This window comes from Myotis daubentonii, chromosome 5 (assembly GCF_963259705.1).
Source record: "Myotis daubentonii chromosome 5, mMyoDau2.1, whole genome shotgun sequence".
Classification (NCBI taxonomy): domain Eukaryota; kingdom Metazoa; phylum Chordata; class Mammalia; order Chiroptera; family Vespertilionidae; genus Myotis; species Myotis daubentonii.
This window is the reverse complement of record NC_081844.1, coordinates 98,337,542-98,624,996: the sequence shown is the minus strand read 5'-3', so window position 1 is coordinate 98,624,996 and position 287,455 is coordinate 98,337,542. Positions and strand designations below refer to the sequence as shown.

The window sequence follows — 287,455 nt, the reverse complement described above, 5'->3', positions numbered from 1 at the left end:
ACTGAGTTTTTAAGTTTTCTACACAAAAGAATGAAAAGACATTATATCTAGTACATTAGTTAGTATCCATTATATTAAGTCCCACCTGGGAAATTTCTTATAAAATTACATGATAGAAAAATCTCTGTGTTGATGAGAAATGGACATATTTTTTTTCTTTCTACAAGCTGTGTAACTGTACATGTTTCTCCTTTGGACTTTTTGCAAGCTAGAAATTCACAGTCAGAACTGAATTCTAGCTGATTTTGCTTGTGTTTGTCTTCTCTTGTTAATAGCAATAAGAAGGAAGCAAAAGGGAGGCCAGACATGGAAAGCATAGCTATTTGGGCAGCTTCACAGGAAGCTCTGGTTTCACCCTCCCCAGGGAATCACTGGTCCATTCCCTGCAAATAATTGGGGGAAGGGGTCCAGCAACAGGAGAGTGGGCACATGCACAGTGAATCAGGGTGACACAGGGAAAGTGCCTGTCAGTCAAGCCTGGGGAACCGTGGATTGCTTAGGGTAGCACAGGGCCATAGCGAGACTGTAAAAATTTGGGAATATGTAATCCCATAGATAAAGGAGTTTCTCTCTCTCTCTCTCTCTCTCTCTCTCTCTCTCTCTCTCTCTCTCTCTCTCCCTTCTGGTTCCTTTGACTTTGCTCTTGCCCATGTTCTCTCCATGGTCATGTGGCCATGCAGACTCTACACACGATGGACTAATGGACTCCAGCTGGGAACACAAACTAAGCGAGGCTGATGCTGGATTAGACTGTGTTCCAACATGAAACAGAAACTCTGGACACTGGCTTTGAACTAAGTTCTGGGGAAAGCAAAATGGGACTTCTTCCTTGGTGGGTCAAAGGGAAATGGGACCTTTGGAACTAAGGGGTGCCATTCCATAGAAATAAAGCTTTCTACAATATCTCGGACTTCCATGGGAGTCTCAGAAAATTCTATTTCTCTGGCTATCACAAAAAGCCCACTCCCACCAGCAACCAGGGGGGTGGGAACCTCTCCCCACTGTTCACGAGTTGTTCCAGCGCCATTTGTTGAAGAGACTATCTTTGCTCCATTGAATTGCCTTTGGTCCTTTGTCATATATCAGTTGATTTTATTTATTGGAGTCTATTCTGGGTTCTATTTTGTTCTATCGATCTGTTTCTCCATTCTTTCACCAATCGCACACTGTCTTGATTAGTTTTATAGTCAGTTGTGAAGTCAGGTATCATCAGTCTTCCAACTTTGTTCTTCTCCTTAAGTATTGTATTGGATATTATGGATGTTTTGACTCTCCATATAAACTTTAGAATCAGTTTGTCAATATCCATAAATAGCATGGGAGGATTTTTATTGGGATTGCATTGAATCTATAGATCAATTTAGGAAGAACTGACATCTTGACAGTAGGTATTTAATTTTGAAGAGCTTTTCCAAGTACAGAAATGTATAAAGAGCAGTTACCCTGCATTCTGTTACCTAGCACAAGAATCATAAACATAACCATGATTTTTTTCTCTTTCAGTAAAATGTTTTAAATATAGAAAATTTCACATCAAGTTTAAGTTGTTTGTTTTCTTTTATATTCTTGTTTACTCACGTGAGAGAGTAAACTAGGATCTTAAATATGTTATATGCCTTTAAAGTTTTTGTATTTCTATGTGTGTATGTACAGTACATAATTTTTTCTTTTTCTATGATTTTTTTGCTTTTTATTTTTTTTTCTTTATTGATTAAGGTATTGCATATGTGTACTTATCCCCCCATTGCCCCCCACACACACACACTCATGTCCTCACCCCCCTGGTGTCTGTGTCCATTGGTTAGGCTTATATGCATGCATACAAGTCCTTTGGTTGATCTCTCCTCCTTGCTCCCACCCTCCCCTACCTTCCCTCTGAGGTTTGACGGTCTGATCGATGCTTCTCTGTCTCTGGATCTGTTTTTGTTCATCAGTTTATGTTGTTCATTATACTCCACAAATGAGTGAGATAATGTGACAGTTATCTTTCTCTGACTGGCTTATTTCGCTTAGCATAATACTCTCCAGTTCCATCCATGCTGTTGCAAATGGTAAGCATTCCTTCTTTTTTACTGCAGCGTAGTATTCCATTGTTTTAATTTTGTGTTTTTTATTTACAAAAATGTTATTATTCTATATCAATCTGTCATTTGCTTTCTTTCACTAATATTGTTTTCTAGACTTCCTGTATATAACACAATTTAATTCTGTATTTGAGTTGTAGATAAACATTTGGGATGGATTGTTTCTGATTCTTTAAATTAAAAATAATGTTATAATGCATATTCTTTTATATTTTTCTTTTATATATGTGTGAATACCCTTGAAGGATTTTATCCTTGTGCATTTTCACTTTTACTAGGTATTGCGAAATTATTTTTCAAAGTGGTTTTACGAATACATCAATTCATCAGCACTTTTATATGAAAATTCTTGTCTCCTTTATATCAAATCTTGATATTGCCACATTTATTTTATTTTATTCTATTTTTTTGCTAATCTGTGTTTGAAATAATATCTCATTGTGGTTTTAATTTACATATCTGTACTATTGATATAGTTGAATTACCTATTTACAGCCCTTATTCATTTTTATACTTAATCATTTATCTTTTTCATATTAATTTATGGTGCAAGTGTGTAATAGTCAGTATTTTCCTCACTGATTTGTAACATCCCCTCTATCTATAATAATAAAAGTGTAATATGCTAATCAGACCAGACAGCCAAACAACCTTCCAGAGGAAGCCGGGGCTGCTAGGGCTGAGCCCCTTGCACAAATTTTGTGCACCGGGCCTCTAGTATTATAACAATTTTCCATTTTTGCTGGAAAATGTATTTGGGTTCTCAATTCTGTTTCACCGGCTTCTTTGCTTACATGCACACCATTGATTTTAGTACTCTGTGTAATAGATGTTATGGCATGCCTCTTTCTTTAAGTCTTTTTTTGTTTGTTTTTTAAGAATGAAGGACTTATCTCTTTACTTGCTGGGCGTGCTGGGGGCCCTTTTGCATATTCCCTCAGCTGAAGGGTTTTGCCTCTAAGCACAGATCTTTTGCGGGGGGGCAGGGGGAGTGGTGCAGGCAACATCCAATAGCATGGTTACAAATATATAACTAGCCCCCTCATCAGAACTTGAGACAAATGTATAGGACTGTCTCCACAGCTTCCATGAGGTTGGCTGGACTATTGTTAAGATGGCAAATTCTCTAGCCCAACCTCTTCTTTTCCACAGGCAGTGATCCCAAGAGTATTTCCCCATAAACTGCCGGCATGCTCCCTGGTCTCAGAATCCTCTGTGTCAGGAATGCAGCCTGTGATTCAATGTAATCTTCATTGGCAACCTGCTAGTTGTGGCCTCTTGCACAATCTTTTCAATATATATGCATTTTTATGATTTATATTTCTAAGTGGCAAACTACCTGTTCTTTAGAAGATCTGTAGGTGTGGCCCAATAGGCAATTAGGCTATCTGTAATTTCAAAAACATCACTAAAGAGTGTTTTGAAATAAAATTCTAAATATATATATATATATATATACATATATATATATATATATATATATATATATTGCATTTTTTTCAAAATTTCAACAAGTCTATAGAGCTAGTATGTACTAGACTTTACATGTGAGTTCAGAGACTCAGTGGAAACAGCTTGATACTGTCACTTTGGAGCTTCATTATCTACCTTTTGATTTCTCTTTTAACCACTATGCTATTATTCTTTCTTTTGATCTTCACATGTTTGAAATGCTGTGGTTAAAATGTTCCTTTTTCTGTATTCAGTAATTTGGTTAGCAAATAGAAAGCGGTCAGATAATGAAGTGTATTATTTTTTAAGGGGAAAAACAACAAGAAAAAAGCATCTGTTTCAAGGGAAAACATCGAAAGGAAGCAATGACCAGGCTGCAATTAGGTTATTAATAAGAAGAGGCAGAGGAACTGAATCAGTAGAAATTTCATTTCTGGAGAACTCAAAGGCTCAGTTTTATGCCAGTTATCAATGGATTATCTATTTTGCTTCATTTTTAATCACCTATTTTAGATCCCTCTTATTCCATGTTTGCTTGGAAAATATTTTGAAATATTTTTTAATATATATTTTATTGATTTCAGAGAGAGGAAGGGAGAGGGAGAGAAAGAAATATCCATGATAAAAGAGAATGATTGTGCCCTAGCTGGTTTGGCTCAGTGGATAGAGCATCGGCCTGCGGACTGAAAGGTCCCAGGTTCGATTCTGGTCAAGGGTATGTACCTTGGTTGTGGGCACATACTCAGTAGGGAGTGTGCAGGAGGCAGCTGATCGATGTTTTTCTCATCGATGTTTCTAACTCTCTATCCCTCTCCCTTCCTCTCTGTAAAAAAATCAATAAAATATATATTTTTTTTAAAAAAGAGAGAATCATTGATCAGTTGCCTCCTGCACTCCCCACATTGGGGATCGAGCCTACAGCCTGGATGTGTGGCCTGTCCGGGAATTGAACCATGACCTCCTGGTTCAAAATTTGATGTTCAACCATTGAGCCACACCGACTGGGCTTGAAATGTTAACTTATGTTTTATTTTCACCCTTCGTTTTACTTTTATATCTTTCCCCTTCAGGCAGGTGGCAAATTCTGTCCTTCCTTGCCTCAGGAGTGTTTCTAGAAGGGCAAGGAGCCATGAATACATTTTAGTTCCTAGATTTTGCTTCAAGAAAGCAAAGTGGTAGGCATAAACAAGGTGGTTTAGTGAAACATCAGAACAGAAAGATTTAACTCAGACTACAAGTGAATGCCCCAGGCTAGGGGTGCAGAGAAACATGGGAATACATGTAGGTCTGGAAAGAATGAGGGAGCTGTGCTGTGCCTCCCAGCTACACCTCCCCAGAGGCGAGGCACCAGGATGGAAAAGGTGATATGCTAGGTTGGGCAAATGGGACCACAAGCATCTGTCTGTCCCCCAGGAATAGCTGAGGAGCCACAGAGAGCCACCACTAGAACTCACAGTACCAGGCAGGCAGGGACAGCTCTGTGAGCTGATGCTTGAGAACGGGTGCCTTGGCACTATATAGAACCCAATTGCTATAGCATCAGGGAAGAATAAGTTTCATTTTTTTAATATATTTTATTGATTTTTTACAGAGAGGAGGGGAGAGAGATAGTCAGAAACATGGATGAGAGAGAAACATCGATCAGCTGCCTCTTGCACGCCCCCTACTGGGGATGTGTCCGCAACCAAGGTACATGCCCTTGACCAGAATCGAACCTGGGACCCTTGAGTCCGCAGGCTGACGCTCTATCCGCTGAGCCAAACCAGATAGGGCAAGTTTCATTTTTTGCATGCCAGAATTTGTCAAGAGAGATTTATGTCTGCAACAATTGTATAATATTCTGATCTGCCTGTTTATTATTTGCCTTTCATTAAGTACTGCTTCTTTCCCTATTTAATAATTTTTTTTCAAGACTTTGTTGGGGGTCAAAATAGGAAAGGGATTTATGGAGAAAATAGGTGCAACAGTGAAATAGAACCAATAAAAAATTTTCTTCTCAAACACATTTTTTGGTCTCAGTCTTTAGTTGCAAAATAATATTTCATTTGTACTGGTGGTTTGGGGTATTGCTAATTATTCAGACTTGATGCTGAGCTTTCATTCATCATTCAGTCTTTTCCACTGAGGCATATCGCTCAGGTATTTCTAAATATATAATCCAAGGAATGCGTCTATTATGATGGCTCTCACTTGGTAATTCTCTTTACCTTGTAATTCATACTCCAAGCTGCATCTTAAATCTCAACTTCACAGCTAAATCTACCTATTCTCAACATCTTCCCCCATATAACTAGTTTTGAATCTTCAGTATATATTCATAGCACATAGTATTTCTGTTGTAAACTTACCATAATGGTAGTTAAATATTTTTATATAATTCTTTATTTAAGGCTCTCCTCCCACTATTTGGTTGGAATGTAAACTGATTTCAAAGAGTTACTGCTACGGCACTTAGTACAATGTTTGACACACAATAACTACTTAATAAACATTGCTGAAGTGAGCATGTGGATGAATAAACTTTAGTTTATTGTTTCCTTTCTTTCAAATTGTATATATATTCCTGTTTGTATGCATAAATATATACACATAAAGATATTCATAAAATGATGATAGTTTAAATAACTGTCATTTTACAATGAATAGAAAAAATTTTAGTAATATTTCATCTGGTAATAAAGTAGATTGAAAAACTACAAGTTAGGTAAAGGATTTTCTTCCCTTTCTGCAGCCTCTGCTGTTGGATTGAGCTTGCAATATATTCCAGTAATGCTTACTCAGGGAGATCTACGTGACCAGGTAAGAACCATGGTACGATGTACAATTCAAGGTTGTGATTCAATTATGCTTCTTTCCTCGAGTGCTCTTCATATATTTGCACATCTGAGGGAGATTTATGGAGTTTCATATTAGCTTTTTATGCAAAAAAATCATGGAGATAAATTTAATTATATACCTCCAACACCCACAGAGTGCTGGGTAGCAGAATCTGACTGTCAAAAAGCATTGTCAAGAAGGAAAATGAATAAGGCAAAAGGAAAATGCAATTCCCAATGTGTCCAAACCAACCCATTAAAAACTACTTGTAATTTGTCACATCACATCCATCAGTTGCATCTGAAGGTCTTAGAAACACAGTCCCTTCAGATTTGTGAAAGATGAAAGGCGATCTCACTTTAGCCCACAGTTCCTCAATGCTCAAGAGTATTTTAGCTTCTTATAAAGAAGAAATGTTACAGGCATACCTCCAAGATACTGAGGGTTTGGTTCCAGACCATAGCAATAAGGAAAATATTGCAATTAAGCAAGTCACAATTTTGGGGGTTTCCCAGTAAATATAAAAGGCATGTGTACACTATATTGTAGTCTATTAACTGTGCGATAGCATTAAGTCTATAAAGCAATGTAGATACCTTAATAAAAAGATTCTTTATTGATGAAAAATGGTAATAATCATCTGAGTCTTCAGCAAGTCATAATCTTTTTTGCTGGTGGAGGGTCTTGCCTCAGTGTTGATAGCTGCTGACTGATCACGGTGGTGTTTGCTGAAGGTTGGGATGATTGTGGTCATTTTTAAAAATAAGGTAACAATCAAATCTTCCTTTCACCAGCGATTTCTCTGTAGCATGTGATGCTGTTTGTTTGCATTTAACTACAGTAGAACTTGTTTCAAAATTGGGGTCAGTCCTCTCAACCCTAACACTGCTTTATTACCTAAGTTTTGTAATATTCTAAAATCTCTGCTGTCATTTCAACAAGCTTCACAGAATCTTCACCAGGAGTGCATTCATCTTAAGAAAGCAGCCCTATCCGGTTTGAGTCAGTGGATAGAGTGTTGGCCTGAGGATCAAAGGGTCTTGGGTTCTATTCCAGTCAAGGACACTTGCCTTGGTTGCAGGCTCCTACTGGGCCCGGGTCCTGGCCAGGACTCATGCAGGAAGCAACCATCGATGTATTTCTCTCATATAGATGGTTCTCTCTGTCTTTCCTTCTTTCTTCCACTCTCCCTAAAAAGCAATGGAAATATATCCTCAGGTGACGCTTAACCAAAAAAAAAAAAAAGAGAGAGAGAGAGAGAACTAGTTCTAGTTCCCTTGTTATTTCCCACCACATCTGTAGCCACTTGCTCCACTGCAGGTCTGAACCCCTCAAAGTCATCCATGAGGGTTGGAATCAACTTCTTCTGAACTCCTGTTAATGTTGATATTTTGACTTCTTCACATGAATCATGAATGTTCTTAATGGCATCTAGAATAGTGAGTCCTTTCCAGAAAGTTTTCAACTTACTTTTACTAGATCCATCAGAGGAATACTATCTGTGGCAGCGTGGTAGCATTATGAAATATATTTCTTACATAAAACTTGAAATTCAAAATTACTCCTTGATCCATGGGCTGTAGAATGAATGTTGTGTTATCAGGCATGAGAACAACATCAATCTCATTATACATGTAAGGGGCTGGTTCCTGATGCCCCCAAATAATTATAATGGCAGCATTAGAGATCACTGATCACAGATCACCATAACAAATATAACAATAATGGGAGATTTTGAATATTGTGAGTATTACCAAAATGTGATACAGAGACAGGAAGTGAGGAAATGTTGTTGGAAAAATGGCGCCAACAAACTTGCTCCACTGAGGGTTGCCACTAACCTTCAATTTGTAAAAAAATCACAAAAAACAGCAACAACAAAAATGCATTATCTGCGAAGCACAATAAAGTAAAGCACAACTAAATGAGGTATTCCTGTATTCTAGAGGTGAAAGCCAGTGACAGGCAGTTTATTTCTATATAATATGACCTGGATCAAAAATTCCATAAACACATACTGAGTATGTTGTCCTAGAAAATGTAAAATATACATTCAAGTAAGTTTTGTCATTTTGGTTTTATTTCTATTTTTGATGCACAAAATTAGGAAACAACTTCTAAAAGGCATTTATCTTGCTTTTGTGCTTTGGTATACTTTGTTTAAACCTACTTTTATTTTATTGTTAATCCTCACCCGAGGATATGTTTCCATATCTTCATCACCATGAATACTGCTGCACTCAAAATAGGGATACATATATCTTTACAAATAAATAAATGTTTCCAAATTTTTTCATAGCCATAAACATCAAATGTCTTTTCATTTAAGTTTTATTTTATTCCTTAAAAACAGCATTTTGTAATTTTTAGTATGCAAGTCTTTCACTCTTTTGTTAAATTTATTTCAAAGCATTTTATTATTTTGGTACTGTTGTAAATGAAATTTTCTTCTTAACTACAAATATATATGGTTTATTTTTACTGCTAGTTCATAGAAATACAATAGATTTTTTCCATATTTATTTCAGCCCATAATAAGTAATCTTTTTTATTTTATGGCTGATTTATAACCTTCTAATAAGTGTATATATTTTGTTTTGCTTTGTCTAAATCAGTCTCTGTTGCTTGAAGTCAACAAGTTCAAATGACTAATAGAAACCATAGTTTCTCTCTCTCTCTCTCTCTCTCTCTCTCTCTCTCTCTCTCTCTCTCTATATATATATATATATATATATATATATATATATATATATATATATATATATGGGCATGGGACTCATTGAAACATTATGCTATTTTATGTCCTGTTTACAAAGAACATAAACATACATAGCAATTCAGTTTTGTGAAAGGAACTTTATGAGGCATGACTGAATATAGACACTTTTGCTATCTTTATTTAGACCCAACAATTTTTTTTGAAATTTTGTATTCATAGCTTCCCCCCCCCCCCCCCGGAAACTGAGAATATTGTTCTTGTTCAAGGGAAATGGAAAGTGATTTGGGGAACAGAGGAGAATAGCAGCCACCTTTTCTTAAGCTTATACCAACTTAAATTGGTTTCTTAAGTATAACCATCATGGGATTTTGGTCTATTGAATTACACAGCATAATGTAAACAAGTATTTGATTTCTTTCTGATAAAATAATGATAAATGAATTCTCAGGCCAAAGGATAACAAGAAAAATAAATCGGGGTATTTTAAGTTGATGATTTCAAATTCTGAAAGCAGAGTCTCAAACTTTCTGGAACTTTATTCCAATCATATCACTGATGTTTGGATGGGAGAGTAGGGATAGAAAAGATAGCCCATCGATAGTTCTTCTACCTGCCTTCAGACCACCTGTTCTAAAAAATAGAGTAGGGGAGAAGATTATCTTCTGTTTCTGTACCTACTACAGGTATGCACTCCCTTACAAATTCAGTGCTTCCATTGTGAAAACTCAGTGCTGAGCGATTCATCTCCTAAAGATGGAATAAACTCTCTGTCTCTTATTTGCAAAATGTATTATCTTACCTAATAATAGACAAACATGTAAATTGACCATCCCTCCACTACGCTCACCAGCCAATCAGGAGAGTATGCAAATTATCACAACAAAGATGGCATACATAGGCTGGAAGAGGTGGAGTGAAGACTGAAGGCTCCAGCCGGAGCAGCGAAGACTGAAGGCCTGGGTCCCAGGTGCCAGAGGAAAACTGGTGCTGGCATCCAGGGGAAGGGAAGGCCTATTGCACGAATCTCTTCATGCAACAGGCCTCTAGGAACATGATGTTCTCTCCAAGTTTTGTGATAAGCATCACTAGTACCCATGTACTTTAAATTCCATTCAAATACATCTATTTCTCCTATTCTTGTAACATTTTTTTCAGCGTTATTCAGTGTTCTCCTCACTGAGCATAACACTAAGTACAACATGCTTACTTTGTAGCATAAATAGTTTGTATCTATAACATTGAAAGAGCTTTTAGGGAATGGTCACCAGGAGGGAACTCAGGTCTGCCAGCTGGTGGTACTCTGGCAGACAGTTCTTCATGCTCTTGGGATGGGAATCACTTTTGATCTGGCAGAGAGGTGAGTGATACTTTTGAAATATCTACAAGTCCCATTTTTCTTTCGAGTTCACAGTACTATGGGGGAGTTTCCTGCCAAAATCTCCAGGAAGCTGCTTGCCTCAGAAGTGAGCCCCAGGAAAGGAAAGTTGTGTGAATGATGGAAAGTTGTGTAAAAGGACAGAAAGAAGACATTTCTGCCATCTCTTACTTGATTTATCCTCATTCTACTTTTGAACATGTTTGTGCCAGCAAACTTCCTTCTTTTGCACTTCTGAAGAGACATGGATTTTAAGGAGACAAATAGGATTTTTACATGAGAAAGACTGTATGTACTAGGTTAATACCAACATAATTCCAGGAGGAGAAGTGTTTTAGCAGAGTGTCTAAAATCACTCATATGTGCCAGTCTCACCAGGAAATGATGACACTTGGGATATTTCAGCACCTTCTGTGTCCTTTCAGTATTGAGAGCATGAGAACAGAGATTTTGCATCTCAAATCTTCAAATCTCAGTGCTCTTCCTGTTGCTGAAAATGTCATCTTAACAGATCTGTTCAGCCTGAAACGTGTCACCCAACTTCAGGTTGATCCAAGGATGTTTAAGGGAAGAGTCTTTGATGCTGGACATATGTTCTAAGGATGTATCTCCAAAGTGTAAATGGAGGCTGGTAACACTACTGAGTTAACACCTTCATACATTTTTAGAAGTACTTTCTTCACAGCTGTCATTACATTTTCACACATCAGATCTCAACTCTAATTTGTCAATGACTATTGTTTGACAGAAAAATGGCAAATTGAGGTTCCAAAAAAGAATATTTTTGTTGTACAAATCCTTTGGAAGGCCAGACAAAGGAGGAGTTTATAGCTAAGCATTTTCTTAAGATGTACCTTTTATCACCTAGTTCAGTGGTTCTCAACCTTCTGGCCCTTTAAATACAGTTCCTCATGTTGCTTACAATTATATTCTCAGTATCCATCTAGATTGTCCCAGATGGCAGTATTTCATCTTTTCTTATGACTGAGTAGTATTCTATTGTTTATGTGTACTACTTCTTTAAAGTAGTACCATAAAATTATTTTCGTTGCTACTTCATAACTGTAATGTTGCTACTGTTATGAATCATAATATAAATATCTGATATGCAGGATGGTCTTGGGCGACCCCTGTGAAAGGGTCATTCAACCACCAAAGGGGTCGCAACCCACAGGTTGAGAACCACTGACCTTGTTCTACACATAATAGTGTTCATATTATTAATTTCCACATAATCTCTTGTAAAACACCACATTGAAATAACCGCTTTATATTAACTTTATTTGTGCTTTCTGTGCCTTTGAAGATAAGAGCTGAAATGTTCAGCAATCAATGACTGTATTTTTACTTTGTGTCTTTGGTCATAATGACGTTCAGTCTCAACAAGTGTTGGAGAGGTTGGAGAGGAAAAGGAACCCTCATTCACTGCTGGTGGGAATGTAAGCTGGTACAGCCACTATGGGAAATAGTATGGAGCTTCCTCAAAAAAATAGGAATAAAGTGACCATATGACCCAGCAACCCTTCTTCTGGGTATCTACCAGCAAATTTGGAAACAGATATTTGCAAAGATATATGTACTCCTGTGTTCACATTGCAGCATTATTCGCGTGGCCAAGACATGAAAACAACCAAAGTGTCTTTTGGTAAATGATTAAATAAAGAAGTAGTACACATATACAATGGAATACTACTCAGTCATAAGAAAAGATGAAATACTGCTATTTGGGACAATCTAGATGGATATTGAGAATATAATTGTAAGAAAAATCAGTCAGAAAAATCTAAGAATTATATGATTTCATTCATCTGTGGTATATAAAACTGAAACTCATAGACACAAACAAGGGTGTGCTGGTTACCAGAGGGAAAGGCAGGTGGGAGGTTAGTAAAGGGTAAAAAGGAGCCGAACATATGATGATAGAGGATGATTTTACTTTGGGTGGAGGGCATGCAATGCAATATGCCAGTGGTTTTCAACCTTCCTAATGCCGCGACCCTTTAATACAGTTCCTCATGTTGTGGTGACCCCCAATTTCATTGTTACAAATTGAACATAATTAAAGCATAGTGATTAATCACAAAAACAATATGTAATTATATATGTGTTTTCCAATGGTCTTAGGCGACCCCTGTAAAAGGGTCGCGACCCACAGGTTGAGAACCGCTGCAATATACAGACCTTGTATCATAGAAACTTATGCTTGAAACCAATGCAATCTTATTTAACCAATGTCACCTCAACAAATTTAATTTAAAAATAAATAAATAAAATAACATATAAAAAACAAAGAGCTGGGAGCATTATTTCATTTCAGTTCTATCCTTAGAAAATATTTGCTACATGAGAAATGAAATTTTGATTTTTTAAAAACAGAAGTCCCTTACCAAGTAACCGGACATTCATTTTAATAAAGTATTATGCTATTGGTTTTTCTAAAAAAGTGAAGCTGAAAGAATACAGGCCAAATATTTCAGTGGGTATCAATCACATATTTATTCATCTGCCAAAATTTCTCCAATCTTTCCAGCTCTAAGTATTGAAGTTGCCCTTTAGTATAGTGGGAAGTTTGACAGTGTGAGAAATTTTAGAAAGTGAATTTGCTAAAGAATCCCTAATGCCGGGGAATAACATTTCTGTTCATTGATTTCACTTTGCTATCTAATAAAATGTTACAACACATGGTAGATAATAAATGAACATGAATCATTGGTAATTTTTTCTGCATTTGCATCAGATCAATTTTATCCATATGGCAAATAAACCCAACAGTCATAAATGATAATGCACATGTGTAGTCTTTAACACCTTCTTGTGTCTGGTGAGGCCCCTGATGACAGCATTTTGTGTATGAGGTGAATAGACCCTACTGAATAAATAAATGTATGTGTCATAAAAAATGCTTCTCTTACCTTGTAATTCTTGACTGCACACTTCATTAACATATTGTCATTAATGCCTATTTTACAATTACTATTTACCAAACATGATCACATTAAACTCACAAAAATTTTGTTATGGTATTTTGTGCAGATAAATTCTGATGCATAGATGTATTAATTAGCTCCCCTGAGATCACTCCATGAGTGGAGTCTGGATTTAAGGCCCAGGCTTGCTGATCGATTCCTGAGCCCAAGCCCAGAGAGTCAGACTGCAGAACAGGAGGAGTGATCGAGGTAAGAAGGGGATATCAACGCAAACATACAGTATCCAGTTTGCACACTGATGTGCTTCTGATTCTCCATCCTGAGCTACATTTTAAGAAGCCTTATAAAATATGTCCCCCAAGCTGTCCAGCTGTAAAAGGGGGGATTACTTATCCATATACTCCAGTCCCTCACTGGCCAGGCGTGACCCCAAGGCCATGCATTCAAGCTCATGTCCAGGTTGCACATATTGGAGTGCCTAACAAAAAGCCATCGAGTTAGAAGTGTTGGGAGGTTTTGTCTGGGTGAAATGGACCAATCGAAGCTTGTTCTGAATTGGTCACAGCAGCAGGATTGGAATGAGAGGTTAAACCAAAAGACTTTGCAGCGGCATGCATGACGTGTTCAATTCACTCTATCTTCACTTTCTCTAGGGAAACCACTTTGAGAACAAGTTGTTTCAAAGTAGCTCCATGATATTTAGAAAAATCAAAAGAGCATATGACTTTTGTATTAACCAGAAATCCTAGCACACAAAAAAAACCCCTGATGGTTTATTTAATTGTGATTCTCCCATTCAGTTGCACGTTTTGCATGTCCTATTTATTACATATAACTTGTTATGTCATTTGAAGTCTACATTGGTGCATGATTATTTTTCTAAAGCGGTTTTCTCATTACCAACATTAATAATCCATCTTTCCCCTTGGTGATTTGTAACTCTTATTTTCTACTAAGGACTTAATCAGTTTTATTAATAATAAGGTAATGAGTTATCACACGCAATATGGCATTGAAAAGCGCTGAACAAAATCTCTGGAGCAAAATATGAATAGTTGATCTTTTCCCTTTGACATACTGTCTGCCTCTACTTCTACTAGGATGTGCTGGGGAGGACTTCAGTGGGAAAGAGGGGCTACTTTAAGACTTCTTGGTTGAACTTGTGTCACAGCTATTCTGGATGATATGCTCCAAGTTTATGTTTTAGTCTTCTATCACCTTCTATTTCTGCATTGCTTTTATTTTTAAAAAGTATGTATTTTTTATTCCAGAAAGGAAGGGAGAGGGATGAGAGAGAATCACTGATCATTGATTGGCTGCTTCCTGCACATCCCACACTGGGCATCAAGCCTGCAACCAGGGCACGTGCCCTGACCGGGAACTGAACCGTGACCTCCTGGATCATAGGTCGATGCTCAAACACTGAGCCATGCTGGCTAGACTATTTCTGCATTTCTTAAATGTACCCACAAGAGACTAACATAGAGCCTTTTGGTTTAGAATAGCTGGTCTCTACATTTCACTTATAAGGTAAGAGGATTTTTACAATTTGAATATTTGATAATTATTGTAAAGACTTTTTAATTTATTATTTTTCTGCCACCTCCACCAGAAACTCCCTATATTCAATAATTTTATTAGCACACAACTCAAACACCCATCAAATTAAAGAAAGCATTATGCTGTAATAATGATTGTCATATTTGCATATGAACATAAGGGAATGAAGAAAAAAGGACACATCTCCTGGGAAGAGCATCATGGCACTAGTAATAGGAAGAAAGACACATACAGAGATTAATTCCACCAACATCTATTTTCAAAGCAACAGCTGAAACAAAAGTGTTCCCTATTGCGTGTCTATATCTTGCATATCCGTATGTACACAAAGGACCATGTGCCTATAGTATACAGACTATATTCCTGGTTATATTTTGAACATGGCAATAAGTTAGACTAGGCCTCCGGTGCATCTTCTATTATGTATAAACAAAATATCTTACTTTTGAGAAGTCACCATGGCATATGATGTGCAGTTTCTTCCCTTCTAAGATCAATGATTATGTTAAACATGACTAACAGTTCTTGCGAGGATCATAAGGTCTGACTTAATTAGAAGAAATTAACCCATATTAAACATCTTTATACTAAGGAACTATAGTGGGAAGTGGGATGATCTTGTATACTACTGTATACTCTATTATTTCATGACTCCCTATTTATAACTGGCACAATAATTATTGTTTATGGGATTAAAGTTGCTTAAAATCTTGTTGGGGGAATATTTCTCTATTGAAGAGAAAGCTGATTAGAGGAAAGAACAGTATCTTCTGACAGAAAATACACCCTGGAATCCAATTAACAATAATTTAAGTCATGAATTAGACCTGCTAGTAATCTTGAAAAAATGTGATAATTGCTCTATTATTAAATAATTTTATCCCAGGAAATTACACTAATAAAAATTAATTTCAATTTTCAGAAGCTTATTTTATTATGGGATAATATATGCAGCACATAACAACTTAGCAGATATATTTATGAACATATTAAAATGAAACAATCAATTTTCCCTAATTATTTGCAATGTATTTTATATTCATTTAGGTAAGTACAGTTACATTATGAAAAGATGTGAAAAATTATTTGTATAGTAAATGATAAAATCATTATACTTTTGACACAAACTTATGGGTAATACTTTTGGGAATAAATTATAATATAAATCAGTGTTAATAATTTATTTTAGTTCTTCTTCCCTCAAATGATTATATTCATATCTTAAATTTAATGGTGCTAAAAGTCATAACTGGCAGTAGAATAAAATAAATTTGTCATTTCTTAGAAATATTCATCAGAATCTTGGATATCATCTGCATTAATATAGCATTTTCTATTTGTGTAGTGCTTTTGTTTAATTGGCTGTGCAAAATTGTCATTTATAGGTAATACATTTTTCTATGATCCACAACTTTCAAGATGTTTTAAAATAAATTATTTTCTGATGTATATTTTTTGGCAGGAATAGAGGATAAAGAGTCATGCATATAATGAAAGAAATTTTGACCCTATGAAGTTTGGCTGAGGAATAAGTAATATATTGTAAATGTCTAGTGAAATACTTGGAACAAAGCAACTGCTCCAAACCTACAGTTTTTCCATTGGTGATTAGGACAAGGGGATGATATTGAATTAGTAGCAAAGGCTTCAAGATAGAGATGGATGTTTGAATTTATCCTGCCATCCATTTAACTGGCTAAGTTTTATTGATCATATACTGTATGTCAGACCTTGCACTGCTCAGTAGAGATGCAATGCAAAAGAAACATTGAGGAAAAGAGTTCAGAAATGGGGAAACTAATAATTAGAAAGGGTCAAGAAAGTTTATTCAAGCTTATGTGCCATTTTAATGAAAAGATTAAAGACAAGAAAATGACTGCTGAGCAATAGCCAGAAATATGATATCCTGGAAATCCCTTATTAAACTCAATGAGATCACACACATGAAATCAGCCAGTACTTAGCATAGTGTAGGCAATGGGAAAATAACGTTTTGGTTGCAACTGTGCTGTGATACAAACATCTGCTTTTGTAAGTCAAACTAACAGAGACAAGATGTTGGGATCATAAATAGGAAGTGTACATGGCTCTCATTTCATTATTTACATAGCTAAGTATTTCTTTCCAACACCTGAAATACCATTACTTTAAAATTCATAAAATTGTTTTTAAATTACAATTTACATTCAATATTATTTTGTACTATACAGGCCCAGTGCACGGATTCATGCACCAGTGGGGTCCCTTGGCCTGGCCCAGGGGTGGGCAAACTTTTTGACTCGAGGGCCACAATGGGTTCTTAAACTGGACCGGAGGGCCGGAACAAAAGCATGGATGGAGTGTTTGTGTGAACTAATATAAATTCAAAGTAAACATCATTACATAAAAGGGTACGGTCTTTTTTTTTTTTTTTTTTTTTTTTTTTTAGTTTTATTTATTTCAAACGGGCCGGATCCGGCCCACAGGCCGTAGTTTGCTCACGGCTGGCCTGGCCTGTAGGGATTGGGCCTAAACCAGCTCTCCGACATCCCTCAAGGGGCCCTGGATTGTGAGAGGGTGCCGGCCAAGCCGAGGGATTCCACCGGAGCATGGTTGGGGCCAGGGAAGGACCGTGGGAGGGCTCCAGGGCATGCCTGGCCCATTTTGCCCAGTCCCCATCTGCCGGACCCCAGCAGCAAGCTAACCTACAGGTCAGAGTGTCTGCCCTCTGGTGGTCAGTGTGTGTCATAGTGACTGGTCCAACAGTCGAACGAATGGTCAGACATTTAGCATATTAGGCTTTTATTATATAGGATTACCATCAGGTGTACAGTATAGTGGTTAGACAATCATATACTTTATAAAGTGCTCCCCTGATATTTCTAGTACCAACCTGGTACCATAGTGTATATGTATTTACATATAATTTTAGTATGACTCATCACTAAAACAAGCCTGACAATCTCTTTCTTTTAATTGGATTGGTTAGTCCATATACAATGAATGCCATTATTGATATACTGGAAAGAAGACTATTATCTGGTTCTTGGTTCTCTATATATCTTGTCTGGTATTTTGTTTCTTTATCCTTTGGAACTGAGTACTTTATATTATTTTATTTTATCTCCCCGCTTAATCTGCTAGCTTCATTATTTTTGTTTAATTTTTCAGTGGCTACTTTGAATTGTTAACATTTTATTGCCTAACTTAAATTAATATGTTTTATCATGCATAATTTAATTTACCCACTCTGCTACTATTATCATATATTCTGTTTCTATGAATAGCATTGTTTGTTGCTTTAAATAGTCAACAGACATTTAAATAAATTAAGAGAAATACAATCCTTCTTATATACAAATATAATTACCATTTCCCATTATCTTCATCTTATTTTTTAATTTCTTCTTGATATTTTTTGGTCTTCATCTTTTCTTACACCTGCGTTTCCTTGGTGGATTGTTTTTCTTCAGTCTGGAGAAATTTAATTATCTCTTTTATTAAAAAAATTTCAACTTTCATCTGTTGCCTCTCTAAAATAAATGTCAATTGATCCTCTATTTATTTGAGGCAGGTATCTAGATTTCCATGTTATTTTCTTACCACCATCACCTCCACCAGCACTTAAGAGATATCTTATTGTTATCTTCTGGCCTTGAGTTTTTTCACCCCCAATAATAAGTGATTTTATTCTTAACTGTTTTTCAGTGGAATATAGTATATCTTTTTTTATTAGCTGCTTTTAACATTTTTCTTTCTCTTTGATTTTTAAAAGTCTCATTATAATGTACATAGGTGTTTTCCTTTGTATTTTTCTTGCCTGTATTTCCTGATATTTTTGGTTCTGTGACTTGATGTCTCCCATTAATTTCAGAAATACATTGATTATTATTTCTTCAAATATTTGTTTTCTGTTTCCTCTCTTTCCTCTGTTTAAGGAATCATAACTACACCTTACTATTTGGTATTATATAATGTCTCAAATGCTGTGTTCTGGTATTTATTTTTATATTTTTATTCTTTGTTTCAGTTTGAATAATTTATACTGGTCTGTCTTTGTGTTTGATTCTTTTTCTTCTGCTCTGTCAAGCCCATCCAAGATTTTTTTTTATTTTAGATATATACATTATTAATAATAATTTTATTTTTATCTTTTTCAGGTTTTTCCATTTCTCTGTTGTGATTCTTCATCTGTTCACCAATTTTCAACATATTTTCTTAAAACATATCTATAATATATGCTTTAATATGTTTCTTAAAACCTGTTACAGAATTATATTGCTAATTCCAATATCTAGCCATTTGTGGGTCTGTTTCTATTGATTTTATTTTCCTTTTTGATCCAATTTTTCATTTTCTTCTTATATCTTATAAATTTTAACTGTATATACTGAACATTATGGATAATATGTTGTAGAAAATCTGAATTTACTATCCTTTGAGTAGAGAATTAGAAAACTGGCAGATTGATTCAATCTGATTTAAGCTTGATTTTAAGTGGGGCCCCTAAGAACTCTGGTTTTGTTCTTAGAACTAAGTTATAAACTTGAATATTTCCTCTTTTTTAATTTTCTTTATTGATTAAGGTATTACATATGTGTCCTTATACCCCCATTCCTTCCCCACCCCACCCCCCACCCTGCTCATGCCCCCTGGTGTCTGTGTCCATTGGTTAGGCTTATATGCATGCATTCAAGTCCTTTGGTTGATCTCTTCCCTTTACCCACACCCTCCCCTGCCTTCCCTCTGAGGTTTGGCAGTCTGATCGAAGCTTCTCTGTCTCTGGATCTGTTTTTGTTCATCAGTTTATGTTGTTCATTATATTCCACAGATGAGTGAGATCATGTGACATTTATCTTTCTCCAACTGACTTATTTCGCTTAGGGTAATGCTCTCCAGGTCCATCCATGCTGTTGCAAATGGTAGGAATCTTTCCTCTTAAGGCGTGGTTCTTCTGGGATACAAATAGAAGCCCTGAGATGTTTACTGAGACACTCTAACTTGTTGGACTTGAACTCCAAATTACATTCTAACCCTATGACTTGAGTAGATATTGTTGAAATACCTACTCAAGTCTTAATTCTTCTAGTTGCAGTTTTTTCTGTTTCTTTTTTATGCCTTTACACATGCTCAGTTTAGGCATCAGCCAATGTGTTTCCCTTAAAGTCAGGAACAAGACAGGGGTATATGTTTTCACCACTCTTATTCAACATAGTACTGGAAGTCCTAGCCATAACAATCACACAATAAGAAGAAATAAAAGGCATCAAAATTGAAAAGGAAGAAGTAAAACTCTCACTATTTGCTGATGGCATGATACTGTGTATAGAAAACCCTAAATATTCAACCAATAAAACTACTAGAACTGATACATGAATTCAGTAAAGTAGTAGGATATAAAATAAATATCCAGAAGTCAGTTGTATTTTACACATCAATAATAAACTATCATAAAGGAAAACTAAAAGAAAATCATATTTCATATTTAGAATTGCCTCAAAAAATAATGCAAGTTTAACCAAGGATGTAAAAGACCTGTACTTGAAAAATTATAAGACACTGAAGAAAAATTGAAGAAGATACAAGTAAGTGGAAGCATATATCATGTTCATGGATAGGAAGAATTAACAGCATTAAAATGTCCACACTCTGGAAAGAAATCTATAGGTTCAATGCAATTCTTATCAAGATACCAATGGCATATTTCACAGAACTAGAACAGATATTCCAAAAATTTATATGGAACCACAAAACAAACAAACAAGAAGCAACAATTAATAGCCACAACAATCTTGAGAAAGAAGAACAAAGTTGGAGGAATCAGAACTTTCCTATATTAATTTTAAATATAGCTGATATTATTTAAGCATCTGTTATAAAAGTAGAATACTGTGCTTTGCATTAATTTTAAAAATTGTATTATCAGGAACATCTTGTAAATTACTATTTTTTCAGATGAGGAAACTGTAGCATAGAGAATGAGGGTAAGTTCCACAAAGCTCCTAACTATCAGGAGGCAAGACTAGGATTTAAAACTAGGCAATCTGGCTTTGATTTTAATGACTATTATATATTGCATCTCTAAACTAGTCCCTTCATCTGAATACCAGAAAATGATTAAAAATTGAGATATATTGTTATTTTATGGGTTAAACATATTCTTATTATAAGATTATCTATGATATATTTGTTTTGACTCTGATAAAGTATCATGCAACTAAATTTTGTACACTTGAGCCATGATATCTCTTTTATGACTTACTCATATCCAATGACTTATCAGACAGTTGCTATATCTCAAATATATATTTAAAGCCATTTCATTTGTGAATTTCTCCAAAGCATATTGACTCAAAATGGCTACTAACTGAGTTTACTCATGAATTGGTATTCTCAAATAACCTCATTCAGAAGACATATTTTCAACTGGGGCAAGTACGAAATATGATATATTGAATTGAGTTTCCTTCATGTATCACAAAGATTTTGTAAGCTACAATGAGGCATTGCTAAGTGTGAGGGGTTTATTTTCCAGAGGGTTATCTATTGGTATGTGGTAAAAATGGACAAGAGAGGACATAAAAAATTTTCCTAGCAAGAAAGAGTGAGAGAAGTTGGAGTAAACAAAGTCAAGCATGTTTCTTTAATGTTTGACTTATTTGAAGGTTTAATATGTTGATATACACATACATTTCTAAAAATAAAATAGAGATATTACCCAATATCTCTTTTAAAAAATTTTTTCAAAAGCCATCTATTACAATCAATATCAGATAGAATACATTTAGAAAAATTCTCTAGAGGATTAGCTCACACAATCCTCAGAGCATTGTGGCCACTTAATAAAAATTTATTGCAAGAAGGAATAGACATTAAAATTGTATGTACACTCATAATGATTTATACCTAAGGTCTATCTATTATGAAATTATGTTCAGCTAATGTCACCAAGGGCCATCTTATGGGAAAAGAAGATATTTATCTTAATGATAGTGACCTCAATGGATGGAGATATATTCTAAAGACTTCTAACTTTACTCTGTATCTTGATGGGGTACCATCACTCTTAATCTTATTTAACTTCCATGTCATTTGAAGTGACTGTCTTTTAAAAAGATTAATAGAATTCATTATTGTATGTGAAATTTTAACTGAGTTTAAATAGCCCCAGAAACACCTGGGGAAATTGCCATGTTGTTTTCAGAAAGAAGTTTGTAACAGACAGCCTTTTTAAAGTCTCTTCCAGCTAGAGAGTGAATCAAAAAAGAAATAGGTTAGCCTAGCCTGTTTGGCTCAGTGGCTAGAGTATCTGCCTGCAGACCAACGTGTCGGGTTCAATTCCAGTCAAGGACATCTACCTGGGCTGCAAGTTTCTCCCTGGCCCAGGCCCTGGTCATGTTGCATGCAGGAGGCAACAATTCGAAGTGTTTCTCTAACATTGCTATTTCTCTGTCTTTCCTCCTTTCTTCCACTTTCTCTAAAAATCAATGGAAAAATATCCTCAGGTGAGAGTTTAAAAAAAAGAAATAGGTTAGCCAACTTAATTTTTCTGAAAGCATTAATTTTACTTTTCAATGGAATGGAACAAGTACTTTATTAAAGTACATTAAACAAGAAAGCACAATTAGTAGCAACTGTTTTTCTCTAAATTTATTTAAAAGCAGAAATATTCAGATCACTGAATTGATGATGGTTTTTAATATATATTTATAATATATGTATCACTATACATATTTATAATATATTATGATTTTATTTCAATTGCATCCTTGGAAATAAAACAAGCATTACTTTTCCTGTTGGAATTTTCCAATTCAATGAATATTGAATGAATATGCCACAGAGAATAAAAAAAATTAAGTTCCTACTCTCAAGGAGCTTGAAATTAAATGAGGGAGAATAATATGTACCAAAAAATGACTATGATAACAGAAAGTGGTAAGCCAATTTTAAACAACACAAAGCACTGTAAAATTTTCAGATAGGGAGAAATCATATTCCACTGTGTGGAAATTAGTGAAGGTATCACAGGTGGGTGTTAATCTGATGTTCAAATTAGTATTATGAGAAATCAATGCAGAGTTTTACATAAGGATATTGCAGGAGTCCTGATACTTGTCAAATATTACTTTTTCCTTGATGTCTTCTCTGATTCTCCCTAACTGAACATAATCTCTGTGCATTGATCAGAGCAGAGTCTATAGGTAGAAATATGACAGAGATGACATACTGGGCCCAGACCATGAAGCCCTTTGGTGATTTTATTAAATAGTAAAATAGTCTTGAATGTTTTTTAAATCAAAAATGACATAATCAGGTTGAGTTGGAAACATGTTTATGATGGGGAAATGGAGGGAAGTTGAACTGGAAGCAGAGAGGTACGTGCAATGATTCAGGCAAACAACCCTCAACTTAGGTATTGGAAGTAAGAACTGAACAAAGGAATGGTACAAGAGGTATTACAAATTGGAAATGACAAGATAGAGCAATTACTGACCAGTGGAGGAGGAGGGACAACTAGACATGAAAATAAACTTTACTTTTCAAGGCCTGAGTGGAAAAAAATATTAACATGCCATATACCAAAATAAGCACTGAAGGGAAAGAAAGTCAGTTTGTGCAGAGCAGACACTGAGTTCAGGTTTACAGATTGTGTTTGACAGGTTGGTGGAGACTTCCAGGTGCAGTTTTTGAAAAGTAAGTTGGAAATGTGGGACAAGAGTCATCTAAGGCAAAGGTAATGGTTATTAACTAGTATGGATGGAAAATGAGCAATAAGGCATGAGCAGTGAGCAATCAGAAGAGTTGCCAGCTTTAAGTGGATGGTATCAATGAAGACCACTGGGAGGTCCACTGTGTGTGGATGGGAAAGTAATTGACTATCTACTGAGGACGGATATAGCAAAAAGGTTTGGAAGAAAGCTTTGGGGAATCTACACTAATAAAAGAGAAACATGCAAATTGTGTCACTCTGCTACGCCCACCGGCCAATCAGGATGAGTATGCAAATTACCCCAACAAAGATGGCGGTTAATTTGCATATGCAGGCACAGAGCGAAGACTGAAGACTGAAGACCACTGAAGACTGAAGAGGCTTGGCTTCTCCTCTGCAGCCGAAGCGAAGGCCTGTGTCCTGGGTGCAGGAGGAAAACCCGGTGCCGGCAGCCAGGGGAAAGAAGGCCTATTGCACGAATCTCTTCATGCAATGGGCCTCTAGTGTTTATATAAGAAGCTATTGGAAACTGAGCCAAATGAAAGTCCAGGGAGGAAATGGTTAGAAGAGGAGGAAGTAAAATTTAATAGACATACTCAGTACTGTTAGCTGCTGTGTACATAAAGTTTAAAAGACACCATTATTCATCGTTTCTCGTTCCCCAGTTGATTTATGTATGTGACTTGTGTCCAGGCTATACTGGAAGAATATGAAGAAAGATAACTTGTCTTCTATCTGGGTATTACTTGTAGTGTTTTAGTTACTGATGTGGAAGATTTAAATTTTGAATTAGCCAAATGAAGTTTGCAAATTTACTTTAACATATTAGATCATTTCACTGTCAAAATGATATGGTATAGGCTATGAATGCAATAGATTCCATCTTACGGTATGGTTCAGAGAGGGTAAATGATTTGGCGAAGATATTTCTGAGTTACATTAGTGGAGGGTTCAGGGCTTCAGGCTGGGTGTACTGGTTCATTATGTAGTGCTCCTTTCTAAATACTTTATAGGCTTACATTCTATTCCTATTCCTCTAGGTCCTCAGGTTCTTAATTTTTCTAGTATCTATCCCATGGCCATCCTTATAGGCCTTCATCAAATATGGCAGAAATAGCCCTAACCACCATTTCGTAAGGTAGACAGTTCTTCTAGGGAATTAAGCTTCTGCATTCCTACCTGTAAAATATACTAAGTTTATATAAACTTCTGGGAAAATCAGTTTTTCTTTTGCTGGTCTTTTTGTTTTGCTGTATTTATTTTTTTTTATCAAAGTATACATTAGAGTTGTCCACACCTTCTGCCCACTGGTAGATAACCAATAATATGTATCAGTGTCAAAATCAAATAAGCACATCCGCCATGATAGTTGAGTAGTTGCTTCACTTGGAGCATCCGCAGTCCTATTGAGGGTTAAAATTGCCCTCAAGCGACCTTTAAATCAATTTAAGCTAGAAGACCTTTCTGAATTCCCACCTCTTTACTCTTTACCGTTCTTGTCTCTTCTTTTCCAAAGTGTATCAAAAGCACCTAGACTGATTGTGTATTGCAGTAAGCACATCCCTTCAGCTTAGGCAGTGCCATCGCGATCATACCTGGACATGGACTTCACTGTGGGTTCAAGAAGCCTGAAAGGGTGACTACCCTGACATGACCCACTGTGTCTTTAGGAGCCTGCTGTCTCCTAAGACACATTTCAGAGGTTTCAGTGTAGGCCAGCATTTTGCTGGTAGGCTCATAGAATTTGAAAGTGAAATTTTTTAGAGCCAGGCTTAGAAAATAAATACTTAAACATATTTTGCTTTCTTTGTATACCCACAGGCTTATTTATAGGATTATAAATGTCACATACACATATATTTACACCTGAATGGGCATGGTTATGCCAAAGTTGATGTTTAATGCATATACTTCCATAAAATGCATCATCATAAAATGGAACTATAACACATTTGCTGAATCACCAAATTTTCGTAGTCTGATTTAATGCCTGAGTATACTGTATACAACAAAACATTTTTTAAATTAATCTTTATTGTTGAGATTATTACAGATGTCCCTCTTTTTTCCTCCCATAGCTCCCCTCCACCAGGTTCCCACCCCACCCCACCCCAGGCCCTCGCCACCCTATTCCATAGGTAATGCATACATGCATATAAAGTATTTGTCTAATCTCTTCCCCCACCCCCCACACACTCCCTCCCCTCTGAGAATCGTCAGACTGTTCCATTTCCATGCCCCTGATTCTATTCCATTCACCAGTTTATTCTGTTCACCAGACTTTTTATTCATTTGATTTTTAGATTCACTTGTTGATATATTTGTTGTCACTTTTTTGTTCATATTTTTTATCTTTACCTTTTTCTTCTTCTTCTTCTTCCTCTTCCTCTTCCTCTTCTTAAAGAATACCCTTCCGCATTTCATATAATACTGGTTTGGTGGTGATGAGCTCCTTTAGCTTTTTCTTGTCTGTGAGTTCTTTATATGACCTTCAATTCTAAATTATAGCTTTGCTGGATAGAGTATTATTGGTTATAGGTTCTTGCTATTTATCACTTTAAATATTTCTTGTCACTCCCTTCTGGCCTGCATAGTTTCTATTGAGAAATCAGCTGACAGTTGTATGGGCACTCCCTTGTAGGTAAACTAACTGTTTTTCTCTTGCTGCTTTTAAGATTGTCTCTTTGTCTTTTGCCCTTGGCATTTTAATTATGATGTGTCTTGGTGTGGTCCCCTTTGGATTCCTCTTGTTTGGGGTTCTCTGCGCTTCCTGGACTTGTAAGTCTATTTCTTTCACCAGGTAGGGGAAGTTTTTTGTCATTATTTCTTCAAATAGGTTTTCAATATCTTGCTCTCTCTCTTCTTCTGGCACCCCTATAATTTGGATGTTGGTACGCTTGAAGCTGTCCCAGAGGCTCCTTACACTATCTTCATATTTTTGGATTCTTTTTTCTTTTTGTTTTTCCGGTTGGGTGTTTTTTGCTTCCTCGTATTTCAAATCTTTGACTTGATTCTTGCGATCCTCTAGTCTGCTGTTGGGAGTCTGTATAATATTCTTCTTTCAGTCTGTGTATACTTAATTTCTGACTGGTTCTTTTCCATTTTTTTTTATTTATTTTATTTTTTTGCATTCTCACTAAGATCCTTAAAGGTCTCACTAAGTTCCTCAGAGGTTTCTAGAAAATTCTTGAGTAACTTTATGACCATGGTTTTGAACTCTATATCCAGTAGTTTGCTTTCTTCCATTTCTTTCATTTGTGACATGTTTCTTTGTCTCCCCATTTTGGCTGCTTCCCTGTGTTTGTTTCTATGTATTGGGTAGCCACTAAGTCTCCTTGAGTTGATAGAGTAGCCTTATGTAGTAGGTGTCCCAGTGGCTCAGCCTCCCCAATCACCTGAGGTGGACACTCTTGTTGCACCCATTTGTGGGCTGTATGCACAGTTTTATTGTAGTTGAGCTTTGACTGCTCTTGGTGTCAATGGGAGGAATTGACCTACTGGCCAGTTGGCTGTGAGGATCAGCTGTGACTACAATGGGACAGCTGCTGTGCAGGACTTGCTTCAGTGCGGCTTTGGTGCTCACTGTGTCTGCCCCTTGAGTGTGTCGCTTATGGATGTGAAGAGTTGTAATCTGGTATGGTCTCACACTGACCACTGGTACACTGGCTCTTGGGTCTCCAGGGAGGTGCATAGTAAGCCACTGCCTGGGGCCATCCAGCAGGAGCTACAGAGAGATCTGCAGATTCCTCCTCTTTGTATTAGGTTTGAAAGTACCCAGATGAGGCCCCTCTGTGAAGCAAGGTAGGCTGGTACAGGTGTTGGTTTGGGGGCCTTTTATTCACAGTTTTGGGGCTCCCTGACCCAGCTTCAGCTTGTTTAACAGGTTTTTAGCCTGAGAAAGGACAGACCATTCATATGCAAAAGCCGCTGGACACAGCTTGGGTGGGGTTGTAAATTCGGTGGGGCGGGGTCTGAGGGAATCACCAGGGAGTAGCAAACAGAAATGACTGCCAGTCAGCCCTGCACTGGAGAGGTCCCAGCATAGGAACAATGACCACTGTGAGCACCTCCATCTGTAAGAAAGCTGCCCCTATGTTCCTGCCCCAATGCCAGACAGTCCAGTTTCTCCTCTATTTCACATAGCACTACATTCATGATTTTATTATATTTGCCTCCCCAGTAGACTATAAATCTTGCAAAAGTAGAAACATGTCTTATTTAACTCTTAATACTCAGTCCTAGCATAGTATTTCCCACAGAATAGTTATTCATATTAAACTTTTTTGATAAGTTATTTAATAGGACAGAGTCATTTCTCCATTATTCTAAGCACAACCCCTGAAGTAAAGTCCCTGACTTTCATCCATGCTCCATTAGAACTCTAGACATGTGTATGTTACCTAGGTCCAAGCCAATTTGAAGAATTTGCACAGTGAATGGGTACATGACCCAAGTTGGTCCAATCAGAGTGAGTGCAAGAACTTTGTAAGGAGTTATTAGGAGGAGGAGGGGTTGATAGTTCTCCATACTTTATGTCTCTAATCCCAAGAGAGAAGAAAGCAGAACTGAGAAATAGAAATAAACATCTCTGTAAATGCCACTAAAGTTCTTGGAGTCAGTCATTTCTGAATCTGTCACAACAATCATGGATTTTCTTAATTTTAAAAAAATATATTTTTTTTATTGATTTTTTTACAGAGAGGAAGAGAGAGGGCTAGAGAGTTAGAAACATCGATGAGAGAGAAACATCAATCAGCTGCCTCCTGCACGCCCCCCACTGGGGATGTGCCTGTAACCAAGGTACATGCCCTTGACCTGAATCGAATCTGGGACCTTTCAGTCTGCAGGCCGGCGCTCTATCCACTGAGCCAAACCGGTTAGGGTGGATTTTCTTAATTTTTAAAGAAAAATATATATATTTCTTCCTGTTGAAGTTGAATATTTTCTCCTTTTTAATAGCAACCCTTACAACATCCCAGATAACAACAGGTATTCAGACTATCTCAGTATCATACAGATCCCAAAAAAGGACAGAAGAAACAGAAGACATAAAGTCTAAATTAATACCAGACTGGTATAATAAGAATTATACCAGAGCTATTTTTCCAAGCTAAAAAAAAATCAAAGTTCAGCAGTAAGAAAGGAGTAAGTAAAAGAGAGGAGTAAAATAGCTGCTTTCAGCAGGTGGAAAGAGACCCCCCCCCCCCCCGCCCCACCACATTCCTACTCTAGGGTTTTCAGTCACTAACAACCATAATGCCACATCACTCAGTGTCCCCTGGCTCTACAGTCCCTTCACAGCATTGGGAAACCCTTTTCAGCACCATTTTTAATACCTAACAACCAAGATTGGTGATGGCATGTAGCGTACCAGCTGACAGTAGACCCAGGAGTCTCAGCAGGAGAGGCCACGTGGCATTTCTCCTTGGGGAAGTAGCCTGTCCGCAAGGTTCAGGACACATTCAGAAACAAACCTCACTCCTCCTATAAGGCATAACTTTTTTTCTTCTCCCACTTTCTGGTCATTTTGTAAGTGAGCCTGCCCTTGCTCTGTAGATCAGTTTCCTAGGTTGCCACAACAAACTATCAAAAACTGGGTAGTTTAAAACAATAGAAATTTATTGTCTCACACTTACAGAGTCTGGGCGTCCAATAATCCAGGTATCAGTATGGTTTATTCCATTGAAGGGATAGGAAGGAAAATCAGTCCCATGCCTGTCACCTCATTTCTGTTGTTTTGCAGGCAATATTTGGTCTTCCCTGGATGATATCTGCCTGCATGTTCACATGGTTTTCTCTCTGTGTGTGTCTATGTCCATATTTCCCCTTTTATAAGTATACTAATCATATTGGACTAGGGGTCCGCCATACTCCAGAATGACCTCATCCTAATTAATTGTATCTGCAACAACCCTGTTTCCATATAGGTAATGGGGTATTGGAGTTAGGACTTCAACGTATCCATTTGTGTGAGGTGGAAACAATTCTTCCTATAACACTGAGGCATCAGCAATGCCCTCGCCTTAAAAGCACAACACTATGAACCCTTTTACTTAATGCAATAATGCTAAAGAATAAGAGTTTTATTAAAATGTGTTTAAGAAGGTAGGTCTGTTAGCATAGTTTTGACAGAATTTGAAAAATAAAGAAGAAAGCTGAATGGATCCAGTGACAAGTGAAGGTTACAGTTGAGTCATCCTGATTACAACACAACACATACACACAATTTCAGAAACCTTAAAATTAGAACTTACTGGCTCAGCAAACACTGCTTGAATTCACTTCACCTGTGGAAATTTTCTAACCCTGATTTGATTTTAATTTGCATTTTGAAAGTGCTAAGTCTGAGATATGAAACCTGCTTTAGTTCCCTATTTCTAAATTAAATTGAAACTTAAGTAACCCTTCAATTTGTTAATGAAAACAGAAGTAGAAACAAAGCTAATGCATAAAATGTAGGTGGTACTAGCCAGAAAGGTCATATACACACATAAAGGGTTTTAGATTTAATAGATGAAGAACATGAGAAGGAGATGTATTGGTGAGAGTGTGGCAACAAATTAGATTCTACACCAAAAGTTGCTCTTAATTTGAATGTAAGAAAAAATTAATTTTGGGGGTAAAGGTCTACAGCTTTTTCTTTTTTATACATTTTGCTTCATTTTTTAAAATGAGAGTTGTAAAGCAGAGAAAATTGTGATCCAACCTGGAAAGAATTTTCTTGATGAGGACCTCACCCTCTCCCTCATCCTCTCCCTCTGGCCTCCTTTTCTTCTGCTCCCTCGCCTCTGGGGAGGAGGGAGGAAAGAAAAGAGGCAGCCCTCTCTCCCTCTCTCCCTTTCTCCCTCCCTCTCCCCCTTGGCTGCATTCGAACCTCAGGACCTTCAATCCCCAGGTCGATGCTCTATCCACTGAGCCAAACCAATCTGCACTCTTCTCGACTCTTTTTTGGGTGGCCTAAAGCAAAGGGTTTCAATCTCCTTTTTTTTCTGGTAGATTCATCTAAGACCACTTGTTGAGGTTAAAGCACTCACATTTGCCTCTTGTTGATCACTCAGAGAGAAAGAATTCTACAGGGCCCCTGTAATTACATTGTGAAATCCCTACATGAGGAGAGAGAAAAGGAGAATATGTCATTTTTTTCCATGTCTCTAATATTCAGAAATATTCACCTGAGAAAATTGGGGAGAAGAGACAGGGAATGAGGTTATGTGTGCCTAGCTCCCAAGCTCCTGATAAGCCTTTTCAAACTCTGCAAGAATGACAGGATAACTCCCTGTGGACTAAAAGGCATCTCTGATCAGCCTCAGTCTTGAAGAATGTCTTGGCTTAATAGTCCTTTTCCAGAGAGCAGGTTGCCTAACTTAGTGAAGAAGTTGCACCATGTGTATGTTTTCCATCCCATTCCTCTGACCTCATCCTCTTAGATTTCTTCTCCGCAAAGCCAATTTAACAGTTGTATCTCAGACTCAGGCTCAAAAACCTCTCGGGTGAGTTGTCACACCTGTATACTACTCTCACCTCACCCTATCATAACATGTTTATCTAGATTAAAAGATGGTGAGAACATCAAGAGAGAATATTGGGAGAGCTATGGGTATATTGACTACTTATTATCTCATCCTAATCTCTAATTTATTATTGCAGTTCTTCCAGAGCAGTCCAAATAAGACCCAGGAGGTTTGAAATAGTGTACAAGTTGGGGAATTATGATGTGTTCCAACCATAAAGTGAAAGAGAGGATGGAAGGAGATGAGGTTGGAGAAAGGGGTCCCAGACTGTCCTCACATGGAAATCATTACAAAGCCTCTCTTTCCCACACTCCATCTTCACTCTCTTTCTCCCTTTCACCAGGTTCATCTCTTTGCTTGAAAACAACCCCTCAATTGAAAATTGAAAACAATTCAGGCCTTGGTCAGGATTTTCACCTTTATCCTGAGAACAATAGGAAACCATTTGGCAGACTTAATTAAATGAGTAGTCAGAGCAGGTTTTCTTTTTAAGTTTAGTCTCGTTGCTGCATTGAGAATGGTCTGAGAAGGAATGGACAAGAAAAATTTGGACAGAGCAGTCAGGTGGTGATAGGTAAGAGAGATCATGGTGAACTGAAGTGGTGGTAGTAATAAGAAAGAAGGGGTATTGGACAGGTGTGGAAAGTATTTCTAAGGTAGAATTGATAGGCTTTGCTGATGGGTTGAATGATCTTTTACCCTCTCTGCATCCACCCCCTTGGGAATTTAACTTTGAAGTGTCCTCTGCCTCTCTCTCTGGACTTGACCATGTGCCTGGCTTTGGGTTATAGAATGAAGCAGAAGTGCAAGTATGGTGCTTCTAAGTCTACAACTCGAGAGGCCTTGCTCTTTCTTGTGTTTCTGACATCTCCATGAGGACATTCCTGAGGTAGCCTACTGGCATGGAACAGATAGGAGGCAGAGACTTGAAGTGCCCAATCAGCCCAGTTGAGACTCGTCTAGATTAGTTTTTGGCAAACTCATTAGTCAACAGAGCCAAATATCAACAGTACAACGATTGAAATTTCTTTTGAGAGTCAAATTTTTTAAACTTAAACTATATAGGTAGGTACATTGTTATTAACTTAATTAGGGTGCTCCTAAGGCTTAGGAAGAGCCACAGTCAAGGGGCCAAAGAGCCGCGTGTGGCTCTCGAGCCGCAGTTTGCCGACCACGGACTTATCTTTCTTGGACAACTGCCCAGGGAAGATAACATCAGTCATGGGAATTTACCAGTAAAGCAAGGAGTTGGGGAAGCTGATTTCTCCTTCCTCTGTCAGCTTCTGTTAAAATGGTTAGGATTTCTAATAGATGTTTCTACCTTCAATTCACTGACTTAGGAAAATTGCTTCAAGAAATAAATATTCAAATTATTTTACAAAACTACTTGGCTATCTATAACCACTAAATGTGATGATTTGCAGAAGACCAAACTGAAATAATTTTCATCAACAGGTGGAAATCACATCAGTGATATCCTTAAACACCTACTCAGACCACATGCTTCAGCATCACAGTTCTTAATCTGAGCAGGTGGAGAGAGTCAGACACAGGCCTCCCTTTCTTTAAACCATATATCCGTGACTGTACCACATGAACCACATAAATAGCATGAGAATTAAAACTAACCCATGCCTATTAAAATACTTGACAAGGGTGTCAATAAGTTCATTGTTACTGAGGTTTATAAGAATGTTTAACAGAATAAGACAGGAAGAGTGGATCACAGAAACTAAAATTTAATTAACATGTAATTAGCATAAGCAGATTAAGACCACTATGCTGGGAGTGATGAAGAAACAAAGATGAATGAAACTCAGCCCATGAACATTATAGATAAAAGGGAAATCGCCTGATTTCATCTCTTCCTTCTGTTATAATGAAGAGGGCTACCTTCCTGAAATACACTCGTCTCCAATGGACCCTTCAATAAGTGTTGGTCAATGAATACAATTAAAATGCGAACAAAATATACAACACTTCCGTCACCTCAACAAAGTTCCTCATGCTCCTTATGAGTCTCTACCATCCCTGTCCCTCTCGGAACCAATCCCTCTTCTGATTATTTTTCACCATAATTAATTTTGCCTGTTTTAGAATTTCAGATAAATGAAATCATACAGTATACTAGTATACTCTTTTGGGCAAGTCTTCTTTTACTCAGTATATTGTTTCTGATGTTCTTGTTTTCCCATATATCAGTTCCTTTTTCTTTAATGCTGAGTAGTGTACCAGTGTATACATATGTCATATTTTCACAAGTGGCCGTGTGTGTGTGTGTGTGTGTGTGTGTGTGTGTGTGTGAATTATTCTCCTGTTAATGAATACCTAGATTTTTTTTTCAATTTGGGGCTATTGTGCATAAAAATGCCATGGATATTTTTGTACAAGTCTTTCTGTGAGCTATATTATAATTTTTCCTGGGTAAGTATCCAGAAGCAGAATTGAAGAATATAAAGGGTGTTTAGTTTTATATGAAACTACTATACATTTTTCTAAGGTGATGATAACATTTTACACCCACACTAATAACATATGAGAGTTCTAGATGCTCCAAATTCTCACCAATATTTGCAGTTGTTCATAGTCTTTGTTAAACTTTAGCCATTCTGATGGGTGTGTACTAGCAAACATCTCGGTGGATTAGTTTACATTTCTCTGATAACTGATAATTTTGAGCCCATCTTTCTGTGCTCATTGTAAATTCATATGTTCATACCCTTTGCCTAATTTAATTCAGTTATATTTATTACTGAGTTTTAGAGGTTCTTTATGTGTTCTGGATATAAGTATTTTGCCAATATCTTTTTTAAATCTGTGGTTTGCTTTTTTACTTTCTTAATGATTGGTGTTGCTTATTTTCAAATATTTGAGAATTTCCTAGATGTCTTATTGTTATTGATTCCTATTTTATGTCATTTTTGTTAGATAATGTAGTCATTAGGATTTCAATGACTGTGCCATGTGCACTTGAACAGAATGTGTATTGTGAAGTTCTTGGGCAGGGTCGATACATGTAATTAAGTGAAGGTGTTCCATGGTGTTCTTCAGATCTTCTGGCCCTTGCTAATTTTTTTTTACTCATTGTTTATTATAATTGCTGAGGGAGTGTTAAATTTCCATATGTATTTGTCTATGTCCCCTTTTAATTCTGTCAAGTTTTGCTTCATTTATTTTCATGTTCTGTTACTACCTGCATATATGTTAGGATTGTTATGTCTCACCAATGAATTGACTCATTTATCATTTAAAAAGTCTTGCTTCATTGACAGTAATGCACTGTATTTGTTATTAAAATAGCTACTCTAGCCTTCTTATCATTAGTGTTTGCAGGTTATATCTTTTCCATTCTTCTTTTACTTTCAACTGACCTGTGTCTTCACATTTAATATGCAATTTTTGTAGAAAGCATAAAGTACTGTCTTGCATTTTTAGTCAACCTGATGAGCTGTGTCTTTACTGGGCATGTTTAGTCCCTCTATATTTAATATAATTATTGATATGGTTGGGTGTAGGTCAACTATTTTGTTATGTTTTTTGGCTTGTCCTACCTTTTATTTTTTCTCTCTGTCCCTCCTTTTTTCCTTCCCTGAGTTTGAATGCTTTCTAAAATTCTATCTCAAATTCTCTCTTGGCTTTTTAGCCATTTCATTTCTCTTTTCATTATTATTTTTAATGTTTTCTTTAGAGATTATAATATAAATCTTTAACATTTCACAATCTAATAAGAATTAATATTTTACTAGTTTTTGTAAATGACGCATCCATTTGTTTTATAACTTTATTTATTCAACATTTTTGTGAAATACTAGTAGTTGTCCTATATATTATACCTACATGTGCTATACACCCCATGACACAATTTTGCATTGTCAATTTAAACAATGATCTGAATTTTGAGCAATTGAGAGAAATATGAAATATAGTATTTTAAACTTACATATTTACAATTTAGAGTGATCTTCATTCTTTTCTCAACATCAAAGCTTTATCCAGGATTATTTTCCTTCAGCCAGAATTTCCTTTAGTATTTCCTCTCATTCAGGTCTCCAGGTAACAAACATATTTTTTATCTCAAAAAGCTGTTATTTCGCCTTAATTCTGGAGTAATATTTTTCTTGCTTATAAATTTCTGGGTGACAAAATTTTCCTTCTCTCAGCACTACAAACACAATGTTCTTTTGTCTTCTTAACACCATTGCTTCTGATAAGATGTCAGCAATAATTTGTGCCATTGTTTTCTTTTATATAATGTGTCATTTTTCTCTGTACTTTAAAGATTTTCTCTTCATCTTTGTTTTTCAATAATTTGACAATGATGTGTCAAATGTAGTTTTCTTTGTAGTTATTTTTCTTAGAGTTTGCTGAGCTTTTTGAAGCAGTTGATTTCTGCCATTTATCAAATTTGGGAAATATATTTGCTGCTTCATCCTCTTCCTCTAAGGATCCAATTACATGTGTGTTAGACCTTCTGGGATTCTCCACAAACACTGTTCTGTTCCTCCCTCTTTGCTTTTCAACTTGAGTAATATCTATTGATCTATATTTGTTTAATTTTTTCTATCACCTTATATCTACTAATAAATGTATCCAGTAAGTGATTTTTTTTACTTCAGATATGTATTTTTTAGTCCTTAAATTTTAATTTGATTTTTTATAGTTTTTTTTTTCTGCTGAGATTTGTTATCTTTTTGTTCTTTATGGTCTTGATTTCCTTTGCATCTATAGTTATAATAGCTACTTTAAAATATCTGCTAATACCAAATTCTGGGTCATCTTGAGTCAGCCTATATTAGATTGTCTTTTCTCTTGAGTATGGAACATCTTTTCTAGTTTCTTCATATATTGTACTTTGGGTTATGCCCCAACTATTGTCATGATTTATTGTAGAGACTGACATTTACTATGCTCTTCTCAACAGTGTTTAATTTGTTTTGTGTTATCAGGCTATTCATTTTCTGAACTCAAATTCTGCCCACTGTCCTCTGTCTCTGAAAACTCTATCCAGTTATTTTAGACTAGCTAGTAAGCTTGGAATCTGTCCCACACATGCATAGTTCATGGTTAGCCCCATGGTTGGAGTTTACATATGAAGGTTTGGGGATGCATCCTTGTTACTCTTGTTTTTTGCAGTTTTTTATCTTTAACAACTGTGTGAGTTTCTGTTCAAGTTCTAGCTCATGCTACAGATAAGGTCAGATGGCTCTGCTGTTGACTTCCAGTGAGAATGCCTGTTGTTTGGCTGTCTCACTTATCACCCAAGCATCAGCCTACCATCATGCCTGGAACACATTGCAGCACCTACTAAGGCTCAGCAGAGATTCTGAAATTAACAAATAAATGAGATTCACACACGCAGCATTGGTGTCAAACAGGCCTTAGTTCAGTGTTCTCCTCTGCCTTGTTTTTGCCATTTGATCTTGGGAGAGTCAATCTCTCTGTCTTGAGTTTTCTCCTTAAAATGAAGAGAAGAGTAGATATTTCTCAAGCTTTGGTTAAGATTGAGTTAATTAGATAGTGTTTGGCATGTCAACATGTGAAGGCTTTCACTGTTATTCCAAGGTCAACTGAGAAAAGTTCCACAGGAAGAGTGTACCATTGAGGGGTCTAAGGAGGCAGCAACAATTTTCATTTGGAGAAGAGGCTTTTTAGAGGGATTTAGTGTTTAAGGTAGGCATTGAAAAATGTAAGCTATTTAATTCAAAATATTTGCTTCTAGTGTTTCACATTTACATATTTTCCATATATATATATATATATATATATATATATATATATATATGTAAATGTATATACTTAAATGTATATGTAAGTATATATGTACATACTTATATATCTATATATATAAAAGGCTAAGTGATCGTCCCACTGTCCGACCATATGACTGGCCAGTAGGTATGATGCACACTGACCACCAAGGGGCAGATGCTCAGCGTAGGAGCTGCCGAGCTGCGGTGACTTGGCAGCAGCTGTTCTCAGGTGATGCAACCCTGGAACTAGAGAGGAGGGAGCCTGATTCCTCACCGGGCCATGTGATTCCATGTGTGTGTAGCTATATCTATATATCTATGGATATATCTAATCTAATCTATACCCATACCTACATCTATATCTATAGGTCTATATGCATGCTTATATGTGTATGTATAAATATCTATATGTAGATACAGATATGTATGATATAGATATCTATAGATATAGATAATACTAGTGGCCCGGTGCACAGATTCATGCACAATGAAAGGAGATTAATTAGAAGGTGGCCGGCAGGATGGGACTGGGCGAGAAGGGCCAGACACACCCTGGAGCCAACCTCACACGATCCCTCCCTAGCCAGCCACACCTGGGGCAGTGCCTGCTGCATGAAGGGCATCTGCAGAGTAAACAGAGTCCCTCGGCCTGGCCTGTGGGGATCAGGCCAAAACTGGCTCTCTGACATCCCCCAAGGGGTCCTGGAGTGTGAGCGGGCACTCTGCAAAGTTGCTGTCATACAGGGTGTGGAATGCAAATGCAAGCGTGCAGTAAACCAGATTTGAGGCCGACAGTGACCCAGCAACAACATAACCCATGGCCAAAGGTGGAATCACATGGCCCGGTGAGGAATCAGGCTCCCTCCTCTCTAGTTCCAGGGTTGCATCACCTGAGAACAGCTGCTGCCAAGTCACCGCAGCTCGGCAGCTCCTACGCTGAGCATCTGCCCCTTGGTGGTCAGTGTGCATCATACCTACTGGCCAGTCATATGGTCGGACAGTGGGACGATCACTTAGCCTTTTATATATATAGATAGCTACACACACATGCATATACATTTAAAAGTATAAAAGTGGAATCAACCTGTCATTTAAAAATAGGTCAAGAACAAGGTCAAAAGCAATGCAAAGACTTTTGCAAAACTAAAGATGAGTAAAATCATGAAACAAGAGTTCAAAGCAATTTCCAGACTTATTATACTCCCTCTGTCAGAGATGTGCTAAAATCTGAATTAGGATCATGTCTGACACTTGAAATTGGGATACAAACTTTCTTATTCGAGAGAATTAAAAAATGTATAGCTCAGGGCTGAGTTTTTATGATCTCTGGAGCTAATCTAATTGTAGCTTCAGATGATGTCAGAAATCCTACTGGTGTTGCAAAAGGAGTGGGTTACATGAAATATCCAGGCCTCCTTTCTCTAACCTGTCAGAGTAAACCTTGACAACGTTTTTAATGGTTTGGGAAACCATGATAAATATAACACAATGTTGACCTTTTCAAGGATATGAACCAATGACAAGGAAGTTGATATTTTGGAGTTCTGAGATCTAGACCTGGCTCAGCTACTTGCTGTGCAAATGTACCCAAATGAAACAATATTCCTTGCTCATTCCTTCCTCGTTAAAATTGTGGAGTGGGAGAGGCATTTCATTTCCCTTCCAAATAACATTTACAAAAATGAGTTTGTGAGCAATCTACAAAAAGAATAGGCACTATCATGCTGAAATTTACCTATAATCATGGGGCACTTTCAGAATTTTTTTATTTAATAACTGAAGGCTAAAAAATTAATTGTAACCACATAAATTTGTTTAAAATAATGTGAAATTATAAAAATACTAGAGGCCCGGTGCAGGGGATTTGTGCACTGGTGGGGGGCGTGGCCTGTGGAGATCGGCCCACTGTTGGAGTATCACTGATCCAGGTCAGCTGAGTGGCTGAGGACCCTCCCTCTGAGCAGCTGCTCCCTAGTCTGGCATCTTCTTGGAGCCAGAGCACTCGCCTCTCCATGGGACCCAGTCAGGGCCAGGCCCAGGGACAATAGCACTAATAGGCAGTGGAGTAGACCTCAGTCCTGCAGCAGCCACGAATCCACCTCCCAGCTTCCAGGGTGAGCTCTGCGAGCCTGGCAGCCTTGCTGCACAGCCTGCGGGCATCCGGAGGAGGTGGCAGGGAACGAGGAGGAGCCTGGGTAATCGCAGACAGGTTCCTGCCTGTTGGCCTGGGGTTCACAGAAGGAGCAGCCACTCATCCCAGTCAGCTGTGTGGTGCTCCCACTATGGTAGCACACTGACCACCAGAGGGCAGCTCCTGCATTGAGCATCTACCCCCTGGTGGTCAGTGCATGTCATAGAGACTGGTCGACTGGTCGACTGGTCGTTCTGCCATTTGGTCACTCGGCTTTTACTATATAAGATGTGTTAAAATCAAGCATATTTTTAGTTACATTACATTAGAACTTTTAAATTGTAATAAACAATGAGGAGTAAATTGTTGAAGTTCAAATAAATTAAATTTGCTCACATGGTAGCAATTGTGTGCTGTCAAAATTGTCTCAGACATACAACATGTTTACTTTTACACATAGATTCAGCAAGGACCTACCTTCTTCCCAAGCTCATTTTATGCCACTCTCTCTTTGGCTCACTACATCAGCACTTTCTAGCCTCAGGGCCTTTGCTCATGTTGTTTCTTCTTCATAGCAGCTCTTCTCATACTCTTCTTATGTAGGTTCTTTCTCTCTTTTTTTTTTTTTTTTTTGGATCTTAGCTTAATTATTTTTCACTCGCGATACCTCTTCTGACCATTCTATCTGTAGTGACCCTCTTTTTCCCCCCATTATTCTCCTCTTACCTCCATTTTCTTTCCATCATCAAAGTTATTCCCATAGTTAAAATGCCAGCCCATTTTTTCCACAAATGAGGACGTTGGGAAACTTTTAAGAAATTTTGTTAGATTTGGAATAAATCAAAGACAACACAACTAGTAAGTTCAGCAACTTTTCTTGAGAATCTTAATTTGTTCCTTCTTAATAATCTCTGTTTTGGAAATTTCAAAGTGATACTTAAGAATCAGAAAGAATTTTTAAAAATATTTTCTTTTGGTTCTAGGACTTGGTTTGAGTTGCTTTCATAATTACAATCATCATGCTATCTGAGCTTGAATTGTTCTACTATTTTTATGGCAATGTTAATCAGTTCTATTCTTAGAACTGATTACAATGGAGAGTTATTTGAAAATGTTATCAATGATCCTGATTGCAAAATAAAATTGCAAATTGTTTGCAGAGCTAAGTTTAACAACAGAATTCTCTTTAGTGTTCTGTAATAATCCCTACCTTTTCAGACCTCTCGCTACTGCTGTCTTTGGAGAATAATTCTTGACTCCAGGATTTTTATCCTAGAATTTGTCATTGTCATTGCCTAGCTATTTGACCTTGAGCGTGTCAACTATTAACTTTTCTGTGCCTTAAATTTTGTCACCAGTAATAACAGGATAATATCTTTCCTGCCTAAATCACAGGTTTATTGTGAAGATATAATGAGTTATTCTTTGAGAACATGCTTTGTAAATCATAAAGTGCTATAGATGATATTTTTATATTCTTGATTTAGCTTTTAAAAGATATCCCAAAGAAAGAGTATCACAGCAAGTCTTTTCTAGAACTACTGAGTCTAAGTAAGTTTATATAAAAGTAAATGTATCATAAGCTCTACTTCAAATCCATGAAATATGTTTACTGATAAAAGTCTGGACTCAAATGTCAGAGAAAATTGTATAAGCCACAGTCCTGTCTTTTATTGACTCTTGATCTTGAATAAATTAGAAAATTTACTTGAGCCTTCAACTTATTGCTAAAATGCCCATAATATCTACTTGGTGACCTACTTATTAGGACAGGCTACTGCAGGTTATGCTGTGATAACAAACAATTCCAAAATTTCAGTGGCATATACAACAAAGGTTGGTTGGCTTCTCCTCCCACTCATACTGCTATGGGTCCTTTGTGCGTCAGTTGGGCCTATTTCTTCTTACTCTGGAACTTTTGCTGATAGAGTCACTACCACATAAAAGTTTGTTGATCACCAGAGAGCAGGTAATTGTGTACTGACTTGGCTTTACCTGCTTACGTTTTACAACCCAAAAAAGAAGTCATATGGCCTCACCCATTTCAAGGTACAGAAAAGTGTAACCCTATCATAGGCCTTGGAAGAGAACTAGAAATATTTGAAGGATAACCCTAATCATTGTCCCAAACAAGTTGCTTTAAAATTACATGAACAGCCCTGACCGGTTTGGCTCAGTGGATAGAGCGTCGGCCTGCGGACAGAAGGGTCCCAGGTTCGATTCAGGTCAAGGGCATGTACCTTGGTTGCGGCACATCCCCAGTAGGGAGTGTGCAGGAGGCAGCTGATCAATGTTTCTCTCTCATTGATGTTTCTAACTCTCTATTCCTCTCCCTTCCTCTCTGTAAAAAATCAATAAAAATATATTTTAAAAAAATTACATGAATAATAAATGCTTATCACAGTGCCTGGCTCATATATTAAGGGTTCAATCATTTTTTTTTTTTACTTAGCATTACCTCACTTGTCTTTATACACAAATAATTTTGAGACTTCCACAATGAACATTCACAATACCCTGATGAAACAGAAAGCTAGAGAATGTAACAGAAACCTGTCTAAGTTATTCTGTAATAAGGGGTAATAACTCTTCTCCCTCTTAAATACTTGTTTTTATCCCTTAAAAATAATTGCAAAGAAAAATTTTGTGACTATGTGAAATTACATGGCATCACAAAGCAGCTTGGGCTTCTGAGAAGTACCTATGTGTGCTGGGGTCCAGCCCCAGCAGGTCCAGGGCTCCCCAAAGGTGTGGACGGAGTCGGCGAAGAAGGAATGACAGGGAGACAGCGTTCAGTTGATCAGCAGCCTAGCCAGGATCTCTAGCCAGGATCTCCAGCCAAGTTCTGATCTGGATCTCCAGCAAAGTTCTGGTCTGGATCTCCAGCGAAGTTCTGGTTAGGATCTCCAGCCAGGTTCTGTGTCCATGTTCTCTTGCTAGGTTCTCCAGACAGGTTCTGTACAGGTTCTCCAGCCAGGTTCAGTCACCAGGTTCTAGTCAGGTTCTCTTGCCAATTTCTGTAGTCAGGTTCAGTCCAGGATCTTTTGCCATGTTCTCTCCAGCGAAGTTCTTCTGTCTCTAGAGAACGTTCTGTGTAGGTTCTGTGCCTAGGTTCTGTCTCTCTTGGTTCTGTCTTCTAAGTTCTGTGTGTAGATTCTGTCTTCTAAGTTCTGTCTCTTGCTGTCTTGTTACATCTGTATTTATACCAGTTGATTCAATCCTATCAATCTCTATTACAAAGGTTAGGGCATTTCTTATCTCCATTCCAGGGAGTAAAGATTATGTAGCTTAAGCATGATTGTTCGTAGTTAAAGTGATTAATTACCCGCCTGGCGCATAGTTTAGGGGTTTTATTCCCTCCCTAACTTCAGGGGAAACAACCTTTCTCAGAGAGGAGACCTTGGTTAAAACACATAGTGCCAAGAAGGTGAGCAAACATTTTAAGAACAGTATGCCATATATGCCAGGTCCTTTGAAACAGCAAGGATGGGCCGGCTCCCGGCAAATTCCCCCTTTTTTATTTTTTAAAAGCAGGCATTAAAAAGAAAAACTCCAAATCCTCTCTTGTATCCATTTTAAGAGTAGGATTGGCGCTTTCCACTATTACCTGAGTCCTGATCTATCACCCCAGGGAGAGCTTGCCAATCCTGCACTTTCCCCGGGTGGAAAGGCTGCAGTGGGGTTAAGGATAAGGCTCCTTGGGCCTACCTCCTCCCATGCCTTTACATTTACCTTTCCTTCCTCAGAAAAGCATGGACATACTTCTTGTATAAAACGTTCTGTCTGACTGGGAGTAACCTTAATTCCTCTGCTAGCAAGCATATGTGTTAAAAGATCAATACAGAGTCTTATTTCTTTAGACTCAGTATGGCACATTGAATCTGTTTTATTGAGAGGTATCCCAGAGCCATCGTTCCTGATGCATCAAAGAAGGCATAAAACTTGCAAATAAATCTTGTTTTTTCAGCAACTTTGCAGTTGTTTTCCTGGAAGCCCTCTGACTGTTCTACCATTCTTCATGGAGACTATGCTTCAGTTAGACGCTCTGTGATCCCCAAAATATCCTGTTTTCTATGCCAAATGACACAGATAAGAAAGGCAGAGGGAGAAGAAAATGGGAAAACAAAGGTGCTCATGAATGCCTAGCCTGGTCCTTCTGTGCCAAGGGCGCTCACTGCTAGTCCCTCCCAAATTACACACTGGTGTATTGCCTCTCATTTAGTCCCCAGGTGTCCATTCTGCTGAAACCCAGGCTTTTCCCCATAATGTAACAATAAATAGTCAGATCCTGTATTTTTCATGTCCCATGTAAAGGCATTCTGTTATAAACTCACAAACATCAATTGGTAATATTATATGAAATAATGAATTTATGGAACCATAATGCCCATGAGAGATAAGCTGGGTCAAGCTATTGGTAGTGGCTGTTTCCAACCTCACCCATGCCCCTCCCTCCCCATGACTCCAGCCCAGGCTCAAAAATGGTCATTAAAAATTAACGAGGATGTTTAATGTGAACTCAGGTATCTGGGTTATTATGTCTGAATTCTAGGCAAGCTTCTTGAATATGGTGCCCCAGACTGGGGTGACAGGAAGTAGATTTTTTGTTGTTGTTGTTTTAAAATATTTTTATTGATTTTTAGAGAGAGAAGAAGGGAAAGGGATAGAGAAATTGAAACATTGCTGAGATAGGAACATCATCGATTGGCTGCCTTCTACAACCCCCACACTGGGGATCGAGCCCACAACCCAGGCATGTGCCTTAACCTAGAATCAAAACAGCAACCTCTTGCTTCCTGAGTTGATGCTCAACCACTGAGCCACACCAGCCAGGCTAGATTGTTTTCTTATTCAACTTAGAACTTAAAATTATTAAAGAACTAGAGGCCCGGTGCATGAAATTCGAACACAGGGGAGGGGGGGGTCCCCTCAGCCCAGCCTGCATGCTCTCCAATCCAGGACCACTCAAGGGAATTCTGACTGCCGGTTTAGGCCCAATCCCGGGGATCGGGCCTAAATCAGCAGTGAGACATCCCTTTCACAATCCTGATCTGCTGGCTCCTAACCACTCACCTGCCTGCCTGCCTGCCTAATCCCTCCCCCCTGCCAGCTTAATCACCTCTAACCATTTTTGCCTGCTGGCCTGATTGCCCCTCACTGCCCCCCCTGCTGGCCTGGTTGTCCCATAACTGCCCCCCTGCCAGCCTGATCACCCCTAACTGCTTCTGCCTGCTAGCCTAATTTTCCCCCAATTGCCCCCCCCACTTGCCTGGTTGCCCCCAACTGCCCCCCTGCTGGCCTGGTTGCCCCATGCAGCCTGCTGCTGTCATTTGGTGGCCCCTCATTAACCCTCCTGCCGGCCTGGTCACCCCTCGCAGCCTGTTCAGTTGTCTGTTTGGTTGCAATGGCTGCTTAGGCTTTTGTATAGATAGATGGTTGTTAAATTCACTTCCAGCCAGCATCTTCATATTTCCTCGCTACGAGCTCCATGACCACATGTGTTTAGCTGAGGCCCAGTAGGCACATGCACTGGTTTTGAGACAGCAGCTCTCAGTTGCTGGGGAAGTACTGTTTTGGGAGACAATTAGACACTCAGTTTTATACAGGTGTTATACCTCTGACAGGCTTTCTTTTCTCTAGCCGCCCACCCCCCGTCTTCTTTTCCTTTTCTTTTTCTTTTACTAAATCTATTTGCTGGAGTGGAATTCTGGCCCTGAGAGGCACAGCATTTGTCAGTGGGAGAAGGTGTGGGTGGGAGCAAATGTATTTTTCAAGCCAATGCCTCACTCTGCACCCAGGGCACGATTCCTACTGTCAGGATGGATACCTGTGAGTATCCCTCCCTCAGGGGCAAGCGTCCATAGTCGATACTTAATTTGTGGAAGTGCTCAGCCTGATTTTAGAAAATACCTAGTGATGTAAGACTAAGAATCAAGGGAAAAGATCAAGTTCTCACAGTCGCTGCTTGCTAATTAATCCCTGTGATTAACCACCTGAGAGAATCATCTAAGAATAGCTGTATTGGACAGCATTGCTTTCTGTCTTTTTCCCCTCTATCATTGGCTCTCCACAAACAAGAGAAAATAGAAGGTATTTGGAAGGGAATATTTTGGCAGTTCTAAAACAATAACCAGGCTACATGTAATTAGTGATTTTTGCTTTGGTGAGCTACGGCTCTTAGGGGGATGCAGGCCTGCCTTTCGTTTCATTTGCAGCCTTTTCTTTTTCAGATGATTCAGCTTCAGATATCTTCAGAGGTATGCATAAAGCTTTATAAATTATTTGAGGTTTTCATAAAAGCCAAACTCTGCAGGCAGCATGATCAATTCTAGATAGCAAAATCCATTTCACTCTAAAATCTGTAGCCAAATCAGGACTGAAAATTTTACAATTAATTTTTTCCTCTTAAAAAAAAAATCTGAACTAGTTCATTTTAAACTACAGTATGTAAAAATTTAGTCAATAGTCTTAAGGGTTCTACTACAGGTATGTTTGTATACATGCATATATTACATATAAAGCATTAAAATATATTGAAACTTACCATAAGCCAAACACAATATTGTATTTATAACAAATTCAGATGTCTTTTTTATAATGTTATATATTTGTATACTTATTTTAAACCTAATCACAAATGTCTTGGCTAAGATGGTCATCGAATCAACCTTATCTACACTAATAAAAGAGAAAAATGGTAATTGGTGTACGGCGCTACCCTTTTCATTGGCTAATCAGGGCTATATGCAAATTAACTGCCAACTAAGATTGGCAGTTAACTGCCAACAAGATGGCGGTTAATTTGCATATGTAGGCACAATGCAGGGAGGCAAAAGGGAAAGCAGGAAGAAGCCCCCTGCCACTGACAGTGATAAGAAACCCAGAGGGGAGCTAAGAGCTGGGGGCAGGGCAAAGGCGGCCCTGGGGCCGCCTTTGCCCTGCCCCCCAGCCATGATAGGCGAATCAGGCACCTTTGCTGCCCTGGCCAGTGATAGCAGGAAGTAGGGGTGGAGCCAGCGATGGGAGCTGGGCACGGTCGAAGCTGGCAGTCCCAGGAGCTAGGGGTCCCTTGCCTGGGCCTAAAGCGAAGCCCACGATCATGGGGCCGCTGCAGCTGCGGGTCCCCGCTGCCCGGGCCAGACGCCTAGGCCAGAGGCGTTAGGCCTGGGCAGGGGCGGAGCCTGCAACCACGGGGGGCTAGGGGTCCCCTGCCCAGGCCTGACACCTCTGCCAGAGGCCTCAGGCCTGGTCCAGGGGCCGATCTGGTGATTGGTGATCGGAGGGTGATGAGGGTCAACTCCTCTGGCTGAGGCATCAGGCCTGGGCGGGGGGCAGAGCCGGGGATTGGGGGGATATGATGGTCCCCTTGCCCAGGTCTGAAGCCTGGGTCAGAGGCGTCAGTCTTGGGCGGGGGGTGGAGCAAGCGATCAGAGGGAGATGGGGGTCCCCTGCCCAGGCATGATTCCTGGGCCAGAGGCCTCAGGCCTGGGCGGGGGCCAGAGCCAGTGATCGGAGGGAAATGGGGGTCCCCTGTCCAAGCCTGACACCTCTGGCGGAGGCGTCAGGCCTGGGCAAGGGGCCGATCAGGCGATCGGAGGGTGATGGGGGTCTACACCTCTGGCCGAGGCATCAGGCCTGGGCAAGGGGCAGAGCCAGCAATCAGAGGGGTCTGGGGGTCCCCTGCCCAGGCCTGATTCCTGGGCCAGAGGCATCAGGCCTGGGCTGGGGGCAGAACCAGTGATGGGGGAAAATGAGGGTCCCCTGCCCAGGCCTGACGCCTCTGTCAGAGGCATCAGGCTGGACAAGGGGCCGATCCTCCGATTGGAAGGTGATGGGGGTCAACGCCTGAGGGCTCCCAGTATGTGAGAGGGGGCAGGCTGGGCTGAGGGACACTCCCCCCCACACACACCCAGTGCACGAATTTCGTGCACCGGGCCCCTAGTATTTCAATATTATGAGATGACATAAAATTCTACCTCCCAGAGATCTCTGATAGCATTTCATTGTAAGTCACTCTAGATAGTTATCTCTACTTACACATATGTAGAGGATTTTCAAAAATGGGATCTGCACACCATTTGGAAATGAAGCATGATTAAAGTATCATAAGAATGAATTTTTCTAGTTGCATCATTACTATGCAGGCATTTACCGTTCCTGGTTCAGATTCTGCTTCCAATGGATCAAGCATAGTTCCTTTGAAAGGGAGAGCCCTGAGTTTCGTCACCCATTATTCCCTTGCAATCACACTGCTGTGCATGGGGAAGATGAAATGAGCTGAGATTCTCCCATTAACTAGACTTGCGACCTTCAGCAAATCTTCCCCGTCCCTGGAATTCATTATTTGTATTCATCCAGTGACAGAATTAGAATAAATGACTCTTGAATCTTAGTGACTTCATCTCATCTCTCCAGGGCTGCCTTTCAGATGCACCTCCCTCTCCTCGTGGTCTACTAAGATGGGTCCTGGGGGTGTGGTGGACACAAAGGAGCCCATGTTCATTCTAAAACTTGACCAAGCTCAGCTTCTGTGCAGGGTAGGCACTCAGGATATAGGGGTAAACAAGGAGGTATACTTCAGCATCTAATAACTTTTGTATTTTGGACATTGAACCTTTCCTCTAGTCTAGATTGGAAGGTAACTAAAGCCAGCTTTTGGGAAGTCTGGCAGCTCTTAGGTGGCATACCAGGGAAAGAGATCAAGTAGATAGGATTTAGAGTTGAAAATGCATCTGCCTGGCTAGCTTTCTGTGGACCATTCAGTTTATAATCTATTGTGGTCGTTGCTGATGAAATGACATTCAAGGACTTAGAGATCCTGAATCAGGCCACGTGCCACCACAGTTCTTTGCTGCTCTAAAACGTATGTCATATTGTGCTTGGTCTAGTATGCAATGAATTTTTGGATAAGTATTTGTGGTGTTTTAAAAAATATATTTTTATTATTAATTTCAGAGAGGAAACGAGGAGAAACATCAATGATAAGAGAGAACCATGGATTGGCTGCCTCCTGCACACCCCACACTGGGGATCGAGCCCGTAACCCAGGCATGTGCCCTGACAGGGAATCAGGTTGTGACCTCCTGGTTCATAGGTCAACACTCAACCACTGAGCCATGCTGGCCAGGCCATTTGTTTAAAATCAGTTAGGATACCAGTCAGCATTCTCAGCACATTGTAATAACTTAATAGATGTTTTTTAAACAAATTAATTACTCGGTTTCATTTCTTCTCAAAGTGTTAAATCCACACACTAGAACAGTGATGGCGAGCCTATGACACGCGTGTCAGAGGTGACACGCGAACTCATTTTTTGGGTTGATTTTTCTTTGTTAAAGGCATTTAAATATTTAAAATAAATATCAAAAATATAAGTCTTTGTTTTACTATGGTTGCAAATATCAAAAAATTTCTATATGTGACATGGCACCAGAGTTAAGTTAGGGTTTTTCAAAATGCTGACACGCCGAGCTCAAAAGGTTCATCATCACTGCACTAGAATATAAAGGTAAGAGGCAGAATTTATTTCATTTACTTAGAACTTCTCTAGGATATACTGATTGCATCCTAGATATGCAGAAAGTGGAAGCAGATAAGAAAAGGGAAAATGGCCAACGCTATTCCTTTGCCTTCTAAATCTGGTGCTTGCTCATCATCCGCTGAACTAATCACGAGTGTGCCTTGAGTTGAGGATCAAACAGGGACATTGTAGCATCAGGAAGTTCAGTGCCCTTTCTTTATTGAAGCAATCATTTTTATTAAGAGCCTACTGTGTCGTGGGAATGTTCTACATTCTGCACATTAAGAAACCAAATATATGTTTTTCAATATCCACCCAAACAGACTTTTATACAAAAATACTCCAAACAAATATTGGTTTAGATGAGGAGAGAGCAAGTATGCTATCTTAAAAATCTTTTCTAGGAAGTTAAACACCGTTTACAAATTACATCACTATTTTCAGTATTATCATCTGCAACTGTGTTTCGGAAGACAATGGTACTCATAGACTTGAACAAGAGGGGCGTTCTGGTTCTTCGTCTCATTGCTGTGCTGGTTCTTACTGCCCTCTTCTTCCAAATATATATATTACTCTTTAGGAAGGAAAATTATTAGTTCGATGAAATTGCTGCAGTATTTTTCTTCCCAACTGTGTGCAATTCATTTCTTTAGCTGTGTGTCAGTTGCCTAGGAAACCTTGGTGGAGGAACATTTGATTGGCTGTCATCTTGGACTTATCATGAGAGTGCTGAGCACAGAGTTAGAGTGGTATAGCCCAGATAAGTTGTTCCAAAGATATAACAATACCTCGCCATGCTTGTTTGCAAGCAGATGTAAAGCATACTGAATTTGAGGTGTTATCATGCTGCCGGAGATTCTGTGTGTAGAATTTTGAAGACTTCCGTAATAGACACTACGCAGCACTATTTTCTCAGTACAGCAACCTTGATCTCTTGCCAGGTATTCAAAATGTGTTTTCCTTACCTGTAGTCTGAGACTCTTAATTTAAGGTCCCAATTTGAGAGCCATAACTGCACCATCCCTCCAGGGAAGCGAAACTGTTTCCTAAGTTAGGCTATTTTACCTGCTTGAGGGGATGATGAAAGTACCCAGGCTATATTTTTCAGTACTGTCACACTCCTTACATAATGTATTTAATGACAATTTTAATATCTGTAATACACTGCCATTTATACACTACCTCATCCAATTCTTTCTGGAACCTGTGAGCTAGGAAGGATAAGTCTAACTAGCTTGCTTAAAAGATGAGATATTAAAGGCCCAAAGAGATGAAACTATTCATGTGTGATCACAAAATTGAAAAGTAGCAGAGCTGAAATTCATATCTGAGTCTGCTGATAAAGGTCAGAGTCCTCACCATAGGAATTTCTAATTGTCCCCATCTGCCGGGGTCCAACCCCAGCAGATCCAGGGGTTCCCAAAGGCGTAGACGGAGTCGGCGAAGAAGGAAGGACACGGAGACAGCGTTCAGTTGATCAGCAGCCTAGCCAGGATCTCTAGCCAGGATCTCCAGCCAAGTTCTGGTCTGGATCTCCAGAGAGGTTCTGCTGCAGATCTCCAGCGAGGTTCTGTAGCCATGTTCCCTCGCTAGGTTCTCCAGCCAGGTTCTGTCCAGGCTCTCCAGTCAGGTTCAGTGTCCAGGTTCCAGTCAGGTTCTCCTGCCAATCTCTGTAGTCAGGTTCAGTCCAGGATCCCTTGCCATGTTCTCCCGCTAGGCTCTGTCTCTAGGCTCCGAGGCCAGTCCCTCTCCAGGATCCTCTGGCATGCTCTCTCCAGCGAAGTTCTTCTGTCTCTAGGCTCCGTGTAGGTTCTGTCTTCTTGATTCTGTTCTAAGTTCTGCATGTTTCTGTCTTGTTACAACTGTATTTATACCAGTTGATTCAAGCCTATCAATCTCTATTACAAAGGTTAGGGCGTTTCTTATCTCCATTCCAGGGAGAAAAGATTATGTAGTTTAAGCATGATTGTTTGTAGTTAAAGGGATTAATTACCCGCCTGGCACTTAGTTGAGGGGTTTTATTCCCCCCTAACTTCAGGGGAAAATCCCTACCTGGGGATTCAACCTTTCTCGGAGAGGTGACCTTGGTTAAAACACAGCACCAAGAAGGTGAGCAAACATATTAAGAACCGTATGCCATATATGCCAGGTCCCTTGAAACAGCAAGGATGGACCGGCTCCCGGCACCCATCTAATAAAACAGCCTGTCCCGGTGGCCTCCAGCTCCAAAGGATATCCCCAGCCCATCTATTTCTCTGGTTCTCTGCTATCCCACATATTTTCCCTCCAGACTTCCAACCAGCCTTCTAAATGGTTTCCTTGATACTGCTCTTACTTCTTGAAATACATTCTCCCCACCGCAGCCAAGTATTTTAAAAATTGCAATGTAGGTGTTTTTAAAGTAAAATTTACATGCCACGAAGGCACAGATTGTAAAAATACAGTTCAGTGTGTTCTGATGAATATATACTTCATACGACTGCTACCATAATTGGGATTGAGAACATCCTCAGAACTCTAGACATTTCTCCCATGCTGTCTTCCAGTCTCTATCCCTCAGAGGCAACCGTTGTTTTTATTTCTTTCACATGAAAATGTATAAAAATGATGTCATGCAATATATGTTCTTTGGTTCTGGCCTTTTTTCTCAGCAAAATATTTTTGAAATGCATCCATGTTGTTGCATGCATGAGAAATTTGTTATTTTAAGCACAGTGTAATATACCATTGTCATCATAGATATCAAGTTATTTATCAATTTCAACTTTTTTAAAAATATATTTTTATTGATTTCAGAGAGGAATGGAGTGGGAGAGAGAGCTAGAAACATCAATGATGAAAGAGGATTATTGATTGACTGCCTCCTGCATGCCCCGTACTGAGGATCAAGTCTGTATCCCAGATATGTGCCCTGACCTGGAATGGAACCAAGACCTGGTTCATAGGTCGAAGCTCAACCACTAAGCCAAGCCAGCTGGGCAATTTTACTTTTGATAGACTCTTGATTTATTTCTTATTTTTTAATATTATGCCACAGTAATTTTTGTAAAAGTCTTATTTTAGAACCAGAGGCCTGATGCACAAAATTCGTGCAAGGGGCTCGGCCCTCACAGCCCCAGCTTCATCCAGAAGGTCCTCCAGATGGTCATTCTGCTGTTTGGTCTAATTAGCATATTAGTTCTTTATTATATAGGACCTGCTGGCTTAGGCCTGCTCCCAGGTGGCAGAGGACAGGCCCAATCCCTACCTAGGTGCAGCCCTGGTCGGGCTCAGAGCAGGGCCGATTGGGGAGTTGGGGTGCCGCCCCCTGTCATGCACAGAGAAGGGCGGATCGGGAGGTTGTGATGCCACCCTCAGTCACGCTCAGGGTAGGGCCGATTGGGGGGTTGGGGCACCGCCCCCTGTCACACTCAAGGCAGGGTTGATCAGGGGGTTGGGGAGCTCTCCCCTGTCACGCACAGAGCAGGGCCCATCAGGGGGTTGGGGAGCTCCCCACTGTCATGCACAGAGCAGGGCCCATCAGGGGGTTGAGGAGCTCCCCCCTGTCACGCACAGAGCAGGGCCCATCAGGGGGTTGGGGAGCTCCCCACTGTCATGCACAGAGCAGGGCCCATCAGGGGGTTGAGGAGCTCCTCCCTGTCACTCACAGAGTAGGGCCGATAGGGGAGTTGGGGCACCACCCCCTGTCACACACAGAGCAGGGCTGATCAGGTTGTTGGGGCGCCGCCACTGTCACACTCAGGGCAGGGCCGATGGGGAGGTTATGGCTCTACCCCATCACACACAGAGCAGGGCCCGTGGGGGGGGGGGCGCCGCCCTCTATCACCCACAGAGCAGGGCCGATCAGGGGGTTGGGGCACCGCCACTCTCACACTCAGGGCAGGGCCAATCAGGGGGTTGGGGTGCCGCACACTGTCACACACAGAGCCGCAGGGCGATCAGGGGGTTGGGGAGCTCCCCCCTTTCAGGCACAGAGCAGGTCTGATCAGGGGGTTGAGGTGCCTTCCCCTGTCACGAACAGAGCAGGGCTGATAGGGAGGTTGTGGCCCCACCCCCTGTCACACACAGAGCCACAGGGCAATCAGGGGGTTTGGGCACTGCTCCCTGTCATGCTGATCCCAGTGCCAGGAGGCATATTACCCTTTTACTATATAGGATAGAGACCTGGTGCACGGGTGGGGGCTGGCTGGTTTGCCCTGAAGGGTGTCCTGGATCAGGGTGGGGGTCCCCACTGGGGTGCCTGGCCTGCGTGGATGAGGGGATGATGGCTGTTTGCAGCTGGTCACACACCCTTCAGGGTGGGGGTCCCCACTGGGGTGCCTGGCCAGTCTGGGTGAGGGGCTGAGGGCTGTTTTCAGGCTGGCAGGTGACTGAAGCTCCCAACTGCTCCTTTTATTCTTTTTTTTTTTTTATTCTAGGCCAGCTTTAGCTCTGGTTCCAGCTCTGAAGCCTCTGCTGCTAAAAGCAGGTATCTGGTTTGTTTGGGTTCTATAATCGAGACACTGTATCAGCTCCAGCTCTGAGATCCCGGCTAACTGAAAGCAGGTTTCTGGGGTTTTGTTTAGCTTCTATATTTGTTACAATGTTTCAAACTGCAGGCTCAGAGGCCGGCAAGGCAGGCGGGGAACGTTGGTTTCCTCCGTCACTGAAGCAAGCAAGCCTCATGTTAACTTCCAGCTGCCTGGCTGCCGGCCGCCATCTTGGCTGGCAGTTAATTTGCATATCGCCCTGATTAGCCAATGGGAAAGGTAGCGATTGTATGCTAATTACTATGTTTCTCTTTTATTAGATAGGATAGTTTCAGATTTACAGAAAAGTTGTGATGCTATCCCACATCCATTACTTGTCACAACTAATTCATTGATGTTGACATTGTTATCATCTAAAATTCAGAGATTATTTGGATTTTCTTTGATTTTACCTAATGTTGTTTCTTTGTTCTGGGATTCCATCCAGCACACCACCTTACATTCAGGTGACATGTTTTCTTAGGCTTTCTCTAAACTGTAATGGTTTCTCAGAATTTCCATTTTTGATGACTTTGAAAGTTTTGAAGAGTTAGTAAGAGGCATTTTTTAGACTATTTTTGAATTGGGGTTTCTTTAATTCTTATGATTAATCTAGAGTTATGGAGTTTGGGGGAAAAGGCCACATAGGTGAGGTGCCATTCTCATCACATCAGAGCAAGAGCTTAAGTGACCAACACGGCATCACTGTGGATATAAACCATGATCTCCTGGCTAAAAATTTTTATAGTTTTCTATTTTATATTTAGGTAGATAACCCATTTAAGTTAATTTTTATGTAAGATATAATATCTATAATTAGGCTTATATTTGTATATGGAACTACTATTTGTTTTTTCAGTAATATTGGTTAAAAATCTATCCTTTCTCCATTAAATTGTCTTGTGCCTTTGTTAAAAATAGGTTAACTAAATATGTGGGGGTTTATTTCTGGGCGCTATATTGTCACTGATATAAACAAGGTGTTGTGATTATTGTAGCTTTCTATTAAGCTTTGAAGTAGATTATTTAATCACCCAATTTTATTTTGCTTCTTGAGTATTATGTTGCATATTTATGTCCTTTGTATTTGCGTATAAATTTTGGAATCAGTTTATCAATATCTATAAAATAGCTTGCTGGAACATGGATTGGGATAGGATTGAATCCATAGATCAGGTTGGGAAGAACTGACATCTTAACGACATTGAGTCTTCCAACCTATGAACACACAATAAATTCCACTTATTTAGATGTTTTTTCATCGGCGTTGTTTTAGTTTTCCTCCTATAGATCTTATGCATATTATCTTAGTTTTATACCTAACTACTTAATTGGGGGGGGGGAGAAAGGGGTACTGCTGAAAATATTACTTATTTTTATTTTTTTTAATTTTCATTGATTTCAGAGAGGAAGGGAGATGGAGAGAGAGATAGAAACATCAGTGATAAGAGAAAATCATTGATTGGCTACCTCCTGCATGCCCCCTACTGGGGATGGAGCCTGCAACCCAGGCATGTGCCCTTGACCTGAATTGAACCTGGTACCCTTTAGTCTGCAGGCTGACACTCTATCCACTGAGCCAAACCAGCTAGAGCAATAGTATTGTTTTTTTTAAAAAAAAATTTCAATGTTTTATAGCTGCCAAACATAGTAAGTTTGGAAACATAAGCAATGCCATGTTTAACCATTGCACTTCAAATGCAAATTTCTTATTCTGGCCTATAAGATTCTGCCAGTCTCTCTAAACTAATCTCAAACCAGGTAACTTTTATTCCTAAAGTGCAAAATCATTTTTTTTAACATTTTCTTGACTTATTTCAAGCTTTTCCATTACTTGGGGCTTTTGTGCTTGCCCTTCATTATGCCTGGATTTCTCTTTTCCTAAGTATTTTCCAATTTGGTTCTGGCATTTTTTTGTCCCTCAGGTAGCAATTCAAATTTCAAATGTCAGAGTGGTCTTCTTCCTGATCACTAGATTTAAATAGCCTAAAATTCCTTTCTCCACTTTATTTATCCTTCATAGCCTTCACAGTGGTTATTACTATATGACATCATTTTATTTGTTATGCTTTATAGTTATATCAGTCTCTATACAAATAGAATATTAATTAGATGAATAAGGACTTTTCCTTTTTCATTCACTACTTGATTCTCAGGGCTTATTACCATGGATAGCCTTCTACGGAAACATTTCTTTGCTAATTGCTATTATGTAGAGTTTGGACACTCTAATTGTACTTAAATCAGTCCCATTAACACCAGTTCTTCACTCTTCTTTCCTCACACATCCCTTTCTTGCACTTGACTATAAGTTAATTGGTCCCCAGTTCCTTCTCACTGAATCTTCTCCCACAGAAGAAAAGAAGAAATGACATGACTAGTATTCGTATGAACTGCAAGTCATCTATGAATGACCCTAAGTCCATGAATGATGGGGATTTCCCTGAATACTTACACCCGTACACCATTCTGAACCTCTGACTAGGTCCAGAGCGAGGCTTCTATTCGAAGGATCCTCACACCGAGGTGATAGACTTAGAGCACACAGGATCTATGCTACTGCTGTCTTACTTCAGTTTATGTTAGGTGGGTGGAGATTTGCATTCATAGCCATTGTTGGTATTGGTTTTGTATGGATTTAATCTCAAAGGAAAAAGCTACAGATTCTTATTTCTGCGGTCCCTACAATTCAGTGGAAGATTGTCTAAAAGCACAGCAGATATTATTAGAATCTTAGAGGCAAGGGAAAAAAAGCCACAATATGGCTTCTGATATATATATATATTTCCAACTCTTTCACTGGCACCATTGTGGTTATTTTACAACTTATGCCCCCTAACATGAGAGGAGTCTTTCTGACAAAGCTAGCTTGATAAGACAGCTGGAGTTTTTTTGGAGAATGTTGACCAAAGTAATTACTGTATTTCTGACAGCAGCTGTACAGTTTCTGTTGCTAGGGTAGAACTTAACCCTTAACTAACTGAATTCTAAGGAATTGTCACATTTTGCTGATACAATATCACGTTTAAAAACATGAGCCATTTAATTGGGTAAATAGCATAACACTTTAGTCCTGGATACCGTAGGTTCAAAAAATTTGCAAAAATATTTATATAATAGATGGAGAAAAAGTGGTTCTCTTTACTAGTCGATTTATGCCTGCTCTTATTCCCACAGTTCCATGTATCCTAACATTTAGCCTACTTGGTAATTAAGTAGGATTGAATCCTACTTGGATACAATTAAGCTTAAAGCAATATTGCGGTAAAATAGACTAAAATGCAGTACTTTTTCTAATCCCAGATTGCCAAAATGACATCTAAAACTTCTCCTACTCTTCTTGTAAATTATCAAAAGTCATTGCTTTGCAACAACCAGTTGCCAAATATTTGCTGAGTACCTACTCTTTATAAGACACTAATGGATTACAAAGAAGTGTAAAGCATGGATTCTGTTTTCAGAGTTTATGCTACAGGTATGGCACTGAGATACACAGAAAAATTGCTATTAGGAGTAGGTAATAAATTCACAGGCATCATCATGGTCAAAAATTTTTTATTTAGCGCCTGGTTGGGATCTTGAATAATATTCAAATTGATGATGTGCACAACATGGCATGTCAGGCTGTGAGAATGAAATGCTACTGTGGTTATAGTAAAACATGGCGGTCATAGTAGTAGAGTTAGTAGGTATAAGAACAACTTCACACTTATTACTTCTAACCCTCTCAACTGTCCTATGGGTTAAGTGCTCTGAGTTTTTACAAAAGAGAACCCTGAGGCTCATGTACATCCCAAATTAGGAATTCCATCAACATTCCAAAGTCAGGACTCCTTGTCTCAACCATGGTACTCTCTCTTTAAGACGTCAAATCAGGCTTCAGGGAGGAGACTGGATTGGAACAAAGTTTAGCACATATGAAACTTGATTCAAGCACTCAGCAGTAAGGGAAGCATCCATTTATTTTCTATATATCAATCTAAATTTTTTTTCAGTTCCTCAACATGTAGAACATCGCATCAGGTATTTATTTTTATTCCAACTCCAACCATTTGTCATTTGTACAGAGGTTCTAAGTTTGTTTAAAATGGGAGGGAAGCAGCTTTCCTCCTTCAGTGCCCAAGATTGTCTAGTCTGTGTGCCAAACTTGGGTGTTTCCATCTCTGACAAGGCTGGGAACTCTGTGGCTAGGGTGCCAGCACCCTAGAAACAGTACCCATGCATCTCCTCAGGCATATGGCCCGCTCAGACCTTCATCTCCTTCTCGGGTAGGGGCTTCTCCTCACTGCTGCTGCTTCACAAAGACCAGACTGTTTCCTACTTTCCAAGAAACCCAGCACAACTCTTCCCAGTGGCTTAGGCTAGAATATGTCTTGCAAGTCACCTTTCCTTTGGCCCAGAAACAGAAATTTCTCCTGAGACAAGGAAGCACGGGAGATCATGCTATCTTTGTGAAATGGGTGGAGAATGAGAAGGACCAGGAGGAAAAGAAAGCAAATTAGTATCTCACTGGTTCATTCTGTCACATAAACATTGCAGACAAGTAGAAAAGAGATAGGCAAAGAGGACAAGATAGGCCCTTGTGGATTACCTGAGATTGAAGTAGCCTGTGTGTAGTGCCTTGCTACCCAAGCATGATTCTAGCACCAGCAACAACTATATCTCATGGCAGTTTGTTAGGAACGTAGAAACTCATTGTGCTCCCACGAATGAGCACTAATAAATGCTAATGAATGGTACTGTCACAAGATTCCCTGGTGGTTTGTCTGCATATTAAAGGTCTAAAACTACTGTATAGAGGGCAAAAAGCACAAAGTATGCTCACCCAAAGTATAGTATATAGATCATTTGGTTACAACACAGGGTTTGTGCAAGAGAAGAAGTTTGATGCGTCTAGAAATGATGGCTCAAGAGACTTGAAAGACATGTTCAAGGAAATTAGAAGTTTCCCTGTATTCATCAGGGGGATCGTTGGAAGTTTTTGCACCATTTGTGAAAGAGTATGGTAATCTGTAGCGTCAAATATTCTCTGTAGGATATGCCTTTAAGTCCATCTGACACTTTCAAAATACATAGGCTTTTTCAGGCTGCTGGAAGGCCATTAATTTACTGACATTTTATGATGTAAAGATGTTCTGATTAATGACTTGTGAGAGTAATTTTAGCTCTTAGGGTCACTGGGTTCTGCAAAGAGGCAGTGGGAGCTACGATCTCAGGGATAAGAGAGATTGAATAAATGTTCACAGTCACAAACAGAATATGTAGGGCTACCAGGCCACCGGGAACACCGTATATGAGTCCTTCAGGTTTTTTAACACTAAAGTGTGCACCTTTTTTCATCTGCCCTTTGAATTCTTATTCGAATTCTCACCTGAGGTAGGTCGGATGCAGAGCGGAGCCGGCTCTCCTCATCCTCCTGAAGCAGCCTCCAGGTTAGTCATTTGCAGCCATCACTGCACATTAGAATCACCTGGGGAGCTTGAAACACTCCATCTGCCCAGCCATGTTCCCAGACTAATCAAGTGATTATTTCTAGTAGTGCTAATAACCAGCCAGGTATGGCTAGAATCACATAAATGCCCTCAAACTGAGAATTACAATAAAAGAGGAAGTATTCTCCTGGTTCAGTGTTTGGCGTGAACCAGAAGATTATCATTTATTAGGTCCATAACACTGAGATCTGTGTTTCACGGGCATCATCTGTTAAGGAGTCCCCTAGAGAGATAAAGGTGTGTCAAGGAAGATTTTTACCATAAACCCCCCTTTACGAAACAGTAAATGGAGGCTCAAAGAAAAGAATGCAGTTGCCTACACTCAGGAAGCAGTTGAGCTGAGATTCAACCCAGCGGAGTAAGACTTGGAGCCTGACTCCTGGTCCAAATCACAAAACCTGAGAATTATATATGAATTCATTCATTCTTCCTGATGCTGATCCAAGGCTATTGATTACAAGGTATTTTGTTGTTGTTGTCAATCCTCACCCAAGGATATTTTTCCATTGAATTTTAGAGTGAAAGGGAGGGGGAGAGAGAGAGAAGCATTGATGTGAAGGAGACACATTGATTGGTTCTTTTATACCCTGCTTCTTAGCCCAGTTGTCCTTTTGGACATCAGACACCTTTCCCAATGCCCTGATCTTTGTCAAGCTTCTGACTAGGATCAATGTTTATTTCTCCAATAATTTGGTGACTGACATCACCCATCTGTTCTTGACCTTGGTAATAATGTTTATTTACCTTCCCACTGCCGATCTAGACTCAATAATATTGTCTGGTTCTCACTTGGAAATCTACATACAGGGTGGGGCGAAAGTAGGATTCCAGTTGTGAGTATGTGAAACAGAGTTTACTCTTGTTTTAGTGTTTATTAAATATTTAATTATTTTCCATAAAAACAACCATAAACCTACTTTTGCCCCACCCTGTATTTCTTGATTCACATTAATATATGAGAATTCTTTTTTTACTTTAACAGTTTGGGTTCTTGCACAACATTTAAGTGACTACCTAGAGTCAGACAGACCTGAGCTGGCATTTTGCGTATGCTATTAACCTGCTGTGTCACTTTGGGCAAGTCCCTTAACTTTTTACAATCTTAGGTACCTCATCTGAAAATTGTGACTACAAACCTAACCTCAGAGATTAATGTGAAGATTAAATGAAGTAAAGCATATTAAACACTAAGCACAGTGGGTAGTGTAATTACCTACTCAGGCATTCAGTTAATGATGGCCATGTAAGACACACACAGCGAGTGGGAGAGAGAGAGAGAGAGAGAGAAAGAGAGAGAGAGAGAGAGAGAGAGAGAGAGAGAGAGAGAGAGAGAGAGAGAGAGAGGAAATTTTATTTAATCTTCTTGCAGACTCAGATGCTGCTAAAAATGATAATGTTGGGAAATTCTGACTTAGGCAGAATAAGGAATGTATCACCCATTAATAAGGAATGTATCTCCCATAAATAAAGGAGTTAAGTTATAGTTATAATATCCAAAAACAGACTGAGTCAAGTTCACATAATGTGATGGTCAAAACATTGTGAGTGACAAAATATTTACCATAAAAAATTAAAAAAAAATAAAAATCATGAATTTAGATGACTGCCCCTGCTTCTCCATGACCTAAATCTTTTTAGCTCTCCTATCACTCAAGGGAAATACGTTGAAAAATGCCCCTGCATCCTCCCCTCTTTTGATGTTCCCTTCTTCCTCAGCTTACGTCAGTGTGAACTGCTTCCATCCCAGTGCGTCTTCACCTCTGTGGGAGAGGATGCACACAAATATTTTGAGGGAATTTATGTCAATGGGCTCTAAAAAAAAACAACAAAAAAAAAACCCAAAAAAACAAAACAACTACAACAACAAACCAGACAGTGCTGCTGTGCTGCCCGTGACCCTCAGCATCAGGGTGCCTACACAGAACTGCAATCTCAGGAAGTGGGGAGTGGATCTGAAGTGAGAAGTGACACAAAATGATTAGTTCCGCTCCGCAGACACAGGGTGCTGGCAGGCTGAGGACCAAGTCAAGCATCTTAGTCGTGAATTTGTTTGTGAAGGTGCCTGTGATTTGCACCACAAGGAAAGATGAAGAGAACATAAAACCACATTTTAGGACTACGTGTGATGGTGAGAAAATATTTTATTGGTGGTGTTATTTCCTGACAGCTTTGATGAACCTGCAGACTTCCTCCCTCTCACTCCTCCATTCATGCTTCCACATGTGTCCCTGTTAATGTTAACCCTCCTATTAAAAACAAAAACACGTAGTTACTATGAGTCAGAAGCGTTTAACATGCATTTTCGTTATGGCCTTTGCAAATGAGGGCAGGTAACAGTGCCAGCTCTGCAGGTGGGTGGGCTGGACATGAATCTCAGCTCTGCCATTACTGGCCCTGCAACTTGGGCAAGTTACTTAACCTTCCGTTGCCTCGGTTTTCTCATCTGGCTTAAAAAGGTTGAGGTTGATAATAGTACATATCTCATGGGCCACTCAGTTTTGCAGTTGGAGCATGAAAGCAGGTATAGACAGTATGTAAACTAATGAGCATGGCTGTGTTTCCAATAAAACTTTATTTATAAATCAGGGGCAGGCAGGACTTGGCCAAAGATACAGTTTGCCAACCCTTGAATTAGGTAATCTTAGATGTGGGAGGAACTTTAGGGATCACCTATTTTACATATGAGACAACTGAGAGATAGGAAGAGGCTGTAACTTGACCACCTCTCCCCTAACCCTCCCCCCCAAAAAACATCTCCCAAGTAGTGTTACAAAAAAACTAGTTATTTTTCTTACATAACTCATGATATAGTTTTCATCTGTAGAGTTCCAATAATGATGTCTTATTTTTCAGAAACAAAGTTCTCCCCAGTATGCATCTCATACTTTCCACTTATCTTAGACTCATTCCCCAGAAGCAGACCAAGAGAGAAGGATTCTTGGACAAGTGATAAGCAAGTAGGGGAAATAAGACAGGAAGTGGGAGGGTAAACCAAGCAAGGATGATATTTCAAGCAAAAGCTCTTCTCAGGATACTTTGGAACATGACTGCACGGGGATCCCTGGAGTGCGGACTGCTTCTGAGCTGCCCTGTTCCCTGCCAGGTAATCACTGCCTAATGGACACCCCGGGAGGTTGCAAACTCTCCAGGTCTTTCTCAGTGGCCCAAAGCTGCCCCGGTGGCCCAAGGGTGGTATACTGAAGAAGTTGCATACAGGATGTAGAAATCACTTCAAAAAATGTGTATGTGCTTGCGTGACTGGGGGGAGGTATGTAATGCAGAAATGATCTGAGGGCGCTGGTGTTGTCTTCTTCAGGCCCTTGGTAGCAAAGGCAAACACATTATTTAACCTGCTTGGAGGCATAGACCAGAGGTTCCTGCAAGAAGCTAGATACTTTTTTCAGGTTTCTTGTTTTATCTATAATAATTCATATGAATTTTGTGTTTTACTTTAAGATCGCAATGATTACTTACTTGAGGGTCTTTCTAAATCTATTTGCTGTCTTCAAAAGTTGTTTTAACCGATACCTAATTTTTTTAATCTTCACATTTTAGATTTTTTTTTTCCTACCATCACTCTCCCACTGTACTTTCTTTCCTAGTAACACTTCAGTTTGGGTCAAATAACATCTTAATGATTTTCTTTTCTCGTGTCCTGATAATACTCCCCTCTCTGTATAGAAGAACTCAGGCTCCCAAAAGAAAAAAAAAAAAGAAACACACACACACACACACACACACACACACAATTAGATGAGCATCCATTTTACTATTCAGGTTTCTTATAGTAAGTTCTTAAGGGCTTTTCCAGTCTAATTTTAAAAGACTCTGATGTATAGGATAAAATATAAGATTTCTTCCCCAAGTCAGTTCAACTTCACAGTAAGATTAAAAAGAAATACAATGCTATGCCATCCCTTCCAAATATTCTCATGTCCCTTTGAATATTAAGATGACATAAAAGACCCTCTCAAATCACTAGTGCCTTTTCCATGATATGAGAGGTATTTTGTTTTTCTGTTCCGGTGAATATCTTACTGTGTTTTCCCACTAGTGGCTCTTTTTTTTTTTTTTTTTTCAGTAAAGGCTTTCCCAGTGGTGACCTCTTTTTCCTGCAACCTCCTTGGATTATGCTCTTCTTAGTTTATGCCTTTCTTATAACATTAATATTCTATTGCTTAATCATTTTTTTTTTTTGCTATCTTCCTCACCCTGCTACAATTTAGCTCCTTAAGGAAAGGAACTTTATCTAATCTATCTTTTTGTTCTCTGCAGAACCAAGCACATTTCTATGTACATAGATGTGCAGTATATTCCCTGAATTGCTGAATTCGATTTTGGCAGCCTGTGTCACAGAGGTGACCTTGTCATCTAATGATGTTAAGGTTAACGTCACATTTGAATGCTGATCACTCACACTAGTGATTTTTTCCCTTTTGACATCCTCACCCCAGGATATGTTTTTATTGGTTATTTTGAAAAAGAGGAAGGGGAGAAAGAGAGAGAGAGAGAGAGAGAGAGACATCTATGTGAGAGGAAAGGCATTTATATGAGAGAGAAACAATGATTAGCTGCCTCCCTATGCACAACAATCAGGGATGGAACCACCTTGATCAGGGATGGAACCAGCAGCCTAGGTATATGCCCTGCCTGACTTGGAATCGAACCCGCAATCTTTTGGTGTATGGGATGACACTCCAACCAACTGAGCCACTCTGGCAGGGCTCACACTAGTGACTTCTGATGATCAGAGCTACTTAAGAGTTAGGAAGCCCTCACTTCAGTCTAAACTATAAGAGTATGTATATCTTATAAAATTTTGGCAGGTTGTTCCTACCCAAATTGTTTAGTGTGAGATTCCCAAATGTTTGCATACCGCCTACATTTTTTTTCAAATCCACGCACCACCTGCTTTGCTTTTTCTTAAAAACATTTTCTTTTTTTAATTATTAATTTCAGAGAGAGGAAGGGAGAGGGAGATAGAAACTTCAATGATGAGAGAGAATCATTGATCAGCTGCCTCCTACACGCCCCCTAATGGGGATCAAGCCCACAACCTGGGCATGTGCCCTGACTGGGGAATGGAACTGAAAGGTGACTTCCTGTTTCATGGGTTGATGCTTAACCACTGAGCAACACCAGCTGGGTGGCTTTTTTTTTTTTTTTCTATCAATATGTTCTTAAACTTACACAGTTTTAACTGAAATAAATTTATTTAAATGAAAGATGCTATCACTACCTTTTATGGAACTCTATTATTGACCACAAATGGAGTATACACATAATGATAAACACCAATGATTTGCATCTGAAGACTTTTATCCCTCAGTTCAAATGGACAAGGAACAAGTAATTCATAGAGGAATATTGATGGCATCTTTACAGCAAACTGTGACTTCCTTTGTGACTAACTCAGGATGAAAGAGAGTTGAGACACGTGGTGATATTCCTATTTAGACCTCTGTCCATGTAATATCCAGAATCATATCTTGAACCATCAAGGGTCTTCATGCCAACTTCTGGATAAAGTGCATATTTGGAGCATGCCAAATTCCCAAAGTTTCCATTGCTATTTGTTGATGCATCATTGGCTCTAATAGCTATATCACTTAATTCTAAATTTCCAAAAAGATAAATTATATTTAGCAAAAATCCCACAAATATTCCAATTACAAATGGGCAAAGGCCCTGAATAGACATTTCTCCAAAGAAGATACATGAATGGCTAACAGGTACATGAAAAAGTGCTGAACATCACTAATCATTAGGGAAAAGTGTATAAAAACCCTAAGTGAGATATCAGCTCATTCCCTGTTGTAGTGACTACTGTCAAAAAGACAAGAGATAACAAATGCTGTTGAGGGTATGGAGAAAAAGGAACACTTGTGAACTGTTGGTGGGATTGTAAAGTGATATAGCCACTTTTGAAAACAGTATGGAGGTTCCTCAAGAAAATAATAATAACACTATCATATGATCCAGCAATTCCACTCCTGGGGAATATATCCTAGGGAAACAAAACACATATATGCAATAGACATCTGCAGCACCATGTTCGTAGCACTATTATTTATAGTAGGCAGGACATGGAAACAACCTAAGTGTCCATCAACAAATTAATGGATAAAGTAGTTGTGATATATATGACAGAAAAAGACAAATGACGGGCTCACTTACATGTGGGATCCAAACAACAACAACAAACTCATAGAGGAGATTAGATTTGTGGTTATCAGAGGCGGGTGTGGGGAGCTGGATGAAGACGATCAAGGCTACACATTCCAGTTATAAATAAACACTAGAGATGTAATGTACAACATGATGACTATAGTTAACACTGCTGCATGATATCTTTGAAAGCTGTGAAGAGAGTAAATTCTTTGAGTTCTCATCACAAAGAGAACCTTTTTTGGTGTATCTATATGAGATAATGGATGTTAGCTAAATTAATTGGGGTAGCCATTTCACAGTATGTGTAAATCAAATCATTATGCTGTACAATGAAACATATATACAATGCTATATGTCAATTATAGCTCAACACAACTGGAAAAGTTAAAAAGACAAGTTACATTTAAAACAGTAAACCCTGGTAGACATTGGTTGATGGGCTTTCTCGCCTGAAAGGGACTGACTTTATCTTAAGGATCAGTGGCTGTGCTCTCTGCACCACATGAGACAGCCCTCTGTACGAACACTTCTACTCATGGCCCTTAATCATTGACCCTAAAAACAAATTCATCTTCTTGGGAGCTTGGACCTAAATGATCTTCATGCAATTTCTGTGATGAGAGAATTATGTTAAAACAAACGGAAGGAAAGAGTGTTGATTACCACCTATTCTTTAGGTCTCCAATTAGAGAAAATATTCACTCTAACAGACTTTGCCTGGTTCTCCATTGCTCCTTTTCTGCAGAAAAGCTTTTCTTAATCACAAAACCTTTGACACTTTCAGAAAATTGTGAAATGAAGATAATATTAGAACTTACCTCATAGTATTTTGTGAAAATTAATTAGGTGTAGTAGAGAGGTTAACATTTAAGGTCAGGAAAGGTCATTTTGTATCAACAATGACTTACATTTTATAGTTCTATCCCAAACAAAGGTCTATTTCTATTATTAAGGAAAATTATATGTTAACATCTAATTGATTATTAATATGGGAAATATTATATTTAATTGCTTAGACAGCAAAAAGGTTGTTGTGAAATTCATTTATTCAACAAAGTATAAGTGGAACTAATGAAATTATTTGATATAAACATTATAATATTTTTACTACTAGTATAGGTCTCTGTTACCCAAATATTCAAGTATTAAAGATCTACTATACCTAGTCATTCTTGTTCATAATTTTATTAAATTTTTCTATTGATCTTTGCATGTATTTACATGTTCATTCATTTATAGCATGATTATTTTTAAAGTTTTCAGGGTGACTTTGTCACACATGACTATGTGAGTTGCTAAAATATTAAGTAGTAATCATCTACCCTTGACATAAATCTGAGAGACCACATATTCTAGACTGATGTGTTCATTCATTCATTCTTATTGGCTACTTGCAAGGACACTGCTTTAAGTGAATGTTCTGGAACCTTTTCTAATCATACTCAAGTCCCTATGTCACAAAATCTTTATCAAAAATTTATGGTTAGTAATAATTCCTCTTCTACCTATGGTAGGAATATGTGGTTTGATCTGTACAACCTCCATTCCTTCTCTTTCTTGTAATAGCACATTAACATCTTCCTTTGGATAATCATTCCTCAACCATTCCTGGTCCAATGGTTTGGATATGGTTTACCCCAACTTCAGGACCAGGGGTGAGAGCCAGCTCACCAAGAAGAACAAGTGATAGGTTGACGATGGAACTATGATCCAAGGTCCCATAGACTGGCCTATCTTGTAGTTTTGGTGCAGTTACTAAAATGCTCATCTTCTCAGGCTTGGTAATTGAAATCATAGGAGATAGTAGCTGATGGTCATCTTTGGAAAAGAGCCTGTCTGAGAATGAAGTCAACTATCATAAAATAAAATTGTGAATGAAATAGGTTAAGCCTCTAAATCCACCGATACTCAGAGCTGAACACCCTGGACTTTTTTAGTTACATGACCTAATATTTCACTTTTGCTAGTTTGAGTTTGGTTTCTGTCACTGGCAACCCAAGACCACTGAATAATACACTACTGAGCAATACACTTCAAATAATTAATTGTGTAATTGTTGATGTTTATCATAGAGTGAGCAAGCTAGTAAGCAAGCACTCAAGAAATATTAGCTATGAATAATAATTATAATTTATCAGTTAGAGTACCTCAAACATGTTAGGTAAATCCACTGAGCCTGTAGAATAATAAAAATAAGAATGAAAGTCCCTTGTAGAATTAGCAAATGGAGATGTTTGCAAAGAGGGTTTTAACAAAACCAAAAACAAAAAAAGAAAGATGCTACAACTGGTTTTAGATGCATAGAGGTGGGGAGAGACTGACTCTGACTGAGGATGGAGACAGATGGTGCTTTTTAATACCTTCATAAGCCCAAGTCCTCTCTCTAACTTTTGGAGACCACTTGACACAATATAAAGCAGATTAAAATGTAACTTCCCTGTGTAAAACTTAAATGTGTGCAATTATAGACATGGTATTACATTTTATAGACATTTTATTAAACATTAACTAATTTCAACATTGCAGTTTGCTTTTTAAATATGGAGCCAATATGGACATATTTGAGAATTCCAACATTTTTATTAGGTTCTCAAAATGGTTATAGACCCTAGACTCTCTAACTCATCTAGTGGTAAAGAGCCCTGACACAGGGGTATCAGGAAAGGACTCAGTGGTGTGACACACATTTAGAAAACTCCTTTTTACACATTGGCTCACCTATCTATGGGCATCTCTCAACGGCCATCCCTAAGAAACCAACTGGCAAGAGATTTTAAAAATATATTCCTTAGGACCTTCCGTGTCACTGCTTATACATCAGTTTTGTTCCATTACTTATATTGATAAGGCACACCTCCCCTTTAGATTTTGAGAAGCAGTTGGTAAAAAAGGACTTTTCTCCTATTGTATCCTTTCATAGCATAAGGGATGTGCTGATTCATAACTGCTCAGACTGCGTGTGAATAGGGTTAGCATCCCCAGGGTGTTGGTGCTTAGGTAATGTCCTCACCTAACAATTTTACCTAGATTTAGAGCATCCGTGATTTTTTAATATAATTTTTTCTTTATTGATTAAGGTATTAAATATGTGTCCTTATACCCCCCCCCCCCACTCATGCCCTCATCCTCCTCGTTTCTGTGTCCATTGGTTAGGCTTATATGCATGCATACAAATCCTTTGGTTGATCTCTCCCCCTTACCCCCACCCCCGCCCCCCGCCTTCCCTCTGAGGTTTGACGGTCTGATAGATGCTTCTCTGACTCTGGATCTGCTTTTGTTCATCACTTTATGTTGTTCATTATATTCCATAAATGGTTGAGATCATGTGATATTTATCTTTCTCTGACTGGCTTATTTCGCTTAGCATAATGCTCTCCAGTTCCATCCATGCTGTTGCAAATGGTAAGAATTCCTCCTTTTTTTACGGCAGCATAGTATTCCATTGTGTAGAAGCACCACAGTTTTTTAATCCAGTCATCTGCTGATGGGTACTTAGGCTCTTTCCAAATCTTAGCTATGGTAAATTGTGCTGCTGTGAATATAGGGCTGCATATATCCTTTCTGATTGGTGTTTCTAATTTCTTGGGATATATTCCTAGAAGTGGGATCACTGGGTCAAATGGGAGTTCCATTTTTAGTTATTTGAGGAAACGCCATACTTTTCTCCACAGTGGCTGTACCAGTCTGCAGTCCCACCAGCAATGCAAGAGGGTTCCTTTTTCTCTGCATCCTTGCCAGCACTTGTCATTTGTTGATTTGTTGATGATAGCCATTCTGACAAGTGTGCGATGGTACCACACTGTTGTTTTGATTTGCATCTCTTGGATGATTAGTAACTTTGAGCATGTTGTCATATGTCTCTTGGCTTTCCTTATGTCTTCTTTTGAAAAGTATCTATTTAGGTCCGTTGCCCACTTTTTGATTGGGTTGTTTATCTTCCTTTTGTTAAGTTGTATGAGTTCCCTGTAAATGATGGAGTTTAAACCCTTATCTGAGATAGCATTGGCAAATATGTTCTCCCATGCAGTGGGCTTTCTTGTTGTTTTGTTGATGGTTTCTGTTGCTATGCAGAAGCTTTTTATTTTGATATAGTCCCATTTGTTTATTTTCTCTTTAGTTACCATTGCCCTAGGAGCAGTATCAGTGAAGAAATTGCTTCAGCATATGTCTGAGATTTTGCTGCCTGTGGATTCCTCTAGTATTTTCATGGTTTCCCATCTTATGCTTAAGTCCTTTATCCATTTTGAGTTTATTTTTGTGTATGGTGTGAGTTGGTGGTCTAGTTTCATTTTTTTGCATCTATCTGTCCAATTTTCACAACACCATTTATTGAAGAGACTGTCTTGACTCCATTGTATGTTCATGCCTCCTTTCCATGATTTTATTCTATATTTGAGGCACACTTTTCTGGACTCTTGAAGATTCATTACTTTGAGGTAGTGCTAAAAGGTATACTCCTTCAAAAAGTGTCCTGTAACTCTAGCCCTCAACATTTCCGATTGGTCATGTAATTGTTAAATCCAATCTCTGTTAGGTTCAGAGATCCTTTGTCTGGCCTAAGAGTTTATTATGTTATGTTAACTCAGGCTGAGATAAGTTGAGAATAGTAGAGGAGATAAAATTAGAAGAGTATTATTTATAAAGTCACACAGTTATCAGGAAGGGCCTGAGTCCTGTAGTATTTTCTTATAAATTGTAATTTTATGGCAACTTAACTCCTGCTTCTGTGTCCTCATAGATAAAATGGGGTAATAGTAGTTAACATTTTACAGGCATATAGTGAGGATTAAATATGTAAATTTACTGTATAAAAAGAATTTGCAACAGCATCTGACATATTGATGGTATTTTACTATTACATGTTATATTTTTAGTTAAAGATCAAAATTGATTTATATGTCATCAGATATTGTGGTCAAGCATTTTATGGAAGTTTTGATGTTAGTGCTACTTGCTGAAGGAGAAACATCCAGGAGTTGGTGGGCATTTCTAATTCTTCAGAGTAAAACTTCATTGAGCAATAAACCCCTATTTTGGAATTTATGGTCATTTAGGAGCAATTTTATTTTCCAGTGTTTGTGAAGGCAATGATTGCAGGCAAATACATAAAAGGTATTTTTGACTAGCATAAGGGAAAAATATTTAATAAAATTAAACTGCTCTAGGAATATTCATTAGCACATAAAAATAAAGGTACATTCATATATGTTTTATGGGGAGGTTATTTTAAAATGGTTCTTACTTGTATATTACAGTGCATCCAGGAAGCCATATACTTGATAATACTTTACTAGTAATTGGTAAGTTTGTGCTCTTGTATCATCCCCATCAACTTTATTCCACCACCACCACTGGGCTGTGCGAACCAGAAATGCATGAGCCATCCTTGAATTCTTCCCTCTCAGCACCCGCCCCCCCCCATCCCATCTGTCACAAAGGTTAGCCAGTTATCCCACATAACTCCAGCCACTTCTCTCCATCTTCAGTCACTATCCTAATTCAGACCAAAATCACCTCTCACTTGGACTCCTGCAATAACAGATCCCCTACAGCCATTACTGTCTTCCTCCAGGGTGATTCACTCTCATCTTGCCACTCCTCTACAATAGATCCATGGTCCCAAATTACTTCTGCTCAGCTTTCTAACTCATCACCCTTAGAGCTCACTGACCCTTGTCCCCTCGTCTTACTGCCCTCCCTTCATTCTTCATCATGCTCTCCTCTTTTGGCCCAGGATATTTGCACATACTTACTGTATTTCTTCTTCCTGGAATATTCTTCCCTAACTCTTCATCAGGCTTACCCATCTTTCAAATCTGAATTGAAGAATCACTTCATGAGGCATACTTCATCCAAATCCTCAAACTGAGCTATTTGCACCAATTATGGATTCCTACTCTGCTATTTTTCCCACTTCACAGCACACGCTCCATCTTTATTATGTCTACAATGATTCCTTCCCACTCTGGAGTGTAAGCTCCAAGTAGATAAGGACCACATCTGTCTTTTCAACACAACACCTGTGTGCTTATAGAAAATGTTTGATATAAAGTAGGTGCCCACCATATATTTACTAAATAAATGAATGACTATTATAGTGAAGATTAATAGCACGTGGCTAGTGATGGCTTTTAGTCAGCATTTATATACTTCATATTCAGAGATGACTTTGAATGATGATCTCTTAGGGGTGCTTACCCTTTGCCTTCTCATTGTATTTCTGGGATCATGGAGGATGTTCTCTAACAATGGACCCTCCATTTGCACATCACTATTCCAATGTTCACAGCCCGAGGCAGTGTTGTCAGCAAAGTCTTCCAGAGAGATGTCTTAGTGTTAGTGTTGATTCGGCTTTTCAGTAAGGATCCACTTTCAGTATAAATTGAAATCTAGTAGGGTTATCTCTTTAATGACATTAGTTACAACTACCAGTAAGAGATATCCCAGAGATGTTACCACACCAAGAACATAAAAAAACCTTTTATCTTTTTTCCTTTTGATTACTGCTGGATCTTGACTATATTTTCTTCTTAACCTTCCATTAATTCCCTTGAAATACATGCTCCTCTCTTCTCAGGCTTAATCTATGATAAATGTACCAAATTTATGTCCACTCAGTCTTTATAGATTAATGCTACTAAGCTTTGTTTGCTTTCCTGTCCATTCATTACACCTCATTCATTAAAATTTGCCAATCTTATTAATCACATGCGAAATGCTATGTATGTATTTGTCATTCTACAATAATCAAATGGAGAAGGTACTATTATTATTTTCATTTTCATAGAAGAGGAAACTAAGGTTTGGAGAGGGTAAGTGACCTGCCCAAGTCACAAAGATTACTAAGTATTTGAGCTGAAATTTGAACCCAAAGTAGGCCTCTAGCTCCGGGCCATCATCATTTTCAGTGGATGACAGTATTTGTGCTTTTGTTCTGTTTAGTGAGTTCTAGTCTTTAGCCTAAACTGACGTGAGCCTAAGTCAGAGGGGCAGGCAGTGTGGAAGGTGCCCTGTGGATAACCAGGGGTCAGAAGGAAAACCCTGTTTTGAGGTGTTGCCTAGAGGAAGAGAGTTTTAGGGTTTCACCTTGGTTTGCCTGGGGTTCAGGAACCCTCTGGGTGTAATGTCAACAATCTGAACTTTGTTTTCCCTCCTACATAGCAGTTTGTGTAAAAGATTCCCATTGTGTATAAGAAGGGGAAAGTGGAAAATGGGTCGTTTTTCTCCGCCATTGGTATACATTTTGATTTCTGTAAGTCTCAACCCAAGTAATTACAGAATTACAGATAGGAGAGCTACAGATTTCAATTCTCTTCCCTGGGCCTGGGGATTGGAGGGTGGGGGGTGGGGTGGTAGTGGTGGAGGGTGAGGGTGTGGGGTGTGGTGGAGTGGTGGAGTGGTGGGGTGGTGGTGGTGGTGATGGTGGTGGTGGGTGTGTGTGTATCTTTGGATGGACTACTATGAGCCTGGCAGCCCTGTAAGAACCCTGGGCTGGAGATCTGCACTGTTCACGGTGCTGTTTTACCTGCTTCTAAGGCAGAAACTCCCTTAATCTGTGAAGGCACAGGGCTCTCCCTTCCTACTCCCCTTCCAGCCCTGGGGAGCTGTAGGCTTCCTGCCTCCCAGCATCCATGCTTCCCTCTGAGTCATCCCCTAAACTGCCCAGAGTGGGCCTCTGATCTAGGCAACAATAAGGACGTCAAGAAGTAAATGGGTCAAGTGCAGCTCCGACCAGGACCTTGAGGGGTCCTCGGTGCTGTGGAGACTGCGAGCCAGCCAAGCAACCAGGGCTCACTACCGCCTATTCCAGCTGCGGGCATCCCCTTCTCTCCCCAGACACCAGCGGGCCAGCCTGGTGCGGGGAGCGCCTCGCAGCACCCGCCCCCCCCCCCCCCCCCCCCCGCGTTCCTCCTGTGGCCACCAAGGGCTCCCGAGCCTAGGGAGTTCCGCCGCAGCGACCAGCCAGCAGTGGGCAAGGTGGGGGACCTGGGAATCAAGGCTGTCTGGTTAGGGAAGCAGGTGTTGGAGTCCAATCCTGGTTCCACTTCTAGCCACCAGGTGATCTTGGGCAAGTTACTGAGCTTCCATGGGCCACTTTCTAAATCTATAACATGGGGAAACTAAGGTGATAGCTAATCTAGGATAGTTGTAGACATTAATTAATGCACTCCTGGCACATAGTAGGCGCTCAGCTAATGGTAAAGATGGTTGTTAGGAGTTCGAAGTTAAGCTTTGGTGCCCAGCATGTAGGTTTAGAACTAAGACCCCTAAAGGCATTCACCCAGGGGAGGGGGAGGGGGTAGCGGGAGCAGCTTCCAGGATAATCCCGGAGGGCCATTCCTCCAGGCTCCTTCAGAAGGTCGGGATGCCCCGAGCCTGGGGGCACCTCGGGGCGTCAGTGGCACGTCTCTCCACCTGGGGCTGCGGAAAGACTCCTTCCACGAATTGAGTGTCTCCCTCCCGCTCCAGCCCCTGAGCGCGTTCCCCGTCTCCTCGGGGTCTCGGCGGCCGAGGCTGGCCCGATCTGGTCTCAGGCGGAAACCAAGAGGCAGCTTCGGGGAGTGCCAGTCCCTCCCGGCCCCTGGAAAGAGAGAGAAGACGAGTGTAGTGCAGAGCGCTGGAGATCGCGGTGCCCCGGGCGGCCCCGGAGACCCTCCCCATTGTGCCTGCCTTCTAGGACCACTCTGGCTTTGGGCACAGCCCCGGAACAGCCGGTGTCCCCGCCCGCCCCCTCCCGTCCCCTCCCTTCCCCTGCCCTCCCGGCTGGGGCGCCCGCGGCGGGAGTGGGTGGCAGCGCAGCCCCGCGAGGTGAGGAGGGGCGGGCGCGCCCGGGGAGTGAGCTTGCACGTGCGCGCATGTGCGCGTGCCCCGGGGGGGGGGCGTGGGGCCCGTGGGGCGCATCCCGCTCCGCCACCTGCCCTCCCGGTCCCGCCCTAGCCCCCTCGCACCCTGGTTCGGGTGCTGCCTCTTTCCATGCCCTACCCCCCGCCACCGTCAAACCCCACTCTCCCTGCTAAGAGTCCCCCACTGCAGAGTCAGACTGAAACCTGGAGAGGCAGCGCTGCCTTCTCTCCCCTCGCCCCCCCTCGCCCTTCTGCTATAAATAATCCCGACTAGCGGGTCAGCCACGTCACACCGGGAGGAACCGGGACCCCGAGGGTTTCTGCTCAGGGAATAGGGGGCAAAGGGTGAGGAGCAGGATAAAGAAATCGCTCGTGAGTAGTGAAGAAAAGCTTGCTCCTTGACTCCTAGGGGAAAATAGGCAGCATTTTATTCTTCTCTTTCTCTGGCTTCCTTTTTTATTGTTCCGTGTCTTTTTTATTCTCTACTCCTCCCTCCCCCCCGCCCCCCCCCGCCCTAAATCCAAAGGATTGCTCAACACTCCTCCCATTGGTTTATTTTCTCCCTCCCCCTTCCACTCCTGCTCCCACCACCTTCCCCTCCCCCCACCGCACCACCCCCACCTCCACTATCCTCTCGCCCCAGGCAGGGGATGCTCTTCGCCATGGAAATAAAGTTCAAACTCCTCTCCCCATCTGCTTGCTGAGACCAGAAGTGGTCTCCCAGGAACCCGTTTTCCGCTCGCACTCCACACCTGCTCTCGCCTAAATTTCTAATCTGGTTTTGCATATTTAAGAGGACACACACACACACACACACACACACACACACACACACAACCTACAACCCGCGAGGTGCAAAACTGCCTCCTGCAACTACCGAAACTTACCAGCCGCTCTAGTTGTTTTTGTCTTAACGGGAGGACAACAAAGATTTTTACTCCTGGTCCTCTTGCGGGGTGATTTTTTTATAGTATTCAAATATGTATATAGTATGCATATGTATGTTTTTCCTTTTTCCCCTTTAATTTATTTTTATTTATTTTTCTTAGCAAGAAAATCTGCTAGGTCCCAGGCAGCCGCCGCTGCCCCTTTGATGTTTTGGTACGCCGTGCGCATGCGCCTCACATTAGAATTACTGCACTGGGCAGACTAAGTTGGATCTCCTCTCTTCAGTGAAGCCCTCAATCCCATCAAAAACTAAAGGGATGTGGAGAGTTCGGAAAAAAGGCTGCTTTGGGATCTGGCCATTCCCCTTGCTAATCGCCGCTGTCTGTGCGCAGAGGTAAGTGTGCCTAAGGCTTCCGTTTTCCCTTTTACACTTTGAAGGGCTCTGCATACCTCGGTGAGCCGGGATCCTGGGGAGGATCAGATAGACGCTAAGGACGCTGTGCCTGCTGCCTGACTGATGCCTACTTATTGTCTTTTCTTTCTTTAGTGTCAATGATCCTAGTAACATGTCACTGGTTAAAGAGACGGTGGATAGACTCCTGAAAGGCTATGACATTCGTCTGAGACCAGATTTTGGAGGTAATGGGGTTGCCGTGGAAATAAGAAACAACCCAGCTATAGCCTCCTAAGCTGTCATTTGAGCGTTGTGCTGGCTGTCTCTTCCCTCTCCCTCATCGTGGTGAATGGAATGTGTCTCAGGGTTACCATATTGAGACACTGACCCAAACTTAAACCGGTTGGTTACTGGATGGTCGTTCAGTGAGAGAGACCCTCCTAGCATGTATTGGTGCTTGCTGTCCTTGGGGCTTCACAGTTACAAATCCTTTGTTTCACTGCCATTGCCTCGTTCAGTTACAAACCTCAAGTTTAGTTAATGGTGTGCCCAGAGAACCTGGCTTAGTGAAGGCTGCGGTGAACATTTTGGAGGACAAGAAGTGCAGACAATTGGTTAAGAAGTGGCATTAACCCCCTGTGCCCGCCTACTTTGGAAGAGTTCTGACCACCGTTTAAAGTGCCTGGTGTCTGGATATTATCCAGTCCTGGGAGCCTCACTGCAGGGGCAGTGGAATGGGGGGGATAGGGGGGGTGGGGGGAGGACTTGAGGAGCTTGGAGGGGCAGCAGGGAGAAGGGTCAGAGACCTCTTTCACTGCAGCCTGAGAAACCTTGATATGCCCATTTAATTTTGCTTCAGAGTCTTATGAAGCTCGGAGAGTTAAAACCTGCACACAAAAGCTCTGGGGGTGAATGAGGAGGAGGGTTTCAAGGCAATATATAAAATTCCCTTGGGCTGGAATGTTCCTGTGCTTCTGTGAGTTGTGTGTGTGCTCCTGCTGAGGCATCTACATGTGTAGACAGAGCTGGAATCCCTCATCCCTCAGGACACGTGTGTGCCTGTTCAATACAGCATTTCCTAGAGGAGCTCCTGCCACCCTTTTAGAAAAGAAGCAGGACTTGAAGGGTTTGAGGGTGAGCCGTGGGGAGGGGCTTGAGGCAGAGTGTCCCATGCTCGGGGACAACTCTTGCTAAGAATGAATGAAGCTCTGAGAAATCACGTGGCTGGCCCTCTTGGTTTGCAGGTCCCCCCGTGGCCGTGGGAATGAATATTGACATTGCCAGCATCGATATGGTTTCCGAAGTCAATATGGTGAGTACTGAGGTGTATGACCGTGTCTCCTCAGACATTCTTTGGGGACAGGGGGGAGAAAGGAGCCAGGGTGTGTGTGGCTATGTGTGTGAAGCGGGGGCAAGGACGGGATTTTTGCTTTGCAACCCCGTGTGTTTGTAGTTTCAGGGCCAGCTCTTTCTGGTCCCTCCAGATTTTTCCAACTTGGTTCAACTACTTGGGACTTGGCATAAAGCAAGTAAAATGCATCACACGTTCACATGCAAATTGCTGCCACTTGCAGGAGACCCCTGCAGAAGCCACATTCCCTAAGGTCCTATTAGAAACCACGTTCATCAAATAAATTTCTGGGTTTGGGGTGGGGTTGGCAGAAGAGGGGAAGGTTTTGATTTAACATGTAAAAGAGAATATTACCTACAAAGTAAACTGTTGCAAAGAGGCTGAATAAATTCCCCAGGCAACATTCACATCCACTTGTTGCTTTCAGAGATAGTCTCTCTCTTTACTACTGAGGGCAAGCCCCCCTCTAGCTCCTTTAAGCCTCCCGATCACCAAAATAAAAATCGGTCACCCTTGTGACCCATGTGTCATCTGCAGTCATTTCTGCAATGTAATTCTCCTGATGTCCTAAGCTTGCACAATTTACTGATAACAGCACTCTTTTGTGGCTGCCTCCTTGGACTTGGGGCAAGTGTTAACAGAAGAAGGATGGGTGTTCCAGACTAGGAAACACTTGTGGGGGGGTTAGCCTCATACAGGTCCGCCCCCTGCTGCCCATGTTGGGGCACTGCAGATACACAAGACAGACAAGTGTCCCAGATACCCCCACTTACTTTGGAGTTTTCTACTCCGTGTTTTGAAGTTTTCCCCTTCAAAAGTTTCTCCAAGAAGGGCACATGTGAGTGTCAGATTGTAGTCTTACTTTCAATTCTGATAGCACAAATCACATTCTCAGAAGATTGTGTGGTGGCACAGTTCTGCCTAGAAATGGAATGCACTGTTGAAGAGAATGTTGCACCTGAGGTTTAATGCAAACACTTCTAAGCCAGCCAGCAGGATTTCAAATTTAGAACACATATCAACTAATCAGCAGTTCTCAACCTGTGGGTCGCAAACAATGAAAATACATCCTGCATATTAGATATTTACGTTATGATTCATAACAGTAGCAAAATTACAGTTATGAAGTAGCAACAAAAATAATTTTATGGTTGGGGGTCACCACAACATGAGGAACTGTATTAAAGGGTCGTGGCATTAGGAAGGTTGAGAACCACTGAACTAGATCCAAAGTTCTCTGTAGTGGTCATGCTTCCCACATTACACTAATTTTCATAGTCCCAGAATTCAAATAAAGAGGAAGCTCAAGTAGCCATCCTTGTTCCCCTGTACACTGTCCAAAGATAGGTGATCACCCTGCAGTATTAAAAGATTCTGAAACAGCTTATGACTGCTGGAGGGAATATTCAACTCCAGTGTGTCCCCCAAAATGTATACACACACTGAATAATTATAAAGGCAGTGTTTATTAAAATACATTTCATTTTCAAAACTGACACCCTGTATTAAGGACATGCATCTTCTTATTTTCTAATCATTTGGCAAGATTTGACCCTATAGGACATAAACACAGACTTAAGGCAATCTTGAATGATTCAGAAACTCAGATTTCCCACACCTTTTGTAAGTCTCATGTGGGTAGAGAATTCTTGTTTCTTAGGAAGCTAATTTTTCAGATATGCAAATGTCCACTTTTGTGGCACTTTAGAGGTCTTTCATCAGTGTATATTTTGAGTTTTACCATAAAAAATTAAAAATGTCCTAATGTCAGTGCTTCCTTAATCCCAGGTACTTGAATCTAAATTGTGTTGCTAAAACAAAGTAATATAAAAATTAAGTGTGGCTCATTGTGACTGAATTAGAGTCCTCTCTTTTGCATTTTGATTTATTTATGCTCTTTTCTCCTCCAAAATTTATTTTACCACCTTCCCCTTTATAGGGTCACAAGCACAGGAATTTATGGAAAAAAATAAGAAATATTTAAAATCCAGAGATAGTGGTGGCATAACTAGAAGTTGCTACAATAGATTAAGAACTTAGATGTATTATATCCCAAATTGTTTGGTACAGGGTTTTTCTTTTCTTTTTTTTCTTGTTAAGTTTTGTTCATTTATTTTACCTGTATGCAGCATTTTGGGGAGGTATCTGAATTGGACACAATGCCAAGACCTGCTAGTCAAAATATAGACCCAGGCAAGGCGAGGTGTCATCTTTGAAAGTTATTTACTGTTGCTGAAAAATCATGGGATGCTGAAAGTGTAAAGGCAAATGCCAGGTTGTAAATAGGACAGCGGTGCAGCATTAATGCCTAGAACCCAGTGTTAAAACCCCTGCCTGACCCTTTCTTAGCCCGGTGCTTACACGTGGACTTGTCCAGACACATTCTGACTTGTAAAATCAACTTATTTCAGCTCGCAGTCGTACTGACCTTACATCCCTCCTCCAAAGAAACATTTTGTGATGTATGCTAGTTTATGTAAACATGGTTATTTGATTCGAAGCAGCAGATGGAAAAGTCCATAGCTGGTGTCTCAATAAAATAAGATGTGTGTGGCATTCTGCCTCCTGTGTACAGGTCTATAAGGATTAGGGTTTTTTTGTTTTTTTTTATTAGATTCAGTTCTAGAAGAATGGTTGATTGATTAAGTGAAACCTCAAAATTGATTAACACCCATGTTTCTGCCTTATCATCCTTTGTGGCCTGCAACCTCTGGTGATTGTAACTTGCTTTTGTTTTAGCAAATCTCCCTTTGAAGAATGGTGGGCACTAGAGTCTATTCACATGGATATTGACTCATTTGTACCAAAAGGAAAAGGTCTGTGTCCTTGTGGTGATCCTGGCAGATGACAATGCTAGAAACACCCTGACCTGAGCCAGGAGTCTTGGCTGCTAGCTCTGCTTCTGCGGTTCTGTCACCCTGAGAGAGTGACTCACCTGTTAAAGGGGACTAGTAGTCCCGTTTTACCTATCTCTGGTGACCACCAGAATTAATGAAAGGATGTATGTGGAAGGTATTGGTGTTCTGTGAGGGGAGCCTATAGAGAAGATTTAACACCCGGCCGGCTATCACTCAAGAGGCCCAGGGTCCACTTCAGCTGCTACCCTCAGTAAGGTTGGGTCAGGAATGTACATCGCCGTGGCTCAGTTTCCTCATGTTTGAAATGACAGAGGACATGTTAACTTGATTTCCAACTCAAGGTAACACGTGACTCTGGTATGATTTATTAATATAGCTCTGTTGGGTACGAAGAAGTTCTAGGAAAATCAGCACAGACTAAGGAAAATGCAGAAAACCTAAATGACATGCAGTCCCGAGTTCTTACTCAGGAGGGTGACTATGGCATCTTACGCGGCCATGTGAGTCAGGCTGGCTCAATGGGAGATCTTTGGAGGAACGTGGCATCCGTTAGAATGTTCCTGAGCAGAGCGCTTGGCTTTCGAGTGACATATTTTTAGATGTCTTGGTTAAACTGGCAAGAATCTTTTTGTTAAGATTCTTGATGAAAAGTGCATTTTAAGATCCAAAATTGGCTCTGAGGATTAGGGACTGAAATAGCTTTCTCTTCATTTAAAGCAGATCCTTCCCCGTCTTGAAACAACACATTTGCCATCCAGAGAGGGAAGCAATATTTCACTTTTGAGGAAAGAGTTCTAGTAAACACAAACACAAATTACCTTCTTATGGGATGGCAAGTGGAGAAAAGCACTGGCTTACAGACACAACAAAACAAAAAAACCCAGATGTTTTCTTTTCCAGCTGCAAAGTTTAAAATTCACTAAAGCACAAATACTTATTTAGTGGCTACTGTGATCCTGCCATGTGTTTGGCTTAGGAGCAGAGCAGTGAACAAGGCCAACTGTCCCCTCCCCTCATGAAACTTAATATATAGGTGTTCACTATTAATAATCCTGCAGGCTTCTACAATACTTATACTCACTGTAAGTCTTATCTTCTCCCTAGAACTTTCTCTGAGCATCCAGTGAGTACCTCATGGTCTGTGTCTCCCATAGGTTTTTTTGTGACTTGCTGACTCCTACATCGTTCATTTGTTATTTGATGGTTCAAGTTGCTTTATATTTACATATTTATTCTACCCTAATTTATATTTATGAAATACACGAAGACAAGGTTATTCTGTCTCTCCCTGTGGTTTTGACTATATAATGGTTGGCTGGATGTTTGTCTCCTGGTGAATGCCACAAATATTGGGTGAAGTATTGTTATTAAGGCAGTGATTTGTTATTATTCACTAGATATTAGACCATATATATGGAGATAACCAACTTGCCGTTTATACCAACAAGTGTTGAAAGAATCACAATGTAGGATCATCAGTGCTTTGAAAGATAGAATATTGAGAATATGGAGTACTGAGGTATTACACAGAAATTAGGTAAGTGAAGACAGGAGGTACAGGTCTCTGGATATATGTTCCATGCATAAAGGTGGCATAGAGGAGAATAAAACACAGGAAAAATATGGATTTTCATGTAACTTAAAAATGGCTGGAGTTGGGAGTAGCTGTGAGGAGGTGTAATGTTGGCATTGAAATCGGAGGTGGTGATCGGATTATGAATACCATTTTTGTGGCTTGCTGAGGAGTTTAATTTTTATTCCCAAGGCTGTAGGGACCCAGGAAAGGGTGTCCATAGGAGAATCGCAGGAACAGATTCACACTTCAGGGTGAATTGAAGTGGAACAAGGCCTAAAGTTGGGAGATGAGATGGAAACCCAATGCAAAAATTCAGGAAGGATTGATGAATTAACTCAGGGATGCAAAGGAGATATAAAATCATGGCATTTATAAGGTAGAAGTAACAGGACTTGGTGAATCCCAGGTTTCTCATGGTGTCATTTATTGACACATAGAACAGGAAGAGCAACCGGATTAAGAAGCTAGGGGTGGGAAGTCTGGGAAATGTTGACTTTTCTACACACGTGGAATCTCTGAATAGAGATAGCCAGTAGGGGATTGGAAAATATAGATATAGAGCTAAGTTAGGAGCCATGACTAGAGAAATGAACTTGGACATGTCAGCTTGTAAGTGGCACTAGTAATAGCTGTGTGAATGGATACAATTAAACAGGGAAAGTGAGAGACAGCTGAAAATGGAGTTCTGGTGAGCACTGCAATTCACGTGGTGGAACCTGAGAAGTAGCCTCCTATGGCGATGACTAAGCAGCTAAGCAGCAGTCAGAGAGTTAGTAGGAGAACCTGCAGATAATGCCTTCAAAGCTGAGGCACAGGAGCGTTCACAAAAGGAAGAAACGGTCAGCAGTGTCTTATTGAGCAAACACAGGAAAGAAACACAACTTCCACAGCTGAAATCCCTTTTACATTAGGCCAAAAAGGAGCAGGGCCTGGGACGTGAAGTCTAAACCCGCATCAACAGCGAAAGGTGCCGTGTCCGTTGTCCTGGAGTTGAGGAGCGCTTTTCGTGCTTTCTGTTTTGGAGAAGAAAGTTGTTTTGAAAGAATTTACACAAGTAAGGTGTAGGGGGTTGGGAAAAGGTGAAGCCTGGGTAGTTTTACGACAGGAGCATAGTCCATAAGGGAGAAATACTTTCTACTTTCAGTTGCTCACAGGCAGCAGGACTGAAAGTTCATGCCCATGCCGGTCCTGTGGTCCTGTTTGTGGTCGGCTAGTGGCCTGTTGAATGTTGACTCATCGATCCAGCATCCATTCAGGAACAGGGGCAAGCTTGTCAGCTGGCCCCCCGGCTTTTAACGGTCTAACTGTTCTGTCCCGCTGTAATTTAATTTAGAACTCAGACTTGTTTTTCTTGTCAGTCAGATGACACAGTGATAAATGAAGTAAGTTCTGAGACTTGTCTCTCAGAAATGGTAGCAGGAGCTCATTGGTAAGTGTAGGGAGGGGAGTTTTAGTGGTTGAAACTACACTTCTGAAAAGTTTGGGTCTCAATTGAAGTAGGGAGTGGGCACTTGCGGAAAGGACTCATAATTTGGTGGAGGAGCATCCTTTAGATAGAAGGGCCGAGGTTGCAAATACGAAGTGGGAAGTGAGGTGGGGTGATAGCCAGCAATCGAAAGGGAGACCCTTTCTGTTGAGGTTAGAGGAGGGCTGCTACAGAGATGGTGAGGTTACTCAGGACATACGGAGAAGGTTATCTGAGAACCATGAAGCATGCTGAAGGTGGATGTGAACACTCACTGACCACAGGCAGGCTCTAAATTATGCTTAGAAGCCTCCTGCCCAATATTAGCAAGCTATTATGTTCTCACCTTCTTTTTCTGCTTTTCCTTCTCCTTCTCTTCCCCTTCTCCCCTTGTACAGTGCTCAACCTTTTTCGCCATCATTGTAATAGTAATATAATAAAGTAATTAGAAAGCTACTGCTTATTGAGTCATAACTTGTGCAGGCATCCTGTTGATATGCATTATCTCATCTAATCCTCCTGTAAAAAAAGTGAGATGGTTACTAAGAATCTATTTACAAAAGAGGAACTTGAGGCCCAGAGAGGTTAAGTGACTTGTTCAAGGTCACACAGTTTTGTTGTAGTTGTTTATTTTTTGTCTTGTTTTGTTGTCTGGATCAGACGAACTAAGCATAAGATGTTAGTATTACTCCTCACCTTCTTTCCCTTGGGAAAAAAAAAATCTAATATCATTAAAATAATTTCTTCAGGTAGATACTTTATTGTCTATTAAATATAAGATGTGCCCCCCTGTTCTTGAGAAACTTACGTTTATATTTAATATGTGAAGCATAATGTAAACCAAGCAATAAAGAAAAATTTATGTAAGATGTTGTAGAAACAAGGATATCGCTATGTCAATCCTTTCATTATGAGTGGGTGTTGTTTAACTTGTTTAATAATTATGTTTTGCTTCAGCAGAGTCTGTCAGATAACCATTAAGGCCAATAATTGTCACTAAATGTTGGATGGTGTATGTTTGAGAACTGTCAGCTATCTCAGTGGATTTAGGCTGTGGGCGGGCGCTACGTGAAAAGACCAGGCCCTTTCCCCTTTTGTTCTTTATTATCAAAAACTAATTTTCAATTGAACTTTTTTTGCATTGAGAATACATTTTTGTGATTTTCGAAGAATTGTTCCTGCAGATAATTCTCTTAAGGGTTGTTGTGTTTTTTCTTCTCTTCCCAGATCTTTCTGTCCTCCATCCCACTTAATATATATGAGACTCCTTAGAAAGGTTATATCTCTAGAAGATGTACACATCTATTTGTAAACAACAATGCCACTTGATTTTGACAGTTTATAAGTCGATTTATCTTGGTGAACTCTTAGGGCACATTTTTGGCTGTTGTTTTGTGGGTACCCTGAACAATGCTCTTGCTCGAATGTGGCATGAAGTAAAGATCTGACTGTGGCTTTACCCTGCACGAGAAGGCAGGGGAGAGCAGTATATCTAGTGTCATATTTTAGAAGTACAGCATGTATGCTTTAGTATGCTCTCCCATTCCCATCCGTGATTAAGTGGTCATGGGAATTCCTATAAGAATGTAAATCATAGAACATAATTTTCTTAAACTTGGGGGGGTGCTTAATTTTAGGGGTTGGCACTCACTAGTTTTGTGATTCTTCTATGGCAGGGTTTCTTAACCTGGTAACAGATTATTCTCTGTTGGGGGGTCTGTCTTGTTCATTATAAGACATTTATTAGTGTATCTGGCCTCTACTAAGATGCCAGAGGTACCTACTGGTAATAGTTGCGAAAACCAAAAATGTCTCCAGAAATTGCCAAATGTGCCCGGGGGGTGGGGGGGTGGGAGGGGAGGGCAGTATTGTCCCCAATTGAGAACCACAAGTATAAAAAATAGTCTCATGCTTTTTGTCTCCAAACAACCAGAGAAAAGGATTTTCTCATTGAGTAATAGGTTTTGTGCTTAATTGCCATGCCCATTTATGATACTGCGAAAAAACACCAACAAACATCAAAGGCAAAAATGGTCCACATTCAATCACTTCATTGAAATGGTGTTTTGATTTGCCTATGCTACCTTCTGGTTCTTGTCTATTTTCACATTTAACTTATTATTTTTTTTTGTAGAGAAAATTTTACAGTCTACATTTTCACTTTAGCAGACTATATGAATATTTTCAGTTTTATGCTTTCTTTTAAAAAATATAAACCTACACGCCAATGAAAACTGGTGTATATGTGTATTTTTGTGCCTTTTCCATGAGCTTACAAACATATGAGTACATTGGTATTTTCTTTTTTACTCCTTGTGTATTGTTTTCAAAAAGGATTTTAAAAATACATTTAATAGATTATTAGTCATGTCTAGCTACAGATTATTTGAAAATCAACATATTTACTTTTACTTCTGCACCATTAACTACAATATGCAAATCATATACAGAGTAGAGAGCTGTATTTAAGAAGCATGTAAATGGAATTTTAAAAAAAGTTTTATGTATCAATTTGACTCACATTCACACAGCTACTCTTGGCTCTGTTTCTATCTATCCTGATATTACCAGTTTTTCTGAAATCACAATTTACATTTTTGGATGCCATAAAAAATACTTCGAAATAAGCAAGTAGATGGTTTTGAGTTTTAAAAGATACAAACATCAGGTTTGTATATTGCTTCCTGTTGGGCATTTTATTTTAAAATATATTTTATTAAACAAGGAGAAATGGGGTTAAATTATCCTCTTATTTATATAGGAAAATCGGGGGGGTGTTTAGCTCACTGGCTCTTGCTGATGCTCATTTGGTTGACATTCTATCTGCATTTTTACAGCCCAGTCTCATTGCCTTGCTCTATTACTTGGCACCTACTGCCAACCTACCCTCCAAAAGGTGTTAACTTAGAAGTAATGGTTTGGACCATTGAAGACAAAGTAACTTCTCTCCTAACACAGTGCCAACAATTAAATTAGTGAGGTTTGGGCAGTAAATCTATGTGTACCTTAGAAAAGTGATACATGAAGGAAGATTTGAGATTTTGAGGTGTGTGAATACAAAGGCATGGTCAGTGTCTGTATGCATCCCCAGCACCTGATGGAATGGCTGACAATTAGTAGATGCTCAACAAATGTGGATTGAGTGGGTTTGTTGGAGGAGTCCTTGAAGGACTGCAATATATCAGACTAACAGCAAGTATTTATCAAGTGCTTACGTCACCAGCACTGTGCCAATGAGACTGTACCGTGGAAGGATAGGAAATGGTTCTTGCATGGGGACTAAGGCTCTCTCTAAAGTGCAGAAGGATTCATCTTCATTGTCTGTACGGAGGTGAGGGTTGATGGAGAGAAGAGTGCTTCAGATGGTGGGAGAGTGAATGGCGTTATCCCTCAGGTAGAAGAATCAAAATAAAAGATTGAGAACACTGATTCTCAGACTTGGCTGTGCAATGGAATCCTCTGAGTCTCCTGTGAATATTCATGTTTTCAGGGCCTGTGCCCAGCGTCTGACTCAGTGGGTCTGGCAGGGGGGTCAGGAACCTGCATGTTCAAAAACCCTGACACTGGCTTAGAATTCTGCATTTCCGTGAACATAAGAATATAATGAATAATAATGGAAAACTAAAGCCTGTTTTATTCTGCTAATGGGACATGTTGACTAGTAGGACTGCTAATTTAGATAATTCTAAGGTGTTTGCTGTTTTCTATCCATATAGTCCCATTTGTTCTGACCTCGCAACTTCTAAAGCACCAACAGAGAAAAAACAATGTTTTCGAGTGTGCTGTTCCCCCCTTCTGGGAGGGAGCATATGTTTTAACATAACTCTCAAATCTCCCTGCCTCTCTGGACTGCAAGTTAACTGGATTGACAAAGGACTATCTAAACAGAAAACTGGCTTTTAAACAAATATACAAAGATCATCTTGTTTAAATTGTCAGTTTTTGTGAGGTTGGGACATTACACTGACGATAATTTTATAAGAAATATTTTTTTTAACCATAATCTTAGGTGAAATGATCTATAGGCCATTTTAAAGAATATCATAACATAAGAAGCAGAGCTGTGAAAGATTTTTAAATATAAGTGAGAAGTTGCCAGTTATTAGGTTGTAAAATCTAATCACCATTCTGTGTCCTTACTGTTATTGAAGGCACTATGATCAAAAAAAGAAACTTAATTACTTTTTCTGTTAGTTTTCCTTGACCTACATACAGACAAAGAAACGTCAAGACTTATTTTGTAAATATGTACCACTGTTTCTTTGGCCAAATAAGTATTTGAGTTAATAGACTGAAGATCTCTTAAAGTGTTTTCTGATTGACCAGTTGCATAAATTACTCCTTTTTCAAGCTTGGCTTCGCCAGCCCTCGCTTTCTGCTCTGCTGGGGCTGATCTGCAAGGCTGTGTCAATTTGCATCTGGTTTATATGTTGGAAGAATGCTCTTAGGTGTTTACTGGAATCACATGAATATGCCTGTGTGGCAAACCAACATTTTTTTTTTTAAATAGGAGTCAATAGAGAATGATACCCTTATTATTTTAAAAGTCATAATCTTAGGTACTTGCCAAATTTACAGGTGAAAGACCTGCAAAATTATAGACCCCAAGAAAAACGGAGTTTTTCTTATTTCTTTCAGATTTTTTGGGGAATGCTTTATTTTAGACTTTATTTTGGGATGCATTATGTTATTTTAGGGTTTTGGAGGCCAAATTCTGTTCTATAAGAAATGTGGATAAAACCATTTTGCCAATGCTTTTTTTTTTTTAACACCACAAAGTAATATTTTCTGGAAATTATATTATTACTTGGTGATTTGGAAAGATCAACTATCATTTTAATATCTTAATTGCACATTTTCTTAGGGACCATAAAACACTTTCTATTTACTGAGTCACCTTTGAAAACCACATTTTAAAATGACTTTATCTTGTTATTTTACAAAAGTGACTGTGCTTATCACCACCATCTAGACCACATGGGGGAAAATATGTTGTAACAGAATTTTCTTTACTTAGTATGCTTTAGTCAAGGACAAATGTTCTAAATGTGTCCTGTGGTAAAATTCCCAGACTTGGGGGAAAAAACAAAAACAAAAACAAAAAAACCTCTTACTTATTTATGCTGTCATTTAAAAAAATAGCCATACTCCTGGAGCTCTGGGTTTCCAGTTTTACTGTTGTTTTAATGCTTAGTGCTGTCATAGCAGGAATAAACTGGACTAAATCAGACACTCCTTATGCTGTTGGGCTTTAAAGAGAGAGAAAGACACAAAGATAGACAGACCCAGAGAGGAAGATGGAGAGAGACAAATTCGGTTTCTATCACTGAGGAGTTTGTAAAATTCTCCCAATAAGGTGAGAAATAGCTGAAGACCTTTTCACGTGGTTGGCTAGGTTTTGCTTCGTATAAATGAGTATTTTATAAAACATGCCACAAGGATTGGCCATGTAAGAATATGGATATATTCAGGGACTGTCCTTTTGAATTGATATAACAGGGAATCAACAATATGAAAGTACATGTGGATTATCTCTCTTCTTCTAAGCATTGGTAATTTATAAATAAACACTTTGAATAACCAGGGTCAATGAAAAATAGGATTTGAAAAAGTACATCATACCTTTGACATAAAACTGAGTTATATTTTACTATGATTATCAATGTTACTAAAAATCACTACCATTTACTAAGAAGCTTCTGTAAAATGACATGTAATTTTTCAGTGATTTCACATTGAAATCTTGAAAACTGTGTAATAAGAAGTATTATCACCTTTTATAGGTGAGTAAACAGGATGAAAGATTTCTATGAGCTAGAACCAATTAGAACCAAGAAAACACAGCCCTCATTACTTCACTGCTAGAAAGTGGTGGAATTGGAGTTTGAGCCCAATATGTCCACTATAGCATTTATTTTGTGTGTTTTCTCTCAAGTTAAATTAAAGGGAAGTTGAAAGAATTGAATGGACCTGCCTCAATTATAATCTCCCAAGGTGATGGTTAATAATTGATCCAGCTTTCCAGATGACTTTGGGAAACCTACAAAAATCAAACAAGTAGAACATAAAGAATAATATCTGTAATAGGCAAAAGAAGTCCAAGTCAATTAAAACAGTAGTTATCACTGTATCTTCATAATTAGGGTTTATGGGTAAGTTGACGATTATGATCTGCCCTTTTTCTTGGTTGTTATAATCATCTTTCATCCCTGAGAAATGAATTCAGTTCTTGCTCAAAAAAACAAAAATCTGCTCTGAAAATAAGTATATGGTGATCCTGAGAATTAATAACAGAATTCATTTTTTATTAAATTTTATGAGAGACTATTAGCACCAAGAAAATGTCAGCCCTACATATCTTGTTTGGAGGTTCTAGCAGGGGAGCGCAGCTACTCGTATACCCTTGACCGAAGACCGGTCCTCTCCTGGGGGGGGGGGGGGGGGGAAGGTCGTCCTCTTCGACTGAGCGCGCAGCTTCGGGAGGGACGCACATGGATCAGTGAGGGAGGAGGGGGACACCCGCCTAGCCAGCCAGATCAGCCGAATCAACCCTGGCGATCAATGGGGTGACAGATGTCGCAGCCAGATCGCCCTCACATCCCAGCCCTACATATCTTATTGTAATGAGGTGGTACCTAGCTCAGAATACTCAGTAAAATGATGATTGACATTTGTGTGAAATGATAATTGTGATGTATTTCAGGGCCAGCCTGAGAGATTTTAGTTGGAATGCATTTGTGTTCCTGAAGGTTGGAAAAATATGTGGCTTAAACACAATGTTTCTAAACTCCTTTTTTTACTTTATCAAATAAACAACCGGTTTGGTAAAAATTAAGGATTAAATTAGGCCAGATATGACCTAATTTTATTTATATATATAAAATTTTAAAGTACTAAGTTCTGTATTTCTTCTAAAAGCAAGCTATTCTTGTCCTAAAATAGACTGTGCATTTTAAGAAGATTATTTCTATAATTAATGTGAAAAGGTCAGTAGGGCCAGTATTTATTTCAAAAGCAGGAACTAGGAAGTTCAGGATTTTCCCTCAACTTATCACTGATGATAAAACCTTGTACAAATTTCTTATATTCTGCTCCACAGTTTCTATACTTGGAAATCAAGTGAAAGATATAAGGTGATGTTTAGCTGTTACGTTTGCTTTGTAAAGCAGGCAATTTTGCCTGTCTTATACTTTTCTTAAAATTCTGTGATTATTAACTCAGAATAGTTATTACTTATTTCTGCCCCTGATAGAAAAATCAGTGTATAATAAACTGTAATGAAAAGTGAAGATCTTTATTAATGCCATTGCTCAGAAATGGATACTGTTGGCAAAATGACCACCAAACCTCCAGACTTTTAGGGAATTCACATGAAGGCACGCGAAACAGAATTACCGTGTTTTATAATACGATTTCTGCACTTAACATTTTGTGAACATCTTTGGATGCACCTAAAATTTTTCTACAACATAGTATCCAGTGGTTGCTTAGAATTTCATTGTATGGCTGCACCATATCAACTCTCTGTTGAAGAACATTATCAGTATTCATAGTTTTTACTGTTGTGAGCTAAACTGTATTAAAGAGTCCCATGTGCTCCTTTGATGCAATTGTAAAATTACTTCCCCCTGTTAAATTCTTAGAAGTGAGCTTACTGGAACCCAGAGTATGTACATTTTAGATATTGAAACATATTAACAAAGCTGTGCTTCCTTTATAAACAGTGCTAGTGTGTATTCACCCCACCAGTGTCTGAGAGTTTCATTGCACACACAGACCAGTCCTGGGTGTCCCCTTAGTATGTTTATTCTTTCTACCGTTGCTAATCTGTTAGGTGAAATTGGTAATTTTCTTGATTAATTAACATTTTTATGTCCAGGTAACTATTTCAGATACTTTTTTGTGTTTATAGTCCATTTTGTTCCTTCCCTCTGAACTGCCTTTTCATGTCCTTTATTAGTTTCTGTTCTATAAGAGGACTCATTTTTTTCTTAACAGATTTATTGTCGGCTCTTATACATGAAGACAATAAACTTGTGCAAAAATATTTTCTCAGGTAGTAACGTTGTGCAAACTATCTTTTAGTGTCTAGAAGATTTATATTTGTATGTACCAAGATATGTTAGGATTTTTGACCTTGGTTTTCAGACTTTGAAAAGTCTTCTCCACCCCAAGATTTTTAAAACATGTTCAAGGGATCTTTCAGTGGTTCATGTAATTTCTCACATAAATATTGAATCCATTTGAGATGTTTTAGAGTAAGTTCTAAAGCAGGACTAAACATAGTTAGGAGAAATAGAGACACATAGATAGAAAGGTGTCATAGTAACATTTAATGAAATACTCTCTTTTCCCTCATGATTTGAAATGTTGTCCATCATATAGGAAATCTTATGTCCTTAGATCTTTGTTTGTACTCTGTAATTTGCTGCATGAATATTTTTTAATATTTTTGTGCTAGGCCCATATGCTTTTAATTGTTTTAGCTTTAAATAGCAACACAAATCTCCCCTTATTTTGTTTCTACTTAATTATACTTAACTATTATGAAATAATTATGTTTTTAAATAATCATTAAATTTTGGCAAATTAAAAAACACTACTAGTATTTTGTTAATCCTTTAAAGTTTATTGAGGAATTAAAAAGGAAATTTACTTCTCAACAATATTGGTTTTTCCTTTTAAAGAACATAATATTTTTGTCCATTTATGCATATTCTTTTATGTCTTTCAGTAAAAATTTGCCATTTTCTCTACGTAAGTCTTGCATGTGTCTTGTTAAATTTATTTCCATAGGCCTTACATAATTCTTGTTAAATTTATTCTCCAGTACTTTGCAGTTTTTATGGTTATTGTAAATGGGATTTTTATATCCAATTATTATTATTTTCAATTCTTGCCAAAAGAACAAATGCCATATATCCATATCAAAAGGAGTATCTTTTAACTTAAAACTCAGGATTCCATTTCCATTTCAATTTATGCATGAGGGTGCCTTGGGTATTACTAGCATATTTGAAATGTATATGTAGAAACATCATGTATCTTTTTGCAGCTTATTATGATCCTAATCCATTTAAACATTTTAAATGATTGTTTTATTTCAGTTTCAGTCTCCTATATAGGATTCATTTACTTGGGCCTATGGAACCAGCACGGATTATCACTTAGGGCATAGCCTTAAAGATTCCTCTATTCTTTTAAAACTTAGATTTAAAGCAATAGTCTCTGATTACTATATCCTATTTTTACATTGCACATTATAAACCTTATGAAAATAAGTAAACTATTTTGGATATGTTAAGTCAAATCATCATCATGTGCTCCAGGTAAACTCTGCTTTCCATTACTTGAGATATCAGTGGTTTCAGTACAGTCCGGCTGGCCTGGCTCAGTGATTGAGCATAGACTCATAAACCCGGAGGTCATGGTTGAATTCCCGGTCAGGGCATATGCCCAGGTTGGGGGCTCAATCCCCAGTGTGAGGTGTGCAGTAGGCAGTCCATCAATTATTCTCTGTCATCATTGATGTTTCTATCTTTCCCTTTCCCTTCCTTTCTGAAATCAATAAAAATATATTTAAAAAATAGTTTCAGTACAAATAATTGAAGAAGGCTATTTCATATTGATATATTTACAACAAGAGGATGAAACAGTGTAACTGACACACTGTGTGTAACTGTTGCTGCAAATACCCATTTCAAAGTGTAGACTTGCTTGGATTCAACACTAAATCTGATCGTAAGTTTTGTTCAGGGTCTTGATCACCAAAAGACCTAGAACTATAAAGCTCTCCCTTTATGGTAGTCTAAATTCAGAATTGGTTTGGCTGTTTCAAATACATGGACTTGTCCATCTGCTTTACTAGACAGTTTGAATTGTCCTTTTGATCCCTTCAGCTAAGAATGGCTTAGTTATGTATGAAGTTGAGATTTCTATCTCAATGTATGTTACTAAAGTTCAAAGAAAATACGCTATTTACATTTTAGGGGATTTAGTGGCTCCTTAGTTGAATTGTAACTTCTGTATTGGTTAAGTCAGGTGTGCCTTTGAAAGAAAAGTCAAAAGCTCAAACGTTGTAAGAAAAAAAGAATTTCTGTAAACTAGCTCAGCATTGTCAATAGCATATAGTATTTGGCTGTCATAGTATTTGTGACCTGATAACAGATGGACACTTTTAAGAAGTATTTGGTTGTCACGGGCATATAGATAATCACACACACACACACACACACACACACACACACACACACACACACACACTATAATACAAAATTGAATATAAAATAGTTATTTTTTTTCTGTTTAAGTAGGAACTTCAGGTTGAATTATTTAGTATTGATAAACTAAAATAGATGCATAGCACACTGGGATCTCACATGAAATAGCAATGCCACATACATCAGCTTAAAAAGACTGTATACATCCTGAAGAGGAAAAGGTAATACAGCATCCGCAAACCATAATAAGGCTGGGACACCATAATGTTCTGCATGGGTTTACTGAATATATATATATATATATATATATATATATATATATATATATATATTTGTATTGATTTTTTACAGAGAGGGAGAGGGATAGAGAGTTAGAAACATCGATGAGAGAGAAATATCGACCAGCTGCCTCCTGCACACCTCCTACTGGGGATGTGCCCGCAACCAAGGTATATGCCCTTGACTGGAATCGAACCTGGGACCCTTCAGTCCGCAGGCCGACACTCTATCCACCGAGCTAAACCGGTTTTGGCGTGAATATATATTTTTACATGCAAAATGAAGTCTCTATATTGGGTGACTTTTATATTGTAGTATAGATATGCTGCACTGCAATGAATTGTATGTTTATATTTTAAAAAATGTATATACAGTGCTGTCATAAATAGAATACTGACTACAATACAATTGAAAGGGAATTTTATTTTTAATTATCTATAGGTTTATTTCCCCTCCTGTCATAGTTTTAAGGATATCATAACATTTTTCTCCAAAAATACCCTTTAAATATTTTATTTTTTAAGTTGGATTTTAATGAGACATGTTTTTGGTGAGTGTTCTCATCTCTGTTCAGCTAGAGTTGGCCAAAGATTATTGATATTTTAGAGCAGGATTAAAGCAAATATGTCCGGTGCTTGTTTTTTTATAAGTAAACTTTTATGGGACTATACCCATGCCCATTTGGTTATATATTGCCCCTACCTTCTTTTGCAATGTAAAGGCAGCGTTGAGCAGTTACAATAGAGACCACATGGCCTGCCAAGACCAAAATATTTACTAGAGAGTAAAGATAGAAAAAGTGTTTTTTAACCTTTGTTTTAGGATAATAACTATGGCATGAAATATAAAGTTCAACTCTGTATATAAACCAATGTAAAATATAGTATATGAAATTGAAATCATTACTTGGTTTTATTCTGTATCTATTAGGGCTTTATGTGGATGAGAGATGGTTCAAATTAAATGTGTTGATGGTGTGACTTCATGGAGAAATACATTTTTATCAATTAAGGTTATAAGAAGCATAAAAAGGAACACATCTTTAGAATTAAAATTGGAGGAGTTATAGAAAACAGTGTGAGGCTCTTTGTCTCATATTAATGCCTAGATTTACTCTTTAACTATCACAGATAGATTTTTTAAAAACTGACAGTGTAGGTATATCATGGGGAACACTTTGTAAAGTATAAGATTGTGTAAGTACTATGCTCTACACCTGAAATTAATACAAAATAATATTTACTGTAATCTGTAATTTAAAAGTAATCCTATATAATAAAAGGGCAATATGCAAAATGACCAAATGGCAAAATGACCAGTCACTATGATGCACACTGACCACCAAGGGGCAGACACCCAATACAGGAACTGCTCCCTGGTGGTCAGTGCGCTCCCACAGGGGGAGCGCTGCTCAGCCACAAGCCAGGCTGATGACTGGCAAGCATTCATAGTAAATTATAAAGTTTTATGACAATATCATATGGATACTTTTGAGAAGGTTAATACTTTGACTAATATAATAATTAGAATCAAGAAAATATTTCTCCTCTTAGTCCTTAAAAGTTTTGTTGTATTGAAGAAATAATTGCATAGCCCATTAGACTATGCTTCATGAGGTCATGACCATGTCTGTTTTCTTGGCTATTCCAACCACAACCAGGCCCAGCTCACAAACGGTGTGACTCATGGAAGTTACATAATAAATGGACTAAGCTGATGGTAGAATAGCTTGTAATTAATTCCTCTTATTAGTGTTTCTTGTTCCCAAGATGTTGTAGCACTACAAAATCATAGTTTTGTCCAAAAGTTTTTATCATTGCTTACATTCAACCTGCAATTCAAGGGTGTTTCCGTCAGTTTTCAGAGTTTTCCCTGCAAGTCCTTGCCCAGCGTCATCACAGGGGTCCTGCAGTTACTAGTATGTAAGGATCACATATCCATGGCAGTGATAGTGGACTGCAAAGGACTTTCAAATGCCACCACCTTGACACAGTTAGGCAGTTCTTCCTTTCTGAAGTTTGTACATTGGAATTATGGTTCAGATTACAAACTAAACCAAAGAGCAGAGCTAAACAGGAATACCAGATTGTACATAAAATGAGGTAGAAGTGTTGTCCCTTCACAGCTCATACATGCACCATACTATTTCAGATGAAACACGAGTAGGAAAATTAATAATGAACTAACGTAGTCCATCGGACACATAAAGCCAGGTTTTAACCTCAATCCTGGAACATCTTTATTAATACCAAATGACTCTGAAATTGGTTGAAAAGTATTTAAAGAACAGAACGAAACACAATCTGTTTTTTTGAGTTTTTTTTTATTGCTTGATTAGAACTAAATACATTTGGTTGTTAATTATCCAACTGGTTGAAATGTCATTTTTCTTTGTTAAACTGATAAAGGCAAGTTTAGTTATGAAAATGTGTAGGGCACGTATTTTCTCTTGGATGTTTTTATAAGCACGAGTAGTGTTACATAGTAGCTTAAGATCTGGAACGGGGCACCTTGGCTCTTCCACTTACTAGCTATGGAATACAGCCCAAATTACTTAATTCATTAAATCATCGCTTCTCTCATCTATTGAATAGGAATACCAATAATATCAGCCTCCAAAGATTATTCTAAAAATTAAGTGATTTAATATACATAGAAGGCTTAGTAAAGTTCTTTGGTCATAATAAATCTCAATAAATCATACCGATTTACAATTCATACACACAGAAATTTAATTTTGTATGATGTCACAGGCCTCTGAGACATTCAGTACTTCAGTTTATACAGAATGGACAACAAGTCAAGGGTAACGAGTATGGCCGTGTCATGGTCACAGAGCTGTGTGATAGAAAGAATTCCTAGGGAAGTAGGCTAGGATTCAGGAGACCTACTCACTAGTATGTGATCTAAAGTGATTTTTGTTTCTTTCTTTTCGGGCCATAGTTACATTTCTGTGTGTGTGGAAGCGGGGGAAATATTGGGTTTATATAGCCTTTCCAGTTCCGAAATCCTGAAAATCATTGAGTCTTAAAAAAAAAAAAAGAGCAGATTTTTTTATTTTTAAATTGTTAAATTTGAAACAAATTTGGAATGAACCAGAGGGAGGGGGGTGGGGGGGAGAGACAGCATAGCTTATTAGGCCAGAAAAAAAGAGCTGACAAACGGTCATTGTGTTGTTTATCAGAAAGTGTGCTTCTTTCCAACTGGATATTTTGCAACTGTTTTTGCAGAACAAGCGTTTTGCTCATTCTGTGGAGCTTTAGGGATACCATCCTCCCAAGGTGTCTGCCTGCAGGAGGAGGCTACGAAGTCGATGATGTTAATATTTCTATATGCTAATATCTGTTCATATTTCTGAGAATGTTCATGAGAAGCTAAAATGCAAAACAAAGCACCTACTATTCTCAGCTCTTTACAGAGGTAGTTTTCTTTCTGACTTAAATGTGTCTGATAACACTTGGGGCTATGAAATGTACATGATTCTAACAGAGCTTTATTTTCAAAGATCTAAGGTTCATGTACGGGAAATGGCCTCCTTCTGATTGGAACTAGCACGAGTCTCATCTCGGGGAATGCAGATGCCATGAAACGTGGCTTTATAGCTTCTGTTTACCTTGCATGATGGAAGGAAAGAAAATCACTTCTTTTTGCTTTGTAATGCTAAAGACAACTTGGTCTTCCTGGATGCATTTGGAAGCAGTAGCCAAGGTCATTCTCAGAGTATCAATAATAGTGAAGTAAATTAGGTGGTCAGAACACAGGGCCCTTCCTACCTTCAGTTTGATGGGCCTGCTTTCCAAGGCAGAATCTATGTGACATCACAAGTCCCTCCCATCTCAGCCTCCGGAGTCTGGTTTAGAAGTGGTCTTCCAGCATGCATTGTGACCTATTATTTTTTTTAACTTTTATCATTATAGTCTGCTACCCAGACTATTTCCTGGTTGAGTATAAATACTTCAAACAATGATAATTCCAATAGTAAAGTTTTTGTTTTTTTAAAATCACATTTCAGGGTTTTCAAAATACTTTAATATATAGTTTACCTCATTTGATCCCCCCACCATTTCTGGAGGGTGAACATAACAAGTGTTTGTACTTCCTTCCTTCCCTACCTCTCTTTCTCTTTTAAAAAAATAAAATCCAGAGAAGTTAAGTGACTTATTAATACTTAGATGGTTAACTAAATAGTAGTATTTGAACCAAAGTTCTGATCTTATAGACTGAAATTTAGTGTTCTACTTTCTAATTCAGGAAGCAGGTTAGTGAACCTGTAATCAAGGAAAAGATTTTTTCAGATAATAAGAAAGTAATGGAGGATTTAGTCACCATGAATAAGATAGTTGCAGCAGTCACTCTGTGCTTTCCTTTAAAGCAGCAGTTCTCAACCTGTGGGTCGCGACCCCTTCAGGGGTCGAATGACCCTTTCACAGGGGTCGCCTAAGACCATCGGAAAACACATATATAATTACATACTGTTTTTGTGATTAATCACTATGCTTTAATTATGTTCAATTTGTAACAATGAAATTGGGGATCACCACAACATGAGGAACTGTATTAAAGGGTCACGGCATTGGGAAGGTTGAGAGCCACTGCAGAGTTGATAAACCCAATAGTTAATCCAAAAGGAGCAGCTCAGATTTGCTAAGCTTCGTTTCCTTTTAATGTCTTGGGTAATCTCAGGAAAACCACTGAAACCAATGGTCCTCCAGCTTTTCTTTCCCCATGAGATTTGTCTGGGTTTGAAGGATTGGCACATTCAATCAAGCATCGTAAATTATAGATGTACCTGTCACAGCCCACAACAGTACACCTCCTGCAGACCGTTCCCCAAATCAGTAAATAAGATTTGTTATATCTGTTTTCTGCGGCAGTGTATTAGAGCAGCTATTGACTGTTTGGCAGACTTGATCAATTGTTGAGGTCTAATGTGGAAAGCTGCGATGAGGAGTTCAGCCATGGCCCTTTTTCGTTCATTTCACAAAAGCAAAAACGCCTTGTCCATGGTCCTAGAGGCCATAGCAAAACAATAGAGCATCTCCCCTGGAATTGGACAGGGTACAAACTCTCGTAGGATGTGTGCATTCTTGTGAACTGGTTTCCAAGTGCGTGGTCTGGACACAGGCAACTACATTAGCTTCTCAAGCACAAGTGAATGTAGGCAAGTTACTTGATTTCTAAGCCTCTATTTGCTCACCTGTACAAATGAAGTAAATCTCTCCCTGGATTTGATTGAAAATTAAATATGATCATTTACTTTAATTTTTTAGGATACTTCCTTTGCAGAGAAAACACTCATGAAAAATCAGGTTTGATACATTCAAATGTTACTGTCACGTTATGTCAAAAGATACTGTATTATCAAAGAAGCTATGGAGCCTGGCCAATGTGACTTAGTGGTTGAGCATCAGTCCATGAACTGGGAGGTCAAGGTTCAATTCCCAGTCAGGGCACATGCCCCAGTTGCAGGTTCGATCCTTAGTGGGGGGGGGGGGTGCAGGAGGCAGCCGATCAATGATTCTCTCTCATCACTGATGTTTCTATCCCTCTCTCCCTCTCCCTTCCTCTCTCTGAAATGAATAAAAATATTTTTTAATAAAAGAAGCCATGGAAAAAAGAGATGAAACGGTGAGCAGCTGGTAACTGAATATTAAGGATTTAACTAGATGGATATATGTGAAATAATCCTTTGATTTTGTAACTACATAGTTTCAGAAAGATTTATTCATTGATAAAGCACACAAATAAAAATTAGCGAAGCAAAAAGGCACCTTACCGTTCACTAAGTCTGAGTCCCTTTATTTATTTATTTTTTTTAAAAGAGCTGAGTGTTCAGAGTTATAGGTAACACAAGGCAGTACTCTGACATCCAGCGTTTATAAGCCATTCCTCCCTACCTGCCACTAGAGGCAGCACAGAATACTCCCTAATTACACAACTCATCATCTCATGGGCAGGTGGAGGCATGGTTATATGTTTGAAAGTTGCTAGGAATTCCTCCCTCCTCCTTAACTTTAATGTGCTTATATTTCACTTGGCAGTAAATTATTCTAAAGACTAGCAGCTATGGCCATTATATGGTTACTCAACGTAAAATCTAATATCAACATTGGCTAAAGAGGGAAAACCAACATTGGAAAGGGGAACTATAAAAAATACCACGCCACCTAAAAAATCAACTGTATTTTCTGTTCCACCTTGACCTTGCTTTACTTGTTGGAAAGACTTCTTAAACTTTTTTATATCACAAAATATGTAGATTAAAAAAAACAACTTCAGATTGACTTGCACATTTGTCTTTCCTTACTTTTATGCACTTGAAATCATTTTTTGTTTATTTTATCAAATTGGGATATTATTTTGGATTTTAGTTTCCAATAAGAAATGTCACTGGGATTTTTTTCTGAATTTAGTCCTGTTCTTTTAATCTGCATTCCCTTTAGAAATTATGACCCATTTATCGAGAGTCTATGTTTCATTTAATGAATGCCTCAATATTTGATGAGACTCACATGCAAAGAGATTCTTTAAAAATAGTGAACTTCTCTAATATCAAAACATTTTTATGTTGAAATTTGATATAAACTAAAGATTTCAATGTGAGGTTTCATTGATTTCCCCTCATCAGCAGAAACGGGGTGGCCGCTTTTTGTGGTAGATAATTCTCAGCGGGGAGAGCTCCATATAGCTTCCTGCATAAATTCATGCCTGAGTTCCTGGCAAATCTGTTTCTATTCAAACAAGGGGCAATGTCTTAGCAAAGGCCAAATATAATCAATGTACTTCCAAGCAAAGCAGTGTTGAATGGCAGGATAATTGAAATAAACATCTGGTGAGTGAGTGCACTGGGTGAGTCTCCACGTCTCCTTGGATGGATTTTCCAGTCTCTTTTCCAAGAGTCATTAGTTCAGCAGTAGCTCATGGTTTCCAGAAGGGACCTCTAACCCACCTATTCCTTGCTCTTCTAGAATATGCCTAAGGGCAGAGCAGTTTTCAAAATAGTGACATCCCAACTTAAGCTTTCTTTACAGACTCTGAAATGGCAGTCTGCTCCTGTTCATCACCACTTGTAAATTCTGCCCCGAAGCTACCTACTGTTCTTTGTTAACCTTATAAAACTCAAAGGTAGTTGTTGTTAGATTGGTGCCTAAGAAACTGCCTCTACTACATGCCACAGCGATTTGTTTCAAAAATTAATAAATTCCACTTTGAACTACAACATGATATTGGAGTTTTGGTCAATAACTTGTGTTATAGGTACGACACAGAGAATTCTGATTTATTTTATATATTGTAGTTCGTCATATGTCTTTCCTTAGATCTGAAAATAATGTGCATGTTTTAAGATGTCTTCTCAAAATACCCAGTACTTTATCCACACCTCTCTTCTGTTACCCTTCATGAATCAGGAAATCTCTCTGTTATGTGGGTCACATTTAGAGCAACTTTCAGAAATCTTTGGCTTCTGTAGTATGCAGTTTTATAAATGTTACGCTCTCAAAAAATCATGAATAATTTTACAGTCGTGTAGCATCACCTATAAAAGACTGCTTCATGGTGGAGTCATGATAGTAATAGGTATGTTTCCAGTTTTCACAATCAAGTGGACTTTCTACTATGAACTATTGCAAAAGTCAGGGAAACCAGGGGATTTTAATTGACAACTAAAAGCATTAGAATTCAATTCTGACTGTGGATTTATCACTTAAGTTATGGCAACGGGATGGTAATGTTCACAATTGCAGATGTCTATATGAGGTTCTCTTTCTAGACATGGATTAAAACTTGATCTTTATTTTTCTTATCAGTTATTATTTTTCTAGATTAGGAACTTTTTCTTTCAAAGGGATTCTTTTTCTTACTTTTTTCAAATATGTTTTTATTGATTTCAGAAAGAGGAAGGGAGAGGTAGAGAGGTTTAGAAATATCAGTGATGAGAGAGAATCATTAATTGGCTGCCTCCTACACATCCCCTATTGGGGATTGAGCCCACAACCTGGGCATGTGTGCTGACTGGGAATTGAACCATGACCTCCCAGTTCATAGGTCAATGCTCAACCACTAGGGACACCAGCCAGGTTGTTCATACTTACCCATATTATAAACTTTTTTCCCAAAGACTTTGTATTCTACAGTCTGAAAAGGACGTTATTTTAGATATAACATGTTAGAAATAAGAAAGATTTTCTAGGTCTGATGATTGGTCTAACCTCCCTATCGCTTTGGTTTTAATGTGGAATAGTATGGTCACCTCTGCCATCAGAATAAATCTATTCATGAGCTGTATCCTGATAATGATATATGTGGTACATACATGAGGTTGCTACTCTTCAATCATCATAGACAAACCCTTTTATATTACTATGAAACTAACTACAGTGTGGTAAGATATCTGAATGACTATGCTGGTAACATCAGGATTGTTACCATAATCTGATTATCGTTATCTTAACTATTGTGGTCTAACAATTATTAATATACCCTTAAAAAGAGCAAAGAAGTACATTAGAAGATGCAAAAACTTGGGGATATTCAAATCATCACGAGCAATAAAAATTTTGTTCTTCTTTCCATAATAACTGTGTGTGTGTGTGTGTGTGTGTGTGTGTGTGTGTGTGTGTGTGTGTGTGTGAAGTCTAAGTGTGACATGCAATGTTAGGTCATTTGGATACACTGGTAGATAATACAAATTAAAGACCCCAACCATTGTCCTCAAGGCTGTAGTGGAAATCAGGGCTTACAGAATTGAAATTCAGAAATAACTCTGTAGTAAAACACCAGTTTTTAAAAAGTTTAGTGGAAGAGCTCTTCTGTGTAAGATGAAGCTGATTTTAAAGAAAGAGTGATTAATTCTCTCGGAGGAGGTCAGAAAATGTGATGCCTGAGCTGGTTTTCCTTGGGTGAAAAATGGGATAGAGGCTTTCTAGGTAAAAGGAGCAGCATGTGTGCAATTTGCAAAGTAATAAAACTGATGTTCAGGGATGTATACATGGATTGATATTGCTAAACTATACTATACAAAATGAGAAAGCCCAGTAGAAAGTTACTGGAAAGCTATTTTATCTTCCAAGACATTGGGAGGGATGAAAATCATTGAAGTTCACATAGATAATCATATTTAATATATTCTGTGTATCTTTCTGACATTACATTGGTTGTTACAGTCCTTTAATGAAAGAGTGAATTGCCCATGCCATGTTTTGTGTCTTACTTTGAGACTAATGCAAAGTGAATGAAATAAGAGAGATCTAGTACTTCATTTATGTGGTATTGCCTCATTTATTTCCATAGCATCTGTAATAGTATGGCTGGTATAAAAAGGAGCCACAAAGCCTCTTCAGAGAGAGAATAGCCTAGAGGGAATTGGTGTTCTAGAAAATCAATCCTACCTTATTTACAAGATGGTGGTCTACAGATTTGCATGCCTTATTTTTATAGTATTAGCAGAAATGCTATGATTCTGGGTCATGTACAAAGACGACCATCAAGAGTAGAACTAGTTAAGAGTAGAGAGGGAGAATAATTTGGCTTACACTATGTCGTATCAGTGTTAGGGCCAGATACTGTGCACTTATTCTTTTATTATTAGCTGTACCCTTCGGGCCTCTGTGTAAAGCGTAGGCCCAGTCTTATTTGCTCTTTAGAAACCTGGACAGTTTATTTTCTTTATTATAAACTTAATTAAAATTACTTACGTACTTTAGTTTGTCTTAAGGTCCACCTGCTTGTTAAAGTGGCAACTGCTTGAAAGGAGGGACACCGTCTTGAGAGGCAAGAAGTATGCTATTCTGTCTGTCTCTGTAGCGTAGTGGTCAAGGGTCCTGCATTTTGGGTCAGAGAAATTTGATTCAAATCCTAGCCTCCATCTCCCAAGCCTCAGCTATATAATGGGGACCGTTGGCTACCCATGTTCATGTTGTCTTGCTTTACTTATCACTTGTCTTCCCATCTAGAGTGCAAGCTTTATGAGAACAGGGGGCTGGGCATGTAGTTTATGTCTCAAGTGCTCAGGGCACTGCATGGCAAACTACACGTTCTTAAAGATCTGTGGGTGAATGAATTAATAGGCAGCGTAGGTAGCTGCAGAGGGTTTTTGGAAGGTTAAACAAATTTATGTCTTTAAAGCTGTTAGCCTAGTGCCTATGTTAGAGTAGGCAATTAATCTCAAAAGAGTCTTTTTATTTGATAGCTAATATTAAAACAGTTTTTATCTTACAGCAGTTTTTAGCCCTGGCCTGTGTGGCTCAATTAGTTGGACGTTGTCTTGTCTTGTGCAACAAAGGGTTGCAGGTTCAATTCCTGGTCAGGGCACTTGCCTGGATTTCAGCTCAATCCCTGATGGGGAATGGGGGTGGGGGTGGGGCCTTTGGGAAGCAGCCAATTAATGTTTGTCTCACATCAATATTTCTCTCTCTTTCTCCCCATATCCCTTCATCTCTCTATAAAAATCAATAAACTATTCTTAAAAAAATATTTAATCACTTTTGTCCAAGTCTTTTTGTGTACATATGTTTCCGTTTCTCTTGGATGAATATCCATTATGAAATGGGGTTAGTGTGTGTTGGTGGAGATACATACTTTTAACTGCCCAAGTCTTCTTCAAAGTGGTCATTTCATTTTACACTCCCACCAGCAGTATATGAAAGTGTGGTTTACTCTACATTCTTGCCAACCGTTGGTGTTCTTTATAAATTTAGCCATGCTCGTGGGGGTGTAGTGTTAACTCATTGTGGTTTTAATATGCATTTTCTCTACTGACTAATGCTGTTGTGCAATTTTTCATATGACCAGTTGGCATATATTCTTTTAAAAAGTGTCTGTTTTAGTCTTTTGCTCATTTGTAATTGGGTTGTTTGTCATTTTATTATTGAGTTGTAGCAGCTATGTACACATTCTGGGCACAGTACCTTATGACGTGTGTGTGTGTGTGTGTGTGTGTGTGTGTGTGTGTGTGTTTCCTATCTGTGGCTTGCCTATTCATTTTCATAACAAACATTTTCCCCCCCTCAGTAGTTTTCTTTCAAAATCATTTTAGATTTACAAAGGAGTTGCAAAGATAGTACAAGGTTCCCAAATATCCTTGTCCTTGCTTCCTCTATTATTAACATGTTACATAACATTTTCAAAACTAAGAAATGCACATTGGTACAATAGTATTAAATTCCCTACTGTGTTTTCTCCAGGGAGCTTTATGGTTTCTGCTTTTATGTTTAGGTCTGTGATTCAATTTGAATTAATATTGTCCTATGGATTGAGGTAGGGAATCAAGGTTGTTGTTGTGTGTTTTTTTTTAATGGGTAACTAGTTTTCCAACATTACTGGTATTTGTTTGAACAATCAACCCTCTCCTATTGGATTGCTTTTATTCCTTTGTTAAAAATTAAAATATGTAACCATGGGCCTATTGCTCATTCTAGTGTGTTCCATTGTTTGTCTCTTATGAAAATGTTATCTTGATTACTGCAGCTTTACATGATAGGCCCATAAACTTTTTTAAAGGGGAAATATTATGTATTTTAGGTTTGCAGGCTCTCAGGTCTCTTAAATTACTCAAATTATAGAATGGCAGCAGCCACAGATAACATGTAAGTGAATGTCTGTGGCTATGTTCCACTAAAACTTTATGTACAAACAAGCATACAGCCTGTGGGCAATTTTTTTGCTGATTCCTGCTTTAGAGTAAGACTTCAAATCAGGTAATGTAAGTCCTCTTGGTTCTTCTTTTTCTTAATTGTTTTGGTTATCCTAGGTCCTTTGTAGATTTATATAAATTATGGAAGACTTATTTTGATTGCATTGAACTTACAGATCAATTTGGGGAGAGTTGACACCTTAACAATATTGTGTCTTCCAATCCATGTGCATGTTATATTTCTTCATTTATTTAGGTCTTCTCTAATTTATCTTATGAATATTTGTGTCCAGGTACTGCACTAGATTTGTTAAAATGTTCCCTAAGTATTTTGTGTTTTTTATGTTTTTATAAATGTTTTTAATTTAATTTCCTGTTGTATCATTGTTAACCTTGCTTTCCATGAGCTTTCTAAATTGCCTGATCAACCTTCATACTTTTGTTTGTAGGTTCTATAGGATTTTCCAAGGCTTTCTTTATTGTTGTGATTAAAATCTAATTTAATTCTGTTGCTATCAGAGAACATTATATATGACATCATTCCTTACAAAATTTAGAGACACTGAATATCCTGGGTTTATCTTAGTGAGTATTCCATGTGCACTAGAGAATTATGTGTGTTCCTCTATCTATCTATAAATATTAATTAGGTTATATGGCTTTAGAGTCATTCACACTTTCAGTGTCTTTGATTTTTTGGTCTACCTTATCTATGAACCACCTAGAGAAGGTTGTTAAAGTTTCCAACCATAGTTGTGGACTTAGTCTGATTCTCCCTTTAGATCTGTCAGTGTTTACTTCACATATTTCAAAGCTATGCAATTAGATGCATACATATTTCATGTTGTCTTTTTGATAAATTGTTGCTGTGATTAGTGTGACATTTCCTGGTTATGTGTAGTCAGATTCCTTGTCTAGATTCTTAATTTGTCAGTTTTAAATGCAGTCACTCCAGGGTTTTTGTTTGTTTGTTTTGGAGGCTGGAGTAACCTGAATCCTAAGCAATGGCCTCTTTGAGTCTCCCCTGCACAATGAAGGAGTCCATGACGTCTCTGTTCTCTGGCTTGTTGGATGTTTATTGGACCAAAAAGAAAACTAAATTTGTTCACCCTACTTTATGTTCTGATTTAGATCATATTTTTTTCCATCAATATATAGAAGTTATACTTAGGTTTTCATAACATGATGGAAATATAAATACTTTTAGATTATATATAATAGTTTATATCTATATATATAAAAGCCTATGTGACCGAACAACCAGAACAACCGGTCGCTATGACACGCACTGAACACTGGGGGCAGACGCTCAATGCAGGAACTTCCCCCTTGTGGTCAGTGAACTCCCACAGTGGGAGAGCCGCTCAGCTGACCGACCTGTCCCCACCCACCCAGCGGCAGTCACTCACTCCCTCTGTAGTCCTGCAGGTCCAATCTCTGGAAACGGGCCAGGCACTGACAGACCAGCGCCACAGACAAGATCTTGACAGCGCTGCTGGCCTTCTGGAAGTCGGCCTCGGCACCTCTGTCACTTTCCCTCCCTAGATGCTCCATAAGGAAGAAACAATAAAAAAGCGGCCACCAGGTGGCTCCTGACAACCAACGCGAATGTCAGCAGGAGGGATCTGGGTCCCAGACCGGCAAGGGCATCCCACTGCCCACCCAGAGGGCTGATCATGTCCCGACCGCCCCCCCTCCAAGACCACTTGTGCACGAATTCATGCACCGGGCCTCTAGTATAATAATGTTTATGTTAATGTACAAGCATATTTATATATAAGAATAAAATTATGTAAAATACAAATATAAAACAATTACAATTCTTTAAGATATATAAAATAATTTATTTTACATATTCTTTTTTATATTATATGTACATTTTATATGTGTATATAAAATCATTTTATCAATGAAATAAAATTTCATTGTTAAGGTAGTTAACCTATTACTCCAACTTTCTTTTAGTTATAGAGAGAAGAGATAGATAAATATATAGATTTACATACAGATCCATGCACAAAACTCCTAAAAGGAAATGTCAATGTCAAAAAAATTTTACTAGGTTATTCTTGGAAAATAGACTAGATATCTGTGTAATATTGAATACGTGTAGCAGTAACTTAAGACTAAACACTTAAGGTTATAGGTCTCTAAAACTCTGTCATTAACATTAAAAATAAAAGCATAATTAAATCACTATCTTTTATGTTGTCAATAGGAAAAGTAGCACATTTTAACATTTTGAAAATAAAGTACTCAAAAGGCTATTGCAATTTAAAATGGATAATGGAAAATTGCAACTGTCTATTTAAAGATTTTTGGTAGAAAGGTAATTAATTCTACCTTGCTAAAGGCAAATTATTTTCTCTTTGAATTCCACTCAGAGCACTTTTTTTAGTCTTTTTTTTTTTTTTTGCAACAAAGACTTTGCATGAAGAAGATTTTTGTAAGGCAGTTCAAGCTTCTTTTGAAAGGTAAATCTCATACATGTGCATAGCTCTTTGTATTTTCTCCTTGACTTGAGGATAGTTGTATAATTTAGCCAATGGTGTTTTTTTAAAAAATATATTTTTATTGATTTCAGAGAGTAAGGGAGAGGGAGAGATAGAAACATCAATGATGAGAATCATTGATTGTCTGCCTCCTCCGTGCCCCCTACTGGAGATCTAGCCCCCAACCTGGGCATGTGCCCTTGACTAGAATGGAACCCAGGACCCTTCTGTCCTCAGGCCAATGCTCTATACACTAAGCCAAATTGACCAGGGCTGCCAATGGGTTTTAATGTATATTTTTTAAAAAACCACTTACTCAAGAACTTTAAGGGATTTCACTAAATACTGAAAATTTGTTATTTAAAATATTCCACGTAATAGATGATACATGTTCATTTTAAAATAAATATATCAGGAAACAATACTAGTGTTAGTTTAATAGATTTGGGGAAAATTTTTGATCTTTCTTAATAAGTTTGGAAACATCTTTTAATTACATAAAATCTGAACTAGAAAAGCATTGATCAATAGGCTCCTTTGAACTAAATAGATTTTTACTTTCACATTGAAAAGAATATCGTACACATGATTCTATGATTATTGAAAACTTAAAGGAGATCCATGCTGGTAGCTTGATGTTATTCAAGGGGGCTTATAAAGTAAGAGAAGGTAGGAGAGAAGAAATCAATAACAATATCAGCTACAAAACACAAGCAAATAAAAATGTCCATTCACCAACTCCCCATTAAATATTACCCAAAATAATGTCACTTTATATACATTTACTATTAATCCCCACAACAATCCTATGATGTTCATTTTACAAAGGGAGCCCCATTTACCAGATCCCTAAGTCAATGTTCTTTCCATTATTCCACATTGACTTCAAGGTCATTCACCCTTTGTTTTATAATGAAAAAGAAAAGAAGAGGAGAGGAGAGGGGAAGGGAGGGGAAGGGAGGGGAGGGAAGGAGAGGGAAAAGAGAAAAGAAAAAAAAAGAAAACCCACAAAAACAGAAATAGTCCCAGAAAGATAGGGATATAAGGACTTGTATGCTTGCATATAAGCATAACCAATAGACAGACACTAAGTGGGTGAGGGCATGTGCAGGTAGGGGTGGGTGGCTATGGAGAGGTCAATGGGAGGAAAAGGAGATATACGTAATACTTTAAACAATAAATAATTTTTAAAAAAGATAGGGATATTTAGTTTGCGTAAGTACGTGGCAGGTTGGATATTCAGTTCCAAGCCTCCCAGTGCTTTCCTTTGTAACAGACACAGCAATGTTATCTGCAGAGTGATAGCCCTCATCTTAGGAAATGAACTTGGGGAGAACTTACATATTTAATTTTTTTTTAAATCTGCAAATCTGCACTCACAAAACCCTGGGGATTTTCTACCACTTGCCTTGTTTTATTGTTATGAATGACTTCTTATTTTTAATCACTCTCCTAGCTCTTAGCTTAGGATTTGAACCATGAAATCAATTTCCCTCTGAGTGTAAAGAGCTGTAGGAGATAGTACTTTTAAAAAATATATATTAGCCAAAACCGGTTTGGCTCAGTGGATAGAGCGTCGGTCTGCGGACTGAAAGGTCCCAGGTTCGATTCTGGTCAAGGGCATGTACCTGGGTTGCGGGCATATCCCCAGAAGGAGATGTGCAGGAGGCAGCTGATCGATGTTTCTCTCTTATCGATGTTTCTAACTCTCTATCTCTCTCCCTTCCTCTCTGTAAAAAATCAATAAAATATATTTTAAAAAAATAAAAAGTAAAAATAAAAAATATATATTAATAGAGATAAGCAAGGCAATTAGTGTGTTTTCATATTCACCATGATTTGTCTCCCTCTTTCTCCACTCCAGAAAGAAGACAAACTACTCGACTTTTTCATGCTTTTCTTTTATCCAAAATATCCAGTGGTCATTGTGATAAATGGCTTGAAAATGTTCCTTGGATGCTTCTTGTAGAACTAGAAAAATTATTTTTATTATATTTTAATATTTGTTTAGTTGATTGTTTTCAAAATGCTACATAGTCATTAAAAGGCATGGTGTTGGTAGTATTTGCAGAGGTACTGATAATTCCATTATTTAGAGATAGTCACATTCCATATATTTTATTAATTTCAACTCTCCATTGAAATCTTAAACTCTTGAATAATTAGGGGAAAGGCCATGAACTTTCAGAGTTTACAGTGGCTCATAGAGGATTTAGTAGCCTTGTCTCCCCCCCCCCCCCCTTATTCTACAGATGAAGAAATGAGCCTCAATTGGAATGATTTGCTCAGGGTCATTCTGACTGCTGGTTTAATGCATACCTTGTGGGCTCTTAATATAATTCAATTTTTAAAAAAACCTTGCTAACTCCTTGTTTTCAAAGTGAGATTCTCTTCACCTTGAGTATAGCACCTATTATTGGTAGTAATTTGGGCCTTGGGAAGTGGTGCATGTTTTGTCTCTCAAATAAGAGAATTGACCTCTTAGTCTTCTATTTAGAATTATGTTTGAAATATAGTGATTGATTAAGCTAGTATTGGAGAAAGGGATTACTGTGTAGTCTTTGAAAAAGGGTGCCTTTCAGAAGAACCTGATGGATTACTGACCTTGATTTGCTGAGTGGGATTTATTAGTTTTTCAAACAAAACTTAAGGTTATTGCAACTCCAGAGTATCAAAGCTAATAGAAATACAGGGATATGGTATTTTTGGTTCTTAACTGATTTTAAAGCATGCAATGACATTGGTGCTATTTTAAGTGTGGCTAGAAGAAATTAAATAAAACAAAATAATTTAAATCTGTCTTAACTCTTCTTTAAAGGAAGAGCAGTGAGTCCCTCAAAGACACCGAGAGTTAATACATGTATGCGACACACACTCTTGACTATTTGAAGATGTAAAAGGATCAATTATGATGTATTTTAAGGCATCCATTTCAGTCATCCTTTTCCTATACCCGTATCCTTTGCATCTGTCACACAACAAAAAAATGCTCAAAGATTCATGCAAAGCCTCCTAAATTTCACGGTCAGGTCAAATCAGTATATCCCATATGCAATGAAGTAGTATTTTTCATGACTGCACTACTTTGCATAGCTTTTCAAAGAAAAGTAGAGGTGAAACATTGCTGAGCTACCTCTTCACTTACAAAAGTTTATTATTTCCAAATGTTTCTCTAAGAAACATCCCAATATATCATATTGAAGACAGTCAAGAAATCCTTAAATAATCTTGAATTAGACCAAGAGATCCAAGTAAAGGAAATCTTTGCCTAGAGTGATACAGTCAAGGGATCGATGCCCTCCAAAAACAAAGGCAGAATTACTGGAGGCTTCCTGAGTCAAGACCAGTTTGAGGGCAGGCCAGCAGCCCAGCTGGCAAGGGAGTAAAATAAGTGACCTTCCATGAGGCCTTCTGCCTCTTCTATCAAGTAATTTGAAACATAACAAAACTCAGCTTGTGTGATGTCGAGAGAGAAGTAGAGCTGTTGGGGACAAAGGGCTTTTGTGACAAGAATGCTGTGTTGATATTATTGTCTTGATTATACTATCTCATATTCTAGGCTTTAAAGGTCATCAGCATCACAGACTGGCTGCCTTCTGCCCCAGCTCGCTGGGAAACCGTAGTCATTGTTTAACAAAGAAAAAAGCAGCACATTTAAACTTGAGTTCCTGTGGAATTGCATGATTATGACCCCGCTGATTTCAGATTAGATTCTGCCTGTGAGCTACAACACTTCAGCAATCTTAATGCCTGGACTCAGTGCTGCTTTCTACCAGCTAGTGCTTGCTAATGGCCATCACGGCCCGGGGGCTGTGCCCTTCAGGTTTAGCCCTCTACAAGCCTCAGCGATCAGGGCTTGGGAGAAGTTTGCCAGATGCTGAGTGAATTATTGCTAAGATTCCCTGCTGTCTTATGTATTCAAAGAAGGAAGATAATCATATTAAAGATCTTCCTTGAGCTTGAAACATTTTTTTTAACCTAAAGCCTAACATGCCGGGGTCCAACCCCAGCAGGTCTAGGGGTCCCCAAAAGTGTGGACGGAGTCGGCGAAGAAGGAATGACATGGAGACAGCGTTCAGTTGATCAGCAACCTAGCCAGGATCCCTAGCCCGGATCTCCAGAGAGGTTCTGCTTCGGATCTCCAGCGAGGTTCTGTAGCCATGTTCCCTCACTAGGTTCTCCAGCCAGGTTCTGTCCAGGCTCTCCAGTCAGGTTCAGTGTCCAGGTTCCAGTCAGGTTCTCCTGCCAATCTCTGTAGTCAGGTTCAGTCCAGGATCCCTTGCCATGTTCTCCCGCTAGGCTCTGTCTCTAGGCTCCGAGGCCAGTCCCTCTCCAGGATCCTCCGGCATGCTCTCTCCAGCGAAGTTCTTCTGTCTCCAGGCTCTGTGTAGGTTCTGTCTTCTTGATTCTGTTCTAAGTTCTGAGTGTTTCTGTCTTGTTACAACTGTATTTATACCAGTTGATTCAATCCTATCAATCTCTATTACAAAGGTTAGGGCGTTTCTTATCTCCATTCCAGGGAGAAAAGATTATGTAGTTTAAGCATGATTGTTCGTAGTTAAAGGGATTAATTACCCGCCTGGCACTTAGTTGAGGGGTTTTATTCCCTCCCTAACTTCAGGGGAAAATCCCTACCTGGGGAAACAACCTTTCTCAGAGACCTTGGTTAAAACACATAGTGCCAAGAAGGTGAGCAAACATATTAAGAACAGTATGCCATATATGCCAGGTCCCTTGAAACAGCAAGCATGGACCGGCTCCCGGCACTAACAGAGGGGCTCATGGAGTGAGAGTTCACCTTTGGGGAGGGTCAATAACTTTGAACTCAGTTTCTAAGGATTTCATACATATGATTCAAAAATTCCACCTTGGGGAGTGTCTCCCCTCACATTTTGGGTATTATTGGGTTATTCACTTTTTTAATTGAAAAAAAACTAAAGGCAGCTGAGAGGAGCCTGAGTCCTATGGGAAAAAAAAAACACCACAGCTATTATTGTGTAATAGCTATATCCAATATAATAATACATATAAACTATTTCCTCAAGAAATATTTTGCCACTTGTATAAAAATGTAATATTTAAGATTGCTCCTTGCAAAGTTATCAGGTTAGTAGAAAAAACTGTACAGAAGAAAAAAACTAATCAGTAAGAGAGTATTGGTTTTTCTCTAAAATTGAGGAGAACACTTTGTAGACATTACCAGAGGACTTATATGCATGCATACAAGCATAATCAATAGAAACAGACATTAGAGGGGAGAGGGCCACTGCTTGGGGGGTAGGAGTTGGCAGGGAGAGGTCAATGGGGGAAAAGGGAGCCATATGTAACACTTTCAACAATAAAGAATTAAAAAATAAAATAAAACGATATATTTTTAAATTTAAAATGTTACAAAAAAGCATGCATAACATAGTTATATAAAATTTTATATTTATATTTGTTTTCTGGAGGATTATGTAACAGTCATGTAACAGTGGCTGTTTCTAGGTGGTGGGTTATATTTTATTATTTTCTCCTTTATTTTTTTCTGTGGTCTCTAGTTTTTCTAGAATTTTTACTAGAAAAATTTTTCTAGTAAAAATAAAAATTTTTCTTATATTTTAATAAGAAAAACAAATCTATTTTCACTTTGAGAAAATTAATCTTATCTGGAGACAAAATAAATTGAAAAAATTAATGTGTACGGAGCTACTGTGGACCTTACACTCATTTGGGAATTTTGAGGCAGTTTGATGGCCAGTTCTCAGTGGCCTGTCAATCTTAGAACAGGGAGCTTGCGAAGTGCTTCTCTCCTTGGCTAACAGCCCTCTTTTACCCCTACTTTCCCATGTGGGATGTAGCATCATCCACGCTGTCCAGTTAGGGGTGGGCATGTGATGTTCTCCTTGGTTATAGGAACTGTCCTGTGAAGATTCAGTGCAGTGGATCAGAGGGAGCATATGTAGCTTCTCTGCTTCAATTTATTTTCATTTTCCAACTCATCACAGAAAACACAGGGGTGAAACTATGAAATCCCTTTCTTGTGAGCTGCTAACTCCTGGGGAGGCCTCACTCTGTGTCTGTTGCTGAGTGGCTCATTTCCTTGTGAGGTGTGTCCCAGACTGTATTTCTGGTTCAGCTAATAACACGGTGGAAACTCCACTAATACCTACAGAAATCTTCCTTTTCTGGTTACAATTTTAATCACTGAGCCTGGAATACCATTCAGCCACTGCAGTATAGAATCCACTATTTTGAATGACATTTACTTTCTCAAGGATACCTTAATATAGCAGAAATTCAGGGTGATTCAGGGCAACTGTCTTCAGATTTTTATCCAGAATAATTAACCATAAAAAAAAAAAAGCCCTCAAAATGAGTTTTAAAATGGAAACTTAAAAAAAAAAAAGTTCTAATGGCATTAAACCATTCATTGGTCTTCAATTTTTTCTATAACAATCCCCTTTCCCTTTTTAATAGTATTTTGTTATGGAATTATAATTGATATTTATTTCTGTATTATTTTTATTTTTGATCAGATGTATAGGATTCAAACTACTATGAATACTATAGATAATAGATAATTCTCATGAGCATATGTGGTAGGACTTAATCAAGAGCATTTCCCTATAATAGTGTTCAATTAATCTAACATTAAATCACACAAAACAGAGTAATACTTCTGAATTAGATTTTAAAGTATTTAGATTACAATTTTAGGGGTGGCTGGATGTTAAATTGTGACAGCAATGACAACAGCAACCACTTTAAACATGGAAAACTTTGTAGTCAGTTAAAATGTTAAATGGCAAACTAATGGGAAAGAGAGGGTTAAGAAGGTAGAACCAATGAAAAGGACATTTTATACAATAGTTTTCTAAGTTTTTATTACTCATTTACATATAGAGGTTCTGGGTAATGGATTATTCTCTCTCTCTCTCTCTCTCTCTCTCTCTCTCTCTCTCTCTCTCTCTCTCTCCCTCTCTCTCTCTCTCTCTCTCTCTCTTTGGAGGAGGAGGAGGAATTATGAGAAATGGCTATGGGATGTTTGTTTACTGACTTGAATTTTTCTTTAAGTAGAGTTTAAAAAGAAACAAAGACATCAAGTGGCATTTCAGGTTTGCAAATGTACAATTTCCCAGTAACTTTTAATAACATTACATACCATCTGGAGAAATCTTAAGTGGACTATATGGTGCAAAATTTGACTTCATATTTAATGCTTCTCCACATAGAACAGTAAATTTACTCTTTGCAATTGAGGAGATACAGGAAAATGTTTTCAATCCTCAGTCATCTCATACATACACAACCATGCATGCACACCCACACAAGCATACATATCAGCAAATATAGCCCCACTGTTTGTGAATTGTTAAGGCAAATTTGTGTGTCTAACCATGGGTCAACTCATTTAGATAATATATGGTTTTACATTATACCCATGATTCACTTTTCATATTGGAACCAGGACCGTAGAATAGAAATTAAGTCAATTCTCACAATCTCTCCTTATATATTAATGCATAATCGAGTAGGCAATTCCCACATGCTTCTTTTTTGTCATCAAATGTAGACAGTCATAGAAGATCATGTAACAATGTGGTCATTGATATTATTTTTTTATATACTTCTGATTACATAATAGACTCATTGAAAAAGATGTTTTCCTAAAATTATTTTATTAACATGATTAAGCCAGTGCTCAATATGTGATCACTGGATGAATGGTAAACAAAAAATAGATATCTATTGTACAAAAGAGCCACATAGCAAGAGATATTGCTGTCACTTATTTGTTAATTTACTCTTTTTTTTATTTGAAAGGTACATAATGAGCATGCGTTTTAAATCGCCAAACATCATTTTTTTTAAGTTCATAACAGCCTTTATTACTTCCAAAGTCTAACTCTTTATTAGTTTATATTACCTTCTTGGCTTTTATAGGCATTTGAGTTTGAGATCTTATTAGAGACTAGTGGCCTGGTGCACAAATTTGTGCACATTGAAAGGAAATTAATTAGAAGAAATATTTTAATATTGCTATTCACCCTTTCTTATAATAGAAATGCCAACCAAATTCACAGTCAACAATGACAGATCAAAACACACACGTGCAATTGGTGCTAGCAAGAGCTTTATATATATCGTGCATGCATGAGTCAACTTAGCCTTTTATAGATATAGAATAAACTTGCTTAATTAGACCTGCTTTCTGATTTAGCTAAACTTTTTCCAGCCCAGTGAAGCACCCCAACTTCTCTTTCAGGTAATTATCAGCAATGCAGCAGTAAATATCAACACAAAGCAGGTTATTATTGTAGATCACGCAGTGAGAACAAAGGGTAAAATATTTAACTTCAGCAGAGTTTGACTATATTCTGTGCAGTGAGAAAACCTGAAGTCATTTTCAAGGTTCACCATTTCTTACTTCTTTTCAGTTGGGTCAAGTTTCTAAGCTTTCTAAATCTTCTTTTTCTGGCTAATGAAAAGAAAATAGGATTCCATTGAGTCTCCTATCTACCTACTTCAGGACTTCTGTGAGGATCAAATGAGATGAGGCATGGGACAACACTTCACAGACATTTGGTTAAAGTGTAAAATGTTTCCACCTGTCTATAAAGGAAGTTGCGTTCCTGGGCTGAAGAGACTGCAAGGAGGCTAGTTTCTAGGGAGAGGAAGCTGGGCGTTGCTATGTAACGTCATTACCCGGCGCCCACAGTGACCATTTCCAGGCTGGGCTGTGCTGGGCTGGACTGTGGGTCACAAATTTTGTGCCATGAGGTCTTGGCAACGTCGGTTGCAATTTGGTGGGCTGTCACTCCGGGATGGTGGCAGGGCCTGTGTCCCACTTGGGGGAAGCTGAGTGTTGCTTTGTGGGTGCCAGGTCCATGGTACTGTTTCTCTGTAAATAGTCAGTGCATGTCATAGCAACTGGTTGGATGGACAGAGGGACACTTAGTATATTAGCCTTTTATATATATAAATAATTTCTTATTATGACTATAGACATATATTTCACAGTGTATTTAGAGAAGTATATACCATATTATGTAGTGTTTTATGACCCAAGAATCCTTCAACATTAGAAAGTATATTAGTGCAGTTTAGTATACTAATAGAGTAAAGGCAAAATATATTATCATTCTATAGATGCTAAAAAGGTACTAGTAGTTCATTAAAGTGGTCAGATACCACATAAATATATAAAAATTGGTAGCTTTCCACTGTCTCAGTGGTCATCCATTAAAATGTGAAAGAAATATACATTGAAATATGCAGTTATTTATGAAAAGAAGAAGAAAGCTGAATGTGAATAATTTTACAAAAACACATTTTCTTGGAGCCATGGTATAAACACATCAGCTCTCCCTAATTGATGTGAAAATACAGAATTGCCATCAAAATCTCAATGGGATTTCTTAAAAGTGAGAATGAGTCTTTCATCTCAGAGAATAAATTTCTGAATTAAGTAGATTAATGAAACTGAGTATATGAAAAATGGCATTTCAAATCAGTGGGGAAAAGGATAAAATACCTAAAATGATTAATGGTTATATTATAAAATGTGGAATTAATAAAAAAGAAGATTTTTTCTCTTTTTTCAGAATCTGGGCAGGGAAAACCACTTAGAGCTAAGTGTTATTATCTATACTGTGTAAACATTTCATTTTTACCAATAAGGAAAAAATAGAAAAATGAGAAGAGACATTAATGTCAAATTAATATGTGAAATGTTCCTCAGCCTCAGTAATAATTAAGGGGATGATAAATTAAAGTAATAAAGAGATATCACCTTATTTTTGGAAGACATTAAAATATCATTAGTATTCTAAACAACTCAAAATATGTGGCGCTGGCTATTTGACAGTATCTATCAAAATAAAAAATATAGCATTTTTACTGCAATGATATTTGTTTGCAACGATATTTGTTTCAGCATTATTTGTAATAGGGAAAAAAAAAAAACAATGAAAGCAACATAAAAGTACCTCAGTGAGGGAATGAATATATAAATTTTCGTAAGCCAGTAAAATAAAACAGTATGTAGAAATAAAAGAATAAGATAAATTTACATGTACTCATTTGAAAGATATCTTGGTGTATCATGAAGTGAAAAGGCCTGTTGGAGACAAATATGTCTAGTGTGACCCCATTAGACCCACACCATGTTGTGTGCAGTGGCTACGTGTGGGGTGTGGGTGTAAAATTGATGAAGAAATAACGTTTCCTTTTTACATTATGCACTTAAAAAAGAAAAAGGAAAGGAAAGGAATGCAAAGTCCTAGACCTCAGTATCCGTATGGAACATACATGGATTACAGCAAAGTAGGATGAATAGCAGGAAGACCTTTTAGGAGCTGCCTGCCTTAGTCCAAGGAGTAGATGATCATTTATGGACTAGGGATCCAAATTAGGGAAAGGGTTTGGTTCTGTGGATAATTAGAATGTAGACTCACCATGATTGGATGGAGAGGGAGAGACAGAGAAAGGACTAACACCTTGAGGCTAATTTTTTAATTAGTAAATTTAAAATTAGTAAATTAAAATCCTTTTCCTGGATTGTAGATATGATGGAAGTATTTGGAGAATTTGGCGACCATGTGTTAAAATTATGAGTAATCAAGTTTTATTTTTAAGTTCTGAAACACTAATGACTTATTTTCTGAGATCTTGGACTGAAGGCATTGGGTTGTTACTTAAACATGATTGAAATATGGGTGTGTAATCAGAGTTCACGAACATGCTATACTTTTCCCTATTTGGAACATTGACTTAGTTATTAATCTATTTTTGCATCTTAGTTATAGGGAGCCCCCCTCCCTGGCACACCATTTATTTATTGACCGCTTCACATGATGGTATTAGGTGATCAAGACTTGCTATGTCACTGCCTCATGATACTCGTTCTGTCCTGTGGATGGTGGAAAGTAAAGCAGCTGCTCTTTTATAGAATGCAGTGCATGTGCAAACAGAATTCCATTTTACTCAATTTGCTCTAAGACAATCTCCAGTAATAAAAGGCATAACTTTCCCAAATTGAGAATTTTCTAGGCAAACCTCTTTTACTTTTACAATGAAGAACTCCTGGAAGGCTAATCATCCTTCTTTGTTTTGAAGATTCTGAAAGGGATGCTGCCCACTACACTGTTGGGCAAATATCCTTCAAAAATGGGCAGGGCAGTTTCTGCACCATTGATGGTCCCTTGGGTGAGATTCTAAAGGACACCCTCAGAAGCCGTTTTTCTAGTCTGGAATTAGTCCTTTTCTTATTAGATGATGGGAGTAATTGCTTTTATTCAATTACTCTAATAGTTTTATTTATATAGTTCCTATGAGTTGCATTTGCACCTAAGAAGTTTTCACTGAGTACATGAGTTGTAAATGCAAATATTCCATAAGGAACACTAATGACAAGTTATGAGTCATTGACTTAAATCTCATAGGAAAAAACTTTAGTCTTACAGTTTTCATTTTTTATTATGCAAATCACAATCATTTTCTACTTCTTAATAATTTTCTGGGACACTTGTATCATACTTAGAAAGATTGTTTTCTTCTTCTTATTCTCCTCATTATTAATATTACTAGAGGCCCAGTGCACAAATTCATGCACAGGTGGGTTCTGGTCGGCCTGGCCCCACTCAGGGCAGATCGGGGCTGGGCCTGTTGGGAGGAGGAGACAGCGGGAGGTTGGCCGGCCGGCCTGCCCTGATTGGGGTCTGTCCCGATCGGGGCCCAATCAGGGCCAGGCCAGCTTGGGGGAGGGGCTGCGGGTGATTGGCCAGAAGGCCCTGCCCCTGAATTGGGTGGGGGGGGGGGGCAATCAGGGGTCAGTGGCCAGGGGAGGGGCTGTGAAAGGTTGGCCAGCCAGCCCCATCACTGATTGGTGTGTGTGGAGGTGATTGGGGGCAGAGATGACTGAGGGGAGGGGCCATGGGCTGATGGGGGGTGGTGGGGGCTGATCGGGGGTGGGGACAGCTGTGGGGAGGGGTTGTGAGTGGTGGGCCAGCTGGTCCATCCTTGAATGGGGTGAGGGGGACTATGAGGGGCCAGCAGCCTAGAGGAGGGACCATGGGTGGTTGGCTGGCTGGCCCTGCCCCTGATTAGAGTGGGGGGGGGGCTGATTGGGGGTGCAGCTGGCTGCGGGAAGAGGCCTCAGACCGATTGGGGTGGCAGGGGCCCATCCGGGGTGGGGCCAGCAAGGGGGAGAGGCTGTAGGTGGTTGACTGGCTGGCCCTACCCCTGATCAAGGTTGGGGGGCGGGCAATCTGGGGTGGGGCTGGGTGGGGTGAGGGGCTGCAGGAGGTTGGCTGGCCAGCCCTGCCCCCTATTAGGGTAGGGAGGGTGATCAGGGGTGGGACTGGTCAGGGGGAGGGGCCGTGGGAGGTTGGCCGCCAGCCCCCGCCTCCTGATTAGCTGGTTTGCTGGCTGCTATGGGCATCATTGCAACCCGTCGTTCTGGTTGTTAGGGCATTCTGGTTGCTGGCTTTATATATATATATATAGATAGATAGATAGATAGATAGATAGATAGATAGATAGATAGATAGATAGATTACTTTATTTTTCTGACCCTTTTCTCTTAGTTGTAAGACTAAAACATCTTCTTAAAACCAATTTTGTTGTCATGGTGAATTTGGTATTATTTTCATTTTGTAATACTGGCTTTATTTACCCCCTCCCCCCTAAAAAAAACCAACAACCACCAAAAAACACAACACATTCCCTTTTATGAAGAAAGATATTCAAATGGGGAGGGGCATATGGCTTTGATACAATTAAGAACCTTCTCAGAAGTGCAATGAAATGCTAGTCTGAGGAAAAATTACTTTTAGGTGAAGGGATTATGAAGTACAAACTGGTAGTTACAAAATAGTCATGGGGATGTAAAGTAGAGCACAGGGAATATAGTCAATAATATTGTAATAACTGCGTATTGTGCTAAGTGGGTACTGAAAATATCAGGGGAAACATTGTAAAGTATATGATTGTCTAATCACTATGCTATACACCTGAATCTAATACAAAAATATTGAATGTTAACTGTAATTGAAAAATAAAATTTTAAAAAAAGACAGTGAAGTAAATTTTTAAAAATTGCTTTTAGACATAGCATGGAGAACCTAAGACAATCTCAGATCATTTATTTCTGAAATCAATAGAGTCATAGGCACTGCATTGGTCATACAACTGAACACACTACAGCTGATATGAACATATCCCACCCACCCCCAAACCACTGAAAACATTTATTTTGAAGACAGGTTTCTTTTTCCCCCTGAAATCTAGCAATCACCATCCTTGCTTAAAGCACAAACATTGGATTTTTCTCACCTACTACAAAAAGCATTTTCCTAGCTGCTGTCCTGTAATCCATGTTTGATTGAGTTTAGAGCTTAAATCTATAAAAACAGTTCAGTCTCATTCTGAGAAGGAGCTGTAGTGTTATAACCAACAAGTGCAGAGCTTTTGATATGCCTCAGGCTATACATTTAGGGGAGCATTTTTTTTTCCTTCTCAAAAGACAGCTCCTTGACTACATAAATCCTTCAATGCAGTTTGTTCAAGTCACGTGGAGGGAAAAGACCTGTATGGTAGCTTCAATATTGCCCAAGCATATGATCTGATACGTTTTTCTTAATGTAACTCGTGTTAGTGATTTCACTTTGATGCTGTACCAGTGAAAACTTTATTTCTTTTGTCAAAATGCCTGGAATTGAATTCAGCTTCTCTCATTTCCTAGATGTGTGACTTTGACACATTTATTTACCCTGTGTGTACCTTGGTTTCCTCCTATGTAAAAAAAGAGGATGATTGATCATATCCCCCTCCTAGGGTAGCTATGAAGAATAAATTGTGATAACTATGGGAATTGCCAGGCCCAGAATATGTGTTTCATAAATGTTACCTATTATTATCTGCCTTGTTTATGTTATCTTTTTCATGGGTTACTAATCTATATATATAGAAGGCTAAGCAACCAGATGACCTGCCAACTGGCTGGTAGCTATGATGCGCACTGACCACCAGTGGGCAGACGCTCAATGCAGGAGCTGCCGAGCTGTGGTGACTTGGCAGTGGACGTTCTCGGGTGACGCACCCCGGAACCAGAGAGGAGGGAGCCCAATTTCTCACGGGGCCATGCGATTCCACCTTCATGTTGTTATGGGTTATGTTGTTGCTGGGGCACTATGGGCCCCAAATATGGTTTACTGCCAAGCTGTGGCGCCACCCCAGGTGTGGCTGGCTGGGGAAGGACTGCGGGAGGTTGGCTCCAGGGCATGTTCGCCCCGTCTAGCCCAGTCCCCCACTGCCGGCCACATTCTAATTAATTTCCTTTCAATGTGCACGAATCTGTGCACTGGGCCACTAGTGTGTGTGTGTGTGTGTATATATATATATATATATATATATATATATATATATATATAATTTTGAAGATCATTCTATTTTCTGTTTTATTAATATTGTTACAAAATACAGAGTTTTCTGCAAAACTTGACTGATCGTCTCTGCAGGGGAGAAACTGTGATTAGAAAGCCTGTTACTTCACAGCTTTGTTCTTCAGCAGCCATCCATCTCCACCGCTAATCGGCTGTTAATTTGAAGAACAGCCATTTCATTACAGTCCATGGTTCCAACCATCAGATGATCAGTTTGAATTTCAGTACATCTTGCATTTCCTAAGAAGGCATTTCTGGTCTCTAATAATATGTTAATCTTTGACACATAATCGAAGTAGAGGCACTTAACATAATGTAAAAAATAATAATTATCCTTGCAATACAATCATGAACAGAATTCTGATTCATGAGTTTGCTAAGTGCTTTTTCCCATCCGGGAATAATATCTGCTGCTTACCATCCTGACGTCAGTCTATACCTTTGTAAATATTTTGTTTTGAGGAGATACCACACAAAATTAATAACAGTGCAACTTTTTTACTTTAGGTTGGAAAACAGGTTTTCTGGTACCATGCATACTGAATGGATTAGATAAGAATTTAGAAGAGAAATTCATGTTATCACTTGAGGGTAATAAAAAGATAACTGTAATGTGAAAAAAATCAACCATTTTAACTACTGAAAGATTTCCTTAAAGCATTCTGTAATCAAAAGCCAATAATCATAAAATAGTAAGAGGCAATAACTTTCCTACACTAAGGATTTAATAAGTATCTCTCCAGCCATAAAACCATATTTATAAAGTCATTTCTCACACACAGAAATGTGTAGTTGAAGTGAGATAATGAGCCACAGGTAAAGAAGAATAAAGACCACAAAGAGAAATAGTACAACCTTGCTGTGCAGCTGAGGATTCCTCCCTGGGCCTGGAATCGCGCCCGGCATGAAATCTGAGTGTCCACATCAGCTTGGGACTGGAAGGGTCTCTTGCAGCTGTTGGAGTCTTAAGGACCCGAGAGCAAAGTGAAAAAACAAAACTGAGAAAAATCCCAGCCACTTGTGCCTGGCCAGGTTCTTCTGCCCTCTCTCTGGGGATCCCCACTTTCCGTGCAAACTCTTGTGACCCTTGAGGCACTATTTCTGTTCATAGAAGATGCCATGGAGGAGGAACAATGAGTAATTTGTCCATCTTACTCAACTGGGCAGTTTTTCTTAAAGGTAAATGGAAAATGTTCATAGATTTAGTGGAGCTGCCTATACTGTCCTCTTCTGGTTCCTAGCAACTTTGTCGTCCGTGCTACTGGATCATCTGGTTTTAGTCATTGGTTTCAGTCTTAAGCAGTCAATTACCCTTTCAAACCTTGGGAAGTAAAATGATAAGAACATAGGAATTAGGGGTGTGGACATGGGGAATTCTCTTTACCCACTTGTGATTCCCATCACTCGTGCTACCATACATGCAGTGCTTACTATATGACAGGCACTAGGACAAATGTTTGCACACGCTTTTTTGTTTAATATTCATGGCTACTCTCTCAATCGGGCCTTAATGTTGCTAGCTTATAGATAAGAAAACAGACAGAAAGGACACATGACCAGCCAGATTCAGCTCCAAACCCAGGGCTGTGCTCCAAACCCAGAGTTGCGGGACAGGAAGCATTGTCTTTACATTCAAGAGCTTTTCTAGAACCTTCCTCTTCATTTCCATAAGCCATATTTTCCTTTCAAAATTTCAACTTCAGTAGTTTTAAATCCCAATAAATATGTACTGATGATTTAATATTCGCAGCATTTTTCACCAGTCAATAAGAATGTAGGTAAAGGGGAATACAGTGATTCTTCCCCCAAATCTCTCTTATTCCCTAAGTCCAATTTTTATCATTGAATGCCACTTTGAGAAAAAATAGAAATCTCTGTGATAAATTATCTAGGAAAGCAACAATTTATTTCTATAATAAGATGAAAAGCATCGCATCTTGAGTTAATTTTTCAGGTTGGCCTGTCACTCAAAAGAAGAGTATGAGGCAAAGGATGAATAGTTTTCACCTAGGAAAACTGGGGGAGGTACATTTTCATAATCACCAATGTGGTGCCACTGAGGCAGGCAGAACTAGAAAAAACAACAACAATTTCCTGGCTTTTAGACAACATAATGACAAGCTATGGAATGAGGTCCTTGTAGTAATCTTTTCGGAATTTGGCTTTGGGACTACCCACCCTTATTGCTGAGTTGAACACCGAATTTCTTCTTCTGTCATGGTAAATTTGGTAAAGCTTCCTTGTCTACTGGAACCCAGAGCCTATAGAAAACCCAGCGGCACACGGGTCATGTTCAGTGATGTCCAAAATTACTTGACTGAGGTTGTTTATCATGGTGACTTCTCTAGCACTTGAAACACAGCGGACTGCTAGTGCTGAGGTGATGCCTCTCTGAAATGAATATTTATTGTCACCAGCTGCAGAGGAGGGGACTTAAATAGGACCGTATGGGAGGAAAAAGCGACCAGTTTTGTTCTGGGTGCCAAAAAGCAAGTTACTGAATTGATATATAAATGTATGCACTACATGGCTGACTTAACATGCCACAAACCAACACACTTAAAATCGATGCTCCATCCTTCCAGCCTCTAACCTGTTGTGTGCTCTCATCTGCTAAGATGCTGTAATGTGTGTCCATGAGCCAGGCTGGGCATGTTGTAGGGGAATCCGAATCTCTTAGGGTTACATGTGCAGGAGAGTACAATGCGATGTATCATTGTTGACAAATGGCCTTCAGGTGTGTATTTTTCAGAAGTTTAAATTCAATGGGAAATACATTCTGGACTTCATTCAATTGTGGCGGGTGAAATGTACAGACCAAACTCTCAGCACTTGTGGGCAAGGATGGTGGCTTGTTAATTTTTATGATGACTCCTTTTAGGCAGGTGGTCTGATACAGGGTACGAATTTCATAAATATTTATGTAGCTAAAGAGGAAGACATTCCCCTTTTCTTTCCTCTGCAAATCCTACCTAATCTTCCAAGCTCACTGTGGACCCATTTGCCTGTGATTCCTCTGATCATACGTAGCTGTACCATATATTAGGCATGGTTTACTTAAATGGCCAGTGATAGAGACAAAACACAAACAGACTTACCTGCAGAAGGAATATATTATCTCAGTAGTTACCATGACCAGGGATTGTCCTGGTTTTAGACAGATGCCTACATTTTGATAGCTACAATTTTCAGATAATTATGTCTCTGTTAAGTCAAATTTTGCTGCATAACCTTCTACCTATTAGCCAGGGTTTCTAGCTCCAGAGTTATTCACAAATGGTCTCTTTCCCTTCCAGGTTGTGGCTTTATACATATGTGACTGAGCTAGCCTGCATAAATATTACTCTTTCCCTCAGATATCTTCAGATCATTTCCTTTAACTACTCCTCATGTTGCAGGGTTTGGGGTTATATTGTCCTCTTGTCATTGTACTCAGAAGTGCTTTATTCATCCATCCATGTGTTCAACAAACTTTTTTTGAGTTACTACTCTGTGCTCGTCATTGGTGCTGCCAAGGATACAATAGTGAGTACCCTGACCAGGACAGTGACACATTCAGGGCACCGTGTAGGCAGCAGTAGAGGATTGTAATAGAGATGGAGACTCTAATAATTAGAAAAGGCTTCATATAGGGCATGTTGTATACTCTAGGACCTAAAGAATTAATAGCAGTGGGCTTGGTAGGAAGTGAAGAGCAGAGAAACACAGCAGAAGAAACAGATTGTGCCAAGGTTTAGCTGCTGGGTAACCTAGCTGATTGAGGAAATAAAATAAGTTATATGTTCTGCAGAATAACCTCTGAGCTAGGACATTTCTGGAGATGAGGCTGGAAAAGTACACAGGTTAGAGCATAGTCCCAATACACCAAGGTTGCAGGTTCAATCTCTGGTTAGGGGCACATACAAGAAACAACCAATGAATGCATAAATAAGTGGAACAACAAATCGATGCCTCTCTCTCTCCCTCCCACTCCCTCTCTCTCTCCCTCTCCCTCCCTCTCTCTAAAAATATCAATAAATAAAAAAACTAAAGAATGAGGATCAGGGTAATGGCATGATCAGAACTGCATGTTGAGAAGCTGCCCCTGGAAAATGTGGAGAATAAGTCAGAGGAAACAAGATTGGATGCAGAGAAACTCATTTTAATCATCCATGTGAGTCACAAGGTGGCCTATACACAGTTGGGAATTGTGGGATGGAGATAAGTGAGTGCCCTTTAAACTGCATTTACACAGAATAAAGTTCTTGCTGTGAAATGCGGATGTTCTTTTCGATATTTTGTTTTATACATAGCCTAGTGTTTCTATAAAATGAACAATAAAAACAATGAGCATCGCTTTTGGTTTCCTTTGGGTAGAAAGGAGATGGGGAAGGCATCATGCACCGGGAGCTGATTCCTTTGGAGGCCTGCCTTTCTAGGCGGACACTTTGTTCCCCCAGGACTGCCTCCTCCATCCTCTCCGTTGTACTGGAGAGGGGCCATCACTCAGTAGAGAAGTGTCCAGTCACAGTTAGCCATAGGACACTTGATCTGGAGCACATCAGAGAAGGAAGATTTAGTAAGAGAGGTCCTGAAAGAGAGGTAATGAACACAGGTTGATGGCTTTTTTTATTAAAAAAATATTTATATGTACAATATTATATTAGTTTCAGTTGTACAACATAGATGTGTGACACATATATACCTTATGATATGATCACCATGATAAATCTAGCACCCATCTGTCATTGTAAAAAGTTGTTACAATATTATTGACTATATTCCCTGTGTTGTACGTTATATCCCCATGACTTAGGTAATTTATGACTTCTTTTAAACTCTAGAGAGGAAAGTAAATACATGTGAATGTCATCAAGAAATAAATATACATTCTTCTCTAGACATATTTCAGGCTGAGGTTTTAAATCCAGGAATGGTAATAGTTGTAAATCAGCAATCCATGCAAATCATTGAGATTGACTCAGATAAGGTGGGCATAGTGATAACCATGCGGGCATGAAGGATGAAATAAAAACTATGATTTTTTAGTCATTCCCTTTGTCTTTGAGCCTTAGTTTATGACAAATTTCTCAAACCGCATGCCCGTTACATTTTTTAGTATAGAATCCTTTTTAGTATATCTGTGGGTGAGAGTCACAGGGTAGCATGTTTCTTGCAATTGTCTCATCCAAAAGTGCAACACCAGCCTTGCCAGGTAGAGATTTTTGTACTGGATGTATCCAAATAGAATTTGGGTTACCATCTGTCAGGAATTTGGGAGAAAGGATTCTTTCATTAAAGAGGAAGGTTGTTATAAGAAAACAGAATTATAATATTCCAACTACTTTTAACACCTTACGACAGACTGTATTTTCAATTAGTTTTGTTTTGGTCTAAAGCATAAGTGAATGTATTTTATGCTGTTTTATGCTATATTGTAAGCTAGCAACTATTTTACCTTTTTGTTTTATATGTTTGCTCCTATAACATATCATATTACAATTTTTACCAGGTTTTCCTTAAGTGGGCTTTTCTGAAGCAGAATTCTGAATCTAGGATTATAACTTACATCTGAGAGTTATTCATCTTAAATCTATTTTAACCACTTTAATACCTGTTTTAAAAATACTGATTAAATACAGAGATGAGGACAGTAGTCTTGTAGACTATTTAGCCTAAAATTTTTTATTTTGCTTTGTTTTTCTTGTTTATATCTTACAAAAAAAATTCTACCATCCATTCATTACTCAGAATTATTTTTGAGGTATAAGCATGTGTTAGGTCCTCTGTTCATCCCTGGGAATACAGCAGTAAGACATAGAGAAGCCTTCTGTTGGTATAGCTTTCAGGCTGAGAAAAAAATAAAAATCAGGAGGCATGTCTTAACATGGAACATCCATGTAAATGGGGAAAGATTGGGAATGGTGTTTGCTGTGCTACGTGATCATTTCTCAATGAGGTTACAGAAATCTAATTCTACTAATTCTTATGCATTACATGGTCAATGAGTTGGAGACATTATGGACTAAACAAAGTTAATAATTCTTTACTGTAGGATTTCTCAGAGATATTAATAAATGAATGTGCCTGGTAATACTCTAAGAAAAAAAACATAGACTATATGTAGTATTTTCCTAACACATTTGATCATGTTTCTTGAGAAACATCTTAGTGGAACTATTATTTTGTGCAACACATTTTGGCTAGGCTGATGGTATATGTGAAAATTTTTAGCTCAATCAAGTAGGAAATATTCTATGAAAGTCTAGAGATTCTGGAGTAAATAGAATAGTTACTGTCTACTTTTTCAAAACTGCTCGTAAGTGTCACTTAAACATGGAGCAAAATACCCACCTCAAAATAAATAATCTCAAACTTCAACGATGTTAAATAGGGCAGATTTCATCAATGGATTTGAATGCCAAAGGGAAGGGATATATCTTTGGATATTTATCTCATTCAGATCTATAAAGTATGTGTTTTAAAAGAAGTAATGCGATCACACCATTGCCTCTGGAGTACCACCTTTTTAAATGAGATTGTGGGAGAGTTACTTGCCCTAGATAGATTGGACAGTGGCCCAAAGAGCACTTAAGTGGTACAGAGAAGGCAGCTTCAGTATTAACATACATTAAAGATGCCCTTTCCCCCTGAGACTACCTCTGAGACACATTAGAGAAAGAAGCATTAAAGTGAGAAGGAATGATGTTGGTCTTGGAAAACTGTCACAGTAACTGCCTCATATTTCAGAGAGGAAGGGAGAGGGAGATAATTATAGAAACATCAGTGATGAGAGAATCATTGATCAGCTGCCTTCTGCATACCTCCTACTGGGGATCAAGCCAGCAACCAGGGCATGTGCCCTGACCAGGGATCAAACCGATGCTCAACCACTGAGCCACAATGGCCCAGATGAAAACTGTCGCAGTAACTGTCTTGCTACAAAGTCCTCTCAATTCTCTTTCAATCAGGAACCAACATGCTCTAGGGAACCAAACGAAGGCAGAAACACTAGCTGGATAGACTTGGGCGAATAGTTTGGGCAGGTCTCCTTGTGTAGAAAGCATATAGTTTTATTTTCCAGATCTCTGAAACCAAGGCATGCCCTTGCCACCTTCCCAGCCACATCCTTGGAAGGTAGTTTAATGTTGAATGAGAAGGTTTGAAAGCAGCAAAGCTTACTGTTCTTGATGAGGCTGAGATTGGAGAGAGAGCACACAATGGCTTGGTCCGACCCCCTGCGGTCTGCCTCCAGCTAGCCCTTAAGTGGCTGGATGGTCCTGGGCAGAATTACAAGTGTAGGGATTTCAGTTTCCTCTTTAAATGTAGAGGATTGGACTCCAAACAAAGGGTTTCCTAATTCTAAGAAGTGGACTGTTGGTGATGATTTGGGGATTCAGGACCATTGGATGCCTTCTGGATCATGTACCCAGAGAGCCTGGGAAGAATGAATGGCTGCGTCACCCTGGATTCAGACTGACTTTTCAGTTTGGTGTTAGGTATAGAAAGCACATGGCCAACTCTGCCCTCAAATGCATGGGGTCAGAATGCACACAGATTTTTATAAAACTCTTATATTTTTATTATTAAAGTCCCTTGAATGAATTAAACCTGGTTAATGCCAGGTTTGGGGATGGAATGAATTGTACATTATCAGCTTGCTTCTGTTTTTGGGTAGGATATTATTCCTCTTCACAGAAAAAGGATTCAGAAAACAGGCCTATTCTAAGTGATATCTGTGCCATGTACCGACGTGCATAACCTATTTTTAAATTGCCATTTATATTTCACTTTGGGAAAGTCAGAAATTTATTTTCATGTAGAACAACTCAGTTTACCATAGGATCCTGGTACATCTATGGCGATTTCTCTTCTCTTTATAAATAAAGACGCGTAGTTATTAGAAGGAGACTTATTGAAGGTAATGTGCTAAAAATGACAGTAATGACTGCATATTGAGTTCCTACTCTGTGCCCAAGCCTTTGTATGTATTAGTTCTGCTTCTCGCTATGAGCCTACCAGTGGGTTCCTTCTCCTATAGAGCCGTGCTTACCATGTCGTTCTATTCACCTGGTTGCCTCTAATCTGCATTTTCAGGGAAAACTACATTTGCTATTTAAAATATTGTCCTTTAAAACTGGGCCTAAACCTCCTTTTGCCCCTACCCTGTATTAGATTTGGCATAGTGCTTAATACAAGATAGATAACCAAATAGTTGGTGAAATGTATTTGTTGCTCTCATAGATGGATATTTATGCTACTAAATTTGTATATGCTATTCTATATTTGTTTTTCATCAGTCGTATATCTCCTGTTAGGCAAGAGTGAAAGTATAGACTTACTATTGACTTAACAGCTCCAATTGATAGCCTTTTAGCTTAGTTGACAGCAAGAAGATTTTCCCATCATTTTAATGCTAAAATGAGAAGCATTATTACATTCACGACCAAACTATAAACTTTAATGCTTTTCTTAATGGATAAAAGTAGTGCTTTTTAAATTTAGTAAGTGTAGGAATGGCCTTTTAGTTAGCCAAGTTTACACTTCTAGCGTATCTAATTTGCTTCAACTGACTTCTGGCAAATGTCTTTTTTAATCAATCAACTCAGCTCCTCTTGAGAAGCAGGTGCCATACCATAAACACAGTCATAAATAAATGAAAATATATATTTCCATTTGATAAAAGAAAAAAAAGCTATACATTAAGAATAGTTCATGTTTGTTTTATTTTGGCAAAATAAAAGCGATAGCTATACATTAAGAATAGTTCGTGTTTGTTTTATTTGCTTGCTTAAATAACAACCGCCCATACAGAACACTTGTGTTGGGCACACACAGCACTTCCGTGTGGTTTTTATACTTACAAGAATCTTGCAAGATGGGCATCTCTCTTTCCAATTTGTCGAGACTGGGGGACTCCCCTTGGAAGCAGCACAGGAAGTTAGTAATCTAGTCAGTAAGACTCCAGTTCTATCATGATCCGTGAATTTAATAGGTAGACATCTGGTGAGTTTATTCTCTGCTGCGTTAAGCTCGCATCAGTTTCCTTTTTAGCAGGCAGCTTCCCTTACGCTGTGATTCAGAGACTCAGGTTCTTTCCATTTTGGGGCCTCTGTCAATTCCCCAGGGTCCTGGAAGGGCTCTGTGTTCTGATTGTGATGCTTTGCACTGGCTTGCCTTTGATGGCCTCAAATAAGGAGAAGAGGGCAGGTGGGGAGGACTGGGGGGGCGATAGTCCCAGGCAAGGCTTTGTAAAGTACAAGGCTTATGAAGTTGTGTGTATGCATGTGTGTACTCACTTGGGATAAGATCCTCAATTTTTTAAATATGTTTTCGTTGATATTTAGAGATAGAGGAAGGAAGACGGATAGAGAGATAGAAACATCGGTGAGAGAGAAACATCAACATCAATCAGCTACCTCCAACACACACACACACACACACACACACACACACACACACACACACCTGGGAATTGAGCCTGCAACCCTGCAACCCAAGTATGTGCCCTGACTGGGAATAGAACCAGTGACCTCTTGGTTCCTGGGTTGATGCTCAACCACTGAGCCATACCAGCTGGGCAAGAACCTCAATTTTTAATAATGAGAACACTTCATTGAAAACATTACCTAAAGGGAAGGTCCCATGTGTTCAGGGTTATCTGGAGACTCAAATTTCGAGCCATTTAAATATTCTTCATCGTATCTTTAACACTAGATTGCCCAAGGAAGTCATTTTGACTGCTTTTTAATTTCAATTAGAAAAACAATTATGTATATAAGGACACAATGTCTTAGAATTTTGTGACTTTTTGTACAACATATAAATGCATTTATTAATAATTGTAGTTACCTCCCCCTCCTTCATTTCTGGTATATATATATGTGTTATACCTATATTGCCCAAAAGCAGTCATTTTGACTGCTTGGGAAAGTATGACTCTTATTATTGAATTGAGTAAATTTCTTATATGACCAGTTCGGCTCTGTATTGAAATAACAGTTTTCATTTTTTTTCGATTACCGTCACATGATAACATACAAGTACATGATAAATTGTCGACACTTGATAAGTTGCAGTTGCTCAATAAGCTAAACTAGTACTTGTTATTCGAATCTTTATGCAGTGATACTTGTTCTAATAAGTTGTTTATTTTATTTCTTTTGCGCCCTAAATTCATGAAAGAAATGTCGAATAGAAGTGAGTTATTGGAAAAGCTAAGGAACATATGTGAAGAGTACTCCGATATCATTCTTTCACAATGCAGTCATTTTGACTGCTTTTGGGCAATATAGGTATATACTAAGTTTCAGTCTTTCTAGTGTTAAATAGTGTTCACATTTTCTAGAGTCAGTGCTACGATAATGAAAACCAATAAGCACCATGCTTAGTCTCCTGAGAAGCATGCTTGTACATTGTGCAGGGCCAGGACTCAGGAAGGCAGTGAGGGCGCAGAGTTAGGGTTGTCAAGTGCTGATGCTGCACTTGCAGAAGGGAGCTATGTGTGGGTGGCCCGACTAACCAAGGAAGTGCCCTTCAGCCGCAGAACTCCCGGCCTGTTGGTGCCGTCAGTGGATATTAAAAATACCTGACGAAGGCACAGTCAGTGGTAAAGCTCTATGCCCAATGCCACTTTCATCTCAACATTTTTCTTAAAAGACCAGCTTTGCCTCCGAAAGCGATCAGACGCATTTCTGGTTCATCTCAGCACATCAGGCATTCTCTTGCATGCACTGACTAAGCATATTCTGTTTGCTCCAGCCTGGCCTGCAAACTGGCCTCCTTCTCAGCTTCTGCAAGCTTGTCAAACATCTGAAAGCCAGGATCTTCAAACGTCCTTGATTTTTATGATGGTCAGGTCTCTTCAGAGGTGCTGCTTCAGAGAGAATGAGCCTCTCCCACACTGAGCAGAGCAAAAATAAGCACCTAAAATACTGCAAAGGGTCTGCATAACACTACCCGTCTCTCTCTGCCAGGGGCTCTGTGCTTTTCACTTTTTCTATAAAACGCTGCTTAGAATTGAAGGAAAAAATAAAATAGTCAAATAAGAGAGTATAGTCTCCACCTATTGAAAATATACGTAAATCAGGTAAGACCAGTTCATCGAAACAAGGACTGACTCATCCATGAGGTAGCATGCATTGTAATCAGCCAAGACAAATGCTTGTGGAAAGCTATGTGGGCTTTGTCTGTCTATTCCCTTCTCCCCAGTAGCTCTCGCAAAGTTATTGTTTTGTAACCGGCAAATTAATGAACCATTTGCAGGAAACTCCACGGGGGATCACAACCACAAGGATCATCCTATAAATAATCGCATTTTGGTGTACTTAGTAATGTGCATCACTGGCCTGTGTACTGTAGGAAGAAAATGGGTTCTTAAAACTTAGCGGCACAAATTTCTAAGATCAGTTTCAAGACCATTATCAGATACACCATGGCTGGTGAAAGCAGCAATTTACATCAGTGACCACTCAATGCATTTCTCTGGTTTGAACATAGAATGGTGATATGTATGTAACTTCTGTTTTCAATGTGAGTTTTTAAAAATAACTTCATGGCATCATGTTAGCCATAAATGCAATTCTCTTGAAGACTAGAGGTATCCCAAATTCATTTCTCCTGATTAGCTCAACCAAAACCTATGCTCTTAGAGAAAAGCCATTTGTTTTACTTCTTTTTAATTAAAAAAAAAATATTTATGAAGCTTTCTCCCTTTATCTACACTTCACCTTAGATCAGTGGTTCTCAACCTTCCTAAAACCGCAACCCTTTAATACAGTTCCTCATGTTGTGGTGACCCCCAATTTCATTGTTACAAATTGAACATAATTAAAGCATAGCCATTAATCACAAAAACAATATGTAATTATATATGTGTTTTCCGATGGTTTTAGGAGACCCCTGTGAAAGGGTCGTTTGACCCCCAACCTTAGATCATGGCGTAGTGCCCAATTTCTAGTATTTTTGTAATGAGTAGTTATATGCTTGGCCATCATAATATTATTTAGAAAAATCTGCTGAGTTTCTCTTTGGGATGGTTATATTCAAAGTGAATACAATCTGTATAGCTTTCATGTTGTTTTTTCAAGGCAAAAGTGCAACAGCATTTCACAAATCCCTAAGTGTTAGAGTGTGGTCTGAGTTTTGCTCTTACTCTGAACACAAATTTCAAAGCCATTTAAAAATCAGATTATAAAAATAATTAGCTTTTTATTTTTCTAAATTAGCATGTGTAGGAGTCTGCTACTAATTATTTAGAATCTAAAATTATTAATTCTAGTTAAATAAACTTAACTTTACTCTTATACTAGCTAACATATATGTAGGTGGAACCATATAAAATTGCTAAAAAAAATCAAACATTTTTAACAAAAAATATCTATGTCTTACAGTTTGATCTAAGAGTTAAATAATCATTGCCACCATTCTACTGAAAAAAAGAAAAAAGTCCTGAAGTGGTATGACTCTAAGCTGAGCATGTTTTAGTTCGCTAGAAATAGTTTCCCGTTTGAATTACTTCTGAATGAGTGCATTGCTCCAGAGAGCGCCCTGCAGTCCCTTTGGTTACTTTGGGCTTCTGAGTTGCAAGGCATATGCTCTGCCAAGACCACAGGTGTTTTAATTATTCTGCAGGATCCAAGTGAGTTGATGCAATCACCTTTTGCATGACATTAGGTTTCTGTATGCGTATGCAGACAGAGCCCACACAATGTATGCACAATTCAGTATTCAAATCCCAGAGAATTCTCAGGGATCAACATTCACCTTTTTCTCCTCCAAAAAATAATTTATTTTATGTATGCCCTAAATTGTTCTAGTTTTTGTTGTTGTTGTTGCTGCTGCTGTATATGGATGGTTGATAGATAAATAGATAGATAGGTAGCCCCCCCTCACTTTTTAGAAGCAATGATGGGAAATTACCACTCAAAATCAAAACTGGCAGTGAAGTGAGTGTTCAGAGGTAGCCCAATATAGTGCTAAAAACATGGTCTCCATGGTCAGAGAGCCCCCTAGCCGCATTAGAAGGTTATTGTCTGAATGACATCAGTGAAGTCACTCACTATGTGACTTCTATGTTTCAGATGTGTCAACAGGAAAATGGAAATATGAGAATAATGATAACAATAACAGCCAACACTTCATCTGAGCCAGGCATTCTACTAATCATTTTCCTCGGTGAACTTTTTTACTAAAAGGAACTATTATTTCCTGTGTTTTACAGAGCATGGTGGCTCAGGGAGGGTAGGTAGCATGCCCAAGATCTCCCAGCAGCTAATAAATGGAAAAGCCAGTATATAACTTACAGGGCTGTTGTAATGATTAATGAGATAATGCATGTGAAAAGTGTTAGCCTGAGACCAGTGTTAGGTATTAAAATAGGGGAAAGACTAATTAGATAAAAAAAATACCCCAACTTATAGAGTAATAAAAAAGCACAAAATGATGGGGAACAAATCATGCAGACAAAGTGTATTTGTAATATTGATTAACTCAGCATGAATGGAGGCCCCTGCTGTATTACCATAAGGGACAGAGATAAAAGTTTTAGTGGCTTGAGGTTTTCATCATCCTTAGAATAAATCCTGTTATCACTGAGAAGTTAAGTCTCTAATAAAATGTAAAATGAACTAAGCAAAACTAGTGGAAAAGCTTATTGTCTTGACCATGTACATTTTGGTTTCAAATAAAAAAATATTCAGTTACTTCTTTAAAAACATTTTTTTTTCAATTGCAGTTTACATTCAATATTATTTTGTATTAGCTTCAGGTTGGCTTTACCTTTTGGGTGGTATTAAATGTAGCTCTTATGTCTGAATGTGGCTCTAGCTTTTAGAGCTGCTACCATGTGCTTCTTACAAAACGCTGCCATGAACCTTCGGTGTGATGGCTCCCATTAAGGGAGACTGAGTTTTGCTCCATTGCATTCTAGTTTAGAAGGTTGAAAATGTGGAAATATGACCATGACCTGTAATTTGATCAGTACTTTGTAGGCGCAGATATATAAGACAGAGAGCACTGTAAAGAGTTAAGAATGTGGAATTGCCTTTTGTGGGAATACTTGCACTTCTCTCTGTCCTTCAGAAATCCTTGTCCACGGCCCTGGGGACTTTGCTAGTAGAATTTGAGAAGCTATGAAAAACAGAATGAACATTAGTGGCTTTGAGGGTGTTTGAAACATGGGACAGGTATAGAATGAAAACTCACTTTCAAAAGCCAGCGAGTGGGGAGAAAAATTCCCTGGGGATGTTCAAGAACAATGATGAAGGAAGGGATTTGTTGTTGTTGTTAATACTCAGTGGAAGACATTTTTCCATTTATTTTTTTAGAGACAGTAGAAACGAAGGGAGGGGGAGGGAAGGAGGGAAGGAGGGAGGGAAGGAGAAAGATCAATATGAGAAAGAGACATCTATTGGTTGTCTCCCTCACTTGCTCTGATGGGTCTGGGTATTGAACCTGCAAACAAGGTATGTGCCCTTGACCAGGAATCGAACCTGTGACCCTTTGTGCGCACTGAGCTGCCACACCGGGCAGGTGATTAATAAAGGAATCTAAAAAATCAAAATTTGAAACCCATGCAGGAAGAATAAAAAAGTAAGAACAAGCTTTAGTGTGTCCATGAACATTCATAAAAGACCAATTGTGTTCAAGATAAGATCTTGGCTCCAGGCTGGGAGGTAGGACAGAGCCCCCAGGAACCAAGGGGGCCCTCTGAGGCCAGGACGGGGATGGGAGCTGAGCCACGTAGGGGGACCAGGGCTGGAGGCAGGGCCGGTAAGGAACCAAGGATCAGGAAGTACCAGGACCAGAGTGGCTACCCAGAGGTCCCCTCTCATGTGTGCTGCCACCAGTCACCCCTCCAGCCCCTGAGCGGTGATCCGAGAATGTGCCAAGCATCCCGGCCAGCAGCCTGCTGGCCTGGGCCGGGCGGGCCTGTATATAGGGTCCGTGTGCAGTAGGGAGCGATGTCTTCTATTTTTTACTGCCCCCTCCTTGACACTGTCCAGGGCAGGAGGAGAAGGTATTTTCAAGACATAGCACAGGCACCACAAATAAAAGTCGTGAAGTTGCCACTCAAAAAAAAAAAAAAAAAAGATAAGATGCCTGGGTCATCTTGTAAATACATTAAAGAGGTAACTATTCAAGTCCATGAGGCCAGGATGCTACAGAGCACTGCTTTAAGGACTCAGGGGACGAATGCGGCCTGGGTCTGAGGGAGGAATGGGAGAGACCCTTATGAACGCTTGAGGATGGTAGGACTTGGGTAAGCAGAGAAGGAAGGGTAGGGGGAAAAGAAGAAAAATGGAAAGTAAAAGGTGTGTTGGAGGATATGTAAAAAAGGTTTGTTCCAACAGAAGGTTCAGGAAGGCGATTAGTTGAAGATAAATGGAGTGACAGAATCCTGGGACATCAGAGACTTACACAGGGACCATCCACTCTATTGTAGTTTATTAACTTTGGGTGAGGAAATAAGAGATGCAGAGGGTGAAGTGTGTAGAAGAGGCTGAGAAGAGCCCTGTAAGGAGTTTGGACTTTACAAACAATGGGCTCTCTTTGAAAGCTTTTGTAGATCAATCCATTGAGAGGAACTTCTATTGCATTAGAGAGGGTGCTATTAGAGCTAAAACTAGAGTGAACACAAACATTCATCTCCTCTGAGTATTAAAAAAGAAACAGATATAAAGGCTTTATGTTAGAGGAAAATGGTATTTCCCAATAGTGAGGGTGAAGACTGAAGTTAGTGCCAGAGGAAGATTCTGGGATCTCCTTTTATTGGTACCTAGGAGGAAAAATAGGGATGGATTTTTACTTCTCATTGATGAATGAAATGTGAACATCCTTGGAAAAGAAAACACAGTTGACCACTTCAAGCTCTTACTTTTTGTGTGTTTTTCTAGATAAAACCCCTCAATCAATACAAAGGAGATGTGTGTGCTTTGTTAACAATAAAGCAAAAGGCTGAGAGTTTCTCACTTATTTGTGACTGTATTTCCTTTGCCTTCATGCTGAGCTCTCAAATATGCAGCAAGACACATTTGTAATGTTAGGTGCTATTTTTAGAATTTAACTCAACAAGGAATTATTTATGTATATTGTTTTTGTTGCAGAAATAATTTATTTTTATAAAACAAAAAATATAGAGATTAACAAAAATAATTGAAGATCGCTTGTTATATCACTACACAGAGTTCCACCACTTAATATTTGTATTTTAGACACATTTCCAGTATATTAATATGTATTTCTAAAATGGGATCATATTGTGCATATTGTTTTACAGTATTTTTTAAAAAGATAATATATAATAATATAAAATATTAATAGTGTGCTGAGAACATCTATTCATGCCAATATATATTTTTAGAATGATATCTTAATTTCTGCATATATTCTATTCTGTATTTGTAGTGTTTTATTTACTCAGTTTCATGCTGATTCTCTTTACTAATTTTTATTTTATTGCTAATACAGTAATAAGTATTTGGGTGAGATAAATATTTCTGCATTGTCTTTCATTCATTCTTTCACATGGTTCAATAGATAGATTTATATTGCCATTATGTGCTAAGCTCTCTTTTGGGCATGAGGGTACAGTGATGAACAAATTTGAGAAAGCTTCATATTTTCATGGAATTTACCTTATAGTTGGGAGAGAGAAAAAATAAAAAAGTGAGCCAATAAATGAATACAAGTAGTTGAGAAAAAAATAGTACCATAAACATAATAGAAATGGGGGGTGATAGGGCCTGCTGGGGATGGGAGGAAGGTGATCAGGGAAGGGCCCATTTAGTTGGTTTGACCTTTGAGTTAAACTCTGAGTCCCAGGGAAGAGCCGACCATTCTTAGGGACATAGCTTTTCCAGTATGTCAGGCGTTCAGATAAAATCGGTAAGACTAAAGAGCTTGGAGTATTGGTAAAGTAGGAAAAAGGCTTAGTGAGTTGAGGTGAGGGAAGAGAAGAGGTGGTGGGAGGTGAGATCAAAGAGGTACGTAGAGTCCAGGTCATGTAGGACTCGAAAGGTGAATGTAATAAATACGTTTGTGCTTTATTCTAAGAGTGACGAATAACCTTTGGGTGATATTAACCAAAGGAAACATGATCTGCTTAACGTATCTGCTACCGTGTGGAAGGTAAGGGTTAGAAGCAGAGAGACAAGCAACAGTGGCAGTATAATCACTCACGAATAATGGTGTCTTAAACTAGATTGTTAGTATCGCAAACAGAGAGAAGCAGGAGATTTGTGCTAATATTTGAAGGTAGAGCTCTCAAAATATACTGCTTAATTATTTTCTACAAATATCCCTAGGAATGTAAATGTCAGAGCAAAGGGTATGCACAGTTTAGAGACCCCTGTACAGAGTCCCCAGTGTTCACAAGGGAATTTGTACCATTTAACAGACAATTATAGTTTCTATAATTATCAGAAAGTTTGCATTCACAGGAGTAAGGACCATCTTTGTTCTCAAGGAGGTGACAACTTAATATGCTGAGAATGTACTTATTACTTACTGTTTTACTATGATATTTATTTAGGTGGTAATTTCTACATCAGATATAATGTCTTTTCTCCCATGGGCGGTGTGTGTGTGTGTAAAAACAGAAATACCTTAGCATCATAATCTTTTTTTTTTGTTTCAAACTATGAAATTAAATATTAAAAGATAATAGCAAAATAAAATATCATTGTCTACATCCAAATATCCACTAGAAGGTAAATGCCAAGCAGAAAAATATTTAAAGAGTAGTAACAGGCAATTCACAAAATAGTAAAGTTAAAAAAGATAAGAAACAAACAGGAATTAATTTGTACTGTTTTTAAATAACATTAAGCCACAGACACCAGAAACGTTTGAGCCTTGGTATTAGAAAACCATTTACAAAGACAGCAAAAAACAAATATATTGCACATTTAGAAAGTTTTGAAATGAAGAGATACATTTAAACACAATGTTAGCAAAGCATTTACTGTAATATAATTATTTTATTCCTAGAAATGGCCTTTACAACACATACTCCAGTTGCTTCATTGTACAATTGAAGAATTGGGAGCCTCTAACCATATAGTGGGTGTCATCTCAGCCCATCCTGATGGGGCCATATGTCCCCAGTATGAATGGGGGAGACTTATTTTGTAGCATCACTCGACTTTTTTCTTCCTAGATAACAAAGCAATTGTTGTTAACCCTAGTTCCTAAGTTAATTAGCTTTAGTTCTTTTGAGTTGGAAACAGATGCAGAGACTTGAGAGGGTTCACCCAAGGTCACAACAGAGGGACATGAAAGGACTAGGATTTGAGCCTGGTGTGTTTGACCTTGGAGACCTTGTATTTTAAAAAAGCAGTTTTTATTTACACACAGAAAAATGCACTCACTCTCAGATGCAGTTCTGTGAGTTTTGACAAATGCCTGAAGTGATGAAGTACTATTGCAGTTAAGATGCAGAGCGGTTCTAGTTCCCCAAAGTGTTCCCTCATGCTGGCGCCTAAGTTGTCAACCTCCCCCACACCTCCAATTGCAGGGAATCACTCATGTGTTCTTTGACCATGAAGTTTTACCTTTTACAGAATGTTTTATACATGGAATCATATAATATGTAGCCTTTTGAATCCGGCTTCCCTTGCCTAACTTTCTACATTTGAAAACCATTGATGATGCATATATCCATAGCTTGTTCTTTGTTATTGGTGAATAGTATTCTGACTCATAGACATACCACAGTTTGTTTATCTCTTCATCTGCTGAAGAAAGTTCATCCAGGCTTGGCAATTACTGTAGAGCTGCTGTAAGCATTCCCCCACAGCCGTAGGATTCCTAGCTCATATGCCAAATGTATGCTAACTTTATAAGAAACTGTCAAACTGTTTTCCAAGTTGTTGATACTGTGTACTCCCACCTGCTATGTGTAAGTCTCCATTGTTCTGCATCTTCACCAGCTCATGTAATTGCCAGTGGTTTCTAATGCTTTTATTTTAGCTTTTCTAATAGGGGTATAGGAATATCTCATTTTCGTTTGTAATTTGATTTTTCCTATTGACCTAGGATGTGTTCCATCATTTCAAGTGCTTATTTGCCATTTGCATATCTTGAATGGTTAAGTGTCTGCTCACATCTTTTACCTATTTTTATGGGATTGTTCGTTGAGTTTTGAGAATTCTTTATACATTTAGATATTCGGAAAGCTGTCCTTTGGCAGATATGTGATTTGTGAATATTTTCTCCCAGTCTGTGGTTTGTCTTTTTACTGGCTCAATAATGTCTTTCATGTAGCAAAACTTTAAAATGTTGTTGATACCCAAATTATATATTTTGTCTTATTATTGCGCTTTTGAGTTTATGTCTAAGAAATTTTTGCCTAACCCAAGGTCACAGAGGATTTCTCCCATATTTTCTTCTAAAAGTTTTATAGTTTTATGTTTTACATTTAAGTCTCTGACTAATTTTGAATTAATTTTTGTATAAGGTATAAAATATAGGTTGAGGTTCTTATTTATTTGTTTGTATATTTATTTGTCCATTTATGTAGATATAGATGTTCCAGTTGATGCAGACTCTTTGTTAAGAAGATTGTGCTTTCTCCAATATTGCTTTTGTGTCTTTGTCAGAAAATATTGAGCTTATTTGTGTGGGTTTATTTTATTCTTCAATTTTATTGACATACTTTTCTATCAATACCATACCACCACACTGTCTTAGTGTAGCTTAATAATGTCTCAAAACCCAGTAGTGTGAATTCTCCAACTTTGTTCTTCCCTTTTAAAATTGTTTTTATTTCTCATTCCTTTCATTTGCATGGATTTTTAGAATCAGCATATCTACAAAATATTCTGCTTGGATGTTGATGGAATTTTACTTATAGACCAATTGTGGAGAATTGGCATCTTAACAAGACTCACTTTTTGAACCAGGAACATAGTATATGTCTGTATTTATTTAGGGTTTTGGTGTGTGTGTGTGTGTGTGTGTGTGTGTGTGTGTGTGTGTGTGTGTTACTTTTAAGTACTTTAAGGAGATATATGAGGGAGAGAAAAATAAAACAAACAATAAACTCACCATTGAAATAGTCTTTCTTCACATTTCAATTGGCTCCCCAATCTGACTACTATTTTTTACTTTGCATAGTCCTTAGGTGTTTTTTTTAAAATTCCTTCCAGGACGTTTAGTTGTAATTAGTGGGTGAGACAGCCTGTAGTGTGCATATTCCCTCTTATTCGGAGTCGAAAGTGAATTGGTTTTAATTGTCATTATCATAGTCCTTCTTGTTTTATGATTCCATGGATTGTGGAGCAGCCAGAAGTGGTTTATTTGTGTTGTCTTTTTCTTTTTCACTTTGAATAAACCAAATGTGAGACGAGTTCCATAATGTGGGGTTCTTAAATGTTCAAAGGATTTATCTTGGGTGGGTGGAGGCCTCGGAAAAAGGGTGGAACACAGAACCACTCTTTTTAAGCCCAGTAACAGTTACTTAGGTTCAGGAGTTTCTTCCATTCTTGACATTGCCATGATGTGTCACTTAAAAATAAATAAAATGAAAGTTGATGTGACAGCAGAATCACCAGGGTCTGTCTAGGTAGGAGCATTTCTTAGCAGGCATTGCCTTGCTGACAAATAACAGGGGTTCGCCTATGACACAGGATCTCACAATATTATCATTTATTTAGCCCCAAAGAGAATACAGTGTCCTGTGTCCAAACACAGCTCAGCTGAACGTTAAAGTCCAGTAGCATCCAAACAATATTATCTCCCCTACATCTTAAGAGGGCTTATTTTCAAAGCTTTAGTAGCAGTATCTTCTAATAGAGATACTTTATCTCCAAGAATTTGATATCACTAAGTGTGTTCTCTCAAGCACAATATAAATGGCTTATTTTACTTATATCCTACATTTTAGGCTATTTGTAACATAGACACATGCAAACAACATATCTGGTTTCTTTTCTGCTTTCCAGTTTTATAATTTGTAAGTCTCCAAGGTTGCTTTTTTACAAATCAAGATGCTATTCTAAAGAGCCTCAGACTGATTTTTTTACTAAAGCAGATTGCTGCAGAACCGTCCAGAGCATGAACTACAGTGATCCACCAAAGGAAATCTTACCTGCAGTTATTTGATATATCCTGAGGATATTAATATACCTTTTGTTAGAATAGAAGTTTGATTCTACAGCTACTCATTCAGAAGTAGGGTAGGGCTGAATTCTGAATGAGATCAAAATTTGTATATTTGTGAAACCAGGGAAAATACTTAATTTTTTTTTCACGGCAGAGGGGTTATGCTTTTCCTATGGAAATTGTTAAACGTTTTTAAGCAGATAATGTGTTACAAGTCATATTTAAAAATTATGTAACCAAATTAAGATGTATAAATATCAACAAGAGTTGGAAAAACTCAGAGACTTCACAGAGATTTAAGTGTATATTTTGTCCACAAAAGTATGCAGAAACATGATTCTAGGGTGTTCTTTTAAGCCCTCAACTAGGGCATTATGAACTGATTTTAAAATAAAAAGGTAATTGTCCTTTCAAATGAATATTTGGTCCTTCATTTAGTCATCCAAATAAGGGTGAGAGCGCAATTACAGTGGACCCAAAGGCTTCTAATGGATAAAACATGTCACAATATATATGTAAATGCTTTATTCATAATCTATAGCCTTTGTAGTTTACGCATTCCATTTGCATTATACATTTCATTGTCATCATAATCTTTTGGTTTGTTCAGGCATGTACAAAACCCCCCATTTAGAGCTAATGGAACTAAGGTGAAAAGAAACGGAATAAATATCCATCCTAGACACAGTGGAGAAATGCTGGCACTGAGACTCTAAGGCCGCTGCTCCCTTTGTGACAACTCGCTTCCTCAGCAGCAAAGAGCCCAGTCTGCTGATTCATAATCCTGGGATTAAAGTTCTCACGAAATAGTGTTTGAGAGGATATTGTTTATTATCTGGGAAGCCACATGCGTTTCAGTGTAAATGTCACCTCTCCTGGGAAACTCACCTTCATGAGACCAGTTAAGATTTTCATCGGCGAACTTACTATTACTACTATGATAAATTAACCACTTTTTAGAAGTGTTTTGTCTCACCTAAAACAATCCTGTATACCCCACTTTGGGAAAGACAAATTAATTATGAAGTAATTATTCCGTACCACTTCTCTTCCTGGGTAATGTGTAATAAATTTTATGAGGATATGCTCTCTTCACTTCTGTATTTATAGTTCCTACCATGGTGCCTGACACACAGTAGGTCTCAGTCAGAATGTGTTTAGTACATTAATATTTGCCTATTTATGTGAATAGTGTATGTGTATAGTATATGGCTGCTGTATGGCTGCATATATTTTCCTTTCTTATGAATATAGAAATGTTTGCCTTTCTCCCAAGTCCACTTGGGTACAAAATAAGCATATTTTCTGCTCACTTTTACAGGATTATACGTTGACAATGTATTTTCAACAAGCCTGGAGAGATAAGAGGCTGTCGTATAATGTCATACCTTTAAACTTAACTCTGGACAACCGAGTCGCAGACCAGCTCTGGGTGCCTGACACCTACTTCCTGAATGACAAGAAGTCGTTCGTGCACGGCGTGACCGTCAAGAACCGCATGATCCGCCTGCATCCCGACGGCACCGTCCTCTACGGCCTCAGGTCTGTAGTGCGCATTGCAGAATGGGACTTTTCCTGAACCAAGCAGTTACTGCTTTCTGTTGGAGGGGAACGTGTTGTGCTGTTTTCCTTACTCCTCCTTCAAGCCTCCCAGGAAGCAGTTAAGCCTCCTACCCCGCAGACATCTGATAGCTCAGGGGAGCTTGCGTACAGAGGGACTTAGCCACCGCTAAGACTAAGTGTTTTGCTGAATTATATCAGCTGCTGATCCTCAAGCTGCTTTCTTTAAGGAGCAGGGATAAACAATGCCAAAATAGCTGAGACATAGAGTTTCCTTAAAGTGGAGAAAAACAATCGTGAATGCCTAACGCGTGTTTGAATGTGGCAGATGCGCTCTTGTCAGTTGCTCCTAAGCTGCACGAACCGGGCCTGGTCCTCTGGTGACAGGAAGGCTTTTTGCATCCTCTCACCCTCCAATGAGGAGTCAGACTTGCAGATAAAGTCATGATCTTAGATTTATTATTAATGAACTTACACTATTAAATGTGCCTTTCGTCAGAAAAGAATGGTGAGGTTCTGCTGTTTGGATGAGGATAAATTGTAAAATAAGACAGTTTCTTCTATTAAAGTTTGTTTTATGTTAAAACAAATAGTTTCTTTAAAAGGGAAGAAAAAACATTACAGTATAAAGAATTCCTCTGCATTATAGTGCAAGAAACTCTGAATTCGAAAATGTTCAGTTGTCTTTGATCTATTCCATTTTCCATAAATATGTAGTTTCTTTACCATAGTAATGATGATGATAACAGTCGTATTATTTCGTGAACACTTGATAGAAGTCAGCTAAGTACTTTCCATGCATTAATATAGTCAATGTTTACAATAGCCTCGTAAGTTAGAAACTGTTACAATCTTTATTTTCAAATAAAGGAACTGAGGCTGATGCAACTTGCTAAGATCACGAAGAGAGTAAACTGTGAGGATGGGATTCAAACACTTCCCAGTTCAGACCCAGAGCTCTTAGCCAATACACTGGGATAACTCTCACTGAAACATTTTTCTTACCTGGGATATCTCATTTTCATTACCTACTCTATTCAGCATGCCAGATGAATACGTTGTCTGGATCCTTTTAAACTGGCTTCTTTATCATGTCTGTAGAGAAAATGACCTTTGACTGTGGAGAGAGGGAAAGTATGAAGCAGGGAGAGAGCATGTTTGTATCCTGTGTTAGCCTCTTAAGGTAAAGAGATGAATTGGAAATTTATAATTGTCTCATTTCAGTCTTTACCTGCACTCTAGATAAACCTGGTCAAGGTTGTCAACACATTCTAAATGCACCGATGCAATGCTGAATGGATGGGAAATAAGCAGTCACTATGTCTTTGGAATTGAGAGGGAAAAGAGAGGACCAATATAGATGATAAATATGTCTTCTTTATATTGCTAAGCCAATAATCAGACAAAGAAAACTGATGATGGTTCATTCTTATCATTAAGAGGCACTGAACATAAGAGCGGTAGCTCAGACTCACAGCAAGAGGGAGTCATCACTCTCCCTTCCCCTCTCCCAATAAAGGCTGCTGGCAAAGTAGGCAGTCTCCTAAAGACACCGGGCATGCGCAGAATTAGGACTTCTGCACAGAGAAGGCTCTGAATTGTGATGGTCTTATTATTAATTCTGAATTTGAAATTGATAAGGTTTTTTAGGGAATTTATAAAAGTCCCATTCCAGTTTCTACTGATAGACAGAACAATTTGTTTCATGGCTAGAAATTGAATGCAGATCACACATTCTTTTCTCAGCTCTAAGAGGTTCATTTGTGAGAAATAAATAAAAGAAATTCAATTAAAATTACCACTGCCATGGTTGATTCAGTTCTATGTGGCCTCTCTTCCTATTTACCTACCTCCCACCCTGGTTAGTCTCTATTATTGATAGTCTAGTAAGAAATGTATCTTATTTTTGTGGCATGAACTCTGTCATTTCCATTTCAAAAACATTGTATGATTTCCCTTAAACCAAGCCTTTCCTTTTATTCTCATCATGTGTTATCACTCTTCCATTTTCTCAACTGATTTGAAGATCTACAGGATACAGAAATAATTTTTTCAAGTTATGAATAATGCTTTTTTGAAACTTAAATTTATAACTTGTGGCTAAATAATCATGAAACTCTTGAATATAGATTCTCCCTTCACTCTTGGCTGGTTGATAGTTCAGTTGTACCAATTTGATCTTAAAATCAAATACCTCCTGTCTTTTATGATCCTATTTAGAAATTTCTTTCAAGAGATATGGCTGAAATGGGAAGAATATTTTCTTGGGAATAACCTAGCTGTAGTTGGTGACAGAGGACTTTTCAGTTCACTAGACTGAAGAATTCCTAGCCATTTATAAAGCAAGTATTTCAAACAGGTCAACTGTCTTTTATTTTAAAATAAAATTGCTCCAGTCAAATTATTTTCAGAACACTTTGAGGAAAAATGACACATAAAAATATAGGTGGTTGTTGTTATTGTTTGTTTCTTTTGTGTTTTTTGTTTTGTTTTTGTTAATGAACCCAGCAAAAGTACTAGCAGGTAAAAAAATCAGGTTTAATCTGTTATTTACATGACATCATAAATAATGTTACATAGATATAAATCAGATCATTATTGACTTTGAAAAAGGAAGATATTTGTTAGTTTTCAAAAAGGTAATGAATAATTGCATTGGACAGAGAATCAGGAGACCTGCATCCTATTCTAGTCTTAAAATTAGTGGTTCTTACGTAAATCAGTTCTAAATTTTATTCTAGCTCCCAAAATCCCATATTCGTGCAATTTTGCTAATGTGTGGCGTAAATATTTTTAGGACTTCTACTTCATTATGCGTATGGCTTGCATAGCTTTACATAATATTTTAGTGCTTCAGAAATTGCATTTATCTCCTTGAAAGAAAATCTTATCAATTAGGAAAGCAAAAACAAAATCATAGCATTCAGGTAAGCAAGAAAGCCTGAATTGTCAACTTTGGCATCTCTTATGAGCATAACAATGTATATTTTTATTAAAACTTAGACTCTGAACCCAAATGGACTGTATATTATTTATGACAAGAGACTAACATTATATCATAAGCATGTTATCACATTAAGAAATCTTCAACAAACACAATTAAAACAAAACGCCTTTCCTATGATGCGATGATGCATATTTAATATTGAAAATTTAGAAAATTCAGATAAGTTATGAATAAAACTACCCTTCATTTTACCACTCAGAATTAATCATTAACCTGTACCTTGCTGTATACTCTTCCAGATATTTTTCCTAGTACAAAAAGCATATAGGTAGCTTTTCATAAAAAGAATTCACATTATTTTTCTTTAATAATGAATCCTATATAATAAAAGAATAATATGCAAATCGACCAAACAGCAGAACAACCGGTCGTTATGACACGCACTGACCATCAGGGGGCAGACGCTCAATGCAAGAGCTGCCCCTGGTGGTCAGTGTGCTCCCAGAGGGGGAGTGCCACTCAGCCAGAAGCCCAGAAGCCGGTTTCACAGCTGGCAAACGCAGTGGCGGCAGGAGCCTCTCCCACCTCCACCACAGCGCTAAGGATGTCTGACTGCCAGCTAAGCCATCAGTCGGACATCCCCCAAGGGCTCCTGGACTACAAGCGTATGCAGGCCAGGCTGAGGGACACCCCACCCCGAGTGCATGAATCTCGTGCACCGGGCCTCTAGCATATAAATATGCTTGCCATGTGAATACATCCCTTCTCACTATCAGTCTTTAACTATTATAACACATATTTGGGATATAATTTTTTATTTAATATAGGATATGGCTTATGGTTTTGGGATAAGGCACAATATGTAGTTGTTGCAATAAAATGCAGGACTACTATTTAAAAGTTACTTAATATTTTAGCAACAAAGCTCTTGGTGGCACAATTTATAATCTCACAGTTGTGCTGTTGTAATTTGTAGTCTCATTGGTTCAATAAATGGCCCAGGAGATGTACTGATGTGGATTTTACTAGGACATTTCTTGTGGACAAAATGACTCCCTTACTCTTTCAGTAGTCGCTGACCTATCTAAAAATAGCTCTTTGTCATTCGGTATGTGGGGAGAGCCCTTGACTTCCTATGTCTGTATACCTCCCATATGTAACATTAGATCAGAAACATGTCACTTCTGATTAAAGGTTCACATTCTTGAAGAAAGATTCAGCAGGAAGCAGAAGGTAATTCAGCCGCCTCCTGCTATGCATGTTCTGTCATTGGGAAAATGGCAAAGGATAACGTTAGCCTGTAATGAATTTAGACAAGCAGGATTATTAATTTTATCTTCTTCTGCTACTCCTGACGCTTTACCACAGGATGTTAGGCAAGTGAATACCTGAGCAGCCATTCCCCATGGAAATGTAGCCTATCAAACACTAACATATCACTTTTTGACTCAGATTTCCTCTTTGGTTTAATTTATTTTCACAGAGATTTTCAGTGAATGTATTTTTTCAAGCAGAAAACAAGTATTTTTTTTTTAGACATGTGACCCTGTTCTCCAGATTTTCTTCGTTCTTCTGAGCAGGAAAAACCACCTTCATGTATCTCCACTTCTGGGGGAGAAGATGCATATAATATAGTTTTATAAAATACATCCTCTTTAAAGAGCTGTCAGCAATTTTTCAAAGAACATTTTTTTGCCCATCATTTTCCCGATAAGATAAAATTACTTAGATTTTTAAAAATGCATTTAGAATTAACTTTTGACATCTTCAAGTTTATCTTTTTTTTAAAAAAAAATGATTTTACAGAGGAAGAGAGAGAAAAACATTGATATCAGAGAGAAACATCAATCGGTTGCCTCCTACACACACCTAACTGAGGACAGAGCTCACAACCTGTGTACTATGTGCCCTGACCAGGAATCAAAGCTTCATAGGACAATGCTCCAGCCAACTGAGCCACACTGGCCAGGGCTCATCTCCTCCTTTTTATAGAAGAGAATGCGGGAGGCGGGTGGTGCTCCAGAGAGGGGAAGATTGTGCCTAACATCACAATTAATGACAAAGGACAGAGTAGAATCTCAAACTCCCAGACCTCAGAAATGGAAGTGGCCTGTATTTAGCAGCCCTGGGAAATAATCCAGAACTTTCTCCAATGCCAAATTCTGCATGATTTTTAGATGAAAACATTAAAAGAGGAAAAGAAAGCCTGCCCATCTTCTCTTTTCTTCAATATTGCTGACTCATTTCCCTTCAGTAGTCAGTAGGCCTACCAGCTAGGTGGGTCTCTAGTTGTCCTCATGTCCATTGATTTGTTTCAAATGACAGCTTATGTGGCAGCTCTGATATCCAAGGTGTGAAAGGACAGATGCAGAAAAAGTGAATGGTCAGAGACTCCAGGGAAGAAACCAGTTGCATTCCCAATAAAGATACAGATCTTACGTTGTAGGCCCAAAGAATGAGTACAGTGCTGTCCACACTAAATTGGGCCTTGTCTGCCGTTAGCCATGCCTCTAACTTTCACACAACTGGAAAAGTTCCTTTGTCCACCAGACTATTGGGGAAGATCCCAGAATACACTGAAGAAATATCTTTATTTTCTAGAACAAGAAAATAGATTTCTTTTCCCGGGGTATATTTTAGCCTTATTCTCCATGGGGAGAGAAGAAAAGGAGGATATAAAAAATTAGCTGACCTATGGAAATCACCTCCCCAAATTTTTTGTTAGCTTTTGGTAAAAGTTTTAATTACCTGATTTGCTAAATGGGTGATAAGGGGGCCTTTTTGGCCCACCCTTACCTCTTTATTCTGGAGGTAACAAGTAAAGCATCTTCCTTTGGAAACCAGACCAATATAATAGGCTAATGACTCAAATCACATTCGCCACATGATGAAATGCTCAAGCTATTGTGCTTATCAGAGGCAGCCCATTCTCTGCACTCTTATGGGCAGAATAAAAGGCAATAAAATGCTCAATGGCTGTAAGTCCTTGGAGGAAAAAACTAATTCTGTGTTGGATTGTTCCCATTAGCCATAAAAGAGACAGTAATTAGGACTTTATATTTTAGCCACTGTAACAAGCCGACAACTAAGGGAAACTACTGAAAATACCAGAATAAAAGCTAAAGCTTCTTTAGCCATCAGAATACTAGGAGGCATCAGTGCATTTTCAGTGGTTCTCAACCTTCCTAATGCCGCGACCCTTTAATACAGTTCCTCATATTTTGGTGACCCCCAACCATAAAATTATTTTTGTTGCTATCACAAAAACAATATGTAATTATATATATATATATGTTTTCCGATGGTCTTAGGCAAGCCCTGTGAAAGGGTCGTTCGACCCCCAAAGGGGTCTCGACCCACAGGTTGAGAACCGCTGACTTAGATCGTTGCATAGTGAGGCCACCGAACAGAAAACCGGTGCAGGAGCAGTAGAGCAGTGTTAAGCGCATAGGTGTGGAATCTCACTGACTTGCGTCAGGGCCTTCCTCCATCACTAACTAGCTTTGCTCCACTCTTCTGAGCTTCAACTCCCTTCATCAGTAATATAGGGCTTCATAGTACCTACCTTGTAGGATTCCTGGGGTGGGGGTGGGGATAGGGGTCAGGGAAGGGGGAAGTAAATGAAAGAATACTTGTAAAGCATTTAGTAAAGTGTTTGGCACATGGCATGTTGTTTGTAGATTAATTGCTATCATTAAGATTGCTATGTGTATCTAACTTTGACCTGTTTCCCATCATGATTAGCATGGATAATACTGGGTGGTGGTAAATCCTTATTGTGTATCAGCACGGTACTAGGTTGACACAGAAGCAGTTGTGATATTCAAAGCTTGGAGGTTAATGGGGGAAGAATATAGGTGATAGAGAGATGAGAAGTTGGATAGGATAGTAGACAAGAGCCAAGTTCTGTAATTTGTCCTTATAAGCTTTGTGCATTTTGAAAAAATTAACCTAACAACTCTAGATTGAAAATACTAATATCATTTAACTGATAAGTATGTGGTCAGAATGAAATAATGTGACCCATGTAAAGTAGCTGGCACACAGTAGGTACGCAGTAAATAATAACTTTTGTTGTGGTTATGGTCATTACTGTAGTTACTAAGATGATTATAATAGAATCAATTGGGTACACGCTGTGCAGCATGTACTGTGCATCCATTGCATCTTCCTTTTTCAAAAAGAAAAAGTAAACTGAAGTTTAAACAAATTCACTAACTTATTCAAAGCAGCACATCCACACGTGTCAAAGCTGGGAATCGAATAATCCAAATCTATTTGACTCCAAAGCCCATGCCCTTTGTGTTTAATGCAGAGAAATGACCGAGTGCATGGACTGGGAGGTGGCAGAGCAGACACAGACATACTCAGACTTTTTATGAGACTAGTGGCTTCATGCAGTTATTTATTTTGATGACCTAATATTGGGAATGTCTGTGTAGTGTTCCAAAAGGAAGCCTGAGAACACACTAGTAGCTCTCATTTACTTTTAATGACACAGGACCATTGTAGTAAAGTGAATTGCTGAACCTTTCTTTCATTTATGCATTGAACTATCCAGTCAAGTTCTGATTGAGCAGCTCTTCTTGCTCTGCATAGGGAGGAAGGGGTGCAGATGTGACTAAGCCAGACATTGTCCCTACCTCCAGAAGCTCGTACTCAATGAAGGAAACATATAAACCACCAGCCAAAAGGACATTTAATAGCAAATATGAGGCCCCAAAATGATGATGAATTCTATGAAGGAAATTAAACAAAATGAATGATCTGACAAGGAGCGCCTAGGAGAGGAACGTGGAGTCCTACTTCAGCAGGTGACATCTGACCCGAGACGTTATTACTGAAGATGGACAGCAGCAATCTGGGAAGTGAGTGTCTGGTTAGAAAGGACAGAAGGGCAGTGGTCCTAAGAGCAGCACAAACTCATATGAACCAGGAAGGAAGATAAGTATCACTTGCTTCACCCAGAGCTCTGTCTCTTCTCTCACATTATTGCATGTTATGTTCTTTATAACTGACTGCATTATTCACTGCTTTACTGCTCTTACTGGCCTCTCTCCACTAGAATATAAGCTCCCTGAGAGCGGAGACCTCTTGAGCAGAACCTGTCCCAGTGAATCAATGAAAAATAATAGAAAAGGTATTTGTTAAATGAATATATAGATAAATGAAGGTGTAATTGTGATTTATCCAGAGCACTTCTTATTTCATCAATCCAACTACCTGTCTCTGTTTATCAGTTAAATGGGACCTGTGGTCCTAGGGTTTATCTCAGATTGATATAACATTCTGTGTCCATGCAGGCATCTCATGCAAAATCACACATAACATTTTTGAACCATGGATTTGCATCCCGAAGTAAATTAGAGGAGTAGAAAGAGAAGCATAAATGATATTGATATCATTTAGAATTCAGTTATCAAAGGTTACTATGTTTGGATGAGATGGGAAAAATGGATTGTCCTACCTACTAGCAAATTTCTCTCTACATGGGAAGAGCTGTACTAACCGCGAGACCCTGCCTGAGCTGATATCAATTTCAGCAGGTGATAGGGATGCGTTTTAAAAACAAAGACCAGCTGTTGTCAGGAATCCAGCTTTGCAAATTGCACCTTACATACAAATATGAGTTGACTGTGTAGAAATTTCCATTGGTGTGGTGTTTCCTTGTGCTGCCTTTTCATTTGTAGTCAGTGTGGTATTTTAAAAGTCAGAGACGTGAGGGTGCAGAGAACCAAATCCAGGTGGAATGCAGGTGACCCACTTTAGCCTTCTGCCCCAGAATGAGTCAAGGAGAAAACACTTCCTAATAAGAGCGAGTGCTTTTCAGACACACGCCACAGAAAATTTACTATCAGGGAGTTTGGGCGGGGGGATGGAGGGTTCTTTTTTTATTCATGATAATCCAATGTTTTATGACTAAAAATGTGTATGGCTTCTCATGTCCATGAATTGCAGGTCAGAGATATCATATTCTTTGCTTAGCATTAAGCGTGCCTCTTATGTTGTTCTTCCCTGTCTGTTCTTGAGTGTGTGTGTGTGTGTGTGTGTGTTGTCACATGCATGCACATGTGTGTGTTTTCTGTGTTATGTAATAGGAAACAAGGCAGGCAGTGCAAGAACAGAGATTGACTACTGTGTGGGGAAAATAAACACTTACTTTGCTCAGACAGTATTTTCCCAAATCATGAGTATTTAGCCCCTTTGGCTGGAATCATGGGTTGATTTTTTCACTTGGGAAGTTAGATTTAAGCAACAAAATAGTCAGTCTTATATCCATGTAAAAGAGGCTGATAGTGTGATGATGAGAAACACTGCCCCCACCCAACTGGCTCTTTCTTAGCTAATTTAGTATGTGATTGAATTGTATATTTTGCTGCTACACAAATGTTATTAAGTTACTCAGTCTCTCTGTACGTAGTCATCCTCTGAGGAGGGGGTGAGCCAACCATAGGTCTGTTTTTTATTTGATCATAGGTGGATTTACTTATGAGGAGGAAAATTGTATGTCCCCTTCATGGATGGCTGGGCAGGGATATGCATTGAAAGAACAGAGGGGAAAGTGAAAACCGTAATGAAAATGAACTTCTAAATTCTGTGCATAAGAAAAACAGTGCTTTGCTGTGAGGAGACTTCTAAAAAATATAGATTCTCAGTCATTTCAGTTTGAGAAAACATAAGATTCTGAAATCTCCTAAATGGCTGAATTTAGTCTGTTACCAGATAGGTTTTAATTTTCGAGTTTATTTTGTTGCAAAGCTCTCAGGCCCCTTAGACCCAGAGGCCTATTTCTGGGTTACTTTTGCTTTGTGATTTTGCTCTTTTCAATGGATGCTCAGGCTTTTGTTTTTTCCATCATAAGTGGGGTGTTTGGCTCAGTTTTCTCTCTTGCAGTATTTTAAAATTGTGTAAAATCAAGTTACTGTCATTCAGTAACAACCTTTTTTAATTTCAATAAGTTACTGAGCCCTTTGAGCTTTCCATTTCCATAGGATGGATAGAAAAGACTAAAATATATAGGGAGCCAAGTTTCCAAGAGGCCATCGCCTTAGTTGCTGCCTGCTGTGACCCACTAGCAGGTGGAGGAAGGGCAGGGGAAGGTTTAATTCTGTGTGCCAGGTGCCTTCAGCTGGGCAGGCAGGGTTTTGTTCAGGAGAACGTCAGGGTCTACAGCCCTCTCTTCTAACCAGACACTGCACATGAATGTTTTCCTTACATGAGCCATGCCCTTCTGTGCTTCAAAATACGGCTTCCCATCCCGCATTTATCTTCCTCGATGCTCTGTGGTGAAGAGAACCAACTGACTCGAGAGGGGGTCGGGGCACCAGACTTCTTGACCTCTCTGGAGAACACCATCTGCATGAGCAGATGGGAAACAAGTCTCAGGGCTGGAGGGGGAGTCCAAGATCACAAAGGGGGCATCTGTAATACTTTCAACAATAAAGGTAAATTTTTAAAACAATCTTTAAAAAAAATAAGAAGAGAGGAATGATGAAGAGATGTGATGGCAGGGTGGAACAGTGAGTGCCAGTGGCTGGGAATTCTCTGCCCTCGGACCCAGATAATGGTCACCGGGCGGCTCCCACCCATGGATTCCCAGGTTCCCCAGCACAGTGCCACCGGCCTGTGGGGCAGGCAGGTTGCTCAGCACTGGGAATGGGCACGCACTCCTTTGTCTGTCTGCTGGTGGGAGAGCTCCAGTACTGTTGGTTAAAATTCCCCCGCAGCGGACAGCAAGGTTCCTTCCCATTAAGCTTTCCATGTGGCCACCGGCCAGCTGATTGGCTGCCTCAGTGTTCTGGTTCTAGAAGATTCTATACAGGTTAGATGTAGCACTGTAAGTACTTTTTCAGATTGGTACAAAGCATATACTTTTGCTCATGATATTTTATTGCCATGTTCCTTTACTTTTTTCATTAATTTATTTGCTCTTTCAAGCATTTAAATCCACATTTATTGAGTAGTTATTTTTGTGCCAGGCCTACTATTCTAAATGCTTATATGCTTTAACTCCAAGAAGTAGGTATTTTTATACAAGAGGAACGAGGACCCCAGAAAGGTTATGTAATGTGCCTACAGTCACACAGCTGGCAATGGCAGAGTTGAATATTGGATTGAAGTCTATGTGACTGCTAAATTAATCACAGTTACTCTGCATTACCACTTTTATTTTTCTATCTAAAACATGACTTCTTATAACTGGCAAAAATTAGTCTTCATGTTTTAAGGTAGACTAGGGGTTGAATGATTTGCTTTCTTAACTGTGGATCCTCTGGTATAGGAAAAAATCATGAATTCCGACGTCATCCAATTTCACTGGACTGCTCTTGCCTCCTTTGTAAATTGGCTATAATATCTTAGCTGCCTCAGGGAGCATACGAAGCACCTAGTTTCTATTAGATCAAGAAGTGAAAAAAAGAGTTTTCCAAGTAATAAGCTTGGTGTGTGTGTGTGTGTGTGTGTAGGGGACAGTAACATGTAAACTGAGACCTGAGACCTGAGTGAAGATGTAGGGTTAACCTGGTGAAAAAGAGTGTGCGGAAGAACAGAGAGAAGGGAATTCCAGGTCAAGGGAACAGCATGTGTGAACAGTGAAAGTGGAGGGGAAAAGTAGGTAAAAGAATCTCAGGGTGGCTGCAGTACGGACTGTGCTTGGGAAGTGAGTATGTTAGAGAGGGCAGAAGGATGCTTTTGGGTAAGATCTGGAAGTTTGGACTTCAGGGCAAGGGAAGCCACTTCAGGTGAGTGTATGGTCAAATGTGCATTGCATTTACTCATCCATTTTATGACTTAGAGTACAATTTTAAATTTTTGAGTTCTTAGACTAATAGCATTTATCATTACACTGAAAATCTTCTGATATGTTGATTACCAAGAATTGGTTGATAAAATAATATATAAGCATTTTTATGATAAAGGTAATATTAAATTTTTCTCATTTCCAAAGGAAATACGGGTGTATTTCCTGCCCAAATTCATAATACATTTCCCTAATATTTGGTAAATTTTTGCATTGGGAATCTTTATTTTAAAATACCATGTTACACTATAAGAGACAGGAAAAGATGGTTGAGACACTTCAGTAATAAATCATAATAAATAAATATGAAGCATTTCGAGACTTGGCATAAGCTCTTCAGAAATCAATAACCATTTCTGGGAAATGTAACCCTTTTTTCATGAATACTGACAAATAGATGAATAACACTTTTACTTAATCATGTAGGAAAATAAATACAGTATGAGGTAAAAGTAGGTTTACAGTTGTGAGTATATGAAAGTTTATTCTTGTATTATTATATATCAGTTATTGTATTATTTCCCACATGAACAACTGTAAACCTTCTCTGGCCCCACCTTGTAAATTATTAACTTACAATTTTTTTTTCAATATTTAAATATTGACAGAGAAACATCCTGCAAAGTTCTTCTGATTGGAAATAATCTGTTAATATACTAAGAAAATATTTTTAAGAACTATTTTAATAAAGGCAAGAAAGGTTTAGTGGTTGATAATCAGAAATTAGTGGGGAATGGGCAATGAGCAGAAATAATAATAAGCATAATTCGTATGATTTTCTTGTGGCCAAAGGTGGTATCTGTCAAAGAAGTGCTGGAAACTCCGTGTAAATTAGTAAAAGTGATTTTCCTTCAGCACCTTGGGTGTTACACCTCCCTTTTGTTAATATATACTGACATGGATGGAGAAACATTTGGCTAGATTTTCCCTGTAGGAGGAAAATCTAACACGTAGGAGGAGGAGGGGGTGGGGAAACACTCCACCTCTTCACCGGCTTCTGTGACTCAGGGATCATCCCCCACATTGATTAAGCTACACACTTAGAAATTGAGCACTTTTCTGGACTTATGTTGCAATAAAAAGTTTTAGAAGCAAAGTATTTCAATAGAGAGTTAAAAAGTATGCGTCCTTCTGTAGATTTGGTGACATATCCAAATGGGCCTCTAGAGAGCGTGCCTCTGACTTATGCGTGTGAATGGGAGGGGCCTGTGCACTCTCTGTGCCATCTCTGAAAGGCCGCGTTCTCCCGTAGCTGAGTGTTCTTTGCATCTCACACATGTGTCCATCTGACTTGACAAGAGGTATTTCACTCCAAAAATGGAAGGAGCTCATCAGTGTAAATTGTGTTTGTCTAATTCCACCATACTCTTACATTCCTATAACGAAGAGCAAGGAACAGACCAATATCCATGAAAGGTTGTTATCATTTCATTCTTCTACAACTAATATCTCTCAGCCAGTGCCACAGACTCACACATCCACTGTGGCTGTGGCTGTGGCTGTGGCTGGTTGCAAGTCATGGAAGTATTTATTGTGTGTGACCAACCCAGCCCTTCAAAAAGTTAGGACATTTGATTTCACTCATATGTGAGATATAAAACTGGAACTCATAGACACAGACAACAACAGTATGGTCGTTACCAAAGGGAAGAGTTTCAGAGGGGTAGTGGAGGGTAAAGAGGGCACAATATATGGTGACAGAAGACGATTTGACTTCGGGTGGTGGGCACACAGTGCAATATACAGATCATGTGTCATAGAGGCGTACACTGGAAACCTATATGATCCTGTTACCCAGTGTCACCCCAATGAATTTCAGAAAAAAAATAAAAATAAAAAATTAGGACATTTCATTGTAAATGTACACTTTTTAATTAACTTTTTTTTTTAAATCCAAAGATCAGAAGCACAAGCTTTTATTTTCCACCTGGCTAAGCTGGAAATGGATACCTTATTCAGAAAGGTTATGCTTCCCCTAATTCACCACAATCTCTACCATTTTTTGCTCTCCTATGTTGAGGCTACTCCATATACTATAGAAGCCATAACCTTGATGCTCTAGGCATCTGAGTTTGGAGCTCTCAATCAGACTTAAGTATCTGATATCAGCACTTATTATGTCATATCACCCTCTGCAATTTTCGGTGGATTAAAGTATAAGTTGGTTTGCTTGGAACTTAAGGTCAATTGCTGCTTGTTTTCATCAGCTTTTCACCAGGTATAAATCTTAACACACTTGCTTCCCACTCACAGTGCTCTGTCCATTTTACCTGTGAGCCCTGGCAGTGGTCACATGCTCTGGCTCTGGGCACATGCTCCATGCTGGCTGGAAAACCCTCCCTGCTACACTCCATTTGGCAAAATCTTGCCCATCCTCCGTCACCTGCTGGGAGCTCTTTTTCTGTGCAGTGACTGCTCAGCTTCCAATCCTATTCCTGTTTGGAGTTCTTATAACACAAATTATTTATAGCTAACACATATGCCTAATAATAAACATAAATCAGCATAATTTTTTATATTCAGAGCTAAAGTTTGTCAGAATGCCTATTCCATGCTAAACAATATTTATGTATTGTTTCAGTCCTTACAGTCATACTAAGAGGTAAAATGCCCTTACTATTGTCATGCTGTTATTATTGAGGCTCAAAGAGGTTAAAAAATATATCGAAGGTTACAGTGCTCCTTGCTCCTCAGATCAATTTATCTGGTATCTAAGCTTTGATGTTAAGGTTCTCGAGGCCCACAAACACATCTTCATAATTTTATAAAATTTATTCTCCGGGGCTTAGCAAGCGCCCTGCAGGATATAGGCACTCTGTGGATTGATTAATATTGGTCAGTTCCTTTATTGTCATTCAGGTATAATTACAAAGTCATTGACCAAGTTGTGATAAACTTGCAAATTTTAAGTTTATACATTTATTTACTATCCAACTCAAAAATCGTATTTTTTCTTTAACATACTAAGAGTAGGCTAATGAGAATTAGCAGACATTAGCTTATAGCATTGTCTTTCTCTCACGGATAGTGTACATTTGGTAATTATGAATCTATTGCTTTTCCTATCAGGAAAAGACAGTCTAATATGCTTTCACGTGAGGGTAAGGAATTGAGGAGGACAGAGGCTATTGAGAAAGCAAATACAGAATCAAATGTGTCCCAGCGATACAACACATCTCAATCACTTAAAAATAGCGGCTCTAGAAAGAATTACTCATTAGTGACATTATAATGTTACACCACCACAAATGCCTTAACTAATGCAAACTTCGAGCGTGAACATTATAACCAACAGGTAATGCTGCATCCCAGTGCTCTGAGGACAGTCTTTATTAATGGTTTTGTTAATAATCACCTGACAGAAATATAGCTTTCCTGAGAGCTTGTTGTCATTAAGCATGCCTTGAAAGGCTTTAATGTTTATAGGTTGTGTTACAACTCTTTAGCTATTTAATTACATTTAGCAACTCCTCAAGTTATTGTGTGTTTGATTGAGCTAAAATCCATGGCCAGTCAAATTAGCAAAGGTGGGCCGAGGCTGCGAAGGGTTTAGGCATTGGGTTCAGTTCCTGAGAATTAAAGAGAGAGGCTGCTTTGGTGAACCAGAAAGTGCAGGCTGCCTCCGACACCAGCCGACACCAGCCTGTGCCGCGGTTTGCCCCTGCCTTCCTCCTCCCTGACAGATAAGCCAGTTCTTTACACATCCTCTCCAGAAAGGAAATCTACCATCTACCCTGGGGAGCCATTTCATTATTTTATAGCCTTCACTATCAGCCAAGTCATCTTTCTATTTAGCGTAAATCCTCCTTGTCCTTCATGTGAGAATTGATGACCAGAGCTCTCTGTTTGGTCCATAGCAGAAAATGTGAACAGCGATCATCACTCCCCTGAGCCCTCCATCTATACACAGAGCTGTTATTAAATCTATCCGTTTGCTCTCTCTCTCCTCAGCTGGGGCAGCAGCGCTCATCCAGCCATTTGTAAGCATTTAATTGGGTTTTATTCTCAATAACATTTTACTGAATTATGAAGCTATTTTGCCATGTTTTATTTTCTAGAGAGAGAAACAGAAAGAAAGAATGGGGGTAAGGGGAACAGAAAAAGAGAGAGAGAGAGAGGGAGAGAGAGAGAGAGAGAGAGAGAGAGAGAGAGAGAGAGAGAGACACCAGGATGGCAAGCCGGGGAAAATATTTACAGTGCAGTCATTCTTTAAATTTGTTGTCCATCCTCTCCTTATCCCAACCCCTACAGCCACCTCCCAGCACTGCTCCCACCTCCCAGCTTGGATAAAATACAATTTTTTTAATATAAAAACCGTTACATATCTTTTCCCTTCTGATATTTTCTGTTATCAGTTCTCACTCTTCCTCCTGGTTCAGATATGCATTTTTTCATTCTTGTGTTTTATGATGTGCTATTGAGGGACTGAGTGAAAAAGGTGAAGGGATTAAGCCCCCCCCCCAAAAAAAATGTCCATTGCTTTCGACATGTATTTATGATCTTTTTTATGAGTCTTTTCTCTTTCTTTGTAAACTTTGTTTAAAATGAGCCCCAGGTTTTTTTTATTATTATGATTCATTTCATTCTGCTTTAATCCTTTATTTAGTCAACCAAGTTTTTTCTCAGTGTATCATCATTTTGGTACAAAGTGATTTTTTTCCCCTGTTTTCAAACAACCCGGCATTACAGATGTGCTCTTGGGGGAACTTTTCAAATATAATTTTCTAACCTAGCTTGTAATTTTTTGTTTGAATCAGACTTCAATTTTAAAGAGCTCTCTGAATTCAGTTCTTTGTTGCTCTGACCCACATGTGGCCACCAACTCATTTCAGAACTCCAGCCTAAGTAGCTTAAGGCTTTTGAAAAAATGGAAATAGTTTCCAGGAGTCAAAACAACGTTAGTCTTAATTGCAGTTTGCTGAGATTCTTAAGGTTATGCTTCCATGCAATTCTGAATAAATAATTGGCCAGAGATCAAGAGGACCTTTGCATTATAACAGCTCTTCTCTACCTGTGGGCCCAAGGTCACCCAGCAAGGGGCAGAATGGAGACCAGGGCCTAGGACAGCTGGTCTCTAAGGCCTCTGATCTCAATCTCTGGGCCCGTGTACATGAGAGGCGTACATTCATTTATCCAACACCATGCTCACCACTGCTGGTGTTACATACCTCGTAAGGATGAGCATTCTTGTACATGCTTCTGTGTTCTCTTCTGTGACTATTTCCCCCATAAACCCTAAAAGTAAAGTAACCGGCCAATAAGTGAAAAGTTCTGATATCCAAATTGCCCTTTATAAAGGTTGAACCAATTTAATATTCTTACTAGCAATTATGCAAACCCAGTTCATTAATAGTCTCTTCAATTATTGCATTTGTGAAAAAAGGAAAATTTGCTAGGAAAAAAAAAAGTGGTAGCCCATTATTTCCATGAAAATCATAGGGTATATCCTCAGCATACACAATGTCACACGATTCCAGATGAATTTAAGAATTACTATAAAATTTGAAAGTGTGAAATCCTGATCTCATCTCAGGATGGAGAAGATTGTCTAGACATAAAGAAGTTTAAGAAATAAAAACGTAAATAATTGACAGTTTTGATAATATAAAAATAACATTAAAAAACTCTAATGAATAACTAAGGAAAAGAGAAACACTCACTAGACAAAAAACTGTGAAATACATGAAAAAATATACAATTAAAGAAATTGAAACTTCTGTTAAATCTAGAAAAACTTTCTGGTGATCATAGTTTTCAAAAAATGGAATCCATTCCTTTCAGAAAGAGATCCAAGTCACTGGGGAGTCAAGTTAGAACAATAATTGTTGAGATCTTATGGAAGGAATTCAGTTATCAGAAAGATATCTGTGTATAAATGATACATGTGCATGTCATTTAATCATCTTTTCTACTTTCAGAATACATAATCAAATGGTGACATGTCCACCAATATTTTAATGGCATAGGAAATTTATTGAAGCACCTTATTTGCTCCAGCCTGCTGACCAAATTTTCAACCATGGAATGTAATTCTCTGCATTACCAAATGTTCTCATATATGAATAAATGCTACTGCAAATAATAAACAAGTAGCAATGAATAGTCCTGGAGGAGACTAAGAAGTTAGGGAGAATTATCTTAGCTGTTTTCAGAAAGAAAAGCAATACACATTCATCATAGGAAGAGTGAAATTTTAGAAAATAAAACCAACAATATTCCCACTTCTTACTTTATATTTTAATCATTTATTTGTATATTAAATATATTCAATTTATTTTTTATAAATGTTAATTATACTACACTGCTTTCTAATATGCTATTTTATCTACAAAAAAATCCAGAACATTTTGTGTGCCCCACTCCTCTCAAAGTGTTTTGTTACATCATATGACTAAATCAAAATGCATTTAAATATCTCTATATGTGATACATAGAATCTTTTCATTTTTTAAAGTTGTACTAAGTATACTTCTATATAGTTTTGTATTACTGTGTTTTCACATTAACTTCTTGAATTTTTTTATTGATTGATTTGCGAGAGAGAGAGAAAGAGAGAGAGAGGGAGAGAGAGAGAGAGAGGAGAGAGAGAGAAAGTGGGAGGGAAGGAGAGAGAGATCAACTTGTTGTTCCACTTATTTGTACATTCATTGGTTGATTCTTGTATGTGCCCTGACCAGGGATCAAACCCACAACCTTGGATGATGCTCTAACCAACTGAGCCACCCAGGCAAGGCTCACATTGACTTCTTCAAGTAAAATTTTAGAAACAAAGATTGGTACAGTTAGTGGGTTTTGATTAATGTTGCCAAATTATTGTCTAGAAAGTTTGTACCAATTTAAAATTCTACCAGAAGCATGTGTGAGAGGGTCTATTTCTCTGCAGAATCTCTAGTACTAAAATAGTCTAATTTCTTTAAATTTTTGCTGATTAGATAAGCAGTAACCATCATGGCTTATTATCTATTTCTAATGAAAAATTATAGTTTCTAATTGTGGTAAGCATTTTCCCACATATTTGGTGCCTATTTTATGTAAAAAATTAACTCGTAAATACTAAAAATGCCATTGGTGACCTTAAATAGAAAGCCACGTAGCTCTCCAGCAAAACGGGTACATTTGGGAACAACAAAGAATTGCAACTTGGAACCTGCAGTCTAGTGGTGATTCCCTCCCAAGTCCAAAGAACAACAGAGAGAAAGGTGGTTTTATAGTGGAAAGGGCAAGTTCAGAGGGGCTGTTGTAAACAAAAAGTCCATTGGAGGAAACTTGGAGTTTACAGTGCAATGGTTTTTCATTAGCTGAGTTATAAAAATCTTTCATTGGCTGTGTGGTTGCTGGGCAAGGAGAAAATCCTCCCTCTTCCTGCTGGAATAATACAGTTGAAAAACAGCATGCTGTTGGAGATGGAAATCACATCTCTTCCCGTTTGGAGTAATTGATGACGATGAGTTTAGGATGTGAGAGCGCCTCCTACAGACTCTCTCAACCCCAATTTATAAATTGGTTTCTGCTTATTAATCTTCATACTACTGAGATGGAAATTTTTTGCCATTAGACCTCGGAATAGCAGAAAGGACCGAGACAGCATTGTTTGTGGATTTTGTTGGCGTGAGAAGTACAAGTTGAGTTCCCAGCATGTGACAGGAGGCAGCTCTGTGTAATTTATTTTTCGTGTTTAAAAAATAACAGCAGCAGTAACAACAGTAAAACCTATTTTCCTTCCCTGGTGAGGTTATCACACCTGCACCTATGGACACGGGGAAAGTATGTGTGAGGTCATGTGAGAGGCTAGGTCAGTGTTTCCCACTGTACTTTTAGCAAATGTTCTATCTCAAGAGAGAAAAAAAAGTTAATTGGGCATATATTTTCCTGAGACATCTGATGCCAGCTGCTCAGGGACAGTGCGTGTCTGTGTGTGTGTGTGTGTGTGTGTGTGTGTGTGTGTGTGTGTGGTGTGTGTGTGTGGGAGGGAGGTGGTTTAAAGGCCATCACACTCCCCTGTAGGTCATTCTGAAAGCCATACTCCCACTAGACATGTTATGTCATGGGGCTGGCATCCTGCGCTGACTTCTCCCTTTGACCATTTCGGCTTCTCCCTTTTTTCACAACTGATGATCCCTAGTGAGCATCCTTTAGGGCCTACTTCTGGAAAATCTAATTTATAATAGACCCAGACTCTACTAGGGATTCAAAAAATAGCAAATGAACAAATGTATGCACAGGCTGACTTCAGACAGTGACAAGTATTATGAAGGAAATACAACCGATGAGACAGTGGCCAGCAGTGGAGGAGCTACAGAGAGGGAAAAGGCTTCTTACATGGACAGTGGTGTCCTGAGACTAAACTCAGAGGAAGGAGGCAGCTTATTGAAGGTTGGGGAGACCTTCAGCCCTCATCCCTAAAATCCCAGGAATGAAATGCTTCTAATTTCTTTGACAGCCTAACCAGGAAAATCTTGGATTTTAAATACATTTCTATAATATATTCTACCAGTCAGGGGCCCAACAGGAAACAGATGGCAAATTGAAAAGGAGATAATTTGAGAAGAATATAATAAAAAGGCAATTTACAAAGAGACAGAACAGCACTCCCTTTTTCCCTCCTAGAGATAGGATTAGAAAGTTGCCATTGGCTTCCTAGTATCACAGACTTAAAGGGGCAGAGGAGCGAATGGTCAGAGGAACCTGGACACAAGTCCTACAGAAAGGGAGCCTGGGGAAAAGATCCCTCGTCTCATTCTCCTTCCTCCCCCAAACCCCTGACCTGCTCCCCATCGGCCAAAGCCAGAGAACCAGAGAGGCAATTTTGAAGACCCTACAGTCTAGTCTCTAGAACTATAGACATTGATGGTTAAGGATGGAGGATGGAGTTGGAGAAGTGAAAGGAGACATCCAGTATGTAGTTTATATTTTTAAATAATACTGGATGAGATTTAGAAGAAATGACACCAGACCCATCTGAAGTTGTAACCTCCGTCTGTCACTGACTACCTATAAATCAACATCTCTAAGCCACTTTTTTTTACTTGTTAAAAAAAAAATTACATGGCTAGAATAAAACTGATGCATTTATTCTGAAATGGTGTGACTCTGATATTCACAAATCAAATAAAGTATTTAAAATATATTTTAATGAATGCAACAAAAATATCCTGCACAATATTTTTTTCAACTGTGAACACAAAAAATCATTGTTGAAATAACCAGAGTCCCAGCTTTGTGTCTTTCTAGTTGGTAAGTGACTTTGGTTCAATAAAATCTCTTACAATGACCTGAAGTCAGATTTCTGTTGTTAGGCTATGAGTCAAAAAATAGAATGATGACTTTTTCTCAGGGACTCCGACTTCCTTCAAGACATACTTAGAGAGAAGAGAGGATATTGTCATTGCTGAGATAAGGGCAGGATTTGTGGATGATACCATTGGGAATGTAACTTGGGAAATTTTGGTGAATAAGGGGCTGGCTGACTGGAGGAGAGTAATAAAGGCTTAGATTGATATGGCCATGTCTATTAATATTTCTGATTGAATAGAATTTATAGGCTCATAAAGTGAGATTTTGTTAGTTACTGCTGTTTGGATTCCACAGCATGTTATTTAAGAAAATGTCTTTCAGAATCCTACCTGAATCTATAGCAGAAGTCTGTCTAGCCCTTTAATGGTCACAGTATCTTCCCAGAGGGTAAGATTCCAGAAAAGCAGAGTCATAGAAGGCCAAACAGCTGCAGAAGAGTACAAATAGCTCTAATCTGAAACCCACAATTTATCAAAGGGGACCATGATTGCTAGCAATCTTACTTTTTTGGTGATTACAAGGTTGAGCCTAGTAGCGCATGTGACTCCGTAGGAGGACTTGTTGAGAGCTTTTACAAATAATTACGAGTGAGTGTCGGAGAATTAATTTAAGCAGAAGGCCTCTGTGGAGGTCAATCAAGAGCGTAGGCTGGAAGGAGAATGCTGAGGGAGACCTTCAGTCAGGGGAGAATATGAAGTGGGACTCCCTGGGGAGAGGCCTGTGTTTGCTTGTCTGGGGTGAGCTCATCTACATAATTGACTACAACAGGATGAACAGCTGTGAAGTACAGTATTTGAATGTGTGGATAAAACAAAATTACAAAATATGCAGGGTCATAGAACGTGTAATGTGTTTTCATAGGATTATAGAATTTTCAAGCTCATTTGGGATATAGGAAATGGGCCGTCGAGAAGCTAAATGACTTTATCAAGGTCAACTAGCTAGTTAGTTATAGCTTACTTGTTAAGTATGTGGAATCCAATCAGACATTCTAGATTCAAATCCCAATTCTAGTGCTCACTCTGTGACCCTTGAGAAAACCACTCTACCTTTCGGTGCTTCAATCTTCTCATCTACAGAATGGAAATAGTAATGACCTAAAGTGGGAATAATAATAGGACATTCCTCATCCTATTTAATAAAGAGGGAATATACTAATTGACCCTCATGCCATCGCAACGATGGTGGCACCCACTGCCAATAAGGAGGGAATATGCTAATTGACTGCCACGCCCTCAAAGATGGCGGTGCCCAGAGCCACAAGATGGCGACACCCAGTCCCCTCAGCCCCCCAGCCGCTCAGGGCCAGCCCGAGAGGCACAGGTAACCAGAGCGGGCAGAGGCTTGTGCTGCTGGTAGTGGCAGCAGCAGAGTTATGATGGGGTGTCACCTTCCCCTGATCGCTGGGTCACCTCCCACCCCTGAGGGCTCCTGTACTGTGAGAGGGGACAGGCTAGGCTGAGGGACAACCCCTCCAGTGCACAAATTTTCATGCACTGGGCTTCTAGTATTAAATAAGATGATACATTTCAGTAACCCTAGATGGTGTCTAGAATTTAGTAAGTGATTAATTAACACGAGGTATATTATTACCTCCAGTGCACAAATTTTCATGCACTGGGCTTCTAGTATTAAATAAGATGATACATTTCAGTAACCCTAGATGGTGTCTAGAATTTAGTAAGTGATTAATTAACACGAGGTATATTATTATTGTTAAGAATGACAGAGTTACCTAACTCCTACAGCAATATTCTTACCTACTCTAGAGCAAGCAAGAGCATATTACAAGAGGGATATAGGTGAGAAATTATTTTCCTGGCTAAAAATGATTGTGAGACACTGAATAGTGTTTGTCTTCTTGAGTTGTAAAAGCAAAAACAATTGTAAGTACCTTTGGGAGAAGTGACTCAGATGTGATTCTTAAAGTTTTCAAAATTTCAGGTTGTACTCTAATGCTAAAATTTAGTATTTGTATCTTTTCCCCTCTAGCTGAAATTTTTAACTAGTTTGTTTTTCAGCTAGCTAAAATATATATCAATATATATTTTTAATAAATGACCTTTTTAACATACTATTTTTTCTCTAGTAATGATGCCTACTAATGCTACAGGATTCCTTTATTCTTTGTAATTAGAATAAGTTATGATTTTATTTTTAAAATGTTTCTGTTGATTCTTTAGAGAGAGGAAGGGAGAGGGAGTGAAAGATACATCTGTGTGAGAGAGAAACTTCAATTGGCTGCCTCCTATACGTCCCCCTATGGGGTGCATGGGATGTTACTCAACCAACTGAGCCACACTGTCCAGGGCTAGAATAAGTTGTGCTTTTAAATAGAAGCACTTTTTGAACAAAGTAAAAGCAAGCTGAGAATTAGAGCAATGTGTTTTAATATAGTTGTAGATGAAACACTGATGTTCTTATAAAACATAGGAAGTTGTTGGAAAAACAATTTTTTTTGTGGAATGTGGACGGTTATCTAGATAAAGAATTCAAGCAAAGTTGAAGTTCAAAGTTACTTCCTTATAATCTCTGGTTGAAATTCTAGCAAGTTTCTCATATGTGAAGACCCATGTTTAACCTGAGCACCTCCTGAAGAGCCTGCTGAAAGGCCTGAAACATGTCTGTTGATTATGATTCTGAGTTTTTTTTCCTATTGGGTGAGAGGCAAAGGCATCTATTATTATTAACTCTCTTTGGCCATATTCGAACTTTGGATGACATGGTAGCATCATCAAATCTCACATAATGACACCATTAAATACGGGGCATGGCTTTGCTACAAAATTCTGGCATAGCTGTTATACATTTTGATTTTATAGATGCCTTAAGGGACTGTGTGAGGATTTCATAGCACAAGTCATTTTTGGACAGCAGTGCCCAGTGGCTAAGGAATAAAGAGTTTATTCAAAGATCTCTCAGCCCAGTCAGAATATTGGCCTTTCTCAAATTGTGTTTTATCACGCAATAGTATTCAGCCCCAGGGAAGACCCATTTCTACTTTTAACTATGGAGGATCCGCCACTGGTAAATGAAGTACTTTCTGGAGGCATCATGGACTCTTTCCTTTGACTAAAGACAGAATCATCGCCATGTGTTTCACAGTGGTCCTCAAACTTAATCAGGATCCTATAGAGTTAGTAGCCTCCCTTCAAAGACTCTAGTAGTGGGGTTGCATAATTTAAGGTCCATTAGGGGTGTTTATCAGGATTAAGGAAGGCATGTTCATGAAAAGCCCATTAAGTATTTTTGTTGTTCTTATTCCCAGAGAAACTCACCCCTGTTATAAATCAGAAAGTCCCAAAGAATCGATTTGTATGCTCCTCACTGGGATTTTCTAAATAAGATTCATCCCAGGTAGCTTCTTGTATAAGGATGACTTGACTTTCAAACTTATTTGAGAATGTTTTAAATTTAATTAGGCACTTAATATAGAGAGTTGCTTCAATGTCCTCCATTTGAGAATGCTTATAGCCACGACTTTCCTTTTCTTTGTGTCATTATTCATTATTATCATTGCTATTCTAATCATGGATTAGTGACACATGCCAGGCACCTGGCAAAGTACTTAAGATACAAACAAGACAAACACAGTTCTGGTTCTTAGTCTTTTACAACACCTGGAAAAGATGCGGGTTTCTTATACATGTAAAAAGCAGATGCATGTCTGTATTGTGTCTTAAAATCTATTAACTAGAGCTCCATATACACATATGGCATATTTTTTGTATGTTTATGTGTTCAGAAGCTATTTACATCATATTGTATAGCTCTGGTTTGCCTCTAAGTCTGTGATTTTTCTACATTTTTTTTCATGTATATAGGCACATATGTATACTACCAAAGAACCACTGGTCAAATGAGTTATCACTGTATCTTCTCAGTAGCAGGTAGTAATAACAAAAGTTACAGAATATTTTGTGAATTACAGATTCTTTCTATATTTAGCATTTCACAACAAATTATGATGGCAAGTGTCTAATTCAGATATTTCAGGGTAACCAAGTGTTGGAGAATACAAGTCACTTGTCCCAGGTCACTCTTGTATGATCAAGATTCCAAATGGATTACTTTGGCTACAGAGTTTCTGCTTTAATCCAATAGGAGACACAAATGCCTCATAAGCATCAACTAGTAAACATTTACATATTTTTCAGCTTTATGAAGTATATTACCGCATTAAAGATGCAAAGCACTGGAGTAAATATGGGTGTTGTTGATGTGAGAAAAACACTTCCTTCTACTTTATTTTTCAGGCATGAGTGGAAATTCAGTGCTTCTGTGATATCATTAGTCGATTTCTTTTTCTTGTTCACAACACTCGTTCACAGATGTTAACTGCCATGAATATGTATCAGCAGAAAGTGTGAACCACAACCTATAGTAGTGATTACAAACTTCACTGATTTACACAGTCGGGCATCTGTTTATGGCTCCCTCCTTTTTTGTCACAATAGTTCCCCCTATCTGTGGGGATGTGTTCCAAGACCCCCAGTGGATGCCTGCGACCACAGACAGTACTAAACCCTATAGATTCTGGTTTTTTTGTGTGTTTTTTTCCCTGTACATATATACCTTTTCACTTAAAGGAAGCACTTCCGGCTTCTCTCTGGCATGTCTGAATTACTACTATGACTACTTTGGGGCCATTATGAAGTAAAGTAAGGGTACCTGAACACAAGACAAGCACCGTGATACCTTGACAGCCAATCTGCTAACCAAAATGGCAACTAAGTGACTCACAGGTGGGGAGCGTCTACAGTGTGGAGACACTGAACAAAGCCGGACTCACATCCTAGGCAGGGCAGAGCAGAACAGCATGAGACTGCATTTTGCTGAGAACATCACACAATTTAAAACTTAAGGATAGTTTATTTCTGGAACATTGCACTTAATTTTCAGGGCACAGTTGAATGCAGGAAACCAAAACAACAGAAAAGGAAGCCATAGATAAGGGGTCACTACTGTATTTTCATCCTACAACTGAGGAGTAGGACTCTCACATCTAACAGGAATTCCACAGACTCAGTCTACTTCTGTCCAAGACCTTTTAATGGAAAAGGTCTAGCTGTGGATTGTTTCTGTCTGCACCTTATTTCTCTGTTCCCAAAACACGGTAGAGTGCCTCTCAGAGTAGTCTGGCAAAGTTGGTCACATTCAACATCAATTTCTACTCTTTGTTATCTTTAGCAGATGTAATTTTTTAAAAAAATTCTTTTGTTAATCCTCATCCAAGGACATTTTTTCCATTGATTTTTAGAGTGGGAGAGAGGGACAGAGGGAGGGAAGGAGGGAAGGATGGAGGGAGGGGGAGAGAGAGAGAGAGAGAGAGGAAGAAATTTCGATGTGAGAGAGACAAATCTATTGGTTGACTCCCAAACACATCCCAACTCGGGGCTGGGGCTCAAACCTGCAACCCAGATATGTGCCCTTGACTGGGAATCAAACCCGCAACCCTTCGGTATACAGGCTGATGCTTTGACCACTGATCCACAGCAGCCAGGGCAGCAGATATGAATTTTTAAAGGACCTATTATATGCCATTACTCTTTTATATTCTTTATATAAATTATTATATCAGTTCTTACATAAACCCTGTTAGGTAATTATTATTGCTGTTAATAATATCCCCCTTTTTTATTATTAGTTAAGGTATTACAAATGTGTCCTCATCCCCCCCATTAACCCCCAACCTCCACCCCCCACCCTGCACACTCATGCTCCCATCCCCCTGTTGTCCATGAATATCCCCCCTTTTTATAGACAAAAAAACTAAGGTTGCTTAGGAGATATTCACCATCTTGATGTGAATCAGTCAGTGAGGCCGAATTAGAATTCAGACCTGTGTCTGTTGAGTTCTAAGACTTGTGTTGTTGTTTTTTTTATTCATGATCTTTTGCTGCCTCGTTCTTCAGAAAACATATGTTGATAAATCGTCTAGGACTGTATGCTCTTTGGCTCCTTCTGCAGAGAGATTATGGAAGAATGATGACGGAGAAACATAAAGACATTAAAGGGACATATTCATTTCTCTCTGATAAAATAATAAAAGAGCCAACTGTTCTAAATAAATAACTCTGCCAGCCCATAGGAGAAAGCCCTCTAACAGGTCATAAGAATATAAGATCATTCAGGCAGGACAGAGCAATTCAGGTGATAGATGGAAGGCTGATTGTGACTTGTATTAAAGCATTTGCAAAGTACTATACTATGCACAGAAAGCTCAAAAATGATGGATCGAAGCCAAAATTGTTGAAGATTAGATTTCAGGGTCTACAGAAAGGGAGGAGAAACCAGGTGAATGGAAGAAGAATGTCTATATTGATACCTTTAATAACCTGTGATGCTCCTAAAATAAGAGTCCTGCCACTGCCCCATCCCCCAAAAAACATAGCATTCTGGAGCACGGGAACTACCTGTCTATCAAACACTCCCTGGTGATTCTGTACATGTAGGCCATGGACCACACTTTGGGAAAATACTGATTTGGTCCAGTCTCTTTATTTTGCAAATCAGCACGAGGTTCTAAGGGTAAATGGTTATCCAAAGTTTGCTATACTCTCTCTCATTAGAGTTTTGGCTGAATCGGTCTCCTACAGGCCCAGTTCTGTCTTCTTTGATACTTGGATTTAATTTTTCCAACTCTAGCTGCGGACCAGCTAACAGCATGTATCCTTGCTCTTTCTCTTCTAGAATCACAACCACAGCTGCCTGCATGATGGACCTCAGGCGGTACCCACTGGATGAACAAAACTGCACCTTGGAAATTGAAAGCTGTAAGTTTTTCTGAGAATCCAGCCAGACTGAACTCTGCTTACGGGTTCTCCAGACCACGGGCCTGCAGAGGTTTCTGCTAGCACAGTAACTGTGATGGAGGGAGGCACTCCTAGTACCTGCCCTCCTGCTGCTGCAATCCTCTTAGTCTTGTCCCCAAATCCCTGGAAGAGGTGTGAAGGGGAGAAGTAATCTAGCAGTAAAAGGAAGATGCTAAAAGCCTGGAAGAAAACCAAGGGCTATTCTAGTCATTTAAAGCACAGTATTTGGTACAGATAGCTACCCCAGGCTTGGGACAACAGGTGAAGGTGGCAGGGGGACACACGGTATCCAAATAAGTTTTGTCTCTCAGAAGCATTATCACTTTTGAATTGCTAAAGAAATGTGGCCTTCTGGAATAGCTGAAACCGTCATAGACTGTGGATTAGTGAGATGTTGTTGCTTTTCTCCAGGGACTATTTTCGGTGTCTAAATTTATTTTATATTCTTGCTGAAGGCCATCTGATGAGCATGATGAATATATATATATTTCTTTGCTTTCCTGCGTGGACCTGTTTTGCAGTATTGTTGCATTTCTAGGCCATAGTGTGTGTCCTTGAGGATTCAGTCACCTACCCTGTTGAGTAGAATGTTGATGTCATAGCCCAGCTCCAATTCAGAGGTCACTCAGGGAGGTCGTTTGAAGTGGAATAGGATTTTGAATCTCTTTTCTCTGTCAGTTCTTTGTACAGTGTTCATACCTCATCCCACCAAACTATTGGAAGCTGACAATTTTCTATCTAGCGTTCTAGATAATGAGCAGCCAGCCTGCTGTGCGGGTACTCTCAGCCTTTGTCGGGAGCTCTTGCTGTGTCAGGCAGCGTGACTCTCCATCACTGCTCTGAGCAGAAATCCAGCATTTATGACATATTGTGGGCATTTTTGCCCATTTCAAAAAAATAACTTCCAGTGATATTTCCATTTACACATTTTTTTAAGAACCTAATTTCATACTCGTATTTCCAAATCATCATTCTTTTCACATTAGATCTTTGCCATGTAGAACTGCTTAATAAAATTGCTCTATAGGATTTGTATGATTATTTTTATGTAAATATATTTGGGATTAACTTTGCATTTTCATAACTAATAACACAGTTTAGAGTGCAGAATATTGTCCTTCAAAGTCCAAAACCTAGTTGTTTCAAATTGTTGATGTTAGGATATTTTGCAAAAAATATGTCGCTTTGTACCACTCATGAATTTTTACAGTAAGAGAATTGTTCATGGTAGAATTTGACTGGATTTTAATAATCATTATTGTACATGTCATCTGAGCCTTCCGCAGCCTTCTTACTTGAAAGAACTAATGCCTTAAAGACACAGGCAACACCCAATGTTGCATGGAATTAAATTATAATTGTGACCTGAATATTGAAAAATTAATAATTCCTTAGACTTTTGGAAAGTTTAAATTTTATAAAGTGGCTTTTATATATCTCATTGCATTTTACAGTTACCCTGGTAAATGAGGTAGCATAGATTTTTTCCAGCTTTATTGAGATATAATTGACAAACAATATTGTGTGAGTATGTACCATGTGATGATCTGATATATATAAGTTTTGTGAAATGATTACCACAGCATGGTTAGTTAACACATCTATCACCTTACATGGTTACCTTGTTTGGATGTATGTGTGTGTGTGTCTGTTGGAAACTTTTAAGATTTACTCTTAGCAACTTTCAAGTATACAGTACAGTATTGTGAACTATAGTCACCATACTATAGATTAGATAGCCACATATTATTCATTTTATAACTGAAAGTTTGTGCCCCTTAATCTCCTTCACCAATCTGCCCCAACCACCACACTTGGCAACCATCAGTTTACACTGTTTCTATCAGGTCAGTTTTCTCATTTAGATTTCATGTAAGTGATAACAAATGGTATTAGACTTTCTCTGCCTGACTTATTTCACTTAGCGTAATACCCTCAAGTTATCCATGTTATCACAAATAGCAGGATTTCCTTTGTTATATGGCAGAATAATATTCAATTGCATATATCTATAAAAATAAAATTGTAATATGCTAATTAGACCAGACATCCGAACGACCTTTCAGATGATGCTGTGGCTGCGAGGGCTGAGCCCCTTGCACCAATTTCGTGCATCAGGCCTGATATATATATATATCTCCATTCATTCATCAGTAGACAATTAGGTTGTTTCCATGCCTTGACTATCCTATATAATAAAAGCCTAATATGCAAATTGACCGACCAGTGGAACAACCGGTCGCTATGATGCACACTGACCACAAGAGGGCAGATGCTCAACACAGGAGCTGCCATCAGCCTGCAGACCCCAGGCCAGCCAAGGTGGGTGCCATTGGGGGCACCCCGATTGCCTGCTGGTCACCCCACAGATTGGTCCTGATTGCTGGCCAGGCCTAGGGACCCTAGCCATGCACGAATTTTATGCACCTGGCCTCTACTTGTAAATAATGCTGTGGTGAACACGGGGGTGCAGATATCTCTTCAGAATGATTTTATTTCCTTCACATATTTACCCAGAAGTAAGATTTCTGTGTCATATAATAATTCTATTTTTTCCCTTTAATAATGTTCCCATTTATTTTTTAAAGTCTCATCTTATTTTTCTTAGTTTATCTTTATTCTTGAAAGTATTACAGATGTCCCCTTTGTTTTTGCATTGACCCCCCCTCCCCCCCCCCCGCAACACACACACACACACACACTCAACCCCTCCAGGCCTTCACCACACTATTATCTGTGTCCATGGCTTATGCATATAAGTTCTTTGGTTAATCTCTTCCCCCTCCACCCCCACCTACCCACCCACCCTCACCTTCCCTCTGAGACTCAACAGTCTGTTCCATGCTTCTATGTCTCTGGATGTATTTTGTACATCACTTTATTTTGTTCATTAGATTCCACATTTTAGCGAGATCATGTGATACATGTCTTTCTCTGACTGGCTTATTTCACTTAGCATAATACTCTCTAGGTCCCTTCATGTAGTTTTATTTTTAATTTTTGAGAATTCTTCATAATAACTGTACCTATTTACATTCCCACCAACATTGAACAAGATTCCTTTTTCTCCACACCCTTACCAATATTTGTTATCTCCTGTCTTTTTTATGATAGCCATTCCTACAAGTGGGAGGTAATATCTCATCATGGTTTATATTTGCATTTCCATGATGATTAGTGATGTTGAGCACCTTTTCCTGTACCTATTGGCATTTGTATGTCTCCTTTGGAAAAACGTCTCGTCAGTTTCTTAGCCTATTTTTAAATTGGATTATTTGTTTTTTTGCTATTGGGTTGTATGAGTTCATTATATATTTTGAATATTTGCTGCTTATCAGATACATTTTTTGCAAATATTTTTTTCTGCCATTCCAAATGTTGCCTCTTTATTCTGTTAATGGCTTCCCTTGCTGTATGGAAACTTTTTAGTCTGATATAGCCCTGCTTGTTTATTTTGCTTACTTGTGCTTTTGGTGTTACATCCAAAATATCATTGCCAAGACTGATTTTTCCCCCCTATGTTTTCTTTGGGAGTTTTACAGTTTCAGGTTTTACACTGGAATCTTTAATTCCTTTCAAGTCAATTTTTGTGAGTGGTTTAAGATAGGTTTCAAATAAAATTATTTTGCGTGCGGATATCCAGTTTTCCCAGTACCAATTTTTGAGAAGACTAACTTTTCTCCATTGAGTATGCTTGGCTCCCTTTTCAAATATTATTTGGCCATGTATGCAAGGGTTTATTTCTGAGTTCTCAGTTCTGTCTCATTGGTCTATATGTCTGAATTTTTGAGAATTTTCCTTTTGTGGCTTAACATATGGCTGACTCTAGAAAATGTTCCATGTGTGCTTAAGGATGTTTATTCTATTGCTGTTGGTTAGGATATTCTGTAGATAGATGTCTGTTAGATCTATTTGCTATATACAGTGATTTTTAACCAGTGTGCCATGGCTGGGCACTGACTATTTAGTCAGGGGTACTAACCTCTTTTCCCTTAAATTATCAGACAAAGAATGACAATAACCAACACAACAATAGCAATTTGGTGGGAATGGGTCAAAATTATACCTTTTTTGTGTCAGATCAGCAAAAAATATATTTTTTGGTGTACCGCAGAATTTTAGTAATTAGCTTATGTGTGCCAGGAGATGAAAAAGGTTGAAAATCTCTGGTCTATAGTGTTGTTCAAATCTGCTATTTCCTATTGACTCTCTGTCCGGATGATTTATCTATTGTTGGTAATGGTATTAAAGTTCCTAACTATTATTGTATTGCTGTTTATTTCTCCTTTTCGTTCTGTTAGTATTTGCTTTATATATTTAGGTGTTCCAGTATGGGTGCATAAATATTTATGATTGTTATATCTTCTTGATGAATTTACCCCTCTATTACTATATAATGACCTTTTTTGTCTCCTATAAGCATTTATAGCTTAAAGTCTATAGGGTAGATATTAATATTCCTGTCTTTACAACTAGGGAAACAGACACAAAGGGGGAAAGTGATATGTCTAAGAACATGCAACCACTGAGTAGTGCAGTGCTCTGAGCTAATGCGGGGATTGATAGCTGATTTATCTTAGTAAAGCCACTGATTTCGGAGAGATCAGATTAACAGGAAGATGGCTGTTCTAAAAATCAGGAAAATAGACTGTCCTTACAAAAAAATGGGGCTTATTCATATTTATTTAAACATCAAGTCATTGTTATGGAAAATGAAATATGGTATTATATTGATAATATATTAATAATTATTATTAATATTGTATTAATAATATATGTGATATCCAGGCCCTATTATTGTAAGCAGGTAGTAAACTAACTAAGCATATTGAAATTAGGATCTGATCCTTTAAATAACTAGCTCTGAGGTTGATCTCTGATATTCTACCTTACTCATTTATTCTTTTCTGTTAAGTAAACTCTAGGAATTCATTCATCCTCTTTCTTCCTCCACCTCATCTCCTCTTTCTTTTTTTTTCCTCATGTCTACTTATTTCTCTTCTTTTTTCCCTCTTCCCTCCCTTTCTTTCTCCTCTCAAATACAGTTGACCGTAATAGTGGCATTACTAAATCCTTATCACCTGTCTCCTTATCAACAATTAGTATATTGGTTTCATTTTAGAGAGGATAATATAACTTGATTCAGAACAACTTGGAGTGGGGAAATATTGACTTGAGCTCATTGTTCATTTATTCATGCATTGGCTCATTCAAGAATTTACTCATTCATTAAATATTTATTGAACTTTAGTTATTTATAAGGCATTGTAATACACTATAAAAATTTAATAGTGAACAAATGTAGACAATGTCCCTGCCTTTATTATGCTGAGGGAGATAGGTTTTATTTAAATAAATATATGTGACAATGTAAAATTCCTTTAATGAAATTGCTGCCAAGATGAGAACTTAGTTTAGTAACATCTTAAAGAAAGACTAGAGTAAATCTTGAAATGAAGTCCTGATGATTCTAGAAAGGTAGTGAACTGTGCTTATTTCAAAACTTTTCTTAGGCCAATCGGCATTCCTCAGTGGTTGAGCTTCAACCTATAAACCAGGAGGTCACGTTTCGATTCCAGGTCAGGGCACATGCATGGGTTTCAGGCTCGATCTCCAGTGTAGAGCATGCAGGAAGCAGCCGATTAATGATTCTTTCATCATTGATGTTTCTATCTCTCTCTTCCTCTTCCTTCCTCTCTGAAATCAATAAAAAATATATTTAAAAAAAACACAGAAAAATTTTCTTAGATTTAGAGGAATGGAGAAGTTTTGTAGAATCAGTAAGATTTTGCTGAACTAAATGGGCCCTGATAATATGTATCACTATGTAAGAAATGAAACTTATATACTACACCCATGTATATATCTTGTCTATATCTTTCTCTGAATCTTTCAGTCAGATTGGAAAAAGGATACTGGCATATTCACCTATATTTCCAGGGAAATAGCACCCTCAAAGTACCAATGACAACACAGTTATGTGTTAGCCTATAAAAGGTTCTTTAGAATGTTCTTGCTATTTAGGGATAAGATTAAGTCTTGTAAAGAAACTAGTGGCCCAGTGCATGAATTTGTGCACCAGTGAGGTCCCTCGGCCTGGCCTGCGGGATTAGGCCAAAACCGGCTCTCTGACATCCCCCAAGGGGTACCAGATTGAGAGAGGGTGCAGGACAGATTGAGGGATGCCCTGGTGCACAATAGGGGCCAGGGAGGGATGCGGGAAGTTGGCCAGCTGAAAAGGGACTGCGGGAGGGCTCCAGGGCGTGTCCGGCCTGTCGTGCTCAGTCCCGATCAGCCAGACTCCAGCAGCAAGCTAACCTGCTGGTCGGGCATCTTCCCCCTGGTGGTCAGTGCATGTCATAGCTAGCAGTTGAGTGACCTTAGCATATCATTAGCATATTATGCTTTGATTGGTTGAACAGACGACTGGACACTTAGCATAATTAGGCTTTTATTATATAGGATAATGAATTGTCCCAGGTATGCCTTTGAGTATACTAGTACTTAAGAGTATTTAGAGGGCCCTAATACTGTTAGATCAAGTCAAACATTTGTCTCTTTTTAAAAATATATAAAGTTCAAACCATGTCGAGGAAACAACATTCCATCATATAGTAAGGTTACTTAGCAGGCTCCATCCAGAAGTGAAAAGAGAGGTGCAAGGAGTATTACAGATCTTTGAAATGGGAATAGGTAGGGGGCTACTCTGTGATATTCTGAGCCAGATCAGCCATCCAATATCAATATCAGCTATTGATTGTGAGGGACCCCTCTCCCTCCTCAGAAGAGACAGGATGTCTTATATGGTATTGAACTCCTCTTGGGATGTGGGATATAACATTGCCTTAACTGGATCCATTAACAGGCTTTTCATGTTACTAAAACTCCAAAGGTTCAGTTTCTCATTTGTTTGTGTGCTTTATCTCAGCCTATAGCTAGATGAGTTGGGCTGGAGTTGTGTCAGAGAATAAGTTCAGTGCTCTCGTTCTCAACATTGTTGGTTTTCTCAATCAATTTCAGCCTTAGTGCAATCTACACTGAACCAGAGGGGATAGAACTTTCTCCGTAACTCTTTCATAGTTAACATCTCAGGGTTATGCCAAGTGTCACTGAGGCAGAAAGTCAACCATCTCCTTTTAGCATTCCTTCTAGATCCTTTAAAAACCATCCTACCACTGCCTTTTGTGGAAGCATCCAAAACCAGCTCTTGCTGGCCTCTCACAGTCACTGATTATATGCCTGACATTGGGAAAGTCACCCTATGTAGCTGAGCCTTAGTTTCCTCAAATGGGATAATTTTATCTATCACACAGAGTTGTTATGAAGATTAAATGAACTAATATGACTTAATATATATTAAGAATTTGTTGTCACATGGCAGATAGCTAATAAACAGTAACTTTAGTAATCAATAATTATTACTATAATAACATTAATTTTTATTATTATACTGCTACAGATTTGCTCTAGTGATGAGATCTGGTATATCCAGCCAAGAAGAGTCCCAAAGCACAGCATTGCCCTTGTCAACCTTTGCAGATCTTATTTCAGACCTTGCATTTACATTCCAATTAAGCCTCATTATCTGTAGGGCTATCTACTTGCGGTGCCTACAGTATTAGTTGCTATTAATTTTTTTAACTTTAGCCAAAGGGAAAATAATTAATAGCTAGCTTCAAAATTCAAAGAGGAGTATTTAAAAGCAAGCTCTTTGACATCTGTTCTTGGGTGAAGTGAAAGGACAGTCCATTTGGGGTTTTGTTAACATTTAAACTGATCAACTGCTGATGAATCTAAAGCTTCTATGGTCAGTGTAGCAAAGGTCCCTGGGGAGGGTGGGGGGGTGTGAGCGTGTGTTGGCACTGGCATCTCTTCTTCTAGAGAGATCCGCCATGCTTTAGAAAGCAGAAAGTACTCATGTACTTGTTGTCTTACATAATCCGTATTTTGATATCATATAAAAACAACTTAAATTATTGATAGAATAAAGGCTCTATTTTCTTCTCCACAATTTCATCCCAAACAATCCTTATTAAAGAGGTCAATATGGATTGATATATTTAAGTAACTTGGCGTATCGACAAAATTTACTATGGCACCAGGTTAATATATTTCAAATGCAGTTTGTGATGTGGACTAGTCAATATGCTAGCAGATAGACACACAGTATTTTTTAAAAAACTAGAGGAAATAAGAATGTATTGTGCTCCTTTACTCCCGAAGGGAAAACTGAAGGCACCTTAGAATATGTCCGTAGATACAAAACACTTATCCCAGAAAAAGCACAATCAGCTCAGGTTTGAGCTAGTGTGATCTAGTGGATGGGAGGACATTCATTGACTCCGAGTAGCTGTTTAATACAGTATGTGTTGCTCATGCTAACCAAACAGGTCATTTAGCTTTTCAAGCTATGGTTTCTCCTCTCTGCAATGTTGTGATACCTGATAGGTAATGTAATAATCAAGACAGAGATGTTTGTGCAATGCTTGGTACCGATATTTCCATAAGTAGCAGTTGTTATCATTATAGCGTATTATTATCATTATCCGATCAGGCCTGGAACAGTGTGCTCAATTAGAGTCACAACATTTTAAGAGGGATATTTAGCAATCAGAAAACCAAAATGTAAACAATACATAAACCATGGAGTGGGAAGAACCAGTAGAAGAAATGAGTGGGCAAAGGGGTGCATTTACCTTGGGGACGGGAGACTTAGGGAGATTGGGTGGTATTATTTAACGAATAGCTATTTTCAAATAACTACAGAATTTCCTATTAAGGGAGCAGACTGTGTCTGCCCTGAGGGCAAAACTAGACTAATGGTAGAAGATGCCAAAAGGCAATTTAGGGCTGAACTTTTTTTTTTTTTGAGTCTTGGCAATTACAGCTGGTGAAAAATCCTGTAGGTGGCTATATACTGGAAAGGCACTTTCTGGGAACGAAGGCATTCTTGCACTGGGCACAGGATGAGATTATATGAATTCTAAGGAGCTCTGGCTTCATGCAAAAATGTGTAGGACTTTAGTTAAAAGATGATTAGCCAAGCACTGGTTTATACGAGGGTGCAGATCCCATATGCATATGCCTCTGGGAGCAATGCTACTTAAGAGGAAAAACCACATGCCCTAACCGGTTTGGCTCAGCGGATAGAGCGTCGGCCTGCGGACTCAAGGGTCCCAGGTTCGATTCCGGTCAAGGGCATGTACCTTGGTTGCGGGCCCATCCCCAGTGGGGAGTGTGCAGGAGGCAGCTGATCGATGTTTCTCTCTCATCGATGTTTCTAACTCTCTATCCCTTCCCCTTTTTCTCTGTAAAAATTCAATAAAATATATTTTTTAAAAAGAGGAAAAACCACATCCCTGCTAAGATTTTAAATAGAACACTGTGTGTGTGTTGCTGATGGTCTATTGCTACTTATCTAGCAATCTTTCTTTTCTCAGATTTTCCTGACAGAAGTCCATTGTCCAGTTATGTCTGTGAAAAATAATGCTGAAGCCCCCACATATTCCTGTGTGCTGGGGTCCAACCCCAGCAGGTCCAGGGGTTCCCAAAGGTGTAGACGGAGTCGGCGAAGAAGGAATGACATGGAGACAGCGTTCAGTTGATCAGCAGCCTAGCCAGGATCTCTAGCCAGGATCTCCAGCCAAGTTCTGGTCAGGACCTCCAGCGAAGTTCTGTTCAGGATCTCCAGCGAAGTTCTGGTTAGGATCTCCAGCCAGGTTCTGTGTCCATGTTCTCTTGCTAGGTTCTCCAGCCAGGTTCTCCAGGTTCTCCAGCCAGGTTCTGTAGCCATGTTCCCTCGCTAGGTTCTCCAGCCAGGTTCTGTCCAGGTTCTCCAGCCAGGTTCAGTCACCAGGTTCTAGTCAGGTTCTCTTGCCATGTTCTATCCAGGTTCTATAGCCAGGTTCTGTCTCTAGGTTCTTCAGCCAGGTTCTCTCGCTAGGTTCTGTCTCTAGGTTCTGTGGCCAGTTTCTGTCCAGGATCTTTTGCCATGTTCTCTCCAGCGAAGTTCTTCTGTCTCTAGATTCTGTGTCTAGGTTCTGTGTCTAGGTTCTGTGTCTAGGTTCTGTGTCCTGTTGTCTTGTTACATCTGTATTTATACCAGTTGATTCCAATCCTATCAATATCTACTCCAAAGGTTAGGGCGTTTCTTATCTCCATTCCAGGGAGTAAAGATTATGTAGCTTAAGCATGATTGTTCGTAGTTAAAGTGATTAATTACCCGCCTGGCACTTAGTTGAGGGGTTTTATTCCATCCCTAACTTCAGGGGAAAATCCCTACCTGGGGAAACAACCTTTCTCAGAGAGGTGACCTTGGTTAAAACACATAGTGCCAAGAAGGTGAGCAAACATATTAAGAACAGTATGCCATATATGCCAGGTCCCTTGAAACAGCAAGGATGGACCGGCTCCCGGCACCTGTGTTTCCATCTAAAACCCCATTGAGGCCTTTGATCTCCTTCAGGCTTTCAGAATTATCACACCGGAAGAGAAGGTGCCCGAGCCTGTGCAGGTTGCGTGGTAAACAGTGAAGCCACCAGTGCTTCAGGTGATCCTGAATTCTTTCAAGTTAGAAAAATATTCCCATGACATTGCCGTGGAGCTTAGTCATAATTATTTATGGAAGGAAAAGCAGAGAACATTGCAAATGCTTCTTGATGTCACTGCATACAAATTTAATTTGCATCGTTGGCCTGTTTTGATATTTTCATAAATTGCATCTATTGTAGAAGTGAGATGGTTTTTCCCCCGTCCTTGCTGTGTGTAGATACCTTGATGGAACATGACTTCATTTAGCTACTATTAGTTCCTCATAACCATAGGTAAGTGCCAGGATGTGTATTTAGAATCTCTGGCACCTCGTACAGATAATATTTGTGACCTTCATGTATCTCTGGACTTCAAGACTTCTGTCCTTTTACCTCTTCCATCATTAGAAAGCAACTTAGTTACAAAGGGTTCATCTTGATACTGAGTGTGAAAAATGAAAACAATGAACTCTACAGATCCCTCAGTAAAGAACAATCTTTTTTTTTAATTCACATTTTCTAAATTTTCTCTTCTATAGTCTTTATTTTCTCTTTCTGCAATCCCTACTAAACAGATCTTCCACATCTACCTACCATGGCTCTGAATTGAAATTTGTAGATTTGTATCTTCCAGATTAGTAATATTTATTTTATTCTAAAAATTATTACTAGTATTATATTTTGGCAGTCATGGTTTAAATTTCTAAGAACTTTCTTATTCTTTGATTGCTTATTTTCCATAGTCAATTGTTCATAGTCATAAAAGATACCGATTTATTTTTATTTAAAAGTTATCAATTTAATTTTTGTACAAGTGTTCTACTCTCTTTGTCTTTCTATTTCCTTTTATATGTTTATCATGGCCTTTCTTTTCCATGCTAATGATTTTCTTTATATGTCTACTGACCTTGGTAGTCAAGTCCTATTTGTAAATAAAGGGCTAGTTGGACCTGAACATGTTACTGATGTGGATTCTCTGACCTGACATGGGTTTCCTCAGCACTGCTATATGCTTGTGACTGTTTCCATAGCCACCGCCTTCTTTGAATGGGGCGGGGCAGGAGGAGAGGTGGGCATACAGATCAGACAGCCTCCCTCTCTAGAAGAGCAGGCCAGGCCTCTTCAGAGGTACCAAGGCTCCTCTGAGGCTTAGGCCCTTCAGATTATTTCACTCTTTCACTCCTGGAAGGAACGGATGGAACTACAACTTATCTTTCCCCCTTCCTTTGTAGAGGTGCCCAGCACTATCTGGGGCTCTCTTCTGACTCTCTTTCTCTCCAGCCCAATATCAAATCTAGGAACCCAGGCAGCACCCACTTTGTTCAAGCAGCCTTCTTTCAGCATTATCTTGGGTAAAGTGTAGACGGAAGAGGAGTGGCCTAAAAGCAAAAAGAATTTAATACTTAAGGAGCTATAGAAGTATTGTATACCCCATGGGTCAGCCTTTGAACTAATAAGATCCCAATACAGGATTATCTATTTTGTAATATATCAATATCCGATACATAACTGTTTTTCTTCTCTTAAATACCATTGATTGTAAGACTCACCAGTACACTATTAAGAAAGATAAAATTGAGCCTACTCTCCTCTTGGTTAGATATATGCTGATTTCAAAAATACAAAAATGTGAAAGGAACCTAACGTGCATTGGACTGGAAGAAGTATAGTTATTTCTTAATTGCAAAGGGAGCCATTATTTTATAATTCCTAAGTGGGCGAACCAAAAAGAGGCACCATTTATAGTATCAAATTAGTATCTCCCAGTTTCACAGGTGAACATCTGCCTGCTCGGTTTATTGTCCCTCCTGGCACCGTTATGCTGTTTCTGACTTGGCATGCAGAGTGAAGCCAATAATGAAGTGAGCCTGTACCATAGTAAGCACTGGCCCAAAGTGTAGAATGTGAGTAGACTGCGTTATCCTGGCAGTGGTCAAGACTTCCACTTGAATCAACAGATACCTTTGGAATCTAGAGTTTTTGACACAGAGAATTTGGAGAGAAATCTTTTAGCAGTAGACGCAATCCCTTATTGGATTTTTGCCCTGTAACATTGAAAAGACATCGGTATAATAACTATGCAAACCCCTGGTTACACTGAATGTGCTGGCTTCCATCCCTCACAGCTGTCATGGCAATTCTATGAGTCCAGCACTCAAAAACCGCTCACCCCTCTGACCATGTGGTGAGGACAGCTGTGAAGCTCGGGGATGTGCTGGCACAAGCTGGGCTTGCAACTCAGCGAACAGCAAGGAGCAGTTACAAGGAAACTGGTTCCCATGTGGCTTCTTTAAGGTAAAGCACTTTCTTACAGACTAAAGGAGGCCTTAAGTCCCTGAGGACTCTGGGTGTTGGGTGAGGCTCTGCTCAAAACCTCACATTGTGTCTGTTTACCTTGTTGAGGATGATACCCACCTTCTTTTCTGTTGCTAATGCTCCTTTTTTCCCCCGTGCTTTGAAATTGCCCAGGAGAGTTCAAAATGCAGTTTAAGTGGTCACCGCATCATTATACATTTGTCTATGGCAAATCTCCTGGGGGGTGAGGGGTGGGGATGCAAACTTGTTCACCTGGTTTTCCTGTGGGCTCAGGAAAAGTGCCAATAATGCCATCATCCTGCAAAAACTGTCTCTTCCTGGCTGGGGTTCATTTTATTCTCGATCCTAATTAAGTGGAAATGCCACATTGTGGCTTTTTTTTTAGCATTTTTACTGATGGCTGGAGAGCATTCTGTGAAACCTGAGGTGAACATCTGAAGCCCGAGGTGTAAATACCCCCACAGACCTTCCCTGAAGCCTTTCCGGGAGCCGCGCGTTGTTGTTTTGGTCTGACAGTTACAGCCCAATGAGTTGCAGCTCAGACCCGTTTTTTTCAGACTGTGAACCTTGCTCCCTACGTTGTTACCACTTGAAAACACTTCCTTTCAGGATGCTTTCAATACTGCTGATTCATTCTTGCAACTCAAATACCTCCTTCTTCACGGTGGCTTCCAGAGCCTACCACCTACCCCTGCTCACCCCTCCATTGTAGCCAGTATCATGATTATTATATTCATTGTCATGTAATAATAGTAACTACCATTGATTCAATGCTTACTTTGTGCCAGGCATTGGCAGCTACTGATACCATTTCCGCTACAAGTGAGGACGTGATGCCCTAGGGAAGTTGTGTAACTTACAAAAGGCCGCACAGGTTAGCAAGTGAATGTCTAGTTAAAACAGAATCCAGTGTAGCTAGTTTAAGCAGAAGGAGACTTACTTGGCTTACAGAATTCTTGGGAAGACTGAAGAAACGGTCTCTAGGCTGAGTTTTTAGATGGGACTCTTGCAATCACAGCCTAGGCTTGTATTGGCAAGGTACTCTCTGCTCCTGCCTGGCTATGGTGACCGCCTGCTGAATCGAGGGGCCACTGCTGTAGCTGCTACAGCAAAACAACCCTGCTTCTCAGGTAGTCAGTACCAATAAAATGATGTTTTGTGCCTTTCCTCTCTCTCCACTCAATTCAGTTCTGATTTAAAGTCTCCAGCAAGTGCATCTGACTGGCAAAACCTGGATCACATTCAGAACCCTAGACAAAAGTGAGCCTGGGGAAGGCAGTAAGTCAGTGCCCAATATAGAACAGAGTGGCCAAGCTGAGATTGGAACCTAGATCAGTCTGAGTTTAGAACCCAAGTCTCTAACCATTAGTACATATTGTTTCCTTGTTTATAACCCTAACATAAAATTAATACATTCCTCTTTGTATTATAAACAATATATTTCTAGCAATCTATATTTATTAAATCCTATCTGCTGATGCTGGCAATTCAGATATGCCAAAGATAATCCAGAGCATGTTTCCTTTAAGCAAAATAGTGAAAGTTCTTGGCTTAATAAGGGATGGAAAAATGTGTATGCTGAAATTGCTACGATAGGGTAAGAACAGATCTATCCATAACATTGTGAAGAAGTCAAAAGAAATTCATGCTAGTGTTCTGAGAGAGAGAGAGAGACCACATTCACATAACTGTTGCTATAGTATAATGTTATAATTGTTCTATCTCATTATTAGTTATTTTACAGTGCCTAATTTATGAGTTAAACTTTATCACAGGTATGTCTGTGTAGGAAAATAATATTATATTCAGACATCCACAAGGGGTCTTGGGACATATCCCCTGTGGATAAGGGTAACTATGGTACCAGGAGAATTGATGCTACAGTCAAATGAGCATTAATGGTGGAATTGGGCATTATGTGGTTTAGCTGTTTTAAAGTAGGAAGTTCTTCTAGTCCCTTTTGGTCCCTGTAAGTAAGGGAGTTTTATACTCTGTTGGTATGTGTATCTTCATATCATAATATCCATAAGTGCATTAAGAATCTCTTAAACTGTCCATCGGGTGGTTCAGTTGGTTGGCGCATCATCCCATACACCAAAGGGTTGTGGGTTCAATTCCCAGTCAGGGCACATTCCTGGATTACAGGTTTGATCCCTGGTCAGGGTGCATATGGGGAGGCAATTAATCCATGTTTCTCTCTCATATTGATAGTTCTCTCCCTCTATCCCTTCCTCTCTCTTGAAAATCAATAAAAGCATATCCTTGGGTAAGGATTAAAAAAAAAAAGAAGAAGAAGAAGCTTGCAAACCATTGTTAGTCACTTTATCAGAATTTTTTTTCTGATAAGCAGGATTTTTTAAAATTTATTTCTTACTAAAAAAGGTCACTCTTACTATTAGATTAATTGATTTCAAATGCCCCTTTTATCCCTTTTAGAAATAAATATTTATTATGGATATATATTCAGGAGCATTTTGTTTGTACTTAAACCTTTGACCTAAAGTACTTCTTTAGTCTAAACTTAATTACATTTGCTGCCATGTGGTAAGGGTTGTGGACAAAAATGGGAAAAATACATTAAGGATGAGCTGGCCTTTGAGTTGAGTAATTGTGGCTGTTCTGAATTATAATTGTATCAGGATCACTTAATGTATGAGCAGAAGAATATTATAAATTACTTATGTAGGCAAAAAAGTTTTTACTTGAATATATCTTTTCAATTTTACTTTATCTTTCTAGGGCTTTAAGGAAAAAAGAAAAGAAAAGAAAGGTCATACTAACTGGCTACAATTTTCTGTTTGAAAAGATGTATTAGTGGAATGTTCCTTAAATTTTAGCAAAAATACCCTTTTCAGATTTGAACAAGTATTTTCAATGTAATACTAACCAATTTGTGCTGAGCATTTTTATTATAATCTTATTTAATCTTCACCACAGCTCCTTGGGTAGGTAGGTACAATGACATCCCTATAAATAGGGAAACTGAGGGCCAAAACATACCCTTGAAAATGATGAGTTTGGAATTCATTTATTCCAGAAACTTTAGCTATAAAGTTTGGTAACTTAACCATGCTGCTGGTGCTCATTCATTTAGTTAATGAAAACCAAGCAGGCTTGAGGACAGAACTTTTCACTGTAGCTCATATTCAATTAAACACATACTTACCTGATGCCTTACTAGGCCTTGGAAACCATGAAACCAGTTGAGAGAACATTATATAAAAAAGACTTGTTCAAGAGCCAATAAAAGATTTATTAGAAGCAAAAGGGGTCTGTGATCCTCGTTTTAACCATTTCTCTCTTCTGGTCAATCTGAGACAACGAGAATGCTTTATCAGGTTTTCCAGAAAGAAAAATACAGATAATCTGCCTGATTCTCCACTGCCAAGCAGGAGATGAATGACAGTCCTGGAGCAATGAGCAATCTTCAGTCCCTCTAATCACTCTGCCCTAACACATTAACATCCCAGTGGGCCTCCATCCAGCTCCTTCCCTAGAAGTGGATGGAATTTACTTAGACTCAGTGTGGCCCTCTGCCTCCTCACACTAACAAAGTCTACATAGTTACTTTCCCAGACCTAATTTCTGATAGTTTAAGTTTTTTTGATTAATCATTCTATGCATCTATAACTCAAAAATAAGACAAAAATATGACAATTTCTGAAGTGTGATATATTTGTGGACTTTTTTCTTTGTTTAATTCTGTTAACGTTTGCTTCATGCATCTTACAACTATTATTTGTGGCATACACATTGAGAATTGTTATGCCTTTCGGTGCCTTTTCCCTTCTATTATTATGAAATGTCTCTTTTTTATCTCTGGTAATAATTATTTACCTCAAAGTGTATTTTATTTTATATTGAGAGATCCATCTAGCATTATCACGCTTCTGATTTGCATCATTAATCATTTTCTATCCATTTATTTGCCATGTATCTCTGCCTCGTCTTATTTACTTTAGTTCTTCCTTCTGTCAGTCATTTCTACATCCTGATTCATAAAAAACACTCATCCTAGAATTGTTTCATTAACAAATTTTATAACCGCATCACATATATTTTTATCTAAACTGTTAGTAAAAATTTGAATAATATACAAGAACCCTACCCACATACACATCAGCTCCTTTATACAAATTTGTTTTCTATTTATTCAACTAGCTATAGATCCAGTTAACCCTCTAATTTAGTTTTTATTTCACCTCCCAGTCAATATGATTATCCCTAGAATTTAAAAAAAGGGGCAGGGGGTTAGAGCTAAAGCATAAAATATGAATAGCTAACATTTATTAAACACTCTGTGTCCAACAGTATTACAAATTAGTTATATGAAACGTTTAATTTAATCCTGTAAAGAACTGTGAATATACCTATTTTCAGATGAGGAAACTGGAGCGCAGAGAAGTTAAGCAATGTTGCCAAGGTTTCACAGAGCAGTGGAATCAGAATTTAGACCCGGGCCATTTGGTTCCTCAGCCTGAGCCATTAGCAAGCACTCATGCACCGCAATGTTACTGAAAGAGCATTGTATTGGGGGTCAGGAGACCTAAGTCAGAGCCATTGATTGGTATCAGCCATCAATTACATTCTTCAGAGACTGGAGGAGGTAGACCAGATAGTCACCAGTCACACAAATTATGGTTATTCTTATTGATTTAGATGTCTGATCATTTCCATATGAAGAAGAGGCAAAGAGAGTCATAAATACTACCACATGGAACTTTGGTTAAGGTCCAAGGTGAATATTTCTGTGTCTAAATAGTAGACAGAGCTGGAGTTTGAGCACAACAGTCTCCGCATCCAGAATATGACTGTCAGGTTTGGCCTCATGGGCATGAGATCCTGGCAGGCAAGTAGGGCCCCATGATTAGAGGGCCCCTGGCTTGGCGTCATGCTCTGCTGTCACTGCCCTGGAATTCTTAATCATGTGTGAGCAAGGGACACCTCATTTTAATTCTGCACACCACAAATTATATCTCCAGTCCCACTCAGTCCCACCACAGTGGTCCTGGCTGCTGCACTGAGAGGAGGCTTGGTGTCAGAGATGCTCCCTAATATGGTAACATGATTCAGGCCTTAGTGGAAACTGATAAACCATTAGTGAGTGCTGAGTCTCTTGGTTTGGTGGTCTCTTCTCTGTTGTTTCTTGTCTTTAGACTCTGGAAGAGCAGAATTTTCCATTGCATCTTATTGCTATCTTCAGCCAAGTTCTGTAGGTCAATTATTTATAATTGGAGAATAATTGAACATGTTTACCTAGATCTTGCATATACAAAGAGAAAGAGGCATTTCCTTTTTTTCTTTATTTTTTTTATCACCATTTATCTCCCCTAAACCCTCTTCCACCTCCAACCACCCCCCATATTCCCACAATCACCATTCTGTTGTCTATGTCCATGAGTTCTTAAATAGATATTTATTAATATGTGGTCCAGGTTATCTCTCTGGGCATGGTTCCTAATGCTAATATTATACAGGTGTCCCTCCAAAAATGTATGCACACTGTAACAGCTGATACCTCGATTTTGAAAATGAAATGTATTATAATAAGCATGACCTTTATAGTTATTCAAAGTGTGTGTATACATTTTTGGGACACCCTATATATTCTCTGTTGGCTCTGATGTGAAGTTTTCTATGCCATCTGAGAATTCAGAATTTCATATTTTAAATAGAATAAGGCCTTTTTCTACTCGTGAAACTATTTCACATTCGACTTCCTCTTATTCCCATCACTCCACCTCAGGAGAATATCTCAGTGATCAAAGAAACTAAATGAAAGTTGTTTTGCAAAGCATATAGCCTATTAATGTTTTTATGATATCACAGATTTTTAAAAATCTGTCTTGTCAAATTGACCCACCGTTCTCACCAAAAAAAAAAAGGGGGGGGGGCATGGTTTGCCATTTTCTGACATATGCTCCTGCTTGACAAAGTTAGTAGAAGCAAACCTGTCAAATGCCAAAGTGTTGAGTATTAAACTTTCAACAAAATGTCAGGAGAAATGGGAAAACTGGTGGATTTAAGAAAATCTGTCATGAAGATTGCATTGCATGTTTCGTTCTGCCTCACTTTGGGTGACATATGGAAGTTTAAAAATATAACCTAATGATGTATCTTTATGGTAAGAAGTTTATGTAACCTAATTGCCACAAAACTGTCATTGCTGGTTAATTTATTAGAGTCATAAGAGGATGTTGTGCTCTTAAAACTTAACCGGAATGAATTCTGTCCAACCACACTGATGGCCCCTGAACCATAACTCTTCTATTTTTTGACACTTCTTTGCAACCTGAGGAGATGCAGATGGTTGAATGTAGGTATACTGTTCTAATCATTTTCCTTGGAGCTCTGGTGTGGATGCAAAGAACACAGCCGAGTCCGGGACAGTGCTGAGAGCCTTCTGTTTCAGGAGAAACCTAGGTGTAAAGCATTGGGAGGCAGGAAATAGAGACAAATGTAAAGTCCTGATCATTTATGGAAAATATTATCCCTCAAATTACACCCAAATTTCAGTGATTTTTTAAAATATACATTTTTATTGATTTCATAGAAGAACGGAAAGAGTGAGAGAGATAGAAACATTAATGATGAGAGAGAATCATTGACCGGCTGCCCCCTGCATGTCTCATAGTAAAGATTGAGACCACAACCCAGGCATGTGCCCTAACCGGGAATCGAATTTGACCTCCTGGTTCATATGCTCAACCACTGAGCCATGCTGGCTGGGGCACACAAATTTCTTTAGCTTTTTTTAAAATTTTGAAACCACTTTAGATTTATACAGGAGTTTCAAAGACAGAACAGGGTTCCCTCAGTGTTTTCACCAATCTTCCTCTAATATGATGCATTTATCAAAACTAAGAAATTAACATCGGTAAAATTCTATTTGCTAAACCAATCTTTATTAAGACTTAAGCATTTTTTCCACTATGGGCTTTATTTCTGTTCAAGAATCAATCAAGATGTTGCATTTAACCATTATGCCTTATTAGTATTTTAATGTGACAGTTTCTCAGACTTCATTTTTGTTTCATAACCTTGGCACTTTGGAAGAGTACTGGTCAAGTATTTTTAGGATGTCCCTCAACTTCAGTTTGTTTGATATTTTTCACGATTAGACTGATCTACCCAAATCCTTAATTTACTTTCTTCAGAATGTATGCAAATTTCAGCAGAGATGACTCCAAGGAGGAGGAGAGCCGGGCTACACTGAGATATTTGTATTTGATCATTTATAGGCCAATATGATGAAACTGGACTAATTGTCTTATTAGTTTTAAACATTGGTTATAAGTTTATCATGGAAATTTTATTTCAAAAAGAAAAATAATATCAAGTAATATTTGTCAGGCACTGTGTCATATGTACGTTGCCTAATTTTATTGTCAAAATAACCCTATGAATTGGGTGTTATTATTATTATTTTCATTATCATCACAAGTACTATTCTTATTATCTTTATCTTGGATTTTAGGAAATGTAAGCTTAGGAAGCATTTAGTGGCGTTCCCAGTGTAGCACAGCTCATAATATCTGAGAAATACAGAGTGACATGTCGGTATTATATGTGATTTTATTTCCATTTTCAGCAAAATCATCTATTTTTTACTAGGGTAATTAATCAATATATTGCCATTGAAAAAAAATTGGAATTTAAGGATGATTAAAGATTTGGCAATATATTAAACTTTATTCTATATAATTGGCAATAAAATAGAATAATTTTTTTAAAGTTAAAGCATTATCTGATTTTACGGAGATTGTTCTACGGCAGAAGACTGATTAAATGCAACATGAGATATATGTTATCTATCTTCTAAAGTTAAAATTAATCAAAAATGTTACTTGTTTCCATAAGACAATGTTTGTGCCAACAAAAATTTGGTTTGTGTAATACTAAGCCAGCATCATAAGCAAATTATACCTCTCAGTTTGAAAAATGTGAATAGGCTATAACTTTGTGGAATAATGCATCTTTAAATGAATATTTTTAACATATTAACATACTAATTTTAAAGCCTTCTTCCTGTGGCAACTTTGATGAATGGTGTTTTGAAAATCTTTTCTACTGGATCTTTCTGAAATGCATTTCACAATTTGGAACCAAAGGACAGGCAACGCATCTACGTGACATGCACCTAATAAAATCATTGTAAAGGAACATGTATTGAAACACAATTTCCCACTATTGCAAATTGTTCTATAAATTCTTATAATTATGGCCAGTAAGTTTGCACCTCCTGGACTGGGAGTAACTTTACATTGAAAGATATATATACTTAGCTTGTAATCCCAAATCATAGTCCTATTGTCTGTGTTCTGACCAAGTGGCATTTTGGACTTTCTCTTTCAAAATCTGCTGTTGACTTTCTGTGCCAGTCTTATAAAATTTAGTTGAAAGTAAATCCTTAAAGCTGTTGGGATTTGTATCTGGTTCATTTTTTAAAAGCACAGCATTTAAAAATCTCTAGATGTGTTTACCTTTCGTAGTTTAGCTTTTTAAACTAACAGTTTCTTATGTAATATTACATTTGATTTTAGACTTCCTAAGTTTAAGTATAAAATTTTAACTATATAATTTCTTCCTGAAGAAAAATGGTTGACATGAAAGATAGGGTTGCTCATATCTTTTCAATGGGGCTTATTGCCCATTTCAGTATGAAAAATATGAGCAGGTATTGGCATTAGGTAGTAGATGGATTCTGTGTGGTATGGATATTCTATACTTTCCACAGCTAACTCATACTAATGATTTTAATACACATGCTCTTTGATTCTGTAAAATCCTTCAGAGGACTGGTTTTGACCAAAAAATTTAATATTTTGACACATAAATCTTAGAATAGTTTCAGGTTACACTGATAACATAAAAAGATATGCTCTCAGCAGAGCAAACAGGAGACCTAAGGCTGAAGAATGTTTGAGTGAGTACAGCCCCTCGGTTCCCCAAGGGAGATTTGGTGGTATTAGTACTTCACCTGTCAGGTGAGAGACTGTTAGAACACAGGAAGCTCACATGGGGATGAACAATGCCTACCCTGCCATAGGATTAGAAAACAGACATTTATTTTATATACAAATTGCCACATTTTTATTTGATCATCTATACTAATAAAAGGGTAATATGCTAATTAGACTAGGTTGACAGGACATCTGACTTCCTTCCGGACAAAGCCACGGTGGCGGGGGCCAAGGCAAAAGTGGTTAGGGAAGATCAGGCTGGCGGGGGAGCAAGCAGTTAGAGGGTGATCAGGCCAGCAGGGGAGAGTAGTTAGGGGGCAATCAGGCCGGCAGGGGAGAGCAGTTGGGGGAGATCAGGCTGGCAGGGGAGGGCAGTTGGGGGCCATCAGGCCAGCAGGGGAGGGCAGTTGGGGGTGATCAGGCTGGCAGGCAGAGGTGGTTAGGGGCGATCAGACAGGCAGGCAGAGGCAGTTAGGGGAGATCAGGCAGGCAGGCAGGCAAGCGGTTAGGAGCCAGCGGTCACAGATTGTGAGAGGGATATCCGACTGTGGTTTAGGCCCAATCCCACAGGGGTCCCAGATTGGAGAGGGTACAGGCCAGGCTGAGGGACACCCTTACCCCCACCCCCCCACCCTGGGCACAAATTTTGTGCACCGGGCCTCTAGTCTATATTTATAAAAGGCTGATATGCAGTGTCCCCTTGGGAGTTCGACTGGGAGTTCGATTACTTGTTATGATGTGCGCTGACCACCAGGGGTTGGCACAGAATGAAGGAAGGCCCTGGTCAGCAGCCAGAAGGCCGTGACTGGCCCTGATCGCCAGCTAGGCATAGGGACCCTACCCGTGCACAAATTTCATGCACGAATTTCTTGCACTGGGCCTCTCGTGATATATAAATATGCAAAGGAAAGTATAATTATTTTTTATCATCACTTCTTCCTACACCTCAAGGATAATCAGTGTTGATAGATTATTTAGCCCTTTTAGAATCTTCCTATGCATACTGTTTTGTAATCACTTCCTCAGTACTGTATATGTCACGGGCTTCCTTCAATGTCAATACTAATAGTTATCACCCACTTTTTCAACACTTATGTACCATTACATTGTATAAATGTACCATAATTAACCAGTATTCTATTGATGAACCTTTAGGGCTTCTCTAAGTTTTCATAGTCATACACAGTGGAAGCAATGAAAAGCACTGTCCACCTGTTTGCACTCTTATCTTCTTTTTTTAAAAAAATATATTTCATTGATTTTTTTACAGAGAGGAAGGGAGAGGGATAGAGAGTTAGAAACATCGATGAGAGAAACATCGATCAGCTGCCTCCTGCACACTCCCTACTGGGGATGTGCCCGCAACCAAGGTATGTGCCCCTGACCGGAATCAAACCTGGGACCCTTGAGTACGCAGGCTGACGCTCTATCCACTGAGCCAAACCAGTTAGGGCTCTTATCTTCTTTAGGATATTAGGTTAATAGCAAGAACATTCTGAAGAACCTTTTATAGGCTAGCACATAACTTTGTTGTCTTTGATACTTTGAAGGTGATATTTCCCTGGAAATATAATAGAGTATGCCAGTATCCCTTTTCCAATCTGCCTGAAAGATTCAGAGAAAGATATAGACAAGATATGTATACTTGGGTGTAGTATATAAGTTTCATTTCCTGAATAATTATAAATATTATCAGGGCCCATTTAGTTCAGCAAAATCCCATTGACTCTATAAAACTTCTCCAATCCTCTAAATCTAAAAAAAGTTTAGAAGTTAGCACAGTTCACTGCCTTTCTAGAATCATCAGCACTTTATTTCAAGATGTATTCTAGTCTTTCTTTAAGATGTTAGTAAACTAAATTCTAATCTTGGCAGCACTTTCACTAATGGGATTTTACATTGTTACGTATATTTATTTAAATAAAACCTATCTCCCTCAGCATAATAAAGTCAGGAACATTGTCTACATTTGTTCACTATTATATCTTTAGAGCTTATTACAATGCCTTGTGAATAACTAGAGCTCAATAAATATTTAATGAATGAGTAAATTCTTGAATGATCTAATGCATGAATGAATGAACAATGAGCTCAGGTCAATATTTTCATTTAAAATATTTATGTATACACCATGTTGTTCCCTAAAGAATTGTATAAATTGAAAACATTCAAATGGTGTGTTTTATCCATATTTAAATTTATTTTTGCTAGTCTGACCAATAGAGATTGTTTCATCTAATTAACATGAATTTTCTTCCATTATTTGTCAGATATTAATATTTTTTCTTTTATCAATTTTATTCTATTTATTTATTTTTATTTGAAGAAGGGTAATTCTTTGTCCAAAGAATTTCAGGTCATTTCCAAAGACTTTCAGGTCATCATTGGTCTTTTCATTTGGTTTGTGATGAATTTTGTCATAGAGGAGTTGAACTTTTTATGTGATCATTAGCAGGTGTTTTACTTTCTAACCTATTAGAAAGATATTGTGCTTTTCTTATGTTATTTTGGTACTGGAAGATAATGAAAGTGTTTTCTTAGATAATCATATATACTCTTCTAATATATTGATATATCCCATTACTTCCATAAATTCTTTGTCAGAATTCTAAATGCCAGTCAGACTCCCAGGCTGTATAAGAAATAAGCCTGTGTACTCTCAATCAAAGGAATGGATAGAGTTGGCAGCCCACATTTAGCAAACGTATAGTGTATTGGGGTATGAAACTCATGTCTGTTTTAATCTCTGGACTGTCTTTATTGTAGAGACATTAGAAAATATTAAATATTATTTAAGCAGTTCCTGTGGCACTAATAACAATAAGGTCCTTTAGGCTGGGAGATTTTAGGGGGCAAATTGTGTCACTATATAAAACATTGGCAAAGATTGCAAGCTTAAATAAATCTATGAGAGCCACTTAGCTTAAGTGCAAACCTCAGATGGGTGAAAATGATTGGTGGGTACATTTTCTCAAGCCACAGATTTGTGGTGGTTGTTTTGTGGTCATTTTGGCAGAATAATTTGGACAGGAAAGAGGAATAGCATAAAATAAACAGTTTAAGTTGGGAGTAGTCAGGAAATATCCAGCGACATCTAGGGGTATACTCAGCTTCTGAAAATGTATTTCTACAGGTGTACCCTCACCATACATACACAGGTACAGTAGGTAGCAATTATTAAAAGCTGATTATGTGACAGGCACTGTTCTATAAGCTTTTCTGGACTTATGTAACTTGATCCTCATAATAAGCGTGTGAACTAGAGACTGTTATTTTTTCTTATTTTGTTGTTAAGGAAACAGGTGAAGACAAGGTCATCGCTGACCTAAACTGGTATAGGTTGAAAGAAGTGAGGGAGGCAATTTGGACCCTGGAATGTTTTAAAAATATTTTTTTATTGATTTTAGAGAGGAAGAGAGAGATAAAAACATCAATGATGAGAGAGAATCATTGATCTCCCACCGCCTGCATGTTCCCCACTAGGGATCGAGCCTGCAGCCTGGGCATGTGCCCTGACTGAGAATTGAACCATGACTCCTGGTTCATAGATTGAGCTCAACCATTGAGCCACACCAACCAGGCTGGAATTTTGATTCAAGAGCCCAAGTGCATGGCCACTGCACAGATTGCCATTCACCTCCTGACAACTCCACTCTAAAAAAGTGGCCCAGGGAATATTTTTGTAGTACTTCATGTTTGTCAAGGTAATTTCACAATCTTAACACATTTATGTATCCCAGCCATCTATTGAACTCCCAAAGCTTTCTCATCCTGGTTTCATAGATGGGGGAACTGAGGCACAGAATTTTTAAATTGTCAAAGGCCACACAAGAAGTTAGTGCCAGACCCCGGGACAGAATGCAGATGTTCGGATCTTTCTAGAGTGATCATTTCACTCTTTCTCCCAATAACAGCAGCAAGGGCCACAAAGGAATAGTAAGTTAATCATACCAACATTTTATTTTTATTTTATTTTTCAATTACCATTTACATTCAATATCGTTTTGAACTACTTTCAGGTGTACAGCTCGGTGGTTAAACAACCATGTGCTTTGCAAAGTGTTCCTCCAATAATTCCCAGCACACACCTGGCACCATGCATAGTCATTACAATATTATTGACTTTATTCCCTGTGCTGTACTTTACATCCCTGTTACTATTTTTTTAACAACCAATCTGTATTTCTCAAGCCCTTTACCTTTTTCATCCAGTCGCCCAACCATATGATTTCACTTATGGGTGGAATCTAAAAACAATATAAATGAACAAACAAAACAGAAACAGACTCACAGACACAGAGAATGTACCAACATTTTTAACTGGACCAACATAGGCATTAATGTAGCAGTGTATTCGTCATTTAAAATGGGTGTTTCCCCCAATGTCTTTAGACTCACCTGCTATGTTATAAATTCTGTTGCCTTGTATGGGAAAATGATATTGAGGGAATAAGTATACACAAGAGACCAAACTCATTTTCTTTGGGGAAAAAATGTACATAAAACAGTAGTGTGGCCTGGCTGACATGGATCAGAGGTTGAGCGTCGACCTATGAACCAGGAGGTCAAGGTTTGATTCCTGGTCAGGGCCCTGATAGGGAGCTCAGTCCCCAGTGTGAGGCATGCAGGAGGCAGCCTATCAATGATTCTCTCTTATCATTGATGTTTCTCTCTCTCTCTCCCTCTCCCTTCCTCTCTGAAATCAATAAAAATATATTTTAAAAAATTTGTTTCAAGCTTATTCCATATTTAATAGAAGGGACACTTCAAATAAAAAAACAAAAGCCCGTCTAATTGCCACATATTCTCCCATTCTCTCTGTGATGCCCCTCAAACGGACTAACTCCTTTCCTCTTTATTTTTTTAGCAAATACTTTTTCCATTTTCTGGGGTATAGTTCCATAGCCAACTCTCCCAGCTTCGCCTGGCTTTAAAAAAAATTACTTTGGTAGGGAAAACAATCAAATTGGCTGAGCCCCCTTACTATTAAGGCTTTTAGTGCTCCATAGCAGTTCTTGCAATGTATAAAGTATGCGTTTACTCTGGCATTTATTTTTTAATGTCTGTTTTCCCATTAAGGTGTATTCTCCACCAGATCAGAAACCATGTTTATGTCACTCAATGTTCAATGTCTAGAGCAGGAGTGGGGAATGTCCTGCCCACGGGCCATAGAAGGCCCAATAAATCATTTGGTCTATCCCTGCCAGGGTAACTGCAGGCGGGACCCAAAGTTCAATAAATCTAGGAGCTTTTTCCATAGCAACATAAGTTTATAGTAAATGAATTATATTAAGTGAATGATGTTGTAAATATCCAGATGGCCGTTGGCAGAAACAGGTTCCCCACCGTTGGTCTAGTGATTAGCACAGAGCATGGCACAGAGGAAACACGCAGTTCACATTTGTCGGTGTAGTAAAAGAATTTTGCTTTCAGATTTTGTGAGTTTAAGGATTCTTCAAGTACTGATTGCTAACAAGCTAAGATCAATGTCCCTCTCTCCCATTGTGCCAGCCAGAACCTTTGTACATCCCTAAAAGGAAAAGCAACCTGAAACACTAAGGAAAATGTAAAGTGACTGTTTCAAGCATCAATAATCAAGACTGTGTTTGTTTCATAAAGAATTTTTCAAATGAAAGGGCCTCTGCACCTCACCACTGCTAAGAAAGAAATGAGAGAAAAGTTTGCTGGAAAACGTATTTACAGGGACATGTTGTGAAATATTTTGCAGTAAAGACTTCAAAAATGATTGATGTGCTAGAGCTCAGTTGTATATGCAGTGTGTGTAGAGATACAGATACACTAGCCAGATGTTTGCAGCTGGAGTAGAAGAGAATACTCATCCCGTTTTTGCGATGGGGGCTCTTCACTTAAGAAAGACCAGAGGAAATCAGAGACCTGGAATTTTCTGGAAAATGCTCCACAGGAAGACTCCAGCTGCATTGGGGATTCATTTTCTAGTTGATTACCTGGGTATCTAGCCTGTGGTCCTGGGGAAGACTATGTAAAGGAGCAATAAGTTATCATTTTGAGAATAGAAATCAGGAACACAACTCAGAGGACGAATGAAGAGGAGTCCCAGCAAATGTCAAACTATATAATCCCACCATCTCTTTCTTACCACCCCAAACACTGCGCATCGGGGACAACCCTCCTCTGCCCAACTCGCAGGATGGGGATGTTGGGTGAGATGCATCTGGAGAAGATAATCTATGTGAGGCGAAGTCTGCATCTGCATGGCTCACCTAGTACAGAGTCTGTCTGCCTTATAGTAATTATGGAGACATAATTGTTTTGAATTGAGAAAACTTTCACCCTGTGCCTGGGCTTTGGCACAGTTATCCTTGGTCAAGTTAAATATCCCACGAGCCAAAGTTGCATTTCAGATAAGGCTTCATTTAAGAGCTGAGATCATCTCATCTCCGTATCAAAACCAACTTGTATTCCTGGTACATGGCTGGTGCTATGAGTAAATAGATGCTGGCTGAGTAAATGGATGAATGGCTGGACAAATGAGTGAAGATGAACACTTATGGTACCACAAGAGAAGCCTGGGGCAAATTCTCCACTTTTTAAGTCTTAAGCTAATTATACCAAAGACAAACTGAGCAGCATGTTCCACTCCACTTGGTCCCCTCCATCAATTATACACCACCATGTAGCAGATGAGAGCTCCAGATGCCCATCTATATTTTAACAAGTTAAGGATAATAAGAAGTGGAGAAAAAGGATATCTCTAAGAATAAATTCTTCATCCACATTTATAAGGTTAGTTTTACAGTTGTTTTTGTAACTAAACTGCTTCATCTCTTTAATAATCTAGTTGACCACACATTTTTCCTAAGGGAATATTTCTTGAATTTGGAGACATGGACCTTTATCAAAATTTGAGACCCACCTCAAATCATCCTAAATATAACCTAAAAGCTTTCTCTGAGCACTGAAGGCTCCATGGGATTAACCCCAGGTTAAGAAACTTCATTATAATGGGGACATTTTAACACTGATGGCATATTTGATGTTATTATTTTTGTTGTTATCACATATATTTATAATATATGTTATATATGAATAGTATAACATATTGCTAATTTATTGGTGTGATGTATAGATGACATGATATTTGCCTCAACTATTCTGTGTTGGGGGTGAGCAGAGGTTTGTTGGATCTTTGGCAGCCTTTCTTCATAAGAGGTTGCCAAGAAGCCAGCACAAGGGGATGCATGGCAGGACTGGAGGACTGTGGGTACCCACGGGTTGCCTGAATAGAAAACGGAATCTTGGTTTGTCAAAGGGAAGAATAAGCCTATCTGGGTGAGGGTCGAACAGTGATTTCAAGTTCACCCCTACTCTCCTGCCCTGGGTACCCTTCTTGCCTTACCAGCAAAGGAGGGCACAGGTTCCCTTCACATCCTTTTCTTCACCTGAATCTTCAGGATGATAATGCTATAGTGGTGGCACGGCTAGTGATCATGGCTGCCATTATTGAATGCCTTCTAGATTCAGAGCTATACTCAGTGCCCAACACTTTGACAATAGCCCCACCAGATATTGTGATCTCCATTTCACAGCTATGGAAACTGAAGCTGTGCAAGTTTAAGCGTTTCACCCAAGGTCACACAAACTGGTAAATGCACATGCTGGAATTTGAACCCAGCTCTGCCTGTTTCCAAAGCTCACATTTCTTCTACTGGAAAGGATGAAAAGGGGAATAAGAATAGGAGGGTCTTTCCAAATCCGCCATTTCGGCACATGCGTCTGTGTTTCAGCATCTTCTCTTGTTCTGAGGTTTTACAGTGGGGTCTTTGAAGTCAGGTAAAGATCTGTGTATTTTAGAGCCCATGACAGTTTTATATCTTTCCTCGAACCCCACCCTCTTACTCTCCCTCACATCCAATAAATCACATTTCCTTTCTTGAGTACAATTGATTTCATCACATTGGGTGACACCAACACAGAGCCATTTTATTTCACCTCTAGAGTCTCATTCTGGCTCCCTGTGATAAATATGTGAACAGCCTCACGTTTATAGCACTGTGTTGCAAAGATGTCTGCCTTACTTAAAGCTTGATTGAACTCACCTCTTGACACTCTATGTTTTCTAATTTTCCAAGGTCAGACTCCTGTGAGAGCATTGCCTGTCCTGACTAGAAAGGTTTACTGACTCAGCATTGCTCCTGAAACTTTGCACAGGAAGCTAATCCCTGCCCCCCACCCCGCCCCGCCCCCCGACAGGTGCATTGCAGTTCAGTCCCCAACTCCTGAATTTATTACTTGCAAATGCAATTGGTAAAAAGCACTTGCATTCTAAATAGAGATGTATAGAATATTTGAGCATGTCATTAAGGAAAAGAAAGAGAAAGGAATTTATACAGTGAAGGTGATCTGGCTTTCCATAAAATAGTAAAGTTGATTTTCTTTGCCTAAGTGACAGTTCATATTCTCAAAGGTAAATTAAGTTCCTGCAGAGCTAAAATTTTGTAGAGATAATTTCATTTTTCATTATAGAGATCTGGAATAAGACATACCTGACTCTAATAAAAATAGACTGTATTTCAGAGGGTGTTTTTGATAATGTGTGGTCCTCAGACCATTTGCATCAAACTGACCTGGGATATTTACCTAAAATGGAGACATCTGGACTAAGCTTAATGAAACAGATTCTCTAGAGATAGGGCCCTAAGCAAATAATAATAATAATGATAATAATAATAACAACAACAATAGCAGATAGGAAAGTCATTTGTAAGGTAATTAAATGCCATAAATTCTATCAAGTCAGCAAGTATTGAGTTCTCAGTATTTTTGCCTCTCTCTTTGCACCTTGCCCATTTCCTCCTTCCGCCTTTTCTCAGTATTTTTTCATATTTGCCCTCTGGGAAGAATGCATTCAGCACTTCCATACTGTAACACCAATAACTGGCCATGATTCCAAGTGTTCCCTCCCTCCCAGGAGCAGCATTTACAATTTAGCACATGTTAAACCCTAAGCTTCATTTCAACCAAAGGAGTGAAGCACTAATGGTGCAATTTGAGCTGAGTCAGGGAGGGGAGATAATTGGAAGTGGTGGACAGTGAAGTCTTATTTTAATGGATACCAAAATTTATGTATGAATATCTTCTCTCTCTATGTCCAGAGAGTATTACCTCAACATCCAGAATACATTTGCAGCTGCAAGGGGAGAACCAGTGTAACAGAAATGAAATGAAATTTGAGAATGCTCGTTTAAAATATCATAATAGAGATCTTCATGTAGGTATATTGCTCTGTGTTTATTGTGTGATCATTTTTGTCTTTTTGCTTAAATTTTTGAAATATTTACAAATCAAGCATACATCTCAGAACCCCTAAAAAAGGGCAAAATCCTTAAAACTCAGGAAATGTAAATACACACACAAACTGCATTGGTGATTATGCCTGATGTATTAAGAAGTTGTGTTTGAAACTTCTTGTAAGTTATACAGAGCATAGTTGCCTGTCAAGGCCTGCATTGTTCGCCATTTTGTTTTTGCTTTTGTTTTTGTTGGTGTTTGGTTGTACATGTGTCTTGGCTGCTTGGACAACTATAATGGGTTGATGTTCGAAATAACTCTCTTTCACTGGGCACCAGCTCCTGGAGACATTGTCTTTCTATTTCAGTCATTCTCCGTCTGCCTCCCATCTAACCTCAGGCGGGTGCATAGACAGGCCATGTACAAATTCCTAAAAGACTCAAAGTGTGTTTTATATGGTTCATTTAAAATAATACCTAATGTCATTTGTAAGGTTCTTTAAACCAGAAAGTAAGAGACGATGATTTAACAAAGAGGGATGAGACTAAGGAAATCAAATTTCTAGTCCAGTTGAATGACTTTACAAAGACACTTCTCTAGATCGTCTTACCTTTCAAATGAGCCGCTCTGACTAACTCTCCTGTGACCTGTGTGGGTGGACTCCAACATTCAAAATTTCACCAGGCACTTTTGAATTAAACTATAACTGATTTCCTTTTAATAGCTCCCAATTTTGCTTCAAAATTGAAATATTTGCTTTTCAAATGTACTACATATTGTGTTACTGATGCTTATGGATCTGTGGTTTTTTACCACTGATGGCTGTCCCCTTCAAACCAGAATAATTATAATATACTTTTATCAAGTTGTGTTTTTAGCAAAATAGGACTAAGTTAGGGAAATGCATTTTATTCCGTCACAGAAATTCTCATGTTTTTCACTTGTGCACCACCATGAATCAGTCACCATGATTGCTATTAGCTTAAAGCCAAAAATGGTACCAGTTGGTGAAAACATGTGTTCAGCCCCAGAACTGTAAAAAAAAAATCATGTGACTTCAATCCAAATATATCTTTCTAAGCCACTGAACTAGGTCTTCTCTTTTTTCAAAGGAAGCTAGATACCTATATTTTTATATAAAAATTTTTTAAAAAAAACAGTTGTCAATTATAATATTTAGTCCAATAGTCAACAATTTGTGACCTTTGTCCTAGAGATTTAAACTTGATCTCTTCCTGCTTGGTGTTTTGAAGTAATTTGTTTGATAAGTACTGATAGAGTACTTACTGTGGATTATGATCTATGCTAGTGTCTGAGAACTAGCTCAGCTCATACCCTCTAAGAATTTCCTGAATAATGAAAGATGTGAGAAGCAAATGATCATTTTCTAAATCTCCTTGTTGTGTTGCAGACTGAGCTACATACTGTAAGGAATAATAACTTGTATAAGATGTGATTTTTTTTTTGTTTACTAGGAATATTCATGCATTTATCTGTTCAACAAATCTCTTAACCATCTATTATGTCCAGCACTACCCTCAGCACTAGAGATAAGCAGTTAAAAAATATATTTTGCCCTTGAGAAGATTAAATTCTACTATTTGAAGCATAAAGGAAAGGAGCAACATATGCTATGAAGATTATAATGCAAGGTAGGGAAATATTATGGTGATCAAGGAAGGCCAATCCAAAAAGGAGAAATTTAAACAGAGACCTGAAGAAAATTAGGAATTGAACCATGGGTATATTCAGGAAAGATCATCTCTATGAAAAAAAGTAGAGTAGGTGCAAAGGCCCTGGGGAAACCAGTTTGAAGGTTCTTGCTGATAGCCCAGAGAAGAGATTTGATAGCTTGGACAGGGTGGAGTTGGTGTGAAATGACTGAGTCTTGGGCATATTGAAAAGGAAATACCAATAGTTTATGCTAATGGTTCAGTGAGTAGCCTGAGAGAAATGGGGAGTCAAGGATGACTTAGCAATTGAAAGAATAGAGGTTTTATTTACTGATATGGGGACCTCTATGTGAAGAACAGGTTTATTTTAGATATCAAGATTTCCATTTTGAAGAAGTTTGAGGTGCCTCTAAACCTTCAAGTCTAGATGAAATGCCAAAATGGGACTTGGAACCAAAAGAAAACACTAAGCTAGAGATGGTAGAGATGGCAACATGAAAAGGAAGATAAAAGAGGGAATGCAACTCAGTGGAGCTGATTTGAAGTACTGTGAGCAGTCGGAAAATGAAGGCATTGCTATGATCTGAAAAATCTGGAAACTGCTCAGTGAGGAGATGGGCTCTGGGGGAGGAAGAACTGTGGAATAAATGTAGCTTGAGGCAGCAAAGCCCTGACATTGAAAGAGCACAGAGGCTCGAGGTGAGGGTGAATAGCTGAGAAAGATCAAAAGACTTGAGTCTGGATTGGCTCAGCGGTTGAGTACCAGGAGGTCATGGTTCGATTCCCAGTCAAAGTACATGCCTGAGTTGCAGGCTCAATCCCAGAAGAGGGTATGCAGGAGGCAGCCCATCAATGATTCTCTCTCATCATTGATCTCTCTCTCTCTCTCTCTCTCTCTCTCTCTCTCTCTCTCTCTCTCTCTCTCTCTCTCTCTTCCTCTCTGAAATCAATGAAAAAAATTTTTTTTTAATTTTTAAAAAAGAAGCACATGAAAAGAATGAGCCATGAAGAGTATTGTACCTTAGTGTTAAGTTATCCTGACTTGTAAGTCACATATAAATTAATATGTTTCTCGGACTTAAGAATATATTTTAGAAATGACCCAGAATAGAGGCAACAATCTCAAATACTCGTGGGAGTTAGGAAGGAAAAGAAAGTAAGTGGAACTGGCCATGCATACAAAAGCGGGTGAGGGGACTGTGGAGGGCTAGACAGTGCATTCCCCTAACTCCCAAAGAGGGCAGCAGCGTCAGCAGCACAGGTGGTGGCCGTGTAGGTCCATCCTGTTCAGGAACGCAGTCCCAGTGGGGCCACATTCTCAGATTCTTTTCTAGAACTTGCAAATTCAGTGATGTGAAATTAAGACATGAAATGTTTGGTGGGTAGTTAAAAAAAAATTCCAACACTGGGGGTGGTCCAGAACAACACATCTGCAGGTCTGATTTGATCTGTTTGTCACCTCTGAGGAAAATGACAATAAGAAAAATTCAGCAGACAAGAAAGAATTTAAATAATTAACTAATAGTTGAATTCATGTCATTGTAAAACATGTTTATGATTCTCCTTTGGGTCAGTCAACAGGACTTTTGGGACCTCTTTCCATTCTTAGATTCTTAGCACTGATATATGAAGTTTCTCTCCTTCATTATTGCATGAAACAGCTGTTGTCCCTTGACAACCAGCTCTGGAATAAGGCTCTGCTGCATAGTTGGATTGTGGTTCTATTTCACACCATCCCATCCGTGACTGCAAGGAAATTCCGGACAGTGCACTTTTAAAATGTCTAATCCACAGGATGCATTAAAGACTATTATGAGATATTAGACTAGACTTTGTTTTATCTTTAGGTACATATTTTAGAAATTTAGAAATGTCCCAAGATAGATGATAGATAGATAGATAGATAGATAGATAGATAGATAGATAGATAGATAGATAAAGTTATGTCAATACTGTTATTACAAGATAATTCTTTGTGTATGATTCAAATGTATATTCAAATGAATGGCCATTATTTTTTTACCAAACTTTGAGGTCATTCTAAAAATATACTTCCAAGAAAGTTTCTGCCTAGATCATAGCCACTCTTTTATAATCTGGAAATTGATTTGTATCAGAGTGGGGGATGGAGACAAGAATAAGACTTAACACACCCTTGATACTCAGCCTGACCAGCTGTCAGAGCTAAAAGAAGGGAGAGGTGAGAAAAAGTGTAGGAATACCAATCTCAGAACTCTTAAGTAATAACAACATAGTGTTACATGATATTTCTAAAAGAAGGTTAGGAACATTATTTTGTGCACTCTAGAAAATTCATAGGAAAATAGATGCTGACTTCCCTGGAGGCTAAAGTTTGGTCTCTCTTGTTCATGTCAGTGGCTCCTTCCACCAACCTGGTCATCAAAGGGACCTCTTTAATACCCAACCACAGGGCTACTCTTCCAAGTCAGATTTCCAGTGAATAATAAAGGTGGCTGTTGCCTACCGACCTCAGTTTATATTGCCACCATTTTGGAAGGAAGATTCTTGAAGTTTGTGGACTAATAAATCTTTTCTTTTCTCACAAGTAGCGGACGATTTAATTCCCTGGCTGAAAGACTCTGAGTACGTTATCTTACCAGAACAACACACTGAATTCTGATCCACAGCCAATGGGAAGTTTAGAACACAGTTTCTCTAGGCAAAATTAGATTTACAGAGTTTGGTTGCAAAGTCCCTTGCACATTTTGGAGATAGTATATCTGTTCACATTCTCTTTCTAGATAGACCATCCCAAGTCATGTTGGCCCCTAAGCTTATTTTTAACTCTGCTTCCATATAAGCCAGGTCTCTCAAAGCTGGAGCTAAATTCAGATTTATCAGCGTTGTGATTGATAGCCTGAGCTAAGCTTACTACTGATTAACAAAGGACAAGTGACACTTCTGTAACTCACTCTAGTTCTCCTTTGTAGTAAATTACTCAGTTGTTTTCCTGTATGCAATCTGGTATATTTTCCTCTTCATTTTTGAAAAATAGCTTCTTGAAAAGAATATATCCCAATGCCATGTACTACTGAACTCTCACCTAAGTTCTTGCTTTTCAACAATTAGCCTTAGGGTTTTAGCCCTGCCACCGACTTCATTACACTGAGCTTCAGCTGTCACTGAGATGATATATTAGAAACTTACTGGAAGATTCTAGACACCAGGTGGTCATCAACAGATGGGAAGGTGGAGACTGGCGAGCAGAAACGGTTTAAATCATTACAAAATGTAAGATTTGAAGAGACCAGTCAGAGAAACTCCTTGACACCACTCATTACCGTCTCGAGTTAGGGGCACTATAAGAAAGCCACCATTTAATATTTAACTCTGAAGAAAAATAAGAACACAAATACGTGTACTGAAGAATATTTTAAAGGTTTCAGAGCAATGTTAATATGGTTGAATTACAGTTATTGGAGAAGACGGCAAACTTGTAATAAAAAGTCTTTAGGTAGCTTGGCAAATCCATCCCCAAGGGCAAAAAGAAACTCCACCCCCAAGTATATCAGCTGCCTTGTTTTGTTTTGTTTTGTTGAAATAAAATTGACATAAAACATTGTATTAGTTTAAGGTATAAAACAATGATTTGGCATATGTATATATTGCAAAATGATTACCATATAAGTTTCGTTAACACTCATCACCTCTCATAGTCAATTTTTTTTTCTTGTGATGAGAACCTTTAAGAATTACTCTCTTAGAAACTTTCCAATAAACAATACAGTGTTATTAACTATAGTCAGCATACTGTACATTAAATCCATAGAACTTCTTCATATTATAACTGGAAATGTATAACTTTGGGCTGTCTTACTCATTTCCCCCACCATCTACCACCCACCTCTAGCAGTCAACAATCTGTTCTCTGTTTCTATGAGTTCAGTGTTTTAGATTCCTCATATAAATGGAATCCTACAGTGTTTATCTTTCTCTGTCTGACTTATTTCACTTAACATAATGCCCTTAAGGTCCACAATGAACATAGGGGTTCAGAGATCACTTCAAGGTAGTGATCTTATTTCCTTTGGAAATATATCCAGAAGTAGCATTGCTAGATCATACGGTCATTCTATTTTTAATTTTTTGAGGAATCTCCATACTGTTTTTCATAGTGGCTGCACCAGTTTACATCCTTACCAACAGTGCACAAGGGTTTCATTTTCTCTACATCCTCACCAACACTTGTTAACTTGATGGTAGCATTCTAACTGGTGTGAGATATCTTGTGGTTTTGATTTGTACTTCCCTGATTATTAGTGATGTTGAGCACCTTTGCATGTACCTGTTGGCAATTTATATATTTTGGGGGATAAATGTCTATTCAGTTTCTCTGTGCATTTTTAAATCAGATTGTTTGGTTTTTGCTGTTGAGTAGCATGAGTTCTTTCTATATTCTGGATATGATCCCCTTATTGGATATATGATTTGCAAATGTTTGCTTCCATTCCATTGGTTGCCTTTTTATTTTGTTGATGGTATCCTTTGCTGTGCAGAAGGTTTTTAGCCTGATGTAGTCCCACTAATTTTAGCTTTTTGATTTCTAATGGAAACTTGATAAATTTAGTTACCCAGGTGAAAAAATGGTTTCCTCTTCTGTCCTTTCCCCCCACCTCTTAGAAGTCTCACATTCCCCCATCATAAATTATGTTTCTTTTTCATGTTATTATATAGTCTGACCACAGACTATATAATTTGTTCTCTCTAGGTTAAAGGATATGTTCAATTCTTTCTTATATGAATTTTATCTTTAGGAAGGAAATGGAGGTGTTAACTCATGTGTACATGAAGTCTGCATTCCATGTGCATATTTTAATGCATATTCTCAACTATGTGGTTTAAAAATAGAACTGCTATTAAAAATGTTATTTTTAGGAGGAAATGTTGCTTTTAAAACTCGTTAATTGAGAACAATTCAATAGTCTCTTGGCAGGAGCTACCAGCTTCCCTGCTTGAAATCTATTTCTCAGCATAGATTTGGGCATGCTAATCTATTCACAGCCATAAAGAGAAACTGGGAACTTTATCAGAATTTCTATGGCAAGTGACTCTAGTAATAAAACCTAAAGAAATAGGAAGGCAGGCATTCCCAGGGTTAGAAGTTGCCAAATGTAGACCATCGGGTCCAGTGAGACCCATAGATATTAGTTAGTTGCCATTATATAATTGGGTCGCTTTCTAGCTGCTAAGCAACAAGATCTAAGGACACTGATTTTGTCATAAAAATAAAAGCTGCTATACAGCCCTAGCCGGCTTGGCTTTGTGGATAGAGCATCGACCTGTGTACTAAAGGGTTGTGAGTTTGATTCCAGTTAAGAGCATATGCCTAGGTTATGGGCTCAATCTCCAGTAGGGGGCATGCAGGAGGCAGTTGATTCTCTCTCATCATTGATGTTTCTCTCTCTTTCTCTCCCTCCTTCCCTCCCTCCCTCTCCCTTCCTTTCTGAAATCAATAAAAAAATATATATTTTTTTAAAAAGTTGCTATACAGGACCCTATATTATACTTTCAAACACATTTCTAAATGTGAAAACTTTACCTCAGGCCAGAATGAAAGAAACAGCAGTCTGTCGTTCCAGACATTTGGAAGATAAGTAACTAAAATTATACCTAACTAGAGGCTCAGCGCATGAAAATTCATGCACTGGAGAGGGGAGTCCCTCAGCCTGGCCTGCCCCTCTCACAGGGGCAGGAGGCAACCCGGTGTTCAGGGGAAGGCAACGCCCCCATCACACCTCTGCTGCTGCCATTGCCAGCAGAGCATGCCTCAGCCAGCCCTGGTTACCTGAGCCTCAGGCAGCCCAGGGTGGCTGGGCAGCCACCATCTGAGGCTTGCCTGTACCTTGAGTGTTGGCTGGGCAGCGACAATCCAAGGCTTGCCTGCACATCGGGCTGGCCCTGGGCGGCTGGGAGGCTGAGGGCAGGTCCAGCCGCACCGTGTGCCTGCTGCCCCCCCAGCTGGGCTGAAAGGACTGGGGGACTCTGGTGGGCCTCAGGGGACTGGGTGCCGCCATCTTCTGGCTATGGGCACCACCATCTTTGTGATGGCATGATGGTCAATTTGCATATTCACTCTATTAGATAGGATTCCTAACAGGCTCTACAAGTCCTCCCTCTGAGTATCTCAGAACTCCTTTGCTTGTCCAAACCCAGAGATACTCCTCTAGTCTAAGCCTCCTTTACCATATCTTGTTAGGACCACTATAGCTTCTTAGACAGACACTGAAAAATGAAATGAGCCCCCGCCCCCCCCCCCCAAAAAATAATAAAAATAAAATAAAATAAAATAAAACAGGTGGAATGTATAATACAGCAATTAGACCATGTGGGAAGAGGATGCATCTTCTAAAGCAGGCAGCCTCTACTCAAATCCAGAACACCATTGCCACATAGTTGTTTTTATTTTTTAAGAGAAGTTAGAAAACTCTAAAATGTTAAGAGTTATCAATAAGTAATGTCTGTAGGCCAAGCCAGACCTCTAGGTCCATGCTTGGCAGCTTCTGACAGCTCCCTGCGTTTAGGTGTTTCTGCCTTCGGTTGTCATCTCTCAAACATTGCTAGATAAATCTTTCTAAAACTGGCCCTTGCATCATATCTTGCTGCTAAAGAATTTAAAGCAGTTGCCATGACCTACAGTGTCAAACCAGAATTTTTGTTCCAGTACTCAAGACCTAATTGTCCAGTTTTGATTTTAAAGTTATTTGGGATTTGTCTAATAGGAGGTTGAGAATCCATCAAGGGCTTTCACACAGACAGGTGACATGGTCAGTACTGCTGGTGGGTTGGCTTTCAGACCTGGACTATGGTGTAGGATTGAGAATTAACTTCTAGGCACAGTCAGTGCATATCCTATTGTAGGCAAGAGAAACTGAATTAACTATTTGCTAAGTTTAAGGTGAGTAGGAAAACCAGTATAGTTAGGAAAGTATCGTTAACTTTGAGAAATGAAAACAGTTTCATTAGCAGAAATCTTAGTAATGAACAGGGTTTGGGAGATTATGGTCTATCTGCTTTCTCTGTAGTCTGGCAATGTATTCACTTAAAAGCAACTCATTTCATTTCTGTGTGCAAGGAACTGTGATATCTATGCTTTTCTATTTCCCATGCATTTTTCTCATTTAATATTTGCAAGGAGCCTTTTGAGTTGGGACAAGTATCATCTTTTTGTATGAGCAAGGGGTATCTAAGATTTCTCTAAAACCACAGGTTTGATCAGTAGTTGAATCTAAAGTGATACATCTGTTTCCAAAATCCTCGCATAGTAAAAATTTCACTTTACCGGGTCTGTAAAGGCAGGTTCTTTGGACACTGTAAACATTTACTGCATTTGTCATTCCATCCCCTAACCAATAACACTCAACACAGCGACACAGAGGTCTCCAATCAAACCAGTGGCCTATAGTGGACCGTTCGTTGTCACTATAATTGATTTTTCAGCAATTAATTCCAGCAAATTATTAGTATTTTTGGAAATGTTTGTCTTTAGTTGACAGAGCTCTGCATTTTTCTAAATGTTTTTTTCTCTGTACTATGTCTTTTAAATATTTTTAGGAGATGGAAATGCGTATGAAGGGGGCGTCGGGGTGTGCATGTGAGATCTAGATCATAGATTAAACAAGATTTTTGTGTGAAATGAGGTCACAAAATGAAAGCATATTTGGGGAGGGCTCAGACTTGCCCATGCATGGGAGACAGTGGATTTGGGGTTTCTTCGTCAGGAATGCTGTCTGCAGTGAACTGTCCCTCTGCTGAGCTGCCTGGCCACAGATGGACTATGGCACTTTATTCCAGATGAATTTTGAAACTGTCCCGTTAAAATGCCTCTTTATAGAGGAGACACTTAATGCTGTGAAATTCTGTTAACTATTTACTGGTTTTAATGTTTTGAAGCTAAAGTTGGTCTCTGGGCATATATGTGATTCCCACCAACTTTGAAATTTGTTATAACATTCTCTGACACTCAAAGTGACATTTCTTGGATGTTTTAAAGATAAGGAAAAATTGGGCTTTAAATAATGCAACTGAAGAAGACACAAGCTATAATCAATGCATATGTATAAATAAACTGTGCTGTTGGTATGAAATGTGAGAAAGTTGAATTAAATATAACAAATAACCTAGAAATTTCAATGTGCAAATTGGAAAAGGTTGAAAGAAGATAATAATTCCTAGTCACTGCTTTTGGAGAAAAAACTAAATGCTACTTCATATTTTAGTAAGCTCAAAATAGGCGATTGGTTGTTTTTAACATTTTATTTGCACTTTCAAAAACAAAAACAATAATAGCTAACATTGAGTTCTTAATATGTGCCAGGGCTCATGCTGATCTTTCCATGGGGATTATCTCATTTTATCTTTACAATAACTCCATGTGTTTGAATTCAGTTATAACATTTTTAATGTGTTTTTAAAATCATATACAGAAAATGTCTCTCATGTTTACAATTTGAAATAGTTTATTAAAATGCTAAATTGTGAGCTAAAGAAATTCAAAGAATGGAGAAGTTAATATGGACTATTAATATCAAGAGGTTCCTAATCAGGAATTGGAAAGATTAATAAATTAGAAAATATGTTTATTATTTCTCACAGATTTTCTTCCTTATTTGTGCACTCTCTTAGAGCAACATCTAAATTTCTAAAAGGGATTTCTCATTAAAAAATAACTTTGGTAATCTTTACCAACAACAGAGTAGATGTATAACCAATTCATTCTAATAACCATGCCCTGATTTTTCCATTAAAAATGGAATACTGCCCAACCAGTGTGGCACACTGGTTGAGCACTGACCCATGCACCAAGAGGTCACCAGTTCACTTCCCAGTCAGCACACATGCCAAGGTTGCACGCTTTCTCCCCTGTGGGGGGCATGCAGGAGGCAGCCTATCAATGTTTCTCTCTAATCAATGTTTCTATCTCTCTCTCCCTCTCCTTTCCTCTCTCTCTAAAAAATCAATAAAAACATATTTTTTTAAATGGAGAACCATTCATTTATCTACCTATGCATGCATGTATACATTCATACCATGTGTTAAGTAGGACAAGTTTGAATGTTATTCCTGCTTTGAAGGTATCCAGATGACTGGCATTTAGATAGAAATTTTTCTTTAGTTAAATTAGATCTCTGCTGATTTTGCCTCGTCAAATGATTGATTCTAAATTTATAGTCCTTTGCGCACATTTGTTTGAATGAGATTCAAGTATCCAAATGTGGAGAACAATCGCTTTCCCATTTCCTAGCTAAGAGCAGTGGAAACACAGAAACCCTTAGATGGTGGAGAGATAACACATATTCTTTGGTCATTGCTTCATCAGCAGCATTGTGCCTTGGAGCTAGCTGTGCCAGTCATGCTTTTCATTTTAGATGCCGTTTTGAAAGAGATTCCCTTTTCATGACTGTCATTTCCTTTCGAGATGGCTTATTGTATTCATTAGAATCTAGGTTACTTTTTATAACCCTGAGTCTCTGGGGGGCTGGGCAGAACAAAGTGCTCCCTGACATAAAAGTGCCAACTTGGCTAGCTTCACAGAATTCATGCTGGATGAGCTGAGAACTTTCTATGCCAGCTCACTGGACACCTGGAGGACCTGATACCCGCCAGGTGCAGGCACAAAGCCCACCTACGCATAACCCGGCCCTAAGGAGGGTCTCAAGTTGTGCAATGTGGTCAGATGCCAGAGACAGGAAGGGGAGTCATTCGCAAATCACACTTTGCAACAAGAATAGGAATAAAATAGCATATCTCTCAGTATCTTCCTTACACTGCTGTGTCAGAGGCTTGCGGGCATCTTGCTTGAACAGGGCAGTTCATATGAGAAGCTCGAACACGTAAAAAAACACATTGGAGGCAGACAGGCAAAGGATAGATTCCGGGCTCGGCTCCCTTACCAGTTGATTGGAGCAGATATTGTAACCTCTTTGTACCTCTAAAACCTTCATCTGCAAAACTGTGATAATAATACTTGTCCAGTAGGGTTATTTAATGTGCATAGAAATGTCTGGATGTTAAGAAGTGCCTCTAGGTAAATAACACGTGGTGGTGGTGGTGGTGGCAGTAGAGTGAATTATATCTAATGAGGTAATATGTGCATTTTGAGCGGTTCAGACATTAAAGTCCTGCAGACAACACGGCAATCAGCCATGAAAGAATTATTCTAAAAATTGAGGTATTCGATAAAAATGTCAAATTTTGTTTTCATTTACTCAGGAAAGAGGGAATTTAGTATGAGCTACCTATATTGTCTTCCAATAAATTGCCATTTAATCTGGGCCTCAAAAGATTAACCTGTGGAAAAAACAACAACACAAAAACATTTGTTGACTCTTTTTTCCCCCCACACAGAACCAGGCAAAGCTAGGATATGAACGTAGGCTATCAAGATATGTCTATGACACAGAGCATTGGTTTGTACTTCCTAGTAACTCTCCTTCAACCGTTTCCCTTTAGTGATTGCTCTGAGCTTCCCTTAGTGTCAGTAATTTGTCTGAACATGTCTAAACCCTTCCCCATCTAAAAAAAAATAACCGTTTGTGTTAACAACTGGAGACATGAGGAAATCCATGGGAGTGACATTAGATGGTGAAAGCATCTTCTAATAAAACCCAGAAAGGCTTTCTTGATCAAAGCATTTTTAAAAAAATACTTATTGAATGGTTTTCCCAGGCAAATTATTTTATCTTGTAGAATAAAAATTCTTTGAGACAATATAAAAATTACTCAGTACTTTTAATTTGCAAGGAATCTTGCTTATTGTGTGTAATCATTATAGTGACGATTGTGGATGTTTTGTGCTGATTTACTATTCATTAACTATCAAACTTGAGAATTGTATGGAAAAAACACTTAAAATAAGGTTAGACTTTTTTGCTTTAGTATAATAATACAAGTACCGTATTATCCGTTGGCAAGCAAGATGTAATTTAAGCAGTAGAGGCAAAGCTGTGGCAAAAAAATTTTCTATTTCTCACCTGAAGGTATTCTGTGAGACTTTTTAGAAAAAAATATATTTGTATTGATTTCAGAGATGAAAGAAGAGGGAGAGAGAGATAGAAACATCAATGATGAGAGAGAATCATTGATTGGCTGCACTGGGGTTTGAGCTGCATCTAGGGCATGTGCCCTGACCAAGATGCCCTAACCTGGAATTGAACCGTGACCTACTGGTTCATAGATTGATGCCCAACCACTTAGCAACACCGCTGGGTTTCTGTGAGACTTTTTGATACCTGTAGTATTCTTTGGTTCCTTCCTTGCTTTATAATATAATAAGATATTCTAGACTAGATTGTACATTCCTGCTCATTTTTAGAAAAATAGAGATATTTTTCTAAATTGTCATGGTTCTTTTTAGTAAGAAATTATGGAGACTATAATCTAGGCAATATTGTTGTTCATTGCTACAGGGTGGTCATTTCTGAGGTATGTTTAGTGCAGGCCTAGGAGATACATATTCTTTTAAAAATAATTTTTTTCATCCATGGCTCTCTTCTACCATAATGAATACCCCAGTTCTCAATGTTTCTGACTGTTTATAAACCAAAATAAGGTTAAAAATAACTGAATCATAAAATTAATATGAGTATTAAGAGGTAATTTAAAGCATTTCATTGTGTTTGGCATATGGCAAAGTTTAAATAGATAGACTCTTGTTATCTTTTGTCACCACCATCATCCTATTAGATATTCTAATAAAAACGTATCTATCCCCCTGGCACCTATACCCTGAGAGAAGTCTTGTGCCTTGAGAAACTGTGTGTGTATGTGTCTGTGTGTGTATGTGTCTGTGTGTGTGTCTTTTGTGTGTGTGTGTGTGTGTGTGTGTGTGTGTGTGTGTGTGTATGTGCCTTAGTTTCTTTGTGCTGCTGTAGTCCTGTAGACTGTGGGGCTGATAAACAACAGACATTTATTTCATATGATTCTGGAGGTGGAAGTCCAAGTTGAAGACACCATCAGGTTCAGTTCCAGGTGAGAGCCCATCTTCTCGCTGTGTCCTCACCTGGTAGAAGGGGTGTTGGAGCCTTGATTCCATCATGAGGGCTCCACCTCCAGGACTTAATCACATCCCATGCGAATCTGTGAGCATACGGACATTCAGTCTATAGCAAGATGTGACCTTGTGCTCTTGAAGGGCATTTCATTTCACTCCTATCCGCAATGCAGTTTAAAACAATAAAGCAAATTTGAGGTTTATTGAAGTTTATCAGTGTTGCTATGCAGAGGTCCTAAAATATGCATTATATTGTCAGCACTGCATAATAGTGAGGGAGTGGGAAAAAGACATGGGCAAGACAAAATAACATATATTCTAAAAATTATTTTTCTGAGTTTGGAATACATATGTATTTTTTCTAGTACATCTAATTTGAGAACAGTGTGGACCAAGTATGTTTAGCTATGATAAGACCACTTAGGGTTTTTCACCTTCCTGCAAAAAATAAGTAAAAGAGAGAGAAACACATAAAAGTTGCCACCTACAGGTATCTCAGGAGGCAAAACTGTCTCCATGTAATTCCATATTCTGCCTAAGGCTTTTTGGATACAAAGAAAAAGCCCACTTACACTAGCTCAGTACAGGACACTGACTGGTCTACCTTTAAATTCATGACCACAAACTTCAGGTTAGTGTTTAATGCTATTAGATAATAATATACCTGCCTGGTTCATTCATTCTTCCTTTCTCCTAAACAACTCCTTCATGCCTTCTCCCCTGTCTGCTTATTTTCTCTGTACCTTATCCTGGATTCTCAATCTCAGCTAATATCCTTGCTTTCCACCTCACTAAGAAAGCTGAGTCATCATAAGAAAACTTAGAATATTCCCACCACCATACCTCCCCACCTTCCAGCTTGCACACTCACACTTCTCTGCCTTCCCCCTGCTGTTGTCATGCTTCCATCTAAATGTAGCTCCTTCATCCTGCCCACTCCAGGGGATGACTGTAGCAATTCGCCCTCTCTTTCCTATATCACCGCTTCTTCCCTTTTACCTCTGTGTTGATCACTCCCATCAATATTGCATGCTTTTGGGATTTCTTCCAACTTTAGGAAAATAAAACAAAATGTTTTTGTACACAACAAAGCCTGCTAGCTACCATGCTACTGCTTTTTCCCCTTTGGTAGCAAAATTCCTTTAGTCACCTCTTCTCTCATTTTATCATAAAACCATACCATTAGGCCTTTCCCTTCCACCATGCCACCAAAACTGGGTTTGTCGTGGTTGCCAATGACCTTCACATTGCTAACGCAAGTGGCCAACGCTTCAGTTCTCATCTTGTGCGATGTGTTACTGCATGGCCATTTGATTGCTCCCTTCTTATTGCATTTTCCTCCTTTGATTTTATTCACCACACTCTCTCTAGGTTTTCTTCTTCTAATTTTTCTTCTCAGACTCCTTTTCAGTTTCATCCTCTTCAAAATGAACTTTCTTATTTTATTTATAGTTTTATTCTTACCTGAGGATATGTTTTTATTGACTTTTTATTGACTTAAACGAGAGGAAGGGGGATGAAGAGAGAAGGGAACATCGATGTGAGAGAGAAACATCCTCCTGGCTGGTGTGGCTCAGTTAGTTGACCATAGTCCTGTGCACCAAAGGGTCACTCATTGCTGATCAGGGCATATGCCCAGGTTGGGGGTTCAGTCCCCTGTTGGGGTTCCTGCAGGAGGCAAACCAGTGTTTCTTTCTCCCTCTCCCTTCTTCTTTCTCTAAAATCAATAAAAACATATTTTTTAAAAGAGAGGAACATCAATCAGTTACCTCCTGTACCTACCCCTACAGAGGATTGAACCCATGACCTGGATATGTGCCCTGACCAGGAATTGAACCTGCGACCCTTTGGTGCACAGAACAATGCTCCAAACATCTGAGCCACACCAGCCAAGGCTCTCAACCTGAATTTATTTTTTAAGATATATATTTTATTGATTTTTTACAGAGAGGAAGGGAGAGAGATAGAGAGTCAGAAACATTGATGAGAGAGAAACATCGATCAGCTGCCTCCTGCACATTCCCTACTGGGGATATGCCCGCAGCCAAGGCACATGCCCTTGACCGGAATCGAACCCGGGACCCCTGAGTCCGCAGGCCAATGCTCTATCCATTGAGCCAAACCGGCTAGGGCACTCAACCTGAATTCTTAACACAAGAGCACACTCAGTTTTTGGATTTCTTCCTTCAACTAGCTCATAAGCTTCATGGCTTTAAATATCATCAATGTGCTGATTACACCTAAATATTTATCTCTAATCCAGACTTCACTCCCAAACACCAGATTTTATATAGTCACTTGTATGTCCCTAACTGCACTGCTTATCTTCTTTCCAGAATTTGTAATGTGTGAGCTCTTCCCATCTCACTTAATGTCAACTCCATCCTTCCATTTGCTCAGGGCAGAAACCTCAGAATACAGTTGTCCATTCTCTTTATTTCACATCCTACATAAACTCCTATTAACTGAGACTTCGGAACATTTATAAAATTCCTCCGCTTTTCACCACCTCTTTTGCTTCCACCATGCTAGAAGGTTCTACGATCTCTCATTTAAATTACTACAAGAGGCTTCTGGCCGGATTCCCTTATTCACACATTACCAGCCCCATATTGATTATTGTCAAATAGAAGCTAGAATCATTCTCTTAATATACATGCCAGACCTTGTCCCCTTTTTTTTTCTCAAAGCCCTCAGAGTAGAAATTAATTCCAAACAATAACCTGTCTGATGTTATATTATATGCACCCCTCCCTCAGTGCCTCTCTGACCTCATCTCCTATTCATTCGCCTTGCTTATTCTGTTCCAGCCTCACTGAATTCTCATTGCCCTTCCCATACACCACTCATCATTCCAGCCTGGGGCTTCTGCACTGTCTCCTCTTCCACAGATAGGCTCATGACTAGGTTCTCCATCAGCTTTAAGTCTTTGCTCATAGGTCAGCTTTGCCATGAGGCTTGCACTTATCAACTCTATTTAAAACCGCAACCTACTAGTGGATGCCTTCCCAAGACTCCACATACTTCCTGCCTTGCTCTACGTTTTTGTCCATAGCATATAAATCATGTTACTTTCTAGCATAGTATATAATTCACCTGTTTGTTATGCTCATTATCTGTTGTCTGTGTTCTCCTGCTAGAATGCATTCCCAGTGAGGACAGGTGTTTTTTAATGTTCTTTTTAAAGCAATGTGTCTGCCGTAAGTGCTGAGAACATTTATTGAATGCGATGCATAGTTCTCAGCACATATGGCAGGCATATCGCTTTAAAAAAGCATTGAATAAGAACACAAGCAATCTCAGAGATATCTCACCCTGGCCCCCCCCAAAAAAAAAATAATAATTCCAAGATTATTTGTGAAAATACAAGATTCTTGGGTACTGGACCTAAACTAGGCTTTAGGAACCAGAGTACCTCTCTGTCCATGTCTCTCTCTGGATCTCTGGGATTTTTTCTCAGGAGCCTGATGAACTTTTTCCCTGCCGTCTGCTTCACTGTTCTGCGTCTGCATATTGACTTGTTTCCATTTTTTTATAGCTTGTTATGGTATCTTTGTTCTGAATTCTCCCCCCTCTTTCCAAATCATGACCTTTTCATATTCTAATATTTAGATTACAGATTCTTAGCAAAGGAACACGATTGATCCAGCCTGGAGAAGACATGCACCAAGTACAATCAGCTCTGGCTGGGGCGGGGGGTCCAATCCAGGCAAAGCAGGGGCTGTGGAGAGGAGCAGTTCCCACTGAGGATGGCTTTGGGGGGCAGAGACCCTAACTTTATCCACAATAGTCATCCTTTTTAATATGCCCAATTTCTAGCATAAATTATGAAGACATAGGAGCCAGATTCAAATCATAGAGGATATCCCAGTTCAAGGTTACTTCTTTAAGAAAACATTAAGTTATTCTGGTGGTTCTTTTTTAAAACAAATCTTAAAGTATGGAGTCCAGTTAGCCTATTCAAAGACCTATTTGCTTAAATTTGAGTAGGTTTGAAAAATCTTGAAATGTAACAAAATATCAATTTTCCTTTGACTTCATTCATCTGATCCTATTAATGTGTTTGTCTCTAAACTGTTTTAATTTCTTTTTAAATATTTATTGTTGAAAGTATTATATATGTCCCCTTTGTTCCCCAAATGACCCCTTTTAGCCCACCTCTACCCACCGCCCCAGGCCTTCACCAACCTATTGTCTGTTTACATGGGTTATGCATATATGCATACAAGTTCTTTGGTTAATCTCTTCCCTCCCACCCACCCACCCACCCACACTCGCCTTCCCTCTGAGATTCCACAGTCTGTACCTTCTACTCTGTTTTAAATTTAAATTCTGGCTTTGAATTTCACTTACCTCAATTTTGCTTCTTTTATTTTAAAACCATGTATCCATCACTGTGCCCTGTTATGTTGGTGAAACTTGAGGATGATAACAAAATAAGGAATAAGAACTAAAGTAGTATGTCAATAGGTTAATAACAGAAGTCTGTTGTTGAAGACATTTTCATGAGATAAACAAGACACTTTATAAAAGTATCATCACTGCATAAAGCATGAACCAAGAGGACCTATTCCTTTATAGTGTGAATAAACCTCCAAACGCTGTCATATGCTTCACAGAATGGCAAAGCTCCCATCTAAATAAAGAACATCAGGATGTCTTCTCATCTGTGAATTTATAGATTTTAACATGACTTACGTCCAGTAGTTTTTTAAGTCAGTTACTAATCTGATAGATTTTAAAAGGCATACCTACCGAGGATGTGTTATTTTGAACACATGCAGATGATGAAACCAATGTTATCTCATATAGATGCTAATCAACAGGGTTTATTTATTCATCCAAAAACATTTATTTAGCACCCACTCTGTACCAAACAATGACCTAAATGTTTTATATACCACAGTGAACACACAGACATACTCCTGCCCTATAGAAATGTACATTTAGTGTAGAGAGACAGACAATGGAATAAACAAATAGAGATGTTCATTCCTGAATGATCAACTATAAAGAAAACTAAACAAGGTAAAAATGGAGAGAGTAACTGTTGTGGGGACTCAGGGTGACAGCTCAGCTTAAGATAAGGAGGCTAGGCTCCTTGAGGAGGCCATTGAAGCTGAAACCTGCACAAGGGAAAAGAGACATCACAGGAGTATGTGCATGAAGGGAGTGCAAGGCAAGTGCTAAGACCTTGAGAATAAGAGAGGCAGGAAGAGATTAAACAAAGAATATAAATGCATAGCCCATGGAGACAGACAATAGTGCAGTGAAGGCCTGGGGTGGGGTGGGGTGGGGTGAGAGCGGGGTGGAGGGGGGCAAAGGGTAAAAAATGGGAACCATCTCTAAACTCTCAACAATAAAATAATTTAAAAAATAAAAATAATAAAGAGCAAAGAGGAAGCTAGTGTAGTTTGGCTGAAAAATGTAGGCAGGCCCAAAGTCGGGTCAATAAGGAGGTTGTTTGTTTTATCATAAGGTGAAATGGGAAGCATGGGAAGATTTTGAGCAGGGTGGCATGGTCAGAGTTATTCTTGTGGAAGATCACTGGCTACTCTAGAGGTTATGGGGAAATAAAGGTGAAAGTGGGGAAACCAGTTAGACAGCTGTAGCAATTTTGCAGGCATGAGATGTTGTAGTCATGGTGAGAGAGGGAGAGTACAGCCCACAGAACACACTAGAGTTTTATTTCAGACATTTAGACAGATTTAGATATAAATGCTTTCAACCAAAATAGAGGTCCATTATGTCAGATACAGACTCCAAGATTACAGAGTCTCATAGTTTCCAGGATACCCCACATCTAAGAAAATATAAAGATGTGTATCCTCTAAATCTAGAACATTCTTGAATTTTTTTAAATATATTTTATTAATTTTTTACAGAGAGGAAAGGAGAAGGATAGAGAGTTAGAAACATTGATGATAGAGAAACATCGATCAGCTGCCTCTTGCACATCCCCTACTGGGGATGTGCCCGCAACCAAGGTACATGCCCTTGACTGGAATCGAACCTGGGACCCTTGAGTACGCAAGCTGATGCTCTATCCCCTGAGCCAAACAGGTTAGGGCCATTCTTGAATTTCTAAAGGAATTTTTCAAACTCTTAAAAAAAGGATTCTCTCCATGCATGAAAGTGTGATTGTATATCAGAACCAGCTGGTACATTTGTTAATGTACCTACACAGTTGGATGTCCTGTAGGTAGGCTTCAGGAACAAGTCCTGGAGTAAATGGTTGGCTCACTAAAATCTGAGGACACTGCTCAGGTGAATCACTCTTTAAGTCATGGGGATATTATATTAAACCAGAGGCCCAGTGCATGAAATTTGTGCATGGGTAGGGTCCCTAGCAGCCGCTGGCCAGGGCCTTCCTTCGTACCATGCCGCCCCCTGGTGGTCAGTGCACATCATAGCGAGCAATCGAACTCCTGGTTGGTTGAACTCCCGAGGGGACACTTTGCATATCAGGCTTTTATATATATAGATACCAATCTGCTGTGTTGGTAATATTAGATCTTTATTTTCTTCCCCCTCATCCTAGAAACCATTTTTACTGTAAAATCATAATTCTATAAAGATAACATGGTTTGGAGGAAACTACCCTGGAATTTGAATATTAGTTGAGTTTTGTTCCAGTCAGAAAATTGCTCCATTATCTGAAATTGCATGTTCCTTAGGGACTAAGGAAATAAGTTTTAGTACTTAGGGCTTTTTGTTTTGCTTTATTAAATCTTTGAGGCTAGTGTGCTTTAATGTAGGATATTAAGGAATAATTAAATTACCAATATGCAAGCTACTAATAAAAAAAAAGGTCGATTTGAATTGGCAGGATCAGCCTAAGGCACCGGGTACATTGGACTTATCCTCTGTCAAATCTAAGGCATTGCCTGAGTTAATTATAGACATTCAGGCAACTTGTCTTAGACAAGCTGAGTTGCAAATATTCAATGTACAAATGCTAGACCTACAACTTAGGAGTCCTACCACAGCTTGCAAAAATCACCTAAACACCCCACCATCTTGAAAATTGTTTGCTTTTGGTATTTCCTGGTTTGAAATCACTGACCTAATTATCTTTAGGTTAGAATAAAAGCAAAGCTTCTATGTCTATTAATAACCAATAGTGGAAAGATTGGTTTACCCAATTTAGAAAGCAAGGTACTGGCAGAGGTGACCAACAGTCCATGATGACTCTATAATTATGGAAATTGCCTCTGTCATCTTTAGAATGTAAACTCATGGATTCTGGTGACATTTTACTCATAATTGCATTTTAAAAATCAGCACAATGTTGTTATTTCTGGTGTTTGTACTTGAATTCAGATTATTTCCAATGGGGTGGGGAATTCACTCTCCAGTTCACCACTATCAGGACTTACACATCACCCAGTTTGTTTGGCATCTGAAGCATTTGAGAATCTTGGCCCTTGATTGACTGTCCAACATTTTAACCCAGATGCTGGTTGTGCAACTATTTTCTAACTCAAACTGAACCTAAAAGTGATGTTTCGGAGCTTAAGTTTTAACTATGTAAAATTTTAAAAATAAAAACTTTGCTTTAGCTATAGGCATCAGTAACCAGAATGATAATGAGTAGTAATCATTAAGCCAGTGTACTAAGTGCTTTGCAAGTATTTTCTCTAGTTCTGAGAACATAGAAAACACAAGTGGCATTATTTGCTTTTTTAGAGTACCTAGGCTTTGGAGACAGAGTGGGAAGTAGGCAGTATGTGAATGAAACCTCTGCTTGTTTGTTATACTAGACCATGCCATTCCAAGATAGCAGGTTTATTAGTTATTTATTTCTGGATAACAAACTACCCTGAAGCTTAACAGTTTATAAGAGCAGGCATTTATTAGCTCATAGTTTCTGAGAGTCAGTAATCAGCTTTGTGGTCAAGTTGATGGTCAGGGCCATGGTCTCATCTGAAGGCTCAACTGGGCAATGGCCCATTTTTAAGCTCACTCAGAGTTGTGGCAGATCTCAGTTCCTCACATAGGTCCTGTTGAACTGAGGGCCTCGTTCCTCTCTATCTATTGCCTGGAGGCCTCCCTCTGTTCCTTATCATTTAGGACTCTCCACAGTGCAGCTCATGGAATCTGAAAGAGAGAGAGGAAGAACTCACCCAAAAGCCTCAGTCTTTTTATAACCTAATCTCAGAAGTGGCATCCATCACTTGTGCTGTTTTCTGAGTCCTAGTACATCACTAAGTCCAGCCCACACTCCCGAGGAATTAGTCCCCACCATTTGTGGTTAGGAATAGCATAGAATTTTTGGACATATCTACATGTCATGTATTTATCTTTCATGTCAATATTTTTACAAATTACTTAAGGAATGATTTTTTTCTCAACCCAGGAATATAATTAGTACTTTAGAATAGAGCAGATTTGCATCAACATTGTTTAAGGCTCTAGGCGTTATTTGAGCTTTTTTCTATATAACTTTTTCTTTAAGAGGAAAATATCTTATTACATGTAATAAGCTCTAATTCTTAGCTTCCTAGCCTGCACTAATGAAGTGACTTTCAGCGTCTTGTATAGGTATTTAGAGGCCAAACAAAGAGAGTTGGCATTTCACTTTATTCACATATGTATACCTTTCACCAGGTTGATAGTATGATATAAATAGAGAACAGTTTCAATTGTGTACAAATGCTTTATGGTAGTTCCTTTGCTAAATACACAAGTTTTACTTCATCAGAGAAAAAAACCAAATGATATATAATATATATATATATATATATATATATATATATATAATGCATATAATATATATATATTATATGCATTTATTTTTAAAAATTTGAAATATATGAGTGGGGTGGTCAAAAGTAGGTTTACAGTTTTGACTATGTGAAACAGAATTTATTCTTGTATTATTTATTAATTACTAGAGGCCCAGTGCATGGATTCGTGCACAGGTGGGTCCCTCGACCTGGCCTGTGCCCTCTCGCAATCTGGGAGCCTCAGGGGATGTCAGACTGCCAGTTTTGGCCCAGTCCCCGCAGGCCAGGCCAACGGACCCCACTGGTGCATGAATCTGTGCACTGCACCAGTTTAGGTCCGATCCCCACAGACCAGGCCGAGGGACCCCACCAGTGCACAAATCCATGCACCAGGCCTCTGGTATGCATATAAGATCTTTGGTTAATCTCTTCCCACCCTCCCCCCTGCCACCTTCCCTCTGAGATTCATCAGTCTGTTCCATGTTTCCATGTCTGTGCATTGAGCATCTGCCCCCTGATAGTCAGTGTGCATCATAGCTACCGGTCGAATGGTCACTTAGGCTTTTATATATATATAGGTTGTATTATTTTACATAAAAACAACTATAAACTGACTTTTTCCCACTCTTGTATGTGTATATGTTTATATATACTAAATCTATGGAATAAAACTGATTTTTAAAAGTCCTAATTGCTGTACACAGATGTGAACATTGGACAGTAAAGAAGGCAGATAAGGAAAAAAAATCAATTCATTTGCAGTATGGTGTTGGAGGAGACCTCTATGGACACTCTGGACCACCAGAAAGACGAACAAGTGGGCCCAAGAGAAAATTAACCCTGAAACATCGCTGGAGGCAGAAATGACAAAACCGAAGCTGCCCCACTTTGGGCACATCACAAGGAGGCAGGTTTTTTGGAAAAGACGATAATGCTGAGGAAAATAGAAGGCGGCAGGAAAGGAGGAAGATCAAACATGAGATGGATTGACTTCATAAAAGAAGCTGTGGGCACGACTCCGCAGGAGCTGAGCAGGGCTGTTGAGGACGAGAGGACAAAGTATTGTGGACATCACTCATTCATAGGGTCGCCAGAAGTCGGAGCCAACTAACCAGCACGAAACGCACCAAGGCCCCCAGCTATTCAAAAGCAAATTGTTTTCATTTCTACTAGAAGAGACAAGATTGCTCGTTTTGTGGAACTTGTAATAATTTAAATTAAAATGAATTATTTAGAGCTTTCCTTCAATTCCAAATTAGAGATCTCTAAAACAGTGCCACTCAAAGTATGATCTAGGGATCCCGGAAGCTTCCTGGGACGTTCCAGAAGAGCTAAGGGAAGTTGCCAGGCCTCCAGTAGCCAAGCCCAAAGCTGGCTCACCTTGCTTTCTCTTCCTTGGACCACTAGCTTCATTGCTTCATCTCTCCAGACATTCGAAAGAAAGATTTAAGGAACACTGTGTAGCTGAAAGTGCAGACACAGCCACCGGATCACCCTGCTTCCATACGGAGACAACAAAGACTGAGGCTTGCATTGAAATTCAAGTTAAGAAATGATCTTTAAAGCACAAAATCTGACATTTCACTTGATTATGACTGATTTCCTATTCTTTCCCATCATAAGATTTGAATTTGAAAATAGTCATAACACAAAAAGTAGGTCATCTTTGACGTGGGATGAACACTGGGCCATTACTTGATGGTCCTCACTAAGATGCCACTAGGTAATCACGTCTGCCTCACCCTCGGCCGATGATTTTGAGCTGCTCGGGGTCTAGAAGTGATTTGACAGCACAGAAATGGTGTCTAGCAGGCCATCTAAAGAGCGGAGTGAAGAATAGGATGCAATTACGGAGTCAAGGCAATCACGCAGTGTCTTTGGAAGGTTTGCGTTGCTGAATTTAAAGAGTTGTGGCTGACAAGTGTGCCTCCCCCTCCTGAAAACTCCCTGCACGTTTCATCGGCCGTGGACTGCCCTAGGTGTTGCTCCTTTGCACAGCACACAGGCCCCCGCCTGGAGTGGAGTGGGTTCTGACTGTGGCTGACAGACTTCTAAGTGGTCGCAGAGTGAGTCATGAAAATACTCACTTTCTTACATTCAGTTGTGCCGCTTTCCAGAAATGTCTGTCTGCCTTGCTCCATTAAAATAGAATTTGATCTCTGTTATTTGCAAATGTTTTTTAGAGGAAAAAAATGTTTAATCCACTAACAAAGCAAGATAAGTTTCTGGGGAACAGTGAGCCTTCTCAAGGGCTTACCTGGCTTTTCCGGGAACATTAATTAAATCACCCTAAAATGTATGAATACCTCCAGCAATTTATGGAACACAATGGGTGGGCATGTTTTATATCCTAAAAAAATAAAGTAAAACAAAATGCATATGGTCAATAGGTTTGGGAAATTCCAGGGGTAAGTAAAGTTAAACGGGTTGTTTATTGCGGGATTTCCTAAATTCTGTTAAATGTTTGTAACTATAAGAGGGGGCCAAAATATGCAGTGACTCAACAATATATGGACTGTAAAAGCCTTTTCCATGAAGCACATGACACAGGCTTAGTGTTCCTCAGAACATAAATATTTACTAGTAGTTATTTAAAAACCAATAGAATTTTAAATACTAATAAGGCAGTAATATACTAATTGTTTTTACAATGAGGTATTCAATTCAAAAACATTTTTAAAGTGCTGTAATAGAAATATAAAGGGCAGGGAATTTGAGATAAGATACTTCTTAAAAAATATAAGCCATCCATGACTAGTGTAAATTATTCCCAACCCATAATTCTCAGTTGTCAGAAGTTGGTTGTGATGGCTGAGAATTAACAGGTTAAAGCAGCTACTGTGTTATTGTATAACTATTGCTATGTTAGATGCAATGAGAGATAGATAATTACCCTACAACATTCAGCAGTCCAATTGAGGAATTAAGTTTAAATAAGTAGCAAGAAAAAAACAAGTCACTTTAATATCCCCCTTTAAAACTAAATGTCACCAGCCACCACTGATTAATTTTTTGGTAAGTTCATATCCTTTGTACAGTAAAATTCTTCTAAAATGAAGTATTTACTTAGTAGATAACAAAGTAGACATATAGACTGACATTAAGAGAGAAAAAGTTTTAAAATGCCATGTTATGTAATAAGAAAATGTCATAATTGTGAGAACCTGTTCAGTTGTGTGTTTTTAAAATGGCATTTTTACTCCTTAGCTCTCATATAATAGATGTTTTTACCAATATTTGAAAGACAGCTTGTTTATCATTCATGTCTTATGTAAATTTGCATATTTATATATTTATCCTGCTCTGAGACCTGTAACATTTTATACAGTTTTTAAGTCCTCCAAGTAAATGCCAATAAATTTGTATTTTGGATTATTCATAGGCCGTCTGAATTTATCTGGGTTGTGGTTTTAATGATAAGAATACAATAGAATTTAATGACTCAGTTTCTAGAGTCCCATGAATAAAATATAAAAGATGAATTTAATTTGAAAGACATTAATGAGGAGTTTCTGTGCACCACCCCCCTTCTGATATCTTTTACAAGAAATCTAATTATTTTCACTCATTATAATTATGAAAGCTGTAAAAGTCAGGTCATATATATTTGCATATGTTTTATTTTTTAATCACTTTGAGGGACTGCTAACTGTTCCTCCAGAGAAAATTCAAAGAAAAAGAAAACTAGGTCTGCTTTCAGGTAATCCACATGGTATCTGAGCTAGCTTTGAACTTGACCACTGTGGCACTGTCAGGGATTTTTGGTCTTTCATCTTCAGAAATTGATGATGCAAGCACATCCGTTTCCTTTCCATTTGCAATATTCTATACTTGGTTAAACCAAAATGAAGTCAGGAACATTGGGGTTTTTAAGACCAGCACTAGCCAAGTTGTATACATAACACATTGCTCTCTGGTGTCAGATTCCAAAATCCTAAATATCAAAATAAACTTAAATGTTTTATTATAATTTCCAAACACTTTGGAGAGTTCTGTAAGTGTCCTTGATTGAACAGCTGGGTTTCTCATTGTGCACATTCTTGTATTTGCTCATGAAATAACAGCAAAGGTATTAAAAAGAAGGTACTAGCTAACCTTGTTAAGCATTGTATTTTACAAGTAGAACTCAGCTTTTTTGCATAAAAACTCCATTAGTAGTGATGATGATGATGATGATGATGATGATGATGTTATCATCATCATCATCATCATCATCCCAATTTACAAGTGAGAAAATGAAACATAGAGAGCAGTTAGGAAACTTGCTCAGCTATTACATAAGGAGAGCTATATAATGAAGACCCTTTGGATTATTCTATGTTATTATTGGGTGTCTTTTTTATTCATTCAGAAGATATTTAATGCCAGCCATGTGCCAGGTAGTGTGACAGGAGCAAGAGACAGAGGTATAAACATGATGAATACCTTATCAATGCCAAGCGTCTGGATAAACCACCATTGCCCAAATCCACCTGGGCATTGCATAATTATTTTGTTAATTCTATTATATATTCAGGGTTGACTATATTCACCCTAAAATGTATGAATACCTCCAGCAATTTATGGAACATGTCTGGGTGGGCATGTTTTATATCCTAAAATAAATAAATAAAATGCATATGGTCAATAGGTTTGATAAAAGTCTGGGTTTCATAATAATGTTTCTATCTATCTAACAGCTGCTAGGCATCTCCTATGCAACTGTAGAGCAGTGCCATAGCTGGTGCCTCTGCCTGCAGAGAGCTGCTGTTAGATTTGTGGTGCTGGACAAAGACGGTAGATACTGGAGAGAGGAAGCTGCAGGACCAGAAACACACCCCTCACTAGGTTAGACTTAATCCTCTATTGGAAATGGTGAGAGTTTTCTCTCAATCTCTTCTTCTGAAGATGGCTGCATTTGACAAAAGCTTTTATAAGAAAGAACACACACACAATTGCCTTCTGGTTTCATAAATACCTTTATTTATGCTTACATACCAATTTTGCAATGCATTTCTAACTATCGAGGTTAATTCCCTGAGCAAATTTCTTTTATCTTTCCATTTTAAACTATTTTATCAAAGGTGGGATTGTCATTGATTTAAAACATTTTCATAACAGAGATGTGTGCAAATAACAAATGAGAAATTAGGTTATATTTGAGCTGAAGCTCTGAACTGTGAGGGTCCCCAGGGTCATATTAGAAAAGTTCTCTCTTAGGACAGACACCCCCGTCCTGAGGATAAGTTAAAGAATATAATGAGGTAGATTAATGGGGAGTGAGAAGCTCTTTTCTGAGAATCTGTTTCTTATGCCATTCCCTTGAACTTTTCTTTAAAATCAAAGTTTTATATGCAGAAAGACATTGTCTAACAAAACAAAGGGCTCTAAGTGGGATCACACTAATAAAAATGTTGGTGGTTTATAATATAATAAAACTACAATTTTGGTTACAATATAATTTAAGATGTTCTCAACTAAACAAGCCTTTTCAAAATCATTAGCTATTATCCAGAAGCCTATAGATGCAAAACCAGAAGTTCAAGTCTCTCAAGAATGCTTGCAAAGAACTATATGACTGCATCATTGTGCCTATGAGTAAGGAGGACTGCAGATTTCTAGAAAAGTTAAGACGCTGCCTGAGCTGTGCTATAGTTTATATAAATTTTCAAATCAAGGGCATTGCAGTTCTTTGAAAAATATTTTTTTCCACTTTTATGGAGATCTTACTCTCTCTCTCTTTGAAGGCAATATGGTTTCTTCAAAACCATAAGAGCTGAGTCAGAGGTTTGTAATTATAGACCTCAGTGCTACACTAGCTGGTCACATGTCAAAAGGCAAAGAACTTAGGCAATCTTTTTAATTTTTTTCATTGCTTTTGAAATTGGAAGAGCAATATCTGTCCTGTTTCCTATACTTTAAAAATTCAACTATTGAGATAGAAAAGTTCTTTGAAGAGATAATTGGGATACACATAGATAATATATGCTTTTATGGGAGGTTGTGGGGGATTAGTTCGTATAATATCAGTATTCACTGGATTTCATTGCATGCTTCCCTGTACAGCATTGTTTACAATCTAATACGTGGTTATTCGTTGCAGTTATATATGTGCTTACTTATTAGAATATGTGTGCTTATTCTACTCTGCCCCACGGATTGAAAATATCATTATAACAGAGGACATGCCTTTATTGTACAGAGTCCTATCCCCAGCATCTGTGCATCGATGAGCATAGTAGATGCTCAGTAAATAGTTGTTGAATGAATGGAAGTATACCTCCTAAATGCACTGTGCATTGGTAGTGTACACAATACATTTGTATTTATTTCTTGAAACTATTAGAATCAATGTTGTTTTGAGGTTTGTTTTGGAGAGAATTTTGGAATTCAGATATGCTACAAAATCAAATTTGGAAGTCATGTCTACGAATATTAACAAATTAATGACTCCCTTAATAATCATTTCTCTTCCGACTTAAAACTCAAATATCTTACATGGAGGGGGGAGTTTGATAGTATTCAGTGCTATATTGATAACTTAAATGATATTCCTCTTCTTTTGTCTTCTCTTAGAGTGCCATCAGGGTTATATAATAATATGATAATGTTTGAGAGAATGAGATTCATACTCAGATAAATCTAGGTTCAAGTTCTAACTATGCCACTTCCTAGTTGCAAGACTTAATGTGAGCTGTTAATCTCTCTGAGCCTGTGATTCCTCTTGGGGGCCTAATTATGCTTCCCTCATGAGTTTGTTGTGGGGATTAAATGTGCTAATATACTTGAGGTGCTTAGCATGGTACCTAACATATAATAATGCCCTCTAACTATAGCTATTGTCATTTACATAATTCATCTACTAACCTTATTCTGTCTGTCTGTTTTTCATTTTGTGCGTCTGTATGTGTGTGTGTATGTTTTCTGTACAGATGGATATACCACTGACGACATTGAGTTTTACTGGCGTGGGGAAGATAAAGCAGTAACAGGAGTGACAAAGATTGAACTTCCACAGTTCTCTATTGTAGACTACAAACTCATCACCAAGAAGGTTGTTTTCTCCACAGGTTTGTATCAGGGAAGAGGGCTAAGGTAAAAGAGCCATCATAGTTTATAAACAGGGGTCACTTATATCAGGATCGGGTCCCAGAGAAGGATAGTGACTCTAGAAGACAGATCTGCTGGAAACCCTCAGGTCCCCAGCAAGCCCACTGCTCATTTGCAGCCCATCTGGTTATTTTCCTGAAGGCACCCCCAGCAATGCTGAGAGACTTAGCGCTGTCTCTCTCATTGGCCAACGAAGGGACTAATTGTTGTACACAGAATAGAGAAAGGAATGAAGACCCGGGTCAGTTGTTCCCCTGATTTTATGCATCTCACAGAATTGACCATCATTCTTTCAAATACACTGGGAATAACCAAGTCACAGTTCACTCAAGTCTGACCACAGCGAAATTCTCTGAAGAGAGTAGGGTAGGAGAATTTCACATTTCCCTCGGAGGACGGGAATTGCTTTATGTAGTGTGACTCCCTGTTTTGCAGGTAAACACCTTTCCAGATCCTGAGGTTATCCTGATGACTTTGCTGCCCTTACCCTACTAGTATTGAGGTTTCAGGTTGTCAAACTTGGTTTCATCAGCACAAATTTTTAACAAGAAAGCCCAGTAAAGTGGTAATTTGCTGCATCACTCATTAAGGGGGAAAATCATCAGCCCACAGGAATATGTCTGTCTCATTGAAGTGAATCCCGCACATGAAAATAGCTAGGCTAGCCCTATAACTGTAAATTTTAACTTTCCCCTCTGATTTGGGTACTTCCTGTCCCTAAAAACAACTTCAGGCAAGAGTTGCATGACTTAGTAAGAATACAGTGTAGGCTTTGGCTTTAAAAAAAAAAAAGATCAATAATCACAGAAACTTTTCGTCAGTATGAAGTCTTTTGAATTGCTGAAACTCTGTAGAAATGAGTTCCTACTTAAAATACTCTTACTTTCATATTAAGACACTGTTTATCAGTGTGAACTATTTATGTTCTAAGGCTGTGCTCTGTTACATACACTGTCTAAAGTATAAATCCCATGTCACCACAATCAAAGGATCCCGCTTCAGGAATGTGATGCTTTAGTTGTATCTCCCACAGATATTTCTCAGGAATAGTGATTCTCCACCTTTGAGTAGGTCGGGGATCCCTTTATGAACGGGGTGGGGAATCTTTATTTCTGCCACGGGCCGTTTGGATATTTATGACAGCATTCGCGGGCCAGACAAAATTATCAGCTTAAACATTAGCCTGCTCTATTGGTCAAACATTTAATTAACTCCCCCTCATGCCTTGGCAGAGCCAGTCCAGACGATTTGCGGGCCTTATGTGGCCCATGGGCCGGACGTTCCCCACCCCTGCGTTAGAACTTGGATGAATACACTGATTTTAGAAAAAAAAAAATAATGCCTACACTTGAAACCCATCCAGAAATTTCAGGGAGTTGCTGCATTGTCTGAAGTACAGCCATTGATCCAGACTTAAAACAACCCTGGTGCTTTGTGTGTGTAGAGCTAGCTATCTTTTACTAGCATCAGAGTGTGCAACCTGATTCTTATATGCAAAACATACCTTAACGGGAGGACTAGCTAAGAAACAATTGAGGGGGAACAAAGGGACTGTCCCAAATTGTCTTGTCGTCACAGTTTTAGATAATGAGTATTTTTTGATCCAGTACATGAGGCCGAGCAGAGAAAACCGGGAATTCTGTTAATGATGAGAATGGGATGTAGTCAACATGGAGTAACTCCTGTTAATTAAAAACCTAGTGTTCTCAGACATCTTTTGCAGAAGAAAGTGTTTACTCTTCACCAGAAGCTAAACTTGAATTTAGGAAAATATACAGACTGTTTCGGGGCCTTTAAAGGAAAGTATCCTACAAGTATTGATTGGTAATGATGATCTAAAATTGCCTTTCTAGGTTCCTATCCCAGGTTGTCCCTCAGTTTTAAGTTGAAGAGAAACATTGGATACTTTATCCTGCAAACGTATATGCCTTCCATCCTGATCACTATCCTCTCTTGGGTCTCCTTCTGGATTAATTACGATGCTTCAGCTGCAAGAGTGGCATTAGGTAAGCCATTTTCTGTCTGCTTGCGAAGTTGACTCATGCATGCGTGCGTGTGTGTGCGAGTGTGTGCATGCATGTGTGTCCGAAAATGCACTTTCCTTCCCTGGAATTTGTAACACATGAGGAAACCAGACTGCACACATTACAAGGATTTGACTCTGAGACTTTGGGTGATCTGATTCAGCGTTAAATCAATTAAACACATATTAAAGCTCTTTCATGTCAAAATTAGTTAACTAGATAGCTGTTGGTAATGTAATTAGTCCCATCCGTGTGATATTTTTATTGAAGCATAATTCCTGTAATATCGCTTGATAATTATTAAATTTCTATCTGCGCTTCTTTACCTGGGAAGATGTCCCTCCCATCTTTTTGTTGTTCTGAGCAAAAAAACAGGAAATGTAGTGTGTAAAAAGTAGCTAAGCAGAAAGAAGTCTAAAGTCTTATGAATATTTTGGACTGGCATGGCAGGGGACAGGAGAAAACCAAGCAAAAATTTGGGGAAATAATCTATGGCATCAGATATCTAATGCTTGATTTTTCTTTTGTTATAAGACCAAAGAAAGAGAATAAATTCTATTTCATGGACATTTTTATGATGCTAACTCCAGATATGGTAAATTTATGACCTTTTACACGATCTTTATTACTTTGAATTCTGACTGATTTCTTTCAATTTTGAAATGTTAACTCCTCCACTATGAGATCTCAATGCAACTGTTACTTCCTTGGAGAAGTCATTTATTTATTCACTCAACCAGTACTTGTTGAATGCCTACTATGTGCCCTGCCAGATACTCTCAGCACTGGAGATGAATCTGTGCCCTTCTGGAAGTTATGTTCCAGCAGTAAAAGATAGACAATAAATTGAATAGCCATGCAAATTATATAATATGGTCAGTCTATTGAGGGAAGTAAGCAAGGGGGAGGTTAGTTATGCCAGGGGGTATAGTTTAGAATAATCAGGGTAGAATTTACTCAGAAATTGTCAATGGAACAGACTTGAAGAGGATGAAAAGCTACAGTTACCTGGATAAGAATATTCCAGTCCGTGAGCACGTCAATGAGGTGGCAGTGAGGCAAATGCAGAGAGAGTTCAGGAGCTAGGGTAGTGTGTGTGCGCGGGGACGGAAAGATTATGAAGTGGTTTGGGGGCCATAATAAAGGCTTCACTTTTATGCTGAGCAACAGAGTTATTGAGCAAAGAATTAACATGATTTTATTTCAGTTTTGAAGGAATCACGTTGGCTGCTGTGTTGAGCTTAGATTGTGGTAGTTCAAGGAAGGAAGGGAGAAGTAATGACCTCCTGTTCTGAGTCCAATCCCTGTGCCTTAACCTCTTAAAGTGCTAGAGAGCTCCCCTCTGTAGGCCAGCCACTGTTACGCATTCTTTTGGTTTCTGATGTCATTTTCCTCCTGGTACTGGAAGATCCTTTGCAGAAAGGTCAATATCTAATTTTGCTTCCATTACATCTATAGTGTCTCTCATAGAAAATGATGTTCAGTAAATATTTGCTGAATAAAGGAATGAATGAAATTTGTAAATATCTTATTTCAAAGTGAATATTTGTTATCTATTTTATGTCTATTACATGAATAATAAGTAATATATTTACTTCTTTATATAAATTTTATTTTATTTTTTCCATCCCCATTTATCCCTTCTATACCCTCTTCCACCCCCCCCACCCCCCGCAATCACCACACTGTTGTCCATATTGATGAGTTCTCTCTCTCTCTCTCTCTCTCTCTCTTTCTCTCTCTCTCCTCTTTTTCCCCCAATTCATCCATCTCCCTATGTGAACAATTTATTACTAGGTCAGAAATGCCTTAAAATGAGATTTAGATAAATAGTAAAATCAGCGTTGTCAGTTTTATGATATACATGCCATACAGGATAATCTGTGGTTGACATAAAGAAGAGAAAAATGAAATTGGGAAATGTTTCAAAAAGATTCATATTGTAATAAAAAAGAAACATCTGAGAACTGTAAGACACTTAGCTCTAAAGCAAGGCCAGGGTTTTTCTGGTCATGCTCAGAATCAGATGCTCAAATTTATTTTTTCTGCTGAGCCAGTGTTGCCCAGTAGTTGAGCATCGACTTATGCACCAAAATGTCACTGGGTCAAATCCTGGTCAGGCCAGAGGCCTGGGTGGTGGGCTTAATCCCCACTGAAGGACATGCAGGAGACAGTTGATAGATCTTTCTCTCTCATTGACGTTTCTATCTCTCCCTCTCCCTCCCTCTCCCTTCTTCTCTGTCTAAAATCAATTAAAAAAACACACATATCTATTAAAAAATTATTTTTTCTATATTTGTTTTAGGCGCATGTATACAAAAAAGACAAAAATTATGATCTTATTAGAGAGAGAAAATTAAATCAGGAAACTTATGTTCCAAAAAAAAAAATCACAGAAATGAAACGTAACTTCTGGGATGTGTTATTAGGTAGTGTTTAAGGACAGGTTTCTGAGTTGGAGAGGTCCCAGTTCATATGTAGACTGCCTAACCTCCCACCTGCGGGTTCTTGACTCTGAGCTCTGCCTATTTTCACAAGGAACTTATCCTACCAGGGACTCTGGACCCCCGTGCTTTTTCCTGCATAGCAATGTCTATCCCTCCAATCATACCTTTGAGGGAAACTACTCCCCCAGTTAGCGGTGCTTACATAGCTGGACGAATAATTATAATTATAAATGCCATTGCTTAGTGTGGCATTTTCCATAAGGAATCTTGCAATACTTCTGTATAATTTATCTGTGTATTACATGCCTCGGTGCCCAATTTAGAAACATGAAGGTTAGGTTTCAACTTCTCTATTATCCTCCATCTGCAGTTTCCACATTTTTACAATCCTTTGTCCATATCATCTATAAAATGCATTGATTGATTTTTGTACTGTTGTAATTATTTTATTTCCCCTTCCTAACAAATTATTCGATGGTGGGGGGGACACTTTAAGGAGTATTCTTTATTCCTGTCTTGTATGCTTCTCTATCATAAACACAATTTGTCCCTATATCTCCCTGCTCCAAGCTGGCCAGTGGCCCCACATTGCCTATAATTTCAAGTTCAAACGCCTCATTAGGCTGTGTATATATGGCCCTCCATGATGTAGCTCTTACTTAACGTTCAGTCTCCTTACCATTCTCCCCACCATATCCTCACGTACTCACGTTGACTTTCTGGGAATCTTTCAGTGAGCTGTACACCTTCACCCCACACAGAAAGCTCTCTCCACCACCAATGCCCTGACGTCAGTCCTGGGTTGTCTGGGTCACTCCCACTCATTCTTCAAAAAGGAACTCCAAAACATGTGTTTCCTCTATATTCTCAACATACAGCCTACAGGTATCTAACACAGCAACATCTAAATCACTTTTCAACCCCCTCCCATTAGGTATATAACTGTAATATATAAATATAACTAAAGAATGATTCTAAATAAGTAATGTTTATTACAAATAGATAATTTGTGCATATCTCCAGGGCCTGTCACAGAGCTGGACTATAATAAGTGCCCAGTAAATATTTTGTGGCATATAGGAATGACTAAAAGAGTACGGTAATCTTTCCAGCTGTAATGAGAGCAGCAAGGACACAGGAGCATCATTATTCTAACTCTCTTTTTTTCTTTTTCCAGGAATTACAACTGTCCTTACAATGACCACCATCAACACTCACCTCCGGGAAACTCTCCCTAAAATCCCCTACGTGAAGGCCATTGACATGTACCTGATGGGGTGCTTTGTCTTTGTTTTTATGGCCCTTCTGGAATATGCTTTGGTCAACTACATCTTCTTTGGGAGGGGACCCCAACGCCAAAAGAAAGCAGCCGAGAAGGCGAGCGCCAACAGTGAGAAGATGCGCCTGGATGTCAACAAGGTAAGTGTGGGGGCAGGCCTTCCTTGCTTCTTAAACTCATAGAAGAATGCCAGCAATATAGGTCAAAGGTCTTGTTTAACAAATGAGGAAACCATGGCCCAGGGAAGAGAACGGGTAATTTTCCACAAATCATGAAGATAATTAGCGATGGAGGCATAATTACAGCCCAAATCTGTGGCACAACATTTAGATGCCCTTTACCTTGACACTAGGGATGCCCAGACCACAGTCACCTGAAAACCACCTTGGTGACTTTTTCAATCTATGAGTATGATGTGTGCTATTATTTACTTTATAGTTCTTGAATTTTACTCACATTTTTTAAATTTATTTGAAAAGGAAATTCCGTATCACACAAATCAGTATTACTTGCTAAAAGATAAGCTTAGGTATAAATAAAAATTTTAATGATGTTATTAAATACTAGGTTATACTAGATGAAGGCTCGGGGCCTGAGCTCTGCATGCTCTTGGATTTAGAAGGGAGATAAACGAGTACAGAGATGTATTTAAGACTTACCAGCAGCAAACTGAGACTTTCTCTTTGAAGTCATCAGAAGGAGGGGGGGCAGGGGGAGGGGAGAAAAGAATCGTTTTCTCCTTAAGTGACAGATAATTACTGAATGCCTTGCACATGTGCCACTTAAAATCACTGAAGCATTTGACTACAGGAGGCCACTATCCTGCTTAAATCGGGCATAGGCAAAGAATAATTCCCAGTTATAAACTGGTTCATTCTTTAAGGCAGTAACTCTCAGCCTTCAGCACCTGGTTGAATGACTGGGAGAGCAGTAAAAATACTGAAGGCTGGGTGTCTTCCCTAGATATTCTGATTTGATTGCCCTGAGGTATGCCTGAGCATCGTAGTTCAGAGTACTGGAACTAGGAAGACAGTAATTCTTCTAAACCTCTGGAACTGTTAACCATGCCACTGATTATATAACTGATGTTTTAATATTTCGAACATCAATTTAATTCCAAGGATAGACGAACATAAATAACATCTATCATTGAGTTTTATTTGGAGCAAATCCAGTGAAAGCGGCTGACTCACTAATGTCTCCACTTATCCATATGTCTGATAATTGATGGGCTATTCTCTAACCAAAGGCACTCCTTTCCTGGGAGATGTTATTTGTAAGGATGCAAATCTTACATACGGCCCTTGAAAGCCAAGGAACCAAGACCTGGGAAACTGTTAGTTTTTTTCTAGTGTCTGAGGCAGTGGTTCTCAACCTTCTGGCCCTTTAAATACAGTTCCTCATGTTCTGACCCAACCATAAAATTATTTTTGTTGCTACTTCATAACTGTAATGTTGCTACTGTTATGAATTGTATTGTCAATATCTGATGTGCAGGATGGTCTTAGGCGACCCCTATGAAAGGGTAGTTCAACCCCCAAAGGGGTCGCGACCCACAGGTTGAGAACCGCTGGTCTGAGGTTTCAGTTACTGAAAACTGTCCATAGATTCCAACGTAGCATTGAGGCTCTCGGGCTGTGCTATTTGAACCCATTTTATGATTGCCCTGATACAGGGGCCTTAATAAAGGAAAGAAAATGAATAAATAAATAAATAAAAGCTGTCTCATATTCCTGCCATTTGAAATGAGTCTAAATCAATTGCCTAATGCAAAGCTGACTTAATACCATCCGATCTTTTTTTTCACTTTCATCTTTCCAATTTTTTTAGACCAATTTGCATTTAAATGACAAATTTAAGACCTAGAGAGTGGCATGTTGACAGCAAACTGATGGTTTTAAATTCAGGGTACTGAGGTGGAGGTGCCCTGTGGTGGTGAAAAAGCTGGTTCTCTGGGCTGACGGTGGACCCACAATTCAGAATATAGAATGCGAGAGAACAACATACATACCTACACTTCTTCTAGTGCAGTGACCAAAACGCAGGCAGCCAAGCCCCAGGGATCTCTGGGCATGCAGACATTATGGGTTGTCAAAACAGGGGGGAGGGGGTTGCTTCTGGTACTTAGTGAGTAGATACAGGCCAGGGATGCTGCTGAACAGCGATGGTGCATCATGCAGCTTCCCCCATAACAAAGAATCGTCCCTCCCAGAATGTCAATGTCACCCAGCTAAAGACCCCTGCTCTAGTCCAATTCTCTGACTTTAAGTAATGAGAAACTGAGGCCCAGAAACAATGTTTGTCCTAGTCTTAAACTCTCTAAGACAGGTGGTTTCTCCACTTTCTTTGATCACCAAGCATAGCATTGGAACAGAGGAGTTACCATTTAGCACAATGTTAGCGAAGAACTATTTTGATGTCAGTCAAGTGCAAGACTTACTCTCCGTTTAATAGTTGTGTGACAATAGGCAAAAGAAAATGAGTCTCGCTAACCTTCAGTTGCCCCATCTGTAAAACACGGTTAATTCCTCTTTCATCGTTTTTTATGAAGAGTGTTTGTGATACTGTTTAGAGGGTGTAACATAGTCCTCAGTACATGGTATGCACTCAGTAAGTGGAAAATATTAGTAAAATGTTAAAATGTTATACACAGTAGACATTATCCATCTAGACCTGTTGACAAAGCTTGCTTGTGTATTTTACACAAATAGCTTATAACAGTGGTCGGCAAACTGCGGCTCGCGAGCCACATGCGGCTCTTTGGCCCCTTGAGTGTGGCCACGAAGTTTCAATCACACTGTACGTGTGCGCCCGCACGTTGTATTTTGTGGAAGAGCCACACTCAAGGGGCCACAGTTTGCCGACCCCTGGCTTATAGGATGCAGTCCCATCCCTAAAAAAGGGAATTATCTGCGGAGAAATGTTTCAGGTCAGAAGTTGTAAAATCAAAGCAGGGAAATCATGTATCATCAACAGGTATTAGCTTTAGAATCCATAGCATATGAACTACTTCAAATGGTATCAGTCATTTCTGAGGTCAGAATATTCACAGCTCCTTGATTAGCTTAAGACAGAAAGGTGACCAGCTAGCCTTTCAGATGCCCTGGTTTCCTTTTGACCCCAGCATGAAAGGTTAGGGGAGACCCACATGGGGCTCTGACTGCACAGAGCTTTCTTTGTGCGAGTGTCATGATAGTACCACCCTATTTTTTTAAATCAATAATGTCCCTTTTTTCCAACTGTAATTCTTAAGTTATTTTTTGTTGCCCAAAGATTGGGCACATCTAATCAGCTAAGTATTGTTGGCTTCTTTGGAAAAATCAGCCAGTAGGGAGGGGATTGGCTTTTTCATGTTCCTTTTGATGGTTTCCTAGAGATGGGAGCTGCAAGTCAGGTCATCCAAAGTGAGGTTGATGCTGTGCCGTCTGTGCTGAGGTCAGGGAGGAGTGGAAGTGGAAGCCTGCACGCAGGCGCCAACGTTGCTTCCACGGCACGCTTTCACATTTGTCCATCTCTGCTCTGTATTAACTTCCTGTAAGTCATTATTTTGTTAGCAAGAGTACCTGCAGATCTTAATACAGTTCTTATCCTGTCATTTAATGCAGAAACTAAAACTTTTCAGGAAAGTCAAGTTTTCAAGGTTGAACAGCAAAGTTAACAAAATTTCTGAGGCTTGCGCTGGGTTTTCCAGGCCTTATCCAGAGTGTGACCCGCTATGCTAACAAGTGAAAAAATAATACCAAACTGAAAAGCTGATTCCACATTAGATTATATACTCATTTCACCTAAAAAACCCACCTGTCTACATGAGAGTCCATGACTGACAAGCAATGTCACTTTCCAGTTGTCTTCAATGTGACAGATTAAGTTACAAAATCCTAAGATTTTTAAAATAAACCTCAAACCAACAAGAGGTCTACTTAACATTTCCTTTTCCCAAGTGTCTTCTAGAGATGTTAAAAAAAAAAAAAAGAGTCTCTCTCCTAATGTTAGAAGAGTCCTTCCAATTATCCCTTGCATTCTTCTATTTGTGTGTGTGTGTGTGTGTGTGTGTGTGTGTGTGTGTCCTTATAGAATTTGCTTTGGATTAATGTTATGTACTTTTCTTGCTTATCTCTTCAAGTTTTCAGCTCTCTTTTTTGCATTTAAGCTTTATGTTGTTTTCTTGTTTATTTGTCTGCTAATAACTGAATATATACATTTTTGAGAATTTAGTTACTCCTGCCTTTACACCACGTTGATTCTTGCATACCTGAAATTATTTTTGAGAGATCCATAGCCACCAGTTTTCCAAGTAAAGCTGCACCAAAAATACCTCTGTGTGGGGGCATTCTTCATTCTGCATTTTCTACATTTATGGGTATTATGTCTATATTGTCTTTATCCATTGTGCCTAAGTTTGTGTTATACAAAGCCACGGAGATCTTTTAAATCTATTTATTTCTTGTGCTTGGAATTGGTTTTTTTAATACATTAAAAAGATACAAGTAAATAGAAGTCCTATTCTCTGTGATTGTCAGTCTTTCTAAAGACCAGTGGCATTTATCTATATGTAGTTTACTTTAACCACCAATCTTCATCTAGTGGCATCAGTCAATTTAATTAGCACATTCTCTACTTTGTCTTCCAGATTTTTTATAAAGATATTAAACAAAATGGGACCCAATATCGATCCTTGTGGGACCCAACTGGAAGCTTCTCCCCAACTAGACGGACTACCAATTACGATTTCTCTCTATATACGGTTAGCTAGCCAGTTTTTAATCCATTTATTTGTATTTCTGTTGGGGACAATTTGTTGAGCTGTTCCCTTTAAAACAATGTATGCGTTCTTTGCAGATAACCTATGGACTTGTACCCACAGAGATGTGGGAATACAATACGTTAAATGTTTTTGTGAGACCCTAATGGGGGTTTCCCAGGTTTGCTTTTGTAAAATGCAGCCACGATGAATCTAAGCTTCAGTGTTCCACTCAGTCGAGCTTGTTGTGCTAGAGAAAGAAACCAAGTGGATCATCTCTTGAGATTCCTGTTCATTTGTACTGAGCGGGTAGAGTGTCATCCCGTACCTGCCATTCCTCAGTGCTCTTGTGTGTCTGTGGGCTAGTGGAATAGGTGAAGAAGAATTGTGCATTTCTCCTGTTGGTTGGCTCAGAACTGAGGAACTTGTTTTTGTCCTAGGTTATGAATTTGTGCCGAGGAATGTTATGTTTGCATCAAGTCCTTGTTGTTTCGTTATTACTTATTTTACAAATAAGTATTATCTTGGCACACCCAGCACTATCTTATTGATAGAAAGGAGGCAGTGATTGACATTGTTCTGCATCAAAACTCTTGAATGAAATTTTCCCAAAAAAGCCAGTAGTAAGGCTACTGCTTAGAGTTTAGTTTCTGAGTTTCTGTGCTTGCAGTTCTTAATTAGCAAATTGTCATTCATATTGACCTCCATATTGGAGGAGGAGGAAGAGGAGGAGCAGGAAGAGGAGAAGGAAGAAAAGGATGGTGATGATGATGATGATGATGATGATTGTCACCATTTTACCTTATCACACACTACTTGACCGACTCCAGTTTTTTTTAATTTCTATTTCTTGGTGAGGTAGTGAATGATATTAAATGCTTGTGAATCTTTCTTATGAGGACTTGATGCCAGATGAGCTGTCATTTTTGTATCTTCTGAGTATCATGTTCTTCCTTAATTTTATTGCCCTGACCTCAAATTCCTCATTACCCATTATTATTGCGCTTGGGGTGGGGAACAAGGATGGTTAACCTATTAAATAACGACTTTAAGTTGTTTTTTACCTTGGTTACTTGTTGTATTACATATAGTAACAGAGTATGATAAACTAGATTCCAGGAGATGTTTGAAACTCTGTTCATCACTATTTTAGTCCTAATCCCCTAAAGATCCAGTCCCTACTATGTCTGTTCTCTCAGGCTCTCTCGTTTGTGTTGTTCTTGTTTTGAATTCTAGCTACTGTTTTTGAAATTGAAGTAGACTGATTTGATTGGGCTGTATTTGGGTAGAATGTTAATGATTTAGAAAATGTTCTACAGCTGGAGTTTAGGTTTATGATGAAAACAGTTGTATTTTTTCAAAATCAAAATCAAAGTATACTACATGATTGGTCTAATGACTGGGTAAAGTTACATGAGGATATTTTAAAGAAAATGTGTCTCTTTGGTGCATTAAATTGTTCAATTGATAGCTTGAAAGAGTTAATGATACCCTGATGACATGTTAAAGAGAATGCTCAATTATTTACATTGAAATATGAATCTTAATGTCTTCTGCTTTTTAAAATATTTATTGTTGAAAGTATTAAACATGTCTCCTTTTTTCCCATTGACCCCTTCTAGCCTGCCCCTCCCCAACCACCCCACCCTAGGCCTTCACCACCCTATTGTCTGTGTCCATGAGTTATGCATATATGCATGCAAGTTGTTTGGTTGATCTCTTCCCACCCAGCCCTGCCTTCCCTCTGAGATACTCTCCTTTGTTTGGTATGTCTATTCTATCACCTGAGTCCTCTTTCGGGTTCATGTGTGAACTGTGAAACAAGGACCAGTATTCAAAACTTTGAATAATGAGCTGTTAAACCTGTAACTTGTAAAAGCATCAAGATATATGACACAATCCTCACAGGCAGCAGGATGCACTGGGAAGCTGATGCCTTTTCGAATCATACTCAACTGGGCTCACATTCAGGCATGGTCTTTCATGAGCCATGTGCCATTAGATGTGTTTAACCTTTCCATCCCTCAAGTTCCTCAACTGAAAAGTGAAACGCTAATTTCTGCCCCATTGAGCTACTGTGAGCATTAAATTAGATAGTTAAGGGCCTTATATGGTGCCAGGCAAAGAGCACTCAATAGTTGCTATATTCTGGAGGTGATAGCAGGGAGTATATGTTTCTCAAGGAGTTCCTTTGTTGCTCTATTACTATTACTATTTTTCTGACTATAAAACTAACACAGGATCATTATTTTTTATAAAAAGTGCAAAAGGCAATGTAAACCACCTAAACCCCCACACCTAGATATAATCATTGTCAACATTGCCTTTTATTCACAATTAGTGATGTGTTTATATACATAATTTTGTTCTACTATTGTGTATACTGCTGTTTTCCACTTAACCTCTTTATATACTTAAAGTATACATCATTTCTAATAGCTACAAGACATTTTATTGAATTTATGTACCATAATTTATGGAATGAATACCTGTTGTTAGATATTTGCATTGTTTCTAAGTGTTTTTCTATTATAAATAAGTCTAAAATAAGCATCCCATTCCTGATTTGTTTGTACATGACTGACTCCTAATATATTTCTTAACATGGAATTTCTGGGTCAAAAAGTGTCTTTCAAACAGTGATCCACATTGCCAAATTGTTCCCCAGAAAATTTCTGCTATGGTGTACATACCTATTAGCACCATATGAGAGCATGGCAGTATACGGACACACACACACACACACACACACACACACACACACACACACAACCCAGCCCTTAAAATGACAAATAGAAAACTGATGTTTGTGTCCAGTTGTCAAAAGTCTTAGAGAAGTGGAGATAATGTATCTAAAAACCCATGTGCACTTTTTCTCCTCTCTGTCCAAGGCCATAGAGTAAAACAGCAATAGAACAAAACACTCAACTCAAACTGAGGCTCTGCAGAGAGGCAGAGATGCATAAGCAGAGCCAACGTTGCTGCAAGCAGAGTCCAAAGAAATCTACTCAAGCTGTAGTTGAGCAAATGGGAAGACCTTATAAGAAGGTCCACATCAAAATGAGGCATCTAAACAAGGAAACAACATGGCAACCATTCAGGAAAACTGCCAATGAGTCCATTTCCTTTTTCTCTCTCTCCCTCTTTCTCTCTCTCTTTCCCTTCCTTCCTCCTTCTTCTCTCCCTCCCCTGCACCCCAACACACATACATGAGCAACAGAGTGAAACTCAGCATGCAAAAGACAGATAATGACTCTTTTATTGGGGGAAAGATTACTTTTTGATAAATTAAATGTTTTCATAATAAATGTTTTTTTTTATTTTTACCAAAAATTGAAAGAGAATATAAAACAAAAGATTAAGGATGAGATGATAAACAAAAGGTAATTAAGGAGGCAAAATGAAAGCAAAACAGTCTTCATAGAAACTAATAACTAAATCTAAAATAGTAAGAAAGAGAATCAGTATGGCAAACATCAAGGCGTTAACACAAATTTCAGGCTATAGAAAAAAATGCCAAATGCAGAGGAAAAGAGATGTAGAGATATAAACCTCTTAGAGTAAACACAGTAAATACATAGGACAGGACGGTGGTTTAAACATGCAGAACCATGATGTCAATGAAGTGTAGATGGAAAAATGGAATAGAAAAAATACAGCCATGTGTCCCTTAACAATGGGGTATGTTCTGAGAAATGCATCATTAAGTGACTTCGTCACTGCACGAACCTCGTGCACTTACACAAGCCTAGTTGGCTCAGCCTCCTCCACACCAGGCTATAGAGCAGAGCCTATTGCTGCTAGGCTACAAGCTGTACAGCATGTTACTGTACAAAAAAAACAGCACGAGATTAAATCAAGCACAAGAGATAATGATGCAATCAAGATACACAGTAAACAGGAGGAGATGTATGAGGTTGCTGCTTGCATAACACAGCCTACTATTTTGCAGCAAGCTGCTTTTTTAATAAGCAGAAAGAGTGCACTCTAAAATAGTAACAAAAATATACTATAGTGAATACACAAACCAGTACCATAGGTGTTTATTATTATTGCATAAGCATTAGGCACCATGCATGATTGTACGTGCTATACTTTTATGTGATTGGCAGTGCAGTAGGTTTGTTTACACCAGCATCACCACAAACATGAGTAATGTGTTGTCCTAAGACATAGAAATGGCTGTAACTTTATTATAATCCATGGAAGGAATTTCCAACCTTTTTTATCTCATGGTGCACACAAACTTAAATAGTAAAATTCTGCACCATACCAAAAAATATGTATTTTGTCCAATTGACCAAAAAAAGTATAATTTTGATTCATTCACACTGGACAACTATTGTCGTGTTGGCTGTTGTCATTTTTTATTTTACATTCTAAAGAAAAAGAAGTCACTGCCCTTGCCCAGCCCATGTGGGTCAGTGGTTGAGAGTCAACCTATGAACCAGGAGGTCACGGTTGGATTCCTGGTCAGTGCACGTGCTTGGGTCGTGGGTTCAGGAGGCAGCCAATCGATGATTTTCCCACATCATCAATGTTTCTATCTCTTCTCTCTCTCCCTTCCTCTCTCTGAAATCAATAAAAACACATTTAATAAAAAAATAGGTCAGTGCCCTTGTGTTGCATATTTTAAAAATTCTTGTGGCACACGGGTTGAAAACCGCTGATCTATGGGATTATGAAATGTGGGCCACTGTTGACTGAAAAATCATTTTGTGGCACATGACTGTATTTATATCTGACATCAATAACTAATTATAATAATTATACTAATATGTAATTCTTGAATGCCTTCTCTGTGCTTAGACATTTTACAAATATTATGTCATAAGTCCCTAGTATTGCCATATATTATTATGATTTCACAAATGATTAACTGACACCCAGAGAGTGTAATTAACTTAAGGTTAGACAGCTAAGAAATGGTTGAACAGAAAATATGACTAGAGGCTACACTCTTAATGGCTATGCTATATATTATATATTTATACATATCTGTAACGAAATTAATCAGTAGGCCAAAAGGATATACTGTATTCCAAGATTAAAAATTAGACAATCTAACTCCCTCCTTGTTATATTCTTCTGAAATTGCTAACCTTCCATTCAGAAAAAGTGAATGAGCTACAAGGAAAAAAAAAAAGGTCTCAAACCTTTTTTGGTCTCAAACTACCCCATAGCAATATTAAATTTTGTAAGACAACAGAAAATGTGGCAGGGTTCTGGAGGGAAGAAAATATAACCTAACAATATTATTATTGATGTATAAAGACAAAAGAAAGACAGTCTTATCCTCAACATTCAAGTCCAAGTCCTTAGGGAACATAGCATCCAAGAGTGCTTATTTTAAAAAATAAAATAATAGTTAAATAAAAAAGTCTAGCCCCTAATAAAAGATAGTCAATATGAGGAACTTTAAAATAGGAAAAGGCAGTATACTAGCATTTAGAACTAAGGGTGGCATCCAAAACTGAAGCTATACAATTCCAGAAGTTAAAGTTACAGAATAAAAAATAATTGAAATATTTTTTAAAATTAGATACTAAAGATATGTAAAAAAGATCAGGTTGGGTGTTGTTGAGAAGGGAGAAAGTGTTTGTTTTCTAATTTATAACAAGGACTTAATATTTACTTTTTCATTTTTAGAGCTTGTGAATCAAGAGGTTGAAGATGAAGGATATGTTGTAAATTAACATGGATAACTACTATGACAGTATTTCTCACTGGGTCTACCATAGACTGACTACACAGGGGTCACCTGGGAGGCTTGTGTAAACTGTTGATTCTACCTGAGACATTATAAACTAAAACTTTTCGTTGGGAAGCTGAGGGAGCTACCTTTTATTCTCTCAGATCTCTGTGGTATACACTGAAGCATGGAAGACTGAGGACCATTATGGTAGAAGAACAAAAAACTGACAATTCATCTTATAAAAACCTTTGATAACAAAAAAAGAAGTAAAGAAAGATGCAGATACTGTAGCTAAAGCTAGACATCAGAAATAAGGATAAAGACATCTTAAAAGCAAAGTTTGAGGAGAAATTAAGATTTAAGACCAAGCTTGTTTTAACTGTTATAATTAGAGCAAATTATCAACTCACCTATCAAAATAATATTTTATAGTTGAATCAAGCAACTAACCCCCACAAATGCTATTTATTAGAAACTAGAGGCCCATTGCAGGAAGATTCCTGCAAGAATAAGACTTCGATTCCATCTCTGCCGTTCCTACCCCGCCCTTCTCTTCCGCTCCTATCCCGCCTGTCTCTGCCACTCCTACCCCACCCATCTCTGCTGCTTCTCTCCCGCCCATCTCCGCTACCTCGGCTCTGTTGCTTGGCTTCCTTCTACAGTGTCTTCAATCTTTGCTCCCAGCCAGTATATGCAAATTAGTCACCATCTTTGTTAGCAGTTAATTTGCATATTGTTCTGATTAGCCAATGTTGGGTGTAGAGAAGGTACGGTCAATTTGCATCTTTGTCTATTGTTAGATAGGATACTTCTAAAGTAAAGGTATTGGAAAATATTCTAAGTCAAGTCATGTCCAAAGAAGATTGAGGATTGAACATTATTACTCTATAAAGATGAATTGAAGACAAAAAATATTAATACAGATATCCTATCTAATAAAAGAGAAACATGGTAATTGGCGTACGACCGCTACCCTTCCCATTGGCTAATCAGGGCAATACGCAAATTAACTGCCAGCCAAGATGGCGGCTGGCAGCCAGGCAGCTTGAAACTAACATGAGGCTTGCTTGCTTCAGTGACGGAGGAAACCAACGTTCCCCACCTGCTTTGCCGGCCTCTGAGCCTGCAGTTTAAGAAACATTGTAACAAATATAGAAGCTAAACAAAACCCCAGAAGCCTGCTATCATCCGCCCGGGATCTCAGAGCTGGAGTTATACACTGATTCACTTATAGAACCGAAACAAACCAGATACCTTCTTTCAGCAGCAGAAGCCTCAGAGCTGGAGCCAGAGCTAAAGCTGGCCCAGAATAAAAAGAAAAAGAAAAAAAGGAGCAGTTGGGAGCTTCAGCTGGCCTGAAAACAGCCCTCAGCCCCTCACGCAGACTGGCCAGGCACCCCAGTGGGGACCCCCACCCTGAAGGGTGTGTGACCAGCTGCAAACAGCCATCATCCCCTCACCCAGGCTGGCCAGGCACCCCAGTGGGGACCCCCACCCTGAAGGGTGTGTGACCAGCTGCAAACAGCCATCATCCCCTCACCCAGGCTGGCCAGGCACCCCAGTGGGGACCCCCACCCTGATCCAGGACACCCTTCAGGGCAAACCAGCCAGCCCCACCCGTGCACCAGGCCTCTATCCTATATAGTAAAAGGGTAATATGCCTCCCAGCACCGGGATCAGCAGAGCCGAGAGGCCTCCCGGCACCGGGATCAGCGTGACAGGGGGCAGCGCCCAAACCCCCTGATCGCCCTGCAGCTCTGTGTGTGACAGGGGGCGGGGCCACAACCTCCCTATCCGCCCTGCTCTGTTCGTGACAGGGGAAGGCGCCCCAACCCCCTGATCAGCCCTGCTCTGTGCCTGATAGGGGGGAGCTCCCCAACCCCCTGATTGCCCTGCAGCTCTGTGTGTGACAGGGTGCAGCGCCTCAACCCCCTGATCAGCCCTGCTCTGTGTGTGGCAGGGTGTGGCGCCCCAACCCCCCCCCACAGGCCCTGCTCTGTGTGTGATAGGGTAGAGCCATAACCTCCCCATCGGCCCTGCCCTGAGTGTGACAGTGGCGGCACCCCAACCCCCTGATCGGCCCTGCTCTGTGGGTGATAGAGGGTGGCGCCCCAACCCCCTGATCTGCCCTGCCCTGAGTGTGACAGGGGGCGGTCCCCCAACTCCCCTATAGCCCTACTCTGTGAGTGACAGGGGTGAGCTCCTCAACCCCCTGATCAGCCCTGTTCTGTGCATGACAGGGGGCAGTGCCCCAACCCCCTGATTGGCCCTGCTCTGTGCATGACAGGGTACAGAGCCCCAACCCCCCTGATGGGTCCTGCTCTGTGCGTGACAGGGGGTGGTGCCGCAACCTCCCCATCAACCCTGCCTTGAGTGTGACGGGGCGGTGCCCCAACCCCCAAATCGGCCCTACCCTGAGCATTACAGGGGGTGGTGCCGCAACCTCCTGATCCGCCCTGCTCTGTGCATGACAGGGGCCGGTGCCCCAACTCCCCAATCAGCCCTGCTCTGAGCCCGACCAGGGGCTGCACCTAGGGATTGGGCCTGTCCTCTGCCACCCGGGAGCAGGCCTAAGCCAGCAGGTCATTATCTCCCAAGAGGTCCCAGACTGCAAGAGGGCACAGGCTGGGCTGAGGGACCCCCCTCTCCCCCCAAGTGCACAAATTTTTGTGCACCAGGCCTCTAGTATTTTATAAAAATTGCTATCCAAAATAAAGATATTAATTAATAAGTCATATGTAATTAATAAACTTCACATTAAAATAGCCTCTAAATAAATCAAAATGATAAGAAATAAAAAAGATAAAATGACAGAAACATTAGGTAAGTAGTATATTGAATAAAGTTTATTAATTTATAAACTCATTCTTATACAACTTATGTGTCAAAGATACAATAAAAATTAAATTGAAGAACATTTAGAAAATAATAGCTATTTAAAATGTTAAATAATTCTAAGGAATGGGGTTGAAATAGTTAACAGTGAGAAAGTTGTAGCTTCAAATACCTTTGTAGCAAATAATTTTTTAAATGAATTAAATGCATAATTCAAAAAGTTTAAAAATGAGCAACAAAATATCTAAAAGCAGAAGAAAGTATTAATATCAAATGAGAAAATCAAAACAAAATAATGTAGAAATATATCAGTTCTTTACAAAGAAAGCTGAGTAAAATAGGGAAATAAATGATCAAGAAAAAAACTTATTAAAGTAACAAAGAGGGAGCCAATATGGATACACCAAAGCAAAAAAGTGTAAAATAATAATTATTATTATATAGGAAGGTGACATTAAAAGAAAATGATGCAGGGATCTTAGTAAATGTGGATAAAATACATGACATTCTTTGAAAATATAAATTACCAAAAATGACCATAGGAAAAAAAATAAAAACAGACCAATTACCAAAGATAAAACTAAAAAAAAAAAAAAACAGAAAAATGTTAACACCCTCATGAAAAGGCCATATGGACAATTTTCGATGGGTGTGCCACTGCACACTGGTGTGCCCCAAGAATTTTTAAAACATACAATACCTTACTACTTAGTCAGGGGTACTGACCTCTTTTTCCCTGGAGTGTCAAATAAAAAAAACACCAACAGCCAACACAACAACAGCTGTCTGGTGTGAATAAATCAAAATTATACCTATTTTTTGTCAGATCAGCAAAAAAAATAATTTTTGGTGTGCCACAGAATTTTAGTAATTGGTTTATGTGTGCCATGAGATTGTAAATCGCTGGCCTAGAAGGTTTCACCAATAAATCAAGTCCAGCAGTAAAAAGCAAATACTTCCAGTGCTATTTTAATTCTTGCAGATCGTAACAGAAATAGGAAAACTTCCAAATGATTCTGGAAAGTAGCATAATATAAAAAAGATGCCAAAGCCAAATGTAAAAGAACAGAAGTACATGAAGGAAACTGGGTTCACTTCACTAACAAATATCACGGAAGGAAAAAAAAAATCCTTAAATAAATCTACCAAGTTGAATCCAGAGAATACTAAAAGCAAATAACAGTATAATCACAATGTCATTTCAGAAGAGAGTAATAATATATTTAACCTTATAAAGAGATTTGATTTGTATATTTCTTTTTCCTTACCATTCTCAACAGGTAAAACTTTTCTTTCCACAATTAGCCTAATTGGAGGGGGTGAGGGGGTGCGTCCTTTCCAGTTACATCTTTAAAGCACAGGGTTATTTTTATTTACATATTAAAAAATATAAAAAAGTAAAAGCCATGTAAATCCTACCTTTCCCTGAAGAAAGAGACACCAATGCTATCTGGTAATTATTTTGATACATCTATTACATCTATGTATACATCTATATGAATAGCTTCTCTCTCGCACTTTCCCTTCAGCAGTATTGATTCCTCTTTGCAATCTATGATGTTTATAATGTTATTTTTGCTTGTATTTCTCACATTTCTTAAACAAGGGAGTATCTTTTCATATGCTATTGGATTTGACTTCCCTTTGAATTGCTTATTCTTATTTTTATCCCATTTTCTTTGTTGTCAGTTTCAAGAGTTGTAAGTATAATAGACATATGAACCCTTTGTTCACATGTGCATTGCAGACAATTTTCTAAGCTATCATTTATGTCATACAAGTTTTTATTTTTATATTCTCTACTTGTTTGTGCTTTTGTAATTTGTGTCTTCTGTAATGGATAAAAATTCCTCTTGAAACTCCAAGATAAGCATATGGTCTTCTAAATTTTTCTGAAAGTTGTTTTTTGTATACCCAATTTATTGTTTCATGCTTTCTATTTAATCCATCTTGAAACACCAATATGTTGGTGCAAGATAATGGTCAACTGTATATTTTCCAAGGGTAAAACCAGTAGCACAAGCATTATTGCACTATTTTTTAAAACCTGTGTTCCCAGTATAGGAGAATGGGATGGTAGAAGCACTTCTGTTTTTTACTTCACATTTTTCTGTAGTGTTTGAACTGTTAAGATGAGTATATATTATGTAAAGTTTAAGATTTAAGAAACTGGTATGTGTATACATATTCTCACCTGATTTTCTAGTGACTTCTTTCTCTCTCTCTCTCTCTCTCTCTCTCTCTCTCTCTCTCTCTCTCTCTCTTACACACACACACACACACACACACACATACACACACACACTTACTATATCTCACTATACTTTCCACACTCTTACACATACAAACCACACACAAACATGTCTTACTTTTCCCATTTCTTCATGTATCACTGAACTAGAATAACCCAAGATAATTACATATAAATAGCTCATGCTCATTTCTAATAGTTATTGCTTCTATTATACTAGAGGCCCAGTGCATGAAATCTGTGCATGGGTAGGGTCCCTAGGCCTGGCCAGTGATCAGGACTGATCTGTGAGGTGACCAGTGGGACGATTGGGGCTCCTGCTCGCACCTGCCTTGGCTGGCCTGGTGCAGCCCACTCGCCGGCCCTGCTTCCCACCACTGCCACCAGTTGCCTCCCTCTGCAGGGAGACCTGCGGGGCAATTGGGGGGTGGGGCACCGCTGGCACCCACCTTGGCTGGTGACTTGGCACTGCCTGCTTGCTGGCCCCGCCCCCTGCCACCACCGCTGTTCGGGGCCTGCGGGCAGCTCCTGAATTGAGGGTCATAACGACCTTGGTGGTCAGTGCGCATCATAGCAACCAGTTGTTCTACGGGTCATTCTGCTGTTGGGTCAATTTGCATATTAGGGTTTTATTATATAGGATTCTTATAATTATTATTGTCTGAAAGAAGGGAGGAGGAGGGAAGGAGGAAGTTAGGGGGCAGGAGGAAGGGGTGATCTGGACTGACAGTAACTGCTCTTCCCTGGGAGCAGTCAAGCCCATGCTGTTCAGCTTTCGTACTGAAGTTGTCACCAGAGACAAGATTCCAGCGACACAGTTGGACAGAGACCCCATATTCTTTTCCAAGGTGGGACATCCCTATAACAACACTGCGCATGGCTCCTGCAGGTATAGTCCCCATGGAAAACTAATACTCTCTAACTCAGTGCAGTAGATTGAAACTCAGGAGACTCAGGATTCAAGTCTCAGCTCTGACACTTCATAAGCCATATTTTTAACATCAGACAATTCCACGCGTCTTGTCATCTCCACCTTAAGCATCATTGAACGTCTACTGAATCATCCTTCCTGAAATGTGTTAGTTCCATAGCCTCATATCTATTAAACGTACTATAATTTATTTCTACTATATGCAAATTTTCTCATTAATTTAAAATTTACAAACACTTGCACAGAGCATATATCCTACTCTGTGATTAGGAACAATTTTTTAACAAGTTTTCTTTTGGAAAATATGGGGAAAAGTCTATAATGAGAAATACTATCAAATAATTTCCTGGGTCAAGGACACTTAAAAGTACTTTGGACCCAACTCTTACTCTAAAAATGGCTCATCCAAAAACGTATACTTCTTACATTGTCAATATTAGAAGAGAAATTAAATAGTAAACTGTAAAGTAAGCAATAAATAACCAAGCTGACAGGCCCATTAGATTATGATAATATTGGGCCCTGGTGTAGTAACACTTATAGTTTTTACATTGTTTCCTGTGATACCTCATTTAATTATCTCAGATCACCAGATAAAAGGGAGTGTTGGGGAGGGGAAGAATTCCTCCCATTTACCCTCCTTTAGTTCTTCTGGCTGGGCTAAAATAAAATTTATAGGAGACCTAGAGTAACAGGGGGAAAAAAATAATACATGCACATGGGACACTCACAATATCTCAGATCATCAATTGAGACTCAAAGAAACGATCAAACCAGGCACTTTTTTATACTTTTGAGACAATGAAACAATACATTTCTGAGGAAATTGACAGGACAGAGAGTTAATACCCATTAGGAAGGAATCTAAGCAAGGTCCTGGCTTGGGTAGTAAAATAGTGAAGGTTGTACAAGGCTTGTTTAGATGGGCTTTTCTGAACTGGATTCTTTCAATTGTGAGAGAAGGTGTCTTTCAGCCCTCAGGAGTAACCAGGGCACCCATCACATGGGAGACTCGCTTATCTCCTGCATTTTGTGGGAAAGAGAGGTCAGGGTTTTCTTCTTGCACAGGCTGTTTCTTAAGCAACTTTAATTCAAAATCATCAATATGCCAATACGCATAATTTGGGCGGCCTGTTTTAGGTCCTGACAGTAAATATAATCCCCATTTCATAGATGAGAAAATGGATCATCCATGAAGTCTTCATGAGACCCACTTGCAGGACCAGCCCTGGAAGCTGCCTGACTGCCCTGGGTCACCACCTGGTCAGTTTCTCTTGGAGGCCCTCCCATGCAGTGGACCTGCTGCCTCCTGTCTGGCAAGAAGGCAGAAACATGCTATACCTCCTAGAATGAGAATCACAACCAAGAAATTACATTTGGAAAATATATTTATTATCAGAATATCCAGGCCACCACTATACAAACTTAGTAAGCAGTAGAGAAAGTTTATATGTCACACTTTGTGGTTTTTATTATTTTTTTAATCTTTATTGTTGAGAGTATTACAGATGTCCTGCTTTTTCCCCCATTGAGCCCCTTCACCTGGTTCCCACCCCACCCCAGGCCTTCACCACCCTACTGTCTGTGTCCATAGGTAATGCATATATGCGTTCAAGTTCTTTGGTTAATCTCTCCCCCTCCCCTTTCCCTCTGAGATTCATCAGTCTGTTTCATGTTTCCATGCCTCTGATTCTATTTTATCCACCAGTTTATTTTGTTCATTTGATTTCTTTGTGGTTTTGCAAAGCACACAGCAATACTTTGCCCCTTCGGATGCTCAGTTCCATTCCAGCATTTCAAATACATCACCACTCACACAGCATGTGGTTACATCAGGTCTGGGTTCAAACCCACTTTGCAGTGGGTTGCTAACATAGTCTCTCGGGAGAAATGTGTCCTAGGGTTCAATTTTAAGACAATGATTCACCTACTTGTAATGCTTCTGATGTTAATGTAATACTTACATATACGATAAACATTTAATATCTTTTCTTCTTTATAAATATCTGCCAATAAGTTGATGGTGTATTTTGCAGTTGATAAAATCTCAGCTTCTATTCAATTTAGTAGCAGCCCTAGTATCATGAACACAGTGATTCCTGAGAAAACTGCAAAGATTCTGAACTCTCAAGAAGTATAAAGTCCAAAAGAAAACTGCGTGTTCCATGGGCAGCTTTGGGAATCAAAGACTGGCATTGAATTTTTATTCCCCATCTTTCCAAGAATGATCAATTATTTTGTAAAACAACAAGCACAGCACCTCCAGCATCCTGGCGTTCCTAGAGAAATTAGGAATTTTTTATGGCCTCTGCTGAGAAGAGGTTTGCAGGATATTTGATGCTTGTTTCATTTTGGCGAAGGGCACCCGGGGAACCATAAAAGTGGACCCAGACATAATTTTGAAATCTCCCTCAGCAATAAACAAGCTGTCTCTGCCTCTCAACACTTGTAACTGCTGCTACAGAAATTTCTGGAAGCTAGATTAGCCTCAAGGGCACCATAGCCAGTTCCTCCACTGAGGACACCTGCTGTGACTGGCCAGAGGGGAGTGAGCAGCTCTGAGTCAGTCCTGGAGGACAAGCCTGCCAACCCCAGGTGCCACCCTGCGGGTGCCCTGCGAGAAGGAACCCTCAACAGTGAACACTAATTCCCGCAGCATCGCAGGTTTCCTCGGCCGGGATCGGGTTGCTTTAGTTCAGCAGTTGAGAATGTTGGCCCCTGAAGCTGTAGTCACTGGCTTCATCCCTAGGAGAGTCCTTCAGCCTCACTTAGCTCCACTGCGGGATAACACTGGGCTTTTCTCACCAGGGATGCAGATTTGGAAAGAGCATCACCAATGGGTTGATCACTAAGCAAGTATTTACCAGATTTCTGCTCCTGAAGACCAGCTCACTGGTTAAGAGCACAGGCAGAGCTCGCTTAGTCAGTCCTACTTGATTTTGCATTTGAGACAACCCGGAGTTCAAGCCCCATGACTGTACTTATCAGCCATGTGAGCAAAGGAAAGCTCTCTGAGCCTCAGTTTCTTCCTTTGTGAAATGGGCCTTATAGTTCAACCCTCAACAGATGGTCTCAAGGATTGCAGGAGGCAGGACGTAGACAGTACTTGTCAGGTAGTTAGCATTAGATAAACCGTAACCCTGAAGTTGATGTCTACCATGGAAGGGACCACAAGGACAGAACTCTGCCTTTTCCTGTTACTTAGGAATTGTTTCTAAGTTCAGAAGCACTGTCCCTCTCTGTCCATCTGCTGCCCCTGGAATACTCTCTTAAACAGTATTAGATCATCAGAAGGAAGAGCATACAGCACAGATGGCACGTGCTGCTGAGTTTCCGAGGAGGGAGATGTTCCCTCCAGACGCATGTTTAGGAAAAGCTTCACACAGCAAGAGGTGCATTCCATCTCAGAAACAGGAGCAAGGAGCCAACTGGGAATTTAAGCCCAGATCTTTCTTTTCTGTCAGAGAGAGAGGATTTTCAGTATTTTACACAGAATCTAGCTGATGTTTTATTCTTCAACAGAGCATCCGATCAGCAGTTGGGTTTGCTGTCCTTTCCTGTCTTCCTAACTTCATAATGTTCTTCTTTCCCTAACTCAGCCTGCAGCCTGTACTTTGTAACGTGCAGTCACTTTCCCTTCCCGCCATCTGCTGACCTCAGAGTTAGTGTCAAAATGGAGCGGACAGATGTTTGACAAGGCTGTGTCAGATTAACAGGAGTTCTCCTAACGAGAGTTGGGCTGTGAGAGTGGATGGTGCATTTGGCATGTTCTCGTTTGGGTAATTCACCGTGTAATTGGCTAAATGCACAGAAGCCATCAGCCCACAGCTGCACAAGGGATCCCTGGCCGAGGTAGATTTTATGGTTGCTGCTCCAGCTCAGTCTCCCTGAGGGTTTAGCTGGTTACCCTGGTTGGGAATAATTCAGCATTTCAAAAGGGGAGCACAAGAAATGACCAATTAACTCCTCCACCCCTTTATTACATGGAGGATGGAGATTTTATTTAGCACACTTGGAGAGCTACCCAATGTTCATTGAAAATTCCTTTTTTAAAAAAAATTTTACAGTCGACTTTTAAAACATCAAAAGATCTCAGAGATCATTTAAGCCAATGCTTCTCAATCTTGAATGTGTGTGAAAACTATCTAGGTATCTTGTCAATGGAACCTTTATTCAGTGGGTCTAGGGCAGCGGTTCTCAACCTGGGGGTCGAACGACCCTTTCACAGGGGTCGCCTAAGACCATCAGAAAACACATATATAAATTACATATCGTTTTTGTGATTAATCACTGTGCTTTAATTATGTTCAATTTGTAACAATGAAAATACATCCTGCATATCAGATATTTACATTACGATTCATAACAGTAGCAAAATTACAGTTATGAAGTAGTACCGAAAATAATTTTATGGTTGGGGGTCACCACAACATGAGGAACTGTATTAAAGGGTCACGGCATTAGGAAGGTTGAGAACCACTGGTCTAGGGTGAGGCTTGAGATAGTAACAACTCCTTGGTGATGCCAAAGCTGCTGAGTTGACCTCCACACCGAACACATGGATGTCACCCAGGGAGCACCTCGGTGAGTTGCACCTCGAGTACCAACTCAGAATGACTAGTGGTTGCCTTGACCACTAACTATACCGCGAATTCTGTAGTTGACTGGGTCCAGGGGGTCAATTCACAATGCCTATCACAGGCTTAAGAATAGGAAACTTTACTTGAAAATATTCTCTTTTTGTTGTTGTTTTTAATTACCTTTTATTTTTTTTTACAACATTTTGTTAGTTCCTTAGTTTTGTGGGGTTTCTTGAGGTATAATATAACATAATTCTAGTTTCAGATGTACAATGTTATGATGATATTAGTATATATTACAAAATGGTCACCAGGATAAATCCAGTTAACATACACCACCATACATGGTTAACAATTTTTTGTATGATGTTTCATTTTTATGTTCAGATACTAGAACCTAGAAATACCAGCGGTTTGCTCAGGATTATGTAAGCTAGCTAGAGGTAGAGTTGGGACTAATGAAAGCTGCCGTGTAAACCTAGGTTTCTCTCTCTGGCTGCACATTTTTATCACTGACTGCATGTGAAGCTGTTTTAAAGCAGCTTTCTTCAGTTTTTTAATCGGCAGAACCAGCCACAGAGTCCAATTTGGATTCAAAAAGCCAGGACACCGAGCCTAGGTCAGCCTCTGAAAAGTCCTGCAACTTTGGGGAAAGAATTTCTCTGAGATGAGGAAGTATATGCCTGCTCTTTCTAATTCATTCTGATCCTGAGACAAAGGATATGAAAGCCATTTGACAAATCATAAGTGACTTAAATAAATGGAGGACATTTTCATGAAAATTGCTGCAAGATAACATTAAACTTTCACTAAAGATTATTGATTTTGAAAAGAAAAATTGTATTTTTAAAATTATAAATTATACTTGACGTTATCATTGTCATAGGTTGAATTTTATCTGAGACCATTAAAAATGGCTGTTTTGAATTGTTTTACAGGAAATCAGAGGTCCTTCTGATTTCCCACCCACCTGTACTGTACAGAGCAGAGTCATGGGTGGGGGCTCTCTCAAGCCAGCCAGCCAAAGTCTTGTCGGTGGTTCCTTGTTCTGAGATGAGATGGCTGCCAGGAGCAATGAGGCTTTGTGTTTCCTCGTTCATATTCAGAAGGAGAAGTGGGGAGTTTTTCAATCCAAAGGCCTCCAACAAACCTTTGCTTTCTTTTCATTGGCTGAGTTGACTTAAGCCTCCCACCTCTGAACCAATCCAAGGCAAGGCGAGGGGAAATGCCAATGTCAGGTCCACATCTGGAAGAGGGTCAGTCTCTACTGTTGTTGCAGTGGGTGGGATAGGTTTAACTACAACACCCCCTGCAAGGGACTACCTGGAAAATGTAAAGAGTCAGTCTCAGCTGCCCATAGAAGTCAGTGACTATCATAGCAACTCTTACCTTCTGTCATGCACCTAATTGTATGCCAGACGTGATGGTAGGCTCCTTGAATAACTTGTCTTAATCTTAAAACAAACCTGCATATAATGTAGCTTCATTGTAAAGAAAAAGAGGCTATGTAACCTCATTTTAAAGATGAGGAAACTGAGGCTGGGCTAGCTGTGGAACTTGCCCCAGGTCACCCAGCTAATCAGTAGAGCAGCTAGAATTTAAAGCTGATTCCAAAATCTTGTCTTCAAGACTTAATTAACTCTATAGCTGTTCTTATCCACACCGGAATTCATCTATGAAATGTAATTTCATATTATCATTATCATGATAATGAAACTTTCTTTATAGATGCATTTAATTTGGAGAAAGAGAGACAGAGTTCCCCTAAGTAAGTGAAGCGGGAAATAAATCTGAAAAGCTAGTTTACTGATGGGTGCAAACTCTCCATTCTTAAACTTTAACTCATCCTGTAGGCAAATAACAGAATGGAACATTTTGAGTTACTTCTTGCCTCTGCCCACTACAAGCATAAAGAACCAAGCAAGGCCCCGGAATGAAGCATCAGGAAGAAACGTTACTCACTGTCTTTTCTTAGGCATGTGAATAATGAGGTGTCAGCTTTAGATACTTTCCTGGGAGACTGCAACCAGAGGAGTCACACAGCCTAGAATCTGTAGGAAGCTCCCTGCCACCAGGCTGCAGCAAGGAGAAGCATTCATGTTTCCTAAGAGTGACTGACCAACTGCTGTGTCGCCCTCTGTCACCACATCCACAGCAGTTTAAGTGGAGAACTGGGTTACCATCCCAGCCCTCTCCTGATCCTGATATAGCACAAGTTCAGTTCCTTCGCCTGCTTACCTCTACAACAGGCATGACAAACTCGAGGCATGCGGGCTGCATGCCGTGTTAGCCTTTGAGTTTGATATGCTTGTTCTACAATAACCAAAGTTACTGTTATACCAATTTGACAGTTGAAAAAACTAAGGCTCAGAAAGGTTAAAATTTCTTGCCCACGATCACAGTGCTTAGTGACCTTGCCTTTAACCCTGTCTGCTTTTAACTTGGCTTCAGAGCCCAATATAGCCTCTGCTCAAAAGAAGGTGAATGCTTACTGGTTTACCCTGTGAGTTCCCACAGCCTAGAGGTAAAGACTTTAGGTATTGTGGGAGCCTGTTTAAAATAGAACCTCTTATTTCACAAGGTGGCTCTTCTTGAAATGCTGACGTGTACTATGTGGTTAGGCCTATGGTGGTTGCATCTGTATTGCACATGGAAAGACTTTTTTTCCTTGTCATTATTCCCTACCCAAAATGCAGTACAACAACTACTTACATAGCATTTACACTGTATTAGGTATTATAAGTAATCTAGAGATGATTTAAAGTACAAGGGAGGATGTGCATAGATGACATGCAAATACTATATCATGTTATATAAAGGACTTGAGTATCCATGAATTTTGGTATCTGAGGGGGAAGGGCTTCTAGAACCAATTCCCCTTGGACACTGAGGGACCACTATACTTTTAAGCTTGTACACACTGTTTGTAATAAAGATAAAATAACTGATGCTAATGGCAGTGTTACTATAACAAATATAATAAAAGCCTAATATGCAAATTATCCCCTTAATGGGGAGTTCAACTGGGAGTTCAACCAGGGGGTGGGGCCCGCTGGCAAACCAGGGGAAGGGAGGCCCCGGCCAGCAGCCGGCAGCCACTAGGGACTCAACCTGTGCACGAATTTCATGCACTGGGCCTCTAGTAACAAATATAAATGGCAAATAATTACAACAACAGGATTTGTAAGCCCCAGATAATTTCTTAGTAGAAGTGTGAGAAACTGCAAAAATCCAAGAAATCTTAACTCTGCAATTCCCCCTTACTATCACTAGTGTGTGGGTGGGAAATCTTCTCTTCTCTCCCATAAAATGACATTGTGACCTGAGTTACTTGAAATGTTAAGGCAGTGAACTGTTAACCACCTGGGAATATCCAGAGCATTCTTTCCAAAGGAAAACACTCGGCAACTACCTAGTGTGCACTCAGTATTCTAAGAGGTGAACGAACGTTCACTCAACCACAATATAACATGGGGATTCTAGGAGAGCAAGAGAAGGCCACCAACTTTGACTTTTCGAATCCCTCCCCCAAAATAAATGGAGAAAAAGTCAGCAAATGTGGAGTTTAGAACTAGAATGTAAATATAGGTGAACTCTGTTGCAATACCCAGGTAGCTGCAAGAAGGTGGTCATTTTTAAGAAAAGCCAGTAGAATAAAAAAGAGCTGAGATGATTTTCACTCTTTTTTGTTTGTTTGTTTCTATAATGCTATCATAAAGGTCTTGAAATATCACAACATATTATGAGGATGGAGTTAGTACTATTAGCATTTCATAAACAATCCTTTCCATCAAACCCCAGAAATTCATGGATAGCTAGAAGCTAATTAAGTGGCAAAGCAGTCATTTAAATTTATCTTTGCAAATTCAAACCTTCAACTCTTTCTAGTAAATATTTTCACTCTAGGGTGAGGCCCCTATGAAGTGGACACCGGTGGCTCTCAGATATGAACAGCCTCATGTTGTTTTGATTTTTGATTTTTAAATTCACGTGGGTAGAGCACATTAGTACATGTCTCAAGGTTTCCTTAGTAAAATGATTCCCTATTAAGGGATTGAATTAATGAATTCATTCATTATAGACCAGTGACCTGCATGACCCTACTTTATTAGTCAGTACAAGAGAAAGATACTCTGCTTCAGACGCCCGCAAAAAATCGCTTGGCTTAGTGGGTGAATCACATGAGCTTGGTGAGGTTTCAGGTTATTGTTCTAGTGATAGCAAAGTTTTTAGAGGTAGATCTTAGAAGCAGAAAGGGAGGAGTAAGGTTTCTCCTCTCTGAAGGACCCCAGAAGATACAGTCTTTCTAAAGGTCATGATTAATACAGGATCAGCTGTGTGAGGATATTCAATAGCATGAGCTGTCCAGTGAGTGGATGCGCCAGCTCTTTCTGGTCCTTCTTTGGGTCCCTGCCTTTCTAACCTCCACAAGCAGAGTGGAAAGAATACTGACTTCAGAGTGAGAGCCGGCTCTAATCCTGGCTCACCCTGAGCCCTGGTGTCCTTCATGCAGAAAATCTAGGTGGATTTAGGGAAGTTTTTGCTGACTCCCTTCACCAGCTTACATCCTGTTGCTATGACCTCACAGAACCCTCGTTCCCTTGTGATGGCAAACGTGGACAGGGACTATCCCCTGTTGCTGTGTATCCCTAACACTGACCACTACAGTGGGGGCAAAGAAGTATTCAAAATAGAACTTGCTTACATGAATTCATATGACCCAATCAGGCTGTGGAGATGATGTAATGGAAAGTAGGAAAAAAGTTGTCCCTGTAGTGAACTAGACTGAAAAATACAGGCCTACCTGAAGGACATTTAAATCCAGATTTTTAAACATCACTAAATAGTGGTCAAAATCACATATATTTAAGCATTCAGCCTGCTGCATCAAATTTCTTTTAGATTTAATTAAGAAAAAGTGTGCCTTTTAGTTCCATTCAATGTATAATTACCAGTCACTTAAAAAATGTGTGGGGTAACAGAGGAATGATGGATAAGGAAAATTCACCAGGCAAAAATCTTGTGGTCTTATACCTCCCTTGAAGATTGTGATTCTAATCCAGTACTGGGATTGTGAATGAAAAAAATAAATATACCTTCAGAATTATCTCATCTGTCAAATTTTGAATTTCATAGAGAATGAAACAAACTCACCAAAATTATACAAATTATTCAGGAATCATTTGTTCTAAACTTAGAACATTACTAAACTTCCCTTAATAATACTCCACTGATCCTATTATTTTATTATGATTATTATTATCAATTTATATTTTTCCCCAGTCATGTCTGGTATATATTCATAAATGGTCTTATTAACAGTTGCCCAGCAAAAAAGCATATATCCTGCTGCTTAGAGAGGGAGAGTTTCCCAATATCATCATGCATAGTAGACAAGGGAGATTTTACCAAGTGGCTATTTCTTAGGTAGTTAAAATAACAGTTAATAGCCCAGAGCATAACAGAAAGAGAGCGATCTGAAATAACAAGGGGTAGAGGGTTCCCGTTCCCATCAGCCTCACCTCCTTGAATTTGGAAAGTCCCAGTCATCTCCCCCCCAAGCTTTGGGCCCTGATGATCAAGGTTTGGGTTCCAGCTCTACCATTTAGGACTTTGGGCAATTTGGTGAATGACTTCACTTATAACCTAGAAAAAATTTCTTCCCAAAGGATGGTTTTGATCATTCAGTGAGACTTTCTGCAAAGGACTGATACACAGTAGGCAACTTTAAATATTCCTTTCCTCTGAAGGGCCATCAAACCCATCATTAAAGCTATTACCCGGCCTTTTCTTGACCGAGTGTTTCAACATTTATTGGGCTTAATTTCCAAATCTTATAAACTTTTAAAATTATTCTTAAGAATATATTTGTTTAACATTTCCACTCAGCCAAATACTACCATAAACCAAACATAGAGAATATCTGATCAGTGGGCAGAGATTAATTGCTCAATTATTATGTTCCCACATGTTTTATAGCCTCTATTTCTCAAAGGAGTTCAGATTTGAATTTATAATGCAGGGTCATTAAACCACATTTGAAAGCTAATTGATAATATATAATCTCAGCAACATTCTTTTTGCCTTCTGCATAATTAATGAAGCTCAGAGCATTATATCTTCCAATTAAGTGTTTTGGTTATATTCCTTGCTTCCATATATCATCAGTTCCTATCATTGGCCATTTTTCTTTTATTTTGTAATTTCAAAAATTTTACTGGAAGTTGGTATATCCTGATTCTCCACCAAAATAAATATAACCTGCTATTAAGAATAACGTGTTGTGGCTAGGTTTTATTATCTATAGCTATTGGGCCTCTTAAAAATAAGACACAAATTGTCCCTTCTTTAAAAAACATTATAAATCACTCAATCTTTGGGAACCATGCTGTCAGTATTCATTCTTTACTTTTAGCGTGGTCAATAAGAAATCATCCCAGAGAGAAAAGGATCACCCTGTCAGCACAGCCACCTTAATTCTACTCCGTGGGCCCAGAATTCAACTCAGTACACCCAACTCTTGGCTGACTCTCTTCTCGAATCCTGCCTCCTTCCTTTCCCTCTCAAGTCAGTCCCTCACCCCTCACCCATTCACCACCCCACCACCCACAGTCTGCCCAGCTATCTTTTTTCAAGTTTCTTATTCTGAGTTCTATTGCATTTTGACAAGTCACAGGTTGCCTGCATTTATATTGTTCAAAATTCTTCCTTTACCTTATTCATATCGACACTACAAATTTAAGGTGGACATCTTGTAAGTGTGGGTGTTAAGCATCAATTAAATGAAGTTACACAAAAATAATGCTTAATAAATATTACCTACTGTTTTTAGTTTTAGTTTTATCATGAATTCATCTGTAATTAGGCTACTAGCATGAGCGCTGAAATTTAGTAATTAATCCCCTAATAGTATTTTATATCTAGTACAGCTTAATATTTTATGTATCATTTTCAAGACTATAAATTATTTAAAAGGTATCATGCCTTCTATGTCTCTGTATCTCCTAAGTAGAAATAGGGAAAATTGTACTAGCAATAGTCTATTATATCATGACACCGTTATAGCAATCTTCTAGGGTTAGATTACCATATCGTTTGATAGATGAAGAAGCTGAAATTCACATGGCTTATGATGGCAGGACCACAATTCAACTTTAGATAATGTAACCACAAAGCCAGTTCTCTTAACATCTGTGATAATACCAAGTTGACCCTTGAACAACAGCGGGGTTAGGGGACCCACCCTTGCACAGTTAAAAGTCCATGTCTAACTTTGGATTCCCCCAAAACTTAACTTGTCTCTTAGTAACTACAGGGGATTTGTTCCAGGACCTCCTGCAGATACCTAAATGGGAAGATGCTCAAGTTCCCTATAAAATGACATATACATCAATGCATGCAGTTGACCCTCTACATCTACAGACTCTCAACCTCAGATTGAAAACAGTATTGGTATTGACTGAAAAAAAATCCATATATAAGAGGGCCCATACATTTAGAACCCATGTTGTTCAAGGGCCAACTGTACTACCTAAACTATATATCGTAATGCCCTTCAATAATGAGCATCTAAAAGGCTTCTTGTCTTGATTGTCTCATTTGGTTCTTCTCTCTTGCAGATGGACCCCCACGAGAACATCTTACTGAGCACTCTAGAGATAAAAAATGAAATGGCCACATCTGAGGCTGTGATGGGACTTGGCGACCCCAGGAGCACAATGCTGGCTTACGACGCGGCCAACATCCAGTATCGGAAAGCCGGGCTGCCCAGGCATACTTTTGGCCGAAACGCCCTGGAACGACACGTGGCGCAGAAGAAAAGCCGCCTGCGGAGACGCGCCTCCCAGCTGAAAATCACCATCCCCGACTTGACTGATGTGAATGCCATAGACCGGTGGTCCCGCATTTTCTTCCCAGTGGTTTTTTCCTTCTTCAACGTCGTCTATTGGCTTTACTATGTGAACTAAAACATAGCCTCCCTCGGGAAGCAAGGACTAGACGCCTCCTCAAACCAGTTGTACAGCCTGACGTAGGACTTGGAGAACACATCAATCCGGGACAAAAGTGATGCTAAAATACCTTAGTTGCTGGCCTATCCTGTGGTCCATTTCATACCATTTGGGTTGCTTCTGCTAAGTAATGAGTACACTAAGGGCCTTGTGATTTTGCCGTTAAAATGCAAGTGATTTGTACACATGCTGGCAAGACTGAGTCTGAGTGTTCCACTTCATCTGCTTAGTGCGCAACCGACACGGAGGGGAATTTATTTAGAAGGTATTCTTAGAAGGCTCGATAGCACTATCAGTCATGTCTCTGAGAAGTCATATCCAGGTATTCCCATCTTCCTTCCTAAGGGTGGCATGCTGCTGAGAGGACACCATGCTTAGGAAACATTATCCTCAATGTCATGCGAACATGCTTACAGAAGATGGTCTCTGCCCATCTTATTAAGGCGATAATGGTGCCCTGGGATGAAAATTCCCACTGGATTCTAGAAGGTTCTCATGTAGTTCAAACAAGATGTGGGGAGTCAAGACAGAGATTCAGGAAGCCAAGTTGGTCAGTTTCAGATTGCTTGAGCACTGGGAATCAACTATGACGTCTTCCATTTTGGCATGTAGAGCCCAGGAGAATTCTAAACGTTATCATGCACGATGACCAAAGAAACTTTTCTAAAACTCTATTCCCTAGGTGGTTAAAAGAAGAGTTAAAAACCCAGAGCAGAGTGGGAAATCCAGAAATGACTGTTGGAACAAAATTGAAGCAAGCAAGTATCATGACCCTTATCAATCCACACAGCTTCTGGTTTATACATATTATGGTCAGTGGCAAAGGTAGAAAGAGAGATTTTTTTTGTTCCAACTTCACAAGCTTTCGAAAGCATGCCTATACAGGCTTATATAGTTTATTTAATTAAAAGACACCCACAAAAGAGAAAAGTTAGCCAAATTAGCATCATCTTAGATGCAGGTTAGGTTGAGAGTTATCAAATATGTGAATATAAAGTGCAACCAGGTTGCTATTCTCACACTACATCAGCTGTCTCTGCAACATTTTTCCCTATAAGTTCATTTCTGACTTTAATAGGGTATTTCCAAAGAGGGATTTGTTCACTTATTTAAAGAATTAATGTTCCTTTCCAGCTTTCTTGCTTCTGAAATTCTGATTATATTCTTAGGAGACAGAAGCAGTAAGGCTTTGGAGAGATTGAGTGAACTCTATTTCCTTATGTGCAATGAAATTCACCTTGCTATTTTTCATAGCAAACAATACTTCAAAGATTATGTGCACCAGTAGAGCTAGTTTGTGGGTTTATTAGGTTTTATTTTTTTAAGGTTGCTTTCATTGTGTATGTTGCAATCTCCTCAGTCAAGGAAAATATGATAAGAGTGGAAAATAGGATAACAAAGCCACATTAACTGATGAAGGATATGGACCTCAGTTGATACTGCAGAAAAATGTCTAACTGATAATCAGGTAGGCACGATGTATTGTTTTATTCCATTTTTAAATTGTCATTGTACTTCGTTCTATACCAATTAGACAAATGCATTCATATGTTGGGCAGTAAGAAGAGTAAGCTAATATATTTTTATTTCTATTCATGTGAGGTTTATGTGTTGCTTTTTTCATTGAGAAAATAGTGAACTGCTTAATTTTCCGTAAAGTTTGATTTGATTGAACTTCTCTTTGGAGCATGACTTTGCTATGTATTTAAAAAACAAAAACCACTTCTTTTCAGAGTAACATTTCCTAATTTTGCATAATAGCCAAGATCATTATCTGACTGTGGATAAATATTATGCTTTTCCCCCCTGATGATTTAGCTGCTTGGAATAGGGTAGGTCCTATTGTCCTTCTATTTCAAGTATCTGACAAGAAGAAGGAAAAAAAGTTTAGTACTTAGCCTTCTGAATTTGGCTCAAGATTAGATGGTATTTTTCTCCCCACCTGTATCAGGGACTGTGGCCCTTATTTCTTGATTATACACTTGAACACCTCTGAGTATGATCTGTGGGCAGAATCCATCCAAGCTTCCGCCCATGGGCTCAGAGTAGAGATTCTTTAAGCTTCTCCAGGGACACACTTCCACGTAGGCAGCAATCTGGGGGCACCACACTAATAAAAGTGCCTGCCCCTTGTCACCAGGGGTTAGTCTGAATAGCATATATCAGGAAGGAGTATATTAATAACTCAGGTGCACAACTCCAACATGCCATTCTGGAATGGTTTTTCTAGAGACAACCCTGAGCCCAAGTCAAGAAGTGGGCTCTTATTTGTAATTATTGTAAAAGCCATAAAAATCCTTGGTATTGTCACGTAACAAATATTTGATATCTGAAGAAGTCAACAGAGTAATCTAGGTCAGAGTGGAGAGAAGCAACCTCTCAGCATGAGCGTCAAAAGCATATAACCAGGGATTCATTTCTACCCCCAGTGATAAGCAGAAACTGGAAAAGGAGAAAAGATGGAAACTGGAACAGATGCCCTAGAGCAGAATCCATATGTTGGCATTCAATAACCACGTAGTTAGAAACAACTGACTCATCTTGCCCAGAGGTAACAAATGGTAGATATAAAATTTATTCTTCAACTATATGTTTACTGTGGTTGAATTGGTTTGAGAGGAGGGGGTCGGGGAAGGGTGTTAGATCTTACAAGTCCACAAAGACCAGTCAGCTTGATATCCAGTGGTTAAAATTAGGGACCACGAAAGTGTGTTTTGGCAATTCTGATATGCTATTACTATCAGCTTATACATTTATGTACAGGTTTTTTTAAATTATAAAACAGCCAGATAGCCAGCGATTAAGGTGTTTTTTCATCTTTGTGATATTCATAGGCGAATTCTGACTCTAAAATTCACAGTCGAAATGAAATCTTTGATCTCAATCTGTATATATATACATATTGTACATGACTGCTAGTAGGTATGAAATGCATTTTCAGAACTGAAAACTCATGCAACAACATCATGTGTTTGCATAGGGAATGTTACAGTTCTTTCCACTACAGTTTTACTAACGGGAAAGACATAAGATAAGCAGTGCTGTCTAGACATTTCCTCTTCTCATTTCTTCAAAAGCAGTGCTCGGTTAAAAAAAATAAATAAAATAATAATAATAATAGTTTATGAACCAAAAGACTTTACATTGTAGCTTTAGTAACAACAAAGATATCTGTCAGCTTAAAAAAGCACAACACATAGAGAAATTTCAGTAGAAAGCATAAAGGAGAAATGAATCATGCTTATTTTAAGCCAGACCTGCATTAAATTGGCAACTCACCCAATTTTCATTTTCTATAGATAACTGTGTTCCAGTCTTATGATTAACTTCATACTCAACAACAAAAACAACCAAGCAATCAACAAACAACAGGTCATACAACAGTGTACATGTATATATGTATATAGAGAGATCCATATAAATATACATGCATATATATGCATTCATACATTGGAAAACAAAAGGAATAAGCTAATATCTTTTATTTCCTTCATTCAACCAGTGTATGAGTGCTTTTAACTTGGCAACACAAATCCACATATTGAAACAAGTGATACAGGGTACTGAGCATTTCTCTATCAGCAAATAATGCCTACTGTTCTTAGGAACCATTGCACAATCCGACACTACAATAGTGCTGTACCTCAGAACATTGGAAAGTCACTAGCTCTCGCATTGCTTGTCTACTTGCTCTTTTTCAAGGAAACAAATAACATTATCCATTGGTCATTTAAAAACAAAAATGTCTTAAGAAAACAGAAAATGATTTTTAAAAATCCTTCCAGGAGGAGGAAAAAAAATAACTAAACCTCACCATGTTGGTTAGGGAAAATATCTCAACTGTAGCAATCATGCCATTTTGCTAAGTGTACAGAGTCTACGTAATGTGAGCAACCATAACTTTCGCTGAGTGTGTGTAAATATTAAAACGGATTTCTTAAATATTTTTAACTTCTAATTTGTATTTTATGGTAAGGCAGTGTGAGAATTCTGTTTATGGCTTATGTTGATGTGTTATAATAGACTGTAAATAATTAAATATGCTGTAAATCAATAGTCAATAGATACAAATAATTATGTCATTTTTTTCTCAATTTTTATTTCTTTTTTACTAAGTACAGTTACTGCAGTGCCCCAACAGAGTAATTGAAACATCCTTTTTGCATAAATGGTTTGGGATCCCAGATAGAAGGATTTCAGTTTGATAACACACACACATGCTCACTCACACACACCTGCACACACTCACTCATAGACTCATACATATCTACACATACACACTCTCAGTCACACACATCTACACACACACACTTGCTCACACACACACATGCATCTACCCACACATTCAAACACAATATTCTTTCCTTTGCCCACTCACTCCCACTTTTACTCCCTCTATGGGAAACACACAGTATTCATGTAGTGAATGTAACAAACCAAGAGAGAGCCTTAGAAATGGCAATTGGGAAAAGCAGAAATCATCATCATTTACTTGAAAGGGTTTTTATGTGTCAGAATTCAAGAAACCAAAGGTTGTAACTTACATGTCAATTTTCAAAGAGTAAAAGTTTCTATTGACAGCACTACAGGAAATAAAATTGCTTATGATGCATAACTGCTTCAGAAATTTGTTACACACAATACATCCTAGAAGACCTTTTTTTTTAATAATAGCATTTTGTCCTTAGATAGTATCCTTTCTTTCAACCAAAGACTCCAGTTATTAAAAAACAAAAAAGGAAAGAAAAAATGAAAAATGAGGGAAAATAAAAAAAAGACACTGCTTTACACCAAAGGTATGAACACAATTTTCCAAGTACACTAGGAACATTGTCAAAAATAGTAAAGAGCCAACATAATGCTAATTAAGATATTACCCTAAAGAAATCACTTAAGAAAAAATACATAAAAGCAGCAGTACTCTTAAATATCTGTTGTTATTTGAATAGGGAAGTAAAACATTTCTATAGATATTTTGCGCAAAATTGTGACATCAGATATTAATTTGCGCAAAATTGTGATAGCAGATATTAATTTGCTTTGAGAAGTTCTTTTGTGACAACTATGATCCAAAATGATGAAAAACAAAACTTTGTGTTTTTTAACTTTCAAAAGCAAATGTCTCTCTCCTGTCTCATGTCCACTAAGTCGATGCCCATGTGTGTGTCCTTGCACTGTTTTTCCCTTTGAGGTTCAGTAATTTGTGTTCACCCACACTCCTTTTTAACATAATTCAAAGTTGCAAATAATTTAAGTTCCATAACATTTTTTTAATTTTTATTTGCATGGGTGTTTAAATAGTTTTGTTATGAATATTGTCCCTGCGCAGTTCTGAATTGTCCTTTTATAAAAAGTGATATTCTAGTTCCTTCACAATGTAGTGTCTATCGCCTTACTATTTACCTTGTAGCCTTTCTTAATATGCACATAATGCAGATTTTCCAATGGCTAGGAAATGCAAACCACAAGTGGATATCATCACATCTATTTTTCATGTCTTTCTAAAAACAGGACTACTAACATCTCTGGGATACATGAGATAGTAACAAATGAGGATTATAAATGAGTAGCACATAAGAATTATTTTCTTGAATTTAAACTTATTACAGTCAGTTTCAGCATGTAAATATATAATAATGTTGGCTAGTGTGTAATTCTTGAACTAAAAAATATAAATAAAACTTGAAAGGATGTGTGTGTGTGGTTTCATTGGGTTCAGAAATTTTATTCTCTATTAGTATGAGTTAGGTTAAGGAAGGAAGGCTTTTGTGAAGAGTAAGGAGGAGCTTCAGAACTTGGGACCAGCTGTTGGGCAGACTTGAATTTGAGCTCTGATCTATCATATATTAGGTATCCTAGAGGCCTGATGCATGAAATTTGTGCAAAAATGGCCTTCCTTCCCCTGGCTGTGGGCACCAGCTTCCCTCTGGCACCCAGGACCCGGGCTTCCCTCCTGCCACTGGCAGGCACCTGAGACCTGGGCTTCCCTCACAGCCCCGGCTTTGTCCAGAAGGTCATCCAGTCTAATTAGCATATTATGCTTTTATTATTATAGATGATTATGCAGCTACTTAATCTCAGTTTTCTTATCTGTAAAGCAAAGATACAATTGTAATTGTACATCCTTCAAATGGCTATTGTGAAGATGAAATGAAATAACCCGTAAGAAGTTCTTAGCACAATACAAGACATGTGATAAGTGGTATGTAAACAGTAAGTAGTATTGTTGTTCCTCTTGTTAAGTATCGTCATTACTATAATATTCAGTACATACATCACAGAATCTTATTATGCTCATGATTATTAAATGTTCTGGTAGATTAGATATTTTATATTGAGGATAATCAAGAACTTGGCTTCAATTATGAAAACATGGTAAACATAAGGTGCTCATTCATTTAACATTCAACAGATATCTGCTGAAGACATTATACTAAGTACCTTGCAAATTTAATATTCATCTAATCCTTACCATCTTCCTAAAACTTAAAGACACTCAAGATCAAAAAGAATAAGAATCTTGCCCATGAGCATGAAAGAACTTGGATTTCTACCCAGGCTGGAGTGACCCTCAAATCCTTGCAATTTCTTTCCATCTCATCATTAAAAGTAAGTGACCAGGCTCATTTAATTCTCATTATTTTGGTCGTTTCTCAAGAAATGTGTGCTGAGAGCCCACCATCTGCCAGATCTCATGCTGGGTTTGGAAAGATAGAGGCCTGACCTGGATTATAGGCCAGCTCTCTAAAGAATGGGAACTCTCCCGAGACTGGTGACTCCGTTGGTGACAAGCCTGGTGTCTTTCACTCTTAGTGACTTTAGAATGTCCAAGTAGTGCCCCATTTGACTCTGTCAGCTTGAGCGAGGTGACCTGTCAGGATAAAATTGCCCAATAAAGTCAGGATTTACAGGAGATATAGCTACTAAGGGCTGACCACCTGTAGGAAGAGTGCCAACCCGGTTCTTCTCAATCTTATGATGTAAATTTCAAATTGTATAATCTAGAAGTGTAAAGTACATGTACATTTGACATCCCTCCTGCTACGTTGTCAGCATATCTATCCAACAGAACAAATATGCTCAAACACCTGAGCAGGTGAGTATGAGCCGATGTGAGTGGGGTATGGTGAGAGGTCTGTTGCTTACCTTGGGAAGAGAACATTCCTAGATATTTCCCCCAACACAAGAAGAGATTGATTGGTAATTAGAAAATTCCCCCACTCAAATTCTAACTACTATAATTTCCTAAAGTGGAGCTTTCAATATCTTGCTCTCCTCTGAAATTTGTTTGAATTCTGAAATAATGTGACATTTTTTATGCTGAATATTTCTCTAAGCCACAAAACCCACCTCCAAGGATAATACCAGTTTAGTGGGGAAAGTACTCAGGGATGATAGTAGGCCCAGTCAGTCTGTAATCCTTGAGTTTTTAAAGCAGGCAGTAGCAAAATAATGTAAACCCATTTTTGTCCCTAAAATTGCGGTGTCAGAGCACTAGCCAATATGCAAGCCCTCTGCCACCCTACCCACCATGGCATCACTCCTCATGGCATCTTGAATCAGAGAATAATCTGGGGTGACAAGTTTCAGACAAGCCCCAGAATGATTAGACTTCTTTGAACCAAGCCTGATTGAAAAAAATGGAAGGATTTCTTCACCTAGTGTTCTTTACATGCTTAAAAACACAATTGGAGGGATCGAAGACTCACTTGAGGTTGGCAACCTTTCAGAAGTGGCTTTCCAAATCTTTATTTATGCATTCTATTTTCTGTTCCACTTGCCAGGAATTCATTTAGAAGATCTCTCTCTCTCTCTCTAATATATATATATATATATATATATATATATATATATATATATATATATATATATATATATATCAACAAAACTCTTGATGCATACAAAGTTCAACATGATTAATAAATAAAAACTGTTTTACCTGTTTTAAAAGCCTTCATCTAAAATTAAATTACAGGGATCTTGCCAGTTTGAAGTAAGCTTTTCCCATTTCACCATTGGCAGATATTAAGGATGCTGGCTCCTGGCTCTGGTTCTTGTTCCAGGAGAAGTCTTAGAGCACTTGGGATGGCCCCTTTGGGAGCCCTGGTTTGGAGGGGACAGGAAAAAACAAATGCTCAGAGAGCTCCCCAAGCCCACACAGCATATGCAGACCCGGTGGGCCTCCTGCTTCCAGTCTCCTCTTCCCTGCTGTATTAGTATGCATTCTCCAGAAAAACAGAGCCAATAGGATGTGTGGGTAAGTATAGAGAGAATTTAAGGATATTGTTCATGCAATTTTGGAGGCTAGCATGTCCAAAATCTTCTGGGTTGACCAGCAGGCTGGAGACCAGAAAAGATCTCATATTGTGGTTCAAGTCCAAAGATTATCTGTTGGCCAAATTTCTTCTTGCTCAAAGGGCCTTCACCTGATTGGATGACGCCCATCCATATTATGGAGGGCAATCCGCCTTACTCAAAGTCCATTGATTTAAATGTTAATCTCATCCAAAAACAGCCTTATGGAAATATCTAGAATAACATTTGATTACATATCTGGGTATCATAGTCCAAACAACTTGACATATAAAACTAACCAGCACCACAAGCCCATGCCCAGATATCTAATCATGTCATGTCCCTTTATGAAACCTTCGAAGTTTCTACCTTGGCCTAAGGAAAGCGTAATTTGATCATGATACTCAAGGTCCTTTGTGATCTGTTTGTTGTTCATTTTTAATTTCTAGATCTTGTATTCTTCATCCTGCCCTTGAATCCCAGGCTCCCACTAGGTTGAATTACTTTCAATTCCATGGGGACACTGTTCACTCCCTTGCCTCTAGCTTTTGCTCTTACTGTTTCTTCCTAAGGTACTTTTCTTCATCCCCGAAACTCACTCCCTTATTAATTCCTATTCATATTTTCCAGGTAAAAACTTAGACATCACTTCATTTGGGAGAGTTCTCCTGACTCCAAAAACTGATGATTAATCCCAGCAGTCAGCACCCTGCTTAGCACTGCATCTGCTTAGTAACTGTTTGTTACATAACTGAATAAAGTCTACGTGTTCTGCAGAACCAAGAATAATCCTGAGTATGAGTAAGTGTAGTGTCAGGTGACAGCCTAAGCTATTTAACAATGGGTACTTTTGCTCATGGAACCAACGTCCTTAGCACTCTCTGGGTTTTGCTCCCACTTCTCAGGGTCCTTTGCTGATTTCTCATCTGCTTGACAACCTCTTCACACTGGAGTGCCTCTAATTTATATCTTCATTCCACACTCCTTTCCTAAACTCCAGTCATTTTCTTGACATAATATTTTGGATAGCAAATGGACATCCCAAACTCAAAATGTTCATAATTGGTCTTTCCCCCAAAATGGGTAGCAACTTCAGTTACTCTGACAAGAAAAACCCTGTAGTTATTTTTTATTCTTCTTTTCCTCTGACCTAGCATCTAATTCAGCAGAAAAGCATGGTGGCTATAACTTCAAAATGTATCTTGACTCCTCACCCTCTTCCCTGCACCATCCTTGTCTGAGCCACCACAGGCTTTACCTAGACTCTTCTGAGAACCTGGTCTTCTTGATGGTGCCCTACAGACTGTTGTCAACACAGCAGCCAGACTGATCATTTTAAAAGGTAAGTCAAATAGTGGAATTGCTCTGACCAACTCCCTAACTGGTAGCACCTTAGTCTTTGGGAGGTTGGACAAGTGAATGCTTACTCTCACTTTTAATACTTTACTATTAAGAGAATTGCTAAGTCAAATTATATGGACCTTTTTGAGGCTTGAATGCACACCATCACTTTGTGCTCATCTTCCGTAAATGAGAGTATCTGGTTTCCCAATTCTCTCCAATGTTGTTATAATTTTGTCTCATGTTAAAAAAATTTCCAATTTATTAGCCAGGAAATACAGCCATTTCATTTTGTATGTATTTGGTGGTTAGTGATATCTATGCTTATCAGTCACTTTTCTTTCATGCACTGCCTAGAAATGGCAAGTTTGAAAATAGACGCAGTTCTAGGCTAACAAAGTTGAACTCAATGAAATGACAGGCAGCTTACAATGGAACCAGTACTCCCAAATAATTTTTCCTGAAGGATGTAAGAAAATGTTTATTATTTCCAATTACCTTCGGTTTAGTCCTTTGCTTTTCTTCTCCTACTAATGAATGACCAAGAATCCAGATGCATATCTTTGTCAATGAGTGTCCTTTATTGTTCTTTTGCCAATGATTATTTATCATGCATATATTATAGGTATATGTTGAGGACACTGAAATGTCCATCTAGGGTTTCTGAATAATGAAAGAAGCTGGGTAAATAGACACGTTTTAATTCTTTCAGAAGAATTTATATAAGCCTGAGGATTCCATCATGCCTTGAGGGAAATAAGTTGCAAGATTTACAAATGTTGTCTTAACATAGAATAAAAGTTAGGTTCGGGGACCCTTTGTAAGTTCTGCAATTCTAGAAGGCAGCATCTCTGATATCCCTCAAGAATATGTCTGAATTGGTATAGTATCAGTTTTAACTTTTCTAAATGCTCCCACGGAATTTTTAGAGATGTAGAAGACTAAGACCAAGAGAGGATTAAAAGCTAGGTCCCCTGGTACTTAATCCAGCATGCTATCCTTACAGTGTGTCCTTTCCAATATAACCCAGCAATTATAGATGATAATGACCAAATTTCAATCTAAGCAATGGGGGGTAGGGGGTGGGGCCACATCTAACAAGAATCAAGTTAATTCTTGAGTTGCTAGACCAAAGTTTTTCAAAATGTTGCCTGCTGGTGGATCACTTGTATCTAAATCACGGGGACTGGTCCCATTCCAGTGCTACCAAAACATAGTCTCTGGGATTGGAACCTGAAGAAGCTCCATTTTTTTTTAACAAGAACACAGAGGTTATTCTGTTGCACAGCATTTTCTAAGATAATCATTGCCTCTCTTTCTTTTGGGGGAAGGCATTAGGATGGATTTGAATTTGATTTCAGCTTCTCACAGATATTGTTGTGGTACTTATGTCTAATTATTTTAATTCAGTTATTAATTTGAGCAGAGTGAGAGAAAGGAAAAAATGATGTGAGAGACTCAGGATGCAGGAACAAATGAACTATTAATGATCCAGGTGTGGGTGAACAGTATTCCACACTCACACCAAAAAAAAACCCCAAAAAAACCACCAGAGCATTCCTTATTTAAGAGGGCCTTCACTTAACTTTTTTAATAAGAGAGCCAGTCAACTGAAAAACACCTTGGAACAAATGATAAAGAACACAGTGTCTCATGCATAAACAATGTGGCGTCCTAAGAGGCGGGTGGATGGGCTTGCAGCCAGACAGGTCTGAGTATGATTCCCAACTCCTCTTCTATTAGCCATGCAGCCTTGCTTGAACAGTTTAAACACTCTAATCCTCAGTTTCATTATCTGTCAAATGAGGCTCATACTTATTCTTCCTTATAAATTTGTAAATATTTTTAAAGTCGCTCACATTCAGTTGACCCTCAGTTAAGCTCAAGATAAAAATGAGTAAGTAATCAAAAATGTAGACTCTGACCAATACCAAAGAAGGTGGTATAACACAGATTTACTGGGTCTTGTAACTGGTAGCTTTTTCTGGTTTAGGACCATCCAAATGTACTGTTTATGGTTTTATTGACTTGAGAGATTAAAAACAAACAAACAAGAATATACCTCAATTCTTTTTCCTCATCTCAGATAAAATGTAAGAAACAAAGAAACAAGCACTTAGCTGCAGATTGTTTTAATCTTTTGTATTGCTAACACATCATTCCACTGGGAAAGATAAGTCTTTTTCTCCAATGAAAAGGAAGTCACATGAAGCTATCAAGCCCAACTCAACTTCACTTGCTGCCTTTGAATAAACAAATGAAATAGGCCCTATTTTATGTATTCGGGTGGCACTACCAATCAAGGTACCTCACATTCCCAACCTCCAGAGTGGACTTTGTGATTTTATCAGCCAGTCCTCCTAAACTCAGTACTGGGGTAGGCATGTCGCCCCCCAGGCCATGTGGAGTCCTTTTAGTGACACTGATAGGAGTCTAATTTCATTCATCTGAGAGGTTGAGCAAGAAAAACTGTAACTGCCGGGGTCCAGCCCCAGCGGGTCCAGGGGTCCCCAAAGGTGTGGACGGAGTCGGCAAAGAAGGAATGACACGGAGACAGCGTTCAGTTGATCAGCAGCCCAGCCAGGATCTCTAGCCAGGATCTCCAGCCAAGTTCTGGTCTGGATCTCCAGAGAGGTTCTGCTTCGGATCTCCAGCCAGGTTCTGTGGCCATGTTCCCTCGCTAGGTTCTCCAGCCAGGTTCTGTCCAGGTTCTCCAGCCAGGTTCAGTCACCAGGTTCTAGTCAGGTTCTCTTGCCAATTTCTGTAGTCAGGTTCAGTCCAGGATCTTTTGCCATGTTCTCTCCAGCGAAGTTCTTCTGTCTGTAGGTTCTGTGTAGGTTCTGTCTTTTTGGCCCTCTTCTAAGTTCTGTCTTCTGAATTCTGTCTTCTAAGTTCTGTCTCTTTCTGTCTTGTTACATCTGTATTTATACAAGTTGATTCAATCCTATCAATCTCTATTACAAAGGTTAGGGTGTTTCTTATCTCCATTCCAGGGTGTAAAGATTATGTAGCTTAAGCATGATTGTTCATAGTTAAAGTGATTAATTACCCACCTGGCACTTAGTTGAGAGGTTTTATTCCCTCCCTAACTTCAGGGGAAAATCCCTACCTGGGGAAACAACCTTTCTTGGAGAGGTGACCTTGGTTAAAACACAGCGCCAAGAAGGTGAGCAAACATATCAAGAACAGTATGCCATATATGCCAGGTCCCTTGAAACAGCAAGGATGGACTGGCTCCCGGCATGTAACCAGCTGACTAGTCTTCCCAACCTCTGATTCTGACAGCTAACTCAGTGGTCTTCAGCAATGGTTTTCTGTTTTCAGGATTTTAAGTAAATGCTCCAAGATATTGTGATTGTTGCCATGATTGTTACTGTTCTTGTGTTGGTATGAAACTATGAATGTCATAACTCTGCATTTTACCCCATTAATTTTGACCTGACCCTGGAAGATGCATACCTGCAGGCATATGTATTCTCTTGATTCTGAAGCCTGGGTGAGCTTCAGAGCATGCAGTCAGCTGAGAGGGCCGTAAACAAGACTGGCTTTCTGAGAAAGAGCCTGCCGGGGATGCTGCTACAAGCATATTGTGTGAGCAGCTGGCCTCAGCAGCACTGAGAATCTACCAAAAAAGAAGGTAGAGAAATAAATTTGCAAGCAACAGTTTGGGATCAAGGGGGTCCAGAAGGCATGGCCTTTCCTTGTATCCCTACTGCCTCTGGGAAGTTTCCTGAAGAGAGATGCCTCAGCCCACCCATCTGCTGGAATGGAGTTAGGGGTTTGCTGTAAAGCCCATCTACAGTTTCAATGAGATTTATCTTATTCCAAACTCCAATGATCATTTACTCAGTGGTTGCATCTCCTCCATGGAATAGGCTGTGCCACCTCATGGCTGCCAGGCCAAGTGGAGGGCTTCCAGGTTGCTTTTTTCTCCTGCCTCCACCCCTTCCAGCCTTGAACCGCTTCCAATCAGAAGAGGTCAACTAAGCCTAGCCAGTAGTCCTCAGAGGTATTTAGATTGCAAGACAGGATGACAACGGAGAGAATAACTTTTGAAATCAGACAAACTGTTTTTTCCCCCCTGGCCCAAATGGATTTGATCAGGGGACCCCTTCTGACAATTGTCAGAGAGAATGGGGTTGAGTTGTTGACCCCAGAATTTTCTGTTATCACACCTCATAATGGTTTCTCATTCTTTCTTCTTCAGAATAGTAGCCCAATGTGTGTTTTTTTCTCTAAGCATTTAAAAGAATCAATTCTGTCAGTCTCAACCCTTTCAAGTACAAAAAGAGGGCTTCTGCCAAGGGATGAGAAAGAGTCTGTAGCATTTGGAGGGTGGAAGGCGGGGGGAAGATGGGGGGAGGCAACCACAGGGCCTGCATGTTGTGATGAAGCTCAGACACAAAGCAAGTGAATGAGGTCTGTATCCCATGGAGTCCCTGATGGACAGAAATCCAGTTCATTTACTTCTGTAGTCTGGACGTTCACACATTAAAGTCACTGCTATTAGTCTGTCTCAGAGCAATGTCCAAATAATGTAATAACATTTCACAGTTATTAGCCTTTTCTAAGTTATTGCACTTTGCTCAGTCCTGGCAAGAAGCCCACGTCCTGGGGCAAAACTCAACTTTTAAACACTGTAGTGTTTGTCCTATTTTAAATAATGGATCTGTCAACGGAGACAGAGGAATTTTACTATCCTTAAAGAATTATTCACTTATCTATTTTAAATGTAAGGGGTTTCATGCTCTTGCCTGATTAAATCAAAGTCAGGGCAGTGATTTCTGTACACGTGTCAGAAGAAATAGTGAAACCACGTTTTGGTCTTTTGAGTTCACTGGTCTATGAGGTTCCAGTAACCCAAAAGGAAAATGTTCAGCATAATAGAAGATTATAGCTGTGAAAGTTACCTTGAGGAGCTATGTTTGTGAGGGACAGAGGGAGCATGTACCACACAGTAAAGGGATAACATCTATTATCCTAAATATCTTATTATGGCCCATAATGACATTTGGTCTCTTCTCAATGGCCTATTAGTTCCAATTATATCTGGATAATCTTGGGAAAAGTCACCTACGTTTACTTACGCTTTTATTCTTGAATCTCAAAGAAGCATTGGCCAATACAGCAGTACTATCTGTAAAATATTGAGTTTCTCTCAAGAAATGTAGTGTGCCCAACTAGAGACAACAGCTCTTCCTCACTATCTTATAAGACACGTCTCATCAGAGCCTAGAAAAGCTACCCTTTCACATTGCTGACCCACAGCCTCTATCTACATAGGAACTGAGTCACAGAGATTGATACAGTTAATCTAAGACAAGCAAACAGACAGCCACAGGGACTCCAGGGGCTTCTGGTACCTGGAGGGACAGCTATGTACATGTTGATGAGTGGATAGAAAGTTGCTCTTTAAGAGGGAAGAAAAGCAAATGTCTGGAAGATACAAGTGTTGAGGGAAAAGGGGGAAAGGAGAGAAAATCCCTGGGTTCTTGGCAGCTGTCCTCATGAGGTATGGTTGTTACTAAGACTTTTTACAAGATACCTAGGTGCCTCACAATACACCTGCTGTACTCAGCTTGAGTCAGTTTCTATTTCTTGCTATTTTTAGCTTGAGCATTTCCTATTTATGCATCTTGATTGAGAGATGTTAATGTATTAATTGCAGATTCATTAGAATAAAAGAACAGAAATGTACTATGGGCCAAATCAGGTGTCCTCACTCAAAATAACTACAGGCAGAACTAGTAATCATAGCCAAAGGTTTTCACTGAAATAGTCAAATTTTACCTCCCTACTCTTTTATATAAGAAAATTCCTTTTACAGATAAGAAAAAGGAGGCTCAGAAAGGTTAAATAACTTCACAACAGCATAAATCATCTTTGACAGAAACAGAACCAGCCTGAAGTCTTCTGATTTCCACACCCATGCCTGTGCCATGGCAGGTGAAGCTGACCATCTCATTAGTTATAATTGACAATCAAGGGCTCCAACAATGTCCTAATTATTCCCAGCTAAACCAATCACAAGCGTCGGTGGATTCAGGTGGTTAGCGTCGGTGGATTCAGGTGGTTGCTTGTTCTCTGGGTCTCAGTCTTCATTTGGAAAATGTACACAAGGCGGTGGGGAAGATTTGAGATAAATAGAAAGGACCCAGCAAGTATCTGGCGTCTGAGTAAGTTTTACCCAATACACTTCCATTACAGTATGGAACTACCCATTCCAGGTAAATGAAGCAAGGGAGAGGTGGACTCAGCGGCGTCTGCCGCCTTCTCTGCACCTTCAGATGTCTCAGTAGCCAAGTGACCCACCAGCAGAGCAGGTAAGTGCTTAAAGCCTTAAGAAGGGCCGCTCTCTATCTAATAGTGAGTGGGTGTTACGCCTCTCCAGGCTCTGCATTTTATTGTTTTACCGGTGAGGCCTTATCTTAGCCATATTTCTTTTTCTCTAAGATATGTTTTTATTGAAATCAGAGAGTAGAAGGGAGAGGGAGAAAGAGATAGAAACATCAATGATAAGAGAGAATCAATCAGCTGCCTCCTGCACACCCCCACTGGGGATCGAGCCAAAACCCTGGACATGTGCCCTGACCAGGAATCAAACTGTGATGCTCAACCACTGAGCCACACCGGCAGAGCTTAGCCATATTTTTTCTCATAGCTCCTCCCTTTTGAATGCTGGCTGGGGATGGGTAAATGAGTGGAGTTCCTAGTTTCTGCTGCTACGTGCTGTGCATAGTCTGACTTGGGTTTGGACCCCATTTTCGATGAATTTCTGCTCAGAGGGACCAAGAAGGCCTCTACTTCTGAACTGCCCAAATTTTTCACTGAGTACTTTTATTGACTCAACTCTAGGTGAGTTCCTTTCATGAGTATATTTCTATTCCTACTAAACTTCCTCATGGTGTCTTCTCTTTCTTTTATTTTGCTTAGTCACATTCTGATCACTTTCAATCCCACCCAAGCCTTAGAGGGATTGGAGAGATTTTCTCTGACATTTTTGGACATTTTTCCTTTTATCTCCCCTAAGTACTGTATGTACAAATGTATACCAGGAAAGCATTAAAAGCCTGCCCATTCTCTACCGTCTTTCGCTCCCTCTCTATGAATTGCTTGGCTGTTTTTGTGTTGTTTCCCCAGCAGTAACAATTCCCACTTTGTCAACCACCTTCACTTTATTTCTTCTCTCTCTCGCTGTAAAACATTGGGAACACTTTGTACAAGAGACACTGGATAAAAATAAGTTGAATGGCATCTACATGAATGGCTCGGCAACACTCGTCCTGGGTGCATATGTGCAAAAGTTCAAGTGCTTAGTCTCTTCAGATCTCTGAGAACTAAGGAACCTCAAGAAGGGGAGACTGAGGCACTCTGTTTACTGAGTTCTCCTGATTTCTCAATAGGGCTGCATTATCCCCTCCCAGAAAGAGAAGGCAGAGTTGTAGTGTTATATTATTTTTTTAAAAAGATAAATCTGAGACCCCCAGGGTTTGTTGTGAAGCGGATCGAAAGATCAGCTCAGTTCTGGTCTCAATGCTGCCTGGCATCATAGCCAGACGTGGAGAAAGCACCCCACTCGTTGAGTTTGTCCTGGGAAGGAGGGCCAGACACACTGACCTTGAGCCCAACCTGAGAACTGAATCTAAGATTGAAGCCTTAAAAGAAGAAATTCATCCAAATAATGTTAAACGTTATTAAGTCTGTCTGTGACCCCCACGGAGTCTTAAACTTGGTGTTCAAGGTCATAGTTCTCTTGTTTGGGGGAAATCTGTCATTAAAACATCTTGGTTTTTCAAAGTCAGGCTGAGAGGCTGTCCTGGAGGAAGAGGTAGGGATGTGAGGAGCCTAGAGCCTGTCTTCACAGGTGGCTGGGTTTAACTCACGTGAATTATTTGATTCTTAGTCGTGCTTCCTCTGTCTACAGAGCACCCTGGGCAGCGAGCGTCGGGGGTAAGGAGGGGGCAGTATATGCACATCTGCAAACACGTGGCAGGGAAGGCAGAGGAGAAGGAGGTACCCCCAAGAACAGTGGACCCTGGAACAGTCTACTGAGATCCATTAGAAAGGTTCAAGTTTTCCTTCCGGCATTGCAGTTCCTGTGTGTTCTAGTGAAGTCTCTAGTAACGTTCGGTTAAACACCATCACCTGGTGTCAGTTGTGCTTGTGGGGAAGATGATGTGTGTTTGGGTCATGGGTGGGGTCAAGCAGGCTGGAAAGGGTCCTCAGTGCCGGGAGAGGCATCATCGGAGGAACAGAGCACAGAGTGCTAGGAAACAAGAGACAGTTGTAGTGGATTTTAGCAATACATGGGAGTGGGCAAAAGTCGATTTACAGTTGTTTGCATGGAAAATAATACAATAATTAATGAATAGTAATACATGAATAGACTGTTTCGAGTACTCACAACTGGAAAGCTACTTTTGCCCCACCCTGTACTGTCACTTCCAGAGGATTTGCTGAGCTGCTTTGAAGAAATGGGGGTGGGAGAGAGGAGGGAGAAACTGATGGACTGTCTGCAGCTGTGTAGGACGGGCCCAGAGTGTGTTAGGAGACTGCTGAAAACTGCAGCTGCTGGAGAAAGGAAGACTTCTAGATTCTACATGCAAAGTCCTTTATTTGTGAGGCATTGGGTTTCTTCAGCTGATCTTTACTCTTCGTGATATATTACCCTTCCACTTTTACTCGTCTGATAATTCCGCATACCTGCAGTCTCACCTCTAAGCAGAATTTTTATCTGTTTCTGCCTGCATTTCTATGGCAATGTTTGGATTCAGGATCCAGTAAGTTGAATCTCTGGGGGAGAAATTCAAAGAAGAAAATGAGGAGGACTGGTAGAAGAAAGAAAGGAAAATTAAAGGAGGAGATGGGGCAAGTGGGGAGGTGGAGGAAAGTGTAGTAGGTTGAACAATTGATTAAGCTAAACGTTGCAGCACTGATTTACTTAGGATCTTCCAGAGCTAGGACATCACCATCATATCATTTAATCCACTGTCACCAACTGTCACATGTCAGTGATGTGATTCTGGGCGATGACTTTTATATTTGGCTGCATTATTATCTGGAACCCAGTGGGAACTAACTCTAAATATCACTCCAAAGGGTCATGTCACTGTCAGACCAGTCAGGGCACACAGAAATGGGCACAGGGAAATGTGCCTCCACTGTACATGGCTACCTGGTGCAGGCACTCGCTCGTGCACAGTGACGTGGTCTCGGCTCCATCCCTTCACCCTCTAATCACTGGCTAATATGTACTGAGCACTTATCCAAGCTACAACCACTGAGGAAGGTCAATGCTATAATTACCCATATTTTAAATGAGAAATGTATGGTTTAGAGAGGTTCTGAAACTCACTCGAGGAACCAGGTCACATGGTAAAGAATAAAGATGCACATACAACCCATGCTGTTAAACACCACGCTGCCGGGTTTTCCTTCTCGTTTACAATGATCTCTTTTCTGTCTCTCAATTCCCTTGCATGTGCTTTACTCATCTCAGGTGACTCTCATTTGGTTAAATCTCTGCCTGCTTTGAGTGCCTGAAGCATGGGCCAATACTCGTAATTTTCCACTGAACTTTACGCTGCTGGTGTCTTTGCTCTGAAGGGCTTCTGGGTGACAATCAGCAGTCATCTTCCAGCCCTCATTGTCGGCGATGTGCTCGGAGAATGAAGAGCCTTGTTAATAGATCTGAAACCTGGAGATCTAGGGTCTTGTCAGAACTTCTCACAAAGTGGTTATCCAGAGGGAGCAGTTTCTTTAAATCCTTGGGGTCTCCATTCCCTCATCTATGAATGAAGCAGGTAGAAAGCTTGTTACATAAAATTATTGTATGAAGCAAATGAGCTAAAGCAAAAAATAGTTCCTAAACTTATGCCTAGTATAGAGTAAGTGCTCTACAAATTTTGGCTACTATTATTACTTATTAGGAAATGTTTGAGATCCACATTTAGCAGAGAAAAGAAACGGATCGAGAAGTGAGGTGACATGCCTCAAGTTTTACAACTAGTGAATGGCAGAGGCAAAGGCCTCTTTCATTCAATAAGCATTCCCTGATCATCTGCTATGTGCCAGGATCTGTGAGATATGCTAGAGATGCTCAGATTAATGTGCACAGTGTGACCTTTGATTAAGTTCTCACGTTCCAATATAGCTCATTTCTCTGAATATTTATAAATACTCTCAAGAAGAAAAATGCTGAGGATCCTGGAGAAATGAGCTATCCTCTCAAGGTCAAATGGTGGATGCTGTATACAAAATAATCATTCACACATCCTGACACCTAAACTGTTGCCCATTCCATTCCACTGTGCTGCCTTAAGCTGAATGTAATTAGGAAAGTATATCTTTAGAAAACTAACACCCATTAGATGATATGTTCCAACATCAACTATAAATTATTCTCTCCATCAGTGCAGGAAATTGGGTGTTGACTGTATTTAAGCTAGGGGGGAAAAAGCATTGATTTAAATTCTACATGAGAATATCATTTAGAAAGTGAGGCCTCCATAAAAAGAGCCAAGGGCTTAAGAGTGTAGAAAACTTGATCCTTGTCCAGCTTGCTCCTAGCTATGTTGCTTAATCCTATGTTGAATGACCAGGATTTCATTTCTGGTACAAACAGAATGTAAGTGTGAGGAGAGGCTAGAGAGGAGGTAGGGACTGTGAAGTGGCTTGAAATGTTTATAGGCTGCCTTTCCTGCTGGCACTGTATATATGCATTTATATTTATATTTTACTTTATTTTATTCTTAGTTCTTGGAGGAATCACCACTTAATAGAGTCTTTATACCCAAAGAACAAAAGAGGGTGCAT

General features: G+C 39.0%; 1 protein-coding gene across 2 annotated transcripts; it reads left to right on the top strand.

Moving 5' to 3' along the window:
* Positions 1-73,834: 73,834 nt before the first annotated feature.
* Positions 73,835-272,697, top strand: GABRB2 (gamma-aminobutyric acid type A receptor subunit beta2). Of its 2 annotated transcripts, XM_059699115.1 has the most exons (11): positions 73,835-73,924; positions 74,602-74,834; positions 74,988-75,079; positions 76,079-76,146; positions 143,539-143,759; positions 171,512-171,594; positions 232,035-232,172; positions 234,066-234,218; positions 237,861-238,102; positions 242,593-242,706; positions 266,615-272,697. In XM_059699115.1, the coding sequence occupies exons 2-11, from the start codon at positions 74,758-74,760 to the stop codon at positions 266,960-266,962; spliced, it is 1,536 nt and encodes a 511-aa protein (XP_059555098.1). In that variant the 5' UTR covers positions 73,835-73,924; positions 74,602-74,757; the 3' UTR covers positions 266,963-272,697. The 2 variants fall into 2 exon arrangements, with proteins under 2 accessions (XP_059555098.1, XP_059555099.1); XM_059699116.1 differs by lacking the exons at positions 73,835-73,924; positions 242,593-242,706 and having other exon boundaries at positions 74,280-74,834.
* The last annotated feature ends 14,758 nt before the right edge of the window (positions 272,698-287,455 follow it).

Coding starts and splice junctions, on each gene's coding strand:
- GABRB2 (XM_059699115.1), top strand. CDS start 74,758: ATGTGGAGAGTTCGGAAAAAAGGCTGCTTTGGGATCTGGCCATTCCCC. Junction 143,760..171,511: donor ACCGTCCTCTACGGCCTCAG/GTCTGTAGTGCG, acceptor TTTCTCTTCTAG/AATCACAACCACAGCTGCCT. Junction 232,173..234,065: donor GAAGGTTGTTTTCTCCACAG/GTTTGTATCAGG, acceptor TTGCCTTTCTAG/GTTCCTATCCCAGGTTGTCC.